Below are 288358 nucleotides of genomic sequence, written 5' to 3' on the forward strand. Positions count from 1 at the left end.
CTCCAGAGAGCCCCCTTGCCCCTTCTGCCATGTGAGGACACAGCAAAAAGACAGCCATCTGTGAACTAGGAGGTGGGTCTCACCAGACACTGAATCTGCCAGCCCCTTGATCTTGGACTTCCCAGCCTCCAGAACTGTGAGAAATACATTTCTGTTGTGTATGAGGCACCCGGTCTATGGTATTTTTGTTGTAGCAACCCAAATGGACTAAGACACACACTTTTCCGTACATGTGTGGTATTTCACAATAAAAGTGATTAAACTATGTTTAAACAGCAGATTAGACATAGATGAAGAAAGATTTAGTGAAATTGCATAAAAATTTGAAGAAATTACCCAGAATGAAGCAGTGAGTAATAAAGGACTGGAGAATACAAGAGTGAAGAGACATGGAAGAGAGAAGGGCTAATATAGATCCAATCGGAGTTCCATAAAGAGAGAACAGCTACAGTGAGGCGAGGAGATATTTAAAGAAATAATGACTGAGATTTGCCGGAACTGATGAAAATTATGAATTCACAGATGGAAGAAACACCAGGTATACCAAGAATGGTAAATAAAAAGAAATCTCCTAAACATGGAGTTATAAAACTGCAGCCATGGAGAAAAAACGTTTTCATCTTCAAAGGGATGAGCCAAATAATGGGGAATATCTTTTAAATGTGGGCAGAAAATAGCCCTCAACCAAGCATTGTATTCTTAGCAAAGCTATACTTCAGGAACAAGGGTGAATTATAGGCGTCTCTAAGGGATTTATTTTAGGATGAAGGAAAATAAATTCAGAATAAACATTTGAGATGCAAAACAAGTGATGATCATGTACATTTATAAAATCATATGGAAATGGAAATGAACGTTATCTTTATAAATAACAGTATGAAAATGTTATCTAAAATTCTTCAGAAAAGTAGTGGGTCAGGTGGGAAGGAATCATTACAGTTAAGTGTTCTAAGGTCTTTCAATTTGTTGGGAAAGAGTTAAAATATCGATCAGTTTTATATTGTGTTAAGTGTAGGTGATAAATTTTCAAGGCTTTAACTTCTAAGCTAGTAGAAGAGAAAAGGAAATTTAAAAAAAAATCAAACGTATGAGGCTACCCTAACACCAAACCCAGACAAAGACATTAGAAGAAAACTATAGACCAGTACTCTCATGAACATAGATGCAAAAATCTTCAACAAGATGTTAGTAAATCTAATTTACAATATAGAAATTGAATTATATACCACACAACAACCAAGTGGGATTTATCCCAGGTATGCAAGGCTGGTTCAACATTTGAAAATCAACTAATGTAATCCATCACATCAACAGGCTAAGGAAGAACAGTTACATGATCATATCAATAGATGCTTTGAAAAGTCTTTGACACTCTGAGACATCACCAATTGCCATGTGGTTTCTTCTAGTGTGTGTGTGTGTGTGTGTGTGTGTGTGTGTGTATACATGCACACGTGTCTGTATATATGTATTTATGTGTATACATATGTTTGTGTATATTATATATACATAAACATAAAGGTATATATATTTCATTTATTTATCTGATATTTATCCTTATACGGTGGGTAAATTATAGAACTTTTTGTATTTTTTCCCCCAGTTTTTAATCTGATACCATGCCCAATTTATCGACGAATCTATCTTTTTTTCATTGACTTGAGATGTCAATTTTAACAGATACTGAAATTCTTGGATGTATTTGGGTCTATTTCTAGGCTTTCTATTCTGACTCAATGATCTTTTTGTATTTCCATGCTAAGCCCTATTTAAGGTGTTACGGTTTTATAATGGGTTTTATTATTATTTTTTTAATTTATGATTTATTTTTGGCTGCATTGGGTCTTTGTTGCTGCGCGGGAGCTTTCTCTAGTTGCAGAGAGTGGGGGTACTCTTCGTTGTGGTGCGCGGGCTTCTCATTGCCGTGGCTTCTCTGTTGTAGAGCATGGGCTCTAGGCGCGTGGGCTTCAGTAGTTGTGGCACAAGGGCTCAGTAGTTGTGGCTTGTGGGCTCTAAAGCTCAGGCTCAGTAGTTGTGGCTCACGGGCCTAGTTGCTCCACGGCACGTGGGATCTTCCCGGACCAGGGCTCGAACCCGTGTCCCCTGCGTTGGCAGGCGGATTCTCGACCACTGCGCCACCAGGGAAGTCCTTATAATGTGTTTTAATGTGTTATAGGGCTCGTCCCCCTTTATTACTCTGTTTAAAATGGAAAAGCTACTTTACATCCAATTTAGTAATTGTCAGGTACAAACGGTGACCAGGAAAACTATTGGCACTTTATACCAATAACTATGTGTGAGCAGGAAAAAACTATGACGTGTGAGCTGGGGAGGAGTGAGGAGAACGGGAGATGAGTCAGTTCAGCACAGATATGGGTCAGTTGGCCCAGCGACCCATTGGGCTACAGATGCAATTGCTGCAAATTAATTAATGAAGTATTACTTGATTTACGACGTTGTGTTTATTGCTGCTATACAGCAAAGTGAGTCAGTTCTACGTCTATATTCTTCTCCGTTATGGTTTATCACAGGATGTTGACTATAGTTCCCTGTGCTCTGCAGTAGGACCTTGTTGTTTATCCGTTCTATACATACTAGTTTTCATCTGCTAACCCCGAACTCCCAGTCCATCCCTCCCTGAACCCCCCCTCCCCGAACCCCCCTCCCCCTTGGCAACCACAAGTCTGTTCTCTATATCTGTGAGTCTGTTTCTTGATTAGTTCATTTGTGTCACATTTTAGATTCCACATGTAAGTGTTACCGTCTGGTACTTGTCTTTCTCTGGCTTGCTTCACTTAGTGTGATCATCTCTAGGCCCATCATGTTGCTGCAAATGGCATTACTTCATTCTTTTTATGGCTGAGTAGTATTCCACTCTGTGTGTGTGTGTGTGTGTGTGTGTGTATACACATACATTATATGTCACATCTTTCTTTTTCAAAACATGTTTTTGTATTGAGATAAAATTCATTATTTTAAAGTAGACAATTTTAAAGTGTGTGGGTTGGTTTGTTTTGTTTGGTTTGGTTTTTGCGGTACGCGGGCCTCTCACTGCTGTGGCCTCTCCCGTTGCGGAGCACAGGCTCCGGACACGCAGGCTCAGCGGCCGTGGCTCACGGGCCCAGCTGCCCGGCGGCGTGTGGGATCTTCCCGGACCGGGACACGGACCCGTGTCCCCTGCCTCGGCAGGCGGACTCCCAACCACTGCGCCACCAGGGAAGCCCGAAGTGTGTGGGTTTTTAAAGTATATTTGTAGTGTTGGGCAACTATCACCATTACATAATTCCAGAACATTTCTATCATTCCAGAACAAAATCTGTACCTCTTAGCAGTCGCTCCTGGTTCCCTTCTCCCTCATCCCGTGGGAACCACTAATCTAGTTTCTGTCTCTGTGGAGTTGCCTCTTCTGCATATTTCATATATACGTAATCATCTGGTATCTGGAGTTTAGTGTGTGGCTTCTTTCAATTAGTGTAATATCCTCCAGGTTCATCCATGTTGTAGAATATGTTAATACTTCATTCTTTTTTTTTAATGGCTGATAATATTCCACTATACAGGTGTACCACATTTCATTAATCCTCTCATCCAGTGATGGACATTTGGGTTTTTTCCTGTTGTTTGGCCATTATGAGTAATGGTGCTATAAACATTTGGTTTTTTAATTTTTATTTTATATTGGAGTATAGTTGATTTACAAGGCTGTGTTAGTTTCAGGTATACAGCAAAGTGATTTAGTTATACATATATGTATTCTTTTTCAGATTCTTTTCTCATTTGGTTATTACAAAGTACTGAGTAGAGTCCCTGTGCTATACAGTAGGTCCTTGTCGATTATCTATTTTATATATAGTAGCGTGTACCTGTTAATTCCAACCTCCTAAATTATCGCCCCTCCCCCCTTCCCCTTTGGTAACCATAAGTTTGTTTTCTATGTCTGTGAGTCTGTTTCTGTTTTATAAATAAGTTCATTTGTATCATTTTTTAGATTCCACATATAAGTGATATCGTATGGTATTTGTCTTTCCCTGTCTGACTTACTTCACTTAGTGTGATAATCTCTAGGTCCATCCATGTTGCTGCAAATGGCATTATTTCATTTCTTTTTATGGCTGAGTAGTAGTCCGTTGTACACATGTACCACATCTTTATGCATTCATCTGTTGATGGGCATTTAGGTTGCTTCCATGTCTTGGCTATTGTGAACAGTGCTGCTATGAGCATAGGGGTGTATGTATCTTTTTGAATTATAGTTTTGTCCAGATACATGCCCAGGAGTGGGATTGGTAGATCATATGAATTGCCACAATTTACATTTTCATCATCGTGTATTGATTATTGTAGGGGATATGCATCATCGTTGTGGCTCCCCATCATCTTTTTCAAAGCCTTTCTGTACTTGGGGAAATGCACAGGTTATGGGTTCTCAGTCTAGTAACCAATCGTGCTGGTTTGCCTGAGACTGAGGGGTTTCCTGGGATGCAGTTCCTTTAATTGCAAAACCAGAAAATTCCTGCCCAAGTTGGGATTAGTTGGTCACCCTGGGTCTTATTTCCCAGATCTAGAATCAGAGCTCAAATCCCCAGGCTCTCTTGGGGCTAAGATGTGGCATATAACCAAGGCTGTGCCATTTAGAACTGAAAAACACCAAAGACCTGGATTCAGACCGGAGCTAGGAAGGAAACGAACTGGCAGCGAGCTTCCATCTTGCTGGCAGGGATGATGCTTCCCGCTGGCTGACTTTCAGGGGTGGGGGCAGTGGCTGCAAGATTGAGGTCCTGATGCGCAAGGGCCAGAGGCTTGAAGCTCTATCATTTGCAATCAAGCTGAAGTTCTGGCACTAGGGGCTTGGTGGTGGCAACAGTAAAGCGGCAGTGGCGTCTCCCCCCAAATCAGGCTAATTTGCTGCATGGTTTTGGCATTTTTCCTGGAAGCTACGCCTTGGATTTGTTTCTTCAGCCCTCCCAATGATTCCGGAGCTACTGAATATCTTTCAGTAAGCCCTTTTCCTGCTTAAACTCACCAGAGAATAGATTCCATTGTTTACGAGTCAGAATCCTGACCAATAAAATAAAATTTGAGTACTTCATATATGTGATGATGGATATAGCGCTTTTTTAAGTATATATTTTTTCACTGCTTTTTTTCCACTAAAAATTGTTTTTGGTAGATATTTGAAGGGAGAGGTGAAACAAATTGCTTAAGGGAGATTCTGCCATCATTTCATATTCTTAACGTATATTTGTCAAATCTCTGGCACTATAGTTATAATCACTCATTCTCCTTTGTTCCTTTTTTTGGCTTTTTCATACCCTTGTGCCCCATTGGGTTTGCTAAGCAATAGGTATATGCTGTTATAACATAGGGTGAAAAAATATGGTGAATATGTAAGAAGGGTGTTTGTTTATCCCCATTGCTCTATTTTTTTCCCACTTCTAATGTCTTTAGCTCTTTAAATAATGTCATTTGAAAAGTTTCTGGGGGGGACTCATTTTCCTTAATTGCAAGCCAAATTTTATACTTTTAAAAATAAGCTTTTAATTTTGGAATAATTTCCTATTTATAGAAAAGTTGCAAAGATAGTACAGAGAGTTCCCGCATACCCTTCACCTGGCTGCCCCTAATGTTAATATCTTACATAATCACGGCATTACTGGTTTATTTTCCGTGACACCTAAATTATAAAGAAATGTTGGACCTTGAAATATCACATACTATCAGTACCCTGAGAGCAGCTTCTCATAAATAAACAGAGGGCATTTGGAGTTTTTATTATTTTTTTTAAATGTTGAGCCTTCTTTTAATCAATTTATTTTTATTTTTGGCTGTGTTGGGTCTTCGTTTGTGCGCAAGGGTTTTCTCTTGTTGTGGCAAGCGGGGGCCACTCTCCATCGCAGTGCGTGGGCCTCTCACTATCGCGGCCTCTCTTGTTGCAGAGCACAGGCTCCAGACGCGCAGGCTCAGTAGTTGTGGCTCGCGGGCTCTAGAGCGCAGGCTCAGTAGCTGTGGCGCACGGGCTTCGTTGCTCCACGGCACGCGGGATCTTCCCAGACCGGGGCTCGAACCCGTGTCCCCTGCATTAGCAGGCGGATTCTCAACCACTGCGCCACCAGGGAAGCCCTGGCATTTGGATTTTTAACAACAGTGGCTTCCTTTATTCTTTGCATCCAGTCTTGCTATATATTTTGATGTGGAAGCCTCTGCTGCCAATGGACTTTACTCCGTGTAGGCCTCATTCTGGCCTTGCTGTTTCTCATTAAACCAGCGTCCTTGGGTGGTGTGTGAAGATCACAGCTACAACCCGAGGAGCCGCCCAAGGATGCGCTTTGTTGGAGGTAGGCCCATTACCAATGGCAGTAAAGGCTAGATGTCCAATCCACCTGGAGTTACAGTCCGCCACGAAATGGAGCTTCTCCAGCATTCTCACACACAAGAGGCTCTTGTTCAGATGTAGATTCTGACTCAGCGGGTCTTGGGTGGGGACTGAGTGTCCCCGTCCTTCTTATAATGTGGATTTGTATCACAGGCTTGTATATTTCTCCTCATATATGGACAGTCTCTGAAAACAGTTAACTGTTACAAAAAACACAGTAGATTTAGACGACTAATTATGACCATTTAACACATTTTTGACTGGAATTGATGGAGAGTTTACCGTGGGACTTGGGAGGTGCTGGAAACTTTTATGGGTTTGTTGAACGTCAGAGTTGAAAATATCCTCCGTAGTCACACACCACATTAAGGATGAAACATGGAATAGAATGAATTATTTTGTCTTAGGGCCCAGCTTGACATTTCATAGAAGACTTTCTTGTAGTTTGATAATACTCTGAAGCCATTTATTTAAGGAATCCATGACCCTGTGATAGTAGGTCAGAGAGGGAGAACACGGTATTTGAAGATACTTATAGATCAGATCAGTTCTCAGTGTGGTCAAAAGAATTGATCTTACTACCGTCGTAGAATTTCCAGGCCAGATTAAAAGTTTCACTAAGATCAGCTCATGAGATTTACAATAGAAGTTGCTACCCGTGATATAAAAACGTGATTTGAGTTTAGGAATAAAAGAATCATTTTATATCAGAGCTACTATAAATCTTTTGTGCCTATGTGCAGTAAGCTATTAAAAACCAAACCAAGGAAGCTGGAATCTATGTTGAAAAACAAGTCAAATGCCACCAAACATGCTGAAGGCTACAGTTCTTTAAAATTCATACCTGTAGAGTCTCTCTCTCACCTGGGAAAAGGAGAGTATTTTCTAAGTATAAACTCCTTGAATGCCATGAGAGTTGAGAGGTGAATGTGTGCTTGAGGGTAACTTTAGTGCAATAATAGTTGAATTGCATCATCATAAAGGAGTCTGTGTGGGTTTATGTTATCCAGAAAATCAGTGGGCTTCTGGGATTTCCCACTCTGCTGAGGTGACCTCTAAGCGATGTACATGTTATTTATAGGAAAAGAGCTGTAGGGTGGAAAAGTCCAGTTTCTCTTTTCCACTCAGTGTTAAAAGCCCACAGTGGGTTTCTCTCTCTGAATAGGGCATTACCCAGATTCTGATCTATTAGAGAAAATTAAACTGATGATTAATTATAGTAATAATAGAATCCAATGTAATATTTTATGTATGTAGTATTCTATGTATCAGTTTCCTATTGCTGTGTAACAACTTACCGCTAATTTAGAGGCTTCACAGAGCTGCAGTCAGGGTGCCAACCGGGTTGCCTTCTCATCAGAGGCTTGACTGGGGAAGGTTCTGCTTCCATGCTCTCTCGGGTCATTGGTAGACTTTGCTTCCTTTTGGTTGTAGGACTGAGGTGCCGGCATCTTCCTGGCCGTTGGCTGGAGGCTCCTGTAAGGTCCTAGAGGCTGCCAGCAGTGTTCTGCCGTGTGACTCTTTTCACACGTAGTTCACAACATGAGTGTGTGTTTCTGCAAGGCCAGTGGGAAAGTGTCTCTCTCTCCAGTCTGCTAAGATGGAGTCTTCTATAATGCAACCATGAGAGTGACATCCTGTCACCTTTGCCGCATTCTGTTGGTTAGAAACAAATCACAGCTTCCACTCACATGCAAAAGGAGGGAATAATACAACAGAATGACTCCTTTGGGGTCACCTTAGGGTGTGTCTACCACAAATAGTGAGAAATGGGGCAAAATCTGGGGCACTGAATTGCTGTTTTTGTTTGAGTACTTCTGCTTCGTTCCACATGGTACCTCTTTTACCATTGAGTGCCTGTCTCATAGCAGGTGTGGAGTGAACTGAGGGACAGTGATCCTTCTGGAATGGGCCCCCTTTTGCTCCCCTCTCTGAGAAGTATGCTGGAGGCAAACACCAAGGGAGTTAAAGGGAAGATATTTTCCATGCTGCCCCCCAAATAAAACCGTGGAAAATGACAATATCTATAAAATTATAAGACAACTTCAAAGTCACAAGAAAGATGCCAACTCCACAGCTTTCATCACCTCAGTGATTAGGGGAATCATTCTATTGGTGTCGGAAGAATTTTTAAAAATTATTATTAAAGGTGACACACGACACCTTTTCTACTGACCTCAATCAAGAACTCACTCAGAGAATATGGGGGTGACTCTTGGTATATTTGTACCATCTTTGAAAATCTCATCATTGTGGCCTTTAGATGCCACCACGGCCAAGGTCTGGGAAGAGAGGCAGCTCAGCATACAGTTGTAGAGGTTGTGCACTGTACAGCCCTAGGGGTTCCATTTACATAGACCACAGTGTCTATTCCAGCCAGGCCCTCTGAGGGAAAAGGGTCCATCACCCGATTCTCCCCAGTGTCAGTATTATTCCTGGTAAGAATGTTCTACATATCAGTGGACCATTTCACGTTCAAATGCAGCTGAGCTACAGAGCCACCCAGGCGTATTATCCTGATTCTACAGATGAGGAAACCAAGGCTGAAAAGGTTTACATAACTTGCCTAGCGTCTAACAGTGTAAGAAACAGGGCTAGGGCTGCAACCGAAGACCAGGAATTTGAACACAATGTCCCACTTTTCCCCAAAAGTCTTATTTTATTTTTTTTAGAGCTGTTTTTTTCTTACTTGTTTTTTTTTTAATATCTGCCCTTCCCAGAGCTCTTCTCCAGATAAATCAGGATCACGCATGCAGCCTGCCCTGGGAGTTCCCTCTATAGGTGTTAAAATCTCTCACCCTGTTAGAAGTTCTTCAACTAACCCTAATCCGCGCGCACACACACACACACACACACACACACACACACACAAATGTTTGGGAACCTCCACTGTCCCCTTGGATGGAGTTCCCCTGCTCCCTTCTACATGCCCATTACATGGTGACGCATTCACCTTTGAGTGTCTGGCTCATGGCAGCTGGGTGGACGGTGATCTTTCTGGAACTGGCTTCTTTTTGCTCCCCTTTTTTATTTATTTATTTTACTTTGTTATTATTATTTTTAATACTTATTTATTTATTTGGCTGCGCTGGGTCTTAGTCACGGCATGCGGGATCTTAGTTGTGGCATGCGTGTGAGGTCTAGTCGCCCGACCAGGGATGGAACCCGGGCCCCCTGCATTGGGAGCACGGAGTCTTACCACTGGACCACCAGGGAAGTCCCTTGCTCCCCTTTCAGCAGGACGTCGCCAGTTACTTGGCATCTCGAGCAGAATCCATGCATTTTTCACTTCAACAAATACTTATCGAGCCCAGCGTCCCAGTGGCTGAACTCAGGAAATGAAGGCTCTCTCAGTCTGGTCATCAAGGGATTTTTAAGTTGCCTTCTCATCTTCCCCAGGGTACAGTGGTGTTGCCCCCAGTCCTGTAATGGTTGCACGTCTGACACATGATTAATTCTGTTAGTGGGGGCAGATTTCACTGTATCTTCAGGGAAGATATGTTTCTCTTTGGCTGTTGCCACCTAAATGTGGTAGAGTCAATGGTGGGAATTTAAGAGAGTTTTCTTTCAGAAAACACAGTAGAAATATTCCGTCAGCTTTTCAAGGTGGAAATAACCACGGGGGGAAATGCCGCAGCAGGTATTTCCCTGGATTTTTTTTGTAAGTTCATCCTGCAATGGTTCTTTAGAAGTAGAACCAGAAAGGAAATCTGGATGGAAATTCTTTGTCCAGGGTTTATCGCATGAACATGAAAGAATGACAAAGAACTATCTATAGGCTGACTGCCACTCTCTTGAAATATCCGTTGTTCTCATTGGATTACCATTGTTAACCTCATAAAATTTAATGGCGTTCGATAGCTGGCAAGGTCTACCAATGGGTTTACTTACCCGTTGTCCCAGTGCGGTCTATTAGATTTTTGTTCAGCAAATACTCACTTGGCTCACCTAGCCACACGATCACCTGCATGAGTGTATATTTCTCTCCCCCACTGAGCTGTGCCATGTGACCAGTTTGGGTCAATGAAACGAGGGCAGGAGAGGTGATGTCTCAGTTCTGAGACGAGGCCTTAAGAAGATCGACTCTCTGGGAGTTTCTGACTTCTGCCAGGAGAGCTAGATGCCCAAGTAGTGGCCACCTGTCCACCAGAGCCCCAGAACAAGACGCATGGAGCGCATCTGGGCCCAACCTGCCATCTGAAGCGCAGCTCCACAGCCAGCCTGCAGGAGCGGGGAGCAAGCGACCAGGGAGGAAGAACTGATGGGAGTCGGGTGCCCTGGAGATTTGGTGGGGTTGTATTTCATAGCTAATCTAACACACCTGGTGATAGCCGAGCACAAAAGCTACAGCATAACTGCGGTTCCTCTACTCCGGCACATCTCAGACTCGAGCTCACACCAGAGTCACCTGGAGGGCTTGAGAAACACGGATGACTAGGGCCACCCCCAGAGAGCCTGAGGCACTTGGTCTGGGTTGGGGCCCAAGGATTTGCATTTGTATCAAGCTTCTTGATGCTGCTGCTGCTGGACCAGGACCCACTTTGAGAACCACCGATGTAAAGCCGTGGATGTGAACTGGGTTGACTGCGTTTGGTAGATGGTGCTGCACAGATAGCAATGGTTCAGTTCTTCAGATGTACCGTTCTGGGGGGACGTGATAGAAGCTGGGAACAGGATTATGACCCAGAAAACAGAGGCTGCAGGGAAGAGGATACCAGTAGTACTGGTGTTGCCGGGGGGACTCATCTTAAAAATGGATTTTGATCCCCAAAGGACTGGCATACGAGGCGCTAGAGACAATAATCTCTGGGGAGTAGCCCAGATAGACCTAGGCACGAAGAGGCCAGATTGGGGGTGCTGATACAGTAACTCGCATTTTCATCTTGTTAATAAACGTTTATGTTTTCCCTCCCAGTCTGTAGACCTGGAAGATAAGACTAGAACACTTGGGTTTCTTGAAACACTTAAAAAAATATCCAATAAGGACCATGAATGTAGGCCTCTTTACATCAGGATGAAAAACGAACAACTTTAGGAATCATCTGGAAGTTTTCAAACATCTGCAGGCCCCACGTAGATTTTGCCTGAATACAATAAGTGTGTAATTTGGAAATGGGAAGAGACAAGTCTAAAACATTAACTGTTGGATCGCCTTGCACGTTCTGCTCTCGGTGTAGATGAGGTCCCAGTGGCCTGATGCTGACGTATTTATTGATACAGCGAGAGGCAGGAAGCTGATCCCAGCTTGGCCAGGCACAATTCCCAGGAAAAAGAGTAATGAAATCAGATCACTTATTTGTAAAACGTATCCAGCTTTGAATTACATAGATTCCCCTGATAGCCCAAATTAATTATATAATGGAAGAGAGTTTATAGGAATCACTTGATAAGTGATGGGTAGATGGTCCATTTGATTGTTGAATTAATTTATCCTTATTCATATTTACTCATAATCTCTTTTGAAAACAGTTCTTGCTGACCCAACCCTAATCCTCACCTCCTGAAATGAAGAACACTGTCTCTCAAATTTCACCACGTAGTAGAAGCTACTGGGGAACTTTGTATATCCAGATGCCCAGGCCACACACCAGACCAAGTTCATCAGAGTGTCTGGTAGCAAGACTCAGTGAGGCATTAGGATTTCTTTTGGACAGTTCCCCAGGGGATTGCAAAGAGCAGCTTTGTGTGGGAACCCCTGCTCACCTTGCTATTCAGTATTGCCATTTCCCGGGAGTTCTTTAGAAGTGCAGAGTCTCCAGGGCAGCCCCAGACCTACTGAATCAGAATCTACTTTTTAACAAGGTCCCAGGTGATTTGCTTGCACATTCAAGTGTGGATAAAAGTCACACGGGACAACACCAGGTTTCCATCTTCCATCGGCCCCAGCTGTGCGGACCACTTCCTGACTTCCAAGCAAAGTGGATGTTGCTGCCCCCTCTGCACTTGGCAATGAGCAAGGCAGTGATTCCCTCACGTGTCCTGACAGGTGCAGAACGTCTCTTCTCTCTTTGTTTACTGAGCAAATATTGGCATTTCTCAAAGGGAGGGGAAGAGGGAAGAGGGAGAGGCAGAGAGAATGAGAGGAACGGTCACCAACACATATTTATTTCACCTCAAAACTGGCCCATCGAGCCTTGGCTGTCACAAATTCAAGGAAATCTCCAATTCCTTTCACCGACGACCAGGAGAAAAGTAGCTTAAGGTATGCGCCATATCAGGGTCTGAAGGATGGGCGTGACGCTCCCTCTATCCCAGGGGTCGGCAAACTTTTTCTATCAGGGGCTAGATAGTAAATATTTGTGGCTCTGTGGCCATATTTTCTCTGTTGTAACTATTCAACTCTGCCATTGTAGCGTGAAAGAAGCCACAGACAATGTATAAATGAATGGGCGTGGCTATGCTCCAACAGAATTCATTTTCACGAACAGGCAGCTCTTCCACTTGGGGGTATATACCAGAAAGGATTGGAAACAGGTACTCAAACCCTTGTACACGAATGCTCATGGCAGCACTATTCACAATAACCAAAAAGTGGAAGCAACCTAAAGGCTTATCAGTGAATGAATGCATAAACAAACTGTGGTCTATCCGTCCAATGCAATAGTATTTAGCCATAAAAAGGAATGAAGTACTGATCCATGCTTCAGTGTGAATGAACCTCAGAATCGTCATGCTTAAGTGAAAGGAACAGACACGGAAGGTCATGTTCTGTATGATCCCATTCATATGAAATATCCAGAATAGGTAAATCTATAGAAACAGGAAGCAGATGGTTGGTTGCCAGGGGCTGGGGGAAGGGGGAATGGGGTGTAACAGCTTCATGTGGACAGGATTTTATTTTGAAGTGATAAAAATGTTTTGGAACGCAGTACAGGTGGTGTCTGTACAGCAGTGTGAATATGCTAAATGCCACGGAATTGTTCGCTTTAAAATGGTTCATTTTATGTTATGTGGATTTGGAATTATAACTCAATAAAACAAAGTTAAAAACAAGCCTCCCCCCCCCAAAACCAGGCAGCTGCTGGATTTGGCCCCGGGGCCATATTTTGCTAGGACCTGCTCTACCCCATTTAGACCTCACTTTGATAGATGATAGACTCTAACTCTGCCTGGAAACTGTTTCCAGGTCTTCTCTGTGAGCAGACATCACAGCTACGTGGTCCAACTCTGGACAGCCCCCCTCATTTCACCTCGGCAGCTCCATGTACTGTCTTGGGTCCTGGTCTGGTTCTGGCTCTCCAAGCTTGGAAGGAGGAACCACATCTATTCTAAGATGTCTTCCGTTGTGCCTTGTAGGCTTTGGAACTGACCTCGCAGAAGCTTCCTTTCTCTTACGGGCTCTTCATGCCTGAAGCACCTTCCCTAGCTAGTGTTAGACTTGGCCTTTCTCTTTGGTGACACCCCAGTCAGCTTTTAGGTTTTGAATCTATCAGCCTTGAGGGCAGACAGACAGACAGACACTCAGTATATCCCATTTCCCTTGGGGTCAGTGCTGTCACAACCAGATTTCTTATTTGTCTTTTCCCAGAGGAGCCCTAGTTAAGCTGCTGTTTCTTCTCCAAGGGATGTTAGTTCCTAGAGTAATATCTTTCTCTGTTGATGCCTGACCTATGTCAAGCACAGCGAATGACCCAAGATTTTCCTATGCAAGGGTGATGAGTCTGCTGAAATAAGGGTAGAAGACCCAGACTTCAGTATCAGCCCGGCTGATCCTACCTTTGTGGTCTTTGTGCATCATTTAACACTGAGCCTGGACTTTTTTTTTCGTCTCTAAAGAACATCTGATCCTCGTCTGAAGGCTAAAGTGTTTTGTGAGATGTTTTCAAGGACTAGGGAAGAAAATGGCTTACATCACTTCCTATCACATTCTGTTGGCTGGAACTTAGTCATATGGCCTGATTTAACTGGAAGGGAAGATGGGAAATGTCATCTTCCTATATGCCCAGGAATAAGATACAGCATGTTGTCCACCCTAGCTATCTATAGTTTTCCCTCCCATTTTCCCTCTGGTGGATGGAGCACAGTCTTTGTTCTCCTCCTGTAAGTGGCATGGTGCTATAGCACTGAGGGGTCACCATCTCATTTCTTGCCTGATGTATCTTGCTTATATTAACCTCAAAGCCTCATCAGGTTAGTCTTGAAAACTCTCCAAAACAATCAGACCTGACGTTTTTACAATTCAGACCTGGCACTTCCCAGTGTTGGTAGCAGGAAATACAGAAACAGAGCTGTACCGAATTCCTCCCCACTCAAAACCAAAGCTGCCATCTTAATAGTGATTATACCGTTAAGTCACCCCATTAACTTCATGCCCTCTTTCCTGACAACCTGAAGATAGTATATCTTAGTTTTTGTAGTAAGAGAAAATTCCATTTTATTTGCCGAAGTAACATACATACAGACATATTTCCAATAAACTGGTTTTTTAAAATAAATTTGTTTTTGGCTGCGTTGGGTCTTCGTTGCTGCGCGCGGGTTTTCTCTAGTTGCGGCGAGCGGGGGCTACTCTTCGTTGCGGTGCGTGGGCTTCTCATTGCGGTGGCTTCTCTTGTTGCGGAGCACAGGCTCTAGGCACGCGGGCTTCACTGGTTGTGGGTCATGGGCTCAGTAGTTGTGGCTCACGGGCTCTAGAGCGCGGGCTCAGTAGTTGTGGTGCACGGGATTAGTTGCTCCGCGGCATGTGGGATCTTCCTGGACCAGGGCTCGAACCGGTGTCCCCTGCATTGGCAGGCGGATTCTTAACCACTGAGCCACCAGGGAAGCCCCTGTTTTTTATTTTTTATTCAGACTAAACAATGAATAGGAAACACATACCGAAAAGCTTAAATCAACATACTGAAGAGAAATATTTTGAAGACGGCCAGTTTAAGATTCAAGTTGCAGGCTTGCTTCCTGTGGTGTGAAGTTTCAAGGTGGGAACTGATGGCCCTCATGCTTTCACATTTCATGATTTCTCCAGAACTATTACAGTTTATTTTTGCATTACAACTGTAATAGAAGAAGTAAAACCTTTTTCTTGATACAGGGGTCCTGCCCATCTTGTCCCCACGGCATGGTCACTGGTGCAAGATTGAGGAGATAAAGGAAGAGAATTAGCCCGTCACTTCAGGGAGACAAAGTCTATGGATACATAGAAAGCAGCTAATGTTAGCATCTTTTCCTAAAAACATCCATTGGGCAGGAAGGATGAAAGTGATTTCTACTGGAAGCCAGCTTGATTTTATTTCATTCCTTTGTAATAGAGAGGTATTGTTTAAAAGAGGAGAATTAAAAGAAAAAAATGTGGTAAAATGACAGAAAGACTAAGCTGAAAAGGAACTTTCTGAGGTTTAGCCAATTTCCTTAGCTCCATTCACTCAGTTTTGTTCAATTCTATACATTTAAATCAACAAACATTCACTGAGTGTCTGGAATGTATCAGCCACGGAGATGCAATAAGTAAGATCCAGGCTGCCATCAAGTATCTCAGTCCTGAACGAAACTGGGTCATTTGTAGAGACGTGGATGGATCTAGAGTCTGTCATACCGAGTGAAGTAAGTCAGAAAGAGAAAAACAAATATCGTATATTAATGCATACATGTGGAATCTAGAAAAATGGTACAGATGAACTGGTTTGCAAGGCAGAAATAGAGACACAAATGTAGAGAACAAACCTATGGACACCAAGGGGGGAAAGTGGCGGGGGGGGGGGTTGGTGGTGCGATGAATCGGGAGATTGGGATTGACATGTATACACTAATATGTATAAAATACACAACTAATAACCTGCTGTATAAAAAATAAATAAAATTAAATTTAAAAAAATATCTCAGTCCTGTGTGAAGAAACTTCACCTGGAGGTCTGAGGGGACTGATCTGAGTCCCACAGCTAGTCAGTGGAGAAAACAGGGCTAACACCCCTGCCTCATGACTCCTGGTTCAGCAGTCTGCCACCCAGACAATTTCCTATGCCAAGTCAGAGATGAGCAGCAAATAACTCACCCCAGTACTCGTGTGTTTCATCTATGTGATGTTCAAAAGAAGCCAGCCAAATGATCTTTGAGGTACTAAGTATGAGAGGTGAGATTTTATAGGAAGGGAGAAAGGGAGAAGGACAAAGGAAGTAATGATGCCTTAGAAAATGTTGATAATTTAGACACTAGAGTTAGTTATAGCCACTGATCCCTGAATTTCCTGGCTTGGGAGGAATTATGGATCTCAGTATTAGCTATAGTAGTAATAACGGTAGCTATGATATGAGTAGATAATACTTTTTGAGCGCTTACTAGGTACCAGTGACTCTTCTAAGGGGGCATACTTGAAATAACTCATTTGTCTAAAAATAAACCTACGATGTTAAGTATTACAGTCATCTCCATGTACTTATTAGCTCTCGTCATACGTAATGCTGTGTGACAAAGCTCCCCCAAACTCGGTGGATTATAACAGCCACCATTTACTATGGCTTTCGAGGATGTGGGGCAGCCGGTGTTTCTGCTGGGCTTGGCTGGGCTCACTCATTCATCCCCAGTCGGCCGCAGGTCCCCTGGCAGTAGATCTAGGATGGCCTCAGCTGGGTTGACGTCACCACCTGGCTAGCCTCCTCCACGTCTCTCAGGTCCCTCCCGCAGGCTAGCTCAGGCTTTCTCCCGTGGTAGAGGCAGGCGTGCATGAGCGAGCGGTGGGACAAGAAGAAATGCACGAGCACTTTTGAAGCCTGCTTGCATTCTGCTGTCTTGAAGTCACGGGAAGAACTGGGACCGTCATCGCAAACATCTACCACAGAGGTTAAGTGACTTTTCTTTTAGTGAGGACGTGGGTGAGTCTGTGTGTAGTAGAGGTCCCAAACCACGGTGGATTATTACTAGTGCAAAGACAGGCAGTCCAGGCTTGTGTGTTGGGTGTGCTCAACAAGGTCTCCAGGCGCCTGCGATCTTTTTATCTGCTTTCTCTGCCTTTCCCTCAAGTGGTGGACTCACGTGTACGGTCTAAGACTGGCCATCACTTCAACCAAAGTAAAGACGGTTCTCAGGGAGAGGAGAAAAGTATGCCTCCCCTCTCCCTTAAGAATATGAGTAGAAATCTCAGGATTTCCACTCCTGGTAATATAAACTAGGTAATAGGGGTCAATCTTGTCACAACTAAAGAAGCTGTATGGATTATTCTTAAAACCTAGGAAGCATTCAAGCGCTAATACGATACTGAGCAGTTATTGGTCTGACATCGCAGAGGGGCTGAGACCTCAGAAAGAAATGAGCAAAGCCTTTGTCTTAGGGGATGCTTAGCTGTCCTTTTGGTGACCCCAAGGGACTAGGACAAAGGTCTGAACCCTCTTTAGGCTGGGCCCCAAAAAAGCCCCCAAAGATCGTCTCCTAGAAGTAAAGGTAAGCTGGAAGTAAACTAACCCTTGCCTCATCTGAAACAGTTTTGTGAAAATATGCTTTTCCCTCAGAAAAATCTCAAATCTAAAACTTAGATCAAGGGGACACTAAACTGCAAGCACTAGCCCCAGGTCCCTAACAGAGATCAATAGAACTAAGAAAATGTCACCTAAATCTTCAATGTGTTGGATAATATTTAAAAAAAATTTTTTTTAATTGGCAGGGAACTGGAAGATATAAAAAGTGATATAGAAATTTTGTAAAAGAGCCAAATAGGAATTCTAGATCTGAGAAAGACAACAGTAGAAAATAAGATTAACAGCAGATTGAGAGTAAGCTCAAAGCAACAGTCCAAAATGAAGCACAGAAAGCCGAAGGATGAAACTCAGAAGAGAAGAGAGACAGAAGATAGTGGTAAAGCTTAATATATGTTTAATTGGCATCTCAGAAACAGAAGGGAGAGAGAGAAATTGGGAGAGAATTTTTTTTTTTTTGCAATGCGCGGACCTCTCACTCTTGTGGCCGCTACCGTTGCGGAGCACAGGCTCCGGACGCGCAGGCTCAGCGGCCATGGCTCACGGGCCCAGCCGCTCCGCGGCGTGTGGGATCTTCCCGGACCGGGGCACGAACCCGCGTCCCCTGCATCGGCAGGCGGACTCCCGACCACTGCGCCACCAGGGAAGCCCTGGGAGAGAATTTTGAAACGATGAAGGATCAGAAACTTTGAGAAATGATGGAAGACGTCAATACACAGAAGCCCACTGAATCCCAAGGTGGATTTTTAAAAATCCATGCATAAACACATCTAAGTTCTGAAAACACAATTAATAAATCATATAACTTTTGTTCTCACTGTCCAGCTCTTGGTCATGTAGCTACAACTCTCTGCAGGAGAAGCTGAAAAATGTTGTTTTTATTCCATTGTTTCTTCAGAGCTATATGCCCTGACAGACACTGAGAGTTTATTACCATAAGAGAGAAGAGAAGCGTCAACATCGACATTGACATCTTTCCAAGGTCACACAGCTAGGAAGTGGCGGATCAGGTATTTCGTTTGGCGTGGCCTGGCTCCACAGCCTGTGCTCTCAGTAGCTATGCGGAAGGCATGGCCCACGGTTTGGGTTTGCGACCTTTGACCACAGGTCAACATAATGTATTAATTAAGCAAATAGACTATTAAAAGCACATTGGAAGTAGGGTAACCAGACCAGGATCGTGCTAGTGAAAAACTAGCTCTTCTCAAACATTTCATTAAGAAGTCGCTGCCCACGATACAAGGTCCAGACGTGCACAGTAGGCTACAAATACTCCAAGTCTAGGAGGGTTAGATTGGCATTGGTAACTTTAGGCGTCTGATTAGTATTTATGAGTACAGGGGACAAGGTTTTGGTCTCTTCACAAGTTAATTCTTTGGGTCTCAAAATGAGAGCCTCAGGAATGCAACTAGAAGAGATGAAAAGTTGACTCTTGTCTTTCAGCGTCCAAAGTCAATTTTTTCAAACGTGATCTTAGATATATATCAAATAGAGTTGTATATTTTGTTAAGAAGCTGTATGTAAGTCAGGGCCCTTAGCAAACGATGGCCCTTGGGCCAAATTCCTCCTGCCATCTGTTTTTGTTAATAAAGTTTTACTGGTACACAATCACATCCATTCATTTATGTATTGCCTGTGACTGTGACTGTACTTCCGTGGCAGAATCTGAGTAGCTGTGACAGAAACCACCTGATTTGCAAAGCCTAAAATATGAACTGTCAGGTCCTTTTCAGGACCAGTTCGCTGATGCCTGCTCCAAGCCAATGACAGTTTCATGCAGCTATAGGCAAATATAAATTCATCTTCGTGTTCAGCCTTATTATGAAGGAGCATCTAGGCCCTTTATCTCCTCTCGGCCTCCCTTCTTTTCAGGTGGGAGATTTCTGACTGTGTGAAACCTCCTCATGTTTAATGAACCCCAAGAGTTGAACTTGACAATTTTGGATACGGTTTTTAACACGCAAACGTTTCATAAATTCTCAATTTCTGATTTTGGGGTTTTTTTTAACTGAATTAAATCATTTTCAAAATTTAATTTGGTGAAGCAGCTTGATAAGTGCAAGCAAAATAAACCTTCCTGTGCAATGAGAACTCAGCCCCCTAACCCCTAAAAGGTCTGTTTGGTATACAGGTTTCTCCAAAGAAAGGAAGTTTTTCTCTACAACGTGTGATTGAAAACCAAAGACACGTTTTTCTAAGGTCAGACCATAAGGAATCATAAAATCAATATTTCTAACGTTTATGGATTTGCTCTCATTAGTTTTTGGCAGTACACGATTTCTTGATTTTTGAAAGTGGTACAGAATGGTGCAGAAAGCTTCTGGAACATGAATAAAAAATGTATATATATATTTTATAATTATAGTGTAAACAAACTCCAAGCATATGGATTACATTTCCTTTTAAAAATAAAGGGTTTTAGCATTTAATGGGAAAAGCGATTTGCAAAATATGCTTTGGATTTTGCCAAAACCGAATCACTCAAAATGTACAATTAACTCTAAACGAAACCAAATTCAACTGTCTTTGCTTTAAATGACTAAAAAAGACAGCTCCCATTGTTGCTCGTGCCTTCGAGTTCCCAGGTCGAGAAAGGGAAGTCGGATGTGCTGTCAGCTAGGCCCCGTTCTTGGTAATGTCTGCCTCAGAATGTGGTTGAGCGGGAGAGTGTTTCCCCGGGGGAATATGTGTGACCTTCTCAAGTGTAAATCGATTTTGACTAGTTGTGATGTTTAAGAGGAATTATAGAGAGGAACTGACGTGTTTCCTGGTAAGGGATCAAGTTGTTAATTTCCACCGGCTGTGAAATACTTATTGTTGTCCTGAGAGCTAAATAATCTGACAAAAGTCTTCTACATTTTAATGACCTTTGATATTTGTCACGAGAGCAGTGGAGTGGTCACCAGTGTACCATTAAAAAAATACTTTAGGTTTTTCTCTTAGATCACGTTCACTTGCAGAAACACACATTGCTCTTTGCAAACCAAGTGGGACTGACTAATTGTCAGGCTAATACACCAAGGAGTACTTTGCTACTTGCTATTTCCGGTTAGTCTCCCGTTGCAGGAATCAAGCTGGCTAGGGAGGGGCACAAACCAAACTGTGAGCCGGGGCTCCTGAGAACTCTCGTATCTCCCAGTCTCTACTCCTAAAATAATACATGTGCCTCCTTTGAGGAGACAGAAAGTTATGAACCAGGAGTGCTTTGGAATACGCAAGTGATTCTTATGAAAATCTAAATGGAACTTATAGTCTATAAGCCATTTGCAAAGAGTCAAAGATGGTAATAAAATTGAAGAGTATGAGATAATGATGCAAATAAATTCTTAGTTCTGGACAGAATGGGGAAAACATAGGGGCACTATTTAAACATTGAAATCTAGAAGCATAGTTAGAACAGATGCAAAACCACTATATAAACGGTATAAATAAATACAAGTGTGAGAGAGAGGGGGGAAAATGATGGGAACATAAATGGAGGGAAAGAAATGAACCCTCTGCTTGCTTCCCTTCAAGGCTCGTGTAACATATTAAAGCATTCATTTTACCGTCTCACAGAATTTTTCATTTTTCAAAGAACTATCCAGTCAGGAGAGGAATTTTATATTTTCATGTACATTTCCTCAACTCTTTGATGCAACAATAAGGGCACAATAGCAAAAGGAAACATTGAATCTGGCTTCGCAAAGGTCAACTTCTTTCATGTTTCAGTAACACATTCTTAGTGTGTTGGCTTTGTAGAACTCAGTGTGACTAACAATTCTTCACGCTATACATCCATTTTTAAACTGCAGGTTTCTTCCAAACATCACTAAGTTCATTAATATTTAGGTTTCCTATTTTCAGTTCCCACCAAAACTGATCTAAATGCGAAATCCACACTGTTGACAGAGCGGCAAGGCTGCAAGGGACAGCAATCAGCCCCGTTCCCCGTGAATCAGCCGCTTTTGCAGTTTGAGAGATTGGTCCCAGAGGTCACATCATTATTTCCGCGAGTTGCCCATTATGTGGTTAACATTTACATAAGTATTAGGTACACTCGGTCCCTTCCCTGTGGCTTTTCCAGAAGGACTGCATTCCTGTATATTTATTAGCCCCTCTCAAAGCTTCTTGTTGTTATATCTTGCAGAAAGGAGAAAGTCAGAACTATAAAGAAGTCTTAGATTTGTATAAATCAGGGCTGTGTTCTTATAATCTTACGAAGATTTAATAAATAGATGCACAGCTGAACTCTAGAAGGCAGTTGGGCAAGAGTAGCCTTCTCGATCGTTCTTTCTGGAAAATATCCATGGGTCATTACTGTCTCTCTGGTCATTACACACTTCTTCCCCTCTGCCTTTATCTTTAAGGCTTACTTTCCCTCCTGGTATTATACTGCGCAGAATTCCTTGTCAACTTCCATCAGAGCCCTCGGTCTCTCTAAATTTGCCTGTTACTTTAAACTTCCCTCTCGGTTTCTCCCTATTTCCGTTTTATCAGGACTAGTTAATTTCCTCTGCCTGGTGTACTCTTCCGTTTCTGGTGCTTGGTGGTGGCATCAGTGCAAGGTTCACAAAGTTGTTTCCACTTCCTCCTTGCATCGAGCGGGCCATGAGATGATGTCTACATGGTGGATTGGGGACAGGGGTGATGTTTGCCCTGTCCAGGACCAGTCTTTGGAAAGGCCTGCAGTATCCTCCACCTTCATCCTCCTTTGATGGATCGGCCAGTTAGAGAGAATTCGGCAGTGTCGTTCAAGGCTCTGGAGGTCTCTGAGGCTCTAGGGATTGGTGGAACCCCCAAACACAAGGAGTCTGGTTGAAAGAGAGCTGCCCAGGACAGCCGTGTGATGGGGGACATCCGCCTTGGGCTCTGTGTCCGCACAAACACTTCTCTTGTGTTAAGCCATTGAGATTTGGGGCTGTTTCTCACAGCAGTTTGCCTGTGTTGACTCTTGCAGTGATCTCGTTTAGGACCTTCAAGATTCAGCTCAATCATCATCCCCTCTGTGGAATCTTCCTTCTATGGACTCTTGGGGCACCTTCATTTGCTATAAGGCTACACAGTTTCTTCAGTTACGCGTTGAAACTAATATCTTACCTCTGGCTCTTTCTTAAAGAAAGCAACTTTGTATTCTAGCGCCTACTGCAGTGCCTGGCCCAGAGCAGAAAGATGCTCAATAAATCTTGGTAGACATTGCCCCTCCCTGAAAAGATGGCATCACGAATGGGAGAATTTCACCCACGGTAGCCTTTGAGGATGGAATGGGGTTGGTGGTGATTGAAGGGGTTGTGGGAATCAAGCACGTATCCTTCAACACCGTCACCTACTCTGTTTACTACACGAGAAACGCTTTGTCATCATTCACTTCCTCGTGTAAATAAAGACAAGTTTACAAAATATTGATATGATGATCGTGCTTATGGATTCATTCTTTCAAGCATCTGTCTTTGCCTAAGTGCTGTTCTAGGTACTAGGGGAAAAGGTAAATATGACAGATCTGGTTCCTGCCTTCACAAGTCTATTAAGTCTATTTTCTGAACCATTAGCATTTTGATATCATTTCTGAGACTCTCCTTTGCATGAATCACAGGGATGTTGATGAATTTATGAAGCGTGGTGTATCCCCTTTGCGCAAAACACAGAGACCGGGCAAGCAGTAGAAGCCACTGGAATTCTAGACACTATAAACAGAGTATCCGTATAATTGCTCGTATCCTAGCTTCTACTGTTCATTTGTAAGGACTTTATTATCTGACTACAGAGGTCACACATGACTTATACTTTAATTTCTCCACTTGCATTTTTTTCTTCTTTTCAATATTTGAGAGCTCCTGGAGGATGGAGACTAAGTCTTTAATTCAGTTCAACAAACATTTATTGACACAATGATCTATTTAATTACTCTGGGGAAAAAAAGACTGCAGATTCCTCAAAATTCATTTTCTACTACTTACAAATAATCCCTTTCAAGTACTGAGCTTTCTTTGAAGCATTTACTGCTCAAGTCTTCTTTTATGCTGCAAAAGATTTTACTTACCCCAGATTTCTTTTTCCCATCTTTTCTTCCATACTTATTTACCCAACATTCTCTGAGTCCATATTTTTAAAAAAAATTCTATCATTGAATTAGTAAATTAAATCAGACGTTGAATGTCCAGGGGAAATTTTCTACATAAAGGAATTGTATGAGGAATGCAATCATTTAATTATTCATATTTTTTTTTTGTAAAGGAGAACTTAAAAAAAACCAGGTTTGATGAAAATAGTAGCATGTTTACATTCAGTTTCAGTTCGTTTCATTTTCCTAATGTAGGGCTTTTCAGAATAAGGTTTTTCATGCCTACCCCTCAGCCACTCCTCAACTTGATCCACTTTTGGTGGAAAGGGGGATTAAAAATGTGTCACAGTTACTCGGGAGCATGGTTTAGAGTGCTTCAGGGAGAGCGTTGGCACCCATCTTAGGAGGAGGAGTTGGGAAGTCAAAGGAAGGGAAGAGAAAAGTGGGAAGAAACCACCAGAAGGAGAAAGAACTCAGAGACTCCTCCTTGACACGGCCCTGAATATACAGAAAATAGAGTTGCCAGATTTGGGCAAGAAAGACTCAGAAAAGACCAAACATTTAAAAACCCCAACAATAACAAAAAACAGGATACCCAGTTAAATTTGAATTTCAATAAACAACAGATAATTTCTTAGCATAAATATGTCTCAAATATGGCCTTGCGACACTGCTGAGATCCTACCGTTGCCTGGGACATACTTACATGAAAAAACTTCGCTGTTTATCTGAAATTGAAATTTACGTAGGAGTCTATTTTATCCGGTGACTCTAACAAAAAAGCCGCTCTGAAAACGTGAAGAAACGTTCTTGAAATCCTTTGAGTGTGTTCATAATTGGCTTTCTGTATAGAAATAGGGCCTCCAAAGGCCCATTTATCTTAGACGTTGTGAGCTAGAACAGAGGGTTAAGTATAACTCAGATGTGATCCTGTCCACTCCTGGGCTAAGGAGGGTGTTAAATAACGAATCAAGAAGCACCGTGGAAAGAAATGATTGTTTAGTTTCCCAGAAGGGACAGTCTAGTTGGTGGCCCTGTCTGGAGGCCAGTTCTTTACAACCCAATGGATGATTTTCCAGTGGGGGGTGAAGAGCCCCGACCCCCGTCCAGGCTGAAGGGGCTGGAACACGTGGAAGGGATGGGGTGAGCTGAGAATGAGTCCCCACGGTCAGAGCCCAGAGTCGGGAAGTGGCAGGAAGTGGCCTCCCCTGGGAGATGCCTGGGGGAGGATGGGGGCACCGGATGGGTACCCTACGGCAGATTTTTGCAACCTCGGCACTATTAACAGATAATTGTCACGGGAGGGCGGCTGTCCTGTGCGCTGTAGGATGTTTCGCAGCATCCCTGCTCCCTGTACTCACTAGATGCCAGTGGCAGTCCCCTCCTCTTGTTCGACAGCCAAAAATGTCTCCGGCCATTGCCAAATGTCCCCCGGTGGGCAACAGCACGTCAGATGGGGTCTCTGTCCTATGGAGAGAGGAGCCAAGGAGCGGAGAGCAGGAACTGAATGGGAAAATGTACCTGAGAAACAAACGGGGCAGGCAAGGGTCTGCAGCAGGGGGAACTAAGTCTCATAATCATAGCAGAAGTTCAGCATTGGGTTATTCGCTCAGGAAGCACCCCCTCCCCGTCCACCTGCCGCCCACCCTCACGGCCTGCAGAGCCTCTGAGAAATGGAAGCCTAACCCAGAGCATCTCCAACGGCACAGGGGGAAGCTTTAAGAGAGGACTATTATTATTGGCAGAAAGAAACCACTGCACCTCTGACTGATCTTCCTGCCTCCGCTTGCGCCCCCTGCAGTCTCCTCTCCACATAACTGTCAGAAATTGGACCTCATGACACCCTTCAAAAGACTCGGTGGCGGCTTCCCCTCACACTCAGGCTAAACCCCACCTCCTTCCCATGACTTGCCAGGACCTACCTGTTCTGGCCCCTCTCTCCTTGCCCACCTTCATGCTGCCCAGATGGTCACCTTGATCACTACTCTGTAGCCACACTCATCAGCTTGCTGGTCTCACCCCAGGGCCTTTGTCCATGCTGCGTGCTGTTCCCCCTACCGTGGATACTCTCCACAAGGTCTCTGCTTAAATATGACCTCCTTGAATTTTCCACCAGTTTTACCCGACCAATTAACAGTCCCTTGCACAACTTACACGTTTGCCCCTTACCGCGCTTAAATTTTTTAAAATTTTCATTGAAATACAGTTGATTTACAGTGTTGTGTTAGTTTCAGGTGTACGGCGAAGTGATTCGTATATATATATTCTTTTTTTAGATTCTCTTCCGTCGTAGCTTATTACAGAATTTTGAGTAGAGTTCCCTGTGCTATACAGTAGGTCCTTGTTGTTTATCTATTTTATATATAGTAGTGTGTGTATTTTATCCCAAACTCCTAATTTATCCTTTCTCCCTCCCCTTTGGTAACCATAAGTTTGTTTTCTATGTCTGTGAGCCTATTCCTGTTTTGTAAATAAGTTCATTTGTATCATTCTTTTAGATTCCACATATAAGTGATATCATACGGTATTTGTTTTTCTCTGTCTGACTTACTTCACTCAGTATGACAATCTCTAGGTCCATCCATGTTGCTGCAAATGGCATTATTTCATTCTTTTTATGGCTGAGTAGTATTCCATTGTATATGTGTACCACATCTTCTTTATCCATTCATTTGTTGATGGACACTTAGGTTGTTTCCATGTCTTGGCTATTGTAAATAGTGCTGCTATGAACATAGGGGTGCATGTATCTCTTCGAATTATTGTTTTCTCCATATCTCTTCCCGGGAGTGGGATTGCTGGATCATATGACAGCTCTATTTTTAATTTTTTAAGGAACCTCCACACTGTTCTCCGTAGTGGCTGCACCAGTTCACATTCCCACCAACAGTGCAAGAGGGTTCCCTTTTCTCCACACCCTCTCCAGCATTTATGGTATGTGGATTTTTTGATGATGGCCATTCTGACTGGTGTGAGGTGATACCTCGTTGTAGTTCTGATTTGCATTTCCCTGATAATCAGTGATGTTGAGCATCTTTTCATGTGCCTCTTGGCCATCTGTATGTCTTCTTTGGAGAAATGTCTTTTTAGATCTTCTGCGCATTTTTTGATTGGGTTGTTTGTATTTTTTTTTGATATTGAGCTGCGTGAGCTGCTTGTATATTTTGGAGATTACTCCCTTGTCAGTCACCATGCTTAATTTGTTATAGCATTCATCAGTGTTTCTATTCCATTTATTTTATCCATTTATTCGCTATATTTATTGATACTATTCAATACTTTTGTGCTTACTTTTTTATTGACTATATATTTACCGGGTTATTTACTCGTCTCTGTCTACATTTTCAGGGCCTAGAAGAGGGCCAGGCACATCCTAGCAGCTCAGTAAATATTTGTTGAACAAAAGAGTGACTGGCAATGGGCAAAGCTAATTACAGGAATGCTGTAATTAATCATATGTATGTTTAATCTAAGCATTTATCAATGCAGTTAGCATTTCTCAGCTATTCTCCACAATCTCTTTGTATTTTAAGTACCATTGGAGAACATCAGATCATTTGCCACTTAGAAGGAAGGACCATATGGCCCATAGTGTCCCAATTTATGCCTGTTGTCCCAGTGGAATGATTAATAGCACTCTAACTCTCCAAAACCTCCTCATTTCGACAGTAAATTAAATGTATGTAGGGTACCGATGTGTCTTTTATGGGCAATGAGTCATAGCAGTTGAGACTAAAAAGAGATAAGTGGGGCCTGGAATTGTCAAGCGTGACGTCATGGAAGATTCTGAAGTAGAGTTGAGCCTGGAAGGATGGCTAGGAAGAAGGAACGATTATTTGGATGGAGAAAGTCACATGTGCAAAGGGACAAAGATGTGACTGCGATCCAGGCAAAATGTGATGGAAGCTTTAGGCAGATTGTGAATAGATCCCAAGGCTAAGACTCAGGCCTCCATCCCCTAGGCCTGTTATGCTCCTGTCACGTAAACACAGGTTTCGATGGCTGGGTTGGAATGTTTGACACTCGCTGAAAAAACAATTTCTTAAAAACAAATGACTTTTTCAAATCAGTCCCAGAAAAGATGAGAGAGAAGATGATATGGGCTTTAGGGAAACCTAGATGAGGCAGAATTGGCTCGTTAATGGCAGCTGTTTCAACAATTAGAGTTAAGTTCAGCACAGTGATTCAATTTACTTTAATGAAATCAAGTCTTACATTTTAGCTTCTTAGTAGCTTCCACTCTACCAGCAGAGCCAGGAGAGCTTGGTTTTGGTATAAGCCACTGCCACTTTTGTTTAGTCAACATTAAGACAAGAAACCAGGAGGAGAATGTCCGCTCTTGCACTCTTGAGAAAATAAGTCACTAAGGACTTGATCCCAAGCAACTGGAAGAAGGTGAGCGTGGCTGACGCATCCACTGAGGTTAGTAATGTTCATTGTTGGGCCAAGTCTCAGTCCCCAGCTAGGTCAACAACATTTTGAAGTCTCATTAAAACAAGCAGACAAACAAAGTCCGTCTTTCAGTCAAGTTCACCTCTCTGAAAGTTTTGTTTTTCTATAAAAAGGATATTTTATCATTCAGATGCATTTGATTCAATGGGTGCGTTTTCAAGACCAGATGGACCCCCCCTCTCCCACCATTCTCAGCTAGAGACAGAAGAACACTGCTTAGACGACGACATGGCCACGGATTACAGCCTGAAGTCTCTTGTCACAGGTCTCTTCCACAGAGACAAGCTTTTTGGTTTAAAAGCATCTTTGTTCTCAGAGGTACCCTCTGGGTTCCTCTAGAGGAAACGCGCTTCATGAAAGAAAGATAAAACAAAGGTAGAGGCAGATGTCAACTACCACGAAGTGTCTAGAGTAAGAAAAATGTGATGTCACCCTAATTGTCACCAAAGGATTTGAATTTGGGCTGAGAGTCCCTCATCTACTTTTTTGGGAAAAGCTGAGGGAAGCCAAGTTCCCTGGTTCTTACACTTCCATTGCTGTTTGAAATGTTCAGTTGTGAAGGATTGTTGTCTCGGATAGGTGATAGAGCAGCCTTTAGATGGCCGAGACCCCTGTGCTGTCCAAGTTGGTGTCAAATTCTTTTTGCGCTGGGCTCAATTTAGACCTCTGTTTGTTTCACTGTTGGCCGTGGTGTTTCTGGGAATGAAACGAAATGTAGAGCTCTGTTTGGATAAATGTCTTCAGCTTGCTTAAGAGTAGACTAGGAAGATTAAGAAGAGAGAATGGAAATCTACAGAGAGTAATAAAAGTGAAACCAGTCATCTTTTAAAACTTAACTCATCTCTTTTCCGAATTGGATTCGATTTTATTTCCATTAAGAAGAAAAGAAATTATTAGAAAGACTTTTTTTTCTCAAAATAGAAGGAAACAATAGTCAAAAGAACATTTCTAATTAATAGGGTACGACTGACATTCTGAAATTTCCAAGGCTAGGGCATAAGAAGCCGTGCCAAGTTCTCTTGGGATGCTTGCTCTGGGGGAAGCCTGCCGCCACACTATGAGGAAGTCCAAGCTAGCCGAGTGGAGAAGCCGCACGGAGAGAGAGGTGACTGAGCAGCTCCAGCCATCCCAGCCATCCCAGCCATCCCAGCCATCCCAGCCATCCCAGCCATCCCAGCCATCCCAGCGCAGTAATAAATAATTAGAGCAGACCCTGAAAGCGACTTCACCTTGCAGATTTGGTGGTAACCAGAGGAGTAAGATACAGAGGTGGCTGAGAGCCTCAGTTTGGCTGCCAGGTTGCATGGGGTTGACTCATGGGTTCAGATTCTGACCCCATCACCTTGGGTAATTCCTGACCCCCTCACAACGTCAGCTGCTTACTTGTAACATGTGGAGGATGATGACGATAGTATTTTTGAATGGTAGTTTTGAAGCGAAAATAAATTCGTGTAACGTACCTAGTACGCAGCTTGTCAAAGAGTACACACTAAATACATTTCACCTGTTTCCATTGTTTACTAAAATGGCCCATAGAAAGCCGTAGGCTTTGGGGGAAAAGTAACCTGTTTACTTATTTAGAAAAATGGTCTCTATGTTTGGATAACTTATTCTGCTGTTTCCGGTGGGCTGCCCACCTCTCTGGAAAAGAATCATCTCTGAGATGGTGAACTGGGCCCACTCAAAGGTCGCTTTTGGGAAATGATGTTCTCTGTCCTATGTGGGTGAAAAGCTTAATGTCTCTTCTAAAAACCCACCAACAGAGAAACAAACACAGAAATGAGTCTTGAGGCATCTGTGGCAAAGTTAACTCCGCTGGGCCCTGGGTAATGTATACTGTACATTCCAGGAATGGCACTGCCTTGGAAATTTATTATGTGTAACATTTAATAAAGGGAAGAGCTTAACACGACACCCTGTAGACCTGCATTCTGATTGAGGATCTGCTTTGATGTCTGTCTGAGAGCAAGTCAATGGAGCTCCGTCTCTTATTTCCAACTACTATAAAACGGGATTATGAGCACATTCGGAGCACCCTCAAACCCTGCAAAATAACAGAGGCGGGTGGAGGACCTGAAAATGAGGATGCTTTTATCAGAATGGCCAGAAGGTGTGCATGGTAATGCCATTAGCAACAGGACAGTCAGGAGTCCCTCTGGGTCTCAGCAGGGGCAGATGGCGGAAGGAGCAGGACCTTCCAGCCTGTTACTTATTGATGCCGGAATGTTCCGAGCCTAGAAAGAACCACCTTCTTACCTGTAGAATCAAGTGGTACATATGGTGTGTGTGTGGGTGTGTGGGTGTGTGGTATATATATGCCTACATACGCCATGTAGTCCATATCCCACATCCAGGTATATGGACACTGGGCTATCTTTTGGAAAAGTCCTGTTGAAATCATACCCACCTGGCTTTGATCAAACTCAAGCCTTGAAAATCAGTGGAGCCTGTGGTTGACACCTGCAAGAGGTCTTTGAAATTCACCCTATCAAAAGTTGAGCCACTGGAGGATTTTCCAATGACCGGGAAAGGCCTGTCTATTGGATATAATGATGAGAGGGTGTCAACCGCAGAGAGAACTGGTCACATTTCACTGAGAGGGACCCCTTCCATTTTGGGAGAGTTGCCTTTCTAAAGCAATGGTTGACAAATACTTGGCTTCTCTGGGATGCGTATTGGAATTCCTATCTCCTAGCTCTTGGTTAGGCCTAAATCCCCTTTGTTAGCGTCATAATTCATCCCAAATTCGGCACATTCTGTTGTAGACTCTCAAAGTCATATGTCTCCCCAAATCATATGTGAGTTTAGGGATCAACTGATGTGGAGGGGTGGAGAGTAAATATAAAAGATGCTTCCGTCTCAAGATCTTATGGAGACAGCTGTTGGAGCCCCAGGGCACCCAGAGAGTATTAAATAAAGCTAGAGATGGAAGGTCAGTGGAGGCAGGGCCGGGCATTTTGTCCCGTTCACAGCAGAAATCCCAGCGCATTCTAGGACCCAGCAGAAATTCTAGGACAGTGCCCAGAACACAGCAGTGCTCCAAGAATATCTGTTGGAAGGATGGTGACCTGAAGGCAGTGTCGGGCCACAGATGTAGCTGTTAGATGGCAGGTAGTGATGGAAAAGGTGGGTGACCTGCAGAGGATCTCGTTTCGGAATCAGTGAAGAAGGACCCAGGAAGACAAGCCAGGAGCTTCAGCGGGGTCTCTGCTCTGGTCCTCGGGTGGAGGAAGGGAGACTCTAAGGCAGAGAAATGATGTGGACAGACCCCTGCGGGACTTCCAGGTTAGGGGTGTGATGTTTGTGAGGAGACTTGCGTCCTGAAATCGAGAGATAAAGGGCGTTTCCTCCAGAACGTGAGCAGCTCTCAGAGCGACCTTGGGTGCAGGAGCCGATGGCACGGGTGCCTGATGTGCGTCACACTGAGCTCAGTGGAAAAGACGAGACCCATCTGTACGGTCAGGCCACTCAAGGTGGCTGTTCTCTCGCTCTTGGTACATCCCCTGCTTCGTCTACACCTCCTCACACCATCGTGCTTGCCCCCTGCCCCTCAGGACGCAACGGCGCCACCTGGTGGTTTATTAAAGGGAAACACCTGCCCTCCCGATGCTCGTTAACCTGAGGGGCTGTGCCCGACGTGCCTCAGCTGCTGGTAACTAATGAGCCTCTGACGTCAGTTCCTACCGGTCGTCTCCTTCAGCCCTTGGGCAGTGAAGAGTTCTGTGGTGTCTTGTCTCGCGTCTGTCGGACACGGTGGGGTGTTGCTCCGGGACCTCTCTTCAGGTGTGTAGGATTCCCCCACCTCTTAAACCATTCATGCCCCTGTCACTGGTTCCGGGCTCTTTATTCCGTTTTGAGTCTGGGCAAATGCAGGGTCTGCAAGCCTGCGGAGTGCAACCCAACACATCCAAATCTCCCCACGGTCGTAAAGGAGCTTTTTTTCCCCCAAATGGTCAGGTTACAGTGGAAACTAGGAAGAGAGGGTATTTAGAAGAAGACAGGCAGAGGGCTTCCCTGTTGGGTCACCATCTTGGTTGGGCCTCTAAGAACTCAGCGTTCTGGTAGAAGAAATGTATCATTTATGGCAAAAAAACAAAAAATTCCCTTGTTCTGTAGTAGAGGCGAAGGGGCTGTTTTAGCAGATGATTGATCTCTGTTTAACCATTTTTTCCCTTATATTCCTCCTCTGGCCTTATCACCTTTCCTTTTGTCAAATCCTTTTAAAAACATGTTCGGGACGGCAGAACCTAACCATGCAATGTGTGCGAGGCTCTTCATGGATTTCAAAACACTTCCACACTCTCACCACAACAGATGCTCCACAGACTAGCGTGATCATATAACTGAGTCTATCAACCTTTTCTCTAAAGGGCCAGATGGTAAATGTTTTCAGCTGTGTGGACTATACTCTCCATCGTGACTATTCAACTCTGCACTGTAGAGTGAGAGCAGCCACTGACCACGCGTAAAAGAATGAGCGAGGCTACGTTCCAATAAAGTTTTATTTACAAAAATAGGTAGCAGGCCAAATTTGGCCTGTGGGCCGGAGTTTGCAGGCCTTTGGACTGGACTCCTGCTATTTAAAGGGTGCTCTGTAGGCAGCATTACCAGCCTCGCCTGGGAGTTTCTTAGCAGTTCAGAATCCTGGTCCCAGACCTCCTGAGTCAGAGTCTGCCTTTTAACAAGACCCAGGTGAGCGGCAGTGAGCCGAATGGTGTAGGTTCCTTAAAGGAACGATTTGATTCTCCTCTCCTCGTTGCTCCTGAAGTCTACTGGGGCACATCCATTTTCCCCACCCCTGTCCCACTAGATCATATCTCAGGCTAGGTTTTTTGGCGTCTTCTGGGCATTAGAACAGTCTCATGTATAGCTTTTAAGAAGTCTGGGCCAATCTAAATGGATTCTTTCTTAGCAAAAGCAATTCAAAGGTTCTCGGCTTTCCCCTTAGGCAGCCTGGCCAGCTGGGAAACCTTAGAGAAGAAAAGGCACAGGGTCTCTTCCTCACGCCCATCTTGAGCCTTGCCCTCCCTCCCCCGCGGTGTCCAGGAGGAGGGAGGAAGATGAGGGCGTGAACCCTTCCACTGGTGACACTCTCACCATCGGCTATTGGGGTCCTGCTTGGGCAGCCATCCCATAGCGTCCTCTTTGTCACATGTGGTACTGCCGTGGGGTTGGGGGGTACCTACTCCTATGGGTCCTCGGACTCTTCCTAGTTTCCCCACCGTGTTATGACAGTCGTGTTCTGGGGAAGGTCACTCTGGCCCAGCTACCTTCAGCATCACTCTCTGGGCCTTAGGAAGACGCAGCCCCTCCCAGCTTTGGACGTGGGGGCTGTGCCAGCCACAGCCTCTGACTTCTCCCCTCAGTTTTGAAAAAAAATTATTTATTTATTTATTTTTGGCTGCGTTGGGTCTTGGTTGCTGCGCACGGTCTTTCTGTAGTTGCGGCGAGCGGGGGCTACTCTTTGTTGTGGTGCGCGGGCTTCTCATTGCAGTGGCTTCTCTTGTTACAGAGCACAGGCTCTAGGCGCACGGGCTTCAGTAGTTGCGGCTCGCAGGCTCAGTAGTTGTGGCTCGCGGGCTCTAGAGCGCAGGCTCAGTAGTTGTGGCGCACGGGCTTAGTTGCTCCGCGGCATGCGGGATCTTCCCAGATCAGGGCTCAGACCCGTGTCCCCTGCGTTGGCAGGAGGATTCTTAACCACTGCGCCACCAAGGAGGTCCCTCCCTTCATCTTTAAACTTGCCCAGCAAGAGCGGAGTCAGGTGCCAATCTCCACCTCCCAAACGCTGGGACACGGGGAAGATCACTGTCCCTGAGACTGGCTTCTATCCAAAGGGCACAAGAGCCGACTTGTGACCCTCCCCTTTCCACACGCAGCTCCCTTCTCTTGGGGCCTGGGCTCCTCTCGTGTGCAGGCAGGTGGTGGGCAATGAGTAAGGGTCATAGGGACAGTCTGGAGCCATTTAGCAGATCCTTCATGGACAGACTTACATCATCTATTGTCTTTAGCTTTAGGCTACAGGCAGGGACGTGCCCCCGCGGTAGGCCGTCTAAGCATGTTAATTCCAGCCTCTTCACACAGAACGGGGTAGTGGCACTTAGATGCTAAGTGACTGTCACAGGGTCCCTCAACTATTTAAGGGAGAGCCGACGATCCACATCTCTGATGCCAAGGCCCGGCTCTCCTTCTCCCAAAGCTTATCTTACAGACCCTTTCTTCCAATCCCTCATTTTACATAGAAGCAAATGAACCCAGAGTTAAAAGTGAAGTTGTTGGGGCTTCCCTGGTGGCGCAGTGGTTGGGAGCCCGCCTGCCGACGCAGGGGACACGGGTTCGTGCCCCGGTCCGGGAAGATCCCACATGCCGCGGAGCGGCTGGGCCCGTGAGCCGTGGCCGCTGAGCCTGCGCGTCCGGAGCCTGTGCTCTGCAACGGGAGAGGCCACAGCAGTGAGAGGCCCGCGTACTGCCAAAAAAAAAAAAAAAAGTGAAGTTGTTGGATTTCCAGCAAAGATCCATTTTGTGGGGGGAGCAGAAGATCCAGCCATCGGATAAATAAGGGGAGACTTTAAAAATTCAATAAAGAGGGCTTCCCTGGTGGCGCAGTGGTTGGGGGTCCGCCTGCTGATGCAGGGGACACGGGTTCGTGCCCCAGTCCGGGAAGATCCCACATGCTGCGGAGCAGCTGGGCCCGTGAGCCGTGGCCGCTGAGCCTGCGTGTCCGGAGCCTGTGCTCCGCAACGGGAGAGGCCACAACAGTGAGAGGCCCGCGTACCACCAAAAAAAAAAAAAAAATTCAATAAAGAAAATCCTGCTTTTTACACATGTTCTTTGAGAAACTGGGGGTGAATTGACAGGGAAAAATGTTTACTCTGTGAAAAAAGTAGGTCTCTAAATAAAATACATTAAGTGATTGCAGTTCTGTTTTAAAAATATACTCACATGCATGTAAAAGTACTGGGAATGGTGTCGCGTGTTACCATTCTTGTCGGTCTCCAGGGGGTCGGTTGGGAGCTCTCCTGTGTGTCCACCTTGATGATGCCCTTCTTAGTGTTGGAAGTTTACGTTCTTTTAAATTTATTTTTTTGGCTGTGTTGGGTCTTTGTAGCTGCGTGCAGGCTTTCTCTAGTTGCGGCAGGTGGGGGCTACTCCTCGCTCTGGTGAGAGGGCTTCTCATTGTGGTGGCTTCTCTTGTTGTGGAGCACGGGCTCTAGATGTGCGGGTTTCAGTAGTTGTGGCACGTGACCTTCAGTAGTCGTGGCACGCGGGCTCCGTAGTTGTGGCTCGCAGGCTCTAGAGCGCAGGCTCAGTAGTTGTGGCGCACGGGCTTAGTTGCTCCGCGGCATGTGGGATCTTCCCGGACCAGGGATCGAACCCGTGTCCCCTGCATTGACAGGCGGATTCTTAACCAGAGCACCACCAGGGAAGTCTGAAAGTTTACTTTCATAAAAAGGAATCAGGCACATTTTGACCAAATACAGAAAATAGGGATGTTTGGTTTTAGCTTTGGTTACTATGATCTTTCCATTCTGATTTCAGCTCAGCTGGGAGAACGAGAGCAGTAACCAGCCCTTGGAATTCAGGCAAGTTTTCTTACCTGGGATTCATCATCTCTAGCATGTGGAAAAGACAACGGTGAGTTTGATAAAATGTAACTCTTGGGGAAAATGATTTATCTAAATCAAATCGTTTCGGGAGAAAAAGCCCTGAGTGTGTTTGGGTGAACATCGTGTTGGTGTCGGTTCTGTGATTGGCAGGGCCTCGGGATTGGAATCTTCTGTGTGTATATAATGCAGCCACCAGGAGCCTGATCTGCCTTCACCTTTGATTGGCAGAGGTCAGGGTTTCAACTGGGAAGTTTGTTGATTTATTTCTTGGTTTCCTGGTGTCCAGTTTGACAATATTGAGGGGTGAGGACATGCGTCTCATGACCAAATCCGAGTGCCTTTCTCATATGTCCTCCCCAGTCCCACGTGCCTTTCACTGCATCCTCATCGCAGCTGGAGAAAATCCACCTTATCCTTCCAGCTCCTCCACAAAGTTGCCACTGATAGCCCTCCTTTCAACCTTCCACCCGAAGTAGGAAGTAGAGGAAGTAGTTCTTTCTTCCTTTACGGTTCTTGACACCTGGACTTGGGGCTGTTTACTTGCGTGTCTTCCTTTCCCTGGGATGTAAACTCCTTGAGTTTTAAGACTATGTGTTATTTATCATTGGCTCCCCCAAACAGCTTAGCACGGGGGCTGGCACAGAATACACACTCGGTAGCCTTTCTCTTGCAGTCTAGTCATTATTATTCTGCAAGTTATGTATGCACGCAGGTCCAAAAGGGACGTAGTTCCATAGGCTTGCCCCCTCTAGTAAGTTCTTACTCCATTCTTCCCACAACCTCAACTGACTGTCTGGAAGCTGCTCTTGATGCCTGTAGGTTACAAGCTTATATCACCGCTTCTTCATTTTTCACTTTCGCACCATCTACTGGCTTCCCATCTTGGAGGTTGAGGATTGGGTTTCTTTTTTGTTTGTTTGTTTGTTTGTCACCACCTCTTTGCCCCCCCCCCCCCACCACGTGCACAGCTCCTATCCTCCCGTCCTGGAAATGGTCATTCTATATTCAACATCAAACATTCAACATTCAGAGTTGGCATGATCGTGACAACGTATTGCTGTTGACAACGGAGCCGTCCCAGCTGCTCCCGTGGGCTCCCTCTGGAAGTAGAAATAGGCTTTTAGTTTTTCTGGTTGGCTTAGTTTTCTAGGCATGTATCGGATGCGTTCTCAAGCCTTACCTCGGCTTTGTATCTCGCCTCTGTGCATTCACACGCTCCTTTCTGTGGTGGAGTGTACCCCTTGGTTGATTCCTGAGGATGGGTGCGTGGCACATACATTTGAGACATTGCATAGCTGAAAATGTCTTGACCCTTTATTGATAGCTTTATCTGGCTGTGGAATTCCACGCCAAATGTCGTTTTCCCTCAGCAGGTGGAAGGCATTGCTTTAGTTTCTTTCAGCTTCGATCCGGTGTTGCTGTCGAGAATTTCGATGCCGCTCTGATTCCTGGTCCTTTGTGTCAAAACTGTTGCTTTTTCCTCCCTCTCTGTAGACACGCTGACCATCTTCTCTTGGTGCTTAGCGGTCTTAGGTTTCATGATGAGACAACCTGGTGGGAGTCTGTTGTTAAGCATTGCCCTGGATGCGCTGTGGGTAAACTTTGCAAATGGCACAATCAAGCCTCTTGTTTCCGGGAAATTTTCTTGGATTACATGATAATTTCCAACTCCCCGTTTTCATCGTTCTCTACTTTGTAACCCCAATTTTTTTTGAATTTTGTGTTTCTGGACATTTTATGTCACCTCCCCCTCCTTATGTTTTCTTCTCCCATTTTTCTTTGTCTTTTAAGGTGATTTTGTGGCCGATTTTCTCACCTTTCCTTCCAATCCTTAAAGTATTTGATTTCTGCTGTTAGACTCTAAAATTCTATTTGCTGTCTTTTTTATTCTCAGTGTTCCTTTTTTCATGACATTTGTCCTTGTTTCATGCATGTGACATTTTCTGTCCTTCTCCAAGGATATTAATTTCCTTGATTTTCCTTCTCCTCGAATTTTCCTTCTCCTCCTTTCCTTCTCCTTCCTTCTCCTCTTACTGCTCCAAATTTCTTCCTTTTGCCTTATACGCCACTTCTTCCAACTGTTTGGCAGTCCTTGACCATTGATGTGTAAGAGTGGGGCGCTAAGACTGACAGGAAGCTCTGAGCACATGGGGGAAGCTGTGTACTACAGGCTTAGTTCTAAGGCAACTGGCCTGTTGGATCGGGAAGCTTCTGATGTCAGTTTCTTCAGACAAGTCTTTCTGATAAGCTTCTGATAAGAAGCTGATAAGATTGCTCTGAGGGGACTCCTACACGCCTACCTGCACACTGGAGCGTATGCAGAGCTGTCAGCATTGTGGGAGCTGAGTATGGGAAGCTGGGAGAAGTTGTAGTGTTGGCGTCTCAGTATTTAGAATACATATGTTGATTAATTCCATTCTCTCCAATGTGGAATCCTTGCCCTAACCTAGAGTTTCTCAGCCTCGGCAGTATTGCCATTTTGGGTGGGATGACTCTTTGTGGTGGGGGCCGCTCTGTGTGGTGTAGCATCTTGAACAGCATCCTGGTCTGTACCCGTTACATGCCAGTAGCATCCATCCCCCCAGTTGGTACAAAGATGTCTCCACACGTTGCCAAATCGCCCCCAAGTTGAGAAGCAGTTTCCCAGGCAGAGACTCCCTGTTTGTCTCTTTTCTAAGAATAAACACTCATTTTTGTTCTGGGTTTAGTGGACATTAGAACCTTAGTTGTTGAGAGGATCTCTGAGTTGAACTCTTTCTTAAATGAACATTCTACTAACCCTTCTAATCATTAGCTCTACATTTGTACTTTTTTGCTGGAGTGTCTGGGCCAACCAATTCCTGAGCCTTCGGAGGTTCCTTGATACTGGTTTTCCCTTGGCTTTCCCCACTGCTGATTTAGGGTCCCATTTTCTTGGGCCTAATAAATCAATTAACATCACCAGCTGCTGAAGTTTTGTTCCTATTATCTCTCTTTCTTTATTGTCCCAGGTTTCTGCCTCTCGTGAATGTATTTAACAGTCATGAGAGTTAAGGAAAGGATTTGAGGAAGGGGAAGAGGTACAAGTGTGTGTTAATGGGAAGCTGAATCAACCATTTTCAAGTTGTAGAAATGTTATCTATAATTTTTTGGGAGGGGGCACAGGTAGGGAGCTGTCTCATGAGAACTGCAGGGAGGAGCAGTGGCTAATAGGTGCATTTAAAGTTGGCCTGTTTCAGCACTCCAAAGACCAACCAAAATAGCATGTTTCCACCAAATGATGTCGTGGGTACACAAAGCACTTCAAAGGGAGGTGGACGTGGGGAAGAAGCCTGCTACGTACTTGGCCCCGTGACAGTATTCCTTGAGGACGATTTGCTCACACCTTGAGGTGTGGTATTAACCCCCTCATGTGCCATGTTTGGGTCATGAGATTCTGTCCCCATCTTTCCTGTGTGAGAAAAGGAGAGAAGGAGAATTGAGTCTCTGGGAAGTGTGAACGTGGTGGCTGGAACGCATCGATTCCAGTGGCCTTAGCTTTAGGCCTTAGCCTGCTCTCCATGCCCTACCCCCACTCTTGTCAATTATAGGAAAGGTACGGTGGTTCTTGACTGGCCCTTCCCTTCCAGAGCTCCAGATTCTGTCCTCTCTGGTTTACTTTCTCCTCAGGCCCAGTCAGAGGAGTCGGGGTGGAAGGGTGAGTCTATTTACTGTGGCTCAGCTGCTCTATCTACTTTAGGGGGCCAAATTCAGCAAGTCACAGCGTCTTCTGACTAGGTTATACCAACTGGTACCTCGTCAGAAGACTGCTATGACTTGCTGAATTTGTCCCCCTGAATTAGAGTAATACCACCTGGTACCAAAGTTACCACTGGTATGGAATACACTCGATGCCAATATATAGCCACTGCCTGAATCATATATATGAGTAGTTGGACTTCTTAACCTTTATTCTTCCAAAAATAAACAGAATAACATTTTGTGGGAAAATTCCTGATACACACTTTCCTCCTCTAAGATTGGATAATCCCAAACAGAACTTGAAACTATTAATCGTTTTATAAAACACTTCTCACTTGATCGTAGCTTAAGTAATACAAACAATATAGAGGTTTTTAGTGCTATCACAAATACTCTAATTGTCTTCTCTTTGCCGGCGTGCCATAGGATGTCCGTCCTCTGATTGTTCTGAAGGTAGGCATGACCAGATGACTTGGATTGGTTTCAAAAAAAGAAAAGGGAGGAGACGCTTTAAGAGTCAGTATTTAACTTAGCATTTACTTTCTGCCTAGCTTGTTTATTATGGAAGAATATCCAGATGGAGTTTCCACCAACCTTGCTCCCCAAGTGATTGCATTGAGCGTAAACCTGTGCCAACTGCTGTAATGCATATAATACAAGAAAGAATGAGGTTTCTGTTGAGTGAAGCACTAAGACCTGGGAGCTGTTTGTTACTGTAGTATAATCTAGTCTCTACTGACTGATACAAACTTGATACTTCATGGAGTTTGATAGAAACTTGGCAGTTGATGGAGTTTGTATAATTCAGAAGTGTTCATAATATCTTCCAGTGAAATGTGTCTGTGTGTGTGTTAGACAGATACAAACAAAACTGCTTTGTTTGAACCTGGGTTGGGAGTCTGGAGACCCAGCTTGGCCCCTCCTTCCCTCCCTGTGTACTCCTGAAACACCTTCTCACAGTCTTATCAGAAGACAGTTGGAAAACCATTACTAAAGGCTCCCAAAGTAATATCGAGAAGTTTTCGCGACAAGGGTTTTAGGCTTTCTTTTTATCCAGCGGCAGTGGGGAGAAGTCCACTCCTTAACCACTAAATAATAAGCTAAAACTAATTATAATCAGGCAAATGAAATAAAGACTAAAGCAACAGAGGTCTTTGCCCAGTGAATGTTACCGTAATCACATACCTGCGGGTTCAGTATGAAGGCAGGGTTGTGTGCCTGCGTTTCCATATGCAGCAGAACTTTGAGAACAGGACTGAATAGTAGTACGGGAACCGGGAGATACTACAGTAGCTTGTCCTGCCCTGGGTCTGCTTTCATCTTCTCCAGCTCACCTGATTCCTCATCTCCATCAGCATGATCTTTTAGTCCAAGCTAAAGGTCACAATGCTTTCAAGCATCCTCAAATGTTAGGGTGTCCTAGTCCTTTGAAAATCTGAATTAAACCATGGCCTCCAGGAAAAAAATCACATCTACACACTTCATATGTACATCAAATTGCAGGAGTTTTAAGGCCTACCTGAACCTCAGCTTAAGAAATCCTGGTCAAATAGTTCTCCAAATATATCCAGGATGAATTTGGCCTCTTGAAGACGTGTGTATTTCTTTATTGGGTTGAGATGTGTGTGAAATAGGGACACTATATTTAATAGTTTTTCATATTGGTTGATATTTCAAGAGCATCTCAAATGGTAGAATTCTTTAATTCCATCTTTTTTTTTATGCAGGTAGAAAATAGAAGACATACGGAATCATGTGGAATCATACGGTATTTGTCCTATTGTGACTGACTTATTTCACTTAGCATAATGCCTTCAAGGTCCATCCATGCTGTAGCCTGTGTCAGAACTTCCTTTTTAAGGCTGAATAATATTCCATTGAGTATATAGACCACGTTTTGTTTATCCGTACCTCCGTCGATGGACACTTCAGTTGCTTCCACCTTCTAGCTGTTGTGAATAATGCTGCTGTGAACATGGGTGTGCAAATATCCAAGCACTTGCTTTCAATTCTTTTCAGTATATATCCGGAAGTGGACTTGATGGAACACGTGGTAATTGTATTTTTAAATTTTTTGAGGAACTGCCACGCTGCTTTCCATAGCAGCTGCACCATTTCACTTTCCCCCCAGCAGGGTACGAGGGTTTCTCCATGTGCCTGTCAACAGTTACTTTCTGTTTTTTGATAATAGCCATCCTAATGGGCGTGACGTGTATCTCATCGTGGTTTTGATTTGCTTTCCCTTAATGCTTAGTGATGTTGAGCGTCATTGCATGTGGTTATTGGCCATTTATATATCTTTGCAGAAATGTCTGCTCAAGTCCTTTGCTCATTTTTTAAATTGGGGTTTTCATTGTTGAGTTGTAGGAGTTCTTCATATATTCTGGATATTAACACTTTAGCAGATAAATGATTTTCAAATATTCTCTCCCCTGGGCTGCCTTTTCACTGTGATAGTGTCCTCTGCACAGTTTTGAATTTTGATGTAGTCAAATTTCTTTTCTTTCTTTGGTGTAATATCCAAGAAATGATTTCCAAATCTAAAGCCACGAAGCTTTCCTCCCATGTTTTCTTCCAAGAGCTTTATGGTTTTAGCTCTTATATTTAAGTCTCTGATCCATTCTGAGTTAACTTTTGTATATGATGTAAGATAAGCGTTCGACTTCGTTCTCTTGCGTATGGATATCCAGTTTTTCTAACACCATTTGTTGAAAAACCTGTCCTTTCCCCATTGAATGGCCTTGGCACTCTTCGAAATTCACTTGGCAGTAAGTATGTTGAAGGGTTTATTTCTGGGCTGTCTATTCTATCCATTAGTGTATACATTTGTCTTTATGCCAGTGCCACACTGTTTTGATGACTGTAACTTTAATAAATTTTGAAATCAGGAGGTGTGGGACTTGCAGATTTGTCCTTTTTGAAGATTATTTTGTCTGTTGAGGTCCCTTGAGATTTTATATTAATTTTAGAATAGATTTTCCTTTCTACAAAGGAAATTTTGTAATTGCTACAAAAAATTGGTAGGATTTTGATAGGGATTGCATTGAATCTGTAGATACCTATGGGTAGTATGGACCTCTTAACAATATTAAGTCTTCCAGTCCATGAACACAGGCTATCTTTATTTGTGTGTTCTTCAATTTCTTCATTGTTCTATAGTTTTCAGTATAAGTCTTTAACCTTCTTGCTTAAGTTTAATCCTAAGTATTTAATTGTTTTTGTATTATAAACGGAATTATTTTTTCACTTTCCTCTTTGGATTGTTCATTGTGTATAGAAAAAGCTCATTTTTGGATGCTGATCTCATGCTGGACAACTTTGCTGAATTTGTTTAGTAGTCTAAACGATTTGGGGGGGAATGTTTAGGATTTTCCATGTATAAGATCGTGTCATATGTGAACAGAGGTAATGTTCTTCCTTTTCAACTTGGGTGTCCTGTGTTTCTTTTTCTTGCCTAATTGCTTTGGCTAGAAGTTTCAGTACTATGAATAGAACTGAAGTGGTAAAAGTGGGCATCCTTACCTTGTTTCTGATCTTAGAGGAAATCTTTCCCACCTTTCACCATTGTCTATAACGTTTGCTGTGAGTTTTTAATATACGGCCTTTATTATGTTGAAATTTTCCCTTCTATTTCTAGTTTTTTTCTTTTTTAGCATTTTGATCACAAAAGTGTGAAGTTTTTCAAATGCTCATTCTGCATCAATTGAGATGATGATGTGATTTTTTTCATTCTTTAATGTGGTGTATTACATTGATTCCATATCTTTTTTTTTAACATCTTTATTGGAGTATAATTGCTTTACAATGGTGTGTTAGTTGCTGCTGTATAACAAAGTGAATCAGCTACACGTATACATACATCCCCATATCTCCTCCCTCTTGAGCCTCCCTCCCACCCTCCCTATCCCACCCCTCTAGGTGGTCACAAAGCACCGAGCTGATCTCCCTGTGCTATGTGGCTGCTTCCCACTAGCTATCTATTTTACATGTGGTAGTATATATAAGTCCATGCCACTCTCTCACTTCGTCCCAGCTTACCCTTCCCACTCCCCATGTCCTCAAGTCCATTCTCTACGTCTGCATCTTTATTCCTGTCCTGCCCCTAGGTTCTTCAGAACCCCTTTTTTTTTTTTAGATTCCATATATATGTGTTAGCATATGGTATTTGTTTTTCTCTTTCTGACTTACTTCACTCTGTATGACAGTCTCTAGGTCCATTCACCTCACTACAAATAACTCAACTTCGTTTCTTTTTATGGCTGAGTAATATTCCATTGTATATATGTGCCACAGCTTCTTTATCCGTTCATCTGTTGATGGACACTTAGGTTGCTTCCATGTCCTGGCTATTGTAAATAGAGCTGCAATGCACATTGTGGTACCTGACTCCTTTTGAATTATGGTTTTCTCAGGGTATATGCCCAGTAGTGGGATTGCTGGGTCGTATGGTAGTTCTATTTTTAGTTTTTTTAAGGAACCTCCATACTGTTCTCCGTAGTAGCTGTATCAATTTACATTCCCACCAACAGTGCAAGAGGGTTCCCTTTTCTCCACACCCTCTCCAGCATTTGTTGTTTGTAGATTTTCTGATGATGCCCATTCTAACTGGTGTGAGGTGATACCTCATTGTAGTTTTGATTTGCATTTCTCTAGTAATTAGTGATGTTGAGCATCTTTTCATGTGCTTTTAAACCATGTGTATGTCTTCTTTGGAGAAATGTCTATTTTGACCTTCCCCCCAGTTTTGAATTGGGTTGCTTGTTTTTTTGATATTTAGCTGCATGAGCTGCTTGTATATTTTGGAGATTAATCCTTAGTTAGTTGCTTCGTTTGCAAATATTTTCTCCCATTCTGAGGGTTGTCTTTTTGTCTTGTTTATGGTTTCTTCTGCTGTGCAAAAGCTTTGAAGTTTCATTAGGTCCCGTTTGTTTATTTTTATTTATATTTCCATTTCTCTAGGAGGTGGGTCAAAAAGGATCTTGCTGTGATTTATGTCATAGAGTGTTCTGCCTATGTCTTCCTCTAAGAGTTTGATAGTGTCTGGCTGTACATTTAGGTCTTTAATCCATTTTGAGTTTATTTTTGTTTATGGTGTTAGGGAGTGTTCTAATTTCATTCTTTTACATGTAGCTGTCCAGTTTTCCCAGCACCACTTATTGAAGAGGCTGTCTTTTCTCCATTGTATATTTTTGCCTCCTTTATTAAAAATAAGGTGACCATATGTGTGTGGGTTTATCTCTGGGCTTTCTATCCTGTTCCAGTGATCTATATTTCTGTTTTGGTGCCAGTACCATACTGTCTTGATTACTGTAGCTTTGTAGTATAGTCTGAAGTCAGGGAGCCTGATTCCTCCAGCTCCGTTTTTCGTTCTCAAGATTGCTTTGGCTATTCGGGGTCTTTGGTGTTTCCATACAAATGGTGCAATTTTTTGTTCTAGTTCTGTGAAAAATGCCATTGGTAGTTTGATCAGGATTGCAGTGAATCTGTAGATTGCTTTGGGTAGTAGAGTCATTTTCACAATGTTGATTCTTCCAATCCAAGAACATGGTATATCTCTCCATCTTTTTGTATCATCTTTAATTTCTTTCATCAGTGTCATAGTTTTCTGCATACAGGACTTCTGTCTCCTTAGGTAGGTTTGTTCCTAGGTATCTTATTCTTTTTGTTGCGATGGGAAATGGGAGTGTTCCCTTAATTTCTCTTTCAGAGTTTTCATCATTAGTGTATAGGAATGCAAGAGATTTCTGTGCATTAATTTTGTATCCTGCTGCCTTACCAAATTCATTGATTAGCTCTAGTAGTTTTCTCCATATCTTTTTAAAATGTAGCGTTAAAAATATTTTCAAATAAAGTCCAGGCTAAAGGAAGCATTGATGTGTTGTCTCATTGCTATCTGTGCACATAGACAAGGCCTCTCCACTTTTCCTTCTGAGAAGTCCCCTTGATTTCCTAGGCTTCGACCTTTTGCTCCTCACTTTCCTTGTGGTCTCCTCGTGAAAATGTCCTCAAGTATAGAAATACTCACTTCTTAAGAAAAATACAACCCGAGAGGCATAGATGGTTAAAGCTTAAAATGACTTCAGAGTTTATTTTGTCACAGGGACACAGAGCTTGCTTTTTAAAAAATGTTATTGAAGTATATTTCAACAGTTCAGGTTTCTTATTTCATTATGTGTTTAAGGCTTGGTACATACCTAAAAGTAGAAAAGTGATTATATATCTGGAACTAGCTGTGAGTAGATTCAAAACTATTCCATTTCAATTAGAAATATGTCTTTTTCCCAGTTTTACTTTTGTGAAAGCTATTTTATTGGTGTACATTTGTATGCTAATCAGAAAAAGCCAATTTACCAAAAAAGTTTCACTTATCTCATTGAGTGTTTACAACAACCCAGTGAGGTAGATATTATGATTCCCAGTAGACACATACAGGCCAAAAGTGATTACAAAATAGTGGTCAAAAAGACATGTGGAGAATTCGAGAGAGAAGGGATATGATTACAACTTGGGAAAGGAGTTAAAAGTGTAAGTTACGTTGTACAGAATATAAGGATTAAACACTTACATGCAAGCAAAAGTTTTAAAAGGGATTTACTAGTATTAGCATTATAATAGAAATAACCATGTGAAGTCATGACCTTAAATAGAAAAATCATTCTAGCTCTATTACTACAGTGACCTGGAAACAAACTGTTAGCACATAGGTAGAAGTCCTTACTATGCACCCTGTCTGCCCAGAGTTGAGCTCTTAATTCTGCTTTCCAATAAAAGAGCATTTTGTGATTATTGGATTTTATATTTTGCTGGAGGGATAAACAAGGTGGGTATGAAATACTTTACCAAAAAGGTGAGTTTGTGGAAGGCTGAGTCCATGATGAATACTGAAAAGGAGAAAAATTAATATAAAGTACCCAAAAGGAAATCATAATAAAAATGAAAGATGAAATAAAAATGAAATATTTGCCAAGCATGGCAAATATTCTGTTCTATATTTTATTCCCTAAAGGGAGTATTGACTTTCAAGGGTGTTGGTAAATAAGCTCCCGAAATGCTTGGGGATCCCCCTACCCTCATCAAGAAAACTGAAATTAAAAGATTTTACGGTATAGCTGATTCACTTTTTTATACAGCAGAAACTAACACACCATTGTAAAGCAATTATACTCCAATGAAGATGTTAAAAAAAAAAAAATCCCGTATGTTTCAAGTCAAAAAAAAAAAAAGAAATATTTTATGGTGGCCAAGCCAGGTTGATGTTGCCAAAACAGAAGGATGGGCTACGTGGAGACCGTCTGTTTTAAAATGTAAGGATTTGGGCTGTACGTCAGTGCAGCTAGGGGGAGGTAATGTTGTCTTTTCCCCATCCATCAGAGATCTTGCTGCAGGCAAGGTCATGAACTGGACCTTGTTGCAGGCACGCCATCAAGGTTTGCACACCTGGGTATTCGGTCTAAGCTGGAAGCTGGCCTCTCTCCCTAAACCGAGGGCTCCCACCTTTCTTTGGGGGAATAGCCATATACCATGAAGAATTTATGTTTATAAAGAATTTACTCGGGCAAGGGACCCCATTGGAAGCAGGGAAATTAGAACTTTCTGGGGACATATGTACCAGCTGAAAGCCGCACCCAGTGATTCAGCCCCCCTCCTACGTGGGAGGAGCTGACTATAATTATCCCTGTCAAGAATGACACTTCTCACCAAATTAATTGCAAGGGTATCAGCTTTTGCAACCGTGGAAATAATACTCCATGAAACGGCACAAAGTATCTGGTTTCCAGAACCAGAACTTTGGAACTTCTCTTACAAACTTAAAGAATCTAAAATGAGACATTGTGATTTAAGTGATGAAAGTGGAAAATTAAATCATCTTACAAGCTACACACCAAGTCCCTAGTTTCCGGGTGTAGATAAAACAATCCCACCAAATTGAGATGAACTACTGAAAGAGATTAGTACTGTCAATGAAAAGAGTTAACTTGAAGAGAGGTATTTTGTGTTTTATTAATTGGATCAAATGCAGTTGATGGCTGTAACTGCATTGGGAAGGATGGTGAGATGCACCCTTGTCCAGGGAGAGAGGGCTATAACCAAATTAAGGATGTCTGCCCTAGACACCAGCTCAAATTCCCACACCATGCTAAGGGTTCTTTGCTGTGAAGTGGTGAGAAGTTACACTCCCTGTATTTGAATAGCTTCCAGTCTGGTTTGGGAATTGAGACACAAAAAGGTGAGGAAATAGAACATTTCTCAGGCAATAGAGACACTCCTATAAAGCCTTCCTGTGCCCCGCCTCGTGGGACTAATTGCTCCCTTTTGGCTACTTCCATTAACATTTTTACCTGACTATTGCTCCCCTGTTAGTTTGTAATGCCCTCAAGGGTAGTGACTGCACTCAGTTGCCTACAGAGGCCCTAGAACCCTGCTTCCTGAGCTGAGGGGCCTTCACTGACAAAAGGATGAGCATACCACGAGGGTTATGGGAAAGAACAGAGTGTAAGTACCAGGCTTGGCTCTGTTACCAGGCCCTTCTTGTCCCCTAACCCCCTGGCCCCAGGTATTCTGGGCCCATTTCTGCGGCTGTCCCACCGAGTCCATCAGCTGCGCTTTCAACTTCCAAATAAATTCCTCTTCAGTCTGAGATCCACAGAGTTGAGTTTCCCTTGCTTGAAAGTGTTACCGAGCCACATTCATTTTGCTTGCCGCGCAGCAAGCCAAAACGCCGAGACGTTGAGCTTTGCAGCAGAGAGAGGGTTTACCCTGAACTCTAGGGGCGAGGGATATTTATGGGGTAATGAATAAAGAAGCAGGGCGGTCTGAGGGGGCGGGGGAGTGCGGGGAAGGGTGATTAGGAAATAGGTGGAGTAATTGTCATTCTGCGCAGGCGTGTCTAAGCCACAGGCCTCTGCACGTTAAAAGATGGAGGTGCTTAGTATGATTTAAGGGTGGAGTTTCGGCCCTCTGATATCAAGGGATGGACGCTCGCACGTGCCCAGTTGGAGGGTCGGTGGTCCTATCCAGTCTTAAGCAGCTCGGGTCAAAGTAGAGACAGGTGACTCCAAGTCCCTGGAAAATAATTCAGGCAAACATCTTTTGTTTAGGCTACTTGCAGCTTGGAGGACGTGCAAGTCTTAAAACGACCTTGATTAGTGAAGGCGGGTGAAATGGATTTGACTAATGATTACCCACAGTTTTAAAAGCAAGCACCCAGCCTGGGACTTTGTTCCACAGGTATCTGGCTTTTTGTCCCCTTCACGCATTTGCCCCCATCACCGTACTTCTTGTGTGATGTGGGCTGATAACGGGAGTCACATAATCGAAGAGCCGATCAAAACTCCCAGAGCAAGGCATTGCCAGCCGGTTGACCCTGGGTTCGAATGTTAGCTCTGCCACCTACTGTTGGATCTTGGGCGAGTGATTTCTCCTTCCTGACACCCAGTTACCCACAATGAATCGGACACAAAGTCTACCTCGGGAAATTGCTGTGAGGACCAAGACAGAGAATATATATACTAGGCATACAGCTCAGTACTGGTTACCCACCTCCCCTGGCTCCCCTACTCTAGGTGCAGTTATTGAGTCGTTGCCATGTCTATTTTGGATATTGTCATTTAAATCCTTTAGCCTCTTAGGTGGCGATGCCTTGTTTCCCGCGCTGCAGGGAAAAGGCCTGACCTCCCCCAGTCCCTGGAGGGTGAGCTGTGTGCAGCCACAGGGTGGGCTCGTCTTTCTGTACGTCCTTAGCGTCGTGCTACCTGCCCTCCGTGGTCTCGCTGACTGGTCAGAATTGCAGCCTGTCTCCTGGAGGGGCTCCTAGGGGTAACACTGGACGGACGAGGACTGATGTCAGGGTTCCCCTTGAAAATCCTTGCAAACCGGCGCTGGACAGTGTTAATGGCCTCCAGCCACAGACCCCTAGGAAGATACTTGGAGGTGAACAAATTAGGTTCCTCACTTACAGTCCCGCTTGGGACGTCTGAGTCAGAGAAAAGACTTGTGCAGAAAACAGGTAGCGAAGCACGCATGAGGCTGCTGTTCTTTCAAAGGCCCGTTTGCAAGCCTGGCCCTTGGCCTTCATCTGGGAATCTAGACTTTGGGAATGTTCCCGCCATTTCCAAACTGACAAGGGTGGCTCACTGTGTTTCAGCTGTCTGTGCAAGCACTGAGGTGGTGCTGAGCATCTGGTTTTTTCTGGGAGTCTGAAATGTTGGTACACGCTAGGCAGGAAGCGCCTGTGTAATCAGCCCCCAGTGAAAACATGGGCCACTGAATCTCTCATGAGGTTCCCCGGTGATGGCGTTCCACAGGCGTAGTCACAGCTTGATCCGCCCTGGAGGAATTAGGCATGTCCTGTGAGAGCCAGCGGGAGAGGACTCTGGAAGCTGGAGCCTGGTCTTCTCTGGACTCGACTCAGGCACTTTTCCCTTGGCTGACTTTTGCTTTGTACCTTTTCACTGTACTCCATCTTGGGGATCCCTGACGCACTTACTACGGGATTTGAACTCAAGGTAGGTGACTCTGGGGAGGGCGTGAGGAAGCGGGACTTCGCTCTGGATGGCACGATCTCGGGAAGCAGGGGTCCTTCTGGGACTGGGTAACGCGATAACCCTCATTTAGGAGGAGGGAAAATGAGCCAGCAGGGGGGACATTTTGCCGTCTGTGGCTTGGGCGATGTTGGTGTTTTGTCTGTGTTCAGACATGACTGCAGAGGACTCCTGTTTCTGTCTTGATGCGTCCCGGTCACAGGGTGACCTTGACCGATGCTGCTGTTTCGTGAAAGCGTTCATGTTCAACAGAAGAACACCAAGGCCTGGCTGGGAGTGTCTGCCAGCTCCTTGATGACAGGGGCTCCTTTTCTTTTTCTCAACAGTAGTTCAATCTGAAATTGTCTCGTCTGTGAGGCCACAGCTTTCGTTTACACGGAAAAATGTCTCCATAATGGTTTAGGCCTTGATAATTATAATAGGTCTCTAATTTCCTGCATCCGCTGAGTGAAAAGCCTACTGACCACGACCCTGGAAGTCTCGACCCATAGGCTGCAGATCAGATGACCTCGCACCTCGTAATGACTGCTCACCAGCGTACCGCCTCCCCCTGGACAGCGGGCTCTCCTAACGTGCTGCTACGTCTAATTTCATGACTTTGGTCACTAGCACTTATTTCAACAGTCTTGTGTTGGGGATACAGTCCCGTGCATTTTAAGGCAGCACTGCCCAAGGCCATTCACAGCTCCCTTTTCCTGAAGCCCAAGGCTACAGCTGTGGCTCTAGCCATCTCTGCAGGAAGCTACTTGCAAGACCTAGCAGTATTTTTGTTTTAAATTATTATTGGAGCACAGTTGCTTTACAGTGTTGTGTTAGTTTCAGGTGTACAGCAAAGTGAATCACCTATACGTGTACATGTGTCCGCTCTAATTCCCTTCCCATTTAGGTCACCACAGGTCATTGAGTAGAGTTCTCTGTGCTCTACAGCAGGTTCTCATTAGTTATCTGTTTTATACGTGTATATATGTCAATCCCAATCTTCCAATTTGTCCCACCCCCACTTACCCCCTTGGTAACTGTAAGTTCTTTTTTTTAATGTCTATTTAGGTCTTCTCTCCATTAAAAATTTTTTTAAATTAATTTTTATTTATTTTATTGTTGGCTGTGTTGGGTTTTCGTTGCTGTGTGCTGGCTTCCTCTAGTTGCGGCGAGCGGGGTCTACTCTTCGTTGCAGTGCACGGGCTTCTCATCACGGTGTCTTCTCTTGTTGCGGAGCACGGGCTCTAGGTGCGCGGGCTTCAGTAGCTGTGGCTCGCAGGCTCTAGAGCACAGGCTCAGTAGTTGTGGCGCGTGGGCTTAGTTGCTCCGCGGCATGTGCGATCTTCCCGGACCAGTGTTTGAACCCGTGTGCCCTGCATTGGCAGGTGGATTCTTAACCGCTGAGCCCCCAGGGAAGCCCACTGTAAGTTCTCTACATCTGTGACTCTGTTTCTGCTTTGCCAATAAGTTCATCTGTACCATTTTTCTAGATTCCACATTTAAGCGATATTATATCATATTTGTTCTTCTCTTTCTGACTTACTTCGCTCTGTAGGACAGTCTCTAGGTCCATCCACATCTCTGCAATTGGCACTATTTCATTTCTTTTTATGGCTGAGTAATATTCCATTGTATATATGAAATCTTCTTTATCCGTTCCACTGTTGATGGACATTTAGGTTGCTTCCACGTCCTGGCTATTGTATTGAATAAATACTGCTGCAGTGAACATCGGGGTGTATGCATCCTATCGAATTATGTTTTTTTCTGGCTCTATGCCCAGGAGTGGGATTAAGACCCAGTGCTTTCTGACTCCATCCTGCAGCTCCACAGGCATCTGGCCCTCTGACAAGCACACTTCTTTGCCCTTTGCTCTGGGTACACCTGCAATCCCAACGCCAACCAATTTCCAGCAGCGCCAGCTCTGGGCTGCCAGGCGCAGGTGGGATGTGTCTTCCTAGCCCATCAGGAGCTGCCCCTTCCCTTCTGTTCACTTGAATATTCCACCTCTCCCCAGGGCTCCTCTTTCCACGTCTGAGCAGTGGGGCAGGGCTGCAGGTGCAGTAGTTCAGGAAGTGCTCCGCCGTGAAATGGGATGCTCTCTTCTGCAGCTGATGGTGAGAGGGTTTTCAGGGAGCTCTCTCCTCTTGTTTGGGAAGGGATTGGGTCTAGGAGCTCTGCTGCTTCCTGGAAGCGAGTTCATCTTATCTTTAAACCTGCATCCCTCATCACGGCCTCTTTGACATCTGAGGTGGGGCTTGTTGTGCTGACAGGGCCCGTCTCAGTGCATCCTCTGGGCGGGGGGAGAGGTGGCTGCCAGAAATTGGTGGTCCCCTGAGCTTAGGATATCGAAATGCAGTGCCTTTTCTCTGCCGTGAGTTCTAACTGCTAGTTCCAGAGAAGGAATTCCATGCAGTACTTCACACCAGTCATTCTAATTTCACCAGTCAGCAATTGTGGAGGGCAGAATCTTAACATTAGGGAACCTGGTTACAGTTGTGACAGAGCTTCTCAATTTGGCCCGTCCAAGACAGGAGCCCCTGGTGCTTATGGCTCTTGACATGTGACTAGTCTGCATTGAAATGTGCTGTGTTGGTAAAAACCACACTGGATTCCGAAGACAATAAAATCCAGAATATAAAACATCTCATTAATAATTTCTATATTGACTACATTTGTGATAATATTTTTTGATAATTTTTTTATTGAAGTATAGTTGATGTACAGTACTATGTAAAATGCAGAGGTGTGGTATAGTGATGGACAATTTGTAACGGTTGTACTCCATTTATAGTTATTTTAAAATATTGGCTATCTTCCTCATGTTGTATAATATATCCTTGTAGCTTGTGTTTTACATAATAGTTTGTACCTCTCTCTATATTGCCCCTCCCCCCCTTCCCTCTCCCCACTGGTAACCACTAGTCTGTTCTCCATATCTGTGAGTCTGCTTCTTATTCACTAGTTTGTATCTTTTAGATTGTACATATAAGTGATATCATACAGTATTTGTCTTTCTCTGACTTATTTCACTTAGCTTAATGCCCTTCAAGTCCATCCATGTTGCTGCAAATGGCAAAATTTCATTCTTTTTTATGGTTGAGTAGTATTCCATCGTGTGTGTGTGTGTGTGTGTGTGTGTGTGTGTGTGTATCACATCTTTATCTATTTATCTGTTGCACTTAGGTTGCTTCCATATCTTGGCTATTGTACATAATTCTGCTGTGAACATTGGGGTGCACGTATCTTTCCAAATTAGTGTTTGTTTTTTTCAGATATATACCCAGGAGCGGAATTGCTGGGTCTTACGGTAGCTCTGTTTTTTTAGTTTTTTGAGGAACCTCCATACTGTTTTCCACAGTGGCTGCACCAATTTATGTTCCCACCAGCAGTGTACGAGGGTTCCCTTTTCTCCGCATCCTCGCCAACACTTGTTGTTTGTGTTCTTTTTGATGATAGCCACTCTGACAAGTATTGTTATAATATTTTTGATATAATGGGGTAAATAAAATATATTATTGAAATTAATTTTACCCATTTCTTTTTTTTTTTACAAGAAGGTTTTCAAGTGACAGCTGTTGTTGTTTTTAATTAATTAATTAATTTGTTTATCTTTGGCTGCCTTGGGTCTTCGTTGCTGTGCGCGGGCTTCCTCTACTTGTAGCGAGCGGGGACTACTCTTTGTTGTGGTTCACGGGCTTCTCATTATGGTGGCTTCTCTTGTTGTGGAGCACGGGCTCTGGGCACACAGGCTTCAGTCATTGTGGCTCGCAGGCTCTAGAGCACAGGCTCAGTAGTTGTGGCGCACGGGCTTAGTTGCTCTGCGGCATGTGGGATCTTCCCGGACCAGGGCTCGAACCCGTGTCCCCTGCATTGGCAGGTGGATTCTTAACCACTGCGCCACCAGGGAAGCCCTACCCATTTCTTTTTTTTTGCGGTACGCAGGCCTCTCAGTGTTGTGGCCTCTCCCGTTGCGGAGCACAGGTTCCGGGCGCGCAGGCTCGGCGGCCATGGCTCACGGGCCCAGCCGCTCCGCGGCATGTGGGATCTTCCCGGACCGGGGCACGAACCCGTGTCCCCTGCATCGGCAGGCGGACTCTCAACCACTGCGCTACCAGGGAGCCCCCATTTCTTTTTAATGTTTCTAAAGGTAGCTGCTAAAAATTTAACAGTACCTATGTAGTGTTATATTTCTATTGGGCAGGGCTGTTCTAGACGTAGTGTCTGCAAACCAGGGCCCACTGACGAAATTCAGCTCACTGCCTGTTGGTGTAAATAAAGTTTTATTGGAACACAGCCATACCATTTGCTTCCCTGTTGTACAACAGCAGAGTTAAGTAGGTGAGACAGATCATATGGCCTTCAAAGGCTAAAATATTTATGATTTGCCCTTTTGTAGACAAAGTTTGTCGGCTCCCTGTTCTAGACTACCAAATAAAATGCATTTTGTAAATTTGTGGAATTTATTGAATCGTTAATTTCATATTAAATATACATCATAGTCTTTCACTTCACAGAAAATCGATGCATTTAGGCTAATCCTATATTAGGTTGGGTAGTTAAATAATCGTGACACCGCACGGCCCAAATTGGGTAGCAGAGGATTTTCTCCATGAGTTTCTCATGCCAGTATCCTTAGAGTTCGTGCTCCCTTACCCCCTAAAGATCCCCACCACACAGTGAAGTTAATACACGCTCAGGAATTGAAGACAGTTTCTGGGGAAAATGCAGATGACCGCTTTGACCTAAGTCTGAGCGACAAGCAGGGCTCCCTGTGAAGATAAATGTCCACTGTGTGAGCGAAAGCCATGAGGATTCGGTGGAAATGCCCATCTCAGCCTCAAATCACAGGCTCGAGGTATACACTGGGATTACATCTCTGCAGAAAGCGGGGTCTCTGCAGAACGCAGGGCAGCCCCTTCCACGCTGTCACGGAATCCTATCGAGCCACATGTGGTCGCTTCTGGACTCGCGCTCAGAGCCAGTTGTCGCCACGATTCCACTCCTCATTTCCCTCCTGACCTTTCATCTTTTTTATTCTTGTCGATTTTCTTTGGGAAGCATTACCATTATGGTGGGGTGGTGTATGTCACGAAAGCACGTTGTGCGTCGCGCTGAAAATTACGGCCACAAAGCCTGCTCAAATTACACCCTAGTGGTATTTTCTTGGAAGTCATTATGAATTTTGGTTCCTCCTAACCTTTGCCGTTGGGGATCACATAGCACAGCTTAGCGTTTCCGTTGCTGTGCTTTATAATGGTGGTAATGTAAGAATTTACTGGGGACTTTATATACAGAGACAAAGGCACGCCATTTTATGAAGCTATTAAACACCATGGATTTTCCCACATGAGAGATCAAGCTTATTGTATTTCCCAAGTCTCCCAGCAGTAACCCTCCCCCCGCCCCCCGCCCAAAGCACGGCTCCATTGTGTGCGACCGTCTGGTTTGCCTAGCCGTCCCTCAGCCCAGAGTTCTCAGCATCTGACTGCAGCCCAGCAAGATCACCAATGCATGGCTGCCAGAGACAACTCTCCCCTCTTTCACCAGGCTTGTTACTGCAGGACACCTGGCCTCTATGCAGGAAAGGTTATTATATTTCCTACTGACAGTTGAAGCTTTTCAAGGGCCCAACAATGCCATTTTTTTTTTTATAGCAGAGATTAAAGTTAAAGACATGACAAGCAGAGAGCAGTGTGCTTTTGTGTGCGGATAGCCAGACGGTTTCAGCCAGAGACGGCAGTTAGCTGCGTGATCAAAATTCGAACTTGAAACTCCCAGGGTTCTCAGATTAGATGCTTATCTTCTCTTATGGGCGAGGCTTCATTTAAAACAAAATTTCTAACGGGGAAAATATGGTTTCACTCCCCAAATGCCTTTGCTAAGGAAATGGTAGGCTGCTGAAATAGATGAGACATTATTTGCATAGAAAATCATCGAATAATATACCTTTCTGTTCGTAACATCTGAAAAGTCAGACCCATTTCCATTTAGGGGGAGGGGTGGTACCAATTAAGGCTCTCATTGTGGTAATTTAGTTCTTCAAATCAATTGTGTTTTATGGAAATGACCAAAATGTTTCTTAGATTTGAAGGTTTGTGTTTAAAAAAAAAAATTAAGAGTTCTCTGAATCTGGAGGTATTTACTGTGTGGTTTTAGTCGCTGATATAACTCTAAAAATATGTGAAGCTGCCTCTGAGATATAAATCATTCGACCACCAAACGTCCTCGTTTCTTCTTTGATTAGGAGAGGTAGGTTTCTGTCTAACAGTGGGCTGTTGAGTGGGCTGCGGCGCCGCGGTGACATCGGGACATCCAGATGGAGACGGTAGCACGCAGTGGCAGCTCAGTGCATAGAAAAAGCGGGCTATTCGTTGTGCATGGTTAAATCGCAGTTGGGCAGGGGCTTCTGACCCCTTGGATGGACATTGCACCGACGACATGAAGATTTTGCTTCGAATTCATTGAGGTGACAGAGCGCAAGAGTCCACTCGGTGACCTTGGCTGCCTCGTGCGCCTTCCGTGGACTCGAGGCCCCCGCGACCCGGGCCGTTGCCCCGCGAGCGCGCGGGAAAGGCAGCCACACGCTGGGTACGCTCCGCGCTTTGGATTTTGTAATTTTCACCCACATCAGTTTTCTTTGGGACTCCGGGTTCATAGGAGTGTCCGAGGCGGGGAAAGCTTGGAGTTGGAGGCAGTCACAGGACTGCAGGGTACACTGGCTTCCACTGACTGATATCTGCTGACAGGATGCTCTCTGGGGAATCAAGGTGCTGTCGGAAGGACAGAGCTGGTGAGGGGGAAATACAAGACGTTTTAAGGCCCATCTCCTGAAAAAAAATCAACTTAAAAGAAAGTGAAATGATGGAGGGCCTGACCCGAGCCTCCAAACACGGTTGAGGAGGCACATCTTTTCAGCATCGGCCATAAGAGCTCCCCGTGTTAGGAGGGACCCGAAATGTGATGGTGTGTCAATTTTTTTAAAACTCTCTTGTTGCTTCTTAGGTGCTGCCTGCAAATGTGGTAAAGCCTTTTTCTTTTTTTTTAAAGTTAGTTTTAGAAGCACAAAGAGGAAAATAAACACCACTAAATGCCCTGAGTTAAATGCACAGAGAATTTTGTGCTCAGGAAAAAACATCCAAATGCCGGCTCTCCTTGGCTTGTGGAAATTTCTAGACCCCAGGCGTCCAGGTCCCTGATACTACTTTTCTTTTGGCTGCTCAGACCTCCCTCTCTGCACCTGCCTCTGTCCGTTCAGGGTCCCAAAGCTCTGCAAGTATGTGGTCACCATTGGATGGGGGAACCCTGTCCTCTGTTCACTCCATTACTCACATGCTTGGGAATGTGGAGAATTGGATTCAAGGAGAAATGAGACGAAAATAATTTTTAATTTCAAAGAGAATCCGAGATATCTCTACGCTGTGAATATATGAATATGGTACAATTTATGAGGTGCTGGAAAATATGCTACGTTACACAGTCCAATTTCATGCAGTCCGTGGAGCTCCAAACGCCCTTTAGAGTGTCTGAAGCCAACATTTACAAATACAATTTTAAATGGAGGATAACTAAATGGGTGTGATTATTCTGTTTGGAGGCTGCTAATGAATTCTCAAGAACGTAGCCTGAATGGGTTGTCAAGGTAATGTCTGGGAAGGTGGCAGAAACTATCACTAAGCCAAGTGGAAAAATTCAACCCTGACTCCGTCATATTCCAGGAATTCTCAAGCAAAAAGAAATTCCTGGACACCTCTCGGAGCCCTTTTGTATTCTCTTCCCTTTCATCCTTCAACCGTCTTTTCCATTTCCCCATAGATGACCAAATGAAACAGAAAGTTCCCGAAGAAAACTCATATAAAGAAGTTGAGTTCAGGGTCAGTGTTTTATTTTATTTTGTTTTTTTTCTGTCCACGGGTCTTTCTTTTAGTTTATACCCTCTGGGCTGATTCAAATTAGGAGAGTATTTTGGACTCTCTACGGAGGACACATGGTGGAATACCCTAAATTGAAAATGCATGTTTCATGATAACAGACATTTCCACTCTTGCTGGGCATTTCCAATTGCTGGAGAGCACCTCTGTGACATGAACTAATCCACAGACCCTCTGGAGACTCGGCAGAGAAACTGAGGCCATGAAAGTGATTACAGGGCCATTAAGTATAAATGGTGGAAAAGAAATTACATTTGAATTTTTTTCATGTTCCGCTTTCATATAAATTACCTAAGACAATGGAAAGAAAAGACCATCTGGGTTTGGATTTCATAAAATGAGACTCACATCTGCTTTGGTATGTCATATAAATATTCCCTCATTAGAGAGTTCAGTCTATGAAACACTTTCCGTCAAAAAAGCATTAAGAAAAAAGGGGAGAGATGGCTTTTCATGGGTGCTGATTATTTTTAAAGCCTCAGTCATAAGTATTAACCGGAGAACACCTCAGAGGATTGTATGTGACTTTATTTTTAGAAATTAAAATGTCTTAAACTCTGTGTCTCCTTTGGCCAAGGAACGCACATTGCTTTTTCATTTGTTAAACAGGAGATTTGGTGCTTTTTTCATCAAAAATCAGAGGTCTCTTGTGTTCAGCTCAGCTTTTAGAAAGGGCTGCGAATGGCAAGGCACGTGTCTGTAGATACACCCTTTGGCCTCAGCAACGTGAGATTAATGTTTCTAGCCACATTAAATTAGTTAGCTTTCCAACAGTCTCTCTTGCCACCTCTTTTTCTAACCTTCTATCATTGACTCCATCTACTTTATATTGTTTCAACCTCAAACTTCATGTGATAACAAGATGGTGGCAGTAGGTCTAGACTTTTGCACCCTCTCAGGTTCAAACCCGTGGAGGTGAGAGGTTCCTTTTCAGAATCTTACTGATGCTGAATGGGTGATGTGCTTATCCTGAAACTAATCGGTAATCACAAAGCCTAGGGAAACGTGGCCATTCTGACTGGCTAAGGCCTAATCACATGCCCCACTCCTGAATCAGGGGAGTCCCACCCGAAACTTACGGGCCAAAAATAAGGATGGGTGATGGCTATAGTAGGCGGTTTCTAATATGGCTCCCAGCTATCCCTGCCTCCTGCTGTTTATGCTTTTGTGTATTCCTGTCCCCTTGACTCAAGGCTAGGTCTGGTCACTTGCTTCTAACCAGTGGAATACAGCAAAGGTGATGGTATGTCATTTCTGTGGTTATATTACATAAGATAGTGACTTCTTCCTTGCTCTCGGACTCTCTCTATTGGCTCCTGAGCTTGCATACTTTGATGAAAGCGAGCTGCCTTGTAGGAGGAGCCCGTATGGCAAAGAACTGAGGGCAACCTCCGGCCAATAGCCATTGAAGAATAGAGGCCGTTCGTCCACCCACCCGCTAGGAAGTGAATCCTGCCCTCAACCGTGTGAACTTGGAAGCAGATCCTTCCCCAGTCAAGTGTTCAGATGATACCCCAGCCTTGGCCAGCCACTCAGTTGCCAACTTGTGACGACCATGAAGCAGAGGACCCAGCTAAGCTGTGCTCAAACTCCTGACTCAAAGAAACTGTAATAGTCAATGTTTGTTTTATGCTGCCAGGTTTGTGGTAACTTGTAGTACAGCAATAGATAACCAATACATTGTACCAGAGGGATTGGGGATACAGATGCTGGAGAAGGGCAGTGTGTTAAAGTGTACTTGGGATTTGTTTTAATCAGGTGTGGTAAGATACACAGATACAGAAATGATTATCACTAGGGAGAAAGTTCATACGGATCTCTAGAAACAGGAGTCATGACACACTTCACAGGGCCACACCAGGAAGGGACCTAGAGCTGGTTAGGAAGTGGAGGGCTGAGGAAAATCATGGGCAAAAGGCTTTACTGTGGTTTTCACAGCTAGGAAGGGGCAAGGAAGGATATACATACTTGGGATTGGCTAGTTTGAATAATTTCAGGATGTAGGGACTGCCCCTAGTTGCCCAGTAGCTGGTCCTGGGGTGATACTAGGGCAGGGGGGTTGTCTTAGTTGATTTTGGCTGCCATAACAGGATCCAGTAGACTGGGTGGCTTATAAACAACAGAAATTTATTTCTCACAGTTCTGGAAGCTGGAAGTCTGAGATCAGAGTTGCCAGTACAGTCAGATTCTGGTTAGGGCCCTCTTCTGGGTTGCATACTCCCATGGTGGAAGGAACTAGAGATCTCTTTGGGGTCTCTTTCATAAGGGCACTAATCCCGTCCATGAGGGCCCCACTCTCATGACCTAATCACCTCCCAAGGGCCACACCTCCTATCATGTTGGGGGTTAGGATTTCATTTCAACATATGAATTTGGAGGGAGTGCACAAACATGCAGATCATGCCAGGGATAGCGGCTCAGTCTGAGAGAGCCTATCGAGGAGGCAGCTGGCAGGTATGGGCTGTAGATTGATTGGTTTGCTGTCTCTAGGAATTAGCTTTGGGATGGCAGGTCTTTCTAGGATGAACCACCCCCAAATGTCAAAGCGTCATGAAATACAGAAAATAAACACATAATTCATACAAGTAGGTGAAGTTTGGGCAGCAGAACAATAGCTTCCCACAGCAGCACCTTGTAGGCATGAGTTCATTGTCTCAACAGTCCTGTGAAGTGGGTAGAAATTGCTTTCCCCCTATTTTTGTAAGGTGAGAAGACCAACGAACAGAGGGATTAAATAACCTGCTCGAAAGCACACAGCGAGTCAGGAGAGCACGAGGCAAATGCGACTAGATAGGGCAGAAGATGCTATTGGCAGAGCACATTTTAACCTTAAGTTGTGTGAAATCTGACTGCTTCCTAGTCTCTGCGTAGTTAGTACTACTCAGGGAATTTCAGATATGAGATATTTTAGGTGCCACAGAACAGGAATCTTCTCAAGGCAAACTGCTGATCCATACCAAGCAGCCACTCGAGGGGTCTTAAGAATTGGCTAAACTGGTTGATCCAGTACCAGCAGGTCACTGTCGCTCACTGTCAGCCCTGCCTGCCCCCCCCCCACCCCCCCCCCCGCCCAGCCTGCTGTTGGGCCTGCCACTGTATGTTCTTTCCCGAGCGGTTTCTGGGTCAGTCCTAAGCAGGACTGAGAGTGTCTTTCTCCTCAATCTCAAGTCCACTGGTGGTGTGATCTGGAACTGGTTTTGCTTTCCTTGACCTGGGTTCTGCATTGCCAGGGCTGGGCCATTCACACATCGTGACTCCTGTGTCCCAGCTCTGGTAGCACAGCACGCATGCCTGGGGAGTGCCTGGTTTCCCTGCCAAGAACTGCATCTTCCTGCCTGAGTAGGGTCCCTGGGACGTGGTACTCCTGCAAAGAACTGAGAACTCTCCTCTTCAGGGATGCAGTCATGCAATCACATAGGGCAGGGGCTGCACCAGATGGATTGTAAGAGCTCTTCCTGCCTTGAAAAGCCATGGCTCTACGTTTGCTTGCTTTGCTTGGTCTTGTATCATGGTACTTTTCATTCTTATTTGATCTCTCTTATTGGTTGAGATCAATGACTTTATGTATCTTGCACATACATAGTTTTAATTTAAAAAAAAATCTAAAACAGTTTCAATAGTTCTTACTTTGGAAATGGATCTAGGAAAAACAACATTCCAAAGAAAAGTAAATAATCTCATAAGTAAAAAGAGCCTTTTATTTTTAGAAAAAAGTTCCTTTTTACGTTGCTCTTTTACATTGATCCTGTTTGACGAACTCAATGAGCACAGAATCCCCGTAGCCTGGGCTGTGTCTGCTGACGATGGTAGCTGTGTTTCAGTTAAAAGCAAACCGGCTCACAAAAAAAGGCAAAGGTGTCCATTAACGTCGCTGACTACTTCCAGCACATTCTGGAGGTTGTAGTCAAGATTAGAGTCATACTTAGTTTTATTTTTAATATAACGACTGAGGTGTTCACACTGCTTAACAGAATGGAAGGACCTCAGATATTATTTCTTAACATAGAGCAGGAGTTGGCAATCTACAGCCTTTAGGCCAGATCTGGCCCTCTGCTTGTATTTGTCATTAAAGTTTTATTGGAACACTACCATGCTCATCTGTTTACATACCGTCTAGGGCTATTGATGCACTACAGTGGCAGCACTGAGTAGTTGTGACAGAGACTATATGGCTGGCAAAACCAAAACTATTTCTCTTTGTCACTCTACAGAAAATGTCTGCTGGTGCCACACCTTAACGTTAAGGACAGTTAATAAAGTCTAAGCTTTTATTCTGTATTTCATTTCATTTCACTTTATTTTACGGTGCTCATTTCCTTTTGAGCAATGAGCAATTGGCGGTTTTTCAGTCCATTTATATGATACCTTCTGCTCAAGAATTTTAAGTCTGTTTGCTTATAGATTTACACATCTGGTACAAGGCTCATAGCTCTTTTTCCAGACTCAGAGAGGTCAATTTGCCTTCATAAAGTTGCACATGCGGATGGTAGTAGGAGCCCAGAAGAGAGTTCAGGTTTACAGTTCAAAGCCAGGCCCCATGTGATGACCATTTGTGCTTGACGTTGTGATTCCTACACTGCACCAAAACCAACGTAAAAGGAAAATATTTAGTCCGCTAACTGCTTTTCTGTCTACCATTTAACCTGAATAATACCAACAGCAAAATCTGTATCAATGCCAACAGCCATACTTGCAGACACAGATGCATCTTTGAAAAGGCAGTACAGATGTCCTCTAGTCCTTGATGCCTTTTCTAAGTGGCTGAGTCAGAATAACACTTCCACTTGGTACTCCTCAGTGTGTCTCCCCTGGACACCAGTCCTGGACCTCGTGTCATAAGAGTCCTCCTCTGTCTACACTTCTCCTCAAGCCCAGGGTTCCACTGGGCTAAGTGGATGTGGTGACCCCTTCTGGACCACATGCCTTGTACCCAAGACCTAGGAATTCCCTGCCCAAATGCCCAAGGCTGCTTCGAAGCCTGCATGGATTCTTCCCAATGTCCCTCCTGTGTCTGAGGGCAGACAGCGTTGCTGGGTACATGCCCAGGCCTGAAAGCTGGCCAAGGGCCTGCTGTTTGCAGAATGTCCAGATGGCCCTTGCATGTGTACCCTGGGGTGTCTACTGTCATGTGTCCGAGGCCCTTCATGGTGTGAACCTCATTGAGCTTGTGACCGTGGTGACTTCCAAGCCTGGTTATTTTGGGGATTTTTACTCTCGGAACCCAGCCACCATGCTGTGTGGAAGCCCAAGCAGCCACAGAGAGACCAGGTGTGTGAGTGAATGAGCCTCCAGCTGACCCCAGGCCCTGCTGTTGGGCTGCCCCCATCTGAGGCCCTAGACATTGCAGAGCAGGGACAAGCCATTCCTCTGCCCTTTCCAGATTCCTGGCCCACAGAGTTGTGAACATAATGAAATGGTTATTTTTTGGCAGTAGGTTTGGGATGGTTTGTGGTGCAGCAATAGTGACGGGGACACTGACTTTCCATTTGGTTGTCAGTTTAGTGACATGATGGTGGCATTCTATCAGTCCTCAAATATCTGTCGGGCTCCCCAAATGCCTTAACCACTCACTGTGTGGGTACCAGCGATGTGGAATCATTGGAGAGGTGGCTTTTGCATTCCAGAAGTTGACGGTTGAGCAGAGGCAGACTGCTCGTAAACCGGCTACTTCAAGAATGGGTTTGGGCTTCCCCGGTGGCGCAGTGGTTGAGAGTCCGCCTGCCGATGCAGGGGACGCGGGTTCGTGCCCCGGTCCGGGAAGATCCCACGTGCTGCGGAGCGGCCGGGCCCGTGAGCCGTGGCCGCTGAGCCTGCGCGTCCGGAGCCTGTGCTCCGCAACGGGAGAGGCCACGACGGTGAGAGGCCCACGTACCGCAAATAAATAAATAAAGGGTTCTAGGTGACGTAGCGAGTTTGCAGGGCATGGGCAAGAGTTTAAAAAAGATCTACTTCTCACCACCCTAGTGTTTACAGACATTGTGAGGAACCTATTGTGATAAAAAGTACAGACTGCCTCTATGAGGTGAGAGGTCTAGAATGTGCTCCATTTAAAATAATCATTAGTGGCGTGCAATGGTTTCTTTCCCACTGAGCGGTTGATGGTTTCATTGCACTTGCTGTGTCCCAGTGGTATAGAGTTACTTTTATATGAAGTACTAAAATAGCTTTTCAAAAATAAGACAGGAAGTTTCATGCTCTAATGAACTAATAGTAAAATGTCAATATCATTAACTGGAAAAAAAGCAGATGAATGTTTGCGTTCAACTCTGCTATGAAAGTTCTTTTCTTTGGAAAAGTTCTTGTATTGAATAATGCTTAATTTGACATTGTCAAGAATTTCTAGTCATTACCATTAATGCAGCAAAAAATGTATGACAAATAAGCAAAGACTGTATATAAAGATTCCATGAATTTGTTGTCCAAACGGTTTACTCTAAGGTTGGGGCACATGAATAAGCTACAGTGATTATATGAAGTCTTCACGAATTTTTAAATGTATATAAATTTAAATTAGCAGTGAGTTCAAAGAAAAGGAGAAATTTGGATTGACGGAGGCCGTGCTGACATACCATTATAAAAATTCAGAGTAGCCTCCTATAGTTTCTTAAATTTTTAAATTTAACTTGCTTTTTTAGATTCTGAGAGTGACTCTCAAGAAACTAGAGACAAGTACTTCCAAAGCTGGGTCAGAAGTGATTTTGAATGGTGTTTTCCAGGATCTCCCTTAAAGTGTTTCTTTCTCCACCTCATCCTTCTCCCAGCTCAGCCCTCTTCAAGGCTAAGGAAGTCCCTGCTCCACATTTGTTTGGGTCTCAGAAGGGGGCAACCTCTTAGCCCCAAAACATCCAGCCTCTTCTAAAATACCCTTCTCCAAATGCAGTTTCTAGGTGTTACTCGACAAGCACCTGCCTGCCCGGATTTCCAGGGTAAAGAAGCAGACCGAATTTACCTTGGAGAGTAAATGCCCCCAAAGATAAAGGAACAGTGCCATCCAGCTGGGTAGCCCCGTGGTTTTCAAATCCGCTCTGTGGGACATCTTTAGTGCCCACTGGAGGCAAGTAAAGGGGACTGTGGCAGATGGAGTTCTCCGTGCTCCACCTAAATTTTAATCAGATGTGTCCGGGTTTATCTGTTTTATATCAATAGAAGATCAGCCTCCCTTGCAAGCTTTCATCTGGGGACCTTTTGTAAGTCAGCGTAGCGCTTCACTGTGGATATTCACGTCGCTTGGTCCTCAAAAATACCGGTGTTACAGAATAGCTTCTGGGCGTCTCTAAATAATTTGCAGAAAAAGCTCATTTCGGTTTTCCATCTCCTACTCACGGTTTAGCCTAGATAGACCTTTTTAACACCAAGAACGAAAATAAACAACCAAAAGAGGTCAGTTGTTGTTGGAATCACGAATAAAGTAATGGTGCCGGATCCTCCAGATCTCCTGCCTTTGGCTCCAAAGGAGACGATTCTCAGGATTTGGACATTCATTTTATTAAGTTACTGAAAATTATTTAGTTGTTTAATTGTGAAAAACACAGAGACATCCCAACGTAATGACCCGTGTTGACCGTGACGTGGTTCCATCTGGAGCCTCACTATTTTGCTTGTTTTACAAGGCCATTTGGGGAAGGGAAAGGGGAGAAACATCGGGAAGGTCACGTTGAATCTCATGTTTCAACCGAAGAGGATCTTGTTGATCTGAACAAGAAACTCGTGCACTGTGGCAGTCCCAGCCTTTTGCTGGGACCCTGTCCTTTGGTAGTACTCCCCGCCCCCCCAATGTCTTGTTCAAGGTTGCTGTCTGCTGATTCCTCCACCTCAAGGCAATCAGTATATCATAAAGGGGAAGAGAGGGATTTATATTTCATTATTGCAACTACCTTGTGTTACTTAGTGTGGCAGGCTGTCTCTAATACACCCCCCAATGACCCTCACTTTGTTATACTCATGCCCTGTGCGATCCCTTTCTCTTGAGTGTGGGCTGCCCTAGTGACTTACTTTTAACCAATAAAATATGGCAAAGGTGATGGGAAGTCATGTCTCTGCTGTTGTCACCTGCAACTTGCCAGCCAGCTAGGGGTGGCCAATAAATGTTGGTGTGACCCACCAGGTTACCCTAGAGTACCTTATCTCATAAGGGGTTCAGGTTTGTATTAAGGTAGACGAACCGCTGTTAACAAAAGGTGACAAAATGTGTATTGGCTTTCATGCCACAGAAGTCCATGTCTCTTTTATTAATTTAATTTTTACTTTATATTGGAGTATAGTTGATTTACAATGTTGTGTTAGTTTCAGGTGTACAGCAAAGTGAATCAGTTATACATACACCTATGTCCGTTCTTTTTTAGATTCTTTCCCATATAGGTTATTACAGAGTGCTGAGTAGAGTTCCCTGTGCTCTACAGTAGGTCCTTGTTGATTATCTACGTTATATACAGTAGTGTGTATGTTAATCCCAGACTCCTAATTTATCCCGCCCTCCACCTTTCCCCTTTGGTAACCATAAGTTTGTTTTCTAAGTCTGTGAGTCTGTTTCTGTTTTGTAAATAAGTTCCTTTGTATCGTTTGTTTAGATTCCACATACAAGTGCTATCGTATGATATTTGTCTTTGTCTGACTTAGAAGTAAGTCCATTTCTTGATCATGAAACAGTACTGGGTAAGTGAAGAGTTTGGCAGACTGTCCCTCCCTCCCCCACACAGCCATCTGGGGCCCAGGGTGGTGGAAACTCCACCACTTTTCACACAGAACTTCCAACGTTGCTCTGGGTATGGGGGTCATCGTGATCTTAGCCCCCAGGAGGGCAAGAGCATATGGAAGAATTGCACGTTAGGAGATGTATAAGCAGGCCTAGGATTGGGGCACGCTTCTGCTCACGTTTCATGGGCCGGATCTCAGTCACCCGGTCACACCTCACTGCGAGGGAATCTGGGAACAGCCGCCTTTAGCTGAGCGGCCATTTCCTACTGACAACTCTATACTAAGCAGCGAGCAGAAGAAATTTTGGTGGGTAGCAACGTTTTCCGCTCTACTGATTCTAGGAAATCGCACGCTTTGCAATGGGGTAGGCAGATTAGCGTCCAGATGTGACATGAAAGGTTTAATGTTCTAGACCTCTTCAACAAGGCCTGTTGCTTCCCACCCTTATCACCAGTCCCTTCACTGTTGCTTCTCCCACCCATGAGCCAGCCAACCAGATCTCCAGCTACGGCCCGTGACTCAGTATTGAAATTAATCGAGGGCTTCTGTCTTCCCACATCCTGGGCAAAGAGGGAAGTGAGATATCCTGCTTGACTGTATATTGAGGGGATTTCTTTTGTCCACTGTCCCTCTGGACCACGTGCAGTGCGAACTGGCATGCTCTGAAATCTGCATCAAGCTAGTGCTGGTACCTTATAGACCTGCCTCTGAAATTTCCCTCATCAGAATCACTTCCTTGTTCTTAAACCATTGCTTCCTTCGGTATCACATTTGCCTCGTTCTCTATGCTCTTTCCTTAGATGAGCAGGGATTTAAATTTCTCCTTATAGACTTACGACTTCCAATTTCCTACCTCTAGCTTTAATGTCTCTGAGCTACAGACTTTCCACTAGACATTTCCAAGTCCATGTCAACGGGCAGTCCACACTTCACATGACTCATTGATACCACTCCTGACTACTAATTGACATTGGCCAACCTCTCTGACTCCTTGTCTTTGTAACACATCACTATCTCAAGTTACTCGTCCATTTACTTGTTTGGCTCTTTAGCATCTATCCTAGGTATGTACCCTCCACAGGTGCTAAGACTTGGTTCACCTTGTGCAGACCCTAGCACAGTGCCCGGGAAATAGCCAACACAACGCTCCATAGGTATTTGGCAAACGGATACGTGAAGAATTCATTATAAGGAGGTCCCCTTGAAGTATAGATGTAAAGCTAGGAAAACTTCAGTAGAATAGCAGACATCCTGACTGGGTGAGTTGGGAATTGCTTCCCCACCGAGACCACTCACGATGGGGGAGAGGTAATTGCCCATCGAGATACTGGAGTGCTGTCCTATTGGGGGGTTGCAGTAAAGCAAGTAAAGTCAACAGATATTTAGTGAAGTTTGTAATTACTGCATGGGAAAAAATACAGTGTTGAGTCCCTAGATCCCTTGATCAGAATGGGCGAACATTTTTCTATAAGAGGCTAGATTATACTTTAGGACTTCTGAACCATATGGCCTCTGCCGAAACTGCTCATCTCTGTCCTCGTAGCACGAGAGTAGCCACAGATAATATGGAAGCAGGTGGCCGTGTTGCAATAAAGCTTTCTTTATAGACCCTGAAATTTGAATTTCGTCTAATTTTCATATGTCACCAAATATTATTCTTTAGATCTTCCCCAGCCATGTAAATGTAAAAGTCGGGAATTCCCTGGAGGTCCAGTGGTTAGGACTCCCTGCTCTCACTGCCGAGGGCTCAGGTTCAATCCCTGGTTGGGGAACGAAGATCCCACAAGCCATGTGGCACAGCCAAAAAAATTTTAAAAATAAATAAATAAAATACAAATGTAAAAATCATTCTGAGTGCACAGCTCATAGAAATACAGGCACTGGGCTGGATTTGGCTTGCGGGATGTAGTTTGCTGACCCCTAACCTAGATGGTCAGACAATTCAGCCTTGTATATATTGGAATTTTTTTCCAGCTCTCAAGGCTACTTTATAAATAATGTTTCATAAAACATTTTCACGTCATCTTTGGACTTGAGTCTCTAGGGGCGCTCTGGGTTGGGGGGAGGGAGAAGGAAAAGAGCCTCCCAGGCCTAAATGGTTAACATTTATATTGCAACATAAATTATTCTCTGCTCCAGATTGCCTGTGCTATCCATGTAGAATGATTAATGTCAAGATGATAAAATGATGCAGTCTCTTGAATTTGATTCCAGCTGTTCCCGTCTTTGATATGATTTGTGAGTGACATTTGTATTTTTTACTGGTGATTAGTTAATGCTGGGAAGGACGGCCAGATGATAGCTGTCTAGAATTCTAAAGCCAAAGATTTACTTGGCTAGAAAACTGTTCAGTAGAATATCGTTACAACATTTACCACAAATTCATTTAGCATTTGTCATTAGAAGGTTCTTAGCATCAGGGAAGCAATCTATAGCCAGAAGGATTTCTGAGACCATTGGATTATACCATGATTACAGAACAAGGGTAACCCGTGATGCATGGCTCTTGTTTAGAACTCAAGTGAATTCTTTTTTTTTTTTTTTTTTGGCGGTACGCAGGCATCTCACCGTTGTGGCCTCTCCCGTTGCGGAGCACAGGCTCCGGACGCACAGGCTCAGCGGCCACGGCTCACGGGCCCAGCCGCTCCGCCGCTCGTGGGATCCTCCCGGACGGGGGCACGAACCCGCGTCCCCTGCGTCGGCAGGCGGACTCTCAACCACTGCGCCACCAGGGGAGCCCTCAAGTGAATTCTTAAAGAAATGATTCCAGGTTTTCTGAGAGCCCTTTATTGACTTGTTCATAGATGACATCTCCACCGTGCGTCTCAGTTTGGAAGCCAAGTATCACAAGTTACTGGACTTAGCCCACGATGATAATGGTGACCATATATAGAGCCACTTACAATATGCAAGGCATTAAACTATTTTACACTCGTTTTGTCTTCACACCAGTGCTTTCTTAAAGAAACTTTTATTTCATATTGGAGTTGATTTGCAATGTTGTGTTAGTTTCAGGTATACAGCAAAGTGATTTAGTTATATATATACGTGTATTCATTCCTTTTCAGATTCTTTTCTCATATAGGTTATCACAGAATATTGAATAGAGTTCCCTGTGCTATACAGTAGGTGCTTGTTGATTATCTATTTTATATATAGTAGTGTGTAGATGTTAATGCCAAACTCCTAATTTATCCCCCCCCCACCTTTCCCCTTTGGTAACCATAAGTTTTTTCTTTTTTAAAATTAATTAATTATTAATTAAATTTATTATTTTTTTTTACGGTACGCGGGCCTCTCACTGTTGTGGCCTCTCCCGTTGCGGAGCACAGGCTCTGGACGCGCAGGCGCAGCGGCCATGGCTCACGGGCCCAGCCGCTCCGCGGCACGTGGGATCTTCCTGGACCGGGGCATGAACCCGCGTCCCCTGCATCGGCAGGCGGACTCTCAACCACTGCACCACCAGGGAAGCCCTTTAATTTATCTTTGGCTACGTTGGGTCTTCATTGCTGCGCATGGGCTTTCTCTAGTTGTGGCGAGCGGGGGTTACTCTTCGTTGCGGTGCGCATGTTGTGGAGCACGGGCTGTAGGGATGTGGACTTCAGTAGTTGTGGCACGTGGGCTCAGTAGTTGTGGCTCACGGGCTTAGTTGCTCCGCGGCATGTGGAACCTTCCCGGACCGGAGCTCGAACCCGTGTTCCCTGCATTGGCAGGCAGATTCTTAACCACTACACCACCAGGGAAGTCCCACCATAAGTTTGTTTTTGAAGTCTGTAAGTCTGTTTCTATTTTGTACATAAGTTCATTTATCATTTTTTTTTAGATCCCACATATAAGTGATATCATGATATTTGTCTTTCTCTGACTTACTTCACTTAGTATGATCATCACTATTTGCATCCATGTTGCCGCAAATGGCATTATTTCATTCGTTTTTATGGCTGAGTGATATTCCATTGTATATATGCACCACATCTTCTTTATCCATTCACCTGTCGATGGACATTTAGGTTGCTTCCATGTCTCGGCTATTGCAAATTGTGCTACAGTGAACATCAGGGTGCATGTATCTTTTCGAATTATCGTTTTCTCTGGGTATATGTCCAGGAATGGGATTGCTGGATCACATGGTAGCTCTATTTTAAGTTTTTTAAGGAACCTCCATACTGTTCTTCATAGTGGCTGTACCAGTTTACATTCCCACCAACAGTGCAGGAGGGTTCCCTTTTCTCCACATACTCTCCAGCATTTATTGTTTGTTGTTGTTTTTTGGGGTGTGTGTGTGTGTGTGTGTTACTATTTTATCTTAAATTTTGATTTTTTATTTTATTTGTTAAGACATTTATTTATTTGTCTGTGCCGGGTCTTAGTTGCAGCATGCAGGCTCTTCATTTGCCACATGTGGGATCTTTGTTGCGGCATGCGGGGTCTTTAGTTGCGGCAGGTGAACTCTTAGTTGCGACATGTGGCATCTAGTTCCCTGACCAGGGATTGAACTGCGGCCCCCTGCATTGTAGTTGTGACCTAATAATTAGTGATATTTCACACCACTGCTTTTAAACATTATGCTATGCTGTCAGAACATCTGTCCACCCCCCAAGTCATCAGAAAGGCAGCCCATCTGGTCTCTTCTCTCTGCATCCTTGTGGCCTCTTAGATTGTGATTCTCTGTGGATAAGGGTGGGATGAGTTTAATTTGGAGTTCCTCAGCCTCAGTACCATTGACACCTGGGGCTGGATCATTCTTTGTTGCCGTAGGGACATTCTTTGTTGTTCTGTGCATTGTAGGATGTTTAGCAGCGTCTCTGGTCTCTACCCACTAGATGCCAGTATCACCCCCTCCCCGAGATGTGACAGCCAAAAAACGTCTCCAGACACTGCGAATGTCCTCTATCCTCCGGGGGATAAAATCGCTCCAAAATGAGAACCACTGGTTTAACTCAATCTCCCTGATGTAGCATCAAGCATATAAAATTGTCCTTGGGGTCCAGCCTGTATTTTCACTTCCTGCATGAGACCATCTTGTAATGAGTTTCTCTTTACTTGAGGAATTGAAATGGGAGCTGTGTCTAATTTATCATGAATTCTGTTTCATGGAAAATAGAGTTGATTACCATGTTGGCAACAGTGGCTGAATTCTCTACTCGCGATCTCTGGATCCCAATTGGTGTGAAGAAGGTATCAGTGTTTTCAAGTGAAGAGAGCAGAATATAAAGGAGTGACTCTCTCTTCCCTCCCCCCTCCCCCCATCTCTTCTGGATCGACATCTTCATAACCTTGAGCCTGAGGTAAATAAACCAGTGTTTTCTCTGCTTGTGGGGAGGGAAGCGTATTTTTTGTTTTCCTTTGTGCCATTCTTTATTTTCATAACGTCCTGCGATAAACAGATATCATTTTTCAAAAGTCAGATAAAAATTCCTTTAAAAAATGAAGTCACTAATCCATGCTGAGATTTCTAGCTGAGGTTAACAGTTTCTTTGGACGATGTGAGACTTAGCTTTCTGATCAGAACACTAATGCCATTGTAGCTGCAGCGGTGAAACTTCTTACGGAGAGCTTGACGGGCAGATCTAGGAAAATAATATCTATTACTTAATCATGAAAATAAAATTAGAGCAATGTCCTGAAAATTAGAAGTGCCAGGGACCTGGAAAAATAAACATCCCACCGCCAGGTTCGAGTTATTGAATATTTTCATTAAAGAACAATGGAGGACAGGAATAGCTGTTGCTTTGAATTACATGCTATTTGGGATCAGCAACAGTGGATTAACGAGGTTTTACTATGTTTCAGATGTTTGTCAATGATTGATTGTCAGCATTCATATCTACACATGCTTACCAGGCTTTAGGGGCACAGGGTCTTCGAGACAGAGGTTATGTCTTTTACTGATTCTGTACAAGGCCAGACCACACTGGAGAGCCCTAATATGTTGGCAGGGTATGTTGACCATTGATAACAGTGTGCGGACCATTTAGCTCAGAATCCCAAGGCCAAGGTGGAAACAGCCTGGGAACAATGCCTGCAAAAGCTTTTTATGACTAAAAAGCCCCAAGCAAGCATAGAGCTCTCCCAATCACAGAGGCACTTGGCTCCGGCCTGTCATTAAAATTTGGGCACGGACCCAGCCCCGGGTCCCAGAAAGCAGCCCCCTTCCAGGCTCAGGAGCGGGCTGCCCCTGACAGAGCAGGAAGCCCTGGCCGCGGGCCCCCTGGAAGCCGAGAAGCCTCCTGAGTGGCCCAGACGCCAGCGCCGGCCTGTAGAAGTTGGAGAAGTGATGGCTTTCAGGCTGGGGCCTGCAGAAGCAGAATTCCCCAATTCCCAGCCAAAGAACATAATCCTGAAGTTGAAAAACAAATGGCATTCATACAAACTGAGCCCAACAATTCCCTTTCTCCGTTGGAGAGGAAATAGTTGGGAGATGGTTGTGGACAAACAGTACACAGGGCCACACTCCTTCCTTCCTTCTTCTGGCAGAAGCTTGAGGAAACTCAGCTCAGAGTTAACAAGGTCAGAAGGTTCTGTCTGCCGGTCCCTCTGAGTGGCAGCACCCTCCGTGGGGCTCCCTACACCATCATGACAGATTTCCTTTGGTTCTGAATTTTTTGTTTAGCTTCTGGTTCTTTGACTGATGGAAGCAATTGGATTTCTTAACCAGAATTAAGTCGTTAAGTCCCTTATTGCACAAGGGAGGAAACGTTCTCAAGTAATTTTCATTCAGATGAAATGGGGGTAAACCGGTCTTGAAATAGAAGGAAAGAATTAAAATAGTAACTATTCCCAGGTATGTTTTTCTCCCGTAGGAAACAGTGGTTTAAAGTTTATGGAGCAGGTTAATGAGTTGGAGAACCTTGCCTGTTGGCCCATGTCCTAAAATAAGACTTTTTAAACACACTTCAAAAATATACAACACTTCTCATTAATGGCCGATAAAGAATTAGGTCTTGAGTCAGGATGTAAAGGCAGAATGATTCATATAATAATATGCAGCAGAAATGAGGTTTTTCAGAAATGAAAATTTTCATTGATTACATGATTCCCAGAAGCATATGGATGTTTATTTTGCTTTGCTTTTTTTGTGTCCTTCTTTATTTTTCAAAAATTTCGTTAATAAATATATATTACTAGACTGGAGAAAACAGACTAAATTTGAGAGTTGACAACTTGATGTGATATAAAGAGGACCTTTCAAGAAGTGGAGTTGCCTTCAAACATCTGTAGAAAGGGAAAAAACAATTTTTTTTGGCTTTGCTTGAAGGCGGGGTGATGGATTGGGGGACCTTTATGCTTGTTGTTTTATTCTAATTCTGTTTGTCCTTTATGGCTCCAAAGCAGAAACGTTTGTTCCCTTTTCTAATATTAAGTTAATAGGAATTAAGTGAGCATCTACGGACTCATCGTCATTGGTTATTTTCTCTTGCTGTCAGTTTTTATTCCGCTGTATCTATTGTATCACCTAAACCAGCACATCACTCCCTTTTGTTCTGCGTGAGATGCTGGATCCTGGAGGCACCACCAATCTCTGCGTTATATGGCAACAAATGAGAGTGAGTTAGGCCAACCATCACTTGAAGAAATTCTTTAGCACTCGTAACAAATTTGAATTGTGTACTGCATGAATCTAACATTGATGTCCTCCTTTTCTTTTTTCCTTCACTTATTTCCCTTCCTCCCTCTCTCTCTCCCCCTTTCTCCCCTGATCTCCTCTCTCCCTTCTTGTCTCCCTTCCCTTCTTCCTGCTCCTTCTGTCCCTCCCTCAATCTGTCCTTTCCTTCCTTCCCTTTTTTTTTTTTTTTTTAGTAAATATCCTAAACCGTGTTAGGTACCAGAGGTATTAAAAAGTAATGATTAAGCGCAACCCCTCCCTTCAGGGAACTTACACTCCAACAGAGGAAAAAATCCTTTGGAGGGGGAAAAAAAAGAGAGGGGGAGGGGTGAGAAAAAAATCCCTCAGGGGAAAGCAGAAATTTGTGGATTCTTCTGAGCTGTGGAGGGAAGGAAGATCAGAAAGAAAAGATATGATAGCTATACTTTTTTTTAAATTGAAGTACAGTTGATTTACAGTGTTGTGTTAGTTTCAGGTGTACAGCAAAGCGATTGTTACATGTCTGTATTTATTCTTCTTCAGATTATTTTCCTTTATAGGTTATTACAAAATATTGAGTGTAGCTCCCTGTGCTATACAGTAGGTCCTTGTTGTTTATCTATTTTATATATAGTAGTGTGTATATGTTAATCCCAAACTCCTAATTTATCCCTCCTCCCTCTTTTCCAAAGTATATAATAGCTATACTTTGGAGCAGCCGTATCCTTTCCAAAAGCAGTCTCATAGAATTATTGTTCTATGCAGAATATGTCTCCAGGTTTATGTCCCATTTGTTTATTTTTGCTTTTATTTCCTTTGCTTTAGGAGATGGATCCCAAAAAATATTGCTATGATTTATGTCAAAGAGTGTTCTGCTCATGTTTTCCTCTGGGAGATTTATCGTTTCTCGTCTTACGTTTGGGTCTTTGATCCATTTTGAGTTTATTTATTTTTTATTTTTTATGAATTTATTTTATTATTTTTGGCTGCATGGATCTTTGTTGCTGCATGTGGGCTTTCTCTAGTTGTGGCGAGCAGAGGCTACTCTTCGTTGCAGTGCGCGGGCTTCTCATTGCGGTGGTTTCTCTTGTTGCAGACCACAGGCTCTAGGTGCACAGGCTTCAGTAGTTGTGGCACACAGGCTCGGTAGTTGTGGCTCGCGGGCTTTAGAGCGCAGGCTCAGTAGTTGTGGCTCAAGGGCTTAGTTGCTCCGCGGCATGTGGGATCTTCCCGGACCAGGGCTTGAACCTGTGTCCTCTGCATTGGCAGGCGGATTCTTAACCACTGCGCTACCAGGGAAGCCCTGAGTTTATTTTTGTATATGGTGTTAGAGAATCTTCTAGTTTCATTCTTTTACCTGTAGCTGTCCAGTTTTCCCAGCACCACTTATTGAAGAGACTGTCTTTTCTCTATTGTATATCTTTGCCTCCTTTGTCATAGATTAATTGACCGTAAGTGTGTGAGTTTACTTCTGGACCCTCTATTCTGTTCCATTGATCTGTGAGTCTGTTTTTGTGCCAGTACCATGCTGTTTTGATGACTGTAGCTTTGTAGTATAGTCTGAAGACAGGGCGTGTGATTCCTCCAGCTCTATTCTTCTTTCTCAAGTTTGCTTTGACTATTTAGGGTCTTTTATGTTTCCATACAAACTTTAAAAAATGCTTGTTCTAGTTCTGTGAAAAATGCCATTGGTATTTTGATAGGGATGGCATTGAATCTGTAGATTGCCTTGGGTAGTATGGTCGCTTTAACAATATTCTTCCAATCCAAGAACACGGTATATCTTTCCATCTGTGTGTGTCATCGTCAGTTTCTTTCATCAGTGTCTCATACCTTTTGGAGTATAGGTCTTTTGCCTCATTAGGTAGGTTTATTCTTAGGTATGTTATTCTTTTTGATGTGATGGTAAGTGGGATCATTTCCTTAATTTCTCTTTCTTGATAGTTCATTGTTAGTGTATAGAAATGCAACAGATTTCTGTATATTAATTCTCTGTCCTGCAACTTTACCAAATTCCTTGATGAGCTCTAGTGGTTTTCTGGTGGCAACTTTAGGGTTTTCTATGTATAGTATCATGTCGTCTGCAAACAGTGACAGTTTTACTTCTTCCTTTTCAGTTTGTATTCTTTTTGTTTCTTTTTCTTGTCTGATTGCTATGGCTAGGACTTCCAGTACTATGTTGAATAAAAGTGGTGAGAGTGGGCATCATAGTCTTGTTCCTGATCTTAGAGGAAATGCTTTCAGCTTTTCACTGTTCAGTACGGTGTTAGCTGTGGGTTTGTCATTGATGGCCTTTCTTATCTTGTGATATGTTCCCTCTATGCCCCCTTTCCGGAGAGGTTTTATCATAAATGAATGTTGAACTTTGTCAAAAGCTTCTTCTGCATCTATTGAGATGATCATATAGATTTTCTGGTTTTATTGAAGTATAGTTAATTTACAGTGTTGTGTTAATTTCTTCTGTACAGCACAGAAATTCAGTGTTATATATATATATTCTTTTTCATATACTTTTCCATTATGGTTTATCACAGGATATTGAATGTAGTTCTCTGTGCTATACAGTAGGACCTTGTTGTTTATCCATCCTGTGTATAATAGTTTGCCTCTGCTAATCCCAAGCTCCCATTCCTCCCCTCCCCTCCCCCAGCCCCCTTGGCCACCACAAGTCTGTTCTCTATATCTGAGTCTGTTTTTGTGTCATAGATATGTTGATTTGTATTGTATTTTAGACTCTGCAAATAAGTGATACCATATGGTATTTGTCTTCTCCTTCTGACTCCTCTTTAGTACGATAATCTCTAGGTCCATTCATGTTGCTGCAAATGGCAAAATTTCATTGTTTTTGATAGCCGAGTCATATTCCATTGTGTGTGTGTGTATACACACCACATCTTCTTTAGCCATTCTTCTTTCGGTGGACATTTAGGTTGTTTCCATGTCTTGGCTATTGTGAATAGTGCTGCTGTGAACATAGGGGTGCATGTACCTTTTGAATTACAGTATTGTCCAAATATATGCCCAGGAGTGGGATTGCTGGATCATATGGCAATTGTATTTTTAGTTTTTTGAGAAGCCTACATACTGTTTTCCACAGTGGCTGCAGCAATTTACATTCCTGCCAACAGTGTAAAAGGGTTTCCTTTTCTCCACACCCTCTCCAGCACTGTTTGTAGACTTTTTAAGGATGGCCATTCTGACTGGTGTGAGGTGGTTCCTCCTTGTAGTTTTGATTTGCAGTTCTCTAATAATTAGCAATGTTGAGCATCTTTTCATGTGCCTCTTGGCCATCTGTATGTCTCCTTTGGAGAACTGTCTATTTAGGTCTTTTGCCCATTTTGGGGGTTGTTTGTTTTTTTGTTGTTGAGTTGTATGAGCTGTTTGTATACTTTGGAAATTAATGCCTTAAGTCGTATTATTCGCAAATATTTGGAAATTAATGCCTTAAGTCACGTTATTTGCAAATATTTGCTCCCATTCCACGGGTTGTCTTTTCATTTTGTTTGTGGTTTCCTTTGCTGTGCAAAAGCTTGTAAATTTGGTTAGGTCCCATTTGTTTATTTTTGTTTTTATTTCTATTGCCTTGAGAGACCGACCTAAGAAAACCTTGGTACAATTGATGTCAGAGAATGTTTTGTCTGTGATCTCTTCTAGGAGTTTTATGGTGTCGTGTCTTATGTTTAGGTCTTTAAGCCATTTTGAGTTTATTGTTGTGCATGGTGTGAGGGTGTGTTCTAACTTCATTGATTTACATGCGGCTGTCCAACTTTCCCAGCACCACTTGCTGAAGAGACTTTTTCCCATTGTATATTCTTGCCTCCTTTGTCGAACATTAATTGACTGTAGGTGTGTGGGTTTATTTCTGCACTCTGTTCTGACCCATTGATCCGTATGTCTGTTTTTGTGCCAATACCACACTGTTTTGGTTACTGTACTTTGTTGTATTGTCTGAAGTCTGAGAGGGTTATGCCTCTTGCTTTGTTCTTTCCCCTTAGGATTGCTTTGGCTATTCTGGGTCTTTTATGGCTTCATATAAATTTTAGGATTATTTGTTCTAGTTATGTAAAAAAAAAATGTCATGGGTAATTTGATAGGGATTGCATTAAATCCATAGATTGCTTTGGGTGGTATGGCCATTTTAACAGTATTAATTCTTGGAATCCAAGAGCGTGGGATATCTTTCCATTTCTTTGAATCATCTTTAATTTCCTTCATTAATGTTTTGTAGTTCTCAGCATAGAAGTCTTTTACCTCCTTGGTGAGGTTTATTCCTAAGTATTTTATTTTTTGATGTGGTTTTATTTTTATTTATTTATTTGGCTGCACTATGCAGCTTGCGGGATCTCAGTTCCCCCACCAGGGGTTGAACCCAGGCCACAGCACTGAAAGTGCTGAATCCTAACCACTAGACCACCAGGGAACTCCCTTGACGTCATTTTAAAAGGAATTGTTTGTTTACATTCCCTTTCTGGTATTTCATTATTAGTGTAAAGAAATGCAACTGATTTCTGTACATTCGTCTTGTATCCTGCTACCTTGCTGAATTCGTTGATCAGTTCTAGTAGTTTTTGTGTGGAGTCTTTAGGGTTTTCTACATATAATATTATGTCGTCTGTGTATAATGACAATTTTACCTCTTCCCATCAATTTGAGTACATATTTCTGTGGTATCAGTTGTGATTTCTCCTCTTTCATTTCTTGTTTTGTTTATTTGGGTCTTTCTTCTCTCTTTTCTTCTTGGTGAGCCGGTCAGAGGCTTGTCAATTTTGTTTACCCTTTCAAAGAACGAGCTCTTGGTTTTACTGACTTTTTTTCTATTGTTGTTTAAATCTCTGTTTTACTTATTTCCTCTGATCTTTGTTATCTCCTTCCTTCTGCTGACTTGAGGTTTTGTTTGTTTGAGGTTTTTCTTATTTCCAGAAGAAGGCCTGTATCACTATGAACCGCCCTCTAAGAACTGCTCTCGCTGCATCTCATAGATTTTGTATGGTTGTGTTTTTATTGTCGTTTGCCTCTAGGTATTTTTTAATTTCTTTGGTTTCATCATTGACCCATTGGTTTTTTAGTAGCATGTTGTTTAGATGTAATTGTTTTCTTTCTCATTTCTTTTTCTGTGGTTGATTTCTAGTTTCATGCCATTGTGGTCAGAAAAGATGCCTGAAGTAGTTTCTATCCTCTTAAATTCGGTGAGGCTTGTTTTGGACCCTAGTATGTCGTCAATCCTAGAGAATATTCCATGTGCGCTTGAAATGTGTATTCTGCTTTCTTTTGGATGCAATGTCCTGAAGATAACAATTAAGTGTAACTGTTCTATTGTGTTATTTAGAATCTCTGTTGCCTTATTGATTTTCTGTCTCAAAGATATGTCCATTGATGTGAGTAGGGTGTTAAAGTCTCCTACAATTATTGTATTCCTGTCAATTTCTCCTTTTATGTCTGTTAGTATTTGTTTTATGTATGTGGGTGCTCCTATATTGGGTGCATATATGTTTATGAGTATAATATCCTCTCCTTGTATTGATCCTTTTATCATTATATAGTGTCCTTCTTCATCGTTCCTTATAACCTTTGTTTTGAAGTCTATTCTGTCTGATATGAGTATTGTGACCCCTGCTTTCTTGTCATTTCCCTTTGCATGAAGTATCTTTTTTCCATCTCTTCACTTTATGTGTGTCCCTTGCCCTAAAGTGGGTCTCTTGTAGGCAGCATATTGTAGGCTCTTGTTTTTTTTTTAATTCAATCTGCCACTCTGTGTCTTTTGACTGGAGCCTTTAGTCCCTTGACATTTAAGGTAATTATTGATAGATATCTATTTATTGACATTTTAAACCTTGTTTTCCCATTGATCTTATATTTCTTCTTTGTCCCTTTCTTTTTGTTTTTCCTTTTGTGGCTTGATGATTTTTTTTGTATTATGCTTTTGTTCTCTTCTTTTTGTTTTTTGTGAATCTACTGTATGTTTTTGATTTATGGTTGCCCTATTTTTTAAGTATGTTAACCCCTCTATATCTACTTGCTTTAGACTGGTAGTCATATAGGCTCAAACACATTCTAGAAAAAAATATCTGCCTTCTCTTACTCTCCTCCCTGACATTTTATGATTTTTTTTTGCATTTTATGATTTTGATGTCCTCTTTTGCATCTTCATGTTCATCCTTTTGCTATTCATTGTGGTTATCATTGCTTTCACAGAAATTTTTTGATTTTTTAAAAAAAATCTGTGTACTGGCTTATTTAAGTGATTTACTTTCCAATTGTGATCTTCCCTTTCCTCTATATTCTTACTTCTTTTCTATTTAGAGAAGATCTTTTAATATTTCCTTTAGGATAGGTTTAGTACTGCTGTATTCTTTTAGTTTTTGCTTGTGTGAGAAATTCTTTGTCTCTCCTTTCATTCTAAATGGTAATCTTTCTGGGTAGAGTATCCTAGGTTGCAGATTTTTTCCCTTTCAGGACTTTGAATATCTCTTGCCACTCCCTTCTGGCCTGCAACGTTTCTGTAGAGAAATCAGCTGATAGACTTATGGGGGTTCCCTTGTAATTAACTCTTTGTTTTTCTCTTGCTGCCTTTAGAATCCTCTCTTTATCTTTAACTTTTGCCATTTTTATTATAATATGTCTTGGTGTAGGTCTGTTTGGGTTTATCTTGTTCAGAACCCTCTGTGCTTCCTGTATCTGGATATGTGTTTCCTTCTTTAGGTTTGGGAAGTTTTCAGCCATAATTTCTTCAAATACATTTTCAATCCTCTTTTCCCTTTCTTTTCCTTTTGGAACCCCTATTATGCATACATTGGCACACTTTCTATTATCCCACAGGTCTCTTATATTGCTTTCATTTTTTTTTTCATTTGGGTTTCTGCTGTTGTTCTAATTGGGTGATTTCCATTATTTTATCTTCCAGATCACTTATTCATTCTGCTATTCATAGCCTTTATTTTTTATTTTAAAAATACTTATTTATTTGGCTGTGCTGGGTCTCCGTTGTGGCACACAGGATCTGCAGCGTGCGGGATCTTCATTGCCATGTGCTGGATCCTTAGTTGCGGCATGCAGAATCTTTAGTTGCAGCATGAGGAATCTTTAGTTGTGGCAGGTGGAATCTTTAGCTGCGGCATGTGGGATCTAGTTCCCCGACCAGGGATCGAACCCGGGCCCCCTGCCTTGGGAGCGTGGAGTCTTAACCGCTGGACCACCAGGGAAGTCCCTATTCATAGCCTTTATTTCAGCTTTCTTCTCTTCAAATGAATTCGCTAATTTTTCTTGGCTCCTCCTTATAGCTTCTAGTTCTTTTCACAGTAGTCTGCATTTATGTCAATAGCCTTTCTTCATTCCTTCAGTATTTCCATTATCTCCTTTTTGAACTCGGTGTCTGTTAGACTGAAGAGGTTTGTTTCGTTGTTTGTTCTTCGAGGGGAATTCTCTTGATCTTTTATTTGGATGTGGTTCCTCTGCTTCTTCATTTCACTTATATTTCTCTTGCTCTTTGAGTTTAGAAATAATTCTGTACTGCGGTCTTGGAGGGCTATTTTTGTGTGGGAATGTCCCTGTGTAGCCTGCGTGGATTTGATATGTTTTGGCGCAAAGGCTGTTTTCAGTACGGATTCCTGCCACCGCTTCCCTCCGTGTGTGCTGGCCATTGACCTCTTGGTAGGAGGTGTGACTGGTGTTATGGATATTGAGTGGGGCCTCGTCTTTGCTCTGTGGTTGTCACTGCCCTGTCAGGGGCAGGGTCTGCTCCCTAGTTGCTGGAGTGGAAGCCCCCAGGTCTGTTTCTGAGCTACAGTTCTGATCTGCGTGTGAGGCAGGTGGGATTGGAGGGCTCCCACTGGGAGAGGAGCCACTGAGTATTCCTCCGCTGGAGCTGTTCACCTGTGAGCGTGCTCTGTCGTGTCACTGTTCACCCATCGTGCGGGCTCACGAAGTACACTGTTGTTGCCATTGCCCTCGGCCCCACCTCAATCGTGGGTGTGCCGGCAGTTGGCCCTGGTGTCTCTCAGGCACTGTTTGCACCAGGCCACCGGGACAGATCCACTGAAGTCAGGCCCAAGGACTGCAGTTATCATGCACCTGGACCTGCCGTCGGAGCTGTGGAGGCAGCTCAGGCTCTGGGCAGCCCAGCCCAGCCCCCATGTGTACGCACCCACAAAGCCCCCAGCTGCTAAGGTCAGACCTGTCCCAGCCACAGGAGCACCTGTTGTCCATTCGGATGTTCCACGGGTGATGAATTTGCAAAGCCGTCAGTGGAGGTATAAATCAGTGGTCCACACAGCCCAGGAGAGATTTCAGCTCCGCTTCCTAAGTTGCACAGCCCCTGGGGCTCAGCTGTAATTTCAGCCCCACCACTGCATGTGGGCAACCCACCAGTGTCTGCTCCTGGGGCGGCCAAGGAGGTGGCCGGGGCATGAGAGCCTGCCCAGGCGGGAGCCTCTCCTGGAGCCTGCAGAGGCAGGGATTGGCACGTGGCGAAAGGGGCTGCTGTGGTCGCCCCGCCCCTCGCTTTGCATGCCGCTTAACAATGGTGCTCCGTTTCTATGGCGGCCTGGGCTGCTTCTGAGAACACTCCCCACTGTGGTGCCCCACACTCCAGCCCCTTCAGGCTGTCTCCATGCAGCCAACAGCAGTCCTCTTCCCAGGTCTGTCCTCTAAACCCCAAGTTCCAGCACTCAGCCCCCACCCATACCAGAGGACACGCGTCTCAGGCTGGGGCGTGCAGGATGGTGGCACGGACCTTCTGTGTAGGTCCCTCTCTCTGTCCTGCCTGCTGCCAGCCAGTTGTTGTGCTCTCCTCTAAGCCTCAGAAGCTCCTTTTCTGTCCCAGCTGATCTCCGCACTGGTGAGGGGGCTTCCCAGGGTGCGGGAACCTTTTCTCTCCTTTAGCTCCCTCCCAGGGGTGCAGATTCCATCCCACTTGCTCTTTTTTTTTTTTTTTTTTTTTTTTTCCTTTCTCACACCCGGGTATGTGGAGATCTTTCTTGTCCTTTCAGGTGTTTGAAGTCTTCTGCTTTTGTTCAGTAGGTGTTCTGTGAGCGTTGTTCCATTTGTAGATACATTCTTGATGTATTTGTGGAAAGAGGTGAGTCCCACTTCCTACTACTCTGCTGTCTTGATTTCTCTGCTGACCATATGGTTTTTATTCTTCAATTTGTTAATGCGGTGTATCACATTGATTGATTTATGGATATTGAAAATTCTTGCCTCCCTGGGATAAATCCCATTTGATCATGGTGTATGATCCCTTTAATGTCTTGAATTTGGTTTGCTAATATTTTGTTGAGGATTTTTACATCTATGTTTATCAGTGATATTGGCCTGTAATTACCTTTTTTTGTGATCCTTTGTCTGGTTTTGGTATCAGGGTGATGCTGGCCTCATACAATGAGTTCAGAAGTGTTCCTTTCTCTTTACTTTTTTGGAATAGTCTGAGAAGGATAGGTGTTAACCCTTCTCTAAACGTTTGGTGGAACTCACCTGTGAAGCCATCTGGTCCTGCACTTTTGTTTGTTGGGAGTTTTAAAATTACTGATTCAGTTTCATTCACGTTAGTTGGTCTGTTCACATTTTCTATTTCTTGGTTCAGTCTTGGGAGGTTGTACCTTTCTAAGAATTTGTCCATTTCTTCAAGGTTATCCATTTTATTGGCGTATAGCTGTTCGTAGCAGTCTCTTAAGGTCCTTTGTATTTCAGTGGGGTCAGTTGTGACTTGTCCTTTTTCACTTCTGATGTGATAGATGTGGTCCATCACCCTTTTTTTCTTGACGACTCTGGCTAAAGGTTTATCAGTTTTGTTTATCTTTTCAGAGAACCAGCTTTTAGTTTTATTGATCTTTGCTATTGTTTTCTTTGTTTCTATTTCATTTATTTCTGCTCTGATCTTTATGATTTCTTTCCTTCTAGTAACTTTGGGTTTTGTCCTTCTTTCTCTAGTTCCTTTAGATGTAAGGTTAGATGGTTTATCTGAGATTTTCCTTGTTTCCCGAGGTAGGCTTGTATAGCTGTAAACTTCCCTCTTAGAACTGCTTTTGCTGCATCCCATAGGTTTTGGATCACCGTGCTTTCATTTTCATTTGTCTCTAGGTATTTTTAAATGTCTTCTTTGATTTCTTCAGTGATACATTGGTTGTTTAGTAGCATATTGTTTAGCTTCGATGTGTTTGTGGTTTTTTGCATTTTTTTTCTTATAGTTGATTTCTAGTCTCATAGCACTGTTGGTCAGAAAAGATGGTTGGTGTGATTTCAGTTTTCTTAAATTTACCGAGGCTTGTTTTGTGGCCTTGCATGTGATCTATCCTGGAGCATGTTCCTTGTGCACTTGAAAAAATGTGTGTTCTGCTACTTTCGCATGAATGGAGAAGTGGCCTTCTTTAGGACACGTCCTGTGCATCCCAGTAGTGCACTCCCCTCTCATCACCCAAGCTATATGCTTTAGGGGTTCCCCCTATGAGGGCTAATGAGTCCTTCTGTTGTGGTGGGCTATGTGGGTGACCTGGTAGGCTCGGGTAGCTCCTAATCCACTTGGTTGCCAGACCCTGCCTTGTGTGGAGGCTGCCGGGTCATGAGGAAGCTGACTGTAGAAACCCAGGGGATTCCAGGGCTAGTGCTGGCTCACTGGTGGGTAAAGCCAGATCCTGGAGTTATTGCTGGACTGCTTGCAGGCAGAGCTGTGTCCTGGAGCTTGGGTGCAGGGCCCAGGTGATCCCAGAGCTGGTGTCAGATCACTGGTGGCGAGGGGGCGGTTGCCGAGACAGTTGTGTACAGGGTCCAGAGTGTCCTGAAGCTTACGTTGGCCTGCTGGTAGGCAGGGACAGGTCTTAGCTGGTCCCTGGGCAGGGTCTGGCCTACGGTGGGCAGGCTGGGTCTGTAGGCTGCAGCATTACAGTCTTGCTGCATCTGGTACGTGCGCCCTGGCGGGTGAGGCTGGTCTGGAGGCTAATGCAAGCTTCCTAGAGGGCAGAGCTGCTGCCTGCCCGTTGGTGGGTGGAGCTGGGTCCTGGCCCTCTGGTGGGCAGGGCTGTGTTGTTTTTTTTTTTACATCTTTATTGGAGTATAATTGCTTTGCAATGGTGTGTTAGTTTCTGCTTTATAACAAAGTGAATCAGTTATACGTATACATATATCCCCGTATCTCTTCCCTCTTGCGTCTCCCTCCCTCCCACCCTCCCTATCCCACCCCTCTAGGTGGTCACAAAGCACCGAGCTGATCTCCCCGTGCTATGCGGCTGCTTCCCACTAGCTATCTGTTTTACATTTGGTAGTGTATATATGTCCATGCCTCTCTCTCACTTTGTCACATCTTACACTTCCCCCTCCCCATATCCTCAAGTCCATTCTCTAATAGGTCTGTGTCTTTATTCCTGTCGTACCCCTAGGTTCTTCATGACATTTTTATTTCTTAAATTCCATATATATGTGTTAGCATACGGTATTTGTCTTTCTCTTTCTGACTTACTTCACTCTGTATGACAGACTCTAGGTCCATCCACCTCATTACAAATAGCTCAATTTCGTTTCTTTCTATGGCTGAGTAATATTCCATTGTATATATGTGCCACATCTTCTTTATCCATTCATCCGATGATGGACACTTGGGTTGCTTCCATCTCCAGGCTATTGTAAATAGAGCTGCAATGAACATTTTGGTACATGACTCTTCTTGAATTATGGTTTTCTCAGGGTATATGCCCAGCAGTGGGATTGCTGGGTCCTGTGTTTAAGGGCTATGTCTAGAGGCAGCTGTGGGCTCAGAAAGTCTTTAGGCAGCCTGTCTGCTGATGCGTGGGGCTGTGTCCCTACTCAGTGGCTTGGCCTGAGGTGTCATAGCGCTGTCATACCACCAGCTGTTGGGTGGTACCAGGTCTTGACACTAATGAGCTAGAGGGAGGATCCCACCATGGTGCCCTCCTGCACCAGTGTCCATGTGGTAGAACCTCCCCAGAATGGCTGACACCAGGGTCTCTGTCCCCAGGGTTATCTACAGGCACCCCCCCAACCTCTGCCTCTCCAGGAGACTCTCTAAGACCAGCAGGTGGGTCTGGCCCAGGCTCTTATCAAAATAGTGCTTTTGCCCTGGGTCCCAGTGCATTTGAGATTTTGTGTTCCCCCTTTAAGAGTGAAGTCTCTATTTCCTCCAGTCGTTTGGGACTCCTGAAATTAAGCCCTGCTGGCCTTCAGAGGCAAATGGTCTGGGGCCTCATCTTCCTGATGCAGGACCCCCAGGCTGGGGAGCCTGACATGGGGCTCAGAACTCTCACTCCTGGGGACTTCCCTGGTGGCGCAATGGTTAAGAATCTGCCTGCCAATGCAGGGGACACGGGTTCGAGCCCTGGTCCGGGAAGATCCCACATGCCACGGAGCAACTAAGCCCGTGCGCCACAACTACTGAGCCTGTGCTCTAGAACCCGTGCTCCACAACAAGAGAAGCCATCGCAATGAGAAGCCCGCACACCGCAATGAAGAGTAGCCCCCGCTTGCCGCAACTAGAGAAAGCCCGTGCACAGCAACGAAGACCCAACACAGCCAATAAACAAACAAACAAACAAACTCTCCTGTGGGAGAACCTCTGCACTCTAATTATTCTCCAGTTTGTGGGTCACCCACCTGGGTGTATGGGACTTGATTATATCGTGAGTGTGCCCCTCCTAGCCATCTTGCTGTGGTTCCTTCTTTTTGTAAAAGTTCTTTTCTGGTAGTTTCCAGTCTGTTTTGTTGATGGTTTTTCTGCAAATCGTTCTGATTTTGGTGTGCCCATGAGAGGAGGTGAGCTCTGGATCTTTCTACTCCGCCATCTTGGCCAATTTCTGTATTTGCATCTTTTGAGGGCTCCGGTTCCAGGAAGAAGAGGGAGATGTTTATTCTTCCGACATTCCTGCCTCCCTCTCTGCCAGTGTAACTGACAGCGCACTGGGCGGGCCCGGGGGTGTCGAGCCAGTGAGCTGGACAATGCCTGCATATCAACAGACTCCTCACAAGTGATCCAGCGGCCTGGGAGCGGAGGAAGGAATAGAAAATTGGTAGGAAGGTGATGTGAGAAGGTTCCGTGGACAGAAGGGATGTCATCATGATATAGGATGGATGTCACCATTGAAGTGTTCATTAGGTCACTGGTCCTCAAAGAGGAGTGACTGTGCCCCCATCCCCCACCCCGCAGGGCACACCTGGCAGCTGTCTGGAGACATAGTTGGTTGGCACACCTGGGTCGGGAGTGGTCAGAGGCCAGGGATGTTGCTGTACATCCTACAGTGCACGGGAGAGCCCCATAATAAGGAACTTTGCAACCCCAGATGTCCATGGTGCCAAGGCAGAGAACTGCTTTAGAGACGGGACAGCTAGAGAAAGGACTGAACGGAGTCGAAACTGGGCATCAGAAGACTTTGTCCACAGGGACTTCCCTGGCGGTCCAGGGGTTAAGGCTTCAAGCTTCCACTGCAGGGCACATGGGTTCAATCCCTAGTTGGTGAACTAAGATCCCACATGCTGCTCGGCCCCCCGCAAAAAAGAAGACGACGACGACCTTGTCCACGGAACAAGTGAGATGAGGAAGAGAGAGTATATCCGGAAATATACTCAAAAGATACCTGCTTTCCCATCCTGTGTGTCCGTGAGGGTGGAAGATTGTACTTGGCAATCTCATTAGACCCTCAGTACATAAGCACACAAAGTTCGTAATATCCTGCGTAAATTGAAAATGAAAACTTGACACCCGGACTGTAATTAGCGAGAATGAACAACTTCCTCATTTTTACCCAATTCACCAGGGCATTGTAACACTCAGTCACCTCATTTCCTTCCAGAGCTGTAAAGGTGTCATGATTTCAGTCTCCCTGCAGTGGAATTTTTCTGCAACACGGAGCCCGGTCATTGCACTTTGGGGATGTTTTTGACGGCTGGGTCTGACAGCGTGAAGGGAAATTGTTCACATTTGTGTCTCGGATGCTGTCTTGAGCTGTGTTGATTTTCCTCCAGTCAGAGCTGTCCCCGAGGACTTCCTGGTTGTAAGTGCAAAAGCCTCAGGAAGAGTGAGCTGCCTTTAAAGGTCAGCTGCCCCAGCATGTACGGTCACTCTCTGAAATTGTGCAGACGGCAGCCCAGAGCAGTGCTTCTGTGCTGATCCAGGAGAATCTCTTTGGCCTGGTTCCCTGCAGGGAGTGGGAGGCCTGTGGCATTTCTCTGGGCTGTCCTCCATGCCCGGGATATCTCCCCGTAGCCATCTGTGAGAACGATTGGACTCTCATCTGTTGCTCAAGAAATGTTTGCGTTGTTCAAGCACCTCCACCAAGAAAAGATGGATTGATTTGGAAATGTTAGAAATACATGCATTTCGGAGCCTAGAAATGAAGTCCAGGAGGGAGCAGCTGGCCTTACGTTTTTGGCACCGAGTCCAGCAGCATTGCTTAATGAGAACTGCCTATCTAGCTGGATCAAGGGCCCGGGCTCTGCAGGCTGGTTGGCCCCGTGAACTCTGGGGTTGAGGGTTCACGCCCCGGCACTTCTGCTTCCAGTCAATCATTTGAAAGTTGCAAACATCCTCCTACCAGCAACCTTCTCCATTTCAGGATGTCCTGAGTGCCAGGTCCGGAATGCGGGGAGAGAGCAAGTGCAACCGACAACAGATGCTGCGATTTGGACGCCCTGCCCTCCTTTCTCTGTGTGTACCAAGTCCCCAGGGGCTGAAGGGCAGAGGCCTTGAGTGGGCTCATTGGTCCATGATGAGGGCTAGACATTTATTCTTGTTTGCGTCTCTTGCTGCTTCTGAACCTGGCCTCGTCCAGAGGGATTTGCCCCAAGGCCTGACATAGGGATTGATTTAAACCAGGAATAGTCATCTCTGTCATCGTCTACAGGAACTTATCTATTGGAGTAACAGACTCCAAAATGCAGCAGGCCCAAGCAAAATGCATAGCCAACTCCCTTTGGATAGGTTTGCCCCGAATTTTCCAATTCCAGATCCTGTATTCCTCAGCTAACCCTGTCTTGACTCCCACTTTCATTCTTCCGGGGGTGGGGTGGTGAATTGTTGGCTCCTAGGAAGTGTTCCTTGCTTGGAAGTCCCCTTGGTCTGCTGTGAATACAGGTACCCCAGCTTTCTTTGGGTGAGTGTTCGTGTGCTATATCTTTTACCATCTGCACTGGAGGAACTTCAACACAGCTCGACAGCAGCTGGGTTCTCTGTCCTTGAACTCCCGACGGGCAGATCTACTCGCCCAATTTGGAGGGTTTCTTTTCTGTTGGATGACATGAAGACAGGATGGAATTTGCTAGCAGGCAGATTTTCTAGCTTTTGTTTTGACATTATCTTTCATCCTGTAGGTATATGTGGTTTCTGCCCATATGAAGCACTTATTCATTGATTTATTTTTAACACAAGTCTTTTAAAGAGAAGAGCTGAAGTCACGCGGGGTGGGGGGCTTAAGAGAAAGTTGCAAGCAGAACACATTCATGAGACGTTGGAATTCTAGGCTAAATACTTCTGCACATACTGTGTGGCACGCGTTAAGCCAGGCCAATCCTGGTCTCAGACTTCGGTAACGTTACGGTCTAGTGGTGGCAAAGAAACGGAAGTAGCAAACAGAATTTACGGAAAGAAATGCTAAGCTCTAATTATGAACAGAGGCACAGAGCGCTTTGTGAATCAGTTCTAGGGGAACTTGGCTGGGGCAGATGAGAACACTTCACGGGAAATGCTGGTCGAGAGCTAATCAAAAATATTAGCAGTAGGTAAGGAGGTTAGGGAAGGGTGGTCCCAGGAGAGGTCTGTGGCAGAGCAGAGCATCGCTCCAGCAGCCAGTGTAGCCGGAGTGCAGGGAATAAGGCGAGAATGGTCCAAGATGATGCTCGGGGAATATTCAGGGAGAAGGCCATGGAGGGTCTCACAGGCACTGTGGAGGAGTTTCATGGAAAGTATCAAGACACGGAACACTCTGAAAAAGTTTAAGTCAGTGTGTGTGGGTCAGAGGCGGGGATAAGAATGGTGGAAGCAGCACGTTGGGGTATGTGTGATGTGATCCCACTTAGACGTTACCTTGGCTGCTCTGGGCGATGAGTTGAAAGACAAGATGCAGTGTGGATTACAGGTAGACCGGTTAGCAGGTTATGTCAGTGAGACGTGAAAGCTTGGAGGTTCTGTGCAGGCGTAGGGAGGAGGTCAGTTAGAGCTCTTTAAGAGAGAAAATCAACAGGACTTGGTGACAGACTGGACACGGAGGGTGAGGCAGACATCAAACATGAACGTTTCATTTTTGGTTCGTGAAACTGGCTGGAGACGGCAAGGTTGGGGGGAAGAGACCCCGAGTGCCTTTTTGGACACATTGCATCTCAGGCGCCCCTTAGGCGTCCGGAAGCGATGACCAAGTAACCGGGTCAATATATGGGGCTGAGCTCAGCAGGGAAATGAGAGCTGGAGATAGAGATTTGGGAGGCATCTGCCCAGAGTGGCGAAGGAGGAGACGGTGTGGATGGCGTTGTGTAGGGAGGGATTAAAAAAGAACCGAAGTGGGTTAACATCTCAGAAGCTGCTGTGTGCCGAGATGAGGCCAGACGTTCATGGGAATATGTGTGGATGCAGCTGGCATTGCTGACATCACTGAACACTGTTTGGTAGATGGAAGACACTGAATGCCTGATGCGAGTGAGTGGGGAGGTATGATGAGAAGCGAGGAAACGGAAGCAGAACATCTGAACTGCCCTTTGCGAAGCTTGACGGAAAAGAGGCGGGAGACAGGGCGCAGAAGCTGAAGGGAGAATAGACTGGGGAAGGGGTGAGATAAGCTTTATTACCTGAAATATTTTACTAAACAACCTTTAATGACCGTCATCAAATATTGAGCATTGGGGGTTTCCCTGGTGGCGCAGTGGTTGAGAGTCCGCCTGCCGATGCAGGGGACGCGGGTTCGTGCCCCGGTCCGGGAAGATCCCACATGCCGCGGAGCGGCTGGGCCCGTGAGCCATGGCCGCTGAGCCTGCGCGTCCGGAGCCTGTGCTCCGCAACGGGAGAGGCCGCAACAGTGAGAGGCCCGCGTACCGCCAAAAAAAAAAAAAAAAAAAATTGAGCTTTGAGGATAAATAGACCATGCTAAAGAACCAATGTTCATGAAATCATTTTTCTATGTCTCTCCTTAATTGGTAATTGGTTTTTGGCCATGACAGATTTGCTTGTTAATTGCCATACTTCCTATTTAATTGTGCCTTTATAATTCTCTTAGAGAACATGGCTGAAAAAGATTCAGAGGGAGACCTGAATTCCTTTCCATAAATCACCCATATTAAGACAGGACAACGACAAGAGAGGTTCTTCCATAAGCCCTTGACCCCATTTTTATTTTACATTCTTGAAAGTACATCCCACAGGGAAAGGGATCTTGCAAGTTCCACATGTGTCTTTTTATGCTCCTGTTATAATCACAAGCAGCTCTCTTCTTCAACCTATTTTGCTTCTCTAATTTACAAAATAATAATTTGTAAAAGAGGGGAATGGGGGCTACTCTCTGGAGTGTGTGACATGCCCTTCAGGTTGACTTTGAAAGGTGATTAATTACAGCAGCGTCTGTTTCAAAAGTTCAAACTAAATGTACTTCTCAACTCTTACTAAAGGGAATATATTTTACACCTGTGACTTGTGAAAAGGGCTGATCCAAGTCAAAATTATGAAGGAGGTAAAGCGAACGGGCACACCCTACTCTGTTGAACGAAAGAATCTTTTAATGGCCCTTGAGTGGCCCTGTCTTAAGCACCCGGTAACGGATTCTCCATGAGTTCTGTGATTGCAGAATTGATGTAATTCAGTGTTGGAAAGGACTTGTGAGCTCAGAGGCCCAGAGCCATGAGGGGACATGGCTGAGTCCCCAGCGAGTGAGGGATAGTTAGACAATGCACTGGAGGTTTCAGGCCGCTGGTCCAGTACTGTATCTGCTGTGGCCAATCACAGCGTGGGACAAATGTGCCCCGTGCTTGTTTTTGTAAATAAAGTTTTATTGGAACAGAGCCACACCCATTCGTTTACACATCCTCTCTGGCCGCTTTCACTCTCCAGCTGCAGAGCTGAGTAGCTGTCAGACAGTATGGCCTGCAAACCCTAGAAGAGTCCCTCTCTAACCTTGACAGAAAAGGGGCCGAGACCTGTGCTGCTAGGTAGCATTGGCTGCCAATCCTGGCCGCACTTGAGAATCACTTCAAACAAAAGCACGGGGTGCTGGGCCACACTCTGGACCTTCTCATCCCATCTTTCAGGACGGGATCCAGAAATCGGCATTTGTTTAAAAAAAAAAAAAGGTTTTCCTGCTCAGCCACGTTAAGAGTCACTGCATTACATCGTGCTGCCTCTAAAGCACACGACCTTGAAAAGACACTTCAGGCTATAAGTGCGTGTTTATATGGGATACGAGCCTGGAGAACGCCCTCTAGAGTGGCACTTCACACACTGTCCGCTAGTATCAGAATCCCCCGGAGGGCTGGTTGGAACTCTGATCGCTGGGTCCCAGCCCCGCAGATTCTGCCCAGTAGGTCTGGGGTTACACGTGCCAGAGAGCTGGCACGTGTAACAAGCGTGCAGGTGCCACTCACGCCGCAGGCCCACGACCGCAGTCTGCAGAGCGCTGACTTAGGTCAGAAAGGCTCGCATCTCTAATGAAAGTCAAGTCCTATTAGCCTGTGGAGGGGGCTGGCGATAGATTTATGGACCAACTGCTGGGATGGTTCCAGACCATGCTGTAAAGACCACCACCCGTCTGCTCAAATCGTGCTCGTCTTCCTCTCCACCCCATCCGGAAGCCTGGAACCAAGCCATTCTTCTTCCAGTCTCCGCTCCTGTACAGGTTTTCTCTTACTGCGTCTTTACATTCTCCGGGGACTATTTTGTGTCTTGTAAAGTAACTGTATTTTGATTAGAGAGAGGCCGGATTGGTGGAGGCAGGAAAGTTTCAAGCGTAAAAGAAAATGGATATGTTGCGAAGGAGTATAAAAATTAGCAGAAGTTGAATCAGTATTTGTGGAAATCGTGAATGTGAACACACACACTGGCAAAAAAGGCAACAGAGACAGGCAGAGACAGAGGGCGTGGGAACCACAAAAATGATTTTATTTTCAACCAGAAAGCAACAGCAATGGAGAGTCTGGGCTGAGGGCCTGGCAGCGTGACTCAAGTACCAGGGATTGAATTCGTTCGGGTGCAAGAGGCAGCATACAGAGACCTTTCATTTCCAAGCTAAGCAAATCACATCCAAATCTTTGTGACACTTGTCAGTGGATTTCGATCTACACAGGCTTGGGATTGCTTTTCAGATTTTTCAAGCAATTTTGTCAATATTTTTTTTAAAGGGAAGGAGCCACTGCAGTGAAGGTTTTGGTGCCCCCTTTCTTTTCTTTCTGATATACCAGGCATTGAATCAATTACAGGAAAAGTAAAAAAAAAAAAAAATTGTGAGGGCTCTGATTTAAAAAACCAAACCAAAATAAGAGTTTCTCATCCGTGGCACGACTGATATCTTGGGCCGGATAATTCTTTGTCGTAGCATCCTACAAAGCGTAGCACAGCCTCTGAAGCAGCAGCCCTGGTCTCTACCCACTAGATGCCGGTAGCACTTCCCCCAAGTTGGGCCAACCAAAGACGACTCCAGGCATTACCATATCGCCCCTTGGTTCAGAAGCGCTATTTTAGAAACATTCTCCCGCCCCCATTACCGTCTCTGTATCCTTTTTAAACCAGATCATCAGGTTCCCAACACCGAAAGCACGCGTATGCCTCCCAGACATGTGGGTCTCTCTGCAGGCCCTGCATATGTGCCCGGAGCCGAAATGGAATGCCGTGTCCACTGGGGGGCGCTGGTTTGGTTCCTCAGGAAGTCTCTAGATCTCAGTACCATGATAAAATGCCTCTTTGTCCTCAGGCCTTTTCCTCTTCTCCAGCAGAAACTCTCATCACTATGGGCAGTCAGTTTTTGAAGTCATTTTCTTTGAAAGCTGGAAAGAAAATCTTCACCCAAGCCCACTCTCATCTTCATCCATCTAGATTCCTACTTGAATTATATGGCCAGACACCTGTGACATGGGATCCAGGGTTCTTCATTCGTATCCAGCAGAAAAGAGAGAGGTACCATGTTTCTGAGTTCTGTTATGAGGACTGGCTACAGAATTTGCAAGGCCCAGAGCAAAATGAAAAGGCAGGCCCCCTTGTCCAAACATTATTAAGCACTTCAGGATGGTCCTAGCACTGTTCACACACCCACGACGTCGCACCTGGTTGCCGCCGCATCGCACTTTTGTGTATTAACGTAATTGGCATTGCCAGCTCTTTCTCCCCTATTTTGCGGTGCCTCCTGTGAAGTAGGAACCTCAGAAACAAAAGGCCGTGCCGCCAATCCGTTTAAAGAATTGTACTGCAGCAAACGTTTATAGCATATATTTTTCTGGCTTTCAAAGAAAATCCACATGGAAATCTTTCTACATCGTTACAGTAATGAAAGTAAACACTGTGGCCTTTCATCATATACATATTTTCCTGTAAATATGACAACATGGAAATAGTAATTGCTATTATCCACAATGTTTTTAAGTTAGCAAAGAGTGAGACTTCCACAACAAAATGATACATAATCCCTCTTGTCCATATAAAAATAACCAGAACACAACCTAAATGGCTTTCAGTGAAAGCTGGAGTAGTAACTTCTTCATATTGAAAAGCATTATAATTCATGGAAATACTGTCCTCGTAAATGCTTTAGATTAACATCATAAGGCAAACTGGAGCATGTATTGTACCTGGAGACCATGATTTTAAGAACCTCAGAAGCTGAGTTTTAGACCCTTTTATTTAAAACCTGTTAGTGTACAAAGTGCATGAAAATATCCATTATTCAGCTACCGAAAAAGTACGTAAAAATTACTAAGCCAACCCTTTTGGTTTATTCAGGCAAGGCCAATGCACATTGTTTTTATATCGTAAGAAGAAAAAAAATCCCATTAAGTTTCCAGAGAATGATTAATGTTTTTTTTTCCATTGAGGCGTCCATCTTTTAGATGTGAAATTGTCCTAAGTCGCTAACAAAATATTCATCTGGGTATAAATAATATAGTAAATATATAGAATCTATCTGTTAAGAAAAAGGAGCGCACCTGCCAGTGAAGAGGCCGGAGCACCGGGCAAGCCACCCGTGAAGTCCAGACTCGTCATCACATAACACGATGCTGAAACAGTGGGTCTATGGACGAATTTCAAAGAAACAGTTGGTTGATTTGCTCAAAAACAAAATCAGTAAAGACAATGTCTAAACCCCCCAGTCTGTTCAGTCAAAACGGCCAACCCCGTAGCCCAGATAAATATTTTAGCAAATGAGATGGTTGATAGATGTCACGCCCTTCGTCAAGGTAGAACCAATGCCAGATTCCTGGCCCAAGTCCAAGGACGGCTTAAAAAAGTCTCAATTCACGGACCGCTCCAACGTGTCAGGTCAGCACGCCAAGCATCCCATCTGACATGGCGTTAGCAGGTTCTACTAGCAGGTTCCGGAGTGGGAATAGTGAGTTTGATTTTTTTTTTTTTTTGGCTTTTTCTTACAACTCTATGGTAAACTACACTAGAATATAGAGGGACTTCTACATCTTTCAAGATGTGTTTAATAAAAGTCTGTTTATAATAACTTTTGAGGCACGTATACTGGAGAACGGTACTTTATGCAATGTCCCTTGTCATTACCAACTCATATATATTAAGTGTTTTTCGGGTGACTTACAGTTGGATGTGGTAGTGGCAGCTGGGACCACGTGTTGATGTCCTGGAGAGCAAAATCGATCCAAAGTGGTGTTGCCATTTGTGACAGAAAATGTTTATTTCCTCAGCCCCAGAGACAAAAATTATTCGGGGGAGGGGGGACGCAGGACAGCTATTAAACATAGTGAAGAAATTTCACAGGCCTAAAGAAACTATTAAAAGGAAATAGATTTCTATCACGTCACAGAATCCCACTTCCGAGGAAACGCAAATCAGCCTGAATTTTTGAATAATCAGTAGGACTCAAGGCGACTTTTTTCAACTGCAATCTCATTCTTCATGTTCTCCCAGCATCCTTAATCCTGGGAAAAACAGGGCAATACGTGGCCAAAGGTTTCAGAACCTTTCTTTCCAGCATCATCCCACCAGCCATCGGAGGGTAATTACAGATTTCACTATGGCAGATTCCAAGCTCCCGAGTCGTCTTTCCATTCTCCCTCTTCCTCTCTCCATCCTACACGACCCAATAAATTTTTCTGACATCGCAGTTAGAACACTTCAAGATAAACCAGAGTAAGAAAGCCTGTTTACTTCCCTACTAGATTCAAAACTATTTTTTATTTTGAAAATAGTTGCATACTGTTATGCAGTGTTGGGGTGACAGGACCTCCCATGGGATCCGTAGGACACAGGATGTGAGAAGGGTAGATAAGCACACAAAACGTTTTTCTCGAGCCCAGACACTGCTGAAATAAAGGTGGTCAAGAGCTGGTACACTTACGGGCCTCCTAATGTGCAAAACCAGAGAATTCCTAAGAGTTGTAATCCTGGTTATGTTCCTTTTATAAATAATCTATAAATTTTCCTGTAAATACAAAAAAAAAAGGTGAAGAAATTATTAAAGCCTGTACTTGATACAAAACACAGTGAAAGGGAGGAACCGCCCGTTTGGAGTCCTATCTTAGCTGATTTCTGGATACTTTTTGGTGAGATTTAATCACATTCTGGAAGCCTGTGTTTTCCGTGTCCCCGAAATGGTGGCCACCACCCTTTTCATTCCCCGGAAGACAGCTCCGCGCGGCCACGAGCTCACGGCAGCTGCTCAGTGCAGTCTAGATGGTCTGGGATGGGAAGGCCGGTTATGATGGTCAGACATTTGTTCCACACAGTGAAGGTGGGGCACACAGGCTGCGAGAATGTGATGTCGAAAGTGTAGAGGTGGATGGAGTTCAAGGCATCGTAGAACGCGATGGAGCCGTTATCGTAATCCAGCAGGATGCCGACGCGCCGGAGGTGGGGGGCTGGCTCGATGGGGATCTCCTTGCTGTTGTGTCTCACCACCCAGGTATTGTGGCAGCGGCACAGCGCCCATGAAGCAGAGTTCTTGCCAATCCACTCATGCTTCGGGGCTGATTTGTAAGCGAGGCCAATGGCATACCTGCAGACACAAAACAGCAACGACAAAAACCATGAGCCATGTTGCACACACGCGTGAAATCCTTTCTGCGGTCCTCAGGGGTCAGGAAAACGGGATCCTCCTGTCGTCCCTGTTCATTCTTCAGTGAAAGCTGGCATGAACCCTGGACCCACGTTCCTCATCTTTTTCCCTTCCGAACATAGAGTGGGCAGAAAGGGGCCACTGTATTGCCCCACATTCCCGTTTTCAGTTCAGACGTTACGAGAGAATTGGAACTTTGTGTTTTGCTGTCTTTTTTTTTTTTTTACGTTCACGAAGACCCACGCGACGCATTCTCTAGACCAGTGCCGTCCCGTAGAACTTTCTACAATGATGGACATGTTCTGCTCTGTTCAGTATGGTAGCCACGAGCTGCAATGCGGCTATTGGGCACTTGAACTGTGGCTGGTGTGAGTGAGGAACTGAATTGGAAATTTATTCGATTTTAATGAAATGAAACTATTTAAAGAGCTCCCAAACTGGACAGCACAACTCTAGACTTCTCCTTTTGACCTTTGAATTTTTCACCTGACGCCTTGTCTGTCATTTTCCATGATTTCAAAAGGCAAGCATGGAGAATGATTTTCATTTAGGGGGATAAGTTCTTTGTCATCTCCCAGCCTCAGTTTTCTCATCTGTAACACAGGGACCGTCATTGCGTCTCAGGGTTATTTTGAGGAGTTCGGGAAAGAATACGTGTACAACCCCAGGCAAAAGGCCACAAACTTACATAACACCCTCTAATGCCTTTCCTCACCCGAAGAGCCCCTTTGGTTTTATTTCCTACTATACTTTTAAAAACTCTGACTCTCTCTGAGAAGATGGACATTCTACTTATTCTAAATGTCCTCACTGCTCAAAAAAAGAAAGTTAAGAATTCTTTCTACAGTGTTCTAAGCTGCTAATCTGTTTTCACCCTGCTGAAGTTTGCCTCCATAATATCTGCAGTATTTCATAGTTATTGAGATAAGCAAACCCCATCATTCTCAATAAATAGTGAGTGATTCAGAGTTCCCTTCTTACAGGAGAAACTAGTCTAGCTGGATATTGACATATGGTACCTTACCCACTGCAGAGAGAAAAACTTCATTGGTCTTTGATTAAAAAAAAAACAAAAGACATTCTTTCAAAAATCATGTGCTGGATGTAAAGTACAACAAGAGCACACACCATGACTGAATTAAAAGAGGATGGACTTGGTCATCTGTTCAGCCCAGGGTACCAGCCTGTGTGCCGTCAAACCGGCCTCTTCTCTTCCCTCGTCAATCCTGCTCTGCATCTCACGGACAATCCTGGGGCTGCATTTCCCAGAGTCCTCCTTCCAATAAGAGTCTGCATCAGATTCAGCCACTGACACCCTTGCACAAGATCCAGAAGTTCTAACAGGAGGGGAAACACTGTTTTCCAGACAGTAGACAGCAGAGGTGGGGTCTGTGGAAGCTTCCAGGCAAACTCACTCCTGGGTATAAGTGGTCTCTGGGCTGTGGGTAGCTTTCCAGCTTCATGGACTGGAGCAGTGGGCTCCCTGACCTGCGCTCCCACCCCTTCCAGGGCCCCTGGAAGCCTCTGGCTCTCTTCCTCCTTGGTGTACCTAGAATGACTTCTGTTGTTCTCAGAACCCTAACAGACACTTGGGAAAGGTTTTCGTTTTGCAGTTTTAAGTATCCTCCCTCAAGACGTTCTCTCTGTCCTGGCAGCTGCCATTTCCCTTTTCAGATAATGTGGCACTTGCCTTTGCATCACAACATAGCTGCATGTCTGTACTGGTTCCTTCTTGTTGCTACACGCTGTTTTCATTTTTTGTTAAAGAACTTTGACGTTTCTTTTCCATATGAACCTTAACTGAACCCCCTACAAAGCAGCTGTGGCAGGTATGACTGACTTCACGTAGCAAGGGGGAAACCAAGAGGTTAAAATGAGGGGCAGGGGCTTCCCTGGTGGCGCAGTGGTTGGGAGTCCGCCTGCCGACGCAGAGGACGCGGGTTCGTGCCCCGGTCCGGGAAGATCCCACATGCCGCGGAGCGGCTGGGCCTGTGAGCCATGGCCGCTGAGCCTGCGCGTCCGGAGCCTGTGCTCCGCAACGGGGGAGGCCACAACAGTGAGAGGCCCGCGTACCGCCAAAAAAAAAAAAAAAGAGGGGCAAAGTCCAGACTCGCTTAACCCGGGGCCCAGTAATCTTTGCGTGAACCCACATTAGCACCATTTCCTAAAACACCAAGAGCGTGTTAACAGCCTTAGAGTAAGAAAATAAGTCCGTGTAGAGTCCATTAAGCAAAGGAAAGCCCCATTATATTATCGTTAATCTGTAAAACTATGTACATCTCTCCACCAAGCTTGAAAGGTGCAGGCAGAAGGCAGTGTTCCATTAAGGTGCGCAGTGAGACTCGGAGAATTCAGAAAGTGTAAGAATTATGTTTCTCAGCAGTGTTAACAGGCCCCAGGGCATGGATCATAACGTACATGTTAATTTCAAGTCAGGACTATATGTCACGAGAAAATATCTGTGTCATTAGCTGTTGCAAATCAAGGTATTACAGGCATTTGATTGTAAGCGTCACCCTTTCCTCCCAGGAAATGTTCAACTACTTTCTGAGAATTTTCTGCAATGGACACAAGTTTGTAAAGATCCGAAAGCCTGGCGATTAATTTGAGAACCTTTTCCCCTCCTCGTGAGTTGGTTTTGACGTCTGCTGTTTTCAAGGTAGTGCTAATCTATGTTTGTATAAGTGAAGTGGTCTGGTGGAATTCCCCACACCATTCATCAATGGCAATGAGATCATAATGATCAGGTATCATTTATCATAAGTAATTATTAATGGGATTGTAATTATTTAGACACTGGATTCCATCCCAGATTAACAGAGCCCGTTAATTAACTGGAAATATTTGCTCTTTTGCACCTGCAAAAATTCAGTGTATTTTCCTTTGGGCTTTTATCTTGTCCCAGTGCAGCTACAAACTATAAATGCCCGTCTGGCCCGGAGTGGGGGAAGGATTTGTCCTCCACCCTCCAGCGGGATGTTTGAACAGGAATGTTCTGGGCAAAGAGAACCGTGTGGGTGGCAAGAGAAAAGAAACCTACTTGCTTGGCTAATATGGGGACCGTTGTTGGGAGAAATAAGACACCCGAGTTTATGATTTGACTTCTTGGATTTCGCACGACTTGTACCAACACTGGAAAGGACTTAGACACACTGCACTGTCTGCAAAGATTTGAATTGAAAGTTTGTTGTTTTGGGTTTTTTTTTTTAAAAAAATAAGAAGTGTTTTAGTATCCTGATCTCAAAAGTAACAGTTATAATACTCATCATTTCCTTTATGGTTTATTACAGGATACATATTTTTAAAATTTTCCTTGAGGCATAGCTGATTTACAGTGTTGTGTTAGTTTCAGGTGTATAGCAAAGTGAATCAGTTACACACATCTACATAGATCCACTCTTTTTTAGATTCTTTTCCCATATAGGTCATGACAGAGTACTGAGTAGAGCTCCCTGTGCTGTACAGCAGGTCCTTACTAGTTATCTGTTTTATATAGTAGTGTGTATCTGTCAATCCCAATCTTTTCCTCCCCCCACCCTGTAACCAAAAGTTTGTTTTCTACATCTGTGACTCTATTTCTGTTTTGTAAGTTCGTTTGTATCATTTTTTTTTAGATTCCACATATGAGTGATATCATATGAGATTTGTCTTTGTTTGACTTGCTTCACTCAGTGTGATCGTCTCCAGGTCCATCCAGGTTGCTGCAAATGGCGTTATTTCGTTCTTTTTTATGACTGAGTAATCATTACAGGATAGTGAATACAGCTCTTTGTGCTCTACGGTAGGACCTTGTTGTTTATCCATTCTATGTGTAATGGTTTGCATCTGCTAGTCCCACACTCCCAATCCATCCCTGCCCCGCCCCGACTTGGCAACCACAAGTCTGTTCTCTGTGTGAGTCTGTTTCTGCTTCTTAGAGAGTTTCATTTGTGTCATATTTTAGATTCCACATATAAGTGATATCACATGGTATTTGTCTTTCTTTTTCTGACTTACTTCACTTAGTATGTTCATCTCGAGGTCCAGCCATGTTGCTGCGAATGGCGTTATTTCGTTCTTTTTTTATGGCTGAGTAATATTCCATTGTATATATGTACCACATCTTCTTTAATCCATTCCTCTGTCCATGTACATTTAGGCTGCTTCCGTGTCTTGGCTGTTGTAAATAGTGCTGTTGTGAACACAGGGGTGCGTGTACCTTTTCGAATTTTGTCTGGGTATATGCCCAGGAGTGGGATTGCAGGCAACTCTATTTTTGGAGGAACTTCCATACTGTTCTCCATAGTGGCTGCACCAGTTTACATTCCCACCCATGGTGTAGGAGGGTTGCCTCTTCTCCACACCCTCTCCAGGATTTGTTATTTGGAGACTTTTTGATGATGGCCAGTCTGACCGGTGTGAGGTGGTACCTCATGGTAGTTTTGATTTGCGTTTCTCTAATAATTAGCGATGTTGAGCATCTTTTCATGTGCCTCTTGGCCGTCTGCATGTCTTCTTTGGGAAAAGTCTGTTTAGGTTTTTTGCCCATTTTTTGATTGGGTTGTTTGTTTTTGTTGTTGTTGAGTTGTATGAGCTGTTTGTATATTTTGGAAATTAAGCCCTTGTCGGTCGCATCATCGGTGAATATTTTCTCCCCGTCCGTAGGTCATCTTTTTGTTTTGTTTATGGTTTCCTTTGCTGTGCAAAAGCTTGTAAGTTTGATTAGGTCCCATTTGTTTATTTTTGCTTTTATTTCTACTGCTTTGGATTCCTATTGCTTTGGTAGACCGACCTAAGAAACCATTGGTACGATTTGTGTCGGAGAACGTTTTGCCTATGTCCTCTTCTAGGAGTTTTAGGGTGTCATGCCTTATGTTTAAGTCCTTAAGCCATTTTGAGTTTATTTTTGTGTATGGTGAGAGGGTGTGTTCGAACTTCATCGATTTACACGTGGCTGTCCAACTTTGCCAACACCACTTGCTGAAGAGACTGCCTTTTTCCCGTTGTATATTCTTGCCTCCTTTGTCGAAGATTAATTGACCGTAGGTGTGTGGGTTAATTTTGGGGTTCTCTATTCTGTTCCATTGGTCCATATGTCTGTTTTTGTGCCAATACCATGCTGTTTTGATTACTGTAGCTTTGTAGAAGTACTGTCCGAAGTCTGGGAGGATTATGCCTCCTGCCTAAAGCGTAATTATAATGTTTCAAAAATACAGCATGGTGGTTAAGAGCGGGGGTTAGCAAACTACAACCCATGGGCCAAATCTGGCCCTCTGCTTGTTTTCATAAATGAAGTTGTATTGGCACCCAGCCACACCAATGCACGGATGTGTGGTCTATGGCTGCTTTCCCACCACCACAGTAGAGGTGAGCAGCTGAGACAAAATCATCTGGCCTGCAAACCTAGAAATCCTGGCTCTCTGGCCCTTTACAGACAACGTTTGTGGACCCTTGGTTAACAGCTTGTACCCTGATTACAGACTCCCCAACTCTTTCACTGTGAGCTTTGTGCCCTTGGGCCTCGGTCATCTCATCTGTAAAATGGGATATTAGCACCTACCTTTAGTGGGGCTGTTAGGACGAATAAATGAGTTACCGTTCGTGAAATGCTTAGACCAGTTCCTGGCACATAGCTGGGCTAGATAAGGGCTGGCTAAATAAAAATCATAATTGCTCCGAAAGGGAGCTCGTTAAGTGGGCATTTGTGAGACAGATGGCCAGGGTGAGAGGTGCAATTTATGGCTGTGGAATAGGCAAGGCCAGCTTTGTAAGGTGAACTTGGTAGGGCTAACTAATTCCCACGTAGACTGCCCTGACCTCCACCCCTTAGGCTCAGAGAACTCAATGGGCTCAAAGCACTGGGCTGGATCTAAGGGACCCTCTGAAATGAGTCCTGGCCAAGGATCACTGCTTCACCCCTAGCCCCCAAATAGCTCTCAGCTATTTGTACTGATGGGCCCAGTCTAGAATCACAAAACGTACAAGGCGACAGAAAGTAGTTTAAGTGATGAAGAGCAGGGACTTAGAGTAGGAATTGGAGGACTTATTCTGTAAAGGGCCAGAGAGCTAATCATTTTGGCTTCAGGGACCACAGGATTCTGTTTTACCTCCTCAACTCTGCTGTGTGGCTCAAAGGCAGCCATAGACACTGTGGAAAAGGATGAGCCTGGCTGCGTTCCCATAACTAGTTTATTTACAAAAACAGACAGTGGGCTGGGTTTGGCCCAAGGGCTGTAGTCTGCTGACCCATGCTTTAAGGCATGGCATGAAAGAGCAGCGTTAGCATACTAGCTAGCTCTCCCTGGGACCGGGGCTCAATTCTTGCTGTAAATAAAAAATGGATGGCGTTAAAATGAGTACTTCTTCTTATTGGCCGAATGGTAGATTAGATGGTTGCTTGGTGTATTTCCACTCCCTCCTCTCAACTCCACGTGAAGAAAATATACTTCCCTGCACCACTAGCCTTGGGCTTGGCCACGTGACTGGCTTTGGCCAATAAGAAGTTAGCAGACATGATGCAAGCAGCGCTTTGAAATGTGCTTGCAGAGTTGGGCTTGTGCTCTTGGGCTCCTTGAGAAGGACGTGGCCTGGGTAGCCCACATGTCCAAAGAGGATGAAGAAACCCGTAGAACAGACCTAGATCCAACCTCCAGCTGAAAGCAAGGCCCAGTGAAGATTAGCCTTGAGCAGCTAACCCACAGATGTGGGTGTCGGTGAGCAACAGTAAATTATTGTTGGTTGAAGCCACTGAATTTTGGGGTGTTTGTTATGCAGCATTACTGTAGCAACAGCTGACTGACCAAGATTTTCTGCATATCATTATTCAAGGTGGACTCCGGTATGTGTCGATGCTCTGACAAAGTCAGATGTGCCTTTTTATAGTTGTAGGACAACATCCATCAACAGATGAATGGATAAAGAAGATGTGGTGTGTGTGTGTACACACACACACACACACACACACACACACACACACACACACACACTCTCTGGAATACCACTCAGCCATAAAAAAGAATGAGATAATGCCATTTGCAGCAACACGGACAGACCTAGAGATGATCATACTAAGTGAAGTAAGTCAGACAAAGACGAATATCACATGATATCACTTATGTATGGAATCTAAAATACGATAGAAAAGAATTTATTGACAAAACAGAAACAGACTCACAGACGTAGAAAACAAACTTTCGGTTACCAAAGGGGAAAGGGGAGAGGGATAAATTAAAAGAGTTTGGGATTAGCAGACACAGACTACTGTGTGTCAGAGAGATCCGGGGGGGCAAGGTCCTGCTGTGTGGCGCAGGGAGCTATGTTCAATACCTTGTAATGATCTGGGATGGAGGAGAACGTGAAAGAATATATTTAGATAAGATTGCCTACCATGTGCTTCCGCTTATGACCACTTCCCAGTAATGCCGGCCACTGTCAATGAACACGTTTCCAGCTACGCCATAGCTGCCTTGGCTGGTGAAGCGTTCAGGCGTGTGGCTCTTTTTGGATGACGACTCATCACGTTCTACTGTCAAGTTATCGTGGGACACCTTTAGCTTGCGATGTGCAGATTTGGGGTCCAGTTTAAATGGTTGGCCTGGAAACGGTGACAAAACAGAAAGCGCGAGATGAAAAGAACTGTTGATTTTAACACGAGCGTGAACGTATTTTCAGAATCAGCTTTAAAAAGTACCGGAAAATGGTAACGAGCACGTCCCTGCCATCGTGGGCTCGCGGTCGGTCAGTTCTAAGATGCGGATGCAGGGGTGCTACGCTCACAATTCGACAACAGCTCGGGCGAGGATCCACCAGCACATGTGGTGTAAGCTATCCTGGGGGAATCCCAGCTGTACACCAGCGGCACAGGTACATACTGGCTGAACAGCATCCGGGAAGGGAGGAGAAAATGAAGGCTTCATTTTCAACCATTCCCGTGTCCGGTCAGCTTAAAATGGGTTCATGCTCAACAGACTTCAGACCAGGAACCAAACAAGTCAAGACTGCAGGTTTTCACGTACAGAATAATCTACAGGCTTATATTACCTTGAGATTGTTCCAAATGAAAGCAATCCTCTCACGAGCTTACAGTGACTATAAAGTTGTCTGTTTTTCAGCCCACAAGATCAGGCAAACAGCGTGATGGTGACACCTGGGTTTTGCCTCGTGAGTTCATTTGTATATATAAGAAGCTCCTCTCTCTTTCACACTTGTGTTTTGAAAATTGAACCGTTATAAAATCTTGGGAGAATCGCACCTGAACATCTTGTTGTTAACTGTTACTTCTCTGAGAATTCACCATTGGTGTGGAGGCCACCCTGTCATTCAACACGACGTCGGTACAAGGCACTTAAAAGGCAGGAAATGAGGTACAACGTGATGCAAACACCGTGATGTTCAAACTCCACAGCCGCTGGCAGCTGGGAGGCTGCTTCCGCGCAGTGCACGGGTCTCAGACAATCACAGGAAAAAGTCTGGTAAATCTGACTGTGGCAATACACGATGGCTGAGAAACTGAGGCAGCAAGCCTGGAGCAGTGTGTGTGACATCGCATGCAGGCAGGCCAAAGGATTTCTAGTCGCTGCTTGGATACCGACATGACATCAGCACTTCTAAAATCCTTTCTTTTAGATCGGGGACCAGCATACTTTTTCTGCAAGAGGCCAGATAGATAGGAAATTTTTTCAGCTATGTTGGCCATGTGTTTTCTTCTGGGGCTATTAAACACTGCTGTCCTCGCATGGAGACAGCCAGAGACACAGGTAAACAGATGGGCGTGGCTCTGTGCCAGTAAAAGTTTATTTACAAGAACAGGCAGCTGAATCTGGCCCACGGGCTGTACTTTGCTGACCCATTTTAGATTTCTGTTCATATCAGAGAAAAGCTTAAAGGGGAGCTGAGAAAATCCTCAAGTGCCCGGCAGGCAGTGGGTATTCTCAAAGGCTGTAAGACCGGCTGGATTCCACGTGTAGTTTAAATTTTGCCTTGGCTTGATTAAAAAAGAAAACAAAAACAAAACTGTCCTCAGGAATGATCACACCAGCAACTATTAGGGATAAAGTATGAACTAAGACAAGAAGAGTCCGAAGGTAGTTTGGCTTAACAGGTGTGATAAACCGTAATGGAAAAGGACATGAATTATAGTTATATATACATATATAACTGAATATATATAACTGAATCACTTTGCTGTACAGCAGAAATTAACCCAACATTGTAAATCAACTATACTTCAATAAAATTGGGGGAAAAAAAGGTGGAAGATAGAACGTGCGTAAAAATCATTGGACCCTAATGGGCGGATTAGGAAGGCATTCCATAAAGGCGCGCACCCATCACTGACCATGAAGGCCGTGTTCTGCTTGCCCTTCTTCCAGTGAGGAAGACCAGAACGTTACAGCCACCGAACAGACTGGCCTTCTAACGGTGAACTACATCGTGTTTGCTTCAGCTCCCGGCTTCACCGACACACGCATGGAGCAGGGTCATGCCATCTGATGTCAGGCCCAACCCCCTGCCTTCTCGGAACAAATTCCACTTGCGCCTCGGATGTGTTTCTCAAGGAAACTATGACCTACTCTGTCTAGGTTCAAGGCTTTCGCTTTGATGAGGGCAAATGAGCGCAGGGAGCAAATTAATCATTGACTTGGCTAAACAATTCAATGCACTGTAGGACTTGTACACCTAAGAGTTTAACAAACTATAGCCCGCAGGCCAGATTCAGCCCACTGCCTGTGTCAATAAAGTTTTGATGAAGCACGGCCATGCCGTGCTTTTTGCACGACAGAGTTCAATACCTGTGACCAAGACCACCTGACCTGCACAGCCCCAAACAGTTACTATTTGGCACATTACAGAAAAAGTTTACCGACCTCTTGTACGTAAGTTAACAACATCCGGTCAATGATTGCATGTCTAGACGTAGAAGATGACGTTACCTGTCTATATGAATTGAATACATTATGTTTGGTAAAACCGGTGAATTACAAACAAGATGTCTCTTAGATCTACTCTATGGAATTAACCTCAGTGTATGTATATATTCATTTTTTTTCTTAGTTACTCTCTGAGGACGTTTTCTTCCTTACCAGCAGAAACACAGAGAGGAGAAATTAGCTTATGTTTAAGAGTTCTGTATCTTAAACACGTATACCTGGGATAAAGTTGCTTGACTACTGAAATCAAGGATTTGGCTTAAATGAGGGTTCCTCTTAAAAAGTAGTTTCTGTTGGCTGGCAACCCAAGAACACGCTGCGATACTGACACACTCCAAGTGACTTTCTCTTGGGAGGTCTTATGCAAAGAAATACCATATTGTACAGCATAATATTTCTAGCTCAAAAAGATGTAAAGAAAGATGAGCATAAAATAAAACACAGGTGGGCAGAGAGGGGGGAGATGACAGTGTTACAAGATGCACGTACCGCCTGGCTCGCCCTGTGTTGTAGGGGCCATCCTGAGGATTGTGGGACGTTGCCCGTCATCCCTGGCCTCTAACCACTAGACACCAGTAACATCCAATCCCAGCTGTGACAACCAAAAATGACTCCAGACATGGCTCAGTGTCCCTCGGGGGACCAGAATCACCTCTGAGTGCGAACCACAGACCTGGACAGCTATCTGGAGTAAGAGAATTCCTGAAGAAAGAGTTAGTAATTTGCTGTTGCGCTATGGAAAAGAATACTATCTACCAGTTACAGCGCCCCGACTCTGTGTCAGGCTTGGAACCGAGAGGAATCTGATGCAAAACGCACGATCGCACACTGGCTCTTTGCTTGCTTTCTGAGGCTGTCAGCGATACCCGCGGCCGAGAAAAGGAAAAGAAGGGGCGCTAGAGGCAGCTGAAAGGAGAGCAGGTGAGAGACGACAGCTCTGCTGAGCTGGTGGCACGTACTGTTTGTCTTCAACTTCCCAGGCTCGCTGCTGCGGCTGCCCGCCTGGTTGATGGCCTTGACAATGAAGATGTACTTGGTGCCGCTCTGCAGACCGTGGACGGTGTAGTGGTTCTGCTTGATGTTGGGCACGATCATCCAGCTATCGGCCGAGTTACACAGACCTGCAAAGCCAAGCAGACGTGATGGGTTCTTTGGTGCAAGCATGGGGTAGATCTGCATAACGTTAAGGTCGCAGGGTTTTCGGTTATTTGAACCGCAAGTGGAGAGCTCTGTCACTTCTTAGGGAGGCCACCAGTCATCTCAAGGGCTCCGTCTCCTGCCTATAACTAGGATGGCAACCTGTAGCTATCATTGTATGTTCCTGCTGTGTGCTCTAAGTGGAAAGACCGACTAAGGTGATTACACTGCAAATCCTGTTCAGTGCGACTAGGAGCAGCGAGGATCGTTCCGTCCAGGATCTTAAGCACCGTCTAGGTGCATGATGTGTTACTAGGTGCCGTGGGATGAAGAGCAAGCAAGTAACCACGGATCCCTCCCCCAGTTCTCACGATGATGACCGTTCAGTGTTTGATCTCATCCATTTTGAGACTCACAGGAGGTGAGGGAGAGAGCCGGGTCACGTATGAGAAACTGACTTCACTAACGTAGATGTACTAGGTTGCATTTCTTGCCTCTCCTTCTTCACCCTGCCCTGGATCCACGTCTAGGTGACTTTGCAGTTGCTCCTTCTAAAGACACGGGGTATATATTCTCTTACCTCGTAGCTTTGGATTTGGCCACGTGACCTGCTTTGGCCACTAGAAGGAGGCTGAAACGATAACGTGCCAGTGGCCAGAGGAGGCATTCCAAGGCCTTGAGGGTTTGCTGCCCCCTCGTGCCACTGCCACAGGGAGGACGTGCCGATAATCTGCTCCTCTCATCGACTGCCCAGCCGATTTGGGAGTGAGGCCAGCAGAGACTGGCCAGCACCAGGGCAACTTCTGACAGGGGACCAAAGAGAACGCTCATTGGGGTTGCTTGTGACCCAGCGCTCTCCTGGTCGTACTTCAGTGAGTCAGGACATGTGTCCCTAAGAGAACCCTGGAGTGGCAGCACCTGAGGGCAGCTCAGGGCCCAGGGTGGCTCTGAGAAAAGCATCAATAGGGATTGGGACCAGCTGCATCCCTAGCATGGCTGGTTCCAAAGAGCAGGGCCGCTCCCCCGGCTGCATCCTGCAGGATGCGGTTGGAGGGGCAGGCTGCGGATGTAGGAGGTTTTGGAAGAACATGTAGGAAAGAGGAAGCCGTCTTGTTTTTCAGCTGGCTGATGCTGAAAACATTTCTTTGGTACTGGGCCCGACTCTCCTCTCCGCCCATCAATCTCCACGCTAATCGAACCTTTTCCCAGCCCCCTGGTGACCGGGCTGTCGTGGCGTTTCCGGACTCCGGTGAATTTCCTTCACCAATTCTCGGCAGAGGCCTTGGGCCCCTCCACTTCCTGAGGGGCGCTCAACTTGCCTCCCCTCCTTCCCTTTCAGGGGATTTGCAAGTCAAAGCGTTAGTTCTTTTGATCTTGAGGCAACTTACACCTTAACCATATGCCCAAGAAGCAGTCCCTTCATCTTTCTTTGGTCTTACCTCTTTGAGACTCTAATAAAACATTTCTGTAGAAAGAAACTCACAAACGCATATCCCTACTAACCCACAAATACCTGCACAGCATTTCAAGATGTTCACGGCCCCATGACAGCTGTTTCTCAATCCTACTAAATACCGTCTCCGACTTTTCAGTCAACATTGTTCACGGTAGTCTCACGGTTGAGACGAACGTGAAAATATTTTGTTAATTGTGAAAATTCACCTCCTACCATTTGTATCTTGGGTGCACGGTATTTGCAGGTGCACTTCAGAGAGTCTTAAAATAAGCACACGTATATATAGTCATTTACATGAAAAATCCTGTGAATTTTCTCTCACCTCTTTTCACTTCCATCTGTAAACATTTAAACCAGGAGGACTGCAGGAGTTGACAGAGCCGCCATAAAGCAAGGAAATGATGTGAGACTCACAGAAGGGGTTGAGTGTGGTGCGCTTGTTTTCGGAGACATAACAGAGCAACTAAGGCGCCATCCCCCCAGCCCCAATTTCCCCCTAATTCTCCGACCAGTTGTCACTTGTGTTAGACCCAGGTGAACATCCACAAACAGCTTTAGTAACATGGGACTCTCCCAATTGCATATCTCTTTTGATGCTTTCTCACCTTCCCTTTTCCTTGAACACAGCAGTGACAAGCTCAACGCTTCCAGACAGTGCCGCAACCAAATTGTAGATTTTGATCCACCCAAAACTGGATCTGAGCTCTGGGCCCCAAGAAGCCTGTAACTCACTTTATTATTAGCATTTTTTTGGAATTTTATTTTATTTTTTTATACAGCAGGTTCTGAATAGTTATCTATTTCATACGTATTAGTGTATCCACGTCAATCCCAATCTCCCGATTCATTCCACCCCCCACCACCACCTCCCGCGCTTTCCCCCCTTGGTGTCCATACGTTGGTTCTCTACACCTCTGTCTCTATTTCTGCCCCGCAAACTGGTTCACCTGTATCATTTTTCTAGATGCCACACGTAAGCGTTAATATATGATACTTGTTTTTCTCTTTCTGACTTGCTTCACTCGGTATGACAGTCTCTAGGTCCATCCACGTCTCTGCAAGTGACTCAGTTTCGTTCCTTTTCATGGCTGAGTAACATTCCACTGTACATACGTACCACAACTTCTTTATCCATTCATCTGTCGATGGGCATTTAGGTTGCTTCCGGGACCTGGCTATTGTAAATAGTGCTGCAGTGAACACTGGGGTGCATGTGTCTTTTCGAATTATGGTTTTCTCAGGGTATATGCCCAGTAGTGGGATTGCTGGATCATATGGTAATTCTATTTTTAGTTTTTTGAGGAACCTCTATACTGTTCTCCATAGTGGCTGTATCAATTTACATTCCCACCAACAGTGCAAGAGGGTTCCCTTTTCTCCACACCCTCTCCAGCATTTGTTGTTTGTAGATTTTCTGATAAAGCCCATTCTAACTGGTGTGAGGTGATATCTCATTGGAGTTTTGATTTGCATTTCTTTAATAATTAGCGACGTTGAGCTGCTTTTCATGTGCCTCCTGGCCATCTGTGTGTGTCTTCTTTGGAGAATAAGGTCTATGTAGGTCTTCTGCCCGTTTTTTGATTGGGTTGTTTGTATTTTTTTTTGACACGGAGCTGAATGAGCTGTTTATATATACTTTAGAGATTAATCCTTTGTCCGTTAATTCGTCTGCAAATATTTTCTCCCATTCTGAGGGTTGTCTTTTTGTCTTGTTTATAGTTTCCTTTGCTGTGCCAAAGTTTCAGTAGGTCCCATTTGTTTATTTTTTGTTTATTTTTGTTTTTTTTGTTTTTTTTGCGGTACGTGGGCCTCTCACTGTTGTGGCCTCTCCCGTTGCGGAGCACAGGCTCCGGATGCGCAGGCTCAGCTGCCGTGGCTCACGGGCCTAGCCGCTCCGCGGCATGTGGGATCTTCCTGGAGCAGGGCACCAACCCGTGTCCCCTGCATCGACAGGCGGACTCTCAACCACTGCGCCACCAGGGAAGCCCTTTATTTTTGTCTTTATTTCCATTTCTCTAGGAGGTGGGTCTAGAAGGATCTTGCTGTGATTTATGTCATAGAGTGTTCTGCCTATGCTTTCCTCTACGAGTTTGATAGTGTCTGGTCTTATATTTAGGTCTTACGTCCTTTTTGAGTTTGCTTTGTGTATGGTGTTAGGAAGTGTTCTAATTGCATTCTTTTACATGTAGCTGTCTAGTTTTCCCAGCACCACTTATTGAAGAGACTGTCTTTTCTCCATTGTATATTCTTGCCTCCTTTATCAAAGATAAGATGACCATATGTGTGTGGGTTTATCTCTGGGCTTTCCCTCCTGTTGCATTGATCTATATTTCTGTTTTTGTGGCAGTATCATACTGTCTTGATTACTATAGCTCTGTAGTATAGTCTGAAGTCAGGGAGCCTGGTTGTTCGAGCTCCATTTTTTCCCCTCAAAATTGCTTTGGCTATTTGGGGTCTTTGGTGTCTCCATACAAATTTTAAGATTTTTTGGTCCTAGTTCTGTAAAGTAAAAAAAAAAAAATCCATTGGTAATTTGACAGGGATTTCGCTGAATCTGTAGATTGCTTTGAGAAGTATAGTCATTTTCACAATATTGATTCTTCCAATCCAAGAGCAGATGGTGTATCTCTCCATCTGTTTGTGTCATCTTTGCTTTCTTTCATCAGTGTCCTATAGTTTTCTGAGTACAGGTCTTTTACCTCCTTTGGTAGGTTTCTTCCTAGGTTTGTAATTCTTTTCGTTGCAGGGGCGAATGGGATTGTTTCCTTAATTTCTCTTTCTGATCTTTCGTTGCTGGTGTATAGGAATGCCAGAGATTTCTGTGCATTAATTTTATATCCTGCAACTTTACCAAATTCATTCATTAGCTCTAGTAGTTTTCTGGTGGCATCTTTAGGATTCTCTATGTATAGTATCATGTCACCTGCAAACAGTGACAGTTTTACTTCTTCTTTTCTGATTTGGATTCCTTTTATTTCTTTTTCTTCTCTGACTGCTATGGCTAAAACTTCCAAGACTATGTTGAATAAGAGTGGTGAGAGTGGACAGACTTGTCTTGTTCTCTTTGATTTCTTCAGTGATCTCTTGGTTACTTAGTAACGTAGTGTTTACCCTCCATGTGTCTGTGGTTTTTATGGTTTTTTTCCCTGTAATTTATTTCTAATCTCATAGTGCTGTGGTTGGAAAAGATGCTTGATATGACTTCAGTTTTCTTAAATTTGCCAAGGCTTGATTTGTAACCCAAGATATGATCTGTCCTGGAGAATGTTCCATGTGCCCTTCAGAATAAAGTGTATTCTGCCACTTTTGGGTGAAATGTTCTAAAAATATCATCAATTAAATCTAGCTGGTCTATTGTGTCATTTAGAGCTTGTGTTTGCTTGTTAATTTTCTGTCTGGATGATCTTTCCATTGGTGTGAGGTGTTAAGGGTCCCCCACTATCACTATGTTACCGTCGATTTCTCTTTTATAGCTGTTAGCAGTCGCCTTACGTATTGAGGTGCTATGTTGGGTGCATATATATTTATAATTGTTACATCTTCTTGGGTTGATCCCTTGATCATTATGTAGTATCCTTTCTTGTCTCTTGTAACATTCTTTCTTTTAAAGTCTATTTTATCTGATATGAGCATTGCTACTCCAGCTTTCTTTTGATTTCCATTTGCATGGAATATCTTTTTCCATCCCCTCACTTTCAGGCTGTATGTGTCCCTAGGTCTGAAGTGGGTCTCTTGTAGACAGCATATATAAATATGGGTCTTGTTTTCGTATCCATTCAGTGAGCCTTTGTCTTTTGGTTGGAGCATTTAATCCATTCACTTTTAAGGTAATTATTGATATGTATGTGTCTATTACCATTTTCTTAATTGTTATGGGTTTGGTTTTGTAGGTCCTATTCTTCTGTTGTGTTTCCCACTTAGAGAAGTTCCTTTAGCATTTGTTGTAAAGCTGGTTTGGTGGTGCTGAATTCTCTTAGCTTTTGCTTGTCGGTAAAGCTTTTGATTTCTCCACCGAATCTGAATGAGATCCTTGCCGGGTAGAGTAATCGTGGTTGTAGGTTCTTCCCTTTCATCACTTTAAACATATCATGCCACTCCCTTCTGGCTTGCAGAGTTTCTGCTGAGAAATCAGCTGTTAACCTTATGGGAGTTCCCTTGTATGTTATTTGTCGTTTTTCCCTTGCTGCTTTCAGTAATTTTTCTTTGTCTTTAATTTTTGCCAGTTTGATTACTATGTGTCTCGGCGTGTTTCTCCTTGGGTTTATCCTGCCTGGGACTCTCTGCGCTTCCTGGACTTGGGGGGCTATTTCCTTTCCCATGTTAGGCAAGTTTTGTGACTCTAATCTCTTCACGTATTTCCTCTGGTCCCCTTCTCTCTCTCTACTCCTTCTGGGATCCCTCTAATGGGAATGTTGGTGCGTATAATGTTGTCCCAGAGGTCTCTTAGGCTGTCTTCGTTTCTTTTCATTCCTTTTTCTTTATTCTGTTCCGCAGCAGTGAATTCCACCGTTCTGTCTTCCAGGTCACTTATCCGTTCTTCTGCCTCAGTTATTCTGCTATTGATTCCTTCTAGTGTAGTTTTCATTTCAGTTATTGTATTGTTCATCTCTGTTTGTTTGTTCTTTAAGTCTTCTAGGTCTTTGTGAAACATCTCTTGCATCTTCACTACCTTTGCCTCCATTCTTTTTCTGGAAGGTTGCCTGTCTCCACTTCATTTGGTGGTTTTTCTGGGGTTTTATCTTGTTCCTTCATCTGGTACATAGCCCTCTGCCTTTTCATCTTGTCTATCTTTCTGTGAATGTGGTTTTTGTTCCACAGGCTGCAGGACTGTAGTTCTTCCTGCCTCTGCTGTCTGCCCTCTGGTGGATGAGGCTATCTAAGAGGCTTGTGCAAGCTTCCTGATGGGAGGGACTGGTGGTGGGTAGAGCTGGCTGTTGCTCTGGTGGGCAGAGCTCAGTAAAACTTTAGTCTGCTTGTCTGCTGATGGGTGGGGCTGAGTTCACTCCCTGTTGGTTGTTTGGCCTGAGGTGACCCAGCACTGGAGGCCACAGGCTCTTTGGTGGGGCTAAGGGCGGACTCTGGGAGGCCTCACGCCAAGGAGCACTTCCCTGAACCTCTGCTGCCAGTGTCCTTGTCCCCACGGTGAGCTGCAGCCACCCCCCGCCTCTGCAGGAGACCCTCCAACACGAGCAGGTAGGTCCGGTTCAGTCTCCTGTGGGGTCACTGCTCCCTCCCCCTGGGTCCGGATGTGCACGCTACCTTGTGTGTGCCCTCCAGGAGTGGAGTCTCTGTTTCCCCCAGTCCTGCAATCAAATACAGCTAGGCTTCGAAGTCCGATTCTCTGGGAATTCCTCCTCCCATTGTCAGACCCCTAGGTTGGGAAACCTGACACGGGGCTCAGAAACTTCACTCCAGGGGGTGGACTTCCATGGTATAACTGTTTTCCAGTCTGTGAGCCACCCACCCAGGGGTTATGGGATTTGATTTTATTGTGATTGCAGCCCTCCCACTGTCTCACTCTAGCTTCTACTTTGTCTTATGGATGTGGAGTGTCTTTTCCAGTGAGTTCCAGTGTCTGTCTTCCTGTTGATGACTGTCCAGCACTTAGCTGTGATTCAGGTGCTCTCGCAAGAGGGAGTGAGCGCACGTCCTTCCACTCTGCCATCTTCTCACCAAATCCAAATGTCTTTAAAACGAGCTTGGCGTGTGTGTATGGATGGAGTGGGTGGGATATAAATGTTGTCAAGCAAGTCTTAACCCCAAACTTAATTTTTTCCCAATTTCTGTTTTCCCCCTTGCTTTATCCACTATTCTTTTTCCATCCCTTAATGATCCCTCAGAATTATTTCACAACTTCCCAGCTACTTTCAACCTCAGTGCACGTCACACCTGTTCCCCTTTCCCCAGCACAGGCTGGGCCTGTGCTTTGGGGAGCTACAGTGGGCCAGGTGGTTTTCCCACCCTTCTCCTCTTTGTCCCACTCTAAGCACTCGAAAACGAGACGAGGGGCCTTGTGTGTCTCTGGGACATCTTTGTCTTCTCCCACTTGTAAGCTGTAGATTCTCCACTCACTGCAGTGAGCTGCTTCTTTGACTCGGGGTTTCTCTGCTACCTCATGCCAACTTTAGGATCCCCTCTGGCGTTGACCGTCTCTGTGCAGTGTGGTGTGCTCACTCCCGTGCTGAATCCTCTCATCTCCAGCCTCATTAAAAGCATGCTTTTTCTTACCCTCCTTGTCACTGACCTCCCCCAAGCGAAGCCTCTTCTTAACTGCCTGGCTGTCCAGCGGTTAAGACTCCGTGCTTCTACCGCAGGGGGCGCGGGTTCGATCCCTGGTCAGGGAGCTTCTACTCCCAGTAATGCCTCCCTGGGCGGATCCTGAGCAAACCCAGGTCCCGTCAGCACGGACGTAGCCCCACGTTCTCCTGAAGCCCAAATCCCAGCGAGTACTCTGGAGACTGAACTCCTGTTGCACGGGAGCTGGCCCTTCTAGTCCCAAAGCGGAAGCCCTGGCAGCGCGTGTAAGTCACTTGAGATATTTAATAAGAGCATTACACTAGTCATAAAGCAACAGACACAGAAAACAAACTTACGGTCACCAAAGGCGAAGGGACAAATTAGGAGTCTGGGATGAACGTATATGCACACTATTCTATATGAAACAGATACTCAACAAGCTCTTACTGCACAGCACAAGGAGGAGCTCTACTCAGTATTCTGTGATAACCTATAAGGGAAAAGAATCTGAAAAAGAATGAATATATACATATATGTAAACCGAATCACTTTGCTGTACACCTGAAACTAATGCGACACTGTAGATCAACTACACTCCGATAAAAAATTACTTAAAAAACAGAACAAAACGATGAGCTGTTCCACTGCCTAGGACAATCCACTCGTATTCCTAGACCTTTGTCAACAGCAGTCCGGCACAAATGCAAACAGTAACGGCATGATCAAATGAGAATCCTGTCGAAGTCACTGTGTTAACACTCTTCCTGTGTAACTGCACATGTTACAGCGAAATGAGTATTGCGGTCAAAGAGAGCGAATGTAAAAATGTTTCAATAAACTTTACATCACTGTACAACCCCAAAGCTGGGTTTACTGCGGTGGCGGAATGCTTTCAGCAACATCACAGAGCAGATGTCTGAAATCGCTGCAAACTCCAACTTGGCTTTTACAATCCGAAGCCTTAACCCCACAGAGACAGATTTAATATGTTTCAGAAAACTTTTCCAAACCAAAAGAGGGACGCTGGCCGTCCTGATTAGTTTGTGAACAGGTCACTAATTATTTTACTTGAACAAAATGTTTATGGAGCAGTAAAATTTGATTGGCTATCTTTACCCTGGGACAATCTGCTTTGACGAGTGCTACCTCTAACTATTTCCGGCTTACCTTTATATTGTTGTCATGGCCAAGGTCATAACCGAGAGGTTGCTTACAAACGCCAGGAAAGCAACATCGACCGTGCTCTTTCGGGGGTGCGGTTGGTGGGATGCCTCGGCGTACACCATTATTGCATTGCTAGTGTTGGTCTAGTGCCAGCACCACTTAACTTCTTGCATATGGTGCCGAGCGTCACTTTACGAAACAAACATCCACGTAACTGTCCTGACTGAAATCTCTACTTTTCTGTCAATTCGTTTCCAGTCATCTTGGAGGGGGTGCCAACATTCACCTTCTCCGATTCAGCTCGAAGCATTCAAACAACAGTGCAACTTGGCAGATGATCAGTTCATAATACAATAACTGAGTTCTGTGATTTTGTACTTTTTCTCTCTCATTCACAAGGGGTCAGAAGCATCTCCCTGCATAATGCCGCTCCTCACAAGATCCGAATTACGTCTGGGACTTCAGAGCAACTGCCTGTCATCTTACAGTAAAACGTTATGTATAAAACATAACGGACGCCCTTCAGAGAGGCTGCACACCAGCTTCCCACACCCTTTGTTTCTTTGAACAGATTGGACGTAAGTGAACATTCTTTTCCTTCTTCTCAATCCACGTAGTATATGTTTCATAACCTTCATGAATGTTTTCAAAATGACTAAAACAAATTAAATACAGATAATTACTTTGCCATGAAGGCTTGAAGACACGGATCTTTTGACTTTTGCCAAGAATAAAAATAATAGGCTGCTAGGAGAAGGCTCCAACTGACGATTTGCAATGATGCCTTAAAAGTAGTTCTGGAAAAAACTGTAAAATTGAATACATAGCTATTTCTCATAAGCAGTTCGTTAACATCTGTAGTCGTAAGCCTGTTCATTACAGTGAAAAGTAAAAAAATTAACTGCCATTAAGAGTGTATGAGTTTGATTAGAGAGAGTCTTTTTACAAGATTGAAAAGCTCCATAGATAGTATCGAATTCTCCTTCACTAAAGTCACTTGAGGGCAATTAACTAGAATTTATTATGACAAGTGCAGGAACTGTGACCTAGGGACAGTAAAAGACTGCCTAGTGGCACATGGAGCTACAGCCAGCTTTGGAGCATTCTTTCTCCTTCTTTCCAGTAGCGTTTGTACTCTTAGATCTTATCATTCAATAGAACATCTCCCTTCAAACGGTAGGACAGAAGAGCAAACAACGTGCGAGGAAGGCCTTTCACGCGAAGACTGTGTAAAATGCCATTATGTAGATAATCCGGGCAGATTGCACGACGGACCTTTGTGATACGACAAAAAATATAACGACGGGTGAGTCTAGGCTATATTTTTGTAGGAACAGTAACTTTGAATAGCTATGTGCTAACGCTGGCAAACACAGGGCTAAGACCTTTACTTTTCATGTCTCAGCCATGTGAGGTTAAAACGTTACCTCTTCTCACAGATGAAGAAACAGAGGATGTTCAATAATTTGCCCCAAATTATAGAGCTAGTGAGGTCCAAAGCCGGGATTCAAATCCAGATCTCCCTCAATCACTACAACTCTGCGTAATAGTTAAGAAAAAAATTATCTATGGCCCAAAAGCACATGAAAAGATGCTCAACCTCACTAGTCATTGGAGAATTGCAAATGAAAACTACAATGAGGTGTCACCTCACACTGGTCAGAATGGCCATCATCAAAAACTCTACAAATAACAAATGCTGGAGAGGGTGTGGAGAAAAAGGGAACCCTCTTGCACTGCTGGTGGGAATGTAAATTGGTGCAGCCACTATGGAGAACAGTACGGAGGTTCCTCAAAAAACTAAAACTAAAACGACCATACAACCCAGCCATCCCACTCCTGGGCACAGATAAGGAGAAAACCATAACCTGAAAAAAAACGTGCACCCCAATGTTCACTGCAGCACTCTTTGTTTACAGTAGCACGGACATGGAAGCAAACCTAAACGTCCATCAACAGAGGAATGAACAAAGAAGATGTGGTACATATACACAATGGAACAGCACTCAACCATAAAAAAAGAACGAAATGATGCCACTTGCAGCAACATGGATGGACCCAGAGATGATCATACTAAGTGAAGTAAGTCAAAGAGAAAGACAAGTACCATACGATATCATTTCTATGTGGAATCTAAAATATGACACAAGTGAACTTATCTACAAAACAGAAACAGACTCACAGACATAGAGAGAGAACAGACGTGTGGTTGCCAAGGGGGAGAGGTCAGGAGACGGGTAGATTAGGAGTCTGGGATTAACATCTACACACTACTGTATATACCACAGATAACCCACAAGGACCTACTGTACAGCACAGGGAAGTCTGGTCACTATTCTCTAAAAGCCTGTATGAGAAAAGAGTCTGTAAAGTAATGGATATACGTATATGTATAACTGATTCACTTTGCTGTACGCCTGAAACGAACGCTGCACTGTAAATCATCAACTCTACTCCAATATAAAATAAAGATTAAATTACAAAAGAAAAGAAAAAATAATCTGAGAACGTTTACGTCTCAGTTACCTTTCATATAAATTCATTCTTGCGTTGTTGCAATTTGATCCTGTAGGCCTTGGGACTTCACTCTACTGCTTTAGTAGACATTAAAGAGACAAACAAACGCTGATACTAGCACCCCAGTTAGATGAACAAGTGCAGTGTCACTGGTTTCCATCTGACCTGGGAGGACAGGCCTTTGTAGCATCTACGTTTTAAATAAGGCAGAGCTTGCACTGTGTAGCACAGGGAACTCTACTCACTCAGTGTTCTGTAACAACCTGTATGGGAGAAGAATCTGAAAAAGAATGGACATATGTATAACGAAATCACTTTGCTGTACACCTGCAACTAACAACATTGTAGCTCGACTACACTCCAGTATAAAATAAAGATTAAAAATACTAGCTAAACAAGGACCTACCGTATAGCACAGGGAACTATATTAATTATTTTCCATTATAGGTTCTTACAAGATAATCTGATAAAATAACTGAAACTTTGCTGTACACCTGCAACTAACACACTATTGTAAATCAACCACACTTCGATAAAAAAAGATTACAAGGACAACAAGAACAAAAGGCAGGTCTGTAATCTTCGTTAAGCCACGTGCATTTGTTTCCTTGTGGCAACTGCTTTCTGGGAACAAATCCCCTTCTCTGGCATCATCCAACGTAAAGCTCTAATTTCAGCAGTATTGTCGTTGGATTTCTACAGGTGTGGCCTTTTCTCATCTATTCCATTCTTGCGTCTTTTTTTGGTATTCTTTTCCATGCCAACAGCATGGAAGTCAAGGTAGTCACAGTTTAGTCACCTGGGAAACCCTAAGTTTCAAGCAACAGGTATCTTCCTGTCATCTTGGGGATGGAATGAAGTGCTGGTACGGAGCTAAGGCTCTCCAGTAGATGGTCCTCTGGCCCCACTCCCTTCCTTCTTGCTGTATCCACGCATTTTGTTTGTTTGCTATATAACCTTGCAGGCCTCTCATTGTGACTCCAGGCTCACTCGTGGGAATGGGTTTGGCCAATGGCATGTCAGCTAACGTGACAGAGACAGAGGCTTGAAAAGCACGTGGGCAACTGGGCCCAGCCATCTGCCTTCACCTCTGCAGTCCCCTGGAGAACATGCTTGAGGCAGATTGCAGGAGAGAGCCGTCCAGCAGTGGAGATGCGCCAGTTACCAGCCTGAGCTGCGAGGGATCCTAACCAAGATCAGCAGGCTAGCTGACCCCCAGCTGACTCCAGATGCGCAAACAGTAAGAACTAGACCTGAACGGGGTTGAGTCCTGGTTCTGTTTCTCTATCTTCATTTCTCACCGTCTCCCCTTCCTCACTCAACTCTCTAGCCAGGCTTAATTAGACGACATCTCCCACTGCACCCTGCCACCTTCTGTCTCTACAGGTTTGCTTAACATGGCTGGCTGGTATGCCTTTACCGTACTGATAGGTACCCACTCTCTTTCAAGACTTAGTGATCACTTGCCCCAAGACCTTTTGGTTGTACCACCTCTGCCCTCTCTATGCCTTCTACCTACTCAGGCAGCTTGGCAAAGCTCTTCTCAACGTTTCACGATTTTCCCTTTCGCTCCAAAATTACACATTCTTAGAAGATTGTAATACAAGCTAAGTAAGATTTTAAGAAAAGCTTCCAAGGCAGGCTGATTAAGGAGTGAAAGGTCAGAGGGGTCAGGAGGGGAAGCTGGGAAAAGGGGCTATGGGGGGGGGGCGCCATTTGTTGGTATGAGTCACTTATACTTTAGCCCCTTAGAGGTGTGGGTCTTTCTGCATCACTCTTTTAATTACTCCTAAATCAAATTTCTACTTGAAGCGTCATGTGCCTCAGAATTACTTGTGCTAGGAAAGAACACTGTAGTTACAAAAAGGTTTATATAATGAAAGCAAGGCTGGTATGGATTTATTCAAAACATTTCTTTGTTGAAAAGTGATTGCTATTCTATCCTCTTCTACTTTGGCATATTCTATTTTTATTTGCTAAAGAAGCTTTCAAACTTGCTCCCCTAAAAATACATTTCTTCTCGTCCTTTGCCATGTACTTAATTCAAATAACTGTGGGGCGAGAGGGAGTGCTTCCTCTATTATCATCTCTCTGACCAGCTACTTGCTGCTGCTCTAGATCATCACATTGTCTCCGATGATACGGAGTATCTCATGGGCCCCAGCGAGAGAGGGGCTTCTCTGTGTTTCAGATAAGGTCTAAAATTCTTCCTAGGTGGGGGCCAATTGTTATATTTCAGAAGATGGCCCTGCTCGCCTCTGAATGAGACGAGGTATTTGGTATTCTTCGGCTATTCATTTTATTAAACCCTTTAAAAAAATGTGAAATAGATTCCGGAGACAAGACGGCAGAGGAGAAGAAGAACTTGAGCTCACCTCCTCTCATGAAAACACCCAAACCAAACTGCTGAACAACCACTGAGAAAAAAGACTAGGACCTACCAAAAAAGATATTCTACATCCAAAGACAGAAGAAGCCACAACAAGACAGACAGTAGGAGGGGTGCTTTTGCGATATAATCAAATCCCATGCCCGCCAGATGGGTGACCCAGAAAATGGAAAATAATTATATTGCAGAGGTTCTCTTACAGAAGTAAGCGTTCTGAGCCCCAACTTCAGGCTCCCCAGCCTGGGGGTCTGGCACCAGGAGGAGGAGCCCCCAGAGCATTGGCTTTGAAGACCAGCAGGGCTTGAGTGCAGGAGCCCCCACGGGACACGTGGTAACAGAGACTCCACTCTTGGAGGGCGCACATAAGGTTTCCTGTGAACTGGGACCCAGGGCAAAGCAGTGACTCGGCAGGAGCCTGGGTCAGACCTACCTGTGGGTCTCGGAGGGTCTCCTAGGGAGTTGGGGGTTGGCTGGGGCTCACTGTAGGGGCAAGGGCCAGAGGCCACAGGAAATACTCATCAGCGTGAGCTCTCCCGGAGAGCGCCATTTTGACACCGAGACCTTGCCCCCCCGCCCCCCACCACTGCCTGGGTCCAGTGCTGGTACACCTCAGGCCAAACAATGAACAGGGTGGAAACACAGCCCCACCCACCCATCAGCAGACGGCCTGCCTAAAGTCGTCCTGAGCACAAAGTCTCCTCTAAATGCACCTCTTGACATGGCCCTGCCCACCAGGGGGCAGGCAACAGTCCCTCCCACCAGGAAGCCCGCACAAGCCTCTGGACCATTCTCACCCACCAGGGTGCAGACAGACACCAGAAAAAAGAGGGAACTACAAACGTGCAGCCTGAGAAACAGAGACCACAAACACAGACAGTTACACCAAATGAGAGACGGCAGAGAAATATATTCCAGACAAAGGAACAAGACAGAACCCCAGAAGAACAACTAAATGAAGCGGAGATAGGTAATCTACCTGAAGAAGAATTCAGACTAATGAATTAAAAAAGAAAAAGCAACGCAAACACAACACTAAAGACAGTCATCAAATCACAAGAGAAGCGAACAAAAGAGGAAGGGAAGAAAAAAGACCTACAAAAACAAATCCAAAACAATGAACAAGATGGCAATAAGAACATACATATTGATAATTACCTGAAATGTAAAAGGATTAAATACTCCGACCAAAAGACATAAACTGGCTGAATGGATACAAAAATAGATCCCGTATATGTGCTGTCTACAAGAGACCCACTTCAGACCTAGGGACACGTACAGACAAAGTGAGAAGATGGAAAAAGGTATTCCATGCAAACGGAAATCCAAAGAAAGCTGGAGTAGCAATACTCATGTCAGACAAAATAGGCTTTAAAATCAAGACTGTTACAAGAGACAAAGAAGGACACTATATATATACAGTGATCAAAGGATCAAGCCATGAAGAGGATAAAACAATTGTAAATGTATATGCACCCAACAAAGGAGCACCTCAGTATATAAGGCGAATGCTAACAGCCATAAAAGGAGAAATCAACAGTAACAGAGTAATAGTGGGGGACTTTAACACCCCACTTACATCAACGGACAGATCATCCAGACAGAAAATCAATAAGGAAACACAGGCCTTAAATGACACATGAGACCAGATGGACTTAATCGATACTTATAGAACATTCCATCTGAAAGCAGCAGAATACACATTCTTCTCAAAGGCACATATAACATTCTCCAGGAGAGATGACAATGCGGAGCCACAAAGCGAGCCCCGGTAAGTTTAAGAAAATTGAACTCGTATCAAGCATCTTCTCCGACTACAACGCTATTAGATTAGAAATCAACTACAAAAAAACCCACAACCGTACAAAACACAAACACGTGGAGGTGAAACGATATGCTACTAACCAACCGATGGATCACTGAAGAAATCAAAGAGGAAATGAGAAACTACCCAGAGACAAACGAAAGCCTGATGACCCAAGACCCACGGGACGCGGCAGAAGCAACTGTAAGAGGGAAGTTTATAGCAATACTGTCTTACCTCAGGAAACAAGAAAAATCTCAAATAAACAACTTCACCTTATGCCTAAAGCAACTAGAGAAAGAAGAAGAGACAAAACCCAAAGTCAGTAGAAGGAAAGAAACCCTAAAGATCAGAGCAGAAAGAAATGAGATAGAGACAAAGAATACGTAAACAAAATTGATAAATAAATCTTTAGCCAGACTCATCAAGAAAAAGAGGGAGAAGGCTCTAATCCATAAAATTAGAAATGAAAAAGTTGAAGTTACAACAGGCACCACAGAAATACAAAGGATCATAAGAGACTACTACAAGCAACTCTATGCCAATAAAATGGACAATCTAGAAGAAATGGACAAATTCGTAGGAAGGTACAATCTCCCAAGACTGAACCAAGCAGAAATAGAAACTGTGAACAGACCAATCACAAGTACTGAAATTGAAAATGTGACTTAAAAACTCCCAACAAACGAAAGTCCAAGAGCAGAGCAGATGGCTTCACAGGCGAATTCTACCAAGCATTTAGAGGAGAGTTAACACCTATCATTCTGAAACTATTCCAAAAAAATCGCAGAGGAGGGAACACCCCATCACCCTGATACCAAGACCAAACAAAGATAGCACAAAAAAAGAAAATTACGGGCCAATATCCCTGATGAATATAGATGCAAAATTCCTCAACATAATACTAGCAAACCGAACCCGACAATACAGTACAAGGATCATACACCGTGATCAGGTGGGATTCATCCCAGGGATGCAAGGATTCTTCAATATCCGCAAATCAACCAATGTGACGCACCACATTGACAAACTGAAGAATAAAAACCATATGATCATCTCAATAGATGCAGAAAAAGCTTCTGACAAAATTCGACACCCATTTATGATTAAAAACTCTCCAGAAAGTGGGCACAGAGCCTCAACATAATAAAGACCATATATGACAAACCCACAGCTAACATGACACTCCACAGTGAAAAGCCGAAAGCATTCCCTCTAAGATCAGGAACAAGACAAGGACGCGCACTCCCACCACTTTTCTCCAACATGGCTTTGGAAGTCCTAGCCATGGCAATCAGAGAAGAAAAAGAAATAAAAGGAATCCCAATTGGAAAAGAAGTAAAACTGCCACTGTTTACAGAGGACACGATACTATACATAGAAAATCCTAAAGATGCTACCAGAAAACTACTCGAGCTCATCAATGAATGTGGTAAAGTTGCAGCTTACAGAATTAATACACAGAAATCTCTTGCATTTCTATATGTTAACGATGACAGGTCAGAAAGAGAAATTAAGGAAACAATCCCATTTACCATCACGTCAAAAAGAATAAAATTCCTAAGAATAAACCTACCCAAGGAGCCAAAATACCTGTACTCGAAAACTATAAGATGCTGATGAAAGAAACTGAAGATGACACACACAGATGGAAAGGAATTGGAAAAATCAATATTGTTCTTGAATTGGAAGAATCAATATTGTCAAAATGAGTATACTACCTAAGGCAAGCTACAGATTCAACACAATCCCTGCTAAATTACCAATGGCATTTTTCACAGAACTAGAGCAAAAAAATTTTAAATTTGTATGGAAACACAAAAAACCCCGAAGAGCCAAAGCAATCCTGAGAAAGGAAAACAGAGCTGGAGGAATCAGGCTCCTTGACTACAAAGCTACTATGGCACTGGCAGAGAAACAGAAATATAGACCAGTGGGACAGGATAGGAAGTCCAGAAATAAACCCATGCACCTATGGTCAACTAATCTATGTCAAAGGAGGCAAGGATATACAATGGAGAAGAGACAGCCTCTTCAATAAGTGTTGCAGGGAAAACTGGACAGCAACATGTTGAAGAATGAAACGAGAACATTCTCTAACACCATACACAAAAATCAACTCAAGGTGGATTAAAGACCTAAATGTAAGACCAGATACTATAAAACTCTCGGAGGAAAATATAGGCAGAACAACCTCTGCATAAATTGCAACAATATCTTTTTGGATCCACCTCCTGGAGTAATGAAAATAAAAACAAAAATAAACAAATGGGACCTAATTAAACTTAAAAGCTTTTGCACAGCAAAGGAAACCATAAACAAAACAAAAGGACAACCCACAAAATGGGAGAAAATATTTGCAAACAAAGCAACCGACAAAGGATGAATCTCCAAAATATACAAAAGCAGCTCATGCAGCTCAGTATCAAAAAAACAACCCAGTGAACAAATGGGCAGAAGATCTAAAGAGACATTTCTCCAAAGAAGACATACAGATGGCCAAAAAGCACATGAAAAGATGCTCAACATCACTAATTATTAGAGAAATGCAAATCAAAACGACCATGAGGTATCAGCTCACACGGCTCAGAATGGCCATCATTAAAAAATCTACAAACCATAAATGCTGGAGAGGGTGTGGAGAGAAGGGAACCCTCCTATGCTGTTGGTGGGAATGTGAATTGGTGCAGCCACTATGGAGAACAGTATGGAGGTTCCCGAAAAGAACTTAAAATCGAACTATACCATATGATCCAGCAATCCCACTCCTGGGCATGTATCCAGAGAAAACCATAATTTGAAAAGATACATGCACCCCAGTGTTCACTGCAGCACCACTTACAATAGCCAGGGCGTGGAAGCAACCTAAATATGTCCATCGACAGAGGAGTGAATAATGAAGATGTGGTACATATACACAATGGAATAGTACTCAGACATGAAAAAGGATGAAATAATGCCATCTGCAGCAACATGGATGCACCTCGAGATGCTCGTACTAAGCATGACACAAATGAACTTCTCTAAGAATCAGAAACAGACCGATACAGAGAACAGACTTGTGGGTTGCCAAGTGGGGGTGGGGGCAGGGTAGGGATGGAGTGGGAGTTTGGGACTAGCAGGTGCAAACTAGTACATACAGAATGGAGAGACAACGAGGTCCTGTTGTATAGCGCAGGGAACTGTATTCACTATCCTGTAATAACTAGTCATAAAAAAAGAACGAAATAACGCCGTCTGCAACAACATGGATGGACCTAGAGATGATCACACTAAGTGACGTAAGTCCGAAAGACAAGTACCCTGTGATATCACTTCTACGTGGAATCTAAGAAAGACAAGTACCCTGTGATATCACTTCTACGTGGAATCTAAAAAAAAGATACCAATGAACTTGTGTACAGAACACAAACAGACTCACAGACTTCAAAAACAAACTTACGGTTACCAAAGGGGAGAGGTCGGGGGAGGGACAGATTAGGACTTTGGGATTAACATCTACACACTACTGTATATACCGCAGATAACCCACAAGGGCCTACTGTACAGCACAGGGAACTCTGGTCACTATTCTCCGATAACCTATATGAGAAAAGAATCTGTAAAGTAAGGGATATACGTATCTGTATAACTGAATCACTTTGCTGTACACCCGAAACTAACACAACACTGTAAGTCAACTATACTCTAATAAATATGAAATAAAAACTAAAATAAAAAATAAAGTGACGTAGACCCAAGGTTAATAACGACAAAAAAATTCTGAAGTAACACTCAGAAAAGAAAACTGAATGTATGATACAATGACTAAACCATGTAACTCCCACCCAGCAAGTGCTGTTAACCCCATGATCTCCCCATGTTTTTCCAGTGGTGCCACTGCCCTCCCATCCAAGAGGCAACCGTCATCCTGACTTTTATTTATAGGTTTTACACCTGTGTATACATCTCTAAACACAAGAGCTTTTTATCTTTAACTTATGTACAAACAGACTCCTAGTGCAGTCATCCTTTTGTTTCCCGATTCCTTTAACAATATGTTTGTAAGAGTCGTCCATGTGGTTTGCTAGAGATCAAGAATTTTCAACGCCATCTGGCCTGTTATTTTTCCTAGCACAGTACGAGTGAGTGCTACCATCTTCTTGGTTAGGAAAGACAAACCGATAAATATTGTGTACCCTTTCCGCCCTCGTCTTCCCTTGATATTTAAATGCAGAAATGCAATCGATCTGAAAACAGTCACCAAACAGAGAAGTCAAGAGGGCGCGCGATACTCACTCACAACATTGGCTTGTCCGGTGAATATGGTGTACTGGAGCTCGTAGGAAACCACACTGAATTCGTCATCGGAGGTCCAGTGAACGGTGATGGTGTCATAGGAAGCCGTGCAGAGCTCTTCTCTAATTGTGGGAGGGTTGGGAGCTGTGGGGAGCAAGACGGTCATCAGCAGAGAAGCAGACACCTCTGGGATACATCTCAAAGGAGATGTTTGACAGTCAAAGCAGGCCTTTTAAAACATATCCACCAGAACTGCTATCCGAGAGATGGTGATGCCAATCCAAAGAGCATTTGCTTGGCTGGTTATATCACTGTGATTTTTCCCAGGTAGTGTGACTTCAGCCAGCCAGTATCTTCTATTTATCATGAAAGCATGTTCAGAAGGGTAAGCAAACAAACTCTCTTATTCGTGAAAGAAAACATGTCAAACAAAAAGTAAACAAGATGAACTCTTGTCATTTCATCCCCATTGTGGGGATGGCAAACTTTTTCGGTAAAGAGCTAGATGGTAAATATTTGAGGCTTTGTGGGTCCTCTGGTCTCCGTTCTGTACCGTGAAAGCGGCCAGAGACAATGTGTACTCAAGTAGACCCGGCCAGGTTCCAGTAGAACTTTATTTACAAAAACGAGTGAGGACCAGATTTGGCATGTGAGCCAAAGTTAGCCAACCTCTGAGCTACAAGATGCCACGTATTTTTATATTCAGGCGCCCAAGTGCAAAAATACTGATGTTTGTTATCCCATAACATATCAGTCAGATAAGTGTCTGAAAATTTTCTTTCATTACACGTTTTGAGGCCTTATAAAAATGTATTAGTGTGATCCAGTTTTCCTCTCATTTTTCAGTTGATAGGTGATATGTCAAATTAAGAACACGATTGCCAATCAATCATATCTAAGAAGCACATTTTCCTTCCTCAAGAAAAACAGGATGCCTTGGCATTTGATTAACTTATCGTTGGGGAAGGCTGCTGTTTTATGACTTGAACACATTCTGGAGTGGAGAAGTCTAAATCCTACCCAAATGATGATTTTAAGTGGACTTCTACTGGACTGATTTCAGTAACTGCTTTTATGAGACGAGTTTGTGAGCAAGAAAAAGCCTAGGCAGTGAGTGCTTTGCACCGGCAATAATATTTTAGAGCAGGAGCTGGCAAGCTATGGCTATGGGCCAAATCTGGCCCACGGCCTGTTTTTGTAAATAAAGTTTTATTGGAACACAGCCAGGCTCATTCACTTACGGACTGTCTCTGGCTGCCTTTGTGCAATAGCAGAATTGAGTAGTTGCAACCATATGTCCTGCAAAGACTAAAATATTTACCATCTGGCCCTTTACAGTCAGAGTCCGCCGAGCCCTGGTTTAAAGCGTCGATCCAGGCCTTTTGTTCCATTCTTCTGTACACCAGAACCTAACTTCAAAACGAGAAAACACATCTGCATCCGACAGATGAGCAACGTTTGCTTACACTATTAGAGAACTCTTTCCTGCGTGAAACTTTGATTAGGATGGATTAGTCCTAAAGAAACCCCAAGAGGGAGGGAAGTTCATGAGAATGGTAAACTTTTAAACTTGAATTGTTTTAGTACTCTGCACTTTGCCACTTGACGATACGTGCGGGACACAGATCGTACGAAGCAAGTCCCTTTTACATCTGTGGCATCAAGCCAGTTAGCCCAGCTCAGTCTATTGATTACTGAATTCCACAGACATTATGACGGCAGCCACTGCATCACGGTGTGCATTAAGGGATACTACTCAGCCATAAAATGAAATAATGCCATGTGCCATGGACTTAAGAGATGATCACATTAAGTGAAGTAAGTCAGGCAGGCAAAGACAAATACCATATGATACCACTTACATGTGGAATCTAAAATATGACACAGATGAACCTATCTATGAAACAGAAACAGACTCACAGACACAGAGAACAGACTTGTGGTGGCCGAGGGGGAGGGGAGGTGCTGAGGGATGGAGTGGGAGTTTGGGACTAGCAGATGCCAACTATTATATAGAGAATGGATAAACAGCAAGGTGCCACTGTATAGTGCGGGGAACTATATTCAACATCCCGTGATAAACCATAATGGAAAAGAATATGAAAAAGAATATATTGGGTTGGCTAAAAAGTTCATTTGGGTTTTGCCGGAAGCTTGTGTATACTATATATATACATATATATATATATATATATATGTATGTATAACTGAATCACTTTGCTGTACACCTGAAACTAACACAACACTGTAAATCACCTCTGCTTCAACAAAGTAAATTTAAAAAAAGAGATAACTTGAAAAAGAAAGTTGTGTATCAAGACAGAAGGGCTCTACAGAGCCTTAAAGCGTTCTTTCTGGAATATGACTTCATACATCTGTCTCCTGAAGTATCCACAGGCAAGATTTAGTGTCATCAAAAACAGAAGTATAGATCAATGGAAAGGACAGAAAGCCCAGAGAGAAAACCACGCACCTACGGTCACCTTATCTTTGATAAAGGAGGCAAGAATATACAACGGAGAAAAGACAGCCTCTTCAATAAGTGGTGCTGGGAAAACTGGACAGCTACATGTAAGAGAATGAAATTAGAACACTCCCTAACACCACACACAAAAATAAACTCAAGATGGATTAAAGACCTGAATGTAAGGCCAGGCACTATAAAACTTAGAGGAAAACATAGGCAGAACACTCTCTGACATACATCACAGCAAGATCCTTTTTGACCCAGCTCCTCGAGAAATGGAAATAAAAACAAAAATAAACAAATGGGACCTAATGAAACTTCAAAGCTTTTGCACAGCAAAGGAAACCATAAACAAGACGAAAAGACAACCCTCAGAATGGGAGAGAATATTTGCACGTGAAGCCAAGAATTAATCTCCAAAACATACAAGCAGCTCATGCAGCTCAATATCAAAAGAACAACCCAATCCAAAAATACGCAGAAGCCCTAAGCGGACATTTCTCCAAAGAAGATATACAGCTTGCCAACAAACACATGAAAGGATGCTCAGCATTGCTACTCATTAGAGAAGTGCAAATCAAAACTACAAGGAGGTGGGCTTCCCTGGTGGCGCAGTGGTTGAGAGTCCGCCTGCCGATGCAGGGGACGCGGGTTCGTGCCCTGGTCTGGGAAGATCCCGCATGCCGCGGAGCGGCTGGGCCCGTGAGCCATGGCCGCTGAGCCTGCGCGTCTGGAGCCTGTGCTCCACAAGGGGAGAGGCCAGAGGCCCGCGTACCACCACAAAACAAAAACAAACAAACAAAAAACTACAATGAGGTATCACTTCACACTAGTCAGAATGGCCATCATCAAAAAATCTACAAACAATAAATGCTGGAGAGGGTGTGGAGAAAAGGGAACCCTCTTGCACGGCTGGTGGGAATGTAAATTGATACAGCCACTGTGGAGAACAGTATGGAGGTTCCTTAAAGAACTAAAAAGAGAATTACCATACGACCCAGCAATCCCACTACTGGGCATATACCCTGAGAAAACCATAATTCAAAAAGAGTCATGTACCACAGGGTTCACTGCAGCTCTATTTACAACAGCCAGGACACGGAAGCAACCTAAGCGTGTGTGCATCGACAGATGAATGGATAAAGAAGATGTGGCACATATATACAGTGGAATATTACTCGGCCCTAAAAAGAAACGAAATTGAAGTTATTTGGAGTGAGGTGGATGGACCTAGAGTCTGTCATACAGAGTGAAGTTAAGTCAGAAGGAGGAAAACAAATACCGTGTGCTAACACATATATGTGGAATCTAAGGGGAAAAAAAAGGTTCTGAAAAACCTAGGGGCAGGACAGGAATAGAGATGCAGACATAGAGAATGGGCTTGAGGACACGGGGAGGGGGAAGGATAAGCTGGGACACAGTCATAGAGTGGCATGGACATATATACACTACCAGATGTAAAACAGATAGCTAGTGGGAAGCAGCCGCATAGCACAGGGAGACCAGCTCGGTGCTCTGTGACCACCTAGAGGGGTGGGATAGGGAGGGTGGGAGACGCGAGAGGGAGGGGACGTGGAGACACATGTATACGTATAGCTGATTCACTTCGTTATATAGAAGAAGCTAACACAACATTGTAAAGCAATTATACTCCAATAAAGATGTTTAAAAAAAAAAAAAGAACAGATAGAAAGCTTGGAAATAGACCCATGATACGTAGAACTTGACGTACAAAAAAGGCAGCACCACAAAGGTGGCAAAGCCATCTTCATGAGGAAGGAATTGATTGCTTAGAAATTACGTTGATAAAACTGGTTCAAAATATGACGAAAAATTCAGTTAAATCCCTACCTTACACTAAATACAAAGGTAAACTTCAGATAGCTTAAAGATATAAATGGAAAAGTAAAACAGTGAGGCTAATGGAAGCAGCAGAGTATCTTTGTGACTCACGATGGGGAAAGGTTTCTTTAACAAGATCCAAAGATACAAAACCTAAATCCCTACGATGTATATACTTTAAATATCTTACAATTTTATTTGTCGATTATACCTTAATAAAGCTGGAATGTTTTAAAAAATGAAAAAAATGGTAGAATTTATTAGTGAAAAACAAAGATTTAGTGCCATGTGCTGTGACTCGGATGAATAAGTAAGTGATACCGATCGAGAGACGCCTTCCACGGAGGAGGCCCAGCTGCATCATAAACACGCTTATTACTGTCCGTGTGGTCCCTGTTAGTGTGGGATCACCCTGCATGGGTCAGTGGAGAAATATTTACTCTCCCATCATCTAAACAGTTCACTGAATTATTTCCCCATCAACCAACGTAGAAAGGTTTGGTTCTCTCTGCATTGCAATACATGATTAAATATAAAGAACGCTGTGTTTGAAATAGGCAGGTAGCTGGGAGACACGTGGCAGGGGCTGTAATCAGGGAGGGAATGTCACCCCTCCGGGTTATTCACTTGACGCACCATTTAGAGGCATGTCAGAGGCGAAAAAAAAAATCTTGTTTTCACAGCCAGGCAGACTAACCCTGTTTTGATTATAAAGCCAATGGGTTTGTCCTGAAAAGTCAATATCCAGCTTACAGTAAACGAGAACAGCAGCACGTTGCCAGTTTCGATATTCATGCAGTTGGTATACCAGAACTGTTATCTTCTTGCCTCTGTCATAAACAGGACACAAGAAATGGTGGGCTAACGCTCCACAAACACTCCATTTCCTGCTTACGAATGTCTGATAAACTATTTGGACTTCGCAGGATCAGCCGAGCATCGTATGTTATGGCCGGGATCGATGTTATGTCTAGAAATGGCCCAAATTTGTATCGGAGGGTGACAGCTAAGAAGGCGTAATAGCAGGTACCCCATATGGTCTTTAGTTTGGCATAAACAGCCATCGGGATGATATACGGCGTACACTCTACAAGTCAGTGCAAACTGCTTTCACAGTTTCCCCTGCAGTCAGTACGCTGTCATTCACACAGAGATTAGAATGGGCATACGTTACTGAAATGCTCTTAAACGATCCTGGGGAAATGGGAAGGACATTCTTGACAATAAGACACTGATTCTGTGCAGAACGGCCACGTGCCCGGCCAGACACTTTTTGCTCTTCTCTGCCCTTGGGCGTGACCTTATGACGTGGACCTAGCCCACAAGACACGAGTGGAAGTTTGCTAGATGGATCTTTTGAACAAGCTTTTGGTTTTCCTCATAAACAGACTTGGCTGACAGAGCTTTTGGTCATCATTTCCCGTCTGTCCCTCTCTTTTTGTCCGTAACTTGGGCATAACGCTTGGAGGTGGAGTAGTTCTGCAGTCACGTGGCAAGACGGTGACGGTGGCAGAGCACAAAAAGAGAAAGAGCCTGGGGTCCGACGTCATCACTGAACCGCTGCCCAGCCCTGGACGGCAACAGAAGCCTCTGTTCTCCTGTTTCTGTGATAGGAACACTGTCTGATGGGTCTAGTCACTGCTAACTGGATTTTCTGTTGCTGTGACCGCACTCATTCCCAAATGATATAAGAAAACAGGAGATTTTTAATAGGATGCCATCATGAAAAGCATCTCAGCCCGAGAAAGGCTCACCTGCATGGCCCAACACAGTAGCCACGAGCTCCGTGTGGCCCTTTACATTTCACTTTAATTAAAGTGAAACAAAAGCAAAAACTCACTAACCACATTTCAGGTTTTCAACACAGCCCCACGTGGCTAGCAGGTATCCTACTGGACGGTGCGGAGTGCTTCTGTCATCCTAGAAAGTTCTGTGGCATGGTGTTAGTTGAGGTAAATCTCAGAGTGAAAAGCTACATTCATAAATAGTTGAAATCGAGTTTGGTTTCTTACTGGACGTGCTTTTTGAGTCAACTTATTTCTTCCTTCGTAGGCATCGTATGGTGTGAAAGAATCACCTAAGATAAGAAGATGTTTCTGGGGTGACTCGCCTCCCTTGCAAATGCACAAAGGCTAAAACCGGCACCTCGGGTCCAGGCAAAGGAAAACACTGATCTGGGTACAGTGCTCCTTGAACATAGAAATCCTTTGCTTTCTAGCCACAGACTGTAAAAATAAACATCACCCAATGCTCCGTCTCTCCTGCTTCCCCTTACCCAACTGCTCTCCCGCGAACACACATACACAATGAGGGTGGAGACACTGGTGCCGCGCTAAGTTAGGGATGTGGTCTCTTGAAGGTGGCACATTCTAAATTCAGTGCACAGCTGGCTTCACTGTAGACGCGGAGCTTCACTGAACTCCCCGCGGCACCCGCGGCTCCGGATGACACAAATAAAGTCATCTAAACAGCCCACATTCTATGAGCGAACGTGGTCAGTTCTTGCCTTAGCGGTCGACGGCTAAGAAAAATTTGGAAGCATGGTTAGGAAAAGGAGTAGCCAGAGGTTTCTTTTATTACGGCTGCTTTCGTTTTTTAAGCTTGACCTCACCCCCCCACCCCCACCCCCCAAAAACATGCCTATCAAAAAGCACAGAAGTGAAACATGGCACCAGGAATACATGTGTGATTTTTGGGACATCTGCCGTGGTGACCTTTGCCAAGACGAAATTGAGTCTTTTACTAGAAAGTAAGGAGGTCTTTGGAGCCTGTACAGACCTGAGCTAAATCCTAATTCTGCCTCTCCCTAGCTATCTGACCTCCAGCGAGATGGATGACCTCTGTCGTTTGCAAAATGAGGATTATAATACTTTACGTCAATTCGATGTTGGGAAGATTAAACAAACGCAAAGAGCCAGGGCAGAGTAGATACCCCATTAGAGTTAGCTGCTAAGTTTTTCTCTGCCAAGGCACTGTGAGAGTCATCTGCCTTGCTGACATGAAACGGAAAACAGCCACGCTGCCCCATGTACCTCTCTGATGGCCAACAGAGGTATCACGTGTGGTACCCACACGCCGAGAGTGCGGGAAATGGTGGTCAATATGCTTTCAATGACCGAGATTCTCTTCCTGCCTCTGTCCCCAGTTTAGTCTTGGACTGTATTATTTTGCTTGGAAAACCAACCAACCAACCAACCAACCAACCAACCAACCAACCAAAGGAATACCAAAAATGTTTTACGGGGATATTAGACTTCATTCCTAATGAAGTATCACTGAACGTACCCAGTATTAAAGAAAACACAAAAGACAATACCTGTAAGGTAATCCAGACATTCTAGCAATTTCTTCTCTCGGGAAAAATCTAAGGCAAAGGTGTCAAAGGTGTCGTTGAGGTTGATTTCAGGAATTAGCACCTGGGATGATGCTGTTGCCATGGAGACTCTGTAATTGAAACAAAACAACTTTTCAGAAATGTCAAGCTGGCTTTTACCATCACCGCATAGGAGTGAAAAAATAAAAGGAAAAGAAATATCATTACGAAATCGTGTTTTTTTTAAATTAATTTATTTTTGGCTGTGTTGGGTCTTCACTGCTGCGCGCGGGCTTTCTCTAGTTGCGGCGAGCGGGGGCTACTCTTCGTTGCGGTGCGCGGGCTTCTCATTGCGATGGCTTCTCTTGCTGCGGAGCACAGGCTCCGGACGCGCAGGCTCAGCGGCCATGGCTCACGGGCCCAGGCGCTCCCGCGGCATGTGGGATCTTCCCGGACCGGGGCCCGAACCCGTGTCCCCTGCATCGGCAGGCGGACTCTCAACCACTGCGCCACCAGGGAAGCCCACCATCGCTGTTTTTACACGTGAGCCTCACGAAAAATCCCGGGATGGCACAACAGGCAACACAATGCAAATGAGTACAAGCTACGAGAGGAGGCAGAGGAGCTGGGAAAACAGAAGAATGGCTTCCTCCCTTCCTTTTTACTATCGGGACAAAATTCCCCATGGAGGCGAAAGAATATTCATACTTCACGTTGCTGTATATTTAACTCTCTGGCCCCCGCACATCTAACTCCAGCGAGAAGCACATAGCTCCAGGCATTTCTTCACACATCTGTCTGGGAAACGGTTTGTTCTTTTCAGACTCAACCCTGCTCCACTTCAAAGAAGAGTCTTCCAAATTTCAAGCTGCATAAAAGGCAAAGTGAAGATTAAAAAAGAATGTTTCCAGATATTGGATTAGTTTAATCAATGACTAGCCTCTCCCTAAAATAAACATTAAAAAAGGAGTTTTTGTCAGGCTCGTTTTCATTCTCCTTGTCTTCATGTTCCTGCACCATATTCCCAGCAGATGCCATGGAAAATATACATGAGCTTCCTAACAAATTCCCCCGATGGGTCCGCCATTTCCCCTCTTCATTAAGGTTGCCAGGTAGATAGACTTCTCGTTTGTAATCTATGGAGCAAGCTATTGGTAGGTATCGGTCTCCTGCAGTGGACTCTCACGTTGATTGGGAAAGTTATTATTAATAGCAGAACATTTTGACTAATTAACAATGCAAGTGATTCTTCTAAGAACAAGAAAATTATGGGATGATGTAAACCACTTCTGAGCACATCAAACTATGCTAGACTCATAAGCTTGATTTTGGTATTTCAGGAAGTTCAATAAACACCACCGAGGACCTACTGTGTGCAGGATACTGTGTAGGGTACTGGGAATTTTTGAGCAAAGAAACAGCCTTTAAATGATTTAGCCATAACCTAGTCACTTATTTTCTAGTGAAGGGCATTGATGCTCATTTATACAAGACCACAGAGCTAGCTGGCAGCAGCCAGGAAGAGAATTCTAGGTCTGTACTCTTCCATTTAATTTAGAAAAACTTCAACCTGGTTACACTAAAAGACAGATCTCCTCTTGCATCTCCTAATGGCTCTTAAAGTTTTGGATTTTATAAAGAAATATACCTTGGCTATAAAAATTACATCTGTGGGCACATCTATACAATGGAGTATTTTTCGGCCATAAAAAGGAATGAAAGACTGATACATGCTATGACATGGATGAACCCTGAAAGTATTATGATAAGTGAAAGAAGCCAGACACAAAAGGCCACATATTGTATGATGTACTTGGATGAAATGTCCAGAACAGGCAGAAATCCATAGCGACAGAAGGTAGATCAGTGGTTGCCAGGGGCTGGGGGCAGGGGACAATGGGGAGTGATTACATAATGGGTGTGGGGTTTTCTTTTGGGGTGATGAAAATAATTCGGAACTCGATAGAGGCAGGAATTGTACAACACTGTGACTGTACTAAATGCCAATGAACTGGTCACTTTAAAATGGTTAATTTTATGTTATGCAAATTTCACTGCAATAAAAAAGTTACACCTGTGAAATGCGCGAAATCCTTAAAGTTTCTATAATTGTACTTCTGGTGCATATTCAGTGCTATACAGGGAGGGAAGGAGAGAAGATAATCAACAATGTAATAATTGGAATGATACTGAGATCCATACATGAAAGTTTGAAGAGGAATAAACTCTGGAAAGAAAAGTTTCAAGTGTTTGAATGAGGATAGAGAATCTAAATTCACCACCTGATCCTTTCACCAGGAAACAGCGACAAGCAGGGAGTTGTGTGATTTTATTGGCTAATTACTGCACCCAAGAGAATTGGACTAATTATTATGACAAACAACTGCTAATTCAGACCGATGGATAAAGGGATGGTCGCTAGGCACTTTTCACAGACGGTCAACCTGGACTTAAAAAACGCCTTCCTTATGACCTATAATCACAAACACTCCTTCAAACTCAGAGAGGTCTTAGGATTAGTCACCAAATAGTCAACGAATACTGAGTAAGCCCTTCAAATATGTCATTTACTGAAGAGCCCAACAGATTTGCATCAATGCAGAAAGGTTCAAAGAAATGCTACGGTGCCATTTGAATTCCTCGAATAAAAATTTCAAAGTGAAACCCCAGTTATTTCTGTTTCATGATGTCCAACAGGGAGAACTGCACCAAGCTATTATGAAACAAGCACCGAACTTTCTATTGCGTTTCTCTGCTGTTCCCGCGTGGCACAGATCTTGTGCTCACCAGGTTGGGAGATCTCGAATGCTCTGAACAGATAATCTCAAGCTGGTACTTCCCCTGTCCAGTGGCACAAGCTTCTGTTCAGGTTCATGCAAAATAGACTTCATTCCCAAGTTTCTCCTGGCTCTACGGTCCACAAACGATTAACTAAACCATGCTTTAGTCAAGGGACACTGTTGACAACGCCTGACATCTTGATGGTGGGAACTTTGTAGAGCGGGAACAGAGAGGCTGAAAGTTCCTAAGCCTGGGAGGCGAAGACTGACAGCAAGACTCTTTGGAGATGATCGCAGCTTTTAACACCTACACATTTTTTTCTGATAGAAGGAAAGATATTTATCTTCGGCTACAATTTCAAATTCTTAATTGGACTGACAGGCGAGCGGAGATCTGCCAAATTCAACATTTTAGGCCGTGTTTTTCTTCCCCAAATCCTTGTTGCCCATCTCTTGGCCTTTCAGATAAATTGCCAAAAATCCACCAGGGCCATCAGCACATGCCACTTTCTCAGTTCTGTGCTTCTAGAGTCGCGCGCGCGCGTGCGTGCGTGCGTGCGTGTGTGTGTACGGGAATATGTGTACACATGCTTGTGGCTGTGTGTCAAGCTCTTAACATACTGGAGCAAATAACGGCATTGTGTCCTACCCTGACACTTAATAGGGTGGGCTGCATGCTACTTCCCCTTTCTATTTTGACTTTGATGCCCCTAATCTCCATGACACTCAGTTGCTGGCAGCCACATGGGGCCGGTTTTCTGGAAGGAAGACATGTCTAGAGCTAGAGTGCTTCCAAGATTTCTGCCGAACAGTCAACACCAGGGGAAGATGCTCTACCCTTCCCACTTAATATTCCCCCATGCCCAACCGCCTGACAATGGCACCTCAATGGGTCTCTCTCGGGCAGGTGGGCTACGACGCACATCACCATGGTAAAACCCGGTGAGTTCACACAGTAACAAAGTGTGGTTTACTTTAGTCAGCTCAGGAATTCCCAAACGCGTCTGACCCTGGAACCTTGTTGTTTTGACACCAATTAACGCCCTGTAGAACACATTTCAAAAATCACTCATCACATGCACTCTAATTCTTATAAGTGCCATCTTTCCAGCTGATAACTGGAGTTCTCGGGTTTGTACTCTGGGGAACTCTGCGGGATCCTTGAATTGCCTGTGGCAGTGAGGGACAGAGGAGTCATCCAGTGGAGTCTGAGTCCCTCTTAGGAACTCTGAAAAACGGGTACTGGTACTGTTCAGAGGGAGTTTTCTTCTTCTCATCCTCTTGATACAGATAATTTGCTGCTACAGATGATTTTAACTTTAGATGTCTCCTAAGGAGTGGACCAACTTTCTTATACTTGGAATGAGTGAAGAGTTTTGCTTATTTCACATCATTTTAGAAAAGTGCACATAGAATCACACCAAGAACTATGTATTAGCGAGGCTAGAGAATATAGTATGTTATACAATGCATTTGCATCCATTTAGTGAGTGGGAAGGAAGGAAATTAGCATTTATTGTAAGTTCACCTTGAGACAGAAACTCAGCTAATATCTTTACTCCATTATTTCATTTTATCCCTACAGCGACCATATTAGGTAGGAATAATCGGCTCTGTTTTATAGATTTGTTCACACATTCATTCAGATAAGGCAGTTTGCTACGTGCTGGGGCCATAATGGTGGAAACAAGATGGCTAGGGGTCCTGCCCGCCGGGAGCACATGAGCAAAAGGAGACTCACAAGGATTAGGGAGCAGCCCCAGTGCTACCCGTAATTACTCCTGAGGAAATTAGCACAGAGCCGAGCGCTCGATTCCAAAGCATATGCATCTCCTACAGTGTAAAACTTGAGAGGCTCTCTCTCCGCTAGGGGTTTTCTGATGTTTCTGAATTGAAAAACTTGTTGTGGTCTGATTCAGCTTGTAGGCGAACATGTCCACTTGAAGTGGTTTAACGATGCAGAAAAATCACATCCAACTCTCACTTTAGGAAGGCCTGCAGGATTAAAAGTTTGTTCTGGGCATTCCACCCACCCTCGAATAGAAGAATAAAGATGGTTTAGAAATACACAGGCACCAAAGCCCAAGGCAGACACAGTAGTAAACACGACTGTGAAGTCACGTTCTAGAGAAGAATGTTAAGTAATATGAAAACATAAATCCAACAAACATTATGGACTATCTACAACACTTAAGGCCTGTTTATAGGAGTCGCCAGCAATGTTATCGCAACTACTGATAGAGGTAGCTAGTATGAGTCCAGTTTTCTAAGTCAAAAATAGCTCTTGGGGACTTCCCTGCTGGTCCAGTGGTTAAGAATCCGTCTTGCAATGCAGGGGACGTCGGTTCAATCCCTGGTAGGGGAACTAAGATCCCACATGCCGCGGGGCAACTAAGCCTGCACGCCACAACTACAGAGCCCGCACTCTGGAGCCCATGCGCCACAACTAGAGAGAAGCCTGCGCGCTGCAATGAAGAGCCCACGCATCCCAACGAAAGATCCTGCGTGGGACTTCCCTGGTGGCGTGGTGGTTAAGAATCCGCCTGCCAATGCAGGGGACACGGGTTCAAGCCCTGGTCAGGGAAGATAGCACATGCCGCGGAGCAACTAAGCCCGTGCGCCACAACTACTGAGCCTGCGTGCCACAACTACTGAAGCCCGCGTGCCTAGAGCCCATGCTCCACAACAAGAGAAGCTACCGCAACGAGAAGCCCGCGCACCGCAAGGAAGAGTAGCCCCCGCTCGCAGCAACGAAAGACCCAATGCAGCCAAAGATAAATAATGTATAAATAAATTTATTTAAGAAAAAAAAAAGGGCTTCCCTGGTGGCACAGTGGTTGAGAGTCTGCCTGCCGATGCAGGGGATGCGGGTTTGTGCCCCGGTCCGGGAGGATCCCACGTGCCGCCGGAGCGGCTGGGCCCGTGAGCCATGGCCGCTGAGCCTGCGCGTCCGGAGCCTGTGCTCCACCACGGGAGAGGCCACAGCAGTGAGAGGCCCGCGTACCGCAAAAAAAAAAAAAAAGATCCCGCGTGCTTCAACTAAGACCCGACGCAGCCAAAAAAAAAAATTTTTAAAGAAATGTTTTTGTTTTTTTTTTTTAAAAGCTCTTGGAGAAACCCAAAGAACAACAGTCAAAAAGTGACAGTTCTAGGATTTAACCCAGGATTCCAAATTCCAAGTCCAAGCCCAGTGCCTCTTTACTATATTCTAATTGCTGGAAAGGGAAAAGGGCTCAGGAATTGACCAAGAGGATTGACAAATAGAGACAGAAAGAGATAGGATGCAGAAACAGAGGGACAAGGGCTCCTAGCAAAATTTTACAGGCACTACGTATTCACATCTGATGGAAGTGTAGACTTCTCATAAGCAGTGGGCCAACTTTCTCATGCCTGGATTTAGTGAAGAGTGTTGCTAATTTAACATCATTTTAGAAAAGTGTACATACAATCACACGGAGAACTATATATTAGCGAGGCTTGAGAATACAGTATATGATACAACTCATTTGTAGAAAGAGCAATCGGTCACGTTTCTGTTCTTGATGAGATGGGCTTGTGAGAGGTGGGGCTGAAGGGATCCAGGTATGTCCTGCTGGGTCTGAGCGAGATCACATGTGGGCATGCATGCGCTGTGTTGGACTTCAAATGCAGGTCTTAACTTCCAGTTAAGTTCTCTCTTAACTGTTACGGGGCCATATTCTCCCCCCTGCTAGGTGAGAATTTATTCGTGTTAGACTGCATCGGATTTTTAGGGATTGCTGAGACATGCAGCCCACACTAGCCATTTCATCTGGACATCTCACAATTTACAGCTGGAGAAAAGTACTACTGGATCCCAGTGGGAAACCATGACGTAAGTGTAAACGCTGTCTAGTAGAGTGTCCTGGGTACACTGGAGTATTAGTGCCGTATGCAGTTTTTAACTTTAGCATGAATATTTCAGGCAACTGGAGGCAGCTGAGAGCAGCGAAGACAATTAAATACTTGGAACCTAGGAGTCATGAGGAAAGAAGCTGGCGGCTCTTGCAGAAGGGAGGAGACCATGTTAAGGATATAAGAGGGATGGTAACCAGCTGTTATCCACGTGCTTTGGAAGAGATAAGTATCTAACCAGTCTCAGAGGACATTTTCTCAAATAGAAGAAGTAACACAAAGAAGCCGGTTGGATTCTCGACCAGAGTTGTAAAGATACTCTACCCTCCTCCCACTGAAGGAACAGCGAAAACGGAAGTACCACCACCCGCCTCTACGTGGTATTCTGAGAATCAGCAGCGTGCAACACAAGCAAGCCCTCCATAATCATTAGTTTTCTTTCGCCTTCCTCGAAGAAATTCAAGTCAGAAGATGGTATTTTTTGCCCTAGGCCAAAGGTTGGCAAAGTACCGCCTGAGGGCCAAATCTGGCCTGCCGCCTGTTTTTGTCAATGGTCTTATTGGAACACACCCTCGCCCGTCCATTCATTTCCATCTACACTAGGCTGTTGGAGACCTACCCAGAGTTGAGTAGTTGTGATGGGGACCCGATAACCTGCAAAGCTGAAAATATTTACTCTCTGGTCCTTTACAGGCAAAGTTTGCAGACTCCTGGGCTTCCCTGGTGGCGCAGTGGTTGAGGGTCCGCCTGCCGATGCAGGGGACGCGGGTTCATGCCCCGGCCCGGGAGGATCCCACGTGCCGCGGAGCGGCTGGGCCCGTGAGCCGTGGCCGCTGAGCGTGCGCATCCGGAGCCTGTGCTCCGCAACGGGAGAGGCCACGGCAGTGAGAGGCCCGCGAAGTTTGCAGACTCCTGCTCTAGGATAACAGACCAGCACGAAGGAGCTGTCTGGGGGTCTTCTAGGGATGGTCTTCTATTACGGCTTTGGAAGAGGATCCGTTGACTCTGAAACTTTGAACGAATGAAGAGTCAAGGCCACTGGCGTTGGTTGGAGATGTCATTCAGGTGGCATTACGTGCTTTTCCTGGGCTCCACAAGAATTGCTACAGGTGTTTGCATCAGTGAAGGTGAATAATTTTATGCCCATCAAGTACGAGCACTGAAGGCACAGTGACCCCTGTCAGTTTCACCGCTGACCTGCCCATTCAAATCACGTCATTTTCATGTCCCCCTACCATAGAATAAAGAATATTTTAAAAGAAGGAGGTATGAAGTTGACAGTTTTGTCCTTTCTTTGTCTCCCACATGAGTCGGTCTTGACCTTTCAGGAGAGGCAAAGCTTCTCAACCAAATAAAAACAGGCCTAACAGAGAATAACACCTGGGCGATTTTGAAAAACTAGATAAGCCCTGAGATGGAAGAAAAGATTCCCTTTTATGTTTTGGTCTTCATTTTGATGCTTTGTTATCAAGTACACGATAAGATCAGGTCTGAGAGTCACAGTAAATGCTGTTTTGTGCCATTATAAGCTTTCTTCCCCCACTAAAAGCAGGCTGATTTCATTCTTTCTAACTGGCGGACTCTTGTTTCAAAGGCCTTGAACTCTAGGCTGATACTGAAAAGGCTTTGACATGTCAAAGGGAAGCATCTTTAGCTGGAACAAAGCACCTCAAAGCCTCTATTCTCTGTGGTACTCGGCCTTGAAAATGCAAACAAAGGCAAGGCAGGGCAAGGCCAACCAATCACACCCCAGACACAGGAGCCCAGGCGCCGAGAATTTCCCAGCAGCCCCCGCACTCACCTCTCAGTGATATTCTTCGCGGTCTGTAGGAAACGCGCGTGATCATTCTCCTTCAGAGAGTGTTCTGCTTGGGAGATGAGTGATGCCGACCGCTCAATGCACTGCTTGCAGTTTGCAATCTGCTGAGCCAGTTTGCGAAGCCTCATCACCTTGAACAAAAGAGGCACGAAGATGGTTACACGGGTGGGCTCGCTTAGTGAAAACGTGCCGGGCTGGACCCTCCCGGTGTGTGCGTTTTACTGTATGCGAGTCATCCTTCAGTAAATGTTCAAAAAGGAGGCAGAGAAAGACGGAAACCCCAGTTATGGCACTCTTGTCTTAGCTATTCTTTATCTCCTTGGAGAAGTGTTGCTAATTTGTTTTAAGAGGAAACCCTGACTTGCGAATTGCTTCCCTGTTGATGGGGGAAAAAGGTGTTGCCCAGTGTGAGTTACAGAGGGTCACCGGACCCCTTCCCTCACACAATTACCATAAGATCGTAGGGAACCCTGAAACTTTCTCTAGTTCCATTTTTCAGCTGGGCCATTGAGAAAATAAAACACCTCTATAGGTGCAAATGTGTGCCTTCAGTCAAAACCATTTTCTAAAAAGTCCTTTGCTATCCGTGTAATAAAATCGCGATGTAAAAACATTAGGTATCACTATTTCCCACACTATCTCAAACTCATGTGTTAAATTAACAGAAAGGGAGCATTTTTTTCCCATTGATTAATATTTTTCCTGTTGAACCGATGAGAGAAAGCCAAAAAAAGCACAGCTGGGCCATTTCCCCTCACCGGGAACGTCATTTCCAGGCACTCTGTGCTTACTTGATAACTAAAACTATTTTGATAAGCATTTCCCAGTCGGGATAAAAACGCACGTTTGGTTCCAACCTCCATTCCAACTCCTGATTCCGTCTTGCTTGCAAACGACCCTCAAACGTAATTGACCATAACCTCTGGGGCAGGCCCAGATAAGTCCACGGTAACCCACTTGACCATTTGCTCTGGTGTTTGAAATGTGCTCAGAGATGAAGCCCTCTGGCCAGAAGCCAAGTTCAAATGAGACGGCTAATTGGAATTGCCGTGCGCCTGGTGCCCCGGTGCACACAGCCTGGGACAGGTCTTGGCCGGCCTTATGATCATTCCGGAATGGAAAACAGCCCTGGGTGAAAGGCTAGGGAGGCTCAGGCTCCCTCCAGAATTCCTGCTAACTCCAAGAAATTCCTCCTTTCTCCAAGTCATCATTATCGTCCCCGCGCAAGTCTAACAGAAGAAAAGGAAGGAAGGAGGTGTCAGGACTTGAGGCCTCTGAGGACTGTCCAATTTCAGCTCTGTCCTCCTGCAGCAAACAAAGGAAATGAATGCTGAATCGTGAGGCATCGGCCACAAGACCGCAGGCAAGAGTGAGAAAGATTCTTGAAAGTAAAGGCTTTAGAGAAATGAACTGTCAAAACTCTGGGGCAAAGAGTGTGTTATCTTAAGCCCGGTAAGAGATTTACCTCATTGTAAGTAATTATAGTGACCATCACCGCAGATTAAATAACTGTGTTCATTAGTTGAATAAAATAACACTTATTTTACACCAAATAGAATTCAGCTGCTAACGTCATTATACCCAGAGGTAAAGCTAAGAAAGGCACAGAGTCCAATTCAAGATATTAGAACGTATCCTTAAGAAACTGTCAGAGGAAGAAATATTTAATCACATAACATAAAGAATGCTTTCAATTACACGGCAGAATTAAAGATATTTAATACAATTCTAACAACAACAACAAAATAAGGACCAACTTTTCCTTCTGAATAACTTCACGTCCTTTCGGTATACCTAATAATAGTGACCCCACAGATGACAGAATGGAAAAACGCTTGAACACCATTTTCTTCTTTTTAAAAAAATTTCTATCATGATACTGGAAATTAAAAGCGACATGAGAGGAAAAGGAAGAAGAAGAAAAAAAGCCCTAAATCATGCATAAGTTGAAGCAAGCCCAAATGAGAGCCTCCTTTGAAAGTCCAGGAATTTTTTACAGAAAACTGTTGGCGTAATTATAATTTTAGTTCAGTGTACAAATTCCATCTGATATACCAGATTGGAGCTTTTCAAACCTGGTGTGCGCAAGATTCGGCTGGGGACCTTTGTTAAAGAAAAACTGTAGATGTTCGGGCCGGCACTCGCGTATCCTAGGGGAGGAGCTGTAATTGGCAGGGTGGCAGGAATCTGCATTTTAACAAGCAATGAACGTTTTTTGATCTGCAGGTGATGAATCAGTGTGGAGAGGATTAGCATTTAGAAGACTAAATGAAAGAGGAGAGGTCAAAAGAAGGTAGCAGAAAGCATTCCTGGTAGAAAGGGCAAGATAAGTTTTGTAAAACTTATTTCTCCGTGTGTGTGTGTTGTTTATGTGTGTGTGTGTGTCAGTGCTGGGTTTGATGTTATATGTATTCTTCTTACCGTGGGTTTTAGTAAAAAGAAAAAGGAAAAGAAAAACTTTTCTAAGTTAGTTCACGAACTATGGTCTGTGGACCATATCCAGCACACAACCTGTTTGTGCAAATAGTTTTCATGGCACACTGCCACGTGCGTTTGTTTATGAATCACCTGTGGCTGCTTTCACACCACACCATTGGGCAGCGGTGAGCTGTTCCGATAGAGACCGAAGGCAAAACCTACAATGTTCATTATCTGGCCCTTTACAGAAAAAAGTTCGCTGACTTAAATGATTCTGATCAGATGGCCCTGGATTTGAACACACTCTGTGAAACACTGTCCTACGTGGTACCACACTTCAGAATCAGACACTGAGTATTTAGCAATATACGAATTTCTTCATTAGAAAACACTTCTTTAATATATTACTTAAAACTTTTTCCACGTTGGCAGCGTTCTTCTTTTTTTCCTTTGGGAAGTGCGACTGCACGTTGTAATTTGTGGAATTCACTCCACACTCATCATGGAAATACTCTGCCTCCTTTTGGGGACATAGGCCTATTTAAATCAATTTATTTGCTGTTTATTTTACCTTACAAATGCTTTTTAAAAGTGGCCCTTTATTTTTCTTTAAATGTATTTTAAATGCTTTCATATATACGTAGGGTTCCCATCCCAAAATTGTTAGGTCCAAACCATTGATCCTCAGTTAAAACAAGTATCCCAATCAACAAGGACTGTCCTCAGGGTTTCTATCAGGCTATACAAAAGCCCTGACATGTAGTCCAGGGGAATTATCTTACATTTTGGAGATTCAGAGTACATAAAAGCAGTGACGAGAAGGGACCCTTTTTCTCTTCAGCTGCAGCCTTCTACCATAGGTATGTGTCTGAACATAAACACATAATTGGCTTAATCTGGAGTTTGCTGTCAGCTTTTCCTGTGTTGGCGCGAAAGTTATCCCCTACTACTGAAGAAATAAGCCAGTTCTTTCCCGGGGAGTCTCAGAGCTTGAGACTCTCCAATCAGTCTCAGTATAGAGGTTGCTGAGCTATTTATTTTAAAGAAGGTGCAATGGTCTGAGAGCAGGAATTACCAGCATGTGCTAATGTGTAACATCGCCTGATTGGCAATCTCCCCAGTTGGAGGATTTGCGGTGGGTTTGTTTCCTCCAGATCAAATGGCATTGTGATTGGCGCCAGAGACAGATGAGGGCAAAGTCGCAAGCCCTTCTCTGGATTGAGTGTCTTCAGACTTCCCAACCACCAGCCTGGGCACCCTCACTGGACACCAAGTCCATACTTGCCCTCCCTGCCCAGCCCCTCTGATTTCCAGGGCGTTGGCACCCATGCTCTTCTTTTCTTTAAAACGTATCTCTGACACCCAATGCCCTGGCCAGGGACTTACTCACTGTGAATTCCCGGGTCTGGGATGAACCAGTCCTCGGTCGTGTACCAAAGTAGTAACTCAATGGAAAGCTGAACGGGGCCTTCCTCTCTTCATCTTTCCCAAGTAACACTGCCTTCTGAGATTATATCCCTGAGCAGACGTGCACTTTCAAAAAGTGACACATCTCAAACATACGGACCGTTTTTAAAGTCATATGATCAACTTTCCCATACACAGTACCGGCTTTAGCAAATCTCAGTGTTTTCATCATATTAGCGTCTGATTTTTCAAAGGAACTATTCAACTATTATCGATGGCATTGAAGCGTTTGTGCGTCCCTCCCTAATTTCATTCATGTCCCTCTCCAGAGGAGAGCACCCTCTTGATGACGCCCAAGCATGTTGATGTATATATGCCTAAACATTATATGGGATTTTTTGGTAGTTCATCAAATTTTAGATAATATTCCTCATTCCCTAAGAATCATCATAAAACTTGCTCCCATTTCTGTGATCTGTCCATATGAATACGTATCACCCTAGTTCGTTACTTTTAATTTCTGAAGACTGTTCCATCGTACAAATGTACAATTTCCTTGTCTTATAAACAGCTTTACTGAGATATAATTAATATATAAGAAACTGCACATATTTCAAGTACAAATCTGATTAGTTTGCAAATACGTGTAAACCCATGAAACAGTCCTCACATTCAAGATGATGAACATATGTATCACCCCCCCCATTCTCCTCCTGTCCCTTTGTAATTCATCCCGCCCACCCCTCTGTCACTCATCACTAAGCATCCACTGATTCGTTTTCTGTCACTGTAGATTACTAGCAAGTGTTATCTCTAGAGTTTTGTATGAATATACTCATGCAGTATATACTATTTTCTGTCTGGCTTCTCTCACTCACCATAATTATACTGAGATTCATGTTGTTGCATGTGTCAGGAGTTCACTCCTTGCTGGATAGCACTGCATTGTGCGCAAATGCCACAAACCGTTCATCTATTCATCTGTTGATAGACTTCGGGTCATTTCCAGTCAGGAAATTACCCTTAATATTACCCTTAATATTAACGTGAAAATTCACATACAAGTTTTATATAGACATCCGCTTTCATTTTTCTTGGTAAACACCTAGAATGGCTGGATCGAATGGTAAATGTATGTTTAACTACTTAAGAACGGGCCAAACAGTTTTCTAAAATATACCGTCTCCATTCTTAGAAACAGTGTGTGAGCTATAGTTCCTTCACATTCCCACCAACACTTGGCATGGTCCATCTTTTTAAGTTAACTATCCTAGTAGGTAAGTAGTGGTATCTCATTGAGGTTTTCATTTGCATTTCCTTAATTATTAATGCCTTTGACCATCTTTTCATGTGCTTACTTGCCATCCTTATACCTTCTTTGGTAAAGTGTCTATCTATTCAAATCTTTTATCCATTTTGGTGAAGGGGTCATCTATTTCCTTATTAATGAGTTTTGAGAATTTGTAATATATTCTGGATACAATTACTTTATTAAATAAATAATTTATAAGAATTTTCTCCTAGTATGTGGCTTGTCTTTACATTCTCTTAAGAGTGCCTTTTGGGGCTTCCCTGGTGGCGCAGTGGTTGAGAGTCCGCCTGCCGATGCAGGGGACAACACGGGTTCGTGCCCCGGTCTGGGAAGATCCCACATGCTGCGGAGCGGCTGGGCCCGTGAGCCATGGCCGCTGAGCCTGCGCGTCCGGAGCCTGTGCTCCGCAACGGGAGAGGCCACAACAGTGAGAGGCCTGCGTACCGCAAAAAAGAAAAAAAAGAGTGCCTTTTGAGGAGAAGTTTTTACTTTTGGTGAAATACAGTATATACTTATCTCTATAGTTTGTAAATATTTCTTTTATGTTTCTGCCAGTGTATATAATCTTTGGCCAACCAATGTTCACCAAGATTTCCTCCCATGTTTTCTTTCTTCTAGAATTTTCAGTTTTTACCTTTTACATTTAGGTATATGATCCATTGACATTTAATTTTTGTATGTGGTGTGAAGTATGGATCAAGTTTCCTATTCTTATGTGTAGACAGCCTCCCCTACGTGGAGGCTAAAACTCAGCTTCCAAAATTCCCTTCCCGCTCAGTTTTCTTTGCCATTTCAGTGCACACGTTTTTCCCTCCGGAACTTCTAATTTGTTATTTTTATATCGTTTTTTTTCTTATTTCACATCCTTCTTTTGTGGTTTCACGATTTTTTGCTCTTTTAAGATAGAAGTTATTCCTTCATGTATCTCTTTGAACATCTTCTTAACATTTTCACATAAAATTAATTTCAACTGAGGTGAGAAGATGTCTTTGATTTTGTTGGCTGTATTTTTAGAAATTCAAGATCTCTTTATTTGCTTTGGAATTGTGGTTTGACTTTCTGTGTTCAAGGGCTGAAGTCATTCATAATGTTTTTCTCCCTCACCCGCCTTGCTTAGCCTCTCCCGTCTGTTTTACAGTCTCCTTCACCCCATCCTTGGGGGTCCCCATTCCAGAATCTTGTAGTATCTCTGCATTTCTGAGGCTCCCGTTTCGTGTAGGTATCAGAAACAGTGCAGAGCCAGGCTCCAACCTGGCTGACTTACTCTAGACTCCCAGGCCTGAAGTTTGCTAACAGCTATGACCCTAGGTGAAAACTGGCAATAATCTGTTTTCGGTCCCTTTGAATGAACTGCGAAGCCTTACACAGCCCATGGCATCAACCAGTGAGCCTGATTTCACTTTCCCATACCATCTGGAGCACTTCTAGCCCTTTTACCCCAATGTTTCCAAAACTATTTAGCCATAGGAGTTGAAGGTATAGCTGCTTTACTCTCTTCCAGACCAAGTCCCAGGAGCCTGTGTCTTAAAAAGCCACCATCGTGGCTTTGTAGTTTTCTTCTCTTTCTGGCCCACGGAGATGTTTATCTGGTTTTGGGCCCAGCTATGTGTCTCTTTGCTTTTCTGTTTTACTATGTTCCCTATCACGGACATGTGTCCAGGGTAGAGTGGGTGCACGAGAGCCTGAAGCCCATGCATCACCATGGCTGGAACTGGGGACACACACACCCCTTCGCTACTTTGCTCTAGCTCACGAGAGGAACCCTCATGCTGGGAAGCTACGTAAGGGAAAGGAAGACCTGCTGGCCAGGAAGTTGTGGCGGAGAGTCACTGCAGGCTGAGTAAGGGCCCCCAAAGATGCCCACATCCTAATCCCAGGAGTTTTAAAAATATGTTACCTTACATGACCAAAGGGACTTCACAGATGTGATGAAGTGCAGGATCTGGAGATGGGGGATATCCTAGATTATCTGGTTGACCCCAATGTAATTATAAGGGTCCTTATGAGAGAGAACCAGGAGAGTCTGTGCCAGAGAAAGAGATTTGAGGGTGGGTGCAATGCTCAGAGTGATATGAAGAAACCACAAGCCAAGGAATGTGGGTGGCTTCTAAAAGCCAGAAGAGAAGTGGATTCTGCCCTAGAGCCTCCAGAAAGAAAAAGCACTGTTTTAGCCCAGTTGTGACTGATTTTAGACCTCTGACCTCCAAAAGGTCAGGCGTCAATAAATCTGTGTTGTTTTAAGCCACCAAGTTTGTGGTAATCTGTTCCAGCAGCAATAAGGAAGTAATATGCATATTGAGAGCTGATCCCTGCACACGACCACGTAAAGGCAACAAATTACCTTCCTCATGTATGTTAATAATTAATTACAGCTGTTTTCAGGCTCTCACGTGCCTGAGAACCCGGAAGACGTCAGGTATTAAGAGAAATACACATGGTGCATGATGACAGGAGAGGAAGTAGATTCTGTACAGATTCCAGGATAATTTGTATGTGGGGGAAAGGAGCTGTTCAATGCATCTGAGTCCGTCCCTGGCCAGGGAAGAATTGTGTATTCATTTGATAATCTACTGGAACAGCTTCCAGAAGTATTTGATTTGACTTCAACTTTTCTGATCACCATCACAGTGTACATGTATAAATGTTTTTCAATGTATACAGACAAAGCAGTCTAAAACATTTTACAATATTAGAAGCACCTTTAAAAGTCTGAAGAAAACAGAGAAGAGCACATACATTAGCTGTTGTAATCTGTGTGCTAAATACTTGCCAAGTGGATTTAACTATACGTGTCATTATAGTTATGAGCAGTAATAATAGAGATTCACGAACTGACTGGATCTGGAATGAATGTTTCTAGTTTTAGATATTTACAAAATTGTCTTGTGAGGGTGGCAGAGAAATGGGGAAAATAAAGTAGATCGTAAGTATTTCAATAAAAACATGACTAAGTTAAAAATAGAATAAAGTGATGGATTCTTAAGTTATCAACATTTCTGAATGAATTTTGAATAAAGGAGAAGATGGCCATAAAGAATATAACCTAAATTTGTGCATTGCTTTTTGAATATAGTTTACTATAAAACCATAGGAATTTTAAACATACACACATTAGCAAAGAAGTACTATTAATATTGTATATCCACAAAGGGGTATAAGATACAGTGAAACTACAGGAGTTTTGCCACGATGAAACTGACACCTGTGTAAATTCCCTCAAGAGCATGAGAAAACACTTCATAATTTCTGTATATAAAGCCTGATTGATTTAGACATTTATTTAATACTGTTTTGATTGCTAGGATATAGCAATAAATATGAAATGAACTCTTCCTCTATGGAACCCACCTTCTCATAGAGAGGAGAGATGGAAAACAGTAGCTACAACAGACCAGAGCTCCATGCTGTGCCCTGGAGCTGGGGAACGGAGCAGCCTTCGTATTACAGGTATGCATAGGAGACCGTAACACAAAGAAAGGGTGGAGGAAAAAATGGCCAACCAAGAGGCTTTGAACTACGTCTTCAAGACTTAGGAGGAGATTATAGACAATATAGAAGAAGGGGTCATTCATTATTTCCTAAGCTATTGAAGTGCATGGGCGTATATCTTCTCTAGGTAGAGAATACAAAACCTTCGGCCCTAGAAATCGTACCTTCCCTTCTTTGATCTTGGTTCCAATAATTTGTCGTCTTTGCTGAATGATCTCGATAAGAAGATCACACTCCTCCATCAATTTGGCTTCTTGACGTGATGCATTGACCTATGGGATAGATAAAATGGTGAGCATTAATTTGGCATTTGTTTTAGTTAAATGCTCTTTTTTTAATGTAGACTAGTATATTTCTGGTAATTGCTGAAAACATATTTTATTCATTTATTTATTTATTTATTTGCGGTACGTGGGGCTCTCACTGCTGTGGCCCCTCCCGGACGCGCAGGCTCAGCGGCCATGGCTCACGGGCCCAGCCGTTCTGCGGCACGTGGGATCTTCCCGGACCGGGGCACAAACCCGTGTCCCCTGCATCGGCAGGTGGACTCTCAACCACTGCACCACCAGGGAAGCCCGAAAACATATTTTATTAAAGAATTTACTGAGGTATAGTTGCTATACAATATTATATAAGTTTCAGGTGTACAATATACTGATTCACATTTTTTAAAGGTTATATTCCATTTATAGTTATTATTAAATATTGGCTATATTCCCTGTGTTGTACAATATATCCTTGTAGCTTATCTAATTTATACACAGTAGTTTGTACCTCTTATTCCCCTACCCCGTCTTGCCCCTCCTCTCTTCCCACTCCCCACTGGTAACCACTAGTTTGTTCTCTATATCTGTCATGAAAAGATATTTTTTTATTTGTCTACTTTTTTCTTTTTTTAACATCTTTATTGGAGTATAATTGCTTTACAATGTTCTGTTCGTTTCTGCTGTACAACAAAGTGAATCAGCTATACGTATACATACATATCCCCATATCCCCTCCCTCTTGAGACTCCCTCCCACCCTCACTATCCCACCCCTCTAGGTGGGCACAAAGCACGGAGCTGATCTCCCTGTGCTATGCAGCTGCTTCCCACCAGCTATCTCTTTCACCTTTGGTAGTGTATACATGTCCATGCCACTCTCTCACTTTGTCCCAGCTTACCCTTCCCCCGCACCCTGTCCTCAATTCCATTCTCTACGTCTGCATCTTTGTTCCTTTCCGGCCCCCAGGTTCTTCAGAACCTTTTTTTTTTTTTTAAGATTCCATATATATGTGTTAGCATACCGTATTTATTTTTCTCTTTCTGACTTACTTCACTCTGTATGACAGACTCTAGGTCCATCCACCTCACTACAAATAGCTCAGTTTCGTTTCTTTTTATGGCTGGGTAATCCTCCATTGTATACATGTGCCACATCTTCTTTATCCATTCATCTGTCGATGGACACTTAGGTTGCTTCCATGTCCTGGCTATTGTAAATAGCGCTGCAGTGAACATTGTGGTACATGTCTCTTTTTGAGTTATGGTTTTCTCAGGGTATATGCCCAGTAGTGGGACTGCTGGGTCGTATGGTAGTTCTATTTTTAGTTTTTTAAGGCACCTCCATACTGTTCTCCATAGTGGCTGTATCAATTTTCATTCCTACCAACAGTGCAAGAGTGTTCCCTATGAAAAGATACTTTAAATGTTAACTCTTCTTCCAATAATGCAGGGATGGCAAATATAGGACTTACATGTCCACTCCCTATCTTCTTGCACCCCCGGAAAACATTTATTATCCAATGACAGCAGTCTTTTTTGCTAAGCCATACTGAACCTCAGGGTCTTGCTTTTTAAAAAAAAAAAAAATTTATTTATTTGGCCACGCTGGGTCTTAGCTGCAGCACGCGCGATTTTGTTACCATGTGCGGGATCTTTAGTTGCAGCAAGCAGGATCTAGCTCCCTGACCAGGGGTCGAACCCAGGCCCCCTGCACTGGGAGCACGGAGTCTTAGCCACTGGACCACCTGGGAAGTCCCTCAGGATCTTTCTTAACACACCATGTACGTAGCTATTACCAACTGATTGAAAACTGACACTTGAAATATATTTGCAGTTCCTGCTTTTATATTTTGAAGGAAAGTGCAATTTTAGACTGTTAAACATAAAAAGTTAGAAAAAAACTAATATTATTCTTTTATGGAGGACAGATTATCATCAATATCTTTTGGACAAATTTTCCAAAAGCAAGATAGCAAGGTTACATTACATTTATTTAACTTTTCTTTTATATACAGACATGAACTTTGTATTTTATCACTATAAAAACATCAAAAAGGAAAAGGATGGTTGAATATCTTATTAATCTTATAGCATAATTCTAAATCTTCTGGTATACTTCGGGAAGGCCGGGGTTCTACAGTGAAAGCCCGCCATTCTCCTGGCAAGGTAGATCGTTGTAGAATGGCTTGTATTTGAAGTTTTTAAGGCTCATTGTATGCAAGGGAGGGTTAAAATTAGCTCATTCTTGGCAACTGGGCTTGGGAAATACTCTGCACGTGCTATTTCCTCCATCTCATGACAATTCTGAAATGCTTATTCACACACAGAGACCCAGAAATCACAGCTGTGGGAAATGGAGATAGCATGCGTGAGTTTTATGATTTTAACACAGCGCAGGAGAAGCCTGCAGTGTTACAAAGAACGACAATAGCACTGATTACTCCAGTATAACTCAGGGAGGAGACGTGGCCCAGTCATTAAGCCCTTTTGATTAGGGATACTTTCTTTAACTGGAGTAATTTCAGTCTCTATGAATGACACAAACCGGAAGTGGGGTCAGGAGTTCAGAATAAAAATTCACTGATGGCTGTTCAGAGAAATCATGTCCTGTTTCCAGAGACCAGGATTCCTTGAGTTTTATTCCTGATCACTGCAAGACAGGGCAGAGAGACAACTCAAGATACTGCCTTATTGAGGAGATGGTGCTCACTGGCCGTTTGCAGCGAACTATGAGATCATGTCCTGTGTTAGATTAGCACACAGACATACTTGCTAAATGTTTCATAAACAAAAGAAAGAATTAAGAATGCATTGATGGACAAGCACAGAACGCGGAACTCAGGCTAATATTTCAAGGGAGTTAATCGCTGGGCTCAGTTTCTCTTACCATTACTTTTCTGTCATCATTTCTAGTTCCCCCTGAGGCTTCTCAAGTAAGTTGAGCTATCTATGGAAATATTTACTTGAAACTCCACTACTCTCGAGAAATTTCTTGTCATTTCTTTTGACTTCAAACTGAATTTAATAACTGACTACAACCGAGCTGTGAAAAGGATGGGATCGTATTGAAACCATGGGCCCCTAGAATGAGCCCTCAGAGCTAAGCTGTACTTGAACATACAATCAAGGTAAATCCAATTGGATGCAAGCTCCATGAAGGGAGGGATCTTGGGCTGTTGTATGAAATGAGGCATCTATCCCAAGCATCTGGCACCATATCTGGCACAGAATAGGCATTCAAAAACTGTTTGTTGAATGAACAGATGGTGAAGAAGATCTTCCAACAAGAGACAAGGTAAAATGAAGTGAAGCAAGTAGCTATCATGACATATTACAAGCACTCAATACGCAGGTATTGGATTTGTTGGTTTTCCAGGACTGTACAGACACAAAAATATGTCTTAAGTTTTTTTTTTTAGGGGGAAGGGTGTTGATTTTCTTTTTCTTTTACAGCCTTATTGAAATATACTTCACATATCATAAAATTCACCCATTTAAAGTGTACGGTTTGTGGGTCTGAGTGTATTCGGAGTTCTATAATCATCACAATCTAATTTTAGAAAACTTTCGATATCCCCTAAAGAATTCCCATACCCATTTGCAGTAACTCCACATTCTTGCTACCCACCCCATTTCAAGGCTTAGGTAACCACTAATCTATGTTCTGTCTCTTTATGGATTTGCCCGTTCTGGACATTTCATAAAAATGGAATCAAACACCATGCGATCCTTTTTGTCTGGCTTATTTCACTTAGCATAACGTTTTCAAGATTCCTCCAAGTCACAGCATGTGTCAATACTTCATCCCTTTTTATGCCAAATATTATTCCATTTCAGCAATATACCACATTTTGTTTATCCATTCTCTAGTAGATGGACATGTGGGTTGCTTCTACTTTTTAGTTACTATAAACAATATTGCTATGAACATTCATGTATAAATTTTTCTGTGCGCATATGTATTCATTCTTCTCGAGTATAGGAGTAGAACTGCTGGGTCACACGTTAATTCTGTTTAACTTTTTGAGGGACTGCCAAACGGTTTCCCAAAGGGGCCGCATCATTTTATATTCCAACAAGAAGTATGTGAGGCTTCCAATTTCTCCACATCCTTGTCAACACTTGATACTGTCTGTCTTTTTTTGTTTTATTCATCCTAGTGAGTGTGGAGTGGCATCTCACCGTAGTTTTGATTTGCATTTCCCTCATGGCTAATGATGCTGAGCATCTTTTCGTGTGCTTCTTGGCCATATGTGTACCTAATTTAGAGATAAGACTATTCAGATCCTTTGCTCATTGTGTAATTGGGCCATTTGTCTTATATAGTTGAATCGTATGATTTCTTTATATATTCTGGATACAAGTCCCTTGTTAGCTATGTGATTTGCAAATCTTTTCTCCCATTCTGTGGGTTGTCTTTTCATTTTCTTGATGGTGACTTTTGAAGCACAGAAGTTTTAAATTTTGATGGAGTCTAATTTATCTCTTGTTCTACTGTCACTTGTGCTTTTGGTGTTGTAGCTAAGAAACCTAATCCAAGGTCATGAAGATTCATACCTCAGTTTTCCTCTAGAAGTTTTATCTCCTACACTTATGTCTACAAACCATTTTAAATTAAGTTTTGTGTATTATTATGAGAAGTAGGGGTCCAACTTCATCCTTATATTTACAGATATCCAGTTGCCCAAGCACCATTTATTGAAAAGACTATTCTTTCCTCCACTGAAGTGTCTTAGCACTTGGTCAAAACTCAACCGACCACATTGTGAGGTCCTTAGGTTTTGAAGTGGCTGCTAACATATTCTCTGGTTAAAGATATTCTGGGTTTCGTAACTCAAAAAGACACATGCACCCCAATGTTCATCGCAGCACTATTTACAATAGCCAGGTCATGGAAGCAACCTAAATGCCCATCGACAGACGAATGGATAAAGAAGATGTGGTACATATATATATACAATGGAATATTACCCGGCCATAAAAAGGAACGAAATTGGGTCATTTGCAGAGACGTGGATGGACCTAGAGACTGTCATACAGAGTGAAGCAAGTCAGAAAGAGAAAAACAAATATCGTGTATTAACGCATATATGTGGAATCTGGAAAAGTGGTGCAGATGAACCTGTTTGCGAGGCAGAAATAGAGACAAAGACGTAGAGAACAAACGTATGGACACCAAAGGGGGGAAAGGGGAGGTGGGATAAACTGGGAGATTGGGATTGACATATATATACTAACTAATATGTATAAAATAGATAACTAACAAGAACCTGCTGTATAGCACGGAGAACTCCACTTCACTGTATGGTAGAAACTAACACAACACTGTAAAACAACTATCCCCCCCCCCCAAAAGAAAAAGAAGATATTCTGGTTTTGACTGAACCTAGTAAGACCCTGCTAGTAACTCTAAAGTAGGCGCCATGAAATGTGGTATGGAGTACGAGCTCTGCTCGTAGATGATACTGAGAAAGTGGAGGAGTATGTCCGTTTCTAAGTTGTCCTATTTTGTAAAATGAGGTGAATATTATCTGCTCTCTCAGTCAAGCGGGATTTTTGTGGTAAATACAATACCATAAGATATGAGGAATAATATATGGGGAAATGACTTACATTATGAAGCCATACACAGATCTGAGGTAGTACTGTCTGCAGTGGGAAGTAGTTTTGTTAAGAGACTATGATTTAGTTTGGGATCTATTTCACTCTCAAAATCATTGCAATTTGGGTTACTCTATGGTAGGAAAAGTGTCTCAGTCACCATCATAACGTGGGGTTCAATTTAATCCAAATTCTGACTAATCGATATTCACTATGAATAGGTTTGTTTTACCGACAAAGTGGACTGAAATCTACTTTGTTGAGCCAAGTATGTTTTGAGAAAGCTGATACTGCAACCACCGTCATCCCAAAACAGAAATTCCCAGAAACTGGGGAATATCATCTGATCTTTTTTTTTTTTTTGCGGTACGCCGGCCTCTCACTGTTGTGGCCTCTCCCGTTGCAGAGCACAGGCTCCGGACGCGCAGGCTCAGCGGCCACGGCTCACGGGCCCAGCCGCTCGCTCTGCAGCATGTGGGATCTTCCCGGACCGGGGCACGAACCCGTGTCCCCTGCATCGGCAGGCGGACTCTCAACCACTGCGCCACCAGGGAAGCCCTCATCTGATCATTTTAGGTCAAGTATTATCCTTAGATCTTTCAAAGAATACCGATGTGACCTTCCTTTGAAACTGGGAAAGTTGAATCTCTTTTCCCACTTTGATGAAGCTTCCAAATATTTGTAACCCTACCATTCTTATATTCCGAAAGGTACAGTAAAATGAGTTGAATGCTATCCTATATTTCTAAAATCCTTCCAGTACAAGGAAGTTTTCCACAGTTGTGCTGTTTCATGTGTCACTTAAAACAAAAAAAAGTTAATGATTTCATTGGACTTCATTTCTTATACGGGCTATTAATTAAAATATGGCAGGGTTTACTGGTTACTTGCAGCGTGTTCAGGTGTTTCCAGTTCCCTGGAAACTGGAAGCTCCTGGTTATGATTTTAGCTTGTATTTCTGATTCACATCTTTTGATTCAGAAACCACGAAGGCTGATGGAAGTGCTCTGAGTAGGGCCAATCTAAGGATTCAAGAAACAACCGCCAAACCTTCTTTTACAGACCTACACTTCTACCTCTGTGTCGTAAGTCTCCTTCTTGGTCCTTAACCTGAAGACAAGGGGGGTGGAGAGCATTAGGAATGCTGGCCAGTGGTAGCAACTGCTGTATACCACCTCTGGACCACACGGAAATAGGGTGCTCATCCCATAGAGCCCTTCACATCGCAGGACAAGATATAGCTTAAAACTGAGCCCTCTTCCCATTTCAGCCTCCTCCCTGCTACTTTTTTTCTCACCTTCTTTGCACTCATGAGTAAATATCACATCAGCCCCTCATGAGGAGAAATTCGGTCACTCTCACCTCATCTGTGTGATGGCCTCAGCCATGTGCTCACCATGTATCTTCTCTACATCTGGAGTTACAGCTTCCTTTCTTTTCTTTTTTGGCCGTGCCATGCGGCTTGTGGGATCTTAGTTCCCCGACCAGGGATCGAACCCGGGCCCTCGGCAGTGACAGCACCGAGTCCTAACCACTGAACCACCAGGGAAGTCCCTACAGGTTCCTTTCTTGCCGCGAAATGCGTCATCCTACCCACCGTTGTCTCCTAGTCTTTAGTACTAACTTTGTCTCTTTGCAAAATACTCGAAATTAAATTCTTCTAAAGTGAGATCTAATCCCAATTCTTTCAGAGCTTATTCTTTCCGGAGTTATCACCCTATCTTTTTTAAGGCCCTAACGAACACCTTTTCAGAGACTGGAAGTACCATAGCCGATGTCACACAAGCTCAAGCCATGACGGCTCTCAGAATACACTTGCAGCCTTCACTGTGAAAGAGCTACATACCGCTGTTGACCCGTTCACTTATTCATTCAAATAACAGCAACTGGGTTCCCACAGTGTATGAGCCAGGATTCCAAGTGCTGGGCATACTCTGTGACCCAAGAGAGACAAAGTTCCCATTATCACAGAGTTTACATGTAAGCGAAGGGCAGCAGGCTGAACAAGCCGAGAAATAAATAAAAATTTCAGATCGTGACGTGTGTAAAGGAAATCACAGAGGGTAATGTGATCGAACACGGCTGAGAGGAGGGTTTTTTTTTTTTTTTTTTTTTTTTGCGGTACGCGGGCCTCTCACTGTTGTGGCCCCTCCCGTTGCGGAGCACAGGCTCCGGACGCGCAGGCTCAGCGGCCATGGCTCACGGGCCCAGCCGCTCGCTTTGCAGCATGTGGGATCTTCCTGGACCGGGGCACGAACCCGTGTCCCGTGCATCGGCAGGCGGACTCCCAACCATTGCGCCACCAGGGAGGCCCTAGGGTCTTTTTTAATAGTGGTCATGATCAGACAAGAATTCTCTGACAAGCCTCTCGAGGGATGAAAAGGAACCAGTCAAAAGATGTGGAAAGGGTGTCTGCAGGCACTCCTGATGCTGCTTTTTTGTTTGTTTTTGTATTTAGCAATGTCTTTTTATTTTATTTTTTTAAACATCTTTACTGGAGTATGATGGATTTAACAGACCTCCTTGCAAACATTTAAAAATTCGTTTCTGACCTCCACGTCAATACTTGGGGCCTTTTCACATCCATTTGCAGACAGGCTCAGAGCGTGAAAAAAATGAGCCAGCACCCAGCTGCGGTTGAACAAGACACGTTCCGCCTTCTTGTTGCGGCTCTCGTAGAACCATAGGATGGGGACAACAGAAGAGGCACAGCACTAAGCAGGAAGCGCCGGCTCTGCAGCCACTTAGACTGGGTCTGAGTCCCCGCTCTAGCATCTGTTGGTGGGGCGACCTCAGCCAAATCACTTCTATCTAGGGTGTCCACAGTTGTCCTAAACTAACTTTTTGGGGGGCAGGAAGGGTAGAATGGGAAGGGAAATTTGTAAGATACAGAAGAAGAGAGTCTTGCTTGTAGGGGGTTGCTAACCCACTGTCTCCTATTCCTAGGGTAATTTTGCAGCTTCTCTTTGACAGACTCTGACTTTCTGATCCACTATAGCCCAGTGAAAGAGAAACTGGCAAGTTGAATAATGAAGTGAGGCCACTGCTCCTGTCTCACCCTAGTAGTAGCCCTGAGAGCTAATTCAGCACGGGGCCACCGGCCACATTCATGCTTGGATCAGCTACCAAGAATCAGCCACAGTCCCATGTAACTTGCCACTGGGTGCACAGTTTATCTGCCTTTTTTAGAAACGCAGTTACATGTACACATTCCCCAGATTAGTTAATGATCACGTAAATGGGTTGGCTATTTTCTCCAGAGCACTTGGTTAGCCAGGCCCAGTAAAAAGTGCCCCCCGCTAAATTTTATGGTGTAATAGCGTTAACAGTATTTCACAGAAAGGGTGGCGTGAAATGGACAATTTATTATTTTGGTCTTGTCATACGTATATAAACGTTCAAGGGATTTAATTACATCCACACACTAAAAATTGTACTACGTGTCTGTGAAATGTTCCTTAGAAGTCTGTAAAGTTTCTAAGTATTTCTAAAAACTTGCTCTTTAATTTTTAAAACAAATATATTTCTTTATTTTTGGCTGCGTTGGGTCTTTGTTGCTGTGGGTGGGCTTCCTCTCGTTGCAGTGCGCGGGCTTCTCATTGCGGTGGCTTCTCTGGTTGCGGAGCACGGACTCTAGGCACGTGGGCTTCAGTAGTTGTGCCACACGGGCTTAGTAGTTGTGGCTCGCGGGCTCTAGAGTGCAGGCTCAGTAGTTGTGGCGCACGGGCGTAGTCGCTCCACGGCATGTGGGATCTTCCTGGACCAGGGCTCGATCCCGTGTCCCCTGCATTGGCAGGCAGACTCTTAACCACTGTGACACCAGGGAAGTCCCTGCTCTTTTAATTTGACTTGTATCCCACTGAGATGTTCAGTGCAGGGTATAATGCCATCAGATTTCAGATATGTGTGGCCTTCACATCTTCAGAAATATTTTAGGGAACTCTTATAAGGAAATATCAATGGAGAAAAATAGCTGGCCACTTCGCACAGGTGGAATTGGACTAATATGCGTGTTAAAAACCTCTAGATTTTCAGAGTTAAACCTTTAAATTCCTCTTGTGAAAAGGATATGCTGACTTGTTAGATCACTTCCTATTCATACCCAATGCAAACAATGAAGTAAGCTTAGGAGAGGATGACCCCGATGTGCTAGGGAAAGGAAACTTTATTTCAGGGTGCTGGCATTGCACAATTCCACAGGCCACCATTCACTTTGGGTTTTTTTTAAGTTTTTTTTTTTTTTGATGTGGACCATTAGTGTATTCTTGATATTGTACCCCTTTGGTTTAAGACTCTAAACCTTGATCCCCTGAAATCACTACCAACGAGACTGGGGGTTTAAAAGACAAATGTCTACTTTACAAATTTGCCTAGAACTGGTCCTCCTGGCAAAAGCAAAGCTGTACCATGATTCAAATGACGGTGACCTCGAGAAAGGTCAAAACTCTTTTTTGGAAGCTCAGCATTGCTAATTATTAGAGAAGTGCAAATCGAAACTACAATGAGATATCACCTCACACGAGTCAGAGTGGCCATCATTAAAAAAATCAACAAATAAGAAATGCTGGAGAGGGTGTGGAGAAAAGGGAGCCCTCCTACACTGTTGGTGGGAATGTAAGTTGGTGCAGCCGCTGTGGAGAGCAGTATGGAGGTTCCTTAAAAAACTAAAAATAGAGTTGCCGTATTATCCAGCAATCCCACTCCTGGGCATATATCCAGACAGAGCTATAATTCAAAAGGGTACATGCACCCCTATGTTCACAGCAGCAGTATTTATAATAGCCAATACATGGAAACAACCTAAATGTCCATCAACAGATGAATGGATAAAGAAGATGTGGTATAGGGACTTCCCTGGTGGTCCAGTGGTAAAGAATCCACTCTGCAATGCAGGGGACGCGGGTTCGATCCCTGGTCGGGGAACTAAGATCCCACAGGCCGCAGGGCAACTAAGCCCGCGTGCCACAACTACTGGGCCTGTGCACGTCAACTAGAGCCTGCGTGCCACAACTACAGAGCCCACGTGCCCTGGAGCCTGTGCGCCACAACTAGAGAAGAGAAAACCACACGCCACGATGAAGATCCTGCATGCCTCTACAAAGATCCTGCATGCCACAACTAAGACCCAAGGCAGCCAAAAATAAAATAAATCTTCTAAAAAAAGAAGATGTGGTATATACATAAAATGGAATATTACTCAGCCATAAAAAAGAATGAAATAATGCCGTCTGCAGCAACACGGATGGACCTAGAGATTATCATATTAAGTTAAATAAGAAAGAGAAAGACAAATACCATATGATGTCACTTATATGTGAAATCTAAAATATGACACAAACGAACTTATCTACAAAACAGAAACAGACTCACAGACCTAGAGAACAGGTCTGTGGTCACCAAGGGGGAGGGATGGATTGGGAGTTTGCGGTTAGCAGATGCAAACTAGTATACATAGAATGGATGAACAACAAGGTCCTACTGTAGAGCACAGGGAACTACATTCAATATCCTGTGATAAACCGTAATGGAAAAGAATGTGAACAAGAATGTGTAGATATGTATAACTGAATCACTTTGCTGTGTAGCAGAAATTAACACAACATTGTAAGTCAACTATACTTCGATAAAATAAACTTTTAAAAAACCCTTTACGGTCTACTGCTATGGTTTAAACTCGACAGCACTTTTCTCTATTACTAAGAATATGGAATTTTGAGTCTGCATCCAAACTTAAAGGGATTAGTGTTATTGTATCTTAATAACACTATTATCTCACACTGTTATATGTCACAGTGTCCCTAACGATCCTGTCTCGTTCAAAAAGAAAAACACTGGAGGAGTGAATTCCCGTATGCCCAGGGCTGGAGCAACTAAAGCACCACTGAGCGGCAGACGAGCTGAGGATGTGGCCAGGAAGACGAGGGTACCGGGAAATCTGTGTGCAAGTAGGCTCTACGTCCCACTGCAGACTGCTGGCCAGGTGCAAAGAAAAATGTGAGGATCTGAGGGTGCTTTGGGGTTTTATTGTCCAAGGCAGCTGTAATGAACATTCCAGATCCTGGGGCAGAAGTTAGACAGAGTCGCCAGAAGGAACAATGCAAGGGATTCTAATATTTGAGTTTGTATATAAAACTGAGTCAAGGAGAGCTGAGGAAGAAGCAGACTGTATTACTGTAATTCATCTATCAATAATATGTTTATATGTAATCTTCATCCTAAAATTCTCTCACACCAAAGTCAAATATCTGTGGACCGAGCTGAAGGAGATGAGAGAGAGGAAAAATTGGCCACGTTCCCAGGGTCCCTGTCTTTGGAGGAGAAACTAGAGTACAGGATAACCTTTTAAAATATAATATTTAGCATGTTAACTTAATATTGAACACTTTTCACTAAGACTTTTAAAAGTCCAAGAAAGGCTTTAAAAAAAAATAATGGAATTCCTTCATCAAGTGCTTTTGGTGAGAAGTAGTGATAGCATGGATAGAAGCCACATGTAATCCAACCTTTACTGTAGAGTAACGTGGTGGAAAACGATTTGGCCCAGAGGAGACCAACTATACATATTAACTATCCAGATGGGATTTTGTTTTATTTCCACTACGGGATCCAAAAAAAAAGCTCCCAGGAACCTCATGATAAATCCTCTTTTCTTGAGGTTTCTAAAATTACGAAGCTTGAACGCTGGATAACGAATCGAGATGCCATTAAAAAAAACAGCAACAGGGCTCCCCTGGTGGCGCAGCGGTTGAGAGTCCGCCTGCCGATGCAGGGGACACGGGTTCGTGGCCCGGTCCGGGCAGATCCCACGTGCCGCGGAGCGGCTGGGCCCGTGAGCCATGGCCGCCGCGCCTGCGCGTCCGGAGCCTGCGCTCCGCAACGGGAGAGGCCGTGACAGTGAGAGGCCCGCGTACCGCAAAAGAAACAAAAAAAAAAAACAAAACAAAAACAGCAACACACTGTGGTGAGCTAGGCAATAAAAGCCTTCCTATAAACGAAACATAATGGTAACGATACATTCAAAGTGTCCGGCAAGAACGCCCGCCACCGCTAATGCCTAAAACTTGGAAACGTCACCACAAAAGAATTTTTCTCCCAAGAGTAGCACACGCAACATGACCATCCAAGATGTTGTTGATGTCGGTCATTCTGCAGTAAAGCAAAATCGTCTAACGAGGTGAAATTATTCGTTTGTTTAAATTTATTTATTTTATTTATCTATTTTTGGCTGTGTTGGGTCTTTGATGCGCGCAGACTTTCTCTAGTTGTGGCGAGAGGGTGCTCCTCTTCGTCGCGGCGCACGGACTTCTCATTGCGGTGGCTTCTCTTGTTGCAGAGCGTGGGCTCTAGGCGCGCGGGCTTCAGTAGTTGGGGCTCGTGCGCTTCAGCAGTTGTGGCACGAGGGCTCAGTAGTTGTGGCGCACAGGCTTAGCTGCTCTGCCACACGTGGGATCTTCCTGGACCAGGGCTCCGACCCGTGTCCCCCTCGCTGGCAGCAGATTCTTAACCACTGCGCCACCAGGGAAGTCCCGAGATGAAATGATTTAGAGTGAACAAGGGCTAGAGGAGGCAGGAGTTCAGAACTCAGGGTCCCGAGGAAGTCTTCCCGGGATCGAACACCAGGTCTTTCTTCCTTACCAGTTGTATGTTCTCGGCCACTTGCTTCAACTATCCATTTCTCAAGTTCCCCATCTGCATAATGTAGAAAATACCAACTTCTACCTGGCTGACCAGATGTTCCCCCAGGGGACAATGGTAATGTCTGGAGACATTTTCCGTTGTCACAACTGGGGGCAGGGGAGAGGGTGTGTGAGTGCTACTGGCATCTAGAGGGTAGAGGTCAGAGTCGCTGCTAATTACACATCCTGCGATGCTCAGGACAGCCCCCGCTAGAAAAGAGAATTATCCAAGCCTCAAATGTCACCAGTGTCGCGGGAGAAACCCCGGGGGTGGACTGTGGTGAAAACTAAATGAATGAGTACCTGGAAAGCCACTGAGAAATGCTCGGCAGACTATAATTACTCAATAAATGTTAACCACTGTGGTTAAGGAGCTCTGTTTATCTGGAATGTCCACATACAATCAACACTTTATGTTCTAGGACCATGTGGCCTGGGCCAACTACCTGGGGACTTTCTAGCATGAATCAAAACTTGTATCCTTCATCATCTTTCACCAAAACAATAGCTTTGGAAGCTATAACATGAGGACCGATTCCGGAATTTTCGAGTTACTTTCAAATCCCGAATGTATTTCTTATTCTTCTTGATGCAATGGGAGGTGAGGGTTGGAGATGAGTCTTCCATGATCTGGAGCGAGCGTTGGGAAACTTTGCCGTAAAGGGCTAGACCGTAAATATTGTAGCTCTGTGGACCGGAAGGTGTCTGCTGTAACTACTCGATGCCCCCGTTGTCATATGCAAGCAGCCACGGATGATACGTAACCAAATGGGTGTGGCCGCGTCCCAATAAAACTTTACTTACAAACACAGGTGACAAATCAGATTTGGCCCTAGGGGCACAGTTTGCCAACCTCTAGCACAGAGGAAAAGAGTCTATGGAGTCTGGAGCCTTTGGGCTTTGACGTGAAAGAGCTGCAGGTGTGAAAAATGTGTTGAATTTCTGTGAGAATGTTTTCTCATTTGCATACTTTCAATGAAAATATCTGCAAACTCTATGGCACTTAATAGGCGCTTGATAAATAATAGTTTTCTTCTTTCAGGGCATGAACAGACCCAAAGACTGAACTCATAGGATTTCAATTTGAAAGTGAAAACACACTTGCAGTATGGTTTTTACTTTGCCCGCCATGTCCTGCCGACTTCTGTCCCAGTTATACCAAATGCTGCTCTTGCCCTGAGGTGTTTCTCGACTACACTCAAGTAACTTCAGGCTTACATTCTTGGCATGAATGCCGCTGACTTCCCCTTTTGTGTTTAATGGTAACTCTGTTCAAAGCCGTTCCAAAATGAAGAAGCAGAATGGAAGGTGTTGCTCATAATTCATTCAAAAACAATAAACTCCTCCCTTCCTTTCTCTTATTAATTACACACTTTAGAACACAAGCGCTCTACACCCTTCCGTTTGGGTTGGGCACACAGAAAGGAAAAAAAAAAACAAATCTGTTAATCTGTCATGGGCAGTTGTCTCTATCGAGTCTTTTCATAAAGTTTCTGGAGAGTGCTACTTTCTATGAAGTGATTCTGAACCAATCTGTTTGGCAAAAATCTCCTTTTAGACGTTGTGGTCAGAGCTGAAAAGTAACTTCTGGAAGAGGATGGTTGAATGCAGGGAGGATGGAGGTGATATGTTTCAGGGAAGGGAAGTCGTTCCTGATGGAAAGAGGAAGCTTTTATCCCATGACCTTCCATTACTCATTTTCAATCTTACATGTCATTTCTCATTAAGTGGCATTCTTTTTAGCTGTTGTGCCGTGATTCCTGAATAGCAATGGACTGGAAAAATACAAAGTTGGACTCCTATTCAGGCTTGACTTACTCAAGGGTGGGTGCCATCTGCTCTCCTGCAGAGTTATGGAGAACAGGGGTTGGAGGCCGGCTCTTTGGTCTTCCTGACAGTGAGTGAAGCAGACTTGATTATGTCACTGATTAGACTTGCACTTGGAAGTATAACTGGAAAATGTCAAGCTTTGTTCTGGCTTTCTGATATATCCACAAGCACTAACTACGCCCCATCTTGTCTGGTTGTTGTCACTCTAGAATACCAGCAGAAGCTGGGAGGTTGATTTCTAAATATTTTTGATGCCCAGTGTTTAATATTCGTATTTATTCAAATACAGTGAAAGGGACAGTTTAGAGAGAACGAACAACTGAGCTATGGTCACCACGGGGAACATGGATTGGGTGCTATCATTCCGTTTGAGAGGAGGTCTGTGACTCTGTTCCCCTTGGAGTGGAGCATGAGACTAGGATGAAGTACTAGTTGTCACCAGGAAATACCAGTAGGGGTGTGGGGAAGTGAGATAGGAGGAAACGTATACAGCCAGTTAAGTGTGATTTCACCAAGGCCACTGTGGCCAAACGGAGATGAATCCCAACGGGTAACTCTGGGAAACAGTGCAGAATGCTATTTCCAGCTGATGGGAAGGAGAAGGGTATTTATCTACTATCTCCCATCAGTGGCTGCTTGAAGCCTGTTGGGGGGTGGGTGGGCATGAACTCCTCTCCGGAATTAACTGGGGTGGGGGTGGGAAAAGCCCCCAGGCAGAGTCTCAGCCTCTTGCAGCTGGAAGCTCTCAGGCCCGCGGACACGGGACTGGTGAGTACATTACGGGCCTGGCACTGACAGTCAGAAAGGAGTGACTGCTAGCTGGATGTTCCTTAAAGAAGAGCTGTCATAGAGGTCAGAGGACACTGGTGTCACGGTCGTCCAGTCTGTCCTATATGTAGCTCCAGTGACTTGCTTAGGACTCCTTGCAGAGCTAAACGGAGTTTGCATCCGACAGCACTTTCTATCTTAACCTTGGTCAGTCCTAACCTTGGGGCCACAATCCACCTACAAACTTCCGTTTGCGACGGACCGTGAACGGGTCTAAATCTGAGCAATGGGTCTAAATTCCAGCAACGAAGTTGCCTGGAGAAGAAAACGCATGAAATCTAAATACATATATTTCTCTCCCTCTCCCACCCACCAACCCATTAACTGAAAGGTCAGCTGTATTTCTATACACAAACCTGACGGCTGTTGCCTTCTCACCTTCCTACCTGGGCAACAGAAGGCTCTGTTTACGTTTGTCAGGATCGGGGGTGGCAAGGAGGTGGCATCCTGCCAGGTAATGGGACCGCTGCTTTCTTTAATTTTATTACCAAGAACAAAGCCCTCTTATTGTTTAATAGAACACTTAAAGGCAGGCCCCATAAGCATAGCTCTCATTTTTTTGAGACCACAAATATGAGGAATTCTTTAAGGCCATGTCATGAAAAACAGAAGGAAAAAAGTACTTTATTCTGCAAAAAATTAAAGCAACCCTTTGTTGAAGCAGTCGGGGCCCGACTCCAGGTCAGCACGTGTGTGCACTCACTGTCTATGGCATTCGTTTCCATTGTCCACTGAGGCGGCCATTGTTTCGTTAAGGTTAGATAGAGGCTATGTCAGAGCTACAAAAGAAATCACCTTCCTCTAGGAGATCATCTCTTTGCCATCCTCATTTCCAGATAACACGCTAAAAGAAGGAACCTCGTGCACCAAAAATAAACAAGCCGACACTCTCCCCTTGCAAACTCTATTTATAAAACTGGGAACCACACAGATCTTGATGCAGTGATTCTTCTGATTCTGCCAGCAAACTCAACTTTTGATGCCGTCCCTGCTTCTTAGCTCTGAGTTTTAGAGTACACGTGGCGAAAGCTACTGCTCTCCAGAGATCTTTGCAATAGTCTTAGTAGCTAAGGAACCAAAGTAAGAGGAAATGCGCATGCCCTTATCCCTCCCTGAATAAGGATGTTACCGTTGTACAAGTGATAATACACGAAGCAACCCTATGGACTTGTTGAGCGCCTACCACACGAGAAAGGGAACTTTGCCTTTTCGAGAAAGTGACTGCACTAGAAAACAATTAGCAAACATGCCAAGTGCACACATAATTAACGGCTAAACCATGGGCTACAGAAGTTCTAGCACCGTGGGGTCCAGTGTGACAGCCACTAGCCACTTGCAGTTTCTGAGCACTTGACATGTGGCTAGTGTGAACCGAGATGTGCCGTGAGGATGAAACACGTACGTCAATCACTCTTGTACTGATCACGTGTTGAAATGATGTTTTGAATATATCAGGTCCAATACATTGTCTAGTACAATTAATTTTCACTATTTGGTTTTACTTATTGAAAACTGTGTTTACTCGGAAATTTAAAATTATATATGTGGCTCCCATTATATCTCGACTGAACAGTGAATTGGGAGGCTTCACTCTGGTGGGGTTGGGGGTGTGGTCTTTCCTAGGCCTCACGTTCCTCTAACTGACTTCCTTTGCATCTTTCACCTCGTGGGTCTGCACCATCTCTCTTTGAAGCTAGCCAGGCTTACTTAATTTCCTAGGGTTCTCTTCTGAAACTGTGGTGGCACTCAAAGTTATGAAGTGAGGAGAAGGGGAGATGGGAGGGAAACTGGAGAGCACCGCTGCTGTTCAAGATGGGCTTTGCCGAAAGGACAGTGACAAGTGAATCTAATCTGGTTTGAAAGAGAAGAGGAGAGACCACAGAATTCAGATGTCTGTCAGTTGCTGATTTTGAGGCTGCAGTGTGAGTGTGAGTGTGAGTGAGTGTGTGTGTGTGTGTGTGTGTGTGTGTGTGTGTGTGTATCATGAGAGTCTGATATCGAAAACGTCACCATCTTCAGACCTAGGTTGACTATCCGTACTACATCTGTGGAGGTGTTTAAAAGGGTTTCCCTCCACTTAATTCCAAGTGGCCTTCTGGTCATTTTCTAAGGAAAGGAAACATACTGTCCTGCTTCCCAAGGAGTCCAACCAACTAGGAGAGGGAATACACGGGCGCTTAAAGGCCATGAGGATTCTCGCCCAAGGACTGTACCTATATCAACAAATCACTATGCAGTTCTCCTTAAGCTTTTACGTTGAAATTATGGATCTCGTTATTCTATTCATAAATTCAAGAAATTTTATGAAACCAAGAATAATCACTCTCAGGGGTCCCTGAATCAATGTTTGATTAACTCAAGTTGAACAGACTCAACTCCATTAAACAGTCACTTCCATCTATATATTAGTTGATTCAGTTCCAGTACACATTTTAAGAACTGAGCTAAAACTTACATACAGGGAAATGCATAAATAAATCTTAAGGGACAATTCAACCGGTTTTGATAACCAACGTAACAAACAGCTTAATCAAGATATGTTTTCACTGCCCCAGAAAGTATCCTCAAGCCCCTCTTCCAGTCAATTTTCACCCCCTCAGGTAATCACTGTTCAGATCTTTATCACCAAATTCCTGTAACATTTTAAATTGCGTTTATAAATGTAACATATACTTTACAACCACTTTAAATGCTTAACGGGACAAAATTAAAACCCTAAGGAGGTAAACCTTCCCAAGTCTGTAGGTAGCTCTCAGAAATCTAATAGAAACTTACCAATGTAGTGAAACTCAAGTTCTAGTGAACATTCTAACGTTGGCTTGAAACAAACGACTTTATGCTTTCACCTTAAAATCAGAGGTCTAAAATAAATTACATGTTTCAGATTAGAATCTCAAAGCTAACCTGTCAAATTTCTGTAGTATGTCATATTGTCTTTAACGCTACAAACCCTTAAAATACAAACGTATGTTTTAGTCCTAAACTGTAACCCAAAATACTGATTCTATGCCTATTGTTTACGTTTTCATTTTTTTTGTTTTTTGTTGTAACATCACTCTCAAACTTCCAGGGGAGGAGGGAAAAAAGAACTTTATTTACTTAAGGAAGTAAACTGCTCATCTCAAAGAAGTTGAGGTTACCAGGTCAAGGATTAACAGTCAAAGATTTGAGAATAATTCACAAGACCTGAAGGCTCACTGGTTCTGCCGGTACCACTCATGTATACCCATTGGGCCCTCGCTATCATGGGTTGGACAGGGTTTCCAATTCCCCAGCAGATGGGAATGTTTCTGGTCGTGAGAGCTCCCGCTAGGAATTTTTAATCATGTCTTTCAACTCTATCACCTGGTTTGGGTAGCTGAGGTCGGGTAACCACTCCAGTTGCTTTACTACTTGATTGGATTCAACCCATTTCTTTACTGGCCGATTCTTGTTCCGTCTGGCTTCAAGTCATATTTCTGTGGTGACATTTACCTCAAAGGGCCATTAGGATATTGAAGTCAGGAGGTTACAGTAGGAGTTTGTCAAGTGGTCATTATCGTTTCTCATATACATTTGCATAAGGCCTACCACTTCTGCTTTCCCTACACCACAGTCTACACCTTGCCGTGGAGCTATACCCACTCGATACAGTAACCATCTCTTTCTAACACCCGCAAGAACGGACAAGGCACCATCTTCCTAACCTGGGTAAATAGATGGAAGGTATCCTTGAACTCAGCACAGCCTAATGCCAAGCTTGCCAAGTCAGAGAATTAGGCTACTATAATAGTTTTCATCACCTCATATACATGAACCTGCTGTTATATCTAGTGAAAATACTTTTAAAAGCATAGTAAAAGCTCTATCATAAATTCCTAAGCCAGGAAGTTACCTCACTTGGTTGTAAAAATCTTTGTGCTGGTCCTCACTGAAAGCCTTGTACGTTCAGGGGTAGCCTCAGGCTTTTTAAATAGCTGAATTTAAATTTTCATATTTCTGTTCCAAACAAAAAAAGCCAGTGCTACAATTGCGCTCTTGTTAACAAACATTTGATATGCGTGACTCATCTATTTTGCTGGGGAGTTTCAAAATTAGAACAAAGCTTTTCAGTTTTCCCTACAACATTTAGCGATTAAAAACAGAAGTCAGTTGAATAAAGGTAAAAGATGATGTGTCCTGTTTTTCTCATAATCTTATATACAGAGATAATTTCAGCTTGATTATCACAAAAAGCAATTTTATATTGAGAAAAATAATTTCAACTAGATATTTTTTAAAAACTTTTATTGATGTATAGTTGATTTACAATGTTGTGTTAGTTTCTGGTGTACAGCAAAGTAATTCAGTTTTATCTATCTATATTCTTTTTCATATTCTTTTCCATTATGGTTTATTACAAGATATTGAATATAGTTCCCTGTGCTATACAGTAGGACCTTGTTGGGTTTTTTTCTTCTTTTCAAAAAAAATGTATTGCAGTATAGCTGGTTTATAAACTAGATATTAAGACCCAGAAACAAAAGAGGCTGGTTCAGTAACAAAATGATGGATTGATAGGTGGGATCACACTTGTCTCTGGATGGCAGGCACAGGAGCAATAATGGGACTCAGTTTTCTACCTGACAGTTACCTTCTCACCTGGGATCATTCCTTTCACACCTCTGACTGTCTCACCTGGATCCATCCAACTACCACCATCTCAAGTGAAAGCTGAGTTAGAACTATGATGGCAATTAAAAAAATTTGTCATGACCCATTCTTATTATTCTTTATATCACACCAGAAACAACTCTGCTGCTCTAATCAAGCATCTAAATATTTCAAGGCAAGAAGGTTGTGTGTGGAATAGGGTAAGGGGAGACATGATAAAGAATTCCTGTGTTATGAGGAGAAACTACATTAAGATATGTCAGTAAAACCATGTCTTCGCTCTTCATTCCTAATGCTCAACCATCTGGCCTCCCCAATTAAGGCAGATTATTTCATATCTAAGTACTAGCCTTGGAAATCTGCATTGCTGAATTCAAATAGGTAAGAGGGATTTGTCTTCAGAGGCAGGTACACGTGATCATGCTCCAATACAAACCACCTGGTAGGATTCTGAGTCTGACACAATAGTTCATTCCATCCAAATTGGAAAGACTATAGATGATAAAAGGTTTGGATCATGTTTTAAAAAAAGTTTCAAAGCTGAAATTTGGGAACGTTATTCTGAAGGTAATACCAAAGTAACTAAGCCTTATATTCATTCATTCATAAGATTCATCTCTTATTCCAAAATACTGGAAGACGTTCTACTGATGTCTTCTCATTAGTCTTCATGAATATAACTAAGAAGGAAACAGGATCCAATGCCGTTTATGAATCAATTTTTTTACAGCAAGAGCACAGACATTCAAGTATGTGTTACATACTACCTCAATAAACAAGTTAAATTTAATCTCCACTGAGAAAAGCTAAATTTGCTTCTTGAGTTGTCAATTTTAGCAACCTTGGTTGAGTAAACTGGATACAAAGCCATTAAACACATGCAGTAGCCAAAAATGAATCTTCTCATGATTCAAAGACATGGAAAGATATCCCATGCTCTTGGATTGGAGGAATATTGTTAAAATGGCCATACTACCCAAAGCAATCTACAGATTTAATATGATCCCTATCAAAATACCCATGACATTTTTTCACAGGACTAGAAAAAATAATCCTAAAATTCATATGGAACTATAAAAGACCCAGAACCGCCAAAGCAATGCTGAAGAAAGAGAACAAAGTAGGAGGCATAACCCTCCCAGACTTCAGACAATAATACTACAAAGCTACAGTAATCAAAACAGCATGGTATTGGCACAAAAACAGACATATGGATCAATGGAACAGAACAGAGAACCCAGAAATAAACCCACACACCTACAGTCAATTAATCTTCAACAAAGGAGGCAAGAATATACAATGGGAAAAAGGCAGTCTCTTCAGCAAGTGGTGTTGGGAAAGTTGGACAGCCACATGTGAATCAATGAATTTAGAACTCACCCTCTTACCATACACAAAAATAAACTCAAAATGCCTTAAAGACTTAAACATAAGACATGACACCATAAAACTCCTAGAAAACATAGGCGAAACATTCTCTGACATAAATTATACCAATGTTTTCTTAGGTCAGTTTCCCAAGGCAATAGAAATAAAAACACAAATAAACAAATGGGACCTAATCAAACTTACAAGCTTTTGCACAGCAAAGGAAACCACAAACAAAACGAAAAGACAACCTACAGAATGGGAGAAAATATTTGCAAATGATGTGACCAACAAGGGCTTAATTTCCAAAATATACAACAGTTCATATAACTCAACAACAACAAAAAAACAAACAACACTACCCAAAAGTTGGCAGAAGACTTAAATAGACATTTCTCCAAAGAAGACATACAGATGGCCAACAGGCACATGAAAAGATGTTCAACATTGCTAATTATTAGAGAAACACACATCAAAACTACAACGAGGGGCTTCCCTGGTGGCGCAGTGGTTAAGAGTCCGCCTGCCGATGCAGGGGACACGGGTTCGTGACCCGGTCCGGGAAGATCCCACAGGCCACGGAGCGGCTGGGCCCGTGAGCCATGGCCGCTGAGCCTGCGCGTCCGGAGCCTGTGCTCCGCAACGGGAGAGGCCACACCAGTGAAAACTACGATGAGGTACCACCTCACGCCAGTCAGAACGGCCGTCATTAAAAAGTCTACAAATAACAAATGCTGGAGAGGATGTGGAGAAAAGGGAACCCTCCTACACTGTTGGTGGGAATGTAAGTTGTTGCAAGTTCGGAGGTTCCTCAGAAAACTGAGAACAGAATTACCAGATGATCCAGCAATCCCACTCCTGGGCACATATTCGGACAAAACTGTAATTCAAAAAGATACGTGCACCCCTATGTCCATAGCGGCACTATTCACAACAGCCAAGACATGAAACAACCTAAATGTCCATCAAAAGATGAATGGATAAAGAAGATGTGGTAGATATATACAAAGGAATACTACTCAGCCATAAAAAAGAATGAGATAATGCCATCTGCAGCAACAGGGATGCAACTAGAGATAATCCTACTAAGTGAAGTAAGTCAGAAAGAGAAAGACAAATACCATACGATATCACTTATATGTGGAATCTAAAATACGACACAAATGAACCTATCTATGAAACAGAATCACTGACATAAAGAACAGACTGGTGGTTGCCAAGGGGGAGGGGGTTGGGGGAGGGGTGGAGTGGGAGGTTGGGGTTAGCAGATGTGAGCTTTTATATATAGGACGGATAAACAACAAGGTCCTACTGTAGAGCACAGAGAACTATATTCAGTATCCTGTGATAAACCATAATGGCAAAGAAAAGAATGTATCTATATGCATAACCGAATCGCTCTGCTGTACAGCAGACATTAACACAACGTTGTAAATCAACAATACTTGAATTTAAAAAAAAAAAAAAAAGAATCCTCTCCAGAGAAGATGAAGTTCTGTGTAGTCCAAGAGTTCCTTTTCTCCTTTGTCCTGAGAATCTTAAGACTTAAACTTAAGAGACCAATCTTTACCACAGTGGCTTCTCATAATCCACTTTCTGAATGCCACCATATTTGCAGTATCACCTTATCCTTATTCCTGAGCTGTTTAACGAAGAGCCATGGATGACTGTGGGTTGTCTGATGTGGTTCCAGAATCTGACTCTAAATATACCTTGAGAACATTCTCACAAGGGCTCATGTGGGGTAGGAATCTAACCCTTATCTGCAAGTGACAGTGGATCACGACTTTGGACGTTCAAGTTGGCCCCTAGCAGGATACACGTCATCCAAGATCAGACACCTGTCCACAAGAAACAAACAGCACCTCTGGTGTTCGGATGGTGGTCTTAATCCAGTGGCTGTAGATGGAGCAACTGTCAAGGTTTCCATAGACAGAGAATGCTCTGACATAAAACGACACAACAAAATGAATTGAAACATAAAGGTTCATCTTTCTTTTAACCCAGCAATTTTTCCCTTATTTCAAAGTTTACATTTGAATGCTTTTTAGAGCTTGGTGAATGGCTGAAAAATTCTTTTACAGACCCGCATCTGTTTTCCCTAATCAGTTTTTACCATTTCTTAAGCTATTTTATTAAAATAAAAGAAAAAAAATAATTTAAAGACTTGGTGTGAAAATCAACGGCAAAAGGACACAAAAAAAGTGAGTATAAACAAGGCAAGATAAGCCAAAGGACTAAAAAGCTAAAAAGCCAGGACTTTGACGGGATGCTGGCTTAGAGAATGGCCTGCTAGGATGAGCTTGGGCAAGGACGGTGAAGTCAGCTGAGCCTTTATCTTCTCCAAAATGCTATGGCAATCAGACATCCTTTCATAGTTTTTCTCTACCATCTCAATGTGGATTTAGTCACTGGTTACCTGTAATTCCCAAAATGAGTATCTATTGCATATCCGGGTATTGTATTCCCCGTGAAAGAACTCGATTCTCAGAATGTGTGGAGAATATGATATCCGTCATTGATTCTAAGTATTTGCTTAGCTAATAAACTAGGTCCTCTGATTTTTAAAAGAAAATGGGGAGGGGGCTTCCCTGGCGGCGCAGTGGTTGAGAGTCCGCCTGCCGATGCAGGGGACGCGGGTTCATGCCCCGGTCCGGGAAGATCCCACATGCCGCGGAGCGGCTGGGCCCGTGAGCCATGGCCGCTGAGCCTGCGCGTCCGGAGCCTGTGCTCCGCAACGGGAGAGGCCACGGCAGTGAGAGGCCCGCGTACCGCAAAAAAAAACAAACAAAAGAAAAGAAAATGGGGAGGAAGACGAGATGATGAAGAGAAATAGTCCATATATGATCTAAAAATGTGAAGTGCTACAGCCGATCCAGATTCTGACCACTTTTCATGGACTCGTTCTACACCCCATAACTAACTCCAAACTCAACCCAAGGCAATTTTCTATTGCATTCTTCCCTTGCAGAAAACAAAACTCCGGCTAAAACCCACTAATTTTTAGAATCCCACCAAACTACACAAACATTTCGTGGGAGTTGACCTGATGTTTCCTTTTCAATGCCTCTATCTCTGAGTCCTAGACTGCCTTGGCCTCATACCCTCTGTCCTCTAGTTTTAAAAAAATTTGGTACTTACTATCAAAAAGCTATTTCACTTGCTTGTTTAAAAACAAGCTATGAAAACAATGGGGATGGGGGTGGGAGACCTTCAAACTCTTTTCATTCTAAAGAAAAGCAGAAGTGAATCCCAGGAAGGAGGTGTGGATTTATAAGGATGTGGCATTTCCTCAGGATTTGGTGGGAATTCATTGATTTCATTTACAACAATTGAGAGTTGCCTCTGGGCTTTGAGTGTTTTTAGCTCCAGCTGGCACAGGGATTATTTTCCCCTGGAAGGCTCACACCCGAACACAAGGACACCTTCAGGCAGAGGAAAAGGAAGAAATAAGGTCTAGGAACCTAGGATGTGAACCAGGAAATTCTTTTCCACTGCACTGATTTAAAAGACTGTCATGCTGGTGCCTAACAAATCCCACCACCTTTTTTGGAGCTTACTAGTGCTGGGACATTTTCCCTTGGATGTGTGATCGTCTTGCATCAAGATATCCATACTATTTTCCCAATAACCAAAAATATCATTTCCTGAAAAGAGTGAGGGATGCTAATTGTAATTGTAAAATTTACACAGCGTTCCTCAAGCCCTCACTAAACCTTCAAAACCAAATAAAGTTCAAACTCAGATGCAATGTTAAAGCCCACTGAACCCTCATCTCTCCAAAGCCAGTTCCTACTTATCCACCCTCAAACACTTTCTATTCCTATAGGATGAACTCCTGGCTTTGTGTACATACAACTCTTCATTTTTCCATCCCCATGCCTTGGTTTGCCCTGCAAGCAGTGCCTCTCCCGTGTCTCCACAGGCCCGAATGTTACATACCCTTGAAGGCAGCCTCACACCATGTATGACCTCTCCCAGCTGAAAGAAATTTCTCACTTCTCTGAAATTCCAAAGTATATAATCCCAACCTCTCTCGTGGCAATTCGTTTTTCTATTTGGTATTACTCTTTCATCTTAGTTGAGATAGTAAGCTCCGTGTGGGCAGGGTCCTTTCCACCTAGCACAGGGCAACACACACAAGGAGGACACTCCCCACGCACTAATGGAATGAACTAGTGCGACCACTTACCAAACCAAAGAAACTGACCTCGGACAGAAGTTGACACCCTCACCCAGAAATATGTGTTTAGTGAACACAGCTCGGAGATCAACAGTGTCCAGAACAGGAAGAGGAGAAAGTCAGGTTAAGCTAAATTATCCACATCTTGGAAATAAGGCAAAAAAGAAGACTTGAGTCGTTCTGGTGTCATACTAGGGCGGACTCCATGAAACCAGCCTAAGGAAGGGGTCATCTGACTCTCCAGGCTGGGATGTAACGGAGTTTGACTTTCTATTTACTATTGATGAGGGCTTAGTCTCTGCAAAGTTAAATGTTAACTTAGAGAAAACTGATGGTATGCAACTTATTTTGCTCAAATGTAATGATTTTATTGCCCCTTAGGTCACCAACCAGTTTTGCATTGAATTTAGCTGTCTTACCCTAGCATCCTTTTACCTCCCAACCCCCATGTTTGTACGTATCGGTCTCTGATACGAATCCTCCTCTAAGCCAGCTTTATCATCTATGCTTATTCCTTCATCAAAGATTAAATGAGGCAGACTCATTTGATTATTATATGAGATGTAGATGCTCAATTTTTAAAAATTATACTTTGAGAATACGAATAACTATGAACAAGGGCACACGTAAAAATAGGTACTGCTGGTATCATTATTTTTCTACTTATAATTTTCTTTGATTTTTATCTAGAATCAACTTCCTAAGTACCAAATGTATTCACACACACATTTCTTTCCGTTCCAAAGGATTTATACAGAAATAATAACAGTGAGTGGGATGAATATTCTTTACTCTTTGTCTAGAATAACTTCTAATGGCATGTACGTGTCTATTTGAAAGTCTGCCGCAATCAGTTCAGTAATACCTTTATTTTAAAAGCCTGTATGTCAACTAAATACCTAATCTTTTGAAATAAAAATAGAGTCTGCTTGTAAATTTTGTGAATGACACATGTGTCTATCATTTGAAATTATTGAACATTACAGAATGTAATTTTACATGTTAGGATGAACAGCATTTTTTTAAGTTCAAGCCATACTAATATTGCATTAGGAGCGAGACAGTTGTTCTGAAATCACTAAAGGCCATAATAGAAACCAGACACTAATGCTTTAAGAAGTAACTAGCTGAAACTGAATGAAATAATCACCTAATCCATAATGCATTTGTAAGATTTTGCCATACAACACAGATAATTTTTTCTTTTCTTTCTTTCTTTTTTTTTTTTTTAACTGAAGAGAAATAATTCTTTCTTATGGTCCTAAACATCAAATGCTATCACGTCATAAAAATGAAATATAGCACATGGATCATTGCTTTGTTCATCCATTTAACTCTATAATACCTATTCACTTCACCCTATAATGAAAACATTATGCCCGTTCACTATTATTTACAATGTTGTTAAATCAGCAAGGCTCCAAATGCTCCCTCGAAAGATCACTGCCAAAATCGAATCTGTTCTAAGCGGAGGGTTAGAAAGATCTGGGTTCCGCAACTCGCCCTTGCCGTCAGTGCTGCCTGCATGCTCTTGAGTTAACCCCAACATGCTGCGGTTGTGGTCAATTTCATGGAAACATAGCTGACAACCAAGGTGTATTTAATACACACCTGTAGTGGGATGAATTGTATCCCCCCCAAGAAAAGGCATGTCCAAGTCCTAACCCCTGGTATCTGTAAATATGACCTTAATTGGAAGTGGGGTCTTTGCAGATGGAATCAAGGTAAAGTGAGTTCATACTAGAGTAGGGTGGAGCCTAATCCAATGACAGGCGTCCTTGTAAGAAGGAGATTTGGACACAGACACAGAGACACACAGGGAGGAGGCCACGTGACGACAGAGGCTGAGATTAGAGCGACACAGCCACAAGCCAGAGAACGCCAAGGATTGCCTGCATCCACTAGGAGGTGGGAAGAGGCATGAAAGGACGCTCCCCATGAGCCTTCAGAACGAGCAAGGCCTTGCCAACACCTTGATTTTGGACTTCCGGCCTTCAGAATGGCAAGAGAATCAATGTCTGTGTTTTATGCCATCCAAGTTTGTGGTGACTGGTTACAGCAGCCCTCAGAAACTAATACAACACCTTTTAAATAGTGCTTTTTTGGGCTCTTCTCTGTAAGAGTGATTCAAATCTACAAGATGAGGAAAGCTGGATCAGGGAGAGCTGTGATAGGAGCGGGGGCAGAGCAAAGCAGTGGATGGGGAGAGATTCTCGAAGGTTCTAGTTCCTTCTGATTTCATCCATGTTGGATATCTAGCTTCCGCAAAAACTCTGACTTTAAGAAGATTCCCATTGGAGAAATATAAAGGGTGAGGGTATAAAAACCGTGATCAAGCAGTTTTCATATGAAAAATAGCACACAGAGATACTCACCTCCACATGTTGACATGTTTGGATGAGTTTAGCCAAGAGCGTCTCCAGTTCCGTGTTCCTCTTAATAAGGTTGGTGAGGTTACTCTCTAAGTTTTGCTGTTCAAAAAAAAGAGAGGAAAATATTATTCTGCATACTTTTAATACTTTAGTATACACAAAATTACTCATACTGAGGAAAATGGATACACTTTTAAAGAAATCTCAATGAAATCTACACAGTTTCAAGTACTTATAGATTTAAACTGGATTTTGAAAAGTCGCAGTGTAAAAGATTATTTTCAAAATGTTCAGATCTCACTCTTTGTTCCTGCTTCCTGTATGAACTCAGGCATATTTCGCTGAATAATTAGTCATAGGTTATTTCCAGGTTATGAACGAGGGAGAAAAGAGGTAATTGGATTTCTAATTCCTTTACCTGAATCAGAAATGGCAATAATAGAAGGAATATATTCCCACATCAAATCAACTACTGTTGGATTTTTAGAATTTACCATCTTATGGGCAGGCTGAGGTCAATCCGTGGGACGAAGGTCTGAACTGTCCAGCTATTGGTGACACTATGGTCATTTACAGGCATTGATAAGAAGTCCTCATCATACACGTTTACTCATAGTACGTTTCACTGTACACGCTTCTGTTCTTTGCCTATCAACACGCTTCTGTTCTTTGCCTATCAACCTATCAATGCCAGATCAAATTTCCTTCGATGCTACATTTTTCACATCACTGTTCTCCTTAAGAATCTAGAACTATTCCCTGTTCCTTTAGAACATCAACATTTTTTGAAATTTAGTTTATTGAAGTAGAGTTGATTTACAATGTTGTGTTAATTTCTGCTGCTACATGCTCCACCGTTTTTCCCCTCAGGTCCCCACTGCCCCCTCGCTCTTCCCCCCTTCTCAGGTCTGCATTTCCTTTCATTTCTGATCCTCGGAGACTTTCCACTTATGTTTAAGCTTGGTTATTATTCTTTAAAATCCATTTTAAAATATTTTATCTGTAATTCTCATGTGTTCAGAATTCAGAGGGAGGTTTGGGGCATTATTTCATCTGGACTGGAAGATCAACAGGAAAATCTTCCATTTCGACTTTGAGACCCTCAAAGCGTCTCAAATATAAATATTTTAAGGGAGAAAAAGAATCGTTTCTCCCCCGAAGGGTGGGATACCACAAAAAGTCAGAGAATGAACCAGACAGAGTGATTTAGGTGCGACTTAATGACCTCATGTTTGCATCAACGAAAAACTTGCTTTCAAAGTTCTTTACCACCAGCACAAAAGCCAAATGTTTTTCTACTGCTTGAATTAAACAAAGTGCAACCCCTTTATGGCCCGGGACTAGAGAATAATTTCGACGCCTTCCATTATTCAGTGTCTTTGACTTAGATGTGACCACTTTACGGTATATTTATTTGTCAACTTCTTTTTGTATGTTCGTCTTAGGGAATCCTTTTACTTTTCTTTTTGGCTGACCCTTCAGAGCAGGAAGTTACCAGGGAAATACATCACGAAACTGTTTAAAGTTCAACTGTCATAGGTACGACTTCTTAAGCTAGTCAGCAAGAGATCCAAATAAATATAATCTAACACATTTAGACTTTACAAACATCTGCTTGCTTTTCCCTCCCTTTATTAAGGATACATCATGTATAAAATCTGTTTTTAATCAACTAATATGCAGACTAAAGCCTGTGGTTTAAACACATTGACCTATCTAGATCCTTTGGGGTTATTCAAATTTAAAAAGTACAAGTGTTACTGAAGCCCGCAAAGAATTACCAAGTCACTTAGAAGTATAATAAAGGGAAATGAAGCTGAGAGAGAGACTTGTTTCCAAGAGGTACCAAAGGGACTGACAACACTTTTCAAGAGAGCCCGGGTAATGGGCAGGTAAACAAATCCAGTCCTCAATGAACCATGCATCCATAAGCTTCCACTACGGGGACTTCTGTGGAGTTTTCTCGAATTTAACTGTATCACTAACCTCGTGTGTGGTGATCGGCAGGTCCTATAACCCCTTGATTTTGACTGTGCCTTGTGCAAACGAGAGATAACATTTTTTGGCATCAGAGTCTTGGGACTAAAGTGGATATAAGTATCTACTTCCCTATGGATATCTAAGGAATTCTACAGAGTACCCCCCCAAAAAGTTCTAGTTTCCTGTTCTCACCTCGAAAACATCAATACATTTCCATCTCCTTATGGAGCTGAACTTTGCAGAAGTCCAAGGAGTCAGGCATGAGTGGCCACACATGTAGAGTGAGGGGCCTGGGGCTACGATCCCGGTTGAATTCTCCTGGACAAATGACGCTTGGGCTCAGTTTTCCCATCCATGATGTGTAGAAACAATAAATGCACCCATTTATGCTACTGTTCAGGTCAGAGGAGAAAATGAAAACACACCAGGAACTATACAAATGCTTGTTGAAGAAATCATGAATTGTAGGGTGAAACATTGTTTGGTGTCAGTACCAGACACTACGGGGGGCCAACCCCATGCCTGCGGCAGTCACCGTTCTCAAGCTTGCTGGTGGCTTTTTGCTGCAAGTAGCTGTTCCTTTAGGCTCCAGGGCTTTTCCTGGCCCCAGGCAGGGCGGGCGGGGGGGGGGGGGGTGCTGGGGAGGAGGAGGGACGTTGATGCCCCTAGGAGCAGCCCTCGTCCAGCAACTATTGGCAGTCGGTGGATGAACTGCCCGGCTTCCCCACCTCCAGGTGGGATCACTCTGAGTCGTGTTTCAGAAAATCTCCCGAGCGCCCGCACGGGCAGGAGCCCGATGCCCACAGCAATCACCTGCTCCTGACCATGCCCTCTTTCCGCTTCCTCTCCTTCTCTGTTCCGCCTCCCCTCTCCCTTCCAGATGCTTCCGGGATCACCGCCCAATTCGAATTCTGAGTCAGGGTCTTCTGGGAGAATTCAACTAAAACTTTTTCCATAGACGTCCTAATCTCTTAGTTTTGAGTATTCCTTCTTATGAGGAATAGCCAAATTAACAGAAGATTGTATTGCTTTTGAAAGATATTTGCTAATACAAGGGTTTGTTTTCTCTTCCCTCTTTCTAACCTTTTGTACAGATCACATAGCCTCCAAATTCCAGGCTCTAAACCAGCAGTGTCATTAGAAATACAGTGTGAGCCACAAATGGGAGTCACATCTAAAATTTTCTAATAGTCATATTTCTTTAAAAAACATTAAAAAGAAACAGGTAAAATTAATTTTAACAATATATTTGACTTAATTTCCAAAATATTATTATTTCAACACATAATCAAATATTTTAAAACTGATGAGCTCTGGTACATTCTTTTTCTCTCTTTTTACTAAGTCTTTGGCATCTGGTGTGTGTTTTATACATATACCATATCTTGGGGTCAACAAAGCTTTTCTGCAAAGGGCCAGGTAGTAAATAGTTTAGGCTATGTTGGCCGTATGCTCTCTGTCGCAGCTCCTCGATTCTCATGTTTTAGTAAGAAAGTGGCCATAGACGATATGTAAACAAGTGGGCTGGGCTGTGTGCCAATAAAACTTTATTTACAAAAACAGGTGGTGAGGGCTTCCCCGGTGGCGCAGTGGTTGAGAGTCCGCCTGCCGATGCGGGGGACGCGGGTTCGTGCCCCGGTCCGGGAGGATCCCACGTGCCGCGGGGCGGCTGGGCCCGTGAGCCACGACTACTGAGCCTGCGCCTCTGGAGCCTGTGCTCCGCAACAAGAGAGGCCACGATAGCGAGAGGCCCGCGTACCGCAAAAAAAAAACAAACAACAGGTGGTGAGGAGATTTGGCCCATAGGCCAAGCTCCTTCCTGGGCCCGGGCATATGCTCTTCCCTCTGGAACGCATCTGCATGGCAGGAAATAATTCTACTACCAAGGAGAGAGCATAACAAAACCACAGTATGTGTTGAGTACCTGCTGTATATCATGGCTTAGTCCGTTCCCATTATAAATCCTCAAACATTCACTGTGGGACCAATTAGCATGGAAAACTGAATATTCATTGGAGAACACTTCTGAAATTGAATGTAGTAAATCAACTAACTAGTAAGTTCATTTAGCAACTACTATAGATTGTTCAAACAACGACTTCTACCCTTTAAGGCTTTTCTCACTGGTAGTGTTGAGTGTGAACCCAAGAAGAGGGACTTGACAGTTTAGAAGCATTCTGAAGGGATGCTATACCACTCCATTAGATCACAAGATCTCAGGGAAGGCCAATACTACACTGTTGAATAAACAAGCGTTTACGTGACTAGACAGTCTAGCAATTATCACTGACACATCTATTTCAATTTCTACCTAAAATCAAGTTGTTCCTAGCCTTAATTCATTGTCTCTCTCCCGGGTATTTTTTTATAGTACTCCTTTTACTTTATGAAGGGAAAGGAAGCCTTTGTTGAGAAAGATGAGGCTTTTGTAAGTGTGCGACTATTCGTTGTAATTCAACACGCCCCCTCCTGCCAAGCCATCACCACCAAAGAGGAATATAAATAATTCAAGATGGTCCTTCTAAAGGTAAAGATGCAATGAGTCAGATTTCGTTTCTCCATATTAAGCAAAAGATTGGGTACAAGTCAAATTTGTGAAAGACAACATTGTAAAACATGTGTTGCTTCAAGAGTGAGGCTCCCCTGCATACTTTCTCCGGAAAGGATGACTAATTTTTCCTGTAATTTTTGTTTTAACACATACACTTCTAATGCATTTTCATGGAGCCAGACTCAGCCTCCCGAGTTGATCACTGAACAATCATGGCAGGATAGCTGATTTTACAACCCATCTCGATACAAGCCTTTAGGCATGGTTATGGACGCCAGCTGAGAGGAGTAATCCAACTTAACAGATGACCTTTGTACTTCTACATACACCGAGACCCAATCAAACAGCAAGGTAAGCAGACAAAAATACCCCTCATTTTAGCCTTTGGAGACCTGTACCTAAGGGTCAGATTACAGGAATGAATGACTTGTCATTGAGGACTACTATGAAAATGTATGCCTGAAACAGGAGATTTCAGTAATTCCTTTCGGGTTTGTCCAGGCCTAAAGAATGTTTGCCCTTATTCTGAAGTCAACGCTTCAGAATGTCTTTAAAGTATAATATTAAGTCTGGATACCTTTCAAGGCAAACACAGATCTGGCTTGTTCCATTCCATAATATTCAGAGTGACACTCAGGAACTGTGTTCATGGCCCTGACACCCAACACCGCCCCTCCAGCACAACCAGGATATGAACACGTCGAGTGCCACCATCCGTATTTTTTTTTCTAACCAACTTTAATCACAATCCTTAATATAAAAACACACCCGTATTAACACATGCCACCTGCATAAAAGCATAAATTCTTAACATGTAACTAAACTCTTAAGATGTTTTAATTACGTTGCAGGAATTTAAGGCTATCTTCAGGTTCAACTCATGACAGACCGCAAATCTGTGTGATTTATGCTGGTTTGATTTTTTAATGCCTTTTTTCATTGGTTATGATAGTTAACATTTCCAAATGCCCTGGCAAGACAGGTCGCCCAGGGAGCTTCAAAAACATAATAAAACCCAATCTGCATACAAATTTAAGTCTAGTGTTCCATGGACGACAATTTAAGCCATTTTGATATGCAATACTGTAGTTACCTTGTCAGGTTTTATTCGATATTTCTATATTAACACCACAGAATCGGCACCATATATTTATAAATTCCATCGTCAGGAGTTCAGTGTTTATTACTGTAATCTGGTAGTCAATAATATACAGAGAACAATTTTTAAATACCGTTTACGGCCTTAGAAGAACTTTCAGATGTTAACGGAGATAAATAAATCTCTTAGTATAATTATATTCATTTAGTTGTGATTTTAGCAGATCCAGTGATGACTACTTATTTCCAGGTATTAGAGATGTGAGTGGCCTTGTTCATTCGTCATCCCTCGGCCCTATTTCTGCCTGTAGTAAGAGAGCTGAGCAACTGACCAATAACACGTTTGTCAGTTTTGAGAATCAATATTGAGTGAAGGGAGCTGGACTTCTAGGAAGCTTTGAAAGTCTCTGAACTAAAAATAATGATCTCCTACAAACCAGTGGTTACCAGAGGGGAGAGGGACAATATGGGTGGGGGGGGGGGAAAGGGTTATTATGGGATTATATGAAATCATGTGTGTGAAACTTTTGAAAACTGTAAAGCACTATGGAATTTAAAGAATCTTTCATTCAATAAAAAAGGAAAATCTCGATTATTAAAAAAATAAATTGATCTCCTAAGAGAAATGTTCTAGAGAAAATGACTATGACTTTTATCATTGGAACATATGGGGAGCATTTTGTAAGATGACAGCATAGGGGTAAGAGCCATGAAGGTCCGATATGGCAGCCGTCCTGCAGTCTTCTTTGGTCACTGGCCCCAGTCAGGTTCTCGAATTTTCCTCAACCCAGCACTCTGGGCTGCCATAGAATTAGATGGTGGGGCTTCCCTGGTGGCGCAGTGGTTGAGAGTCCGCCTGCCGATGCAGGGGACGTGGGTTCGTGCCCCGGTCCGGGAGGATCCCGCATGCCGCGGAGCGGCTGGGCCCGTGAGCCACGGCCGCTGGGCCTGCGCGTCCGGAGCCTGTGCTCCGCAACGGGAGGGGCCGCAGCAGTGAGAGGCCCGCGTACCGCAAAAAAAAAAAAAAAAGAATTAGATGGTGCAAAGATTATGGGACTATTGGAAAACACACTAATAGTAGTTATTTTGATCAAGTGAGAGCTTTCAAGTTGGGGAAATATTTAATCTCCTAAACCAGGGGTCAGCAAACTACAGCCCACAGGCCAAATCCTGCCTGCTGTCCCATTTTCTACGGCTTGCCAGGTAGAAATGGTTTTTACGTTTTTAAATGATTTTTTTAAATCAGAAGAAGGATAAAATTTTGTGACACATGAGAAATATATGAAATTCAAATTTCTTTGTCCATAAAGTTTCATGGGAACACAGATACTCCCATTCGTTGATGGTTTCTCTCTGCTTTTGTGCTACAATGACAAAAACTGAGTACTGGCCCTTTACAGAAAATTGCTGTCTCCTTGGGGAAAAAAAAAATCTTAAAAAAGAATCCACGGCCTTCTTATTTATTAATACAGAGTATTTTCTCTATTGCTCCAAACCACTTAAAAATTTTAATGTAACTCAATTTGCTTAACATGAGAGTGTGGGAGTATGGCTAAACTTTCAATCATTCAGGTACTCAAAATTCTAAAGGAGAAGATCTTTCTGTTGGATACCCAAATAATTTTTAACTCACAAAAGAAAAAAAAGAGCATTAAATCACCGGTAAACTGCAACGTCTGAATAAATTCCTCTGCAACCTTTGCTCAGAGGAGCAGAAGAGTCAGACCAGGAAAGAGTAGGAAAGAATCTTAAGTTGGATCAAGGCTGCTATAGCAAGAACATGGTCGAGAGTGAGTAAAGAAGACAATGGGCATATATCTGGAGAAAACTCTAATTTGAAAAGATACATGCACCCCAATGTTCATGGCAGCGGTACTCACAATAGCCAAGAAGTGGAAACAACTTAGACGTCCATCGACAGATGAATGGATAAAGAAGATGCGGTACCTATGTACAATGGAATACCACTCGGTCACAAAAAAGAACAGAATAATGCCATTTGCAGCAACATGGATAGACCCAGAGGTTAGCATACTAAGTGAAGTGAGCCCGACAGAGAAGGAAAAATATCATATGATATCACTTATATGTGGAATCTAAAATGATACAAATGAACTTATTTACAAAACAGAAACAGATTCACAGACACAGAAAACAAACTTATGATTACCAAAGGGGAACATGGTGGGGGGGATTAATTAGGAGCCTGGGATTGGCAGATGCAAGCTACTGTGTATACGACAGATAAACAACAAGGACCTACTGGAGAGCACAGGGAACTATATTCAGTATCTTGTAATTAACTATAATGGAAAAGAATATGAAAAAGAATACACACACACACACACACACAACAATCACTGTGCTGTACACCAGAAACTAACACAACATTGTAAACTGACTATACTTCAATTAAAAAAAAAGGCACAGCACAAGGATCAGTCAGTTCTTTCCATTCTGCAAATAAGTGTAAAGTGCTGGGTTCCGAGTACACCTCCAACGTGAAATTACTCATCGATTGCTGCTTCCATCAGTTTTCTTTTCCTCAGCATCTTCTTTCTTAATCATAAAATACACCTCAAAGGAGACCTTAGAGCACTGGATAATGAATGTCTTTAAAATCTGATATTGATGGATGCCATACGCGTTGTTTGTATATGTCACTTCAAGCTTTACTTCCTCCATCACTCAGAGATTGAATAATTTTGATTTTATCCCCTTTTCTCTGTCTTAAGTAGATGATGACATTGCCAGATACTCATTAACAAACATGTTCTGGCCTTTCTACTTAAATAGGGTTTTAACTGATACCATCAAACATTTTTACCAGACCTGAATGTCTCGTGGTGGATGCTTAGCCTTCGATGAATGGAAACATTTCTTTTTACATCTTTATTCTTAAGATACTGTGGGAAGACCAAATCTTTTTCTCAGCCAGTACCTATACTTCATGTTGAATGAAGTGAATGTATCGAATGTATTTCAAGCTAAAACAGTTGAGTCTTTGATCTAATAACGTTGCACAGGTAACTATGATTTGCTTTGTTTCTACAGCAATTTTTATTTCCTCAAATTTTTAGGTTCTTCTGTAATTCAAAAAGATACAGGTACCGCAATGTTCACTGCAGCACTACTTACAATAGCCAGGACATGGAAGCAACCTAAATGTCCATCGACAGATGAATGTATAAAGAAGATGTGGCCCATATATACAATGGAATATTACACAGCCATAAAAATGAACGAAATTGAATTATCTGTAGTGAGGTGGATGGACCTAGAGTCTGTCATACAGAGTGAAGTCAGAAAGAGAAAAACAAATACCGTGTGCTAATGCACGTATACGGAATCTAAAAACATGGTACTGAGGAACCTAGTGGCAGGGCAGGAATAAAGATGCAGATGTAGAGAACGGACTTGAGGACCCGCGGAAGGGGGGGAAAGCTGGGATGAAGTGAGAGAGTAGCATTGACATATACACACTACCAAATGTAAAATGGATGGCTAGTGGGAAGCAGCCGCATAGCACAGGGAGATCAGCTCGGTGCTTTGTGACCACCTAGAGGGGTGGGATAGGGAGGGTGGGAGGGAGGCTCAAGACGGAGGGGATACGGGGATATAGGTACACGTATAGCTGATTCACTTTGTTATACAGCAGAAACTAACACACCATTGTAAAGCAATTATACTCCAATAAAGATACAAAAAATAATTTTAAGTTTTAGAGGAATATGCCTTTTCTGGACCCGCTGCTGAAAACGAATTAAAATTCAATACATGGTCAGCTTTGCTCTTGAACTTGTGGCATCCCCAAAAGGGTTCATGATGTTCACAGAAGTCATATCCCCATCTGGGTAGTGGGAAAAGTATTAAAGTCAAGGGAGGTTACAATCTTCGGCTAAAAAAATATATAGATTAAAATTCCATTCCATCCAAAGTGGGTCTGGTCTGTTAAGAATTTACAAAATCAATGTTGTGCAAGAGAATTCCCCATTTGGGACAGCCTCGAGAATCAAAGAAGAATATGAAAGCATGGCATTGTTTCTCAGCCCTGTGTAACCTTCAAAGACAGAACCTTCCTTGGGTTTCAGGCGTCTGAATCTCAGATTCCTTGAATTCACTGCATCCTTCATCCCTCACTTCACCACCTTTACTTAGCCACTTCCTCTGCTTTTAGTAGGACTGAGGCTGTCTTTGTCCAATCAAAGTGAGTTGACTGAGTCCAAATTAAAGCAACATGAAAGCTATGGAAGGAAGGAAGCAAGGTGACAACCATCCACTGGGTGAGTGGTTCCCACCCTGGACTGTACTCTGCCCTCACTTGGGGGGCTACACAAATACCATGCTTGGTCTACACCCCCTTCCCGACCAGAGACTATGAATTACTTAGATTGGGGTGAGGTCCAGGGATTGGGATCTTTCAAACTCCCGAGGAGGGGCTTCCCTGGTGGCACAGTGGTTGGGAGTCCGCCTGCCGATGCAGGGGACACGGGTTCGTGCCCCGGTCCGGGAAGATCCCACGTGCCGCGGAGCGGCTGGGCCCGTGAGCTACGGCCGCTGAGCCTGCGCGTCCGGAGCCTGTGCTCTGCAACAGGAGAGGCCACAGCAGTGAGAGGTCCACGTACCGCAAAAAAAAAAAAAAAAAACTCCTCAGGAGATTCTAACGTGCAACCAAGTGTGAAAACTCTTCCTCAAAACCAGGTGGCCAAGTAGCTGGATTGTGATACGGTGTACAAAAATTAATCATGTACTCAATTTACTAGTCTTACACTTTAAGAGTTATTCAGGATAAAAGGAATATTTTTGTAATGCAGCATATGTACATAATAAGTGCAGGAATAAAATTATATATAGCTACACTAGAACTGTGAATGTATCATAGGAAATCCCAGGAACTTTACTGAGACAGTGCTCTGCAGGGAACACTGACTATTACTGTTAAGAAATGTAGAGGGGGGCTTCCCTGGTGGCGCAGCGGTTAAGAATCCACCTGCCAATGCAGGGGACACGGGTTCGAGCCCTGGTCCCGGAAGATCCCACATGCCGCGGAGGAACTAAGCCCGTGTGCCACAACTACGGAGCCTACGCGCTAGAGCCCGCGAGCCACAACTACTGAGCCCGTGCGCCACAACTACTGGAGCTGCGCGCCTAGAGCCCGTGCTCCGCAACAAGAGAAGCCTCCGCAATGAGAAGCCCGTGCACCGCAATGAAGAGTAGTAGTCCCCGCTCTCTGCAACTAGAGAGAAGCCCGCACACAGCAACGAAGACCCAACGCAGCCGAAAATAAAATAAATAAACGTTAAAAACGAAACTTAGAGGGCTTTTTTGACTTGAAAATATAGGGGGATGCTTTCTTGAATGATTCACGTATTCCTAATGTCTAAACATAATTCCTGAGAGGTTACCTCAGCTTATACTTTGAACAGTATCAGTAGCATGCAAATTTGGTTTGTTGATTTTAACAGTCATTACTTCCCCAGGAATATAAGAGAAGCAGACTGTAGATGTTCATAATTAAACAAGATTTTTTACATGGTAAATTAAAGATTTAGGAAAAAAAATTTAAGGACTCTGATGACAAAAGAATAGATTCATTCCCCTACCCAGATTCTTTTTTTTTTTTTAACACCTTTATTGGAGTATAATTGCTTTACAATGGTGTGCTAGTTTCTGCTTCATAACAAAGTGAATCAGTCACACACACACACGTATGTTCCCATACCTCTTCCCCCTCGCGTCTCCCTCCCTCCCACCCTCCCTATCCCACCCCTCTAGGTGGTCACAGAGCACCGAGCTGATCTCCCTGTGCTGTGCGGCTGCTTCCCACTAGCTATCTATTTTACGTTTGGTAGTGTATATATGTCCATGCCTCTCTCTCGCTTTGTTACAGCTTACCCTTCCCCCTCCCCATATCCTCAAGTCCATTCTCTAGTAGGTCTGCGTCTTTATTCCCGTCTTACCCCTAGGTTCTTCATGACCTTTTTTTTTTTCCCCTTAGATTCCATGTATATGTGTTAGCATAAGGTATTCGTCTTTCTCTTTCTGACTTACTTCACTCTGTATGACAGACTCTAGGTCCATCCACCTCACTACAAATAACTCAATTTCATTTCTTTTTATGGCTGAGTAATATTCCATTGTATATATATGTGCCACATCTTCTTTATCCATTCATCCGATGATGGACACTTAGGTTGTTTCCATCTCCTGGCTATTGTAAATAGAGCTGCAATGAACATTCTGGTACACGACTCTTTTCGAATTATGGTTTTCTCAGGGTATATACCCAGTAGTGGGATTGCTGGGTCATATGGTAGTTCTGTTTGTAGTTTTTTAGGGAACCTCCAATTCACATTCCCACCAGCAGTACAAGAGTGTTCCCTTTTCTCCACACCCTCTCCAGCATTTATTGTTTCTAGATTTTTTGATGATGGCCAGAGGCAATACAACTGCCTTGAGGATTAGAAACTCCTCTGTGGTTTAAAAGGTAAAATGCAAATGTCTGAAATGATGGAAACCACAGGGATAACATTTAATTCCTTCCATCTTTGCTTTACTATTGTTTCTTTGATGGATGGCCATCTGTCTGCTAGTTAAAACAACAACAACAAAAACAATCTGGAGAGTTAATTATTTAATTTGCAGTGCTTTGCAACAAGTTATTAAGCCATTTTCCCAGAGTTGGTTTGTATACACGTGACTAAAGACAATTTAAGGGTCATTGTATTTAAAAAATGAACTAACTCTCATTTCCCTGGAATATATTTTAATTTACATATACAGTGTTTTGCTAAAAGGAAAGACAAAGAACGAATGTCACTTAAAAAATGCTTTTAAAGTCAGTTGCTTTTAACCCAGTGGGAGAAAATGGTCCAATATTCAGAGAACTTGGAGGAGACTCGCCGGTTATAAGAATCATGAATTACGACGTCTCTTCTTGTCCTATCTGTAGAGTCTAGAACAGAGACCAGGAATTCCTGGATCCACAGCAACAGCTTCCCCAGGGAGCTGGTTGGAAAGGCAAATTCCTAGACCTGCTGAATCAGAAACTCTAGAGGTGGGGGGTCCAGCAACCTGTGGTTTAATAAACCCTTCGGGGGATCCTGTGAGTGCTAATGTTTGAGAACCACTTACACGAATGTTGTAACATCCTTCAGTGTGTGTGTCTGGGCGGGGAGGTGGTTAAACATTTTAAAGACAGGAAGAGCTATAGGTAAGTGATCCCCATACTGCTCTTTCCACCTTGCCTTTCTCATGGACACCTTTGGATCTAATCACTCAAGTCTCTGTCATCAGGCCCTATACTTGGGCTTTCCCCTGGTTCCTTGGTCTCCACTGGGGAACAGGAAGCATAATGGAAGAGGGTGCCAGCCAAGACGCAGGGACAAAGGAGGGCTGGAGAATTTTGGAGGTGGGGGGAAGATGACGCAACGTCATGGCAGGGGGAAGCTTTGGGAATGGATGTGCACCTCACTCATCCATGCTTTTTACCCCTTTACCATTAGCCATTCCAAATTGCTTTTTCTAATAAAAACATACAGAACTCAGATGTTCAGAATGTGCCAGAGGGGAAAACAACAACAGTCCTGGAGAAGTTGCCCTCGTGTATTCTCGATTACTTATAAATGCTGTTTAAAAAAAATTTTTTTTGAGTGCTGTTGAAAGGGGGAGAGAACCCAAACTCATTTGTTTTTGACGAAAATACAATGCCCCCCCCCCCCCGCCCGCCACTGGCTGGAGTAAGTGCACCTCTTGAAGATTTCGTTTGACACGAAATGTATAAAGCTGAAAGCCAACATGTTAAACTTTGCCCTCAGGGTGTTTTAGCGTGACCTTTGTCATCTGATTTTCAAATGTCTGTGACTTGGTCAACCACTGTGATAGGACATACGACATCAGAGACTGCTCAATAATTAAGTGGCGGTAGGAAATCACACGTAGTGGCCTTCCACTAAGCACCGTCTTCCTCCAACGTCTTTCTTTTATTTGAATGAAGTGTCGCTTAATATGGCCAACGAATACATTTTCGAACCAAAGGCATTTACTCTAAAGGCAGACTTTCACACCGTGTGTTTTTGACTGCAAGTTTTTCACCACAACGTGTTCTTTCCATTTCCAAACAATTATGACACAGCAGTGACTTCAAATATACACTTTCCCTCAGTAAATGCATTCTTTTACAGCTTCGATTCTCTCCTCTGTCCTGATAATATTCAAATTTTGATCTCAGATCTCAAATCTGACCGACTCTTAGCTATGATGATCCCTTGTTATTTTAAACTCACCATTCTTAACTGCATCACGTGCCCCTTTGAAATTTCTTCCTACTTTCTAGTCTTCACAGAGGATATAAAGGATATTACCATTCCCCAGGTGAGCACCGGAACATCCCCTGAGACTCGGACTTCTCATTTGTGCCTTCTCTTAATCACTCTCTAAGGCTGTTTGGTCGTTCATTAAAAGACCCTTTGGCTTCAGCCTTCCCTTTTCTTCCAAGGTTACCACTCTAACCATCTCCTTCCATAAATTGCTGGTTTTCATTCCTCTAACGTTTGCCCAGCCAGTCGGGTGCGTGCACGGCCACCAAAGTCATCATCCCAGTAAGCTTGTATTTTACTACACCATCACATCCTCAGAAGTTCAAAAAGCTGTCCATCCTTAAAGGATGAAGCTCAAACTCCCGAGTTGGGATGCGAAGTCCTCAAAACTATAGTGGGTTTAATAATTCTAAAAGACACATGCACCCCAATGTTCACTGCAGCACTTATTCACAATAGCCAAGACATGGAAGCAAACCTAAATGTCCATCGACAGATGAATGGATAAAGAAGATGTGGTATATTTATACAGTGGAATATTACTCAGCCATCAAAAAGAATGAAATAATGCCATTTGCAGCAACATGAAAGGACCTAGAGATTATCATACTAAAGAGAAGTCAGACTGAGAAAGACAAACACCATATGATACCACTTACATGTGGAATCTAAAAAAAAACCCCAGAAAACAAAGATACAAATGAACTTATCTACAAAACAGAAACAGACTCACCGACTTCGAAAGCAAACTTATGGTTACTAAAGGGGAAACGTGATGGGGAGGGATAAATTAGGAGTTTCGGATTAACAGATACACACTACTATATATAACACAGATAATCAACAAGGACCTATTGTATAGCACAGGGAACTCTACTCAGTATTCTGTAATAAGCTACATGGGGAAAGAATCTGAAAAAGAATGGATATATGTATATGTATAACAATCATTTTGCTGTACACCTAAAACGAACACAACATTGTAAATCAACTATACTCCAATATAAAATAAAAAATTAAAAGAAAAACTGCAGTAGGTTTAGAATTTCCCCAGTAGAAGCCAGCTATAACTACCACCGCCTTGCACAATGAACATTCAACTTCACTTACAATGGATTCCCTATTGGTCAAGAACTGCCACATCCGTTGCTCCTTCTGAGCCCTTGGGCTGCATCTTTCCACCAATCTAGAATTTTTTCATTCCCCCCATGGCATCTCAGAATCTAGCAGAGGGCTAGAGGCACCAATAAACGCTTATTCAATAAAGGAGGACGTGAGTAATATTCATGCGACTAAAGATTTTCTATCAGTAACAGAAATTACATCAAGCCAAATCTTAATTCTATTTCAAAACTGGATAGGATTAAATCATACCTTTCTGAAGACATCAATACATATTTGAGACATCAAGCCAGAGTTCACTAAATCATAAAAACACTTTGATTAAATTAGTTTCAGAAATTGCTCTCCGGCCAAGGAACTATCTACTACGCAATGGATCAGGCAATAAATCTTAGACTCTGTGCGCTGACAGGTGTAAGATGATTTATTGAATTGTAAGACAAGGAATTGTGAAGCATTACTAAGAAAATACACACTCTCTTCCAACGCAACATGATTTTACTTAACAAAAGCAATTTAGGAGGAAACTGTACTAGTAAAATAATAGTAAATGCTTCCCATACAGCTCTAATTCTATGCATTAAAAATAATCCAGGAATGAAATCATCAGATCGTGCTGCTGGCTGGAGATCAGACGGATGACTTAATAATGACCCATCTCCGTCAAATAAAGCTCATCTCTGTCTGGTAATAATCAGAGAATTTACACTACCAGTAACCTCCAGTACTTCTTCAACCACGTGTTAGCACTGTGATTTTTATTCTTCTATCCAATTTTTCTTTGCCATATTATTCTATTTTATATAATGACAACTAAAGAAACGTAGCTGCATATTTAACCTTCTCTTCCTGATTAAAGTTGATTACAGTGGTTTCCTGAATTTTAACATTTAATCAGTTTTCTTGAAAATTAATACTATTTACAGCCATAGTTTCCCCAACAACCAAACAATCAGACATTTTAAATTTTTTTCAAAAATGAAGGGCGGGGGAAGGATAAATTAGGAGTTTGGGATTAATAGATACAGACTATTATATATAAAATAGATAAACAACAAGGTCCTACTGTATAGCACAGGGAACTATACTCAGTATTTTGTAATAATCTGTAAGGTTACAGAATGTGAAAAAAATAGATATTCATGTATGTATAATGGAATCACTTTGCTGTACACCTGAAACTAACGCAACACCGTAGATCAACTATACTTCAATAAAAATAAATAAAAAAAATAAAAGTAAGCTGGTACAAGACTAGAAAAAAAATTTTTTTAATGTATCTAAGGGGAACTTCATGTAGGTTTAATGAAACGTGGCATCTTTGGTGCTCAGGATACAAAGGTAAACCGGAGCATCATGGGAGGGATTGATATGATTATGCCACAGCGTATATGCAGAAGAGCTTGGAGGTGGACCAATCAGAAAGGCGTGTTTTGTGTTGTCAGGATGGCATGATATTGCTAGAGAATCTGACAGTCCTGCTATTGGTCGCTAGCTCCCCAAGTGTATTCTAGTCGTACACAAAAATCTTAGATCTAGAAAACAGGGCCCCTTAGGAGCCCACTCTAGGATGGTATGCCAAAGAGATCTGATTCTGGCTACAGCCAGCCCTTGGGATCAGAGGGAGGCTAAAAGACAGCAGGTAAGCGGGTTCCTGGCTCCTTGTGGAATCTAGACTTGTTGTCATGAATGTTAATGACCATTTAGTTCCTGAGACTTTACAGAGGAAATCCGGGCCAGTGGTTGGTTATTGGACGTGCAACACCAGAAGTGGGTCTATTACGCTCCTGATATATGGACAACAGAGTGGTTGAGCCTATGTTCACCACCACTGTACAAGTGCTTTATGAGATGGGAATGGAAGCTCGGATAGAGGCAGAGCCCTGCGTGCTGCCTGCAGAACTTCAGAAAGCAGACCCCTTTAGAGGGCCTTTGCAAGGTTCCAAGACTCGGGAAATTCCCAGATCCTTCAGAGCACCAAGTGCTCATGAAATCAGTCCAGAGAGTTCTGCCTGTGATCTTAGTCTGTTTCCTGCGCTGTGAGTATTCCACACCAATGGTTCTAGCTGTTGTTTGCAGAATGCTCGGTGGGTCATAGAAAGAGGTTCAGAAAGAAACTAGCTCAATGATAGAATCTGATGCATTGCTTCAAGGTATGAGAGTCAGTTTGTCCTTGACCATCCGAGACGAGAATATCTTATCCTTGGAGTCATAGGCCATGAAGTTGAATACAGGGTACGGGTAATGAGAATTCCACCCAAATAGTCGATTTGGTGAACATTAAATCTACCAGTGCCAACGTCCTCTAGTAACACATACTGAGACTCTCCCTGCCTCTTCTTATAGTTAGAGGACTTCAGGTGGAAAAGATGTAAACTCCCTAAAGGAAAGCATCATTAGGACAGGACTCCCGTCTCTCTTTTTCCCTACTGGATTCAAAGTACCTGACGCATAGTAGATTAGGTACTTTGTTTGTTGCATAGTAGATTCTCAACAAATATTTGCTTAACAGAATGGGTGGATGGGTGGGTGAGTGGGCAGATAGATGGCAGGGTAGGTGGAGGAGGGTTCCTACAGAGTTTGGGAAAATAATTCAACACATTAGTCCCAAGTCCTGAGAATTAATTTAGGGGGTACAGAAAGTTCTCCGATTACAGAGCTACGCTGATGCAGCCTGGAAGGTGGAAGTTTTTCCAGTTCCCTCAAATGGGCACTTGTGATTCTATTGAGAGCTTTCTGGAAGGATCCATTCTGACGTTCTATGGAAGATACCAAAGGCAGTAGGCCTGTCTCCTTCTCTGTCAAAAACCTTAATTCTTTCCTGTCCTTGTGCTGGAAAGAAAGGCGTCTCTCCCAGGGCTCCATATCTCCTCTTGTTTGCCTAGAAAGTTGCTACTGCAACTTAGCAGACGAAAACCAGCAGACACTAGTCTGGGGATTACAGACAAACAGAAAACATGGAGTTCAGGTGCTAGTAACAGGTTTTCCCTCCAGTCATTCAGAGCTGGTTATTCCAACTTCTCAATATCTAAAATCACTAACTTTAAAACTTGAATCTGAAGAAAATATTCTTCAAGGTACTCCGAAGCGGGCTACGTGCAGGCCATCCCTTTTGGCAACCGATTACATGCATCGAGATGGAAAAACAGGAAGAAGTTGTCACTTGACAAGCATTTTCCTTCCTTTAGTCCTAAAGTACAACGAGGGTTTAAAAACGAGGACACGAAAGTCGTTTTACGTGATTTGCATTTTGTAGTCTAGCCAAGGATCTCCTCAACACATCAGCCTGAAATTGTAGTTTAGTGTCTGTTACAAGACGTTTCCAAGAAGCGTAAGAGGAAATTGCAGAAATGAGTTCAAATCACAAAATAAAAACCCCAAGGGTGAATTTTCTGAGCACAGGTAGGCAAATTAAGGGATGGATAGAGAAATGTGGGAGGGTAGGGGCTGTAAGGGAGAAAACCATACTTCAAAGACTTCTGGGGCTTCCCTGGTGGCGCAGTGGTTGAGAGTCCGCCTGCCGATGCAGGGCACACGAGTTCGTGCCCCGGTCCGGGAAGATCCTACATGCCGCGGAGCGGCTGGGTCCGTGAGCCATGGCCGCTGAGCCTGCGCGTCCAGAGCCTGTGCTCCGCAACGGGAGAGGCCGCAACAGTGAGAGACCCGCACACCGCAAAAAAAAAAAAAAAAAAAAAGACTTCTGGAACCTTCCAGAGCTAGGTATTTCCACTGGATTTTCCAGGCCTAATGAGACTCCCTAGGACTCCGGTTTGTTTATTTCCAGGCAGCCATTTTACCATTTGACTTAAGAGTCAAATCTATCTGGGGAGTTTTTTCACCACTAACGGAACCTAGCGTGGATTATGTTCTTATGGCATAAGATGGAATTTGGCAAAATCAATGGCCATTTGACATGGTTAACACACTTCTGGATCATGTCAATTAAAGCCTTCATAGAATTTTCACCTAAATTAAACATTACAAATGTACAGCTGGAAGGCAGGTTCAAAAAAATCTCAACTGTATACATTACAACCATTAATGCATTTTGCAGATTTTTTTTTTAAGTTGGGATGAATCCAAATTGACCATGTGCATGCTGTCTTTGGCAATCATATGGTTTTTCCAGAACGATTATAAAAATAAAAGGAACATTTGCTCCTTGCTACTAGTGTATACAGTGTCTCCATAGGGTACTTTGTGCTCTTAGAATAAGTGTTCAAGACCTTAAAAAAAATGTTGTAGCCCCATTATTTACCAATGTCTGCCCGTTTTAAGAAATGAAAGGGCTACGATGAGGGCTTCTGGGGTGGGAAATTTAAGACTTAATGTGGTGATTAACATCAGAAATAATATCTAGGACTTCCCTGGTGGCGCAGTGGTTGAGAGTCCGCCTGCCGATGCAGGGGACGCGGGTTCGTGCCCCGGTCTGGGAAGATCCCACGTGCCGCGGAGCGGCTGGGCCCGCGAGCCATGGCCGCTGAGCCTGTGCGTCCGGTGCCTGTGTTCCGCAACGGGAGAGGCCACAACAGTGAGAGGCCCGCGTACCGCAAAAAAAACAAAAACAAAACAAAAAAAATCTGCGTGCCAATGCAAGGGACACGGGTTTGAGCCCTGGTCCGGGAAGATCCCACATGCTGTGGAGCAACTAAGCCCATGTGCCACAACTACTGAGCCTGCGCTCTAGAGCCCACGAGCCACAACTACTGAGCCCACGTGCTGCAACTACTGAGCCCATGGTCCGCAACAAGAGAAGCCACCGCAATGAGAAGCCTGTGCACCGCAACGAAAAGTAGCCCCCGTTCGCCGCAACTAGAGGAAGCCCGCACGCAACAACGAAGACCTAACCCAGCCAAAAATAAATAAATAAATAAATAAAATATTTTTTTGAAAAAGAAACGGTGTCTAAACCAAACACTGAAGAATAAAAGGGTTGAATTGAACCCTTGCTGCTCTAAATGCATTTTCCTTCAACTAATATGACCTTATAATGAAAACTAAAAACTTTTAAATGATCACAGATTAAACACAGCAGCCAGGTTTACTAGACAGTAACATCCTTAATGACAAAAGTACCTTTGTGCTAATCTTAGTGTCTTCCCCTCTGAACACTGAGTAGGATCAATAAATATCTAAGTTGCAGTGGAACACAAATGGACCTTGGTGCTGGGAGTAACTGAAGTACTCCATTCCATTCTATTTCAAACGCAAAAGATTTCAAAGATACTCCAACCATGTCACATTGGTAGGAGCCACCATAATTACATTTGAGTTTACTTTTCTTAAGCAGTTTTTAGGGCAACTCAATTCCAGTTCATTAAGTCGAAGTCTTAGTTCAACTACCATGTACCCAACATATAATAATCCTCCCGATATGACACTCACTGGTCTATAAGTGCAACAGGAGTCGGAATAGGAACAATGATGGTAGCAGTAGATTAGCAGCAGCCCTAATAGCACAATAGGAGGAGGCGTAGTACTAGCGGTAGCAATGATAATAGCAGCTACCATTTATTGAACATATACTATGTGCCGAGTATTTCGCATATTTTATCCCTAGTCTCCCTTAATAATGCTATAAGGAATGTATTATCACCCTGATCTTTACTGATGGAGAAACATACTCAGATAGACTTACTTTCCCAAGTTCACACAGCTACTGAACGCTGGAGCTGGACCTCTGAGCCCAGTTCCATTTGACTGCAAAGCCTGTTCTCCTCCTACACCATCCAACTTCTGGAGTAGATTTATGTCTTGATCCTTATGGCATCATTCTCTAAAAAGTCAACTTATTTCATTCTTTTTTGCTGTTGTTCTTTTGCTCCCCTGTAACCTCTTGTAACATTGGCCTCCTTGTAACAGGAAAATGCCTGTTATGAGCACGTGCTGCACTGGCTTTACAAATTGAGATGCCGAAGGGAGAGTCAGTACTTCAAAGGGAAGGTAGGGCTTTCCAAGGTTACACTTAAGGGGAAAGAGCCAATAAGCAAGGTTCCTCATCTAAGTGCCACTGGTTAGAACCAAGAGGATTTGAAATCTCATCAACGTTAGCTGCACCACGTGGAAAGCCCTCTTCTGGGAAAAGGCGTGCTTAGAACTGCTTACCAGGACTCAATGAAAAAAACCTTTTCTACTATGAACTGAAATCTTTATCAGAAGACTTTTCAGAAGAAGGGAAATATTGTTTCATTTCCATATCCAACTCACTCTAAATAAAACAAACTCTGGGTCATTGACCCAATTTAGCATTTCATAAAAAATAACAGGACTGAATCCAACTTAAGAGTAGAAATATATATAGTATTCCATGTCATCATTCCTTCTTTAACACCACAGGTTTCTCCCAAACTTTTTTTTTGTAGTTTATTTAGTTATTTACTTTTGGCTGCGTTGGGTCTTCGCTGCCGCACGCGGGCTTTCTCTAGTTGCAGCGAGCGGGGGCTACTCTTGGTTGCGGTGCACGGGCTTCTCATTGTGGCGGCTCCTCTTGTTGCAGAGCGTGAGCTTCAGTAGTTGCGGCGTGTGGGCTCAGCAGTGGCGGCGCACGGGCTTAGTTGCTCCGCGGCATGTGGGATCTTCCCAGACCAGGGATCGAACCTGTGTCCCCTGCATTGGCAGGTGGATTCTTAACGACTGTGCCACGAGGGAAGTCCCTCTCCCGAACTTTTACTAGGACTTCATTCTTATTCAGATCTGTATCAATTATAGGGAGATCTATCAATATTCAGCCTGATGAAAGTTTGGGTTCAAATTTGTAAGGAAAGGCTAATAGATGAACTCAGACTAGGTAAAAAGTGGTGCTGTCCCATAGAGTAAAAATGCAACATAATTATAAACTCTAATTTGTGAAAATATGGGCTATCTCCTTTCAAAGATAAATTTTAGATCATTACGTATGTACACCTTGACTTACTTCAGGATTTTCACAAGAAAAGTATCTGGGTGTAAGCACGTTTGGGAAACCTAAGGTAGAGAACATTACGGAAAGTTTCAGCCCTTCTTTCTTGAAAAATGTGGAATTTCGAGCCCAGATGAATGAAATTTTCAACACCTAGTAGGCTATCATGATACCATTTGACAAACTCAAGGTAATTTTGGGAGCCTGGGTCTGTTGTGAAATAAGAAAAAAAATATTGTTCTCCACCCTTTGCTCAGTCTCCAATCATGGAAAGGCTCTTATCTTCCTTCAGTACATCTAGTAATCCCTTTGCTTGCCAAAAGGATGAAAGTCACACCAATATTCAGGTCAGAAAATGAAAAGAGAAGAAAAGGCCCCAAGTAAATGTCTTCAAAATGGGATGTATCCCTGTAGTGATAAGATGATTGTTTCTGAATGACGGAGGAAGCGGGGCGGGGATTGGGAGAAAGGAACCCATCCCAAATAATGCTACTTTAAAGCCCCCAAACAAGACTGTGCTAGATCTGTTGCTCTTTAAAAACTTTTGTTTATCACTTTATACTAGTCATGCTTTTCACATTCATATTATCTTTATTTTTTCCTTCCTTAGTTCTGTTTGGCAGCGCTGGCTGCTGGAAGAAACAAATAATACATCTGAATAAGCTTACAGTGTAGACTTCCAGAACTTTAGAAAAATATTGAATATCGCTAATGTATTTTACGTGGAACTCCCAAACAACAGCATGTCCTCTAGGGGCTTCCCATGGTAGTTTGAGACTTTACACGATAAATGGCCAGGCTCCATGAGGCTGCTTCCTGGATCCATCCTGCTGTAGAGTTTCAGGCACGCCTGGAATGTTCTGGCATGACGCTCTCTGCTTGTCTTATTGCATGGAATTTATGACTTAGGAAAAAAATTTTTTAATACTTTAAGGTAATAATTATTCTTTAAGCAGTAACAGCAAAACCCCCAAACAAACCAATATTTAGAAAGAGTGAAAGGAAGAACAATTTTGTCTCGATTTGGGGGGAAAAAAAGCTCTGAAATGTTTTGGTTTTGTTTCATGAAAATTATTTGTCAAGGGTTCAGTGGCATTTAATGACCACGCTCTGTCTCCTTTACAGCTGTTTTTGCGATGATAGTGTGAAACGAACAGAGCTTATTTTTTCGAACGTTTTCCATGCCTCTTGTCCATCCTACAGAGACAACCTCAAGTGCAGAGCTTACCTGGGAAGGATCAGGGAACCATCAGTAGGTGTCTTAGCACCTAACACTTGCTTGTCCGAAGACATGCTTGGTATTAACTCCTATCACTGATCTTCTAGAACACTCCTTTGGAACACTTTATTTCATAAAATCACCTCGGGCTATACAACTCTCAACTGCGGGGGGAAAATGCCTCTCCTTCAGCCTCCAGAATCAAAGATTAAGGCAGCAGTGAAGCTTCACTATGATGGAGCGAGCACAGTGAGGAAAGCAAACTTAGAGCCATTCTCACATCTGTGGGGCGTCAAAGAGGGGGACATGGGGGGGAGGGCATCCAAAACAGGGCGATCAGAGAGACGGATGAGGGACACTTCCTGTGGGAAACAAATTTGATTTTGTTTCACCATCTCTAGTGTTTATCCATTCAGAGAAATCTTTGCCAGAAAGTCACTTTCTCATTGTAAATACGATGTTGATTTTTTTTCAGGACAGGAGCACTTTTACTGAGCATACTGTTTAGACAGAAAATGGAAGAGATCGAGTCACTTTTGCTGAAAAATACAGGTACGTAGGTAGCTACCAAATAGAGGTAAATCAATTTCCAAGGAAAATGACCAGATTCAATGGCTTTTGAACCTTCCAAGAAACCTGTTTTATGAGTGCATTTTGGAGGAAGGGCTACACAAACAGTAAAAAAGACCAAAATTGTCATTAAGAACCAAACACATAACTCTCCAGATTAATTGTAATGGCTTCATTCCCACCCCCGTGGCCTTATTCCATGGTCACTCCTGAGGACTCCTGGGAGGCATCTCTAGCTCTCAGATATAATATTCAAGTTTGCTCAGATTTATTCAAAAGAAATCTGAATAAAATATCCCCTCGGGGCTTCCCTGGTGGCACAGTGGTTAAGAATCCTCCTGCCAATGCAGGGGACACGGGTTCGAGCCCTGGTCCCGGAAGATCCCACATGCCGCGGAGCAACTAAGCCCACGCACCGCAACTACTGAGCCTGTGCTCTAGAACCCACGTGCCGCGACTACTGAAGCCCACGCGCCTGGAGCCCGTGCTCCGCAACGAGAGAGGCCACCGCAGTGAGAAGCCCGCGCACCGCAGCAAAGAGTGGCCCCTGCTCGCCGCAACTGGAGAAAAGCCCGCGCACAGCAACGAAGTCGCAACTCAGCACCCCCTGCCAAAAAAGAAAAAACAAAATCCCCTCACAGATCATCAGAGCAATGATAAAGAATTAGAGATTTACAACTGATTTCTTCACTGGTTGAAAAGAAAAATCACAACCCGTTTTCCTTAGCAGAATTTTTTTTTCTTCTTGCGTTGATGGTCTGATCATACTGTCTTATTTTCTGCCTTTTTCCAGTTGAAGAAAATCCCTTGGACAGAAATACTACTGATTGGCTTATTACTTCAGTAGAACAGAGACATTGTGATTATTATTATTATCATCTTAAATTTGATAGGTATCTTCAAAATGAAGACCTCTCCTAAGAACACAGATAATGAAAATTTCTGTGCTCTAGACTAAAAGCATCTACATTAAGATACTTGTTTTAACTTACATAAAGGTATGTATTCAACTTCTACAGAAATTGGGTATGGGGCTTCCCTGGTGGCGCAGTGGTTGAGAGTCCGCCTGCCGATGCAGGGGACGCGGGTTCGTGCCCTGGTCCGGGAAGATCCCACATGCCACGGAGCGGCTGGGCCCGTGAGCCATGGCCGCTGAGCCTGCGCGTCCGGAGCCTGTGCTCCGCAACGGGAGAGGCCACAACGGTTAGAGGCCCGCGTAACGCAAAAAAAAAAAAAAAGAAATTGGGTATGTTGTAGACACTGCCTCAAACAGAAAGACTACATCAAGTGGAACAACATTTATTGAAGGTTGGTATATCTATGGTCTGGTATATGGGTTTCCACTAACCAGCTGTGAGGCCTAAACCAGGGGTTGGCAACCTATAGCCCTCGGGTCAAACTGGCCAGCCACCTGTTTTTATACAGTTTCACTGGCACACAGCCACGCCCATTTGTTTACATCCTGTCTACTACTGTCTAGGGCTGCTTTCAGAGCGGTCCCGACTGAAATCATATGACAGTGTTCAGGAGCTGGCTCCTACAATGTTTGCTGACTCCTGCCTTTAGAAACTCATCTGGGCCTCAGTCTCCCCATTTGTGATTGAGAGGTTGGGCAAGACTGACGTTTTTCAACCAAGTCTGCACCTTAGAATAACTGACTCACTTTGCTGTACACCTGAAACACAACACTGTACATCAACTATGCTTCAATATAAATGAATGAATGAATGAATGAATGATTCACTTGGGGGGAGTTGGGGGAAGTCTCAGGGCCTGAGCTGTACCCCAGGGGATCTTGTTCCATCCGGCTGGGCCCCCGTTCAAGGTGATCTCTGTGCAGCCAGGGCGAGATCCACTGGACTAGACAACAACAAAGGCCCTTCCAGCTTGCGGCTTCCAAGACGCGTACTTCTTGTCAAATAAACAGTATCTGCAGGCAGGAACAAACACTTGGAAACGATGCCTAAATAACTTCAGCCTCAGCACTGAAGACTCACATTTGATTTATGCCATTCCAAGTCTCCGACTTGAGGAGCTGAGAATCTACAGCTTTGCACAGATACACATGCAGAGCTATATACATATAAACAGTTCCTTCGGAAGACAGCTACCCCTGGAAGGTAGTCCTGAACGTCAACTGCCACAACTAGGAAATCTGAGGCATAGGAGACAATATCAAGTGCACCTAAATCACATTTGGGGAAGGGATTAAAGAATATTTAATAAGCCTTTGGAGGTTGAAATATTGCTGAAACAGCCTGGAGGACGGCATGGGCGGGCCCAGACTGCTCAAGACAGGGCGGGGGCCTGGGGTGGAGGAAGCCTGCCGTGCGCAGCCTTGCGGCGGCTGCCAGCCTGCCACTCAGGGCGTCCACAGATGGTGGGAGGGGATTCTGCAAGGGCTGAGCTTTCTAGCCTCAAAACAGATTTGGTTTTGGAGGTCACACAAACAAGTCAACGCCTCTGAGAGTGAAGCTGAGCGTTCTTCCCCTTTGCACTGCCGGCAAAGATGCTTTGGTTAATTACAGGTATCCCAGCCTTGGCACCACTGACGTGTGGAGCCGCGCGATTCTCTGCCACGGGGGCTTGTCTTGTGTATTCAGGATGTTGCGCGGCATCCCCGGCCTTGATCCACTAGATACCCCTCGCCCTTCAAGTTGTCATAAGAAGGCAATTGTGTGCTGCTAAGATTACCCGCTAAGGTCTTCATGATTTCTTATCATCCTGCCTCAAAGGGGAATTAAAGATAACTGTTCTGAGGCAGCAGGGAACAAACTAATATACATAAAACACATGAATACTATATACATATATATATATATATATATATATATATATGTATACAGTATTATTTTATCCTGCCCCTTGTGAATGACAAATATTTCATCACCTCTGTCTGAACTAAAGTCTTTAAAAATCGAATGCTCTCTCTATAATACTTTCTCAAAAGAAATCACTGGGGAGCAATATGTCGATTCAGAAATGAATGCAGAGACCTAAAAGGCAATATTTTTCTTGCTTATGTATTCAAAGTTCAAAAGAATGGCTGGTGGGCTACGATTTTCCTTTTTTACCTGATGGGCAAATTGTACTGTCTGATTAAATTATTACGGGCTGTTCCATTTGTTTCTACAAGTATTTACTACTGATAAAACACCTTGTAGGGCTTCCCTGGTGGCGCAGTGGTTGAGAGTCCGCCTGCCGATGCAGGGGACACGGTGCCGATGCAGGGTGCCCCGGTCCGGGAAGATCCCACATGCCGCGGAGCGGCTGGGCCCGTGAGCCATGGCCGCTGAGCCTGCGCGTCCGGAGCCTGTGCTCCGCAACGGGAGAGGCCACAACAGTGAGAGGCCTGCGTACCCCCCATCCAAAAAAAAAAAAAAAAAAATTGGAAAACACCTTGTAGCTTTTAGTCTGCTCTAGTCACCGAAAAATGAATAATCAGATACCAAAGAACTATGAGATACAGGCGCTGAGCTTGAGAAATGAACAAATGGTTGGGGCAGGAAGGCTTGAACCCAGAAATGTTTATAAAATAATACGGAATGCAGTGTAATCCTGAAGGGGTAGTAAAGACAACATGGCATGTCTGAGATTAGAGAATTTCATGAAAAGCTAACCTAGAGTAGTCCTCGGTGAGCCTAGAGGTAGTCCTTTAAGAATCAACTGGGGAGGGGGAAGGGTAGGCTGTGACAAAGCGAGAGAGTGGCATGGACATATATACACTACCAAACGTAAAACGTAAAACAGATAGCTAGTGGGAAGCAGCCGCATAGCCGCATAGCACGGGGAGATCAGCTCGGTGCTTTGTGACCACCTAGAGGGCTGGGATAGGGAGGGTGGGAGGGAGGGAGACGCAAGAGGGAAGAGATATGGGAACATATGTATACGTATAACTGATTCACTTTGTTATACAGCAGAAACTAACACACCACTGTAAACCAATTATACCCCAATAAAGATGTTAAAAACAAAAAAAGAATCAACTGGAGTTAGTAGAGGAAGAGGTAGAAGGCTTGAGGAGGAAGATTATCCACTTTGATTTATATCAACTTTACATTCTTCTAACTTCTTAGAAGAATCTAGAATGTTTTTATAACTACAGAGAAGGCTTAAAATTTGCAAATAAGTTGGGGGATGGGGTAGAAGCCTTCAGGGGAGAAGAGCAATGGAGAGAGGAACTTTGGACTTCCCAAGGGCCAATCGTTACCGGGTTTAATCCTCAATCATACCTCCGTTGCACCGATGAACACCTAAGTCTTGGAGAAGTTAGTTGTGTTTTTTTTTTCCTTAACCTAAGTTCACACAAATTTAAAATGGCAAGGCCAGGGCACAAGGTGAAATCAGACTCCAAGCCTGTCTCAGACCTGCTGGATCAGAACCTGCATTTTAATAAGACGCCCAAGTATACTTCGTGTGTACATTTATATTTGAGACGTTCTGGTCTAAGAAACTAATTTAAACCTACAATTCTGACTGATAAGCAATCCTAGAGAGCGGAACGGATAACAGACCCCAAACCCTTTCATTGACTAACACGTGGTGACCATTTTCACTTGCGTACATGCTTTGCCAAAAATAACCACATATGAATAAGAATTCATGTAGGTCTCTTAAGAGATTGGAGATGTCAAACTCATAGACCAAGATGCTAAATTTACATTTTTAACCACGGCAAATAAATCATCACATTTCGAGTGATGGAACGAATTCAGGGATCATCAGATATTCATTCATTCCTTCGTTTAAAACGAACGTATAGAGTAGCCAGTGAATACTGAATAATTCAGCATTACTGTAAGTAAATAAAAATTATTCCACATGGATTTCCATATTTCATTTTTGTATTTTTACTCCATTATTTAGATTAGAATGGAAAACAGATCAGCTTCAATCTAGTTACCACTTTAAAGGAAATTTCTTTGCTTAGTCCAGGGAGCCCTTATGTCAGAAGTTAAGGCAAAAGCACCTTGTCTCTCCATCACCCAAGCTCTTTTTCCTTCTCATTACTTTTCTGAAGTGTGGCATGTTTGGGCCATAGTTCTTTCTGCCTTAATCATAGGTGATGATTAGTTCGGGGCAGGATGGGGTCCCTCCTGGGTCTGAGCCCCCAAACTCGGATTTCTCTAACCATAGTTAATGCTATTTAATTTCCATGACCTCACGTTCCAAGTGATTAAGGAGGTTCCTATTTAACCAGCTTCCCCCACCCACTAGACACTGAGCTAGACACTTGGACCTATATTATCTCATATAATCCTCCCAAGATCCCTAATGAGCAGGTATTATCATTCCCGTATTTTTGCAGGGGATCCGTGGCTGTTCCAAGGATCAAATAATACTGATCAAACTGTCAATCTGGAGATTTACAAATGCTAGTTATTCCTCTCGGTAATAGCTGGTTCTCAGTGTTGAATAAGCAAATACCCTTGAACCACATCTGAAAACAACTTCAAGCAGCATCTTGAAAGAGAATCTCCCTCCCTTACCACCCCACAGCCCTGACCTACAGGACTGTTTTCTAGAGGTACAAAGGCAGCGTGATGGCCTTGCCTAATACGTTTCCAGATGAATTTCTAGAATAAAAGAGAAACTGGAACCACTTTATTTGACGAGCTGAACACTATAAATGGGTGAGATCCTCGTCAGCCGGGACCCTCCAGTGCTTTTATTCAGCAATCCAGGGGCAAGAAAAGCACTTCCCTCCTGGGTGGAGTTTGTATGGGGACCTTGGGTCTCCTCGATATTCCAGAAGCGATGGGCCATACTGAACATGAGTCGGAAAGCCTGCCCGTTTCACTCCTCTCAGCCTTAAATCTGACGCCACCAACGAAGAGCAGCTGAGCTCTGGACAGCCACAAAAAGGGTCAAAGGACCGAGAAATAAACCTCTCTACCAGGCCAGGATGTTCATCCTAACACCTAAGTTTGTAAAAATTCCCTAACAGATAAAGCCAGCTCCCCAGCTGGCTTGGCCACACAACAGCTTTTCCTCCAGTGGCCTCTCACAGCGTCTTCCTAGAGATGGGTCCTTCCACAGTGGAAATGACATAAACTGCTCCCTTGCCTGGATATGCATCCGACCTATGAGCCCCGGTCAGGAAGGAAACGGAGACCTCTGAGGAAAGCACGTGAGAACGGCTAGCAGTTCAGCCCGTGATCAGCGGACCTTTAGTAAGAAAGGGTCTGGCCCAGATTTTTTCACGGACTGGAGTCCTCCTATGTTGCCCTGACTGCCACTGCAAAGGGATGCATGGTGCGAATGTCACTGTTGTCCTCTCTGAACACTGCTTTTCTTTGACATGTGTTTTCCCTTCGGCTTTTGGAATTAGGCAATTTCCAGAGAGCAACACGTAAGTCAGCAATTTTGGACAATAAGTCATATTAAAAACTATCTCATGGATCGAGTTTCATGGACTCTTCCTTCTCATAGCCCTTTTCTATACTCTTATCACAGTTATAATTATGTCTAGACCATGAAAGCAATGACGTGTCTTTGTGACTCATTTCTGAATTCCCAGAGTTTATCCAGGGCTTATCTCATTAGCTAAACACAGATATCCTTTAGGTGAATAAATATGGGTCCTTTTCTTTTTATAAATTTATTTATTTATATTTATTTTTGTCTGTGTTGGGTCTTCGTTGCTGTGCACAGGTTTTCTATAGTTGCGCCGAGCGGGGGTCGCTCTTTATTTTTTTGCGTGTGGTACGCGGGCCTCTCACTATTGCAGCCTCTCCCGTTGCGGAGCACAGGCTCCGGATGCGCAGGCTCAGCGGCCATGGCTCACGGGCCCAGCCGCTCCGCGGCATGTGGGATCCTCCCGGACCGGAGCACGAACCCGTGTCCCCCGCACTGGCAGGTGGACTCTCAACCACTGCGCCACCAGGGAAGCCCGGGGGCCTACTCTTCATTGCCGTGCGCGGGCTTCTCATTGTGGTGGCTTCTCTTGTTGCGGAGCACGGGCTCTAGGCACGTGGGCTTCAGTAATTGTAGCACGTGGGCTCAGTAGCTGTGGCTCGCGGGCTCTAGAGCGCAGGCTCAGTAGTTGTGGCGCACAGGCTTAGTTGCTCCGCGGCATGTGGGATCTTCCGAGACCAGGGCTCGAACTCATGTCCCCTGCATTGGCAGGCGGATTCTTAACCACCGTGCCTTCAGGGAAGCCCCTCTTTTCTTTTCTTTTTTTTCTTTTCTTCTCTCCTCTCCTCTCCTCTCTCTCTCTCTTTCTTTCTTTCAAAGCAGGAACTGACAAAGCAGATGGGGAAGATCATTTATAAAGACACAAAGGGGGTAGAAGATTTTCAGCCTTTCCATATCGTTTCAGTAATAAGAACCCAATCTATCCCCATGGATAAAAGCTGTTATTTGCCTGACTGTTCTCCCCAGCAAGCAGTAAAGGAGATACAAGGGAGGAGGGAGACGATGACCACGTTGCTCTATCCATTCTGTCGCAATGGCACGGAACACCCAGGGCCGCTACAGTGGAGGGGCCGAAGGCCTTCCCCTCCGTCTACAAGCTCCTTCGCTTCAGAGCTTTCCTCCTCCCCCAGCCCCCTCCAATAGTGAAACCCCTCCTTCTTCCTATTCTAAGGGAGACAGCTGCTAACGCAGAGCCCAGGGCCGCCTTGCTCCATCCTTCGTTCACACACCCAAGGCAATCTACAACAGAAAGCAAAGCTGGCCAACTGAGCTTGTGATTGGTCCAGGCTGCCCGCCTGTCATGTCACCTATATCTGTCTCATCTGTCTTATCTGTGTCGAAATGTGACAGTCATGGCATAAACCCGAATGCCAGCTTCTCTTTCCTCGGAAACAGCTGGAGTCCTCTGTCAACACCTGGGGTGCTGATTCCATCCAATAAAGCAGGAACATGAAAGACTAGCTCGTCCCCCTGGACTTCAAAATGCTGCTTGTTTTTAAAGCCATTTCTTTCAGTCCACCGCTCACTGCTTCTTAAAAGTCCATTTTACTACTTAGCTTGGTTTAAAAAGAAGGACAAATCAAAGTTTCCACCCAATTATAATTCCCCAGAGGGTTGTTCAAAATTTCCCATGTCAGCCAGAAACACAAATAGACCCTATAACCACTAAGTAATTTATGATACTGTCAGGAAATCCACGATTGGATTACACCAATGAAGCCTTTATTGTAACAGTAAATGCCCAGATATAATAGTAACCTCATGCTCATGGAACGCTTACTATGTGCCAATCGCAAGGCTAGGCACTTTACAAGCATTTTCTTTTTTGATGAGAAATGCAAAATGTATTCTCCTCTGTCAGCTTAAAAGCTATCCTCATGGGTAGGCAAAGTCCTTAAGTATCGTGCCCAAAAGTCTAAAACATAAAGTGAATTAAGTTTTAAGTGGATTTTGTAAGTGTATTGATAGTTTTATCAGATTTTTCCAGAATGTCACGTACTGAGAATATATCCAATCTTTAGCTACATTCACCTCCTCAGGCCACTTGTGTCCTCTTTATAATTCTACCTATCCAGTGTCCAAAAATTTGCCAGCCTTTCTAAGAAGAACCTAATTTATGATTTGTCAGTGATAGAGAATGAAAGAGAATTCTGAATATCACAGCCTTAAAAAATGACATATTTAGTTAATGTAAGTTCAGCAAATCCTGCTAGCTTTAACTCTGTAACTGGTCAAGACGAATTGTGCTCTTTCAAAACTTTTCAACTTAAATTCAAATACCATGCACAAATAGATACTCCTCACTTAACATTTACCCGCTTCATATATTTAAATAAAGTTACGCAGTTAACTATACATTAAGACATTCAGGAAAAAAATTACGCCATGAGGGAAGTCGGTGAGCCCATGGAAGCTTCAAGGACGATTCATTAGTTTCCACACGAGTATCTCCTTTCCTCTGAGGTGTCCCCAAGGTCATCCGGGGGCCCTCTGTGTGAACTCAGCTCCTGGCATGAGACCTGGCCCTTCAAGACAACCCAGTCTACGCTGGCTCAACCGGAGAAAATGTTGGCATGGAGATACCTTAAGGCAGCTTTTCTGGTGGCCCTAGAGGCAACATCCACCATCCATGATGGTGGCCTACAGCCCGGCCAGCTGTGTGTGTAAAGTCTCCAAACCTCAAAGGAAACCTCGGAAATGACGGAACCACGTGAAAGGCAATGCACTGTTAGCTGGAGAAGAAGTAGCCGAAGAGACACAGAACAACTGGGCAGCAGGGAACTGTGTTCTACTCCTAGCTCAAAGTCCTCTCCCCAGGTGATGCGGGGTCACCCCTCTTACCACTGTCAGCCCCAATTTCCTCATCTGCACAATGGGGATGAAAGAACACGACCTTCAATGTTGCATCTGGCTCTAAAATATTCCTGAAGTCTGTGGTAGGCATTCAGAGGCTTGAACAGCAACCTCCTTATAAGTGGATCAAAAAGCCAGAAGAAATAAGGACACGTGGTCACCAGTATGTCGCTGCACTAGGGGAGCAGGAAAAGAATCACATTTAAGTCTGGACCCAAGAGCTACTCATCAGTGACCACTCCTATCGATCCTGGGTCTTCAAGGACAAGATACTGACTCTTATCTATTTGCATGTTTCTGTTGAGTGTGGGAGGTTTTGACCTATGACACTACTTCACTTTGCATATTAAAAAAGAGACCACAAAATCTAAAGTAATGTGAACATCTTTTTCCCCTTCTGTTTCTTCTGTGGACACAATGACCCTAATCTTTCTGATATCCTCATTTGACCTTGCCTTCAGAAAACCTACATGACATCAGCCTCTCTCACAAAAACAAAACTCCTTCAGTGTTACGCTATAAAGAAGAGGAAAAATGCCCCAAACCCTTAACCTGGCACTCAAAGACTCAAACTCTTCCCCCAACAAGACTCTTCCGACATCCTCCCTCCTGGCCGCTCCATCGGCAACCTGGGCTCTAGCCAGCATTGTCTAGAATCTCTAAGCTGTCTTACGGATTCCTGCCAACAGGTCTCTGCTGGCCTCACTCCTGAGGAACGCCTTGCTCTTCTTCTTTGATGCATAATCCACCCCATCTGTCAAGGCGGCTTAAAGCCCACCACCCTGAAGCACGGTTTCTTGTCTACTCAAACCCAGAGCTGGCTCTTCCTCCCCCGAATCCCGAAACACGCCTCTAACCCATCAATCCCGCACCTGTCCATCAACAAGCATTTATTCACTGTCACGCCCCCGCCCTTCGCCAGGTGCTTGAGACACAGAACTACAAAGCCCATGAAAGCAACAACGTGGACTCTTACCTCACACGCAAATAAGACAAGCACTGGTTAAAAAATAATTGGCAGGGCTTCCCTGGTGGCACAGTGGTTAAGAATCCGCCTGCCCGTGCAGGGGACACGAGTTCGAGCCCTGGTCCTCGAAGATCCCGCGTGCCGCGGAGCAACTAAATCCGCGCGCCACAACGACTGAGCCCATGTGCCACAACTACTGAGCCCGCATGCCACAACTACTGAAGCCCACGCGCCTAGAGCCCGTGCTCCGCAACAAGAGAAGCCACCGCAGTGAGAAGCCCGCACGCCGCAACGAAGAGTAGCTCCCGCTCGCCACCACTAGAGAAAGCCCGTGCGCAGCAACAAAGACCCAACACAGCCAAAAAGAAAGAAATAAAAATTAAGAAAGAAAAAAAAATAATTGGCAGGTGGTCTGCCTCCAAATTCCACACCTTAACCATCATGCCATTCTAACCCCCTGGTTTCTCACAGTATTTTTACGTTATAATATATCGCCAGGCGCAAGGCTGAGGGTTTACATGAAACATTTTATCTTGTTTTTCCATGATTCTACGCATATAAGTACATTATTAGCCCTGTTTTACAGAGGAACTTAAGCTAAGCAACAGGTTCAAAGACTACATTTGTTTCCACAGCCATGTGACTAAAAGGTACCTTGCGTACTTGTCTGTGCATATCCCAGAGCTCTCTGAGCTTCTCAAAAATGATTCCAATAACAATAAATCATCAGGCAATAAGACATTCCCATCCGCAGTTGAAGGAGGGAGAGGAGACTCCTCAGGGGGAATAGGCAGATGAGAAGGAGAGAGGAGAAAGATGGAGCCTTAAACTTACTGTTAAGAACATATCCCTAGAGATGTTTTGTTTTACTCCATATATCATAAATAGTTTTTGTACCCAACTAAGAAAATTAAAATATAGGTTTAACATATTTGACAAATATTTGGAAACTGTGTTTCATCACATGGGAAGTTTTAAAAAATATATTGCAGACTAAAGAAATGTTCCCATGAAATAAGTACAAGCAGAATCACAATTTGAAGGGGCCAGCTGGAACTGGTGAGACCTCATATAACCAAAACATTTTGGAAGACATGTGTCTGAAGTTCACGTATCCCCAGTAGCATCGTGTGACAAAATGTCATAAGGTGTATCTACGTGTTAGATTAAAATCTAGCCTAGAATTATTGTGAACTAGTCTGAAAAAAGATACACGGGTTTCACAAGGGATGTGGTAAGTGGGAAGAATAAAGAAGAATGACTGATACCAAACAATCTATGGTAAGTGGGAGAAATTAAAAAAGAATGATACCAAACAATCCACGGACATCTAGTAAATTCAACATTGTTTTCTAATAAACAGCTTGGCAATGGTAGGTGAAATGGCCCTTATTCCAGGAAGCCTTTCTCCATCTCTCAGGTCTGGGGTTGGTGTCGTCCCTGCTTTGGGCAGCGTGCCTCCTTCCACCACCACCAGAGGAAATGTTCACCCACCGGCACTCTCTGCTAAACTTTAAGCTCCGTGAAGGAGAGAGACCGTTTCTGTTCATATTGCCTTCATTTATGCAGCACACGTTAACTTACTTTTGCGTGACCTCTCAAAAAACCCCATATGTCAGGGCTTCCCTGGTGGCGCGGTGGTTAAGAATCCGCCTGCCAATGCAGGGGACACGGGTTCAAGCCCTGGCCAGGGAAGGAAGATCCCACATGCCGCGGAGCGACTAAGCCCGTGTGCCACAACTACTGGGCCTGCGCTCTAGAGCCCGCGAGCCACAACTACTGAGCCCGCGTCCACAACTACTGAAGCCCGCACGCCTAGAGCCTGTGCTCCGCAACAAGAGAAGCCACCGCAATGAGAAGCCCGCGCACCACAACGAAGAGCAGCCCCCGCTCGCCGCAACTGGAGAAAGCCCACGTGCAGCAACGAATACCCAACGCAGCCAAGAATAAATTTAAAAAATAAATAAAAACCCATGTCAAATACGGTTAATGGGAGGATAAAGGAAATGGTAGGTATAATGGATCTATCAAGTGTCCATCGCATAGGTGCATAAAACAAAGGTGAGTTGTTCTACGAGTATTTGAGATCTAGTTTATCAAAATTCACACCATTAAATTTAAACCAGTGAAATGCAATACAGACCAAAATAATGATTCACTTCCAGCTGGATAAAATATAATGTAACATCTGGCTGTGCTCTTATTTAGAAATTCTCTCATAGAATTCTTTATCGTGTTTACGGATGAATAGCTGCAGTATTGTTAGGAATGGAATTGAAGTTTTCATGTAGTGTTAACAGCTGATCATCTGTGAAGCCGCTGACAAGTATCTATCGGGAATTCATTCATTATCTGCAAGACCCTGTGGTCAGTCTTACGTGGGTGATGGCACAGTGAGAGCCAAAGGTCTCTGCCTAACTTAGGGTGCTTAGATTCTTGAGGGGGACATAGCGTGTGTTCAGCTGATTGTTATGGGTTGGACTGTGGCCCCTAAAATTTCACGTGTTGAAGTCCTAATCCCAAATACCTCAGAATGGAAACTTATTTAGGAATAAGGTCATTGCAGCTCTAATTGGCTGTGATGAGATCATACTGTAGTAAAGTGGGCCCTTAATCCAATATGACTGGTGTCCTTTTAAGAAGGGGAAATCTGCGGATTCCCTGGCGGTCCAGCGGTTAAGACTCTGCGCTTCCACCCCTGGTCGGGGAACTGAGATCCCGCATGCCTCGTGGCACGGCCAGGAAAAAAAAAAAAAAATATGCCAAGAAGGGGAAATCTGAACACAAAGACAGGCACAGCGGGAGAATGCCATGTGAAGAGACACAGGGAGAAGACAGCCACCTACAACCCAAGGAGAGACGCCTGGAATCCACTCTTCCCTCACAGCCCTCAAAAGGAATCAACTCTGCTGACACCTTGATTTAGCACCTCTGGACCCCAGAACTGTAAGACAATACATTTCTTTCCTTTAGGCCACCTAGTTTGTGGTTCCTTGTTGTGGCAGTCGTGGCAAATTCATACGGTGACAAACACGAAATTCTCACAGATGAAGGTTTCTCAACCTGGGCACTACTGAGATTTGGGACCAGACAAGTCTATGTGGGAGCGCCCATCCTGCACCCTGTAGGATGTAGCAGCATCCCTGGCCTCTATCCACATATGTATGCAACACACACACACACACACACACACACACACACACACACACACCCGCCCCCCCACACACACACACCCTTTCACTGGAACCTGCACTAAATCGGCTACTATTTTCAGAGAAGAAACAATCTATAGAGACTAAGGAAAAAGGAAAAAGTCTAGCTCAGTATCTACTTACAACTTCCCCAACGGCAAATAAAGTACAAGACTTTAAAAAATATAGACCCTTATGATCTATAAATGACGCTGAAGAGTGAAATCCCATGTCTTCACCTCCAGATGAGAAGGGCTACACAGGAAGGCTGAGATTTAATTGGAACCTTTATCAAACTATTATAAAATTACAATGGGATGATCCACTGAAAGGGTTTTTTTTTTTTTTTTTTTTTTTTTTACAAATAAACTCCCTAGGCCAACAGAAGGCCAATTAGAGTCAGAAAAGCAAAACAATGATTTGCAACTTCAGCTTCAGCTAACTTGAAGTCTGACTATGCTGAAACTGAAGGGCAAGGAAAGGTCAGTTTTTCTTGGTTTGTGTATTTTTATAGGTGTAACTAGAGGAAAGAAACAAGAGCTCCAACACTGTATGCTGGAACAGAGGAAAAGAAATTACTGCATCATAATTCCTCGAAAACTCCGGAATGCGTCCTATTAAATTCTCTTACATGTTATGTGGTTCACAAATCAAACTTTTGATCCAAGTTTGGAGGACTGAGAGGCTTCTTCAAATTCAATCGAAATGATGGGAAAAGGTGCACATTATGATATGCTCCATTTAGAGACTTATGCATTTTTCAGGAAGACTTTTCTCTTTTTATCTTAAAACAGAGTTCAGGAAATGCTGGTTTAGTTTTCTCTTTGCTTCAATATTTTAAGAGTACTTCCCAACGCATAGTTTCCAAAAGCATTAGATTCCTGATGCTATTTCAAATGATGTGAAAGATATTGCTTGCGTGAATTCTATCTACATGCTGGAATTTTTAAATGTTTTTTTCCCTTTGTGTCTAGAAAAAAAGGTGTAATGTACAAAAGTATATTCCAATCCTCTACATCAACACACGTACACTGAGAGTTCATGTGAGCAAAAAATGTCCCTCAAAGTTGAGTGTTACTGCAAGAAATAATTATTCTTCATAATCACTGCAGAATTCCCCCTCTTCAAATAATGGACTTTTACTAACAGAAGTAAAAAAAAAAAAACATTTTCAAACAGCAGACACCTGAATCCTTACATATTCAATTAACTAAAACAAATCTATCATGTTATCAATGAAAGCATCCTCAAATTCCCACATGCTTTGTGTTTCCACATCATCACAAATCCATTTCTGTACGAGATGCTAAAGCCTCAGGAAAATACATTAAAAGAACACATTTACCTGATGAACCTAGGGGCAGGACAGGAATAAAGACACAGACGTAGAGAATGGACTTGAGGACACGGGGAGGGGGAAGGGTAAGCTGGGACGAAGTGAGAGAGTGGCATGGTCACATATATATACACTACCAAAGGTAAAATAGAGAGCTAGTGGGAAGCAGCCGCATAGCACAGGGAGATCAGCTCGGTGCTCTGTGACCACCTAGAGGGGTGGGATAGGGAGGGTGGGAGGGAGTCTCAAGAGGGAGGGGATACGGGGATATATGTATATGTATAGCTGATTCACTTTGTTATACAGCAGAAACTAACACAACATTGTAAAGCAATTATACTCCAATAAAGACATTTTTAAAAATGGCTAATAAACCAAAAGAAAAAAAAACCCATTTACTTTTTCAGATCAAAGTAATTAACAAAAATACCCTTTCTTGGTTTTGGTCCTTTCGGTATGCTATTACTTTCTTCAAAAATTCAATGTTTATATTGTACATAGGTTTTGAAGTACCATAGGCACCCAAATGTCATCTATTCTGTGATTTTTTTAAATTCTAACCTAAGTGGCATGTTTTAGAACAAACAGGCTGTGCTAGCACGTTATTTGTTTAAACACTCATAAGCACATTTTGTGAAATGGCTGTAAATAAATACTTATAAGCATATTTTGTCGAGCGGCTATAAGTGTGTTTTGGTGCACTGGGTGCTGTTTATATGCTTATATTTCTGTAATTAGAAGATAAAATCCACTAGATCATTAATTCTCAGGCCCTCCCGGTAATAGTATAAAATGACCGCTAACCCACTGGCTTGATTAGACAAGTGTGCGGGGCTCTTAATTGAAGAGTTTCATTTTCATCACAAAAAGGGCTAGGGCATTAAAAGTGTCTCCTCTTAAATTTGGAGATGTAAATAACTAAGAACTCCTCTGTGATGGTACACAAGTCATGAGAAGAACTCGAGGATCAGGTGTAAATGTCAAGTCTGGGAGCTGCTGAATATGGAAGCTCATTGTGGTGCTTTGACAAATGGTCATTAAAGGTAGTGTCAAGCCAACTGAAGGAACATTTTTTGAATTAAAAAACCGATCCGGCAGCTTTACGTTTCGGAAAGCAACAACACCTAGGTCCTTGAAAACCAACTTACGGTTACCAAAGGGGAAAGGTGGTCATGGGGGGGGTGATAAATGAGGAGTTTGGGATTAACAGATACACACTACTATATATAAAATAGGTAACCAACAAGGACGTACTGTAGAGCGCCAGGAACTCTACTCAACATTCTGTAATAACCTAAAAGGGAAAAGAATCCGAAAAAGAAAATATATAACTGGATCACTCTGCTGTACATCTGAAACTAACACAACATTGCAAATCAACCATACTTCAATTTTTAAAAAAAGGAAAAAACCCACCTATGTCCAATCATCCTAAATATTCTGTCCCCCACCAAAAAAGGGTGGAGGGATCACCTTGGTTTCTAAAATTTGATAGCCACAGCAATCTCTGAAGAATTTGTTTTAGCAGCACAATTCACACACGCACTGCCTTTGCTATTAAGAACTCTGGAGGTGTGTTTTTGGCTACCTTCGTGCGCGACACTAGAAAACCAGGCAGCATCTGTCTTCCCTTGTCTGTATCACCTCGATCCTCTGGCTCAGCTTTCTAAAGACGGTTTTATACCAGTCACCTCACTTTGAGTGAGGCATGCTGCCCAAGTGACGCTTTTGTCCCCCAAGTGACCTTTGGAAGCACGGATTCACTTCGGCATGCCAAACTCCCTCAGCATACCAAGAAATAGCCACCAAATCACAGATGTGGTCCATTCATCCCAGCATCCCCCAAATAAACTACGCGGTCCTGGTAAACACAAGCCCCCATCAGCGCCGAGGAGAAGGGATAGGAGCCATTGGTGAGACGTGGCGATGAGCCCTGAGTGGTGTGTGTTTGTCCTGAGAGGAAGGACTTCGGTATATATTTACGCAAAGCTCTTAATTTATACTTCCTTTCCTTTTAATTGGCATCTTGTTACCTAAAATTAGCTGGTGAACGGAGCAGACAGAGCGTCTCATGATCAGAGCAAACTCTCTCGGCTGAGTTTGCAATAATTAGACCCACCGTCGCCCGCAGATGAACAGACACCTGGAGGCCTGGCTTATTTCTTCCCCGGTGCCTTCTCTCCATATTTAGAGAGTGATTTTTTAAATCTGACGTATAGTCATATTAATTATCATTCCCTGAGGTGGAGTTGGGCTCCTAATTCATGTTAAAAGTGAAGTTCAAACGTTCTTGCCTGTAACCTTATGGCATAAAAAGCCTCCACGCAAAGGAATTCTTTCGTGAAACCCGAGACGATCGGGACACTCTACTTCACCAATACGCTGGATATCATTTACGCAAGGAATAAAAGGTCACGTGTCCTCTAAAATCCCACATTTGCTATAGGCATTTCTCCTTCTATTCTTCTGTTTGGGCAGTAACTAGATACAGGTACGATGCAAGTGAAATGAGTTTTCCCTGATGAGTAAGGAAAGTAAACGCCCCCAAAATGCCCAAACCCAGATTTCATCTGCCATTCCTTCCCACGCGCGCACGCTCTCGTTCTCTCTCGCTCTCTCTCAACTGCGAGGATTGAAAATGATCCAGATTTTTCAGAATTCGCCCTCACCTTGACAACGCTAACATTACAAGCAGCAGTCAACTTTTACAAGACACCCTTATTGTGTAACACGTCTAGGCTGCCAGAAAGACGTGCTATAACGAATCAGATAACAAAGGCGAAGAGAAAACCTTCACCTGCCACGTAGCTAGCAGTGAATATACTTTTTCTTTCCGTGACATTTGCTGGCAGAAAGGGGTTCGGCTTAAGGCGGATCGGACTAACCTTCAATTTGTCATAGCGCTCACTCAAGGCTGCCACCTGATGGTCTCGGTGCCGCCCGACCAGTTTACACAAGGCACAGATTAACTGGTCATCGGTCACGCAGTACATATTCACCTTCTCATCCTCGTGCTCCAGGCACATCAGCCCCCGAATGTGCGAGTCCGGGATGGGCTCAATCAGACGGTGGCCTGTAAAGGGCTTCTTGTTCGGGTGAGTGGCTTTCAGGCACTCGTCACAGTAGGACACTTCACAAGTGACACAGGTCTTCACGGCGTCTTGGGCAGGATCCTGGTCACAGAACTGGCAGAGGACTTTCTCGGCCGAAGTCATGCTGTTGGCGTCGAACGGCCGCTCCCGGCGGGTCTCGCTGGGGGAATTGGGCCCGCTCACCGAAGCTTTCTGGAACCTGTCGATGATGTTCTGCAGGGTGACGTTGCGCTTGAGCCCGTCTAGACCTCGCTGGCTGAGCGTGATGACATGTCGGCAGGTGGGGCACTGGAAGGCAGTGATGGACTCCACGGACTCGTTGGTGGCGCAGTGTGACACCAGGATGCGGTGGGCGCAGTTGAAGCAGAGGCTGTGTGCGCAGGGGAGCAGAAGAGGGTCCTCAAAGAGCTCCAGACAAATAGGGCAGGTCAGCTCCGACTCCAGTGTTTCCATCTTCAGGCAAAGCTCTCCTGGGTCATCAGCAAAATCCAAGGAAGCTGATCAGCTACCTGGAAACAGAACGTAAGATTTGATTAGGCACGAGGGGGTCAGCCGTGCGGGGCTGTCAGCTTTGAATACATCTCAGAATAATTCCCAACACAGGTCACGGAAGGGTAAATGTGTGTACATTCCAAATAATTCTCTCTCTATTCACTGGGGAAACGGGGGGGGGGGGGGGTGTGGGGAAACACCCTAAGCCAGCAGACCAGCTAACATTTCCTCAAGGTTCCCGTCACTGAAAGCGGCTTTTTTTTTTTTTTTTTTTTGCGATTTTGTTCTTTAAAGGTTCTCACTCCAAACTGGCAAGTTCTTGAAACTGTAATTTCCATATCTAATCACAATAATCTTACTGTAACATGGCCAAGTTTTCCTTGTGTTGAAAATGAAAATGTAGAAACATTAATTAATGAACTACGGAGTCTTTCATAACTTTGAATTTATGAACTTACATGTTAAGTGTATGTGTTTTAAGGGCCTCTACTCTGCCATACGGAACCAGGCTTCAGAGAAGGAGAAAGGCACTTATTGTAGAAACGGGCATGAAATGTGTATGAAATCAAACACGTGATTTCAGGGGTAATGATAACGCTTCAGCAGGGAATGTCAGTTTCCAAAATACATTCCCGAGAAAAAAACAGTGACTTTCACAAAGATGACTGTGATAAAGGTAACGTTTCTGGCATGCGTTTGTTACTCTTCTGAATAATTCTATTGTTTAATCCAGTGGTGGGTCGTGGGTGGGCAGAGGGAAGCAAAGAAAAATATCTGGGGGCCTTTTCAGCTGCTGCGGTGAGCTTGGGGACCAATGACTAATAACGACATAGTTCATTAGAACAAGGATTTTCGTGGCTACAATATTCATTTGCTAAGTTGTAACAGCGGGGCCGATTACAGTCGAGAAAGCAGTTGAAGGCAGTGGGCACTCCTCCCAGGAGATTTACAAGGGCTGCTGACGGACCCTGCCACAGCCCTCCCGGCCTGAAATCTCCCATCAAGGGCTTGTCACTGTCGCCAGCGACAGGCCGGGCTAGCAGGAGGTCCAGCCTCACACTCAGGGCCACGTTGGCCCGGGCACGACCTCCGGCAGCTTTGTTGCTCCCCTCCAGGCGGCCTTCGGGTGGCCCAGCTGCATGCTCCCCTCGCCAGGAAGACTTGCTGCTTTTGTGAACTCTCGCCTGCCTCCCCTTCCAAAACTGGAGGGCAAAGAATCCCACATAAACCCCTGCTCATTAAGAGGGAAGAGGCCTCATGCTCATTAGCAGGCCTGGGAACCAAGCCTCTTTGAACCTTCTCCCTTTCAAGGCCATTAGCAGAGGTCTGCGCAACAGTGACAGGCATATTAGATGCAGCCCACTGCGGGCTGTGGGAGAATCATGCAGTTCACCCAGTAGATGCAACGTTCAAATCACACTCCGGGCGGGGGGGTGTTTCTCAGCCTGATTCATAGGAAGGCTTCACATCCAAAGCTATGTTTAGTGATTCTGACAATCAGCCCTTTTGTATTCACACCTCCATTTATTTACAAAATTCGCAATTTCTAGAATGCCCTGACCCTCTCTGAAATAGCATCCCTCAGAAATACCATGGGGTGCTGTGGTTAAACTAACGCTCATCTTGCTATCAACTGAACGGTAACTGATCATTAAAAGTGTAAAGTATGTGCTAAGCTTGTTACAACTTAAAGGGCTGCTGGCTTCATCTTAAAGACCTCTCTCCGGCCATCCGCTAATGTTAACTACGTAAGAAAGGATAAATGGGCAGCTGAGATTTGAAATATTAAAGGTTTCTCATCTTTCCACAACCTACAGTGGAAAAACCCCAGGGCTGCTGGTGTGAGAAACTTACCAGCCCCGCTTGGTCCCGGCCAACCCTTCCTACACAAATAGCTTGGAAGAAATGGAAAGGTTTTACCTATTAATCATCATTTTGGTTCAGCATGGAAAAACAGAATTCTCTCTACATCAAATTTCTTCTCACTTCCCATCAGAAGCATGTAAAGGAAAAAGGTAGCCCCTTTGGTCTGCTTCGTTCTCAGGTGAAACAGAAACACCTACCGATGGATCTCAACAGGGGGCTGAGCGTCAACTATGCCTGGAGAGTTTTGACGATTGTATTTTTAGGCAGGTGCTAGAATTCCATCCCGGAGCGGTGCAATCAGAATTTCTAGAGGTGATGACGCTGCCGACCCCGATGGAAATGCTGACATTTTATTCAAGAGACATTTACCGAATGCCAAGCACTGAGCTGGCTCCAGGCTTCCTCCTCTTCCCCTTTCTATGATCGTGGACCAAGCCAACAAACATCCTCTCCTACCTGGATGATCGCAGTATTTTTTCTAAATGGTCTCCTGGCTTCTGCTCACTCTTGCCCCTTCCCCGCCCCGCGCCCATAGTCTATCCTCCATTCAGAAGCCTGAGCCTGTTAAAACACGACAGAGCCTGCCTCGCCTCTGCTCTACCCTCCAGGGGTTTCCCATCTCACTCAGGGAGAAATTCACCAGAATAAAACCAGCCCCAGAAAACACAGACTCAGACAGTGACCTCATTTCCTCCCACGCTACCCCTTGTTCTGCTCTGGGCACATGGTCTCCTCGTGATTCCTCAAGCACCCCACGCACGTCCTGTCTCCCCTTGGCAAGGTCGTTGGAATGACTCTCCGCTCCGATGTCACCTTCTCTGTGAACCCATATGAAAGCGATTCCCCTAAGACCACCACGACCACCCACCCACCCATCGCGGCAACCCTTCTTCCCCCATCTCGGTTTGTTTTCTTCTATGACGTGCATCGCCGACATAGCGTATTAGTCTGTTCACTGCTCCGTCTCTCCCCATGGCCCCAGCATTAGAATATCAGCTCTACGAGAGCAGAGACTTTGCTTTGCTCTTTGAGGGATGTACAGCCAGCACCGGGAACAGTGCCTCGCACACAGTAAGACTCGGACATTCGTTGGTGGAGTTAATACAAAGTACTGATGTTGGGGACGAAACCGAAAAGAATAAAGCATAACCCTTGCTTTCAAGAATCTCTCAAAAATATGAGAACAGAGGTCAGCAAAGTTTTTGTACCAAGGCCAAGACAGTAAATATTTCTGGCATTGCAGGACAGACACTCTCTGTTGCAATTACTTAATTTTGCCACTGGAGCACGCAAAAGCAGCCATACACACTACAGAAACGAAAGATCATGGCTGTCCAATGGAATTATATGTACAAAAAGCAGGTAGCAAGCTGGATTTGGCGTGCGGAGCTTATTGTGCTGACCCGTGTTTCAGAAGAGAGAAACATGTCCAGCCAGCCAAAAGAGAAATGGAAAGCACTCTCAAAGAAGTATGAATAAAATGCTGCGCCGGCCACACCGGGAGAGTGAGACTTCGACAAGCGTGTACAAGTTTCGAGTGCTAACGGGAAATGCCATGCGATGGGATTTCACCCTGACATCAATGGACACGATGTGAGTCAAGTGCTCAGGGGCAATTTACGTAAGAATGATTTAATAGCAGCTGCTCAGAACTGGACCTTTTTTCTTTTATTGCCCTAGCACTTGGCGTGGGGCTTTATGCAAGTCTCTACGCTGTAAATGTTGGTTAATTCTATTAAGTGATGGCAAAATATCTAGATGCAAAGTGAGGTTCAGCCAATTTTCTGAACCTTTGGCCTCTGTGCTGCCAGAAAGGAAGGGATTTTGATTTGATATCTACAGCAGATCTCATTTCTACTACTTGTATCCAGATTTTGCCATGGTAGCGATATTCTTGTTAAACTACTCGACAATAAATTACTACTAAGCACGCATGCCATTCTCCCACCTTAAAAAAAATAGCATGGTTTATTTTCTAGCTTTCTTTAAAATCTTTTTTTGAGAAATAAAAATGCCATTCATTCTTTCACCAAATACTGAAGTCCCTCTAGGTGCTGAGTCCCGGGACAAGCAATGGTAACACCTGCCCCGCCTACTCACAGCGATCTTCTGGTCTATCAGGGGAGAGAACATACAAACGAATGGTTTGCCAGCATGACAAAAGACACGCGCCTAAGACTGGGGGAGAAGAGAACGAGGAGGCTTCCTGAAGGAGGCAACACGCACGTGGGTTTTCAAGATGAACAGGGGTTTCACCAAGCACACAGAGGTGTGAGTAGGGGTAGATTGTGTGCCAAATGTTAGGCGGGAGGGAGGGAGGGAGGGAGGGAGGGAGAGAGGGAGAGAGGGAGAGAGGGAGAGAGGGAGAGAGGGAGAGAGGGAGAGAGGGAGAGAGGGAGAGAGGGAGAGAGGGAGAGAGGGAGAGGGAGAGAGGGAGAGAGGGAGAGAGGGAGAGAGGGAGAGAGGGAGAGAGGGAGAAGGAGAGAGGGAGAGGGAGATTCTTAGCTTTCACTACAATGGAAGGAAATCACACGTGCATATCATTGTCAGGAAATGCTATAGCTCAACATTTTTCTGAATGGGCTGATTGGTTCTCATTCAGAGGAAGATGTCGGTCATCATGGGAAGCCTCGCAACAAACTGGGGACAGAAACAATTCACAGCTCACACCTCTACTCGTCCACCGTTTGTGGTTCAGAACAGGACACAGAACAGTGAATGAGAGGAGAGAGTTGCGTGGGTGGCCAGATAATGCGGGATGATCTGCAGCTCTGCTATTAGCTGTGTGTCCCTGGGTGAGTGTCCACAGATGTTCCCTCCAATTCACTCCAGTCACATCCCTCAGCAGCCAAGTCTTTGGTCACAGGACGCAGTTAAGCTCCGGATGCTCGGAAGCACTGGGCCCCAGACATCTTTTCAAGAAACTTTCTTATAGATTCAAGACGTCGAAGGAAAGCACTTCTTTAAAATGGAAACTGAGGGCTTCCCTGGTGGCGCAGTGGCTGAGAGTCCGCCTGCCGATGCAGGGGACACGGGTTCGTGCCCCGGTCAGGGAAGATCCCACATGCCGCGGAGCGGCTGGGCCCGTGAGCCATGGCCGCTGAGCCTGCGCGTCCGGAGCCTGTGCTCCGCAACGGGAGAGGCCATAGCAGTGAGAGGCCCATATGCCGAAAATATATATATGTATATGTGTGTATATATATATATATATATATATATAATATATAATATAAAATATATTTAAATTAAAAATATATTGATGGAGAAATCAAAAAGGAAACTGAGTAAATGGATATTTATTTTCCACACGTCTCCCTTTGCTCCTTTACCTCCACTCCCACCCCTCATTCTGTGTAGCACTGAGATGGGGCTCTTCTGATTTTCCTCTCTCTCCTCCAGCTAAGCAAAGCCTAGGTGTTTTCAAAAGGGCCAGCCAGCCTTCCATCCAATAGCCGTCCAGGTTGATCCACGTACTACTTTCGCTGACACCTAGGCTCATGTCTTGCAGCGCCATCTCTTTTCAGAATCTCAGTTCAGCACTGACAGTACCTTGCTTCATTTACTGTATGCGCTTCAACTCAGAGCGTGCATCTCATGGGACTCACCGGCTTCCCTCCCAAACCCCTGTGCCTCCCAGGCCTCCTGCTATCTCCTCATGGCGCTCCCATTCTCCTGATCAGCACAAGTCAGAGACCCGCTTCATTTTCTACTCCTCCCTTTCTGAGGCAGGCAGAATAACGGCCCCCCGAAGGCTGGCCACATGTTCATACCTGACACGGGTGGATGTTTTAGGTTACGAGGCAAAGGGGAGTTCAGGTTGCAGATGGATTTTAAGTTGTCAAGCAGCTGACCTTGAGACAAGGGGATTAGCCTGGACCGTCCAGGTGGACTCAATGTAATCACGAAGGTCTTTAAATGTGGAAATGGGAGGCAAAAGAGTAGAGTCAGATGACGCCATGTGAAAGAGACTTGACAAGCTATTGCTGGCTTTGAATATAGGAGGCCACAAGCCAAGGAATGTGAGAAGCCTCCAGAAGCTAGAGAAGGTAGACAAACAGATTATCCTCTAGAGCCTCCAAAAGGAATACAGCCCTGCAGATACCCTGATGACAGCCCAGTGAGACCAGTGTCAGACTGATGACCGCCAGTGTTGTTTCAAGCCATCAGGTTTGTGGTAATTTGTTACAGAATCAATAGGAAACTGTACACTCTCCGTCCCCCAAATCCAAACCATTAGCCAAGACATGTAAATGTCAAACCTTAGTAGTTCTTTGACTGGTTTCTCTGTTCTCACCGCCTCCGTGTTGATCTAGATCTCTACTGCATTCCAAGACTATTGCCAAAAACAAACGAACAAACAAAAACCAAAAAGAAAAACCCACACAAAAATATCTCCTAATTTGATTTATTACCTCCAACCTTTCGTCTTTCAGTTTCATCTTTGCAACATGCGTCAGGCATCATAACTTTTTCTGGTCACTTCTCTTAAAGGCTCAAAACACTGAGCAGCTCCCTGCTGCCCAAAGTATGAGTCCTGACATCTGATCTCCTTTTTCAAAGCCTTGCCCAACTTTCTCCCAAACTGCTTCTTTAACCTTACTCCTTATCACTCACCTCCTGTACCAGAGACCCAGTAAATGGGACCATTTTCTGCTCTTAGCAACTGCCCTTGCTTTTCTTCCTAGCACAAATCATTTTCACCCTTGTGAGTTTTGTTTTTGTTTTCTTCTTTGGTTTCTTGTTTTTGTTTTCTGGTTTTTTTAAAATGACAGCCGAACCTCCTAGAAGCCCGAAGAGCCCTGGCCACTATTGTATTTGGGGATTTCATACTAAACAAAGAAGAAATGTTTTAAAAGATGGCTCTAAATACTGTGACATGTCTGACATGTTTACAATTAGCCAAGTAAAGCTTTTGGCTGAAAAACACAAAACAAAGTAACTACCCTATTCACAAAATAACTAAAATATTGATTTGAAAATAGTATTTCCTAGTACACAACAGAGTGATCAGTAATGAGACTCAGGTTTAAAGTTATATGAGTTATCTTCTTTCATCATTCATTCAAAAGATTCAGGGCTTCCCTGGTGGCGCAGTGGTTGAGAGTCCTCCTGCCGATGCAGGGGACGCGCGTTCGTGCCCCGGTCAGGGAAGATCCCACGTGCCGCGGAGCGGCTGGGCCCGTGAGCCGTGACTGCGCGTCCGGAGCCTGTGCTCCGCAACGGGAGAGGCCACAACAGTGAGAGGCCCGCGTACCGCCAAAAAAAAAAAAAAAGATTCAGATTAGCTCTGGGACGGACACAGGCAGGCATGAGTGAGCACAAACTCCGATCTCATATGGAGGTAACATTCATAGTCAAAACTTGAGACCAACAGAAAGACTGCGGGAGAGCTAGCGGCGAGGGCTGTAGGGGTGACAGCACCTTGGCACCCAGGTGATGGTGAAGGTGATCTGGCTGATCCAGCTGCTCCCTCTGGGCTCTAGGTGTCATCATCCGGAACTAGCACTCATTCCAGGACGAGGACTTTCCCGGAGGGAGAAGGGCTTTCTCCTGTCCAAGGTACGGGATGCGGAAGGAAACAAATCGGAGGAGAAAGTTCCCAGTGGAAAAGGAAAGACATTGGGACTTAAAGAGTTCAGGTGTAGGGTTCAGGCTAGAGAAGGGAGATGGCTGAACTCAGGATGGGTGCCCTTATGGATCACTGTGATAGGCCAGGGAGATGGAGGTTAAGAGGGTTCATATCTGTGTTCGTATCTCTTGGATTCATCTTTTTTGCCCCCTCCTTTGAAGTAAAGGGCAAAACTATTCACCTGACAAGTCAATACAGAGAAAACATTTAACCCCCTGCCTAGGCTGTCACAACGCTTGCCACCATCCTGCTGGGTAGCTCATTTTACAATTGCACAACTTCATTGCTTGGAGTCTCTCCTGACTTCCGCTATGACTTAATGAAGATAACCTGCATCTTGAAGAAACGTCTAGGACCCCTGTGAGGACGGCATGCGTTGCCAGGTTTAATCCATGGTCAAAGTCAATGAGCAGACTTTCCAGTTCAAAACCCCAGTAGTATGGAAATGTTACCCATATAATCAAGAGGTGACCAAGGATTACGAATCTCCAGAGCAAGTGCATTCTATGAATTCACCCACCCACTAGAATAAGGAGGTATATTCAATTGTCAGCAAGTCATCCCTGAGTTTTTTATTCCAAATTTCTCTTAATGGAGACGTTGACGTTTTAATCATAAGGTAAATCCATCTCTCAATGCTTCCCCACAATGTATTCCATGTCATGTCTGCATACTCCATCAACAATAATAATTTTTCTAATTTGGAGTATATGAAAAAGAACATGCATTCCAGCCACGCATAATTTTCCTTTCAGTCCCTCACTTTGTAAACGCCGAAAACCATCTCTATGAGGGAAATCAATGTGTCACTGGACCAAGGAATAAACTTGGATACCAACACTGGGTGGCCTGTGGTCAACTGTTAATAGCAGGTGGCTCTCAGCCACCGCCTGGGTGACTCCCAAGGACTTCGTCCGTTTTTCTCCCCCCAAATATCCTCTGGCGTATGGAAACTAAGCTTGATGTTAACAAAACACATGTTTTACCAAAACATAACTGAGATCGCAAACACCGTCAAAACGGCACGGTACACCAAGCCACATAAAAACGGTTTGGTAAAAGAGATTCCTAAAAGTGTTGTGAAAACGAGACAGCGCCAGAAATGCTATGCATAAATTTAATTCTTTAAGAATTAAAAGAATTCTTTTAAATTGCAGAAAACAGCGTCAAGTCAATTTCCTATCCTCTCTCCTCACATGAGTAATTAAGGTAGAGGTGACTTACTGCCGTCTGGATTTTTGCTATGAGACTATCTCTATTACAGAGCCACAGGTGGAGTTTTTTGTTTTTTTTTTTTTAAGGACTGTGGAACGATGTTTTTATCTTGGATCAGCAGAAATACAGACTGTCAGAGGACTAAATACTTGGGAATTGGGAAACACTGGAATTGAACCTCAGTTGGTGAGGCGGGGTTTACAACAGAGACTAAACTCAGAAAGGACGTGGTCTCATCTCAGATAAATATAATCTCCAAACCCCAAACATGACCTAATAGAAACTCAGTAAAAACTGGGTGCTACGCCCCAGATGAATCCACCAGAAATCGAGTATTTTAAAAAACAGAATAGGGCTTCCCTGGTGGCACAGTGGCTGAGAATCCGCCTGCCAGTACAGGGGACACGGGATCGAGCCCTGGCCAGGGAAGATCCCACATGCCGCGGAGCAACTAAGCCCATGTGCCACAATACTGAGCCTGCGCTCTAGAGCCCGCGAGCCACAACTACTGAGCCCACGTGCCACAACTACTGAAGCCTGCGCGCCTGGAGCCCGTGCTCCGCAACAAGAGAAGCCACGACAATGAGAAGTCCGCGCACCGCAACGAAGAGTAGTCCCCGCTCGCCGCAACTATAGAAAGCCCGTGTGCAGCAACGAAGACCCAACACAGCCAAAAACAAAAACAAATAAATAAATAAATGTATTTTTAAAAAAACAACATAATACAAGCACTCAATGTCTGCACATTCAATCCTGGTTTAGTAGTTAACTTTGAGTTATACAAACCACACAATAAAAATACTACCAGAGGGCTTGGGCTTCCCTGGTGGCACAGTGGCTGGGAGCCCGCCTGCCGATGCAGGGGACACGGGTTCGTGCCCCGGTCCGGGAAGATCCCACATGCCGCGGAGCGGCTGGGCCCGTGAGCCATGGCCGCTGAGCCTGCGCGTCCGGCGCCTGTGCTCCGCAACGGGAGAGGCCACAACAGTGAGAGGCCCGTGTACCGCAAAAAAAAAAAATACTACTACTACCAGAATGCTACTTTAGTGATTAGTATCCTGGCTGATTTGAGAAGCAGGTGGGTCAGTAAATGCACAGTAAAACAGAGCCATGGGATGATGGAAAGAGGGGCAAGGGAGATTCAACCGAATTTAATGGCATTCTGAAAGACTAGAAATTGAAACCAGCACATAGGCTATATCCCACCCCAAATTACGGTACAGAATAGTCGAAATGCAAAAGGACTCTTAAAGCAACAGTAGAGATAATACATGGAATAGGAACAGGTGAAGAAAGAAGTGATCCCGTAGCATTCTATAGGTAATGCCTCTGAAATGTCACTGTTGTTGACCTCCGACCGTCAGCACATTCAAATTCCTTCACTTCATTATGAGAGGCTAGTAAAAAAATTTCTGCCAACCAAGTTGTAGGAGACCAGAGGGACTGATGGGGAAAAAAAGGGAAGAGAAAATAAGCACAGAGGCACTGGCCTCAAGTTTTAAACTAACTAATGAGTACAAGAGATATTTTTAATCGCTTGTCATTTCATCTGTATTCTAGGGAGTGCTGAAGTTCAAATGTTTTACCTGATACCTGAACTGAGAACCGGGAAAGGCTTTTAATTTCACCCAACACCCACCTGGTGGAATTCATGCAAAGTGAATTAAACTGTTCACAAACCCTTTCTGTCCTTCCACATCTGTCTAGAACATGCTCGTTTTTTTAATAATTGGATCTCTAGGACATTCTTTAAAATAATCACATACTCTCTTGCCCATGCAATCTGATTAATAATGAATGAACGTTCCTGAAAAGAATCACTTGGAAGCCTGGCAGATGTCTTTAGGGATACGAAGCCTTTAATGATAAAAATTAAGGAGAAATGGGAGCTAGGTCACACTGTCTGGTTATTTTAATTGAAACCCAGTCTTCCAAATTTACTTAACAGAATGCTTAAATACACCTTCTGGAGTTCATTTATACCAGCAGACAAGCAAAAAGACACAAATGGCGACGGAAAAAAGCAATCCTGATTTCTGGAGGAACGACTGCCCGATTCTGCCCTGTCTTAACAGTGAAGAAACCCCTTCAACAGTCTCAGAAACGCAATCTGTTCTACTGAAAGTCGGATCAACAGGTTAAAAACAGGAAATAGAACATTCGTCCTTAAGAGTTCTTTTAGCATCTCTCCAGATTCTTACAAAAAGATTGCCTTGAATACCCACCAATGGACTGCACCCTAGTTCTTTTTGAAGAAACATCGCCGTAGGCAGAGGATGGGGACCCACGAAATGACAGACAGGCCACCGAGACCAGGTGGTGGGTGGCAGGCAGTGCTGGAGCGGTCCTGTGTGTCTGTGCAAGCGTCAACGGTGAAACACAACAGGAAAGTCGACGCGACAATTCCAGGAAGGCCAGCTCCGCGTCATCCAGCCCGCCAGGGCTGCTGAGTTGAAGAATCAAAACTCCCTCTTGCTTTCTAACTGCCTTTTCCTCGGACCCTGCCGTGGCTTCCCTGGGCCCTGGCCCACTCAGTGCTCATCTGAACCAAATGAAAAGGCAGCTCGGGTCAGGTCAACACCCACTGCCTCGTCTCCCCCTCCCCGAAATCATGACTTGGCACCAGGACCTGTACCCTCACTGCTCACAGGGACCAGCAGTGGGTCAGTGTCCTACAGCTGAGCGCCGGATGCCAGCTTTCCACACTGCCAACGGGAGCCGTCCCACGCCAGCTCCCGGGGTCACCAACGGGCACTGGCTTCCCTTGCATTTTGATCCTTTCGGCCTCTTCCTGAGCACACGATCACATTACGCCCTGGACGCTGCTTTGTTTTTTTTTTTAAATAATATACTTCTTATTTTGCATCTATCTTCTGAATTAAAATATACCATCTAGGAGAAGTTTTTTTAACGCTATGTCAGGACGCATGATCTCTTGCAGAGACACAATAAAGCAGTCATTGTTTCCCTGAGAAAGAGAGATCTAAATTGCAATCTATCATCCAGGGAAACAACTGAAAATATACATATGAAATATACATGTACGTCTATACACCCACAAGCAAGCTTTACATATATATACTACATATATGTAGGTATTACATACACATATATAGACATATATGTACATCTAATACAAGCATAAACACACGCACAAACACACAAAGCAAATCTGTGATGGGTGTCCCAAATTTCAGTCTCCAGAATGGCAAAGAAAGAGTGAATCGAGAACGGAAAGTAATCTTTTAAAAACCGATTGTCTGAAGGAAGAAAGGGAAGTAGTCTTCCTCAAAGCAAAAACAAAAAACAAACAAAAAAAAACCTGCCCTGCTTATCACACTGCACAGGGCAAAAAATTGCAACTAAAGTAAATCATCAGAAAAGTGTAAAAAAACCAAAAAACCAAAACCATTTAAAAACCCACACTGCTTGCAAACCTGCACAATTCGATTTGTAAACCAGACATTTGGACTCCACCAAAAGTGTTTGAAGAACATTTTTTTTTTAACTTTAAAGAACATTCTTGATACAGGGCCAGCAGGAGGCAAGAACAGCTTCCCCGTGTCACCTGGTTCGCACGTTGTGACAGCTACTTTCATGCCACTGCAACCCCTCGTGGTAAACCAAAGCACGTCTCTCATGTTTGGACATAAAAATGCAAACATACATTTTCTTGACCTGCTTCTCTACTAATCATAATTGCATTTGTCTTTTAACAATAGGAAAAGGGGTTACTCAATTTCACCTACAGATGACTGCCCTAAGAAGTCTTCACTCTCCATGGAGGGGACACACGTACATCATCCAATAGAACAAAAGAACTGTTCATCAAGAGATTTGAAAGCACCGCTTTTGTTAAAACAACATTAAAATTGTCAAGATTTCTCCGAGACATTTTGGCGTTGTTGTGGAAAAGTTAGCCTGAAACATCAGGAAACATTTACTCTGCCCCTCAAAAACCAAAGAAAGTGATAAACAGCAACAAACTCTATCATCTTCTAGAGAGCATATCTCTGACCACCTCAACAGGAAACTTCCCAGTCAGGGGGTCTCCGACATTTCGTAGCTTTTAGAGTTTATGTTAAGAAAGAAAGCATCCGGTTTTGAAGACAAATGGAACCTATTTTACACTAAATTGAAAATGACGGATGTTTCCCAGGTCTATGCGGTACGGGTGTCAGGCAAGAATCTGGTTCTGAAGGCCGTGAGAGCAGACTTGAAAGAGCAGGGAGTGGGAATGTGTCACATCTAGTCTCCTGACAAAAATCTAAATCGAACCTTCTGGAAGAGCAGGCCCAACAGCATGGTGGTGGCAGAAATGGAGGCCACTGAGTCCTGTGAAACCAACCACAGAGGAAAAGTGCTCCAACACTGCCTTCCCCGAATGCTTTTCCAAGTGTATATTCATAGTTCAGTAGGCACTTCCACATACATTAACAGAACTATTTCTATGTCTATATAAAATCCTATGTATGTCTACAGTGTTATTAGTTCTTGGAGCCACATATAAACACGCATGTGGATACATCTGTACACACCCACACACATACATGTACAAAAGCACCTTTGCAAAATTCTTTGGAACTTGCTAGTATTCCCTCTTCACAAACCTCTGGGTTATATAGCATCCCTCCTGCATGAGAAAAACTTTCCTTCCTCTGTGCAAAAACAGAAACCTGTAAATAATTTATATATGAAAAACCAAACCAAACAAACAAATGACCAGAAAGAATCTGCCACTCATATTTGAAAAGGGTGACCTGGAAACCAGCAAAACCACACAAGAGGTCTAGTCTCTGGAGGACAAGACCAGCGGAGCTGGATTTTGACAGCAAGAAAATCCCACCTGGAAAACTGCTTGCCTCTTGGGGAAATGCTTTCTTACTTCATTCCTCCAACACTCCTCTGGAAGGCAGAGAAAATGCACGTTCTCCCCTTCCCACTTCTTATCACCAGGAGGAAAACGTATCAGTAAATAGCTGCTGATGACGGCCAATGTGGCACTGCACAATTTTTCTCTTAAGTTCAGTGACGCGACATACACAACTATGCACTCAGGTAATGACAGTGTTACACAGGAACTACTACTTATTGTAAGAAGAAGTAGTTCTTCTTGGGAAGAACTGCAAGATTGGGAAATTCTCTCAAATATGATAATAGCTCCTTTTCTCAAAGGAAATCGCTTTTCCTCTCCGTTTTTAAAGCTAGCCACACACAAAACCCTAGTGCTCACAAGACCCTGAAGCTACTTTGCCATGTTAAAAAATAAAGTAACCCTGCTTCACAACTCCTGGTTAACTTTTATGAAGAACACGTTTTAAACATTTCCCGTGATCACTCAAGCCCTACAGTCAGGGGATGCAGTCTTTTTTTTTTTTTTTTTTTTTAAGGCAACAGAAAGAGGAGGGACTCTTTTGTTCCGAGTTGTTATTGTAAAGCACCACACGAGGGATGGGGAACATGGGAACAGGGCAACGAGAAGGACAAGAGTGCTGACAAACGAAAACAGGATATTAAGAACAGTGTCGGAACTGGGTGTCCCGACAGAACAAAGGCAGGAGGCTTCTTGGGAGAAATTTGACCAAAAATACCTTGAACTGATTTCAATGCTAATGGATGAACTCATTTTCCTGGCAGCAAGAGATCTTTCTGGGGCAGTAAAATCAGTTTATCATTAACACACAAAGTATCATAAAATTAAAACTGCTTTCAAATCACACTAAATCACCCACTTTTCAACTTGTGATCCACTTCTTGAAAATTCTAGATCTATGTTCCGCCCCATCTAAAATCAAATACTCTTTTTTGTTCGGTAACTGAGCTAACTTAGCACGTATTCCTAAGGAAATCAAATTTTTTGATTAGCATACTCTAACTTACATTTTAAACATGACCTTTAAGTAGAGCTTTCCAGAACTCCCAGAGAAGCTAAGGAATGGGTTCTACTTTGAGAGACAATCGCTGCGACTGACTTGCTAACATTAACATAACAGCCAGGTTTTGTCAAGTCATGCTTTTATTATCTCATACTTTTCTTCTGACGCAAGTTCTGCTAAAGCTGCTAGTAGGACGATGGACTTAAGAAGATCATCGGAGTTTATCTAGTTTATTGGACTTATCACACAATAAGAATTATTATTATTATTTGCAGTCTCTAGGCTAAAGGCGTTTAGAACAGTAAACAATATACCCTATCTTGCACTGCACCTAAAATTGCAAGCTTTTCCCCTCTTCTCTAAGTTCTACTGTTCTCTTTTCCTTTCCCCATCCTTTCCTTCTACTGTGAGATGAGAGATGAACCGAGAGGCTTTCGTCTTTCAGATCACGCATTTCATCCGCCTTTCTCGTTGACGTGTTGTCAGAAAACTCAGGGTTAAGCCCTGAGCTCAGCTGACCCCACCTGTCCTCGGTCTAGCTTTGGGGTGAGGCCATCGGTGCGGTGTCGTGCAAAGAAACGTGTACCTCAAAACCAGATAAGCCTGAGTTCAAACCCTGGCTCTGCCATTTCCTAGCAAAGGCGGGCAGGGGCCAGCTATGCAACGTATCTTACACTCACAGATCCGCTTCCTATTTTCTACAGCTTCCTTATCTGTAAACTGTGACAATGAGAGCCATCTTGAAGGGTCCTTTGAGGATTAAGTTGTGAAGCAAAGTCTTAAAATTTCCTTGCAAAACTGTAGCTCTCACATCCTTCTTCCCCTCTTGTCCTGAATCACCTCTTCCCACTCTTCTTTCAATAAACTCATTATCTGTAATTTTTTAAATTGGAAATCTCTTCAAACCACGTTCGGAAGCAGGAAGGCTACAAATCCATTTATTCATTCAATAACGTTCATTGAGTGTCTTATGTGAAGGAACAGTATAAGTAATAATTCCTATTATTACTAATTCCTATAGTAATAATTCCTATTATAATTCCTTTATAATTCCTATAGTAATTAATTAATACTATAATTATAATACTATAATTCCTATAGTAATTAATACTATAATTATAATACTATAATTCCTATAGTAATTAATATAATTCCTATAGTAATAATTCCTATTATTATAATTCCTATTATTCCTAATTAATGTTAATTACTCTTTAAGAATGGTCTTCACAAAGGCAACCTCATCGATTTCCTAGACTTGGATATACCTCTTTTCATTACCACTGGATCGCCTATCATGATCTTGAGGCTTCAGTTCTCTGCTCCCCAGTGAAGGTCTCCCTTTCCCATATGCATCCTTTGCCAGAATTTTGGATTTTGCAGGAACTGAGGGACCCTGGCATGGGGTGGGGCATGTGAGACCATCAAGAACAGTGAAGGGTTTCAGGCTTCTACTTGCAAGCTGATCAAACAGTTAGCCTCCTGGTTTCAGGGGTGCCGGCAGGAGACGCGGGACCGCTGCATCAGAGACAAAGAACGTTTTGAGTCAGGGCACAGCAAACAGCGTGTGTTTCCTGTTCGTGTCGGTTCCCCTTGTCCCCAGGTCCCACGGAGCAAATGTCCCGGGTGCATGCCGCACACACAGGGGTTTGCATCACAGCTGAGCACCCCCAACCTTAGGAAGCCTGAATCTTTGATGATGGACCGCAAGCAAACAAGCCCAACATCTGCCCTGGAGAGAGTCATGATCTTTATTATAATGGACAACAAACCTGCTTTCTACCCTGGAGGGAGATGCTCTGTCTCTGTCTTGCAAGGCTGTTCGCTGTACAAACGTCCTTGAAAAGATAGTCTGGAACGAAGGCAGTCAGTAGCTCAGCTGACCAGGGGTACAGAAACGTGAGAGGTCCATAGAGAATCATTCCCCAAGACACAGCTCCCGTCCCCCTCCTGGAGAGCTGGCCGATACTGGTCCCTAGAATTCAGAGCACCACTGGGCTTTCCAGCATTGGTGGCAGAGGCAGCTAACCTGACATGAATGACCTCTGCACCATGGAAGACCACAGGCAAGAGGGGCTCATAAGAAAGTGTTCCAGGGAATTCCCTGGCGGTCCAGTGGTTAGGGCTCGGCGCTCTTACTGCCAAGGGCCCGGGTTCAATCCCTGGTTGGGGAACTAAGATCCTCTAAGGTCGGTCAGCTGACGATGCACGAGGAAAACTGGCAGAGAGCAGGTACGCCCCACCCAGAGGTTTTGCCCAAATACAGAGCCCTTAATAACTTCCCTATTCGTCCCAAATCAGCCTGTATCTGGTCTGGAACTTCAACTCTTCGCTACTCTTAACCTAAACTCATTTTAAGAGTTTGGAAGAATAAGCCAATTTTGTTACTTTTATGACATTAGAAATCCTATACGTACATCACTTTGGCTTTCTTTAAGCATTAAAAAATTCTTTTAGAATTACTTTTGGAGTATAACCAGAGAGAAAGTCACCTCTCTGATTATTTCTTCATTCAACGGGTATATCTGAGGTTCTGCTGTGTGCCGGGCACTGATGGAGGCCTCAGGAATGCACTGGTGAATATGACAGCAAAGGTCTGCCCTGAGAGAGCTTACATTTTAATGAGAGAAACAGAAAATGGACCAGAAAATGGGCGAGAAAAGATGATAGTTTCAAAGAACCACACATAAAATGAAAGAAACGAAAAGGATGACTTGAGAGAAGGCAGAGGGGTGAGTGCAGGCCTGCTTGAGCTCGGAAGATATTTCTACTCTGACCTGTGTAGGCTTTGATGATACTTTGGCTTTTTCCCCTGCCCATAAACAAGCAAAGAACATCTTCATTTCAGGATAAAACTTTCCGGCATTTGAGCAGAAACTTGTGATTTAATTTCCCAAGTTGTTAAATATTTACTTTCAGATTTCCTTAAGGAATGATTTCTTTTTCAAGGACATTAAAATCCAACTTTGACTATTTTTAACATGAAAACACAAAGTGATGAACTACTGGAAATCAGTGACCTCTCTGTTTACTTGATCAATGCAGTTGGAGAGAGAAAAGCCACAATCACACAGTGGACCCCAAAAAATAGGAATTATGTATGGTAGTTAGAATTCCCTGAGTGTTCGGTGGCAGGAAGTTAAACCAAAGTTGAAAGGAACCATGGACATGCAGTTAAGGTTACAGGGAAGGATGTGAAGGAAATTAACTGAGGCACTTCAAGAGTCATTGCTTTTCTCTGGACTTACCTGTTTTTGTCTCTCTAGGAGAAGAAATTTCAGAAAGGAAAGGGAAAGAACTAGTGAGGAAACAGCGCAGGGGAAATGAAGAGCCAGGGCTTCATGACTGGAGGATCAAAGATGAGTTAATACTAGAAGGTCCCAATGCCTAAGAGCCCTGTTGGGGTCTTACTGACAATAACGGCATTAACGAAAGGTACCTCAACAGAAAGAAATTCACTGGATAGACAGAACTGGAATAGACGGCAGATCATAATCGTTAGATCCCATCTCTTCAAGAAGAGGCTAGAAGGCTAGAGACACCACAGAGGGAACTGTCATGCGAGAGTTGCTACTGCAGCTACAGCAGAGGCCAAGGCGAGGGTTTGGGGAAGTCTGAGTGGAGGCTGTCAACCACTCCACACGGAAACACACAAGAAGGTTTAGGAGAGGATGGAGTGGCGAGATATAAAGCAAACAATTCTCAGAGTGACGCATCCCCAAGCCAAAGGCTTTCTGGCCTAAAAGCCAAGATTTAAACTGTTTCTTTGAAGTCTTGATAATTCTGCAAAAAGAAATATGTAAAACACATACATATTTGTGATCCATATGAAAACAAATCCCATAAATGCTATAAGCCTTCTTCTAACGACTTTAAAAAAAATTCTCTCAAGGCAGGCTAAACTCTGAGATTCTTCTTGCATTATCAAATTATGTTTCCTTGTTATATTTTTGAGAGGTATTATAAATGTAATTTTTAAAACAGGAAATCACAATATTACCTTGGAATTAATGTCAAGTGGTATGATCTTAGGGTCTTGTTTGTTTGTGGTATAGGATTATGGGAATCTTAAAGAAAAAAAGGTTCATTGTAAGCTAATAAGTGTGCATTTCACCTTGTACATTTCATCCTTTCATTGGATCAAATTCTGTAAGAAGCCGGCTTTTTGGATATAAGAAAAGGCGACATTCAAAGGACTCAGTACTCGAGATGCAATCTAGGGCTTAAAAATTCACTTACAAAAAAAATGTCTAGCTTTGACAACAGTGACCTTTCCAGGTAGCCAAGCTATCTTCAAGTGGAAATATATTTATTTTGATAATAAATCAAAAACAAGTTTTAATGTCTGATTTATCATCTTTACGGTAAGGATTGCCGGGTTATCCCTTGTTACGTAGTTTCTTTAGCTTGTTCTTATTTAAATCAACATCCACTAGATTCAGGGCTTGGCTCCAAACAATTCTGCCCGTTGTCTACATCTGTTCTTTCCATTACAAATTCCTCCAAGTGACTCTCCCTCATAAATGGATGCAAATATTCCGTTTCACAACTCTATTCATGTTCTTCTTTAGAATACAGATTGGGAAATCGCTCACTCCTGGGGTGCTGGGCAAAAGGTGTAAGACAAGGGTAGTGTGACTTCCCAGAAGGGAGCTTTGTTGTGTCTGAGCCACAGCCAGGCAACCTCCGCCCACCATCAACGGCCAAAACATCACGGTCCAAAGAGGGGTGCTCTGCTCCCCGTGCCCGCCCCAGCCTATCAGCATCTAGAAGCAATTCTCTGCATGGGTGCTTCTTCATCAATATCCTGACTGGCGGCTCCGAGGATTAAACTCAGGTCCTTTATGCACATTAGCCCCCTGGAGTGTTGAACTCCAAAACCTCTATTTTCTCCCCCGAGTCTACCCTGTGTCTCACAAAACCCTACTTAGCCACTGTGTTACACAGCTTTTCTCATTCTGGGTTAGTAAAAGAAAACAAAACAAAACACCAGACCCTACAACAATTTGATGGAGATGGTAATGATGGAGCGTTTGGGGCGGAGTGGGCAGATTCCAAGTTCTTTCAGAGCTGAGGCTTGGGAACCCACTTCCCTTCTTTATCATTAAGACTTCGCATTCTCATCAGCGGAATCTTGTTGACAATGCCACAAACGATCAACTGGCTCAACGAAAACTGTGTGTTTTGTATGTGTATACGTATGCCCATTAAAAAAAAAAAAAAAGACCTCAAAACTAGTGAATGAAAATCAAGACCAGCGTCTTCTTAATCAAGCAGAATTTCCTGCTTAGTAACTGCATTAAAAAAAAAAAAAAAAAAAAAAAGACCATCTGGCCTCTCTGCTACTTGAGGGTTTTCGCTTTTCACTTCCTGGTTATCTTTAGCAGAACATTATAATTTCACTTATAAATTCTTTTTACCACGATGCCATTTCCTTTGTGCACTACTTTAAGAAACAGAGAAGGAAACATTGTTCTATCTCTAGGAAAACACTCCTCAGTTCTAAATGGCAGGTTTGAACAGGGAAAAGTATACTTGAGAGAGCAAGATGCAAGTCAAATCACAGTGAAAGCATCATCTACTCATATTTCTTTAAACATAAATGGCACTGGCAGGGAGCTCTATTTCTCTATAGATGCACAGATATGTATCAATGTAGATCGATATATAGTAATATTTAAAGTCCAAAACCAAAAAGCCACCACTGCCCTGCTCATTTGAGGCGTTCACTGACCTTAAGCACTCTTCAAGAAATAAGTCAGAAAGTGGAAGATGCAAACTATTATATATACAATGGATAAACAACAAGGTCCTACTGTATAGCACTGGGAACTATAATCAGTATTCTGTGAAAAACCATAGTGGAAAAGAATATGAAAAAGAATGTACAGATACACGTATAACAATTGCTGTACAGCAGAAATTAACAGAACACTGTAAATCAACTGTACTTCAATAAAATAAATTAAAAGAAAAAGAAAATGGAATTCACTTCTGCGTGGGAACTAAGAGTACAAAAAAAGTACAGGCAAACTTCAATTAATTGAAATTCTCTGGAAATAGAAGAGTTCTGGTTAATTTAATTTTCTGGTTAACTGAACTCCAAATAGAAACCTTATTTTAAAATAAATCCCTGTTGAAGCATTCCTAAAATGCTTGAGTCCACTTTAGTTGCATAACTACCAACCATATAGTAGATCTAATTGAAAGATTCTTAGGTAATTCCAAATTTTATTGTTCCGTGAGATCATCATTATAAAAAGACCATTTTTTCCCTTTAATCATAAATAGAGAAGATTTAAGAGATCGAGTTGAATGTATATTTGTATCCATGACAGTCGATTTTCACATTAATCCAAAATATCACCTTTTTTTCCTTGGATCTCTTGGAAAAGTGTAACATAGAAAACTGCTTAATAGATTGAATTATTTTGGCAAAATTCAGGTAAGTTGGGGTTTTTGCATGTTTTCGTGCTAAAGGAAACTGACAAAAACTCCTTCTCTACCTGATGTCCAATAAGTATAAAAAATAATTTTTTTAATTAAAAAAAATCTTATTGGAATATAGTTGATTCACAATGTTGTGTTAAAGTGTACAGCAAAGTGAATCAGTTATACATATACACATATCTACTCTTCTTTAAAAGAATAATTTTAGGGACCTCCCTGGTGGTCCAGTGGTTAAGACTCCACACTCCCAATGCAGAGGGCCCGGGTTTGATCCCTGGTCAGGGAACTAGATCCCACATGCCACAGCTAAAGATCCCGCATGCTGCAACTAAAAGATCCTGCAGGCCGCAACTAAGACCCAGAGTGGCCAAAGAGATAAATATTTTTTTAAATAATTTTAATATAGTACTTGCAATCAATTTTATTAACACAAATTAAAGACCATGTAACTTCCTTTGATGTATATATTTAACCTCACTGAGAAAGCTCTAGGATTTAGGTTTCATAATGGAACATAACGGCAGCTCAAAACTGGTCCCCAATGGCCTTCCACACTGTGGTCACCACCAGTCCAGGCCTCACGTGGGCTCCACGGCCCAATTTCCCTCAGAACTTTACACCGTGCCACCTCAAGCTACAAATAATGACACCATATTGAAGCAAATCACTGCCCAACAGAAAGAGACCGCTACTCTTACATCAAGCTTGCTGCCCTTTGGTGAAGATTACCGTAAAAGGAATTCCTGCATTGGGTAGGTTGGAAAATGCCAGCTAAGATCATTTCCAATTCCAAATACCTTCCACTGTGTGTGGGACGATAAGACTGGGGGCTCCTGTCCCTTCCCCACTTCCTCCCTCCCCCTCCCCTCTCGTTCTCTCTCGCCCACCTCACACCATGTCTTTTGGGGGGGAAGGGAGAGGTGCTACCATGCACTCATCCTCAAGGCAGCGCTAGGCAAAATCTAAAGTATACTGACATCCTATTATTTGTCAAGAACTCTGTTAGCTACTGGGCACACAGAGGAATTTTTATTTTTTTTTGCGGTACGCGGGCCTCTCACTGTTGTGGCCTCTCCCGTTGCGGAGCACAGGCTCCGGACGCGCAGGCTCAGCGGCCATGGCTCACAGGCCCAGCCGCTCCGCGGCACGTGGGATCTTCCCGGCCCAGGGCACGAACCCGCGTCCCCTGCATCGGCAGGCGGACTCTCAACCACTGCGCCACCAGGGAAGCCCAGAAGGGTTTTTATAAAGATTTCCATAAAGGACTGAATGAAGCTGAAGGGATCAGCCATATCTCACTTATGGACCTACGAATCATCTCCTTATAGCTATTTTTTTTCCTTATAGCTACTGATGGAACAATGATGCCAAAATTTAGTGGCAGAATTTTGAAAATGGTACAGTCGTTATACCCTAAAAATAGAAATTCATTGTAAGGCACAAATATACCCATTTATGTATTAATTTTACCAACTATCTTTGGCACAAATATATTGATTATATACTGAGGATATGTGTATTGAGTATATATATTTTATCAATAGATCTTAAATCTAAAACTCAGTGGAGACCTTGCCATGATCAATGGAGTTTTCTCCTTGCTCATTCTGCCTTCTACGTATACTGTCTTCTCTCAGTATCTTTTCACAAAGTCTTGCCTTGAAGAAGGGTAACAATGCCCCAAACATAGGCATTTTTTTTTTTTCCTAAAGGCCCCTCAAGGGATACAATAGACCTAAAACCTTGGAGACTTCTGCAGAGACTTTCTAAACTGGGAGACTCAGAAGCAGTGTTAAGGGACCCGAGGGCAATTCGGCTCCAACATCTGTCACCACAGAGATTTCCAGGTTGACTGGGTTGATAGGACGTCCAAGGGTCTGGGCACGTAGCCCCATCGCATTGAGAACCGCCAAACACTCTTCCAGCTCATTTTTAGAAGCAGCGTCAGGAAGTCCTGTAGACTGTTACCAACTAACGCGATGCGAAGTTGCTCTTTCATTAAATACTTAAATGGCTTCCTTAGAAAGGGGCAAAAAGGTCTTATGCTGCATTACTTAGTTAACTATTATACCCTAATAGACAGGGTCCTTGTATTGATTCTTCACTGCACAAAACAAAGAATGTCTGTAAAAGGAATTAACTTAATGGAAATAATATTTACTTGGGGGAGCTGGAGACTTCCAGACAATAATAAAGAATGCATTAATATACCTAACACCCAAATGGTTGACCGGTAATGCAATTTCTGTAAGGTTTCCTTTGAGTTTCCTCTTTTCAACCATTCCTTCATATACCCATTGCTGACATTTCTTTTTTTAAATACCAGCAATTTGTGGAATACTTTATATAAATTGTCTCTAATCCCTACCCGATCCCTAAATAGTCGGTATCATTTCCCCCATTCTACAGATGGTGAAACTGAGGCTCGGAAGCTTCTGATGTACAAATGTAAAGAAAATCTGGATGCTGTAAATTCGGGTAGGGCTTCAACTACTTCTGAACTTTAATAAAAGACGACTAACACTTAAGCATTGGTCGTGCGTCTTCACCAGGAGCCAGTCAGGAATTTCACAAGCTAAGCACTCCCCAGTCTCCCTTAGAAGGACTGACATCTGGATCATATTGGCAAGTCGGTGCTTTAAACATGAGAGAAAATTAGGACAAAAACCTAACACTGAATTACTTCCACGAGTTCACACACCAGTATCTCCCCACGTACTTTCTTTTTTAATATATAACCAGCTTGTCATCCATCCTTCCTACGCAGTGAACAATGGCTGTGACCTCCCAGTTAGCAAGTTCACAGGAGAAATATATCAGTTATAATTAATGTTTACTGGAATAAATGTAAACATTTAAAAACACACAACTGTTCTAAGCACATGTGATTTCCATTTTATTTTATGAAACACTAAAAATCCACTTGTCCATCCCATTAATTATAACCTGCTCTCAGCCCTGACCTGTACATAATTCCCTCTGACGTAAATTGGAACAAGGTGCTCAGAATGGAAGCAGCCTATACCCCAACCGGGCTACAAAATGTCAAGTTCCCAAACCTCTCAAAAGTGGAACCTGACGTTTTTCTAAGATTAGAGGCAGTTGATGAATTTAAAAAGAGGGCTTAAAAACTCACCACAGTTAAATCCTACAGTAAGTCCTGAAATATCCAAAATAAACAGGACTAAGGGGGCTCTGGGGACACCAAAACCTCACTGAGAAGAGAAGAAACACTCTCTAGTAGGTGGTATTTCTTTGCAGAAAATAATGTACGTGCATTCAAGCAGAATTAAGAAGAAGGCAACAATAAACTTGGAGGCATGAGGCCCTCTTGAGATCTAAAGGAGTCATGAACGGACCATGCAAAAAATTTCTCCTTCTGCTACATGTGAATGATTGCGTTTACACTGCCTATTCATCCTAAACGTTGAAGGCAAAAAAAAGAGAATGGATTACCCTTCTAATAGTACTTTTCTTGACACAATTATAACATGGATTCATTTATAAAATTCCCCCAAAGCAAAATGCCTGGAAGAGAAATCTAACCACTAAGAAGCAACATTTGGTAGATCGATCTTCCCAGACGTTTTTCTACACATCTTATCCGCAAAAATGGGATCAGACTTCACATTTGATTTTGCAAGTTGGTACATTAAATATAAAATATTGGGTGATTTTTCATGTTCAGAGACCCTTCTGATTCCTCAACACTAATCTTAAGTACCTTTTAGTACAACTGAAGTATTACTGCCACTTGCCAAACCAAACAGACCATGTAAACTGAAGATTTAACAATATTAAAATGTGAGCGATTTCTTTCTTCCCATTATAACATGCATTGTAAGCGAGGGAGATATTGCCCCTGGGGAAAGAAAATTCGTTCTTGGTGGCAAAAAATCTTCCTCTTGTGATGGACGAAGCACAGATATATGATATAGTTGTACTATTAAAATTTCACGGAGGAGGCAATTAGGACAAAAATGTTTTGAAAGGCTCTATGGGGGATCAGTAACGAAAAGAGGTTGTGAAACGCTGTATTACAGCATCAGACTTGTAAATAGGGGCCTTCACGTTGCTGGAATTCAAAAGACGAATTTTTCCATTTTAAGTGTCTCACCGTTGAACGAATTCCAGCCCATTTCCGAGTTGGAAAAACCAAGGTTCCAAGAAGCAGATCTTTACAGAGTTGACTTTCTGTGATGCGCCTACGGTCAGCTCATGTTACATCTGCCATGTTCTGACTAAAGACTCAGTGGGGTCTGGATTAGGAGGCACATGTTGGGTGAGAAGATGCCTTGAAGACAGATGAACAGATCATCTCTGAAACGCCTAGGAGGCGGGGTGGGGGGTGGGGGTGGAGTCTGCATTTCAACACTTATGAACTCTTGCTCTGTGCTGCCCTCTTGTGCTGTCTGGGCCTCCAACACGTCTTTTCCCAGCAACCTTAAGACGCCCCAAATTGATGGACCATCTGTCCTCCAGTGTTGCACGGCACCCGCACCCAGAAGGAGGTCACAGAGAGAACGCCCAAAGACACAGATTTCCTTGCAGGAAGAAGCAAGTGTGTCGGGGAGGAAGGAAAAGCCATAGCGTTTCCAAGCTGAAAATCTTCATCACTTTCTGTGGGTGACAGAACGCCAAAAACAGTGGCATTCTGCCTTAATCCCCAGAACCTATGAACATGAGATATCACTGCCCTGATTGTGTTGTGTTATACAGCGCAGTTGACGTTAGGGGAAGATGATTCAGACGGGCCTGACCTGACCACACAGGCCCTTAAGAGCTGAAAGCTTTTTCCACTTGACGGCAGAAGAATGTAGAGATGCTACATGTGCGAAAGACTCAGTGTGCCGTTGCTGCTTTGAGAATGGATGGCCACGTGAGAAGGAACGTAGGTGGCCCCTAGGAAGAAAGAGTGGACCCCAGTTGACAGCTGTCAAGCAAATGGAGAGTTCCTTTCTCCAACTGCAAGAAAATGAATTTTGCCAACAACTGGAGCGAGCTCGGCAGGAGATTCTCCCCCAGGGCCTCCAGATCAGAGCCTAGCATGGCCAACAGCTTGATTTCAGCTTCATGAGACCCTGAGCAGAGAACACAGAGGGCCACCCAGACTTGTGACCAACAGGACCATGAGCTAACAAATGGGTGTGGTAATTTGTTACACAGCCATCGTAAGCTAATACACCTTCCCTTCGTCTACTCTACAATCATACCAATGGGTGGCATCCTGGCAATATGTCTCCTAGGTCACAGACCCCGGTCAGTGACATCAGTTCAAATAAAGTTTCCAATCTTGGGACTCTCACTGACTGTCTCAACCCTTTGAGAATCTACAGTCAATCCTGCCTAAGGGATCAACTGTCCCTTAGGCAAGGGACAGTTGATCCCTGCCCTGATCAACTGTCCCTTAGGAAGGTTTTCATCACCTTCCACTTAATGATCAAGTATCAACTTCTCGGTGCTCACCCGCCTTCCCACCCTCCACCACCTGGTTTACTGAGTGATTAGCATCTTCTCCAGCTCATACATCCATCCGATGTACTGCACTTGAATTGTCTTTTAACTGCTGAGAACTTTTTTCCTACACCTAGAATGTTTCATCTACTTCACTAAGTCCCCAATGACTTCATTTTCCTATAACGGGTTGCTCAAAGGATTAAGTCAGAACACTCTTCCACGCCTTCATCTTCCATAGGAAAACCAGAAGCAGTGATTGTTAAGTCGTATGCCAAGGTACAAAGAGTAAGAAGGGGATTAGGCAACAGACGTGGCTGAACTTGAAGTTTTCTCAGTACAGTCATCCCTCAGTATCCAAGGGGGGTTGGTTCCAGGACCCTGTAGCAAAATCCACAAATGCTCAAGTTCCTTATATAAAATGGCCCATTGTTTGCATATAACTTACTGCACAACCTCCGTATACTTTCAGTCATCTCTAGATTACATATGATACCGAATACAACGCAAATGCTATGTAAATAGTGGCAAATACAATGTAAATGCTACATAAATAGTTGCCTGCGAGGCAAGTTCAAGTTTTGCTTTTTGGAACTTTCCGGAATTTTCTTTTTTCAGAATATTTTCAATCTGCAGTTGGCTGAACCCACAGATGATGGACGAGTGGATGCCGACAGTATTTCATCACCTCTTGTACCTGCTGCATGTTTCAAATCTTTCTAGGCCTCATTTTCCTCGTTTGTAAAGGAGGAATAGTGATATTTAACTCATAAAGCTGCAAGGAGGAAGAAAACAGTGACGGCCCATGTAACAGAAACTGGATTATGCAAAAAGTTAAATATCACCGTGAAATCAACTTGGGTAATAGTTTGCATAAAATACTTTCAATTTTTCAGGAGGTAGCTTTGTAAATGATCTCTTTATCTCTTCTATTGTCACAAGAACAAAGTCAGTTAACCTTCTTTAAGGCAGACTTTAGCCTTGACAAAAGACTGCGGTATGATGTGGAAATCATTACATTTGACCTTAAGATGCCGCATTCATTACTCTGACCAATAACAACAGAAGAGTTTTAGGATCAGGAAGAAAGTTCTGCAGTTGTTATATTTGTTAGGATATTTCTGTCGGGTGTCCTGTGAAGTTCAGTAAACCACAAGCCCCCTGAGGACGGTGCCCGTGTCCAATTCATCTTGCACATCTACAAGGTCTGCTGAGAACTATGGCCTCAGCAGGCACATGACTTATTTACGCGCCAAAAGAAATCAGTTAAAAGAGTGAAATTTGGGCTTCCCTGGTGGCGCAGTGGTTGAGAGTCCGCCTACCGATGCGGGGGACACGGGTTCGTGCCCCGGTCCGGGAGGATCCCACATGCCGCGGAGCGGCTGGGCCCGTGAGCCATGGCCGCTGAGCCTGCGCGTCCGGAGCCTGTGCTCCGCAACGGGAGAGGCCACAACAGTGAGAGGCCCGTGTACCGCAGAAAAAAAAAAAAGAGTAAAATTTAAGCAGAAAACTGTGGTGAGCTCAAAAATTGATTTTTTTCCTGAATTTTCTTATTTACGATCCTAGTCAATATGGGTTTCACTTTCCTTCAAATTAATAGATCTCAATAATTCTATGACAGAACCAAGGAGGGTCATTTGGGGGCGGGGGGGTGCAGGAAGTGGGCCAGACCTCCCCCAGGTCTCCATGGTCTTCAGCTTCTGACTTGTGCTCATATCGGAAAATAAACTCAAAAACTGTGACATAAGACGGCTGGCATATTTCAAACTGTTCTCCTCCTTTTGCATATCCAGCTCATCACCCAGGAAGTACTTCCAGTGTATTTCTAATGGCCGCATCCTGTAGGAGCCATCTAATACCAACTGCTCCTTTGCGGATTGGAACACTGGGGACTCTTATGTCCAGATTTAAGGACACTTGCAGAAGAGCTATTCTTTCTGTAAATCACTTGTCATGAAAATAACAGTGGATGCGCTCATTAGTCAAATTAAAGATCATCCTTATCAAATGCAGATAAAGTATAAAGAAGCATTGTTGATACTTTCTTTTTAAGAATGTGAACTTAATGAATAACTTTGAATTCAGCAGCCAGGGGCAATGAAAAACTCCCAGGACTTTAAATTCACAGCCTTGGCAGACTTCTCAATGGCCTATGTTCAAGATATCCATAGCTTCCCTGACTTAAAAATCTCAAAACCACACAAGGTAGCATTATTATAGTCTAAACACACTTTAGAAAAGATATACTATTTGCTGATGTTTCCTTATTTGCTAACAAGGCAGTGAAGTCTCTCAATAGCTCGGCCTTCAAACAGGTGGCATTATTTGATGCTTTAACGTGTACACTGGCTTAAGGAATGTAACATGCTTCACAACTAAGCACTGATCAATCCTAGTACCTTTCTAAGCCACGACCCTGGAGTCTGCCAACTTCGGCCAAGGCCAAGTCTAGCCGTCTGCTTGTTTTCTGTGGCCTACAAGCTACAAGTGGTCTTTACGTTCTTAGGTGGTTAAAAAAAAAAAAAAATCAAAAGAATAATATTTTGTGACCCAGGAAAATGATATGAAATTCAAATTTCAGAGTCAACAGAAAGCTTTTTTGGACAATTATCACCTCCAATTGCTTACCGATTGTTTACAGCTGAGCTGAGTAGTTCTGACAGAGACTGCATGGCCCTCAAAGCCCAGAATATTTACTATCTGGCCTTTACAAATAAGTTTGCTGAACCCTGGCCTAGATTTATGTGGTATGAGAATGGTGCAAACAGCTCAAAACTTTGCCCCCCTAGGAGTTCGCGTCTGTCCATAGATCCTGGAAGTCTCATGACCTAGCTCTGAGCACTACCGCCCTTGTTACCCTTAAACACACACACACACACACACACACACACACACACTTTTTCTTAATTTGGGGGGAATAAGGAAGAAAGTAACCAATAGCGGGGTGGTCAACCTCCAGTCTCTATGGCTGTGGGAATATTCTGCTTATACCCTTTAGAGAGACAGAATAGGAGTATTCTAAAATCCGGGAGAAAATCTACCAAACACTTAGCAAGTGGTTCCTGACCTTTTAACCACTACTACCCCCCTTCCCTTGTTTAAGTGGGGGAGGGGTAGTGGTAATCTTTGTTAAAAACAGCTTCACTGAAATATAATTCACATATCACAAACTCAACCACTTAACGTGTACGATTCAGTGGCTTTCAGTGTCTTCACAGAGATATGCAACCATCACCACTAATTCCAGAACACCGGCACCACCCCAAAAAGAAACGCCCCACCCAGTAGCAGTCACGCCCCATTCTCCCCTCCTCCCAGCCGCTGACAACCACTAACCTACTTTCTGTCTCTATAAAATGTGCTTATTCTGCACATCTCATATAAATACATCATTGAATATGTGGCCCTTTATGGCTGGCTTCTCTCACTTAGCATAATATATTTAAAAACCTCTTCACTTTTAACTTCACAAATCCCCCAGTTTAGAAGTATCTGATGAAAATAATCACTTTTAAGTAATGACTATCCAACTTCCTTTGAGTTTTTTGAAATGAGGAAAGTAGCCCACAAACTTTTCTTACAGGCCAAAGGGACGCCCGTGAGTCTCAGCAGCGCCACTCAGGGCATCAGTCGGCCCGCATACGCTCATCCTACCATTTACCCAATAAATATTTGTAGAGCATCTGGTATACGCCGAGTACTGCGCTAGATGGGGAACAAAGACATGCCCCCGAGCTTCAGATCTATGTCTTCACAGCCTTACTTTTCATTAGACACTGGCTGGATCTGTCGACCCTTACACAGCGTATTGCCAACACGCTGTGTGTATTTTCCAGAGTTTTCATTTTTTAGATAAAAACGATGTAATTTCTTAAGGTGCTCAAAATAAAACTTGGCCTTCAACTTGCCAAAGAGCTGAAGAAAGCTCCCGATACCTCACACACTCTTCTTTTCCTACTCATCAGCCCCCTATTTTCTTCTCTTCCATCTTAGGACTCCTCTATTGGATTAATATTTTCACTCCTGTAATACACATCAACACGATATTGCAAATGTCCGTGGAGTATCAGACAAGCAAAGGAATAAAATTCAAACCTTGCCCATTACTGATTTTTTTCTTAGTATCTAAATGCCGGCCATCATGTTATTGCTAGCTCACTAGTAAAGACTCAGAATTTCCATTCCAGAAGTAAGCTAGGCAAAGTCCCTATAATCCAGACAGCGAGAAGTGAAAATACTGGTCTTAAGGTCACTGGGTACTGGAAGCCAAATGGTACCTCTTTCCTCCAATCAGGTGAGTCTTTCCCACGGACAGATCATTTAACTGTCGGACATTTGTACTTATGAACATTGCTTGATCCTAAAGGATACAGTCCAAATCAAACACATCTGGGCATATTTAACCTGGAAAAATGCTCCCAGAAGGTCTTGTTAGCTTTGTCTTTGAAGTGCTGTCAGAGAACAGAGTAACTGCATGTGTTCTGTGCTGTGTAGAAGGGCCAAATGTGTGTAAAAGCAATCAGGAGACACACACAGATTTCACCTATGGACAAACTGTACCTGCAAATGCTGTCCCAAACTGGAATGGACCTCGGCGGAACCCCCTGCCGTGTAAGCGTTCCTGGGGCCCTTAGTTGCTGGCGATATTATAGGAATTCAAACTGCATAAGGTTTGAAGCGGTGGACCAGACCTTTCACTCGCACGGATGTAGATTCTCTGGCGAGGCTGTGATCAGGAACCCATGCGGAGAGATTTTTAGCTTAAAGCAGCTATGATGGTTCAACCGCAAAGACAGGGGTATGTTTTTTTTATGCAGCAATTTAGAGAATGAAAAGGAGAGCGTTAGTTAACATTTACAGGTAAATGTTGGAGATTTTTAACCTGTCCAGATAGTATGATATTCTTTCTTAAACGAACATCATACGATATCACTTATACGTGGAATCTAAAAAAATGATACAAATGAACTTATTTACAAAACAGAAACAGACTCACAGACTTAGAAAACAGACTTATGGTTACTAAAGGGGAAAGGTGAGGGAGGGGTAAATTAGGAGTTTGGGATGAACATACACACACACTCCTATATATAAAATAGAATAGCAACAAGGACCTACTGTATAGCACAGGGAACTCTACTAAATAATCTGAAATAACCTATATGGAAAGAGAATCTGAAAAAGAATAGGTATATGTATAACTAAATCACTTTGCTGTACACCTGAAACTAACACAACATTGCAAATCAACTATACTCCAACATAAAATAAAAAATTTAAAACAAAACAGAAAAACAAACAGAAAAGATATTTGGGCAAAGGCCAAAACTAGCCTTCGGGAATTAAAAAGAAAAAATATATTCATATATATAAATATGAATGATAAATGCTTACTCTTTATACAAAGATTCTTAAAATGATCATTAGACAAGAGCTCCATGAGAAAACTTGAAATTTAAAAACATAAGGCAGTATGTATTTTTAACAAGAAAATTAGGAACCATAGGGAAGAATCTACCTTGACATTAATTATGAAGAACACAAAAATTTAAGATCTGGTGGCACGCCATTGCCTTAAGCTGGAACCAATCCCAAATATTCTTCATTTCTTGAGATTACATTTTCTACCCTTGGTTCAAAATTCAAAACCTCGAAACTCTTGTACACTAGTACAATAAAATGCTTTTAGAAGGCTTTGTTATCAGGGAAAAATATGAATTGCTTCTGCTATATACAAGTTTAACACTGACAATTTTTTTCTTATATTAAATATTACTTTCTTATCCTGTTATAACTTGAGGGGCTCCAATGAGATTTAGTACCAGCTAGAGTATTTGAAAATCCCCACAGCTTCAGTGATGATGCTCCATTACATGGACGGGCCATTTTATCCCAAACAACCAGTAAGTTCCATTAAAAAAATTCATTTTCCATTCATTAATTCAGTAATCCATCCATTCAACAAGGAGATAATAATAAGCTTTGTGCTAGGCATTGGGGAAAATTCCATTGTATAGGTTCTAAGAGGCGTTTAGGGGCTTCCCTGGTGGCACAGTAGTGAAGAATCCGCCTGCCAACGTAGGGGACACGGGTTCGAGCCCTGGTCCGGGAAGGTCCCACATGCCGCGGAGCAACTAAGCCCGTGCACCACAACTACTGAGCCTCAGCTCCAGAGCCTGCGAGCCACAACTACTGAGCCCGTGCACCACAACTACTGAAGCCCGCGCGCCTAGAGCCCGTGCTCCGCAACAAGAGAAGCCACCGCAATGAGAAGCCCACGCACCGCAACGAAGAGCAGCCCCCGCTCGCCGCAACTAGAGAAAGCCCGTGTGCAGCAACAAAGACCCAACGCGGCCAAAAATAAATGAAATAAAATAAATAAATCTTTTAAAAAAGAGGTGTTTAAAAGAAATGCCAAAAATTAAAGGCCTTGTTTTTTCTTTACCGACATTTTATGGATTTGAGTGAACGTTCAGCTGCTGTGATAACCTCAGCAAATCGATCACGATTTCTAAGAAGATACTGTACCCCTAAAAGGTCACCTTACACATGCCCTGTATATAAAGGAAGAAGGGAAGGCAAAAAAGAGCACGATTGGGGACCAAGGGCACATTATTAGGTTTTTCCCATGACACTGCACCTTTAAAATAGAGCTTGTCAAGCGATAATGGAAATTAGAGAGATGTTATTTTGGATCCAGCAACCCTTTGCTACATAACTCCAAAAATTGAATGAACCTCTTGCTCTGCTCATAAGGATTGCATAGGAGACGGAAGCGTGCATAAAGTCACCATAACATAGATCTTAAATGAACTTAAATGAAGGATGCCTGAAGTTATAATGTTGTAACTTCACTGAGGCTTTCTGAAAGAATACTACATGAAGAAAATTGGTATCATTTCCTACAAGGGCGATTTTAGCCTATACAGTAATCTGTATTCTCACTTTAGAAGTAAAAATTCCTCTATATAATCCTATAAACAAAGGAGGATCATTTTCTTGGCTCATATGGATATAATATTTCTTCCTCTAAAGTCTTCTCTCAACATAATCTACAAAGCCCTTTGGGCACTTTTTTTTTTTTGCGATACACGGGCTTCTCACTGTCGTGGCCTCTCCCATTGCGGAGCACAGGCTCCGGACGCACAGGCTCAGCGGCCATGGCTCACGGGTCGAGCCGCTCCGCGGCATGTGGGATCTTCGCAGATCTGGGCACGAACCCGCGTCCCCTGCATCGGCAGGCGGACTCTCAACCACTGCGCCACCAGGGAAGCCCTATAAAGATATATTATCGGGACTTCCCTGGTGGTCCAGTGGATAGGACCCTGTGCTCCCAATGCAGGGGGCCCAGGTTTGATCCCTGGTCAGGGAACTAGATTCCCGCATGCATGCTGCAACTAAGAGTTCGCATGCCACAACTAAGGAACCGGTGAGCCACAACTAAGGAGCCTGCCTGCCACAACTAAGGAGTCCACCTGCTGCAACTAAGACCTGGCACAACCAAATAAATTTTTTAAAAGATATTTTATTATCTATCCAATTTTATATTTGTTAAGATAACCATGATATCCAGTGTAAGTGATAAAACATCAATACAAAGTAAAACAAAACCACACTTGCGTGAAGTCTTATTTGAATGTTGTGTGTTCGATTTGTATTTTAAAGTATTGAGTATAAGCTATTTAAGAAACAAGGGCTGTTATCTTTCTCCATTAACCACTAAGCTTCAGCCATAATGTGGAAAAACACATTTGAAGAGATTAGTAGTTATCACCAGTGCCCAGATGGGCACCCAAACCTGGGATACAGGCCCATTTGGGTGTGACAATTTTACCTGGGAGATACGAACACACCTACATTGGATTATGAAGCATTTCTTCACCTTTTAAAAACCAATACAAATGAGATACCACTGTACACCTACTAGAATGGCTAAAATAAAAATAGGGTCAACAACTAAAGCCGGAGAGGATGCAGAAAACCTGGATCACTGATACTGTGCTGGTAGGTATGTACAAAACGAAATATGTATTTACCACGTGACCCAGCAATTACACTCTACGGTCACTTATTCCAAAGAAATGGAAATTTATGGTAACACAAAATTCTGTACACAAATGCTCATAGCAGTTTTATCTGGAATAGCCCCAAACTAGAAACAACCCAAATATCCTTCAACAGGGTGAATGGTTCAACTGTGGTACATCCATACCGTGGAATACTACTCAGTAATGAAAAGGATCAAACTACTGATGGATACAACAACTTGGATGAACCTCCAGAGAAATACGCTGAGTGGGGAAAAAAAGCCCATCTTATATATGATTACATTTATATAATATTCTTGAAGGGTCGAAATTATAGAGATGGAGATCAGATTACTGGTTGCCGGGGGTTAAAGATGAGGGATGGGGTGGGTGAAGAGTGCACAGCACTGCCCTGTACATTGTTTTGCAATCTCCTATGGCTCTAGAGTTACTTTAAAATAGAAAAAAAAAATTTAAACCATATTCTTATATCAGCAGAGCCCTGGGAAACAAAAGTATCCAGATAGCCATGTTCACAGTTGTAGGGTTGGTCAGTTTTACGGTCTCAGCTCTCAGTCGTGGCAATTCTAGGCACCATGCCCTGTAAACTACATTCTTTTCCATTTCTACCTTGTGAAGTATTTACTGTTCTGCTTAGTATTTCATTTTTGCTTTAAGGACATAAATACATAAACATGAGTATAAATGTAATTTCGTTTCTGAGATAGTTTTAAATATAAGGTATGTAATATATACAAGATTGTAACCATTCTAAAGGATAAAATAGATGAAGAGGAAAAGCATCCTTGAATGATGCTATGTGACAAAGACTTTCCTTGACCAAACTTTCGTCAGGCTCCTCTGAGCTCTCCTCTTGACTAGGCCTCAACCTTGGCCTCTGTCCTGGCTGTGTCTGCACAGCCCAATGTTAGCAAGAATCCTGTGCTAAGTCAGTGTAGAGGTAATCCTCCACCCTTGATACCTGATCACTGCGGCCTGTCTTCAGTAAGAATCCTGTTAGGTTGGTTTAGCAAGAATCCCCCTACCCTTGATGTCTCCTCTTAGTTATTTTCCATCCACTGATCCCCTCGCTCTGCTCCTTGGCTATAACTTCCCAGCTGTCCCTGTTGTATTCAGAGTTGAGTCCAACCTCCCTCCCCTACGGCCACTGCAACAGTCCTGAATAAAGTCTTCCTTACTGTTTTAACAAGTGTCAGAATAATTTTCTTGGGCTTCCCTGGTGACGCAGTGGTTAAGAATCCGCCTGCCAATGCAGGGGACACGGGTTCGAGCCCTGGTCCAGGAAGACCCCACGTGCGGTGGAGCAACTAAGCCCGTGTGCCACAACTACTGGGCCTGCACTCTAGAGCCCACAAGCCACAACTACTGAGCCCACGTGCCACAACCGCTGAAACCCACGCGCCTAGAGCCCGTGCTCCGCAACAAGAGAAGCCACCGCAATGAGAAGCCCGCGCGCCGCAACCAAGAGTAGCCCCCGCTCGCCGCAACTAGAGAAAGCCCGCACACAGCAACGAAGACCCAACGCGGCCCAAAATAAAAGAAATTAAAGAAATTAAAAAAAAAAAAAACAATGAAAGAGAGTACGTAAAAATACTTTAAAGAAAAAAAGAATAATTTTAACGTATGAAAACTAATGATGATTGATCATGCTCACCAATGAGATTTGGTGCTATTTTAGCATATAAGGAGAATTTGTCCTACAAAGGTATATTTTTCAGCAACAAATTAGTTTCCTCACACATTACAGGGATATTTTTATATATACATGCACACACACAGATATTCGCCTGAAGAGATAGATGCCTTTAGAGTATTACATCCATGTAATACGTTACTCCACTGTGTGTACATGTGTCCACACATGCATGCCTCTGCGTGGGTAGGTATGTATTCATTCCAAGGGTAACAGGTGGAAATATCCATAAAACGAAGACTTCTCTGAAACCTTTAGTTTGTTTCCACCAAAAGAGAAGGTAACCTAACATTTCTTAAATGCCTGATATGTAACCAATACTCTAAGTGCTTTATACTTCATTTTTTATATATCATTCTTCATTTAGTTATTGCATAAACCCTACAAGTTGGTAACAGCATTTGCATTTTATAGGTAAGGAAACTTGGGAGGCTTAAGGAATCAACCCAAGGTCACAGCGCTAGGAAGTGGCACATTAGGGGCCTCACTGGAGGATCTCTGATACTGTGCTTCCAAATCTACTGCCTGGAGTGATTCTCTCAACAACTGTATCACTGTCAAAATGTCAAACACCACTGCACTAGACCTGGCATTTTCTTTCTTTCTTTTGTTTTAAAGAAAGATCCCTTTCTTCCAAGGAAATCTTAACGAGAAGCCCAACATTTTGGAAGAGCAGAAAAGCAGAACGCATCCAAGCTCTTCTTGCTGGAAAGGCAGGGAACTAGAGGATGGTCCTTACTCTTGCACGTCTTCCCTCTTCCTGTGTCTGGGCAACATCGTTCTCCTCCTGCCCTGGGCAGCTCTGCAGAAGTCTTAGGGCTCTGAGAAGCAAAGGTCAAGATACTTCACTGGACTACCACTGGCAGGGAATTCTCCAGGGATGCTTGCACTTTGCACACCTTAGGAGCAGAGGCACTGACGGCCCTTGTTCCTCAGGAACTTTTCAAAGCCTTTCATCTAGCAAACAACCTTGGGAGGTAGAGACAATGTCTCCCTCCAGAGCAATGGGCAGGTGTGTGCTTCCTAGCAATGACAAGAGATTCAGAGTCTCTCAACTCAGGATCCACACCCGGGAGGCAATTCTCCCGCCCGCACAACATCTACCTGGGGTCCTCTGTGTTGTCCTGAAGGAACCTGGGAGGCAAGGAGAACGAATGTGAACATGAAGCTCACGCCACTTGCAGTGCCATGAGTAATACAGTCCTCTGTCTCTGACCCAGGAGTCTCAGGTCTTCTGCCAGCATCCAAGAAACGGTGGCAGGCTAAGGTGCTGGTGTGCAAGTGGGATGAAGTCTCAGACACTTCACAGTTCTTGACAACCACCATCTTATAACTTAGTCAACACACACTTATATAGTACTTACTCTGTACCAGGTGCTATTCTAAGTGGTAGACGAACAGTAACTCACTTAATCTTTATAACAACCTTAGAGTATAGGTACTATGATTATTATTTGCATTTTATTTCCATTTTACAGGGGAGGTAACTGTAATCACACACGATTGAGTAGTTGGATCATTTCCATGAAACGATAAGGATTTGCTGTGCATATTTATAAGCACTAAATGATCTTCCTTTTTTTTTTTTTTATTTTAGCAGTACGCGGGGCCTCCCACTGTTGTGGCCTCTCCCGTTGCGAAGCACAGGCTCCGGACGCGCAGGCTCAGCGGCCATGGCTCACGGGCCCAGCCGCTCCGCGGCACGTGGGATCCTCCCGGACCGGGGCACGAACCCGCGTCCCCTGCATCGGCAGGCGGACTCTCAACCACTGCGCCACCAGAGAAGCCCTGATCTTCCTTACCAAATGAAAAAACATACATTGAAACCTCAGACCAATGCAACCGTCCTCCTCTCGTTGGTCTTGAACATAAAGCTCCAGTCTTCAATAAGGGTGACGGAGGACCGCTACACTGTGCAGAAATATGAAAATCATTTTATCAATGATGCATCTTGACATTTGGCAATCTGGGAGGAAAAGCGGAGACTATTTCCTTAAAGACTTTCCAGGACCTTGAGTATTTCAAGTGGAAGCTCTTACTTCCTTGGAAAATGGTCACAATTCCAATAAACTGAATACTAACAACATAAGCATCCTCCCCAAATTAGACCCTCGACAGCGAGCTTTCAACACTTTGGAGGTTATCTTTACTTTATAAAGCTCGGCCTCTTGACATGCACTGGCTAGCGAGTAGAAGAGAAAGTGATCAACAGGCTTAGAAATCCAGACTCTCACATGAATGTATGCTGTGAACCAGCCCCACTTCCATTCATATAAACTCTTTAGAATTAGCTACATTACTACAGGAGCCCCTTTTGGATTATTTCGAACATACTTGGGGAAAGGCAACAAGCTGTATCTCTTTGGTGAATGATTAGAAAGGTAGGTAGACTGAAAAATGAACGTCGAGAACAATCTGAAATGGAAGATGTTAACAGACGTTGCACAAGAAATGCAAATGGCCCTTAATATACTCAAAGTCGCTCAACATCACTCACAAGAGAAATGTACACAGCGATATCTCTTTTCATGGAGCAAGTAGACAAAGATGTACACTGTGGACAATGCCCTGTCTTGGGGGGGCTCTGAGGAAGCACTCCCACACCCTGGGTAGGCAAATTTAGTTATTCGTCAAAATTAGAAACTGCGATACACCCTCTGACCCAGCAATCTCACTCCTGGGGATTTACAATTCAGACACACATCCTCCACACCAACCGGCGAATGCACAAGCCTTTGCTATGTACATTGTTTAATGGCAAAAGATTGGACACAACCAATGCGACCAGTACGAAAAGGATCAAGTAAAGTATGGCATATTGTCACTACGGAATGCTATGCAGTTGTTGGGAAAAAAGAAAAAAGAAAGGACGGAGGGAAGCTCTTTGTGCACTGTTATGAAAAGATCTCCAGGAAAAACTGTAATGTGAAGAAAAAAGAAAAGTTTGCAAATAGGGTATATGGAACGCCACTATTTATGTAAAATGAGAGAAATATATTTGTATCTGCCTATGACAATCAGAAAAAATTGCTGGGAGTCTGCCATCAACACCTAGAAATAAACATCATCATAGGAGACACAGAGTATATTTCACCACTTCGGATAGCTTAGAAGTGACAGCGTTTGTATACCAATTAGGGATTCCAGAAATCTTCTGAAGAAGTTTTTCTTCAAGATGCTAGTATTCAAATTAGCATAAGGATCAGACATGGAAAACAATCCTCTGAGTTGACTGTTTCAATCAACTTTTGAAGCCCCCTGGGATCACAGTTAGGGCTTGTGTCTATCCCAATTACTTTCATACTGTTTCTTTAAATGATCCACAGCTAATCAGCAATTTACCTGGTTAAAATTCAGTTTGAGTGCTTTGAAGGGGACGCTCCCTTCTCAGGTTTTCTGCCTGCAGACACAGGATTTGCAAAGGAGCTAACAACAAAGGGATTTAATCAGAAAACAAGAGCGAACGGTTGATTTTTGAAGAGGAACCACGAATACATATTCTTGTGGGCTCTTGCCTGATTACATTCGTTAATAAGGAAGGCCAAAACGTGTGCACCAAAAACCCTCCAAGGTCTTTTGGTAGCAAATTATACTTGTAAATTTGATATCAGATGATCACTGGAAGAACTCACACTCTTTGAAGATTTGAATTCATAAACGTATGAAAGAAATAAACGTTTTTTTCCTCTAGTGATATAAAGTATTAAACGGCAGGAAAAAAATGTGCTTGAAATCAACTGAGGAAATAATTCATTTTGAAAATTATTCAATAAAAATGTTAAATAGGAAAAATATGTTGGGCCAGTTTTGACTGGATGAATAAACCAGAAATATGCAATGGACAAACTTAAGGATGATGGGCTGAGAAGTATCCCATCAACCTCCCCGTCTTATTTAATTTTTTCGTTATTCAACTATGCCACAGTAATCTGTTCCATCCCCATAAGACAAAGAAAGGAACACTACTTCAGATCAGCAGAAAACTGGCCAGCCTCTTGGAGCCTTTAAGAGGGCAGTGGCTCCGGATCAAGGAGAAATGAATGTCTTTGAAGACTGCATCTTAGATTGTTTTGTTAATACATAAAATCCTCTCTCTTTAGCATGCAGAAGACTCATTTCAAAAGGAAAAGGCAAGTCCATGAGGATTACTTTGGCTTCCTGGAGGTCAGAACTAAATACACAAAATGAATAAAATGACGCTGAAATAAACAAGAATGTGAAATTGCTCATCCACAGGAATGATGTAACGAATCCCGACATAATTTCCAAGCAGAGAAGCAAAACTAGGTCAAAGCACGTTGGCCTAACATAATAAGCATTTTTGCTCCCAGAATTTTACCATGTAGGTTGTGTCTGCAGGCATTAATGTCTTCTGTTATCAATGTTCGGGGCTGTCACAAACTATTCATATCTTATCACTCTTTGTTAGCTAAACCAAAACAATGTAGTTTACATGTGAACTATTCAATTCTGACAGCTGAAATGTTAGAGAGGGGAAATGTTAAAAATATTCAGAAAGTGTCTCCTCCAGGCTAAGAAGCATTAAACAATAAATATTCATTATTTAATAGTCTATCGTGTTTTTCTCTACACAGAAAGCCATACCTCTCTCAATCAATTATTACGACTTTGTTTCCTTCTTTCACTCACAGTCATATAAAAAGGGCAGCCACGTCAATATCTCCTTAGAAATCCACTTTGAACACTGACCAAGGAAAAAAACCGCGGGACTCACTGGAGAGCCCATTTTTCTATTCTGCTTTCCCCATAGGTTGACTGAAATAACTCACACTTTCTTCCCCCTTCTATTTGTTCCAGTTCACTTTTCTGCACTATCTCCACCAAGCCCAGCTGACTAATTCGTAGAAAAAAGGCCTCATCTCACTCCTTAAACTGTCTTCTATGTAAACATAATCCTCCTAGCTTTTACTCGACAAAGTAGCACAAAAGCCAGTATAAGACTAGTTGGTTTTTTTCCTAAAAGTGATACAGTCTTTCCTGATTCTTGATTCACTCAAAACCATCAACCTATTTGAAAACTGTGCTGGGATTTATTAGCACATTAAATTAGTATGTTACCCCCAAACATCCAAATTACACCTTACTAGAAGGCACCGCAGTACAGTCAAAAGAGAATAAGATAAGGAACCTAGAAGATGACCCAGGTTCTAAATGTAAACTTTGCTCCCTGATGGAAGGTAAAGCATTACCCTGTGCGAACATTTTCAAGCCACGAACGCTCAACTTTTAACCAGAACTTTCTGTCTGAATTCCTAATGCATCTCCTATAGGAGACTTGATTCTGTGTAGATTTCTAATATTTGGTGATGCCTTCCATTTACATTTTGCTTTATCTGGCCACCCATGTAGTTACCGGTAACTCAGCAGGGCACTCGACGAATTCCAGTTGTCCACAAACAGCTCCTTTGCTCTTAATTGTTTAGGGAAGTTCACTTCAAAATACATGCAACTGAAGCCACACTTCACAACTGGACACATAACAAGTAAGATATGTTAAATGTTAACCCTTTGAAAATGTATTAGTCCTGGCGTCTCCATAAACCACTCGGTGTCTCAGAAATTTCTACTTCATTTTAACCGTAACTCTCAGATGGTCTGTCACACCCAGAAGCAGTGAAAATGCTTTGTCCAGCACATGACTTGATTTTCACTGCAGAAAATGTGGCCGCCATCTGCACGGGGCAGAGCTTAAGACTTCGGTGTCCTTCCAGAAACAGACGCTCAGTTGCTGAGTGACCTTGGGCACGCCACTCATCTGGCAAAATAAACCCACTGCACACGGACCAAAGGCTAAAACATCAGGTTGGGCTCAGTGAGAAGCAGCAGCAGATTCATCTCTGTTTTTAGGCTTTGAGCTGTTGGACAGCATGTCCCATTTCTTAACCATTTCTGTAGCCCCATCAAGGGGTGTATAAGACAAGCTGCCTACCGAGCTCTGGGCTGTGGCCTCACCCAGAACACAACCGAGAGGACTAGATGGCTAGGCAACCACAATCTAATTTTTCTCTAATGTCAATCTATTCAGGCCTTTGCTCTTTCCCCAACCTTTCTAATGCCCTTTCTTCCTCACACCCCTCTGATCTTAAAGGGCATTTTCCATTCTCTTTCCTGCCAAAATTCATCCAGCATGCACCTGAAAAATATCTGATTCTTCTTTCATTTTATTTTTTATTTATTTTTCATTGCAGGATAGTTGATTTACAATGTTGTGTTAGTTTCGGCTGTACAGCAAAGTGACTGTTATACATATACATGTATCTCTATTGTTTTCAGACTCTTTTCCCTTATAGGTTATTACAAAATATTGAGTATAGTTTCCTGTACTATACAGCAGGTCCTTGTTGGTTATCTATTTTATATATACTACTATGTATATGTTAATCCCAAACTCCTAATTTATTCCTCTCCCCCGCTTCCCCTTTGATAACTATAAGTTTGTTTTCTATGTGTGTGGCTCTGTTTTGTATATAATTTCATCGGTATCACTTTTTTTAGATTCCCCATATAAGTGGTATATGATATTTGTCTTTGTCTGACTTACTTCACTTAGTATGATAATCTCTAGGTCCATCAATGTTGCTGCAAATGGCAAAAAATATTTATTGATTCTTATTGGGTGTCAAGGCACTGTGCTTGGACTTGAGGTTTTCAAGGTAATTAAGACGTAACTCTTGCTCTCGAGTAACTCAGTCCCGAGACAGGCAGACAAACGAGTAACTGGAAATATATACACCGTTTAGAATACTTCTGTGGATAAGAGGAAGTTCCAGCTCTATCCTTTCCATTTATTGTGACCCAAACAGACAGTGCTCAGCGTACAAAGACTGCACTTACAAACAACCCAAACCCACAAATGCCACCAACTCCCCTCACTCGGTCCCCTGTGGTTCCCTGGCTGTCATTCACAAAGACCCCAGGGAGTCCAGAATTTCCGTCAGGATGCTGAGAAAAGAACAAGTGAAGAGGTTCAACCCACTGGCAGACACACCAGCAAGTCCCATCTGCCAAAGGCACAACCCTGCCCGCAAATATTGTCCCTGAAAGAGCATTCGTGATTTCTGCAGCTCCAGGCTCTAGTGGCTGCTATTTCCCCAATTAAAGGTTCATCCTGAGGGTTTAAGGGCTGAGTCAAGAGTTTTAGCGCATTCATATTGTTCCTCTCCCAACATCGGGTTGAGACTATTGTCTAGAAGAGACAGGAGTGTGGTTTGGAGGCGGGAGAGGGGAGGGTGGGAAGATGGGAAATTATGGGAACTCAATTCACTGTGTATTAGGATAGGCCTGGGAGAGACATCCCAGCGGGACCCAGAAGATACTAGAAGGGTGGAGAAAGGTGAAAACTAGTGCAAACCTTTCCTATTTCAGATTGGCAAGACTGGCCTGTTACCAAGAGTTTGGCAACCCCTTCTCCTTCTGTGTTCCGTCCTGTATAACATGGAAGCATGTCCTCAAATGCAGAACTTAATCAGATTGGTTATTTTTTAAAATAGTGTTTTAGTCTCAATCATTGCACCATTTCTCACTGGAAAATGTTCTGGGTTTCGAACAACAAACTCTTAGAGCACAAAAGCATTCCTAGATTGGGGACTGCCTATGAGTTATTTTTTTCTATTGAGAAAAATTAACTATTTACTAATTATGGTAAATTTATTTAAACTAGGAATTCATAAATTCCTACAAATGGATATGTGGGTAAAAATTAACTAAATTTCACAATTACAAATCATTTCTCAAGTCTCAGTTCAGGAAAGTTTTGGCTACCATCAATTTATTAAGCGGATTCTTATCCATATAAATATAGCTGCAGGGACTGTATCAAAACCACGTTTGCAGCCCCAAAGTGGCCTGACGTATAATAATCATTTAGAGGAGTTTTACTGAATTAACTAAGGAATATACTCATTCTCTAAGTAGTCAGTAAATGTCCTTGAATGATATAAGAAATGAAGGAGAGCCTTTGTATTATTTCTGCTTTTTGACTATTTCATCATAAATATTTGACTGTATATAAAAATCTACTACTAAAGATCAGCACCTCTTCCTTTTTTTTTTTGGTTGCCGTTTTTACTTAGAATTCTCTTTTATAGCACAAGGCACCTAAGTTCTTAGAGTTTTGTTTTGTTTTGCTTTAAAGGAAAGTCCCTTCTAAGCATTTTTTTTCAGTGCCTCAATTTTCTCACCTCCTTAACACCACGTGACCTGTAGGCCATAAACTATTCTGCTCTGTGTCAATGTACTGTCTTCCTCTGGCGGGAAAAAAGATCTTGTGGATCTGGAAGGCTCCCTAATATTCTGTCCTTTCATTTAAAGGAATTTCTAGAGCCTGCCAGTTCAGAAAACTAGGCAAACAATCTTCTACAACAGAACCCCTGAGATGCGTTTCATGTGAAATAAAAGGAATTAATAATGAGGCAGAAAGCATGGTGTTGATAAACTGTCCCATATCTTAATGGAGATTAGATTCCTGTTTGACCTGGCTTTGGAGCCCTTTCTTTAATCTCAGCGTATTTGATATTCTCTTCCTTGAATGTACTCCGTTTCACTGCGGCTTTGGTCACAAGATTAAAGAATCGCTAGCTAATTGTTCCAAATGAGCAAAGCAATTCCGTCTGATTCTGATCCCCGCTCCCAGCAGAGGCGTCCACCGCCTGGCCTTCCGTCATAGACACTTCAAGCCTGACCTCTGCAGGTGGATAATTGAAATGCACACTGCCCAATCAGATCTGGGTATTTCTTTTTAAAATCCCACCAAGTTCTGAAAACACAAACATTCATATGTGCAACGGGGAAACTGATAACATGCTGGACTTCCCTTTTGTTTTGTAAGTGGCTTTTTGAAAGTAGCAACTCTTGATTGAAAAGCATTTAAATTACATCTGCAACATACGCTGGGCTGGTCGTGGTTAGCCATTAATTCTTTTTGCCTGTTGAGAAAAATCCAAACGATTTGGATGAACTATGATCCTCAAATCATGCAGGCTTAAAAGTGCCCTGATCAGCCCCACCTTTTTCTAATCAAACAAATTACTCTTTGTTCAGTGACCAAATCCCCCTCTTTCACCAACGCACAGCCCAGGTTGCCATAGCTACCTTGGATGTCTATTTACCACACGGGATCAAAGCCAGGAGACGTAAACGTACACACGTAGCCTTAAAACTTGCTGGAATGTCTGAGGATAACATGCAACTACCAATTAAAGGATTTGCTCGCGGCCTACGCGGTCCCTAGCCAGGCAAACTACGAGCACACGTCATAAGGAATGGCAAGGAAAAGCCAACTTGAAAACACGATTTCAACACGACCAATAAAGATCTTTAATCTGACAGTAAGTCACGATTATAACATTCCCTGCCAAGGAGAGACAGTAGGGAAGAAATGAAAATTCTAATGCGCGCTGAAGATACTGGACCTCCAAAGCGTGTGCAAAAACTTAAACCCTGGGCTACGCAGCAGCTTCCCGCTAACCATCCATTTTACATTTGGTAGTGTATGTACGTCAACGCTACTCTCTCAGGTGGTCCCAACTTCCCCTTCCCCCGCTGTGTCCTCAAGTCCGTTCTCTACGTCTGCGTCTTTATTCCTGTCCTGCCGCTAGGTTCATCAGTACCGGTTTTTTTAGATTCCATATATGTGCGTTAGCACACGGTATTTGTTTTTCTCTTTCTGACATCAGCTTGTTGCTTTATGATGACGTAGAGGGGCGGGATAGGGAGGGTGGGAGGGAGGCTCAAGAGGGAGGGGACATGGGGACATCCGTATGCATATGGCTGATTCGCTTTGTTGTACAGCAGAAACACTATTTTGTAAAGCAATTATACTCCAATAAAGATATAAAAAATAAAACCAAACCAAACCAGAGAAACTTAAATAAAACCCTACAATGTCTGGTGAAATGTCCGGTTAGTTTCAGTATCTTTCTAGTTGGTGTCATAAAAGCTGCCTCATCTCAGTGTTGGGACAAATGAGAACAGAAATGCCTTTTACACTTTTACACGCTTGACTTTCAAATGAAGGAAAACATAAAACATACTTGGAACACCATATGCTGGTTACAGAATAAGAAAGGGGAAGCTGTAAGAGAGTTCCCTTTTAATCCCTAGATTCACTGTTGATTCTCAGCCTGTACAAGTAGCCTGTCTTTCTGGGTGGGTAGTATTCATCTCAGACTTGTACCTAATTTGCTGTGTATCCTATACTTCAACTTTCTCCGCCTTCACCTCACCAGTTGTTCAATGAGGATCAAGATCCCACCTCATTCTCTCCTGGGGATGTGGCAGAGAATAAATAGATCATGTTCGTAAAGGACTTTCTAATCCTCAAAGGAAAGATTAATACAAAGACATTCATTATTAAACCAGATGTCCTTGGGCATTTTAATTCCAATCTGAAGAATGCAAAACGGGCTAAATCAAACTGAGTCACAGCTTCCTCGTAACAGCAACATCCTGGCCTTGTAAGAATTTAGCAGCTGCTTAGAGCGCTGGCTCACCGCCTTCTCCTTTCCCTTCACGCTATAAGGCGACTGCAAGGATGTTTCAGTCCATCAGAAATAGAGTGAGTACCCTCTTCTCCTGGAGTGTTTTTTAAAATCATCAGGATACTAAAAGCACAAACTATATCTGGTAGGCAATTTTGTCTGAAGAACGTGATTTTTTTTTTCCCCCGGCGTGAGAAAGGATTATTTGTTCTTATTTGTAGGGACAATGGGTGGCGTGCTATTTCAGGATATTTGCAGTTGTGGGAATGCCACAGGCAAACCTGTTGTTTTTGGCTGGGCTGCTAGAACAGGTGGCCATGCCTTTCCTTTTGCCTGGGAACACAGCAAATTCCTTCTCAAGGAAGTTTCAGAAGTTTCCCTTTTATGATCAGAGGGCAGAGAAAGGTTGGCACACGCTTTAGAATTACTTCCTGATAAAGGCAAATAGGGTTCACCCTTTTCTTTTGGCCTAACTCAGCGTGACCTTAGGAACACTCAAAGAATACTATCCCTCTGCACCATTCTTTTGCCGCCAACCTAGCAGAAGGCAAATCCCCTCTGAACCTCATCGCCAGTCAGGCAGCTTTCTAATTCTGCAGGCCACTTCTGGCTACCCGCTGTGGCTAGTCAGGGGCGGGGGTCTCTCAGCTGCCACGCCATTGTTCAGCATTTGTGCAGCCCTAGGGACGGATCACTCCTCAGCGAAGAGATTGGATTTCACTGCTGAGCTGATGACACATGGACCTGTTTGATAGTTAACCCTGCAAATCCAGCTGGGGCCGCTGGGCTGAGATGACAAATTGATTGGTGGGTGCAATTCACCCCACCTGGATGCAAGTTTTCCCCCACGAGAAACTCAAATCAAGTTAGGATTAATCCAAGTCAATAACTCCACCATCTCCTTCCCCTCCACATTCTTGTTCTGGCTGTTGCGGGACAACGTGTCAGATTCCTGAAACGCTGGACTGCCCAGATTCTTTGGATGGGCCATGACTCTCCCCACCCCCCTCCTTTTTTGCCCGCCTCCCATCCCACCCCTAGCCCACCCTCTTTTCAAGGACTGCACAGGCCAAAAACTTATTGGACATACAGAGTTGTGGGATGAAAAGCTGCTGGGAGTTCCCTGGTAGCGCAGGGGTTAAGAATCCGCCTGCTAATCCAAGGAACACGGGTTCGAGCCCTGGTCCGGGAAGATCCCACATGCCGCGGAGGAACTAAGCCCGTGCGCCACAACTACTGAGCCTGCGCTCTAGAGCCCGCGAGCCACAACTACTGAGCCCACGCGCCACAACTACTGAAGCCCGTGCGCCTAGAGCCCATGCTCCGCAACGAGAAGCCACCGCAGTGAGAAGCCCACGCACCGCAACGAAGAGTAGCCCCTGCTCGCTACAACTAGAGAAAGCCCGCACGCAGCAACAAAGACCCAATACAGCCAAAAATAAATAAGTAAATAAATTTATATTAAAAAAAAAAGAAAAGCTGCCCATTCATTAAATGACTAAGGAGTTATTCCATGTGTACCCTTAAAACTTCACTACCGGGCTGAATTCCAATTCACATGAATGCCAGAAGGAGCCAGGCATGAGAAAAATCATGCCAAGCTCGGGACAGCACGCCTCTGGCATCAGGCACAGGGAGTGCCTCCATTCCAGAGGAATCGTGGGGGAACAGAGATTCTGAAAAGTGAGCTCAGACACCACCGAGAGGACAGGTGGCTCCGCGCTGGATCAAATGACTTTCTTTGTTCCAGCCAAGGACCTTTGTCAAAAATGTTTTGCGTTCCTCTTTTTCCTTTTGCTAAATCCTTTCCATTTAGGCTTCTCGCTTCTTTTCCCCATCCCATCGGATTGCTCGTAAAAAGAATGGGGTCAGACCAATAAGTTTGCAGAACTTGAAACTGATCAGGGGCCCAGTCTCCAGCAAGGCAAGAGCAATTGACTGGAAACACACACACACACACACAGCACTTGCCGGTATAAGCGTGCTTTTCTGTGCTCACTGCCACTTGCCAAGCACCCTTGCTTAGCGAGCAGGTGAGGGGGCCAGAGGCAGAGGGTCTTTTCAAAACCTGAGCCTACGGTGAGAGCTCTGCTTCACCTCCCCAGGCTGCAGGAAACGGACAGAAAGTTCTAACCCCCTCGCCCCAGCCCCTAAACGCAAAGTTTGCTTCCTATGCAAATCACTTTGCCCAAATCGCACAGGGTGGCCAGCACCCAACCCACTTAGAAGAAGAAAGTGCAGAGCTTGTCTGGTGGTAATATGGATGCTAACTTTTCCCACCCACATTTACTAAGAGCTGGCAAGGGCAGTATCGCTCCTCTTGGAATTCTCTGCCCTTGTCAGCCTACTAGCATGTTTTTCCAACCTTTCAGCCCTTTATATGAGTACTGATCTTGATACTGAAATATTGACATAAGATTCTTCTAGAACTTTGGTTGAGTTATAAATCACACCCTTTTCTTGGCTTGGTACACTCACTTTTTTCTTTTCTTACTGGCAAAGCTATAAACCTCGGCCTGGGCTGATAAGGAATTGTATCACCATGCCCCGCAGCCACAGAAGAAGCTGCTGGTTTAGAAGCCTTTTCAAAGACTCATGGAAGTCATCCCCGAGCCGTTTCTCAGCTCACTACTTTCAGGGCTGTCTTCGCACGTCCAGAAGCAATAACAGTTTCAAAACTGCTAGAACATAAAAACAAATCTGCATTTTTCTGGAAGGACTGTCTGTGCTAATTTCGGGCTGGTTCCGCCTTCTCAGCCATAAACACAGTAAGTGCTCAGGACGGGAAGCCAAAATGAGATACGAGGCCCCGTGTAATTCTTTTTCAGGATATTCAGTTGTCTTTATTCTCACCCAAAGCCTAGGAGAGAGGCTCAGAGCTCGAGATAGATCCTGAACAATAACTTCCAGCCGCTGCAAACTGGAATTGATTTACATATTCTAAGAACCGCTCTTAAGCCCTTTACAATGACTGCCTGACATCACCAATTCCCATGGAGAGAGGTGGGGGGAACCTCAGGAAATCTGCTTCTTGGGTTCCTTTAGGAAAATGCAGCCCCGTCTTTCCGCCAAATGGAAGGACTCGGCCAGGCATCTGCTCATCCGCAGTCACTTCCCAGGGGTCCCAAGCGGCGCCCTCCCTCTCCACCCACCCGTGCAGCCCCCCGGAGCTCACCTGCCTCATGTTTAGACTTCCATCACCCATCCGGCAGGGAGCGAGCCGCCTCGAAGCCCACGCAGCGGTCTTCCAGGGGGAAACACCAAACCCAACAGAAGCCCGCAAGACAAAAGCAACTCAGCGAGATCCCCCGGCAGCTGGGAGCACGTTTTCTTCCTCTTTTTCTTTGATCTGTTGCTACACGCACTCTGCCCAAGACAACGTCAAGTTTCTCAAGCTTTGCTTCCTAGCCTATGAAAAGTCGGGCGCAGGGAAGCGAGGACCGCCTGGCTCTTATTTCAAATCGGGTCTCAGAGACGTCGTAGGTGGCTGGCTGGGGCCCCGGAGGAGTCTCGCCAATCAGGAGGAGGGGGTGGGCCCTGGGAGCCGGAGGGGCTGTCTCCGCGAGGATTCGAGAGCTTTCAGGATTTCAAGGACTGGAGGCAGCTGGAAACAGTCTCCGAGCTGAGCTCCCGAAGTACAAGATGCGTTCTATTCTTATCTCACAGCTCTGGGTCTGCTCAAAGCTTAACTAGCTTAAGGCCTGGCCTTTTAAGAGCTCCCCAAAAGCACGCAAGCATTTGGAAGGGGCAGAATGATTTCAGCCAGAAAAGTGCACACTCAGGGATCAGACGGATTTTCAAAAGGGTATCTTGCCCCAAACACTGGGGAGGAAACCAAATTGTTACTCAGAACACCTGAACTGAAACCAGCACTCAGGGGAGGAGGGTGTCACCCACCTCACTTCCATACAGATGAACTGTATAGCCATCTAAGAAGCACAAATCTTAATGGGAACGTGCACACAAACCTGCTGAAACACGGCAAATGAACAAGTATCTCTAACTAGTGACGGCCCGAGGCACAATTTTAAATAAAACTGTTATTAGAAAAACAGGCACTGGTGTTTGGTTAAGAAGAAAAAAATTTTAAAGAAGTGTGTCTACCTTTCACTAAGGTTCACCTTACCTACAAGGTTGATCTGGTGAACTTATTAAAAGGGACGAACCGGACATCCTCTCAGCTGGATGGGAGGAGAGCTAGCTGGCTTCTTAGCAAACTTAAACCCACACTTAAAAAGCATTTCCAGGGCTTCCCTGGCGGCGCAGTGGTTAAGAATCCGCCTGCCGATGCAGGGGACACGGGTTCGAGCCCTGGTCCGGGAAGGTCCCACATGCCGCGGAGCGACTAAGCCCCTGAGCCACGGCCATCCCAACTAGAGAAAACCCGCACGCAGCAACGAAGACCCAACCAAAAAAAAAAAAAAAAAAAAAAAAAAACATTTCCAAAGTTGGCTTTCTTAGTTTACTGTAAACAGTAACTCTTTTCAACTCTTAACCAATATGATCTCAGTGGGAACCTGCCTTTTGGGTGGCAAAAAGTGCAAGCCGAGCAAAGACTACTTTGTGTAGCACCAGTGATATAGTTTTTTCCCAAAGAAGTGGCCAAAATTTTGTGAGATTAATTCAAGAAAGAAAAAATTTTGGTATCAGAGGGGAAAAAAACCCAACTTAGCAAATAATGAATGGGCAGCTTCAGGTGTGTCAGCTGTATGGGTTCAATAGATGTCAGCTGTGCCCAGTGCTGTGAAAACTTGGCAGCCCAGTATCTGGACCTGGAGGTCTGCAGCCCCGTTCCAGCCGCCCCCCCCCCCATGCTACCGTAGCAAGTTAAGGGGCCACCTAGTGACACAAGCTGACCTCAGCAGCATCCCTGGCCTCGGCCCACCAGATGCCAGGAGCCCTTCCATAGTCATGACAATCCATAATGTCTCCAGACAACACCAAGGGCAAAATCATACCCAATTGAGAACCACTGATGTACCCGCCTTTGAAATACTGGTTCTCAAACTTAACTGTGCAAAGAAACCTCTGAGGACATTGTGAAAAATACCAATCCCTGGGCCTCTTACTCCAAGGGAATCTGATCAGTAGGTCTGAGGAGGAGCCTGGGAATCTGCATTTTATCCCAGTGCCAAAGGACGCTGATTCACTTCAAGAAATACTGTACCTATTCCTGACCTAGGTATGCCCTCAGCCCCAGGACACAGGAAACTACCCAGGGCTGCTACCATTAAACATCACCGGAGTTAAATCCCAAGGCATATCTATTTATCACCTTCAACAGAAGCTTCTCACGACTGCATTTGCCTTCAGCTGTCATCACCTCCAAGGCAAATATGACCTGGGATTTCCTCCTGCAATCTCTGGGCCCTGTCAAAGTTTCATCCATCTTTCTTCTCCTTTGGCCCGTTCCCACCCCATCCTACAAGGTCAAAATGTCACCACTCTTTTGTGGCTTCCCCAAACGCCCCAAGACAAAGTAATCCCTCCTCTCCTCTCTACAGTTTATAGACACTGAGTGATGTGCTGGTAAATGTTTCACAACCAGCTCTCAAAAGAAAAAAAAAAAAGCCAAGATTTGTTGCAGCCTTTGCCAGTTTCCATAGTGTTAACAGTCCCTTGTTTCCCGCAGTAAGGACCTTAAACACAGAGGTGGGAAGAGCTGTGCTGGGCCAGGAGATGGTAAGCAACAGCTTGAGCAAACCGTGATACAGCTCTGCTGTTTCACGTCTAGGTTGCACCGTAACCTTCTATTCTTCAATTTGTCTCTCTTAGCAAACTATAAAACTCTCGAGGGCAAGAATGGTATCCTATTCATCTTTGTAACCCAGCCACCTTCATCATACCCATGCTCCCACAGCGCAGGAGGCAGTCAACAAACGTGTGCGGAAAGAGAACGAAATGCTTCCCTGGCAAAAGGGACACCAATGTGACTGCGGCCAATGCCATGTTACGGAAGGGAAAAGACTCTCTTGGGAAATTCAACTATTAAAGTTACACTTTTACCATAATTTAATATCTATTCTGTATTTATGACAACAATAAGCATAATGCCATCTTTATCCTAACACTCCCACATCCAAGGTCACAGTGCAAGAGAAGAGACCAGCCTCCTAAAACAGAACCTTACCTTCATGGACGTATTTGTGACACAGTCTATTTTCTACGTTTTCATATGAAGGCATCACACACTTCTGCATGTACATAATAGACATCTTATCAGCTACAGATGACAAGATCTCTAGGAGGAATACGTATATGATAATCTCCGGGAGGTGCATGAAAGGGCAGTTCCACTGGTAAGAGATACAGTGATGGATTGTTGGTTCTCTCTCCCATCTTCTCATTATGCATAAGGACAGGAATGCCTACGGTGGGGTTATTAACAAACACTACTTATGAGTATCTACTCATATCTACTACCTATGAGGATAAGCCAAGCATTCTGCCAGGCACATTACAAATATGCACCATTTCATCTGCACCAAAATACCAAAACATAGACATCACCACTATCAGGCTAAGCGTGAACACACAGGATCGTTGAGGCAAAGAACCCAAGGTCTGAGAGTTATCAATTGCTGTACTAGGAATTAAACTTATATGTTTGGGATGAGAATTACTCTGCTTTTTGTCGTAAAATATGCTGTCTCCAGAAATGATTCCTAAAACTCTCAAGAAGGGGCTTCCCTGGTGGCGCAGTGGTTAAGAATCCGCCTGCCAACGCAGGGGACATGGGTTCGAGCCCTGGTCTGGGAAGATCCCACATGCCGCGGAGCAACTAAGCCCGTGCGCCACAACTACTAAGCCTGCGGTCTAAAGCCCGTGAGCCACACTACTGAAGCCCGTGTGCCTAGAGCCCATGCTCCGCAAAAAGACAAGCCACCGCAATAAGAAGCCTGCGCACAGCAACAAAACAGTAGCCCCCGCTCGCCGCAACTAGAGAAAGCCCATGCACAGCAACGAAGACCCAACGCAGCCAAAAATCAATCGATTAATTAATTTTAAAAAAACTCTTAAGAAAAGGGAACAACGTAAATAAATGAAGTCTACTTTTTCATTTACAAATAACCATAGTTTTTCAACATTTCTAATTCAATAAACGGCCCTTTAGGGGTTGTCCGTTAAGGAAGGATTAGATCCACTTACTGGGAACAGTGTAAGCAAGTAAACTGAAGCAAGTAAAGAAACGTGCTTCACCAAAGGTTCAGATGTTCTGTTCCCTGGGCTGTGATTAACAGCATTTGCAAACGGCAGCTGAAGGGATGTGGTAGTCTTGGAAAATCTTTCCTAAGACAGCAGCCGAGGTGATGATCCTGTGTAGTTAAGTGCAGGTTTGGTTATAAACAGACCTCCACAGCAAACATAACATGGGTTCCCGGGCCAGTGGTCTTGGACAGGCCCTACTGGACATGGATGGACACTGGGATGACACCTGAGAGGACAATTAACAGTACCTGTGCTACCTCTTTCAGTGTTCTGTTAGGTCAAAGCATATGGGATTATGTGTACATAAAAAATGGTTGACTATTCCTATAGTTTACTGAAATATGTATCAGGACATATCATCAAAAGTCAATGAAAACCAAGCTGAAGGTGCCTACCCAGCCACCTGGAAAATGCCTGCTGCAAGGGCACAGTCTTGAGGGGCTATAAAAAGACATTTTATTCTCCCTCAGAAGTTCCAGAAATCCAGTTGCTTTATGCTTATGGCAGCCATGGAAAATCTGAGGTGATTAGTGTAGGTGATTTAAGTGGACAAGGACATGAGTCCCTACTTAGGAAAAACAAAAAGAAAAGAAAGAAAATCCCACCTATAGTTCTTATAGGATGTCATAAAAAAGAAACAAGTTTCTACTCACTGAGTACAAGTACTCATTCAGTGAGTTTCGTTCAGTTGGTTAACCAAAGCAATGTGGCATACCACAAGCATGGGTTGCAAATACGATTTGGAGTCCATTTTTGATGTTAATGTGGCCACAAAACTGGCTGATAGATGTCACGTAAACCAAATGACATCTCTAAGCCCAAGGTTTTTCAGGGGACAGTTGGGCAAATTAGGGACTGAATATTTGCGTCCCTCCCCAAATTCATATGTTGAAATCCTAACTCCCAATACGATGGTATTAGAAGGTGGTATCTTTGGGAGGTGATCAGGTCATGAGGGTGGAGCCCCCATGCATGGAATTAGTGCCCTTGTAAAAGAGACCCCAGAGAGCTCTCTTGCCCCTTCTGCTACCTGAGGACACAGAAAGAGGACGGCCGTCTGCAGCAGGAAGTAGGCTTTCACCACACCCAGAATCTGTCAGAACCTTGATCTTGGAACCCCTGGCCTCTAGAACTGTGAGAAATATATTTCTGTTGTTTATAAGCCACCCAGTCTATGGTACTTTGTTACAGCAGCTCAAATGGACTAAGACAAATGAAATCATATATGGGGAAGTTTTTTGCAACTATTGCTTACTGTATGAATTTGGATGACAGACTCTGGAAAGAAGGGAAGAAATCTGTGGATATAGAAACAGAACAAATAGACACACCATGAGGAAACTTTTAGGAGAATATATCCTAAAGGGCAGACTTTCAGACAGGACAGGGCTGACTAGTCGTCAGGGCTCAATTTTAAATAAATTGAGCTTGACATTTCATCACGTGAAAATTAAGGAGCTAAAACAATCATGTTATCTTAAATTTTAACTATAACTTACCACTTAATGATTCTATGCTTTTAGAGGTGAAATATTTTGACATTGTTTAGTTTTTGTTGATTAACTATGGCAATCCTTCGTTATTTTCCTCTTAATGATCTGATAAAGGTTTATGCACGAGTTTAGCAAAGGCTTTTGTGTAATTCCCCTACTTTCAAAAATTCTCTACACTCCCAATTGAACCTTCTGCTTCACGTCAACTTAATAATATCTTACTTCTCAAGAGCTTCAATTCCTGAATCATCTACTTTTCTTTACTATAATCTTACATTTAAATTTATAAGAGAAAAATTATTATAATAATTTATCTTTTACTTCTCTTATGAACCGCTTTTCTAGATTCTGAGGTCATTGAGACCTTTATCAGTCTGGCTGCTTTAGAGAATCAGAACCAATGGCATATTTAACATATATATTGAAATGTATTACAAGAACTTGACTTATGTGATTATGAGTACTGGTACGTCTGACATCCATAGGGCAGGTGGATGGGAGCTCATTCTATTGTTATCGGGCAAAATTTCTTCTTCCTCAGGGAAAACTCAGTTTTGCTCTTCAGCTGAATGGACAAACCCACCAACGCTATCAAAGATGATCTCCTTTACTTAAAGTCAACCGATTATAGATGTTAACCACATCTACAGAATACCTTAACAGCAACACCTAGACTGGAGTTTGATTGAATCACTGTACTATAGCCTAGCCAAGGGACTGCTGTATGTCCCTTCTAACAAGTAGCACAGAGGATATGGTCAATCAGTCAATGAAAAATGTTCACTGAATTGTTGTGAATAATAGTAATAATAATAATTTTAAAACCTCCACTAGTAGAAGGTCCTCTTCTTTCTAAATAATGAAACTTTGCTAATAGATTTATTATACATTTATCAACTACAACACTAGAAGGTAGGAGCTATAAAGTTTTGAGATAAAATATGATCTCGGGCTTCCCTGGTGGTACAGTGGTTGAGAATCCTCCTGCTGATGCAGGGGACACAGGTTCGTGCCCCGGTCCGGGAAGATCCCACATGCCGCGGAGCGGCTAGGCCTGTGAGCCATGGCCGCTGAGACTGTGCGTCCGGAGCCTGTGCTCCGCAACGGGAGAGGCCACAGCAGTGAGAGGCCCACGAACCGCAAAAAAAAAAAAAAAAAGAAAGAAAGATCTCTAACTGACAATTGCATACCAATTCATACGATTTATCAAATACCAGGATAAAATGCAATTATTTTCATACAAAGACTCAACATTTTTGCATCCCATGTATTCTTTCATTGGAATCCACTCAAAGATGTGTTTTAGCAAAAGGAGGGAATTAACCAAGAAAGATAAGACAATGGGACTCAGAAAACAGAGAAACACAAACACAATAAAATCCAAGAGGATAGATGCAGCAGTCTTAGAAAGGCCCGAGGCTAATTTGTACCAGGAGGATGGAGGACTCCTGGAGGTAGGTCACCAGGGAACAAAATGATACTGATAGATCACATTTGAGAATGAACAGATATACATAAATATAAGCAAAAGGTGAGGCCATTATTAACTCCAGGAAAAACAAAAGAATGCACAGAAAAGGAAGCATAGCACAGCACAGTACCGTGGCAGAGACTACGGGTGTTTATCGGGGGGCAGAAATGTGTTCAGCTGAAAAACATTTCCCAGCCTCCCCTGCAGGTGTGGGTGGTCATGTGAAACTATTATGACCCATGGAATTTTAATAGAAGCTGCTGTGTAAGCCTCCTGGGAAAGCCCTTTAAAGGAGACACAGACTGTACGCCCTTTGCCCTTCCCAGGCTTCCTCACCAGGAATACGATTGCAATGCCTGATGTAGTGGGACAATTCTGTTGCCATGAGGATGCAATACATGGTAAACCCGGAAAAAAGGAAAGGTAGAAGGATCTTAGATTGCTGATGACATCTTGGAGTCTCCTAATGAGCCCTTAACTTCATGTTTTGTGAGAAAAATAAACTGCTACTTTGTTTGAGCTAATGTTTTGGAATCTGTGTTACCAGATGAACACAATTCCTAACTGAAATGATTATATCAAGAGGAAGTGGGGTGGGGATGTGTAAGAGAGGTAATTCCTTTTTGATATATGGAGGATGTTAAAGATAATGTCTAAAGTTCATAAACCAAGAAATAGTAGTAAAAGCACATTATGGAAAATATGAAAGTACATACCAGAGGAAAGTTTACAAGTTGAAAGTGATTACTCCTAGAATGGAGTGGGATGGGGTAGGAAAAGCTATTTCTCATTACATGTCTTTAGTATATCTGTACTTTGAACACGTATTACTTTGATAAAAATTAACTAGGGGCTTCCCTGGTGGCGCAGTGGTTGAGAATCCACCTGCCAATGCAGGGGACACGGGTTCGAGCCCTGGTCTGGGAAGATCCCACATGCCGCGGAGCAACTTAGCCCGTGCACCACAACTACTGAGCCTGGGCTCTAGAGCCCGTGAGCCACAACTACTGAGCCTGTGTGCTGCAACTACTGAGGCCTGCATGCCTAGATCCCGTGCTCCGCAACAAGAGAAGCCACAGCAATGAGAAGCCCGTGCACCGCAACAAAGAGTAGCCCCCGCTCGCCTCAACTAGAGAAAGCCCGCGCGCAGCAACGAAGACCCAACGCAGACAAAAATAAATAAAATAAATTTTAAAAAATTAAACTAATTCAAAAGAAACAAAAAGATATTCGCTGGTTATTAACTCAATTTCCTGTCCTCAAATTCACTTCCTGTAAACTAGCAATATTTTATGACTATCTAGCTCATAGTTGACCAAAGAGTCAGAGTGAAGCTTTAGAGAAGTTACACGCCTGATGGCCCATTCTGAACCCCAAGTGCAATGTCACCACCTCATGCACATATGATCTGATTGGCATTTCTTCTCTCTCCCACCACAGATTTAACATACTCAGAGTTTATGACTGATTTGCCATGCGTAGCGAGTAACACATATATGAGTCCTAATCCAAACTGTTTTCAACAAACCTTCTTCTAGATCTCCAGGAATGAAGATTCTACAACCCAGATGTCTTAATAATTCATTAGACTAATCCAAAACCCCATTTTCTTCTTACTCCTAATTGGAATCATTCTTGATTTAAATCCTCTTTGCGGGGGGGGGGGCTTAAGTATGGCTAGGAATAGCTGGTTACTGTTCTTCATATTATTACCACTTTACTCTTTATCCTTATTCTTTTATCGCTCTGACTTTTCTTATATATGAAAATGATTTCTTACTTTTATCATATATGAAAAGGATTAGTCTCTCAAACCTTTAACATTTTAATGCCCGAAGCTGATTTTTAAATTAGACTTAAAGATGAAAAAGAATTAACTTTTGCGAATCAGAGCTCAGTGTGTATATGTTAGAAACAAGCAAATCAGGCTGCTTCACTGATAATTACATGGACAGAAGGTGAACAGAAATTTTAATCAAAAGAAGCTTTGAACAGGACTTGAGCTCCTTGCCTGTAAACAGACAATACTTTATCCTTTAGATTGGAACTTCTCAGATGCACAAAATGATCGCTGGAATTGCTGTATTTCTTGCTGATTGATGAAAACCCTCTCCCACTTCACATGTAATATCAATACTTGCTTTAAGATGGCTTTAAGAAGGTAAAGATAAAAACTACTTAAGGATCATGGTTTACATGTCTCTTTCCTTTGCTAGACACAGATCAGGGGTATGTTTTACTCTTTTTTTAAAAAGCCAAGGAAATAATATTTGCCCTTATTTCCTTAGGACTAGGCAGCCCATGATGAGCTTCTCCTCTGCTGGAAACCACTATGAAAAGTCACACGTGCTGAGGGAGGCTTTCCTACACTAGTCCCCTGATGCAAGCTAAACATATTGAGTTGTGGTAAGGAAACAAAAGCAGACGGTGAACACTAGTGCCTTAGCTTTCTCCATATTTATTAAAGAGTTCTAAATGTCTGAGAACTGCATTCAAACGAGGCTTCATTGTACTTCTCCTTTAGCTCACTAATTTACAAAAGGAAGGACTTATATTGCCTGTTTTATAAAGTGTCACTATTTGAAATCATCTTAATGGGAGTGATTCAAAAAACATCATACGATGAACAAGATAACTATACTCTTATTCGTAGCATTATCTATGTTGTATCAGAAAGACCTACTGAGGGGCTTCCCTGGTGGCGCCGTGGTGAAGAATCCGCTTGCCGATGCAGGGGACACAGGTTCGAGCCCTGGTCCGGGAAGATCCCACATGTCGCGGAGCCACTAAGCCCGTGCGCCACAACTCCTAAGCCTGCGCTCTAGAGCCCATGAGCCACAACTACTGAGCCTGTGCGCCACAACTACTGAAGCCCGCACGGCTAGAGCCCGTGCTCCACAACAAGAGAAGCCACCGCAGTGAGAGGCCCGCGCACCGCAACGAAGAGCGGCCCCAGCTCGCCGCAACTAGAGAAAGCCCGCGCGCAGCCAGAAATAAATAAAATAAAAAGAATTTTTTTTAAAAAAGAAAGACCTACTGATATTTCTCCTCAACTATATCTATGTGGGGAAGAGATCATTCTGTTACGGTCATCTTTAGAAACTAACCAATTGGTGATACTTACCTTCGACTGGGCAAACTAATCTAACCCAACTAAAGGAACTTAAAACAAGCTGATACACCACACACTAAGAGGTCTTAGTTAAACCTTAAATTAAAAAGTGGATACGTGCACTGGAGATACATGCTATTTCATCCAATAAAACCCACCAGGAGGTACTTATGCTGAGTAAGAAGGGAGGAAACGAAAGGGTCCTGTATCTGTCATGGTCCAGTGACGCACCAGGTCCTCTTGAAGATAAGGCCAGTTTATGGTTTGTATATGGGAAATTGGAACACATCTCTCTGACGCCCAAACCGGTGCTCTTTCCAGCACGGTGCTGCCACCTAGTCCAGACCCACCTCCCAAAGCATCACACTGCACCTTCGAGATAAGCTAGGAGCTTACCATCACGTGTGAAAACTGAAGCGCTTTCATGATCTGTATTTACCTTGAATGGTTCTCTAAATTTAGACTGTGTTCACCTGATCATTTGTAGTTGGGGAGTAAAAAATATATATATATGTCTATTGATAGGAGATTCCTCATCGAAAAAAGTGTCGCTGTTTGTGCCATGAAGGGCAGGATGTAGATTTTAGGGCTATTTCTTTAGGACTGTGAATGAGGTTTCCCTTCTCCATTCAAAAGTCCCCAATGGATTTCCCGATGGAATACATTCCTGTGATTCATTTCCACAGTTAGGAATGCAGTCCATGAAGTGTTTGCTTTTTTTTTCCCCCACTCAAAGCTAATTTGTACATTAATGCTTTAACCATTGATTTCATTAGCAACACATAGTATCTGTAGATCTCTGTGAATTGACTTTCATCACTCTCAGGGCATCCAAAGGTCTCAAGTGTAAGGACAGGCGCCTCCTATAAGAAAAAGATAAAGCAGAAACTAACACACCATTGTAAAGCAATTATACTCCAATAAAGATGTTAAAAAAAAGAAAAAGAAAAAGAGGCTGAGGGCTTGCACGCATTAACCTTGTGCTAACAAAACATGCACTGGTACGCCTTCCTTAAGCTCGAACGGCCAATCACTCATCCAGCAACTATTTATTGAGTGACTATTATGTGTCAGGCGGTGTTCCAGGCGGTGGAGGGGCAGGCAGACAGGTGCAGAAAGGCTGAAGGCTGCCTGAGCATGCCTGCCAGTGAAGGGAGCCAGAGATCAGTCAACAAATAAATGTAAAGTGGGTCTGATGGTGAGAGAGGTAAAAGGGCAGGGAGTACTGGTGGGGTTGGGAAGTTGATATTTTAGAGGGTGATATTTGAGCAAAGCTCTAAGGGAGGATAAAGGCCCTTTTCACGAAGATGGCGCCGAAGGCGAAGAAGCAAGTCCCTGCCCCTCCCAAAGCCGAAGCCAAAGCAAAGGCTTTGAAGGCCAAGAAAGCAGTGTTGAAAGGCGTCCACGGCCACAAAAAAAAAGAAGATCCGGACGTCACCCGCCTTCCGACGGCCCAAAACACTGCGGCTCAGGAGGCAGCCCACATATCCTCGGAAGAGCGCCCCTAGGAGAAACAAGCTTGACCGCTATGCCATCAAGTTCCCCTCACCACCGAGTCAGCCATGAAGAAAATAGAAGACAGCAACACACTGGTGTTCACTGTGGATGTCAAGGCCAACAGGCACCAAATTAAACAGGCTGTGAAGAAGCTCTATGACATTGACGTGGCTAAGGTCAACGCCCCGATCAGGCCTGATGGAGAGAAGAGGCATATGTTCGACTGGCTCCTGACTATGACGTTTTGGATGTTGCCAACCAAATTGGGGTCATCTAAACTGAGTCCAGCTGACTAACTCTAAATAGAAAAGTTTTCACTATTAAAAAAAAAATTCTAAGGAAGGGAGAGGAAGCATGACTTTCAGCCTTGACGATGGATGGGGCAGAGCCATCCAGGCAGAGGGAACAGCGACTGCAGAAGCTCTGAGGTCAGGGCAAAGTAAGGATGACAGCAGTAGGAGCTGGGGTCTCAGGAATGTGTCTGAATGCGTGTGTGTGTGTGTCTGTTGGGGGGCAGTGTTTGTAGGTCATGTCAGGTCTAGCAGATTACGGGAAGAGCTCTGGGTTTCCCGTGGAGCAAGACGGGGAGGCGTGGACGATTTGGAGCCGAGGAGTGACTTTTTAGAGTTCAGTGTGACTGCTGGGAGGACAGCAGCCTGTTAGACACAAGGAAAGTCGCTGACGAGGCTCTTGTGGTCACCCAGGTAAGCGATGGTGGTGGAAGGTATAACAGTGGAGGTGGGGAGACCTGGCTAGATTCTCGATGGTGATTGTAAAGATAGAGCCAGTGTGATCTGCAGACAGAGTGAATGTATCAGATAAACAGGGGAGATTAGGATAACTTCCAAGTTCTTTGCTGGAACTGCTGGAAAAATGAAGTCCCCATTGACTGAGATGGGAATGCAGTCAGGGGAGCTGTTGGAAGGAGGGGCCACCTCTCTGCCTCAGTCTCCTGTGGGAGGGGGAGTCTGGAGGCAGTGGAAGATGGTCCAGAAAGAAAGCAGGTCCAGGGATATATGAAGGAAGCCAAAACGTTTATGCTACACATGGAAAAAACCACTGCCCATAAGTACTTGGTTTCTTAATCCCAAGCAACACAGTATAGCACACTGGCTAAGAGCACTGATTCTGAAAACAGCCTCAGTCCAACTATCAACTCTGACACTTAGTAACTGTGAATATGGCCCATCTGCTTATTCTCCCTCAAAGTTATTGTGATTTGTTTACAGTTAATGTTATTTAACTTTTACTGAGTGTTTACGACATGCCAAGTGCTTGTGAGCACGCTGAATTCTCCGTTGCCCCGAGGAGAGCAGGCACTCATATCACCATCCCCACTTCCTGAGAGAAAACTGAGGCACAGAGAGACAAAGTGTCTCCCCAAGGTCACAAAACTAAGAGGCCGCAGATCCCGGTTTATGTACTCAGGCTGACTAGCCCCTGAACACCTGCTCTGAATCACAGAACTATGAGAAGGCAGCGCATAGCAATCGCCCACAAATCGTGGCCTGTATTACGATGAGGTGACTGCCGAAACAATGAAAACACCCAATGGTCAGTTTGTACGACTGCACTTGGAATCACCGTGAGGCTCGGTTTCTACTGGGCCTCACTGTCTCCGGCTGTATTTTGGGTACACAGCCTGTGTTCTTCTGTCCATGGAATGCACAGATGTGCTGAAGGCTTTGCTGAGGAAATCAGAACAAAGCATTCATCATTTGAAAGTTCCCTTTAAAAGCCTCCTACACTGTTGGTGGGAATGTAAATTGGTGCAGCCACTATGGAAAACGACATGCAGGTTCCTCAGAAACCTAAAAATAGAGCTACCATATGATCCAGCAATCCCACCCCGGTCATACATCCAGAAAAGACAAAAACTCTAATTCAAAAAGATACATGCACCCCAGTGTTCACAGCAGCACTACTTACAACAGTGAAGACACGGAAGCAACCTAAGTGCCCATCAACAGATGAATGGATGAAGAAGAGGTGGTACATATATATACAGTGGAATACTACTCAGTCATGAAAAGGAATGAAACAATCCCATAGGCAGCAACATGGATGGACCTAGAGATGATCATCCTAAGTGATGTAAGACAGACAGAGAAAAACAAATATGATATGATATCACTTATATGTGGAATCTAAAAAATAATACAAATGAACCCATATACAAAACAGAAATAGACTCACAGACATAGAAAAGGAACTTATGGTTACCTAAGGGGAAAGGGAGGGGAGGGATAAATGAGGAGAGGAGTATGGGATTAACAGATACACACTACTATATATGAACTAGATAAGCAACAAGGATTTAGTGTATGACACAGGGAACACTATTCAATATCTTGTAATAACCTCTAATGGAAAATAATCTGGAAAAAATTATATACCTGAATTACTTTGCTGTATACCTGAAACTAACACAACATTGTAAAGCAACTATACTTCAATTAAAAAAAAGTTCCTTTTAGGGCTTCCCTGGTGGCGCAGTGGTCGAGAGTCCGCCTGCCGATGCAGGGGACACGGGTTCGTGCCCCGGTCTGGGAAGATCCCACATGCTGCGGAGCGGCTGGGCCCGTGAGACATGGCCGCTGAGCCTGCGCGTCCGGAGTCTGTGCTCCGCAACGGGAGAGGCCACAACAGTGAGAGGCCCGCGTACCGCAAAAAAAAAAAAAAAAGTTCCCTTTAAAAACACCCAAGGCACAGGAGTCCTTCAGAGTCAGAAAACCCATCACAAGTGTGCAAATGTTGGTTTCTCACTGTTATTAACGACATTCAAGACTGTAACTTATTTGTGTGCTCCAGATATGGACTAGGAAACAGTTGCTCAGATACACGGGCAAGTAGCTCCAGGGTAGACAATGACC

At 43.6% G+C, this 288358-nt stretch overlaps 1 protein-coding gene, 1 non-coding gene and 1 pseudogene across 3 annotated transcripts; 1 reads left to right on the top strand and 2 right to left on the bottom strand.

The window, feature by feature from the left end:
• Positions 1 to 97098: 97098 nt before the first annotated feature.
• On the bottom strand, positions 97099 to 223934 carry MID1 (midline 1). 2 transcript variants are annotated; one of them, XM_065900416.1, is made up of 9 exons: positions 223389 to 223934; positions 181873 to 181968; positions 153279 to 153386; positions 144471 to 144619; positions 136020 to 136147; positions 128395 to 128538; positions 108375 to 108536; positions 104873 to 105080; positions 97099 to 97447 (listed from the first exon to the last, which is right to left on the bottom strand). In XM_065900416.1, the coding sequence occupies exons 1-9, from the start codon at positions 223932 to 223934 to the stop codon at positions 97099 to 97101; spliced, it is 1890 nt and encodes a 629-aa protein (XP_065756488.1). The 2 variants fall into 2 exon arrangements, with proteins under 2 accessions (XP_065756488.1, XP_065756487.1); XM_065900415.1 differs by having other exon boundaries at positions 223275 to 223934.
• On the bottom strand, positions 160457 to 160529 carry TRNAD-GUC (transfer RNA aspartic acid (anticodon GUC)). The gene has a single exon. It is a non-coding gene; the product is annotated as a tRNA-Asp (tRNA).
• Positions 223935 to 285295: 61361 nt separating the features above from the next.
• Positions 285296 to 285762, top strand: LOC136142615 (large ribosomal subunit protein uL23 pseudogene; annotated as a pseudogene).
• Positions 285763 to 288358: the final 2596 nt, after the last annotated feature.

The sequence above is a fragment of the Phocoena phocoena genome, chromosome X, assembly GCF_963924675.1.
Source record: "Phocoena phocoena chromosome X, mPhoPho1.1, whole genome shotgun sequence".
NCBI lineage: Eukaryota > Metazoa > Chordata > Mammalia > Artiodactyla > Phocoenidae > Phocoena > Phocoena phocoena.

Bases quoted from the DNA above. Each gene is read 5' to 3' on its own strand.
- MID1 (XM_065900415.1), bottom strand. From the start codon at position 223,934: ATGGAAACACTGGAGTCGGAGCTGACCTGCCCTATTTGTCTGGAGCTC. The intron at 153,387-181,872 runs GTGAGTATCTCT...TCTATCCCATAG, and splicing joins AAACATGTCAACATGTGGAG to GTCAATGCATCACGTCAAGA. The intron at 144,620-153,278 runs GTACGATTTCTA...CTTTTGTTCAAG, and splicing joins CCAAGATCAAAGAAGGGAAG to GTGATGAGGCTTCGCAAACT.